The sequence below is a fragment of the Haliotis cracherodii genome, unplaced genomic scaffold, assembly GCF_022045235.1.
Source record: "Haliotis cracherodii isolate W230 unplaced genomic scaffold, xgHalCrac1.p SCAF_9, whole genome shotgun sequence".
In the NCBI taxonomy this organism is placed as follows: domain Eukaryota; kingdom Metazoa; phylum Mollusca; class Gastropoda; order Lepetellida; family Haliotidae; genus Haliotis; species Haliotis cracherodii.
In genome coordinates, this window is record NW_027266343.1 from 7,682,172 (window position 1) to 7,913,963 (window position 231,792).

General features: G+C 39.2%; 6 protein-coding genes across 7 annotated transcripts; 1 reads left to right on the plus strand and 5 right to left on the minus strand.

Annotated features, from left to right (window-relative positions):
* Positions 1 to 2,343: 2,343 nt before the first annotated feature.
* Positions 2,344 to 22,939, minus strand: LOC139451678 (E3 ubiquitin-protein ligase TRIM33-like). Its single transcript, XM_071232999.1, has 2 exons — positions 22,850 to 22,939; positions 2,344 to 3,481 (listed from the first exon to the last, which is right to left on the minus strand). The coding sequence occupies exon 2, from the start codon at positions 3,478 to 3,480 to the stop codon at positions 2,344 to 2,346; it is 1,137 nt and encodes a 378-aa protein (XP_071089100.1). The 5' UTR covers position 3,481; positions 22,850 to 22,939.
* LOC139451679 (uncharacterized) lies at positions 20,927 to 23,293 on the minus strand. The gene is made up of 3 exons (XM_071233000.1): positions 23,278 to 23,293; positions 22,850 to 22,930; positions 20,927 to 22,413 (listed from the first exon to the last, which is right to left on the minus strand). The coding sequence occupies exons 1-3, from the start codon at positions 23,291 to 23,293 to the stop codon at positions 20,927 to 20,929; spliced, it is 1,584 nt and encodes a 527-aa protein (XP_071089101.1).
* A 10,710-nt stretch (positions 23,294 to 34,003) lies between these two features.
* On the minus strand, positions 34,004 to 165,640 carry LOC139452234 (uncharacterized). Its single transcript, XM_071233634.1, has 23 exons — positions 165,555 to 165,640; positions 164,917 to 165,057; positions 152,985 to 153,378; positions 136,936 to 138,909; positions 134,281 to 134,694; positions 123,414 to 123,484; positions 118,562 to 118,804; positions 106,151 to 106,369; positions 105,172 to 105,220; positions 102,143 to 102,271; positions 98,741 to 98,785; positions 95,609 to 95,779; positions 78,264 to 78,416; positions 77,713 to 77,846; positions 72,930 to 72,975; positions 67,985 to 68,039; positions 61,159 to 61,322; positions 59,603 to 59,661; positions 51,076 to 52,195; positions 49,939 to 50,634; positions 39,692 to 40,155; positions 37,874 to 38,082; positions 34,004 to 34,206 (listed from the first exon to the last, which is right to left on the minus strand). Exons 3-23 carry the CDS (start codon positions 153,358 to 153,360, stop codon positions 34,107 to 34,109), a joined length of 6,891 nt encoding a protein of 2,296 aa, XP_071089735.1. The 5' UTR covers positions 153,361 to 153,378; positions 164,917 to 165,057; positions 165,555 to 165,640; the 3' UTR covers positions 34,004 to 34,106.
* Positions 165,641 to 171,538: 5,898 nt separating this feature from the next.
* Positions 171,539 to 180,693, plus strand: LOC139452232 (uncharacterized). Of its 2 annotated transcripts, none has more exons than XM_071233631.1 (3): positions 171,539 to 171,558; positions 175,172 to 175,244; positions 175,838 to 180,693. In XM_071233631.1, exons 2-3 carry the CDS (start codon positions 175,178 to 175,180, stop codon positions 179,038 to 179,040), a joined length of 3,270 nt encoding a protein of 1,089 aa, XP_071089732.1. In that variant the 5' UTR covers positions 171,539 to 171,558; positions 175,172 to 175,177; the 3' UTR covers positions 179,041 to 180,693. The 2 variants fall into 2 exon arrangements, with proteins under 2 accessions (XP_071089732.1, XP_071089731.1); XM_071233630.1 differs by having other exon boundaries at positions 171,544 to 171,642.
* Positions 180,694 to 194,708: 14,015 nt separating this feature from the next.
* Positions 194,709 to 207,163, minus strand: LOC139452233 (uncharacterized). The gene is made up of 12 exons (XM_071233633.1): positions 207,116 to 207,163; positions 205,905 to 206,045; positions 204,384 to 205,190; positions 204,180 to 204,232; positions 203,704 to 203,967; positions 202,533 to 202,757; positions 202,001 to 202,073; positions 201,394 to 201,537; positions 200,700 to 200,768; positions 199,693 to 199,875; positions 198,582 to 198,776; positions 194,709 to 195,520 (listed from the first exon to the last, which is right to left on the minus strand). Exons 2-12 carry the CDS (start codon positions 206,035 to 206,037, stop codon positions 195,321 to 195,323), a joined length of 2,346 nt encoding a protein of 781 aa, XP_071089734.1. The 5' UTR covers positions 206,038 to 206,045; positions 207,116 to 207,163; the 3' UTR covers positions 194,709 to 195,320.
* A 4,790-nt stretch (positions 207,164 to 211,953) lies between these two features.
* On the minus strand, positions 211,954 to 221,987 carry LOC139451680 (uncharacterized). The gene is made up of 11 exons (XM_071233001.1): positions 221,792 to 221,987; positions 219,239 to 220,036; positions 218,448 to 218,500; positions 217,525 to 217,788; positions 217,065 to 217,289; positions 216,886 to 216,958; positions 214,077 to 214,220; positions 213,587 to 213,655; positions 213,218 to 213,397; positions 212,803 to 212,997; positions 211,954 to 212,191 (listed from the first exon to the last, which is right to left on the minus strand). Exons 1-11 carry the CDS (start codon positions 221,985 to 221,987, stop codon positions 211,977 to 211,979), a joined length of 2,412 nt encoding a protein of 803 aa, XP_071089102.1. The 3' UTR covers positions 211,954 to 211,976.
* Between the last annotated feature and the right edge of the window lie 9,805 nt (positions 221,988 to 231,792).

Here is a 231,792-nt window from a genome sequence, read left to right on the forward strand (position 1 = left end):
TCCATCGAACAATGTTTAAAGGAAAGTATCTGGGGATATATCTTGTCAGGGTCGATGTTTCTGCTGGTGGACTCAAATCCCTGAGTTTCATCTTAAGCTCGGTAGCATTTTTCAATGAATAATCAAATCAAGATTTACGGTTCATATTTACTTGAACTGGGTCGAAGTTTCTGCTGGTAGACTTAATTCCCCAAATTTCATAATAATCTCAGTTGCATTAATCTATGATGAGCCAACCGAGACTGGTTATTCCCTTGCATTGACATTTTGTATTTGCAAGTGAGGATTCTTCACTTGTTTGTTCCCAAAATATTCTTTCAAGCCAGTTTGTATCTGCAAATATCTGTTCAATTCATTAATGTGTTTCGTCATTAAGTAAATAAACTCATGATTTTCAATACTAATTCAGCCTTTCCTTTAGTCCAGATAGTTATCGACATGCATTTATGGGGAGAATATATATTTTCTTGGCCTTGAAAGAGGATTCACAGCAACATTTCTCGAAAAAAGCCAAGGTTTAATATTGGAACTAAAATAAATCTTTTCAATTAAGACAAAATATGTAAAAACACAAATTTAACATGTTTGAAATATACTTACCTCAGGCAACGCTGTTTGTCTGTCCAGATGCGTGGGACCTTGATCTTCTGTGAAGATTCCTGATTGAGGAAATGAGCTGTTAAACTGTTGAATTCTTAATAAACCATAAAATGATGACACCACAATTCGGAAATCAGAATGCTTAAAACAACATATCTTATGTGTACAACCTTGCTCAAAAGTGAGAAAGCTTTGAACTTTGCAGTCGGGCATTCCACTGCCCCGGTCAGGCCAATCGGTGATTGAGTTGATTAATTGTAACCAGATGGCTCTCCCTGGACTAGCAGTTGACATACTACATTAAAATGCATTGAAAAAGAATTTACTAACTTTCCATTATCACTTCATCAAGTATCCGTCACAATTTCAAAATATTATCAATTTAATAATACAAACTTCGGATTTAAATTTAGCATGTTGTAACATCCTTAAAAATTAAAAGATGCATTAACAATGTGAATCTTAGACACAATCTCCATAATCTTCATACCTCTTTCTATGTTTCATATGAAATAATAATCTTTTTTTTATTTGCAATAATCTGAAGGTATGACAGTTATACACTGAGGAGGAAACAAACTAATTATAAACCTCTCAGTCGATTTTCAGTTGAAAATATCTCAAGTCAGTGATATTATATCCAAAAATAACACTTATTCAGTCCTCAAAGAATACTTCTATTTGGTTTGGTTTTTTTTAACATAATTTGATTTAAAACTTTTAAAAAATATATAAAGTGTTTCGCTTGGTACATAACTGCCGAAGGGTATGTTAGACATTTATCTTGAAAAATCAATATATATTTGCTTTTAGGCAGGCGGGTGTGTACACATTTTCAACATTTCAAACTTGGTAGGGGTACTGTTGATGCAAATTCATTCAATCTTATCAGCCTCAAGACTGCAGCAAATGGTTTTGAAAATTCACAATTTGGAACCAACAAAATTTCTCAATTCATGTTATTACTATATTAATATATATATATAACGAATAACTCATTTTATGGCTTTGTGGAAGTAACCTGTAATCGCTTATAACAATACCAATAAACAGGAAGAAAGTTTAATGCTTTGTTTTATATTATTGCATGAAATGAAATCGCAAAATACCTCTCAATTTAAGGAAACGTGAACTTTTTGAAGAAAATAACTTTTCCCCAAAAGCCTGGAAAGGGCACTTCCTTAAGAATTTTAAACAAATACCTGTATTATTCAATCGAAATTCTATTCAATAATAAATCATGGAATTCTAAGTCTACAGTCTTGGAGGACTACTCGCATTAATTTGGTGACTCATTGTTTTCATGATTTTCAGTGTTCATGAAGATCATTTCATATCACACAAACCTCATGGTGGAATAAAGATAATTATGAACATATACTTGCTAAGTATTTTATTATATTCATGCAAGCTCGAAAGGAATTGAATTATTTTCATAGTAGCCACAAAATAAGTAGAATTCAACTTTTATTCAACAGTTGGATCAAAAAAAAAAATTCTCTCTCCAACGATATCATGATTTTCACCTATCACAGAGTATGGTATTGTATTGTTCTAATAAAAATAAATGTGTGTTACTTCCCACACTAAAAAAATCGGCTTATTGGTTTGTTTTTTAGAAGATTATATCAATCCATGATTTTATCTCAAAGCATCAACTTTATTTGATTTCCATGGATATATAATATTCATTTATCTTTGAAACCTAACATACATCTCTTTCATTTATTCTGTAAGGCATAATTATATATACATGTAGGTGTACTCGCCTTCCTGTAGTCTGGTTAAGATGCCAACATCTGTCATAAGGGCTTCTATGCGAGATGCATCTTGTGGCATGAATTGGATATCTTGCATAGATTTCTCCAAATCAAGCTGCAAACTGGTACGTATATCTGTCAGTGCTTCCAGACTTCTGTTTATAGCAGGATACATCTGCAACATCTCCACGACGTCAGCCTTCTCCTTAGCCTGTGCAAAGTATGTGTTAGTTGAGTCCATAATCGCTAAAGTCTGGTCATAAGATTCCATGTTCTTTTGCATAATGGATAACAAACTTCCACTTCTTTGCTTTACATCAGTCATCAGTTGATATTTTCTCTTGTCCAAAATGGTCTTGAAGCGATCAAACATGGTGTCAATATCTGATAAAGACTTTGCCTTAACGTCTTCAATATACTTCTCTTGTTGTTTTACTTCTTTCTTCTTGTTTCTTAAATAATCTGCATGAACACAAACTTGAGTGAGTTTTGTTTCCAGTTCTGCCTTCTTTGCTGCCGATGCCTCCCCCAAATGCTGCAAATCATGGCCTTTGTGGTCTAGAACTGTACAGGAAATACAACATAGTTTCTCGTCAGTTGGGCAATAGAACTCAAGGTTATGTTTGGGGTGTTTAGGACAAAAATGACCTTTTGCAAATGAAGTGATTGGTTGGTCAAGGACATCCCCAAGCAACATGATTGAGTGGTCTCTGCTGACCCGGTGACGTCTGTGTACAAAGTCACATTCCTTACACAGATAGCTCTGACAGTCTTGACAACGTGACACAGCCTCATTCCTCTCAAGACATTCACTGCAAAGGACCTTCTTGTTTTGCTTGATCTGCAGGAACTCCACCAGCTTGTCCCTGAGGCCATCAACTTCAAGTGTGTCAGCATTTCCATGGACTTTTTGAACCTTACGACAGAGGGGACATGTGACCGCTCCTCTTCCCTCCTTGTTGAGAAGCTGTTGTAGACACTGTGTACAGAAGGCATGGAGGCAGGAGTGGAGGAGACGAGGACGACGGTCTGTCTGGTTGAAATGTTCCACACATACAGGACACTCCAAGAAGTTGTCTTTCAAGCTTCCTACATCTACCTTTTCTTGAGGTTCAGACATCCTGAAAAAAACAACCCAAAAGCTGAACAAAACTAAAATGAAACCCTTGAATACATGTGTAAGTTTTGCTTTAAATGGTTGTAGAAGTCATTTAGTCATATGATAAATTCAATCAATAAGGGATTTACATATTTCTGTGATTCAATCAAAATATCATCAAGAGACAGAGAATAGCAATAGAGATCTCCTTCATATAAGGTGACTACAGCTAGTTCTCTTATTAACATATGAGTACGAAAGAGCCAGCTACTTCATTGTAACACCAACTACACCACCGCCACCACAATCAAGACTACCACCATCACCATTGAAATATCAACCACTGCGCCTGCCACAGCCAACACCACAGACCCCTGAAGATCCGTGTTAGAATAGGTCTTCAGCAACCCATGCTTGTCGTAAAAGGTGATTATACTTGTCATAAGAGGCGACCAACGGATTTGGGTCGTCAGGCTCGTTGACTTGGTTGATGCATGTCATTGTATCCCAATTACAGTAATGGTAATAATTATGCTTGAAGTGATGCTCGTGTTGATGTTTGTAGTGGTAATTATAGGAGTAATAATTATGATGGCTGTGTGATGTTTGTATTATTTAGCGGTTAAGGTGGTGGTAATATGGGTGATGATCGTTGCGATTACGCAGTGATGTTAGTGATAGCGAAAGTTGCTGTGATGCAGGTCATGTTGGTTGCAGTTGTGTTGGTAGTGATGGCTGTAGTGCAGGCAAACGTCATGATGGTAGTGATGTATAACCAGGGTATTTTGGAACAAAGGGTTTTTAATATTAGCTTAAAACGTAGGCTTTGGGTTAAAATACAGATGGATATGAGAGAAGTGACTGTACAGGGTGAGGGGACTACCAACAGGTTATCGATTTTACTTTTCTGAGAAATAAAAATGGCTATTGGCGGAAATTACCAAGATTGTTGGAATTAGAAATGATTGTTTAGGGGGATTCGTTGACGAATCCAGATCTCACAGGGAAATGGGTTTTCTTCGTAGGATTGTTTGAGTTGTGGGTATGTTCGGTTGACCAATGATTTAGCAAACTAACCGAAGATTTGGTTAAGAAGAGTTTGATAGAAAAACTGATTGGAACGGAAATTGGGGTTCATATGGAGGTGAAAATTAGGACTCATTTCACATGATGTCAAGTATTATTTCGGTGGGAGGAGCTAACATTATCATCAATAGTATTTAGGGAGTTGTCCGGGAGTGGTGCGGGAAATCGGAAACTCACGGCTGAACAGAGAGGTTCTCTCTGTAGAATGGAATTCTGGCTCAGTAAAGTGGTAAAGTTAACCGTTGATCAGAAAAGCTATCAGGCTCTTCAACGCATCATCTAGGTATGTGTTGTATTTAAGTAATACAGGCAACAACAAGAACTTATCTGAGGAACTTGTGTGTATATTGACAATAAATGGACTTGAGCAAACCATCCGACTTGTGATTTTGAGAGAGAACTACATCATCCCTAGAACTAAGGAGTGGTTGATCAGGAACAAGTGACAAAGGATGAAAGTTAAAGTACCCGACACCTAAGGTTACAGATGAATAAAGTGATTTAAGTGAATTAGTGACGATGATGATCGTAGTGGTAATGCTGATAGTGTCCGGGGTTGTGTTGATGAACATGATGGCCTGACAAAAGTAGTGCTATTGATGCTGATAATGGGAAGTGTGATGATGAGGTTAAGAGGTGAAATGGGGTTTAACATAGCATCCAAGATTATATCACTTATATAGCGATGTACATGGACATATGTGTGAGGCTGCATGTACTGTTTTGGACTTACATTTATGCCAGTTTAATAGTCCTAACCCACTGAGATATAACGCCACAATTTAAAACTCAGACTCAATATACAACATGTTCCGTCTTTTAACATCTTTTGGTGTGATGAGTGCTGGGTAGCGCTAATAGCTCTTCCCCCATGTGGAACCAGGGCAGAATATTTCCACAGCCTCCCATTGCTGGTCGTATGAGGCGACTAAAATGGGCAACCTGTTTGCCGTGGGTTGCGTCCCTGTGTCGGCGGAGGACGGGAGTCTGGTAGTTGAGGGCACTGGTTCCTGGAACTGTGTTCCTTTGCCCAACACACTACTTCGACCCTTACTTCGCCTAGACGGGTGGTAAGATGGGCCCGGTCTTATCAATCGGCTGGTCATGCCAGGCCCTGTGCGTAATATTGTATATGCACTCCTGTGTTGTATTATAATGTATATTTTGGACTTGGCCATGCCTACTTTGTATGAATTAACAATTTTTGATGGAATAAATTGCCTAGAGTCTTACGCCAGAAGGTGGTGGCTCATGGGCCAATCTGGTGATGTTGACCTCTGTATTCTGTATGTCTCCAGTTTCTTGTCATGGACTGAACCTGCCTGGCACTACATCTGGTAGATAAATATAGCTATTCAAGTCATATTTGCTGGAGTATAACATCCCTGTATCCCTGGTGTTTGCATGCCGGAAATCCGATGCGCTACAACACTGTCCTTGTTGACACTCCATAGGGGGTGGGGAGCAGGTATGCTGAAACACTTTTCTTTCGCCATGTCTACCAAACAACCTGGTTCAATTCGTAACGATAAAAAAAGACGTCTTGAAGATGATGAGTCTGGGAACATTCCCACCAACTCCGATTCATGGGCCCGATTCATGGTGATCGAGGCTGCTGACAAACTACCTTTAAAACTGAATCCGTTTGCTATTTCTAAAGCTATTAACGGACACTGTGGAGAAGTGAAAAATGTCACTCGTCTCTGTAGTGGTTCTATTCTTGTGGAGTGTCTGAAGAAACAGCAATCTCTAAATCTCTTGTCGATCAGTCAATTTGCAAATGTTGAAGTTGCTGTTTCAGCACATAAAACTTTAAACTCCAGTAGAGGCATTGTTCCAGACAGAGCTCGATGTCTTTCGGACATGTCTGAACAAGAAATTGTTACAGAGTTAAAGGATCAGGCAGTGACAGCTGTTAAACGTTTCACCAAAAAGGTCAATGGTGTTATCACTCCCCTGAATACCTATCTCTTCACATTTGATAGACCAAGTATCCCTCGTTCAATTAAAGCTGGTTATGTTAATATCGGAGTGGAGGTGTATGTCCCCAATCCACTCCGGTGTTATACTTGCCAAAAGTTTGGTCATGGTTCCAAATCTTGTGATCGACCTCATGTTTGCCAGCGTTGTGGTGGTAAACATGACAGCACTGAATGTAGGGAGAACGTCAAATGTGCCAACTGTAATGGCCAGCATGAAGCCTGGTCCAAATCCTGTCCACTCTGGAAGACTGAATCACAGATATTGAAACTCAAACATCAAAACAACATATCATATCTGGATGCCAAAAAACAAGTAGCAAATCAGCTGCCATCAACATTAACGTATTCTGCTGCAGTGTCTCGTTCTGTTGCCACTTCATCCATAGAGTGACAGACTGAGTTGACATGGGTTCACTCCGTTCAACCAGTTGAAACAACGTCGGTCATTCAGCCAAACAAATCAGATTGTCAGCCCACTACATCATCTTCAGAATCACAGACTGATCCACAATCTTTACCTGTTATTGAAAAACCAGGACATGTTCACATGTCAAAGACAGAAAGAAAAAAACTAAACAGACAACATCTTAGGACACCCTCTCCTTCAGAGGTGCCTGTCCATAACTCCTTTGGACCTTTGGACATGGAGGTAACTCCGTCTTCTCAGGCCAGTGCTGGCACTCGTGAAGAGCAACCTCCTCGTGGTGAGTGCTGGGTAGCGCTAATAGCTCTTCCCCCGTGTGGAACCGGGGCAGAATATTTCCACAGCACCCCATTGCTGGTCGTAAGAGGCGACCAAAGTGGGCAGCCCGTTTGCCGTGGGTTGCGTCCCTGTGTCGGCGGAGGACGGGAGTCTGGTAGTTGAGGACACTGCTTCCAGGAACAGTGTTCCTTTGCCCAACACACTACTTCGACCCTTACTTCGCCTAGACGGGTGGTAAGATGGGCCCGGTCTTATCAATCGGCTGGTCACGCCAGGCCCTGTGCGTAATATTGTATATGCACGCCTGTGTTGTATTTAATGTATATTTTGATCTTGGCCATGCATAACTTGTATGAACTAACAATTTTGGATGGAATTAATTGCCTAGAGTCTTACGCCAGAAGGCGGTGGCTCATGGGCCAATCTGGTGATGTTGACCTCTGTATTCTGTATGTCTCCAGTTTCTTGTCATGGACTGAACCTGCCTGGCACTAAATCTGGTAGATAAATATAGCTATTCAAGTCATATTTGCTGGAGTATAGCATCCCTGTATCCCTGGTGTTTGCATCCTGGATGTCCGGTGCGATATAACACTGTCCTTGTTGACACTCGATGGCGGGTGGGGAACAGGGGTGCTGAATCATATTCTTTCATTATGGCTCAACAGCAATCTGGTTCATCTCGCCAAAAAAGAGACGATTAGAAGACATTGATATTTCGTCTGGAAGTATTTCTCAAAATATTGATACCTGGGCTAGATTCCTGGTTATTGAGGCTGCTGATAAGCTGCCTATCACATTAAATCCTTTTGCCATTTCTAAGGCTGTGTCCGGGATTTGTGGTGGGGTCAAGAACGTCACCCGTCTCCGTAGTGGTTCGCTTCTGGTGGAGTGTGCACGGAGACAGCAATCTCTCAATCTGTTGTCTATATCTAAATTTGCCAATATTGAGGTTGCTGTGTCTGTGCACAGAACTTTAAACTCTTGTCGAGGCATTGTTCGTGACAGGGCTCGATGTCTGTCCGACATGTCTGAGGATGAAATTGCTACTGAATTGGAAGATCAGGCTGTAACCGCTGTTAAACGTTTCACGATCAAGAAAGACGGTGTCATCACGAACACCAATACCTATCTCATGACGTTTGCCCAAACTTCCCTTCCACAGTCCATAAAAGCAGGTTATATGAACATCGGAGTGGATGTGTATGTCCCCAATCCGCTCCGATGCTACAAGTGCCAACATTTCGGTCATGGCTCAAAATCCTGTCATAACTCTGTGGTATGTCATCGTTGCGGTGACAACCATGAGAGCATTGACTGTGATCATGATCTGAAGTGTGCAAATTGTTCAGGCCCACATGTTGCTTCATCAAAATCTTGCCCTGCGTGGCAAATGGAATCCAAAATAATGAAAATAAAATGTGAAAAAAACATATCCTACCTGGATGCCAAAAAACTATTCAAAATTCAGACCACTACCCCCTCAACTATTTCTTACTCCGCTGCAGTCTCCCGCTCTGTTACAACATCTACTATTTCGTGTCAGACTGACTTGACATGGGTCACGTCAGATCAACCAGTTGATACTGTTCCAATCATTCAGGATATACCTACCATCAGTCTATCCAGTTCAGGTTCTCAGACTGAGATTCAGTCTCAGAAACCACCACATACGTCAGTCAAACAACCAGTCGTTGTTCATTTGTCGAATAAAGAAAAAAAGAAATTGAAGAAAAAACAACTGCCAATCGTCCCTTCACCTTCAGAGGTTCCTTTACAGAACTCCTTTGGGCCTCTGGACATGGAGGTTACTCTGTCCTCACAGGACAGGCGGGGGAGTAGTTCCTCCTCACATTCACGCGAGCGATCTCCAATTGAGCCACCATGACTCAATTGTCTAATATAATGCAATGGAATTGCAGAGGACTTAGGCATTATTTTAATGAACTGCAGTTATTAACAAGTGATTTAAATACATCAGCAATTTGTTTACAAGAGACGTACCTTAAAAATACAGATAAGTTTGATTTAAAGCAATATAGTTCATATCATTCCTTCTCTCGTCCGGGAGATAAGGCTACTGGAGGTGCTTCTATTCTAGTGCGGCGGGGCGTTGTTCACAGTCCTGTTCCGCTTGACTCGACTCTGCAAGCAGTTGCAGTTAGACTTACACTGCATATTGCCTTCACACTTTGCTCCTTATACATTCCTCCTTCTCCAAATCTTCAGCGTACTGATCTACAAAAAATATACGACCAGCTCCCAAAGCCCTGTGTCATCATGAGTGATCTAAACGGGCATAATCCTCTATGGGGAAGTTCAACCATTAATCAAAAGGGAAAAGTAATCGAGGATTTTGTTTCCGACAACGATCTTTGCATTTTTAATGACGACTCCGACACTTACTTACACCCTGCTACTGGTACCTATTCATCTTTAGATCTGTCTTTGACGGATTCAGTTTTGTTAAATGAATTCTAATGGTCCGTCCATGATGACCTATGTGGGAGTGACCATTTCCCCACGGTGCTTAAGCCCATTAGTCCCACTGATGATCCACCTTCACCTCGATGGAATTTTTTGAAGGCTGATTGGCCTTTATTTCAATCTTTATGCAAAGATAAATTAAAACCTACGTCTTTTCAGAATGTTACTGACCCGATTCAGTTGTTTTCAGATTAACTGAATGAAATTGCTAATGAATCAATACCTAAGTCCTCTGTCAACCCACGTGTTCGTAAACCATGCTAATTGCAAACAAGCTAGGAAATGTCGTAAGAAGGCGGAGAAGTACTTCCGTAAACATCCCACTGTCCATAATTTAAATACTGTTAAAATTTCAAATGCCAAGGCAAGACGTCTATTTAAGCAAAATAAACGTCAATCCTGGCAGACTTATGTCTCAAAAATTAACTATCGTACCCCTATGTCCAAGGTATGGAACATGATCAAAAAGATCAAAGGCAAGGGATCAAATTCTACAGTTAACCATCTGAAGGATGGCGATACTTTGTTAACTGATAAATCTGCTATTGCCAATAACATTGGTGAAACTTTATCTCATCATTCTTCTTCATCTAATTACGATCCTGAATTTCAAAAATATCAGCTCCAACAGGAAAAGAAAAAAGGTAATTTTACATCTGATAATGGTGAAGATTACAATGAGGTATTTTCACTACATGAGCTATATACTGCCTTAGGGCAAGCTCATGATACAGCAGCAGGCGCTGATAATATTCATTATCAGCTGCTGAAACACTTGCCCGAATCATGCCTTGAAACTATGTTAAATATATTCGATGATATTTGGACATCTGGGATGTTTCCAGCTTCATGGCATAATGCCATTGATATCCCCATTCCCAAACCTGGGCGGGATCATTCTGATCCATCAAATTACCGACCTATATCTCTCACTAGCTGCGTTTGTAAAACTATGGAACGCATGGTAAATAATCGATTAGTGTGGTACTTGGAAACAAATAATCTTCTTACTAATATACAATGTGGTTTCCGGAAAAACAGAAGTACTATCGATCATTTAGTGCGTTTAGAATCGTTTATTAAAAATTCCATTGTAAATAGACAACATGCTGTATCGATATTTTTCGATTTAGAAAAAGCTTACGATACAACATGGAAACATGGTATTTTAAAAGATCTTCATGATTTTGGATTAAGAGGCCGTTTGCCTCATTTTATATCACAGTTTTTAACGGACAGGCAATTTCAAGTCCGAGTGGGTACAACCCTGTCTGATCATTATAATCAGGATCAGGGTGTCCCACAAGGCAGTATTTTGTCTGTCACTTTATTCAGTATAAAAATTAACAGTTTGTCAAAAGTTTTAAATGATTCAGTTGATGGATCACTTTTTGTGGATGATTTTAATCTATCTTGTCGGGGTAAAAATATGCACACAATAGAAAGGCAATTACAATTATGTCTTAATAAAATTAACAAGTGGTGTTTAGAAAACGGGTTTAAATTTTCCAAATCAAAAACTAATTGTATACATTTCTGCAGAAAATATAAGCCACATAAGGACCCTGAACTATTTCTGAATGGCACTCCTATCAAAGTTGTTAAGGAGGCCAAGTTCTTGGGACTAATTTTTGATAACCACTTAACTTTCCTTCCACATATTAAATACCTAAAAGCTAAATGCCTGAAGGCACTCGACTTATTGAAAGTAGTTTCTAATTCCAAGTGGGGAGGGGATCAAACAACCCTCTTACACTTATACAGGTCACTAATTCGTTCCAAACTTGATTATGGCTCCATCATCTATGGTGGAGCCTGCAAAAGTAATTTACAAAAACCATCCATCATCAAGGCCTGAGGGTTTGCCTTGGAGCTTTTAGAACGTCTCCCATTCACAATCTCTATATAGAAGCATATGAGCCTTCTTTTAAACAACGCCGTTTAAAATTATCTTTACAATACATCACTAAATTATATTCTAATCAGTCCAATCCAGCTTTTAATTGCGTCTTTAATCCTCTCTACGAAGATCTTTACAATAAGAAATCAACACTTACTCCACCACTCGGAATCAGAATAAAATCTGCAATATCAGCTTCTAATATTCAACTCCAAGATATAGCTCCTACGAAACTTTTCTCATCTCCTCCTTGGCAAATGGTGAAGCCAGAGGTAGACCTTACATTAACAAAACTAAAGAAATCAGACACTAACGAATTAATTTACCAACAAGAATACAGTCAATTAAGAAACAATTATGACACTTATAAATCTATCTTTACAGATGGATCCAAGGATGGTGGCGCTGTTGCTAGTGCCACTGTCATTGGATCCAGAACAATATCTTCACGTTTACCTGATAACAGTTCCATATTCACTGCAGAAGCAAACGCCATTTTTACAGCACTTAAATATATCAGTAATCAAGCTAAACATAAACAATTCATACTGTTTTCGGATTCTCTTTCATGCCTTCAGGCGATTAAAAATATGTCACCTAAACATCCACTTTTAATCGAAATTCTCGAATTATTTAATGATCTTGCTACTGGCCAATATGACATCGTCTTTTGTTGGTTACCCAGCCATGTTGGTATCATTGGTAACACAATGGCCGATGCTGCTGCAAAAGCAGCACTCAAAAAATCTGTGACACCACTTCTGATCCCATACACTGATTTTAAACCCATGATTCGATCTTACATCCGAGATCTTATGCAACAGAAGTGGGACGCCCAAGTAGGTATCAATAAATTACATGAAATTAAACCAAATATCGGTTACACCTACTTGGGCTGTCAGTCCAGATTTGAAGAGGTCATTATGCGACGATGTCGTATTGGCCATTCAAGATATACACATGAGTATCTTTTAAATGGTGAGGATCCTCCGTTTTGCATCCCTTGTGGTGAAAGAATCACAGTCAAGCATGTCCTGCTTGATTGTATTGATTTTTCCATCACAAGGGATAAATATTATAGTGTCAAAACAGTCAAGGACCTTTTTAGTCAAGTTAATTCTCATTTAGTATTGCACTTTTTAAAGGAAATTGATTTAATACATAAATTTTGATGTACATAATATGTTTTTTATATATTGGTGGTGCTAATATATAACTTAGATTGTTAGTGGCTGTACTCTCGAGGGGGGTTGAAGTAGCATAAAATTATTGTCCCCCTAAGAGGGTATGTAAGTCCCACATCATTCAATGTATTGTTATGCATTCCAGAATTTTAAAACGTAGTATTTTTGTCATTTTAATCTAAGGCTTAACTGGTAAACTATCGCCAGTGACTGAAGGAATGATATAAATCCAGCCAGGGTCCATGCAGGAAGCAAAGGCACTGTAAGTCCCCATGGTCCCTGGTATGGTGTTCTCCCTTTAGTTACTGACGATCTCTAGCCCATTTTTATATTGTGTTGTTAATTCTTTCTGCTTTTATATGTTCCTCAACTAGTTTTAATACACTCTGTGATATTCTAGTTATTGTACTGTCCTTTGCTGACAGGTTTTTTTATCAAGTATATATACTTATTTGTTATTAATGTATTCATTCTCGTCACGATATGGCTGAAATATTGCCGATGTGACGTTAAATATTAACTCACTCACTCAGGCCAGTGCTAGGAGTTCTTCACGCTCGCGTGTGAGATTACCTATTGAGCCGCCATGACCCACACGCCTCATTTGATTCAGTGGAATTGCAGAGGACTCAGGAAAAATTTTAATGAGATACAATTGCTAATTCAGGACTTTACACCATCAGCACTGTGTCTCCAAGAGACTTATCTTAAGCACAGCGATGTATTCGATTTACGGAAATACAATTGCTATCATTCCTTTTCACCTCCAGGTGAGAAAGCTACTGGAGGTTCTACTATATTGATCAGGCAAGGCATCATCCATAGTACTGTTCCCCTCAACACAAATCTTCAAGCTGTAGCTGTCCGACTTACCTTGCACATTGCACTTACTTTGTGCTCCTTGTATATTCCTCCTTCGAATACTCTTCAGCAGGCTGATCTTCAGAATCTCTATGATCAGTTACCAAAGCCCTGTATCATCATGGGCGATCTAAATGGGCATAACCCTCTATGGGGAAGTCCAAATACAAACAGTAAGGGAAAAGTGCTCGAAGACTTTATTTCGGACAACAATCTCTGCATATTTAATGATGATTCTAACACTTATTTGCATCCTGCTACAGGAACATATTCAGCACTGGATCTCTCCATCACAGATTCAGATCTTTACAACGAATTTGAATGGTCAGTTCATGATGACCTTTGTGGGAGTGACCATTTCCCTACCATCCTTAAAACTGTTAACCCTACTGATCGTCCACCAACAACACGGTGGAATTTTACTAAGGCTGATTGGTCTTTATATGAATTACTATCCACTGAAAAATTAACACCTGACATTTTTCAACATGTTCAAGATCCGATACAGTTGTTTTCGTACTTGCTGAATGAAATTGCTGATGCAGCAATTCCAAAGTCCTCTGTAATTCCACATATTCGTAAACCATGGTTTAACAACGAATGCAAACAGGCACGAAAATATAGGAAGAAAGCGGAAAAGTATTTCCGCCGCCATCCTACAGTCCATAATCTAGATAAGGTCAAAATTACCAATGCCAAGGCACGACGTGCTTTCAAACAAAATAAGCATCAGTCTTGGAGGAACTATGTCTCCAAAATAAATTCCCGCACGCCCATTTCCAAGGTGTGGAATATGGTGCAAAGAATAAAAGGCAAAGGTTCAAAATCATCTGTTCACCATCTTAAGGAAGGGGACACGTTATTAACGGATAAAACTGATATTGCAAATAAACTTGGAGAAACGTTAGCGAAACATTCTTCAACATCTAATTATGTCCCGGAGTTTCAAAAATTTAAGAAACAACAGGAAAAGATAAAAGTTAATTTCTCTTCTGATAATGGTGAAGACTATAATGAAGTCTTCTCATTACATGAGCTACATACCGCCCTTGGGCAAGCTCATGACACAGCAACAGGAGCTGATAACATTCATTACCAGCTTTTAAAACATTTACCAGAATCTTGTCTTGAGACATATTTGATCAAATATGGACATCAGGGAATTTTCCTACTTCATGGCATAATGCCATTGTAGTCCCAATACCGAAGCCTGGCCGGGATCATACAGATCCCTCTAACTATCGTCCTATATCCTTAACAAGCTGCGTATGTAAAACCATGGAACGAATGGTTAATAATAGATTAATTTGGTATCTGGAAACCAATAATCTCATTACAAATATCCAATGTGGTTTCCGAAAAATAGAAGTACTATCGACCATTTAGTACGATTAGAATCCTTTGTAAAAAATGCTATTGTAAACAAACAACACGTAGTATCAATTTTCTTTGATCTTGAGAAAGCCTACGAAACTACTTGAAAGCATGGCATTCTAAAGGATTTACATGATTTTGGTTTGAGAGGCCGTTTGCCTCATTTTATATCACAATTTTTAACAGACAGACAATTTCAAGTCCGAGTGGGTTCCACCCTGTCTGACCATTATAATCAGGATCAGGGTGTCCCACAAGGCAGTATCTTGTCTGTCACCTTGTTTAGTATTAAAATTAATAGTCTGTCCAAGGTTTTAAGTAATTCAGTGGATGGATCACTGTTCGTGGATGATTTTAATGCATCTTGTTGTGGTAAAAATATGCATACCATAGAGAGGCAGTTACAAATCTGTCTCAATAAAATTCATAAATGGTCCCTCGAAAACGGGTTCAAGTTTTCTATGTCTAAAACTAACTGTATACACTTCTGCAGAAAATATAAGCCGCATAAAGACCCTGAATTATTTTTAAATGGCACCCCTATCAAAGTTGTTAAAGAGGCCAAATTCTTGGGACTCATCTTTGATAGCCATTTAACTTTCTTACCACACATTAAATCTCTTAAAGCTAAATGCCTGAAAGCACTCGATTTGTTGAAAGTTGTTTCTAATTCCAAGTGGGGAGGGGATCGGACTACCCTCCTACACTTATACAGGTCACTGATCCGTTCCAAACTTGATTATGGCTCCATCGTCTATGGTGGAGCCTGTAGAAGTAATTTAAAAAAACTTGATACTATCCATCACCAAGGACTAAGGCTTTGCCTTGGAGCCTTTCGCACTTCTCCTATTCCAAGTCTATCTGTTGAGGCGGATGAACCATCTCTAAAACAACGCCGTTTGAAACTTTCTTTACAATACATCACTAAATTATATTCCAATCAGTCAAATCCAGCCTTTAATTGCGTATTTAATCCTCTGTACGAAGATATTTACAATAAGAAAACATCTCTTGTTCCACCCCTAGGAATAAGAATTAAATCAGTCGTTTCTGCTGCGAACATTAACTTTCAGGATATAGCTCCCACAAAACTTTTTTCATCGCCTCCTTGGCAGATGGTAAAACCAACTGTAGACCTCACATTAACTAAACTTAAGAAATCTGATACAAATCCACTCATTTATAAACAAGAATACAATCAATTAAGAAACACTTATGACACATATAAATCTATTTTTACAGATCGATCCAAGGATGGTGGCGCAGTTGCTAGTGCCACCATCATTGGATCCAGAACAGTATCTTCACGATTACCCGATCATAGTTCCATCTTCACAGCAGAAGCGCACGCAATTTTAACAGCACTAAAATATATCAAGAACAAATCAAAATCTAAAGACTTCATTATTTTTTCAGATTCACTTTCGTGCCTTCAGGCTATTAAAAATATGTCATGTAAGCATCCATTTTTTATTGACATTCTTGAGTTATTTAATGATCTTGCGACTGGCCAATATGACATCGTTTTTTGTTGGTTACCCAGCCATGTTGGAATTGTTGGTAATACAATGGCTGATGCTGCTGCAAAAGCAGCTCTCAACAAATCTGTGACACCACTTCTGCTACCATACAGTGATTATAAACCTGTCATTAGATCTTACATCAAAGATCTGATGCAGAAGAAGTGGGACACCCAAGTGGGTATAAATAAATTACATGCAATAAAAGCAAATATCGGTTACACCTACTTGGGTTGTCAGTCCAGATTTGAAGAGGTCATTTTAAGACGATGTCGTATTGGCCATTCAAGGTACACTCATGAATATATCTTAAAAGGTGAAGATCCTCCATTTTGCATCCCTTGTGATGAAAGAATCACAGTCAAGCATGTCCTGCTTGACTGTGTTGATTTTTCCATCACAAGGGATAAGTATTTCAAAGTTTCATCGCTAAAGGACCTTTTTAATCACGTGAGTAGTCATTTAATTATTGGGTTTTTAAAAGAAATAGAATTATTACATAAATTTTGATGCTATGTTCTGTAGATAATACATATTTTAGTATTGGTAGCGGAAAATTTTTTAACTGAGATTGTTTGTGGCTTTACCCTTGATGGGGGTTGAAGTAGTGTAAAATGATTGTCCCCCTGAGAGGGTATGTCAGACCACGTCATTCAAAGTAATGCTTTTTCACCACAATTTTCATCGTAGAATATATGTTCATTTATTCTGGCTACATTTGTCATTAATCGCCAACAGCGGAAGGGATGATGTAAATCCGGCTTGGGTCCATGCAGGTAGCAAAAGTACTGTAAGTCCCCATGGACCCTAGCATGGTGATCTACCTTCAGCTGCTGGCGATCTATAGCCCTTTTTTATATTGTACCGTAATTTATAGTGCTATCTTTTTTATAGTTGTATGCTAGTTTTAAATAATAAACTGTGATATTCTAGTAATTTTACTGTCCATCGATGACAGGTTTTAATTTAGTTAAAAATGTATGTATTCAAATTGTCACACTCATGACACAGCAACGGGAGCTGACAATATACATTATCAGCTTTTAAAACATTTACCTGAATCATGTCTTGAGACACTTTTAGATATATTTGATCAAATATGGACATCTGGGAATTTTCCTCCTTCATGGCATAATGCCATTGTAGTTCCAATACCAAAGCCTGGCCGGGATCATACTGATCCCTCTGACTATAGACCTATATGCTTAACAAGTTGCGTGTGTAAAACCATGGAACGAATGGTGAATAATAGATTAATTTGGTATCTGGAAACCAATAATCTCATTACAAATATCCAATGTGGTTTCCGAAAAAATAGAAGTACTATCGACCATTTAGTACGCTTAGAATCCTTTGTGAAAAATGCTATTGTAAACAAACAGCATGTAGTGTCAGTCTTTTTTTATCTTGAAAAAGGCCTATGATACTACTTGGAAGCACGGCATTCTAAAGGATTTACATGATTTTGGTTTGAGAGGCCGTTTGCCTCATTTTATATCACAATTTTTAACAGACAGACAATTTCAAGTCCGAGTGGGTTCAGTCCTGTCTGACCATTATACTCAGGATCAGGGTGTCCCACAAGGCAGTATTTTGTCTGTAACATTATTTAGTATCAAGATAAACAGTCTGTCAACCGTTTTGAATGATTCAGTTGATGGCTCGTTATTTGTGGACGATTTTAACATTTCTTGTCGTGGGAAAAACATGAACACTATTGAGAGACAATTGCAGTTGTGTCTCAATAAAATCCAGAAATGGTCGCTTGCTAACGGCTTTAAATTTTCTAAAACAAAAACTTATTTTATCCACTTCTGCAGGAAATATAGACAGCACAAGGACCCAGAACTATTTCTATCTGACACATCCATTAAGGTAGTTGAGGAGACCAAGTTCTTGGGGCTTATTTTTGACCGCCACCTGACATTCTTGCCACATATAAAATATCTCAAGGCAAAGTGCCTGAAAGCATTAGACTTATTGAAAGTCGTCTCTAACTCTAAGTGGGGCGGGGATCAGACAACCCTTCTCCATTTATACAGATCTTTGATCCGCTCAAAATTAGACTACGGTTCCATCATTTATGGTGGAGCCTGTCAAAGTAACTTACAAAAACTGGACTGAATTCATCACCAGGGCTTGAGGCTCTGTCTAGGAGCTTTCAGGACCTCTCCTGTTGACAGTCTCTATGTGGAGGCTGACACCGCCGTTTAAAACTTGCTTTACAATATATCTCAAAATTAAAATCAAATCCGTCCAATCCAGCCTATGATTGCATATTTAATCCTCCCTACGAGGACTTATTCCATACAAAACCGAAGCTTGTTCCTCCATTAGGGATTAGAATAAAACCTCATATAACAGCAGCAAATATTGACCTTGATTTTGTTGCACCATACCGTTTACTCTCTACACCTCCTTGGCAACTAGTCCACCCCGTTGTAGACATCACACTTACTAATTCTAAAAAATCAGACACAAATCAGTTGGTCTTTCAGCAAGAATATATCCAGTTGAGATCAACGTACGATTCTCACCGCTCCATTTTCACTGATGGATCCAAGGATGGTGGCAAAGTTGCCAGTGCTGCCATCGTTGGGTCAAAAACTATTTCTTCCAGGTTACCAAACAATTATTCTATCTTTACTGCTGAGGCCAAGGCTATTCAAACAGCTTTGGAATATATTCAGACACAAAATATCTGCAAAAACTACATCATCCTCTCTGATTCTTTGTCATGTCTACAGGCTTTAAAAAATGTCCACTCAAGTCATCCACTCATTCTTGATATTTTAGAATTACACAATATTCTGGCCACTGGCCAATACGACATCGTTTATTGCTGGTTCCCCAGTCATGTTGGAATCACGGGTAACTCTATGGCTGATGCTGCTGCAAAAGCAGCTCTAAACAAATCTGTGACCCCACTTCTTCTACCATACAGCGACTACAAACCTTTAATTAGATGCTATATCAAAGACCTTATGCAAAAGAAGTGGGACACCCAAGTAGGTACAAATAAATTACATGCAATAAAACCAACTATCGGTTACACCTACTTGGGTTGTCAGTCCAGATTTGAGGAGGTCATTTTACGACGATGTCGTATTGGCCATAGCAGATACACTCACGAATATTTGTTGAAAGGTGAAAATCCTCCATTTTGTATCCCTTGTGATGACAGAATCACGGTCAAGCAGCTTGACTGTGCTGATTTTGCCATCACAAAGGATAAATATTTCAAATCATCATCTCTCAAGGATCTTTTTTATAATATTAATTCTCATTTAGTTATTGGGTTTTTCAAAGAGATAGAATTGTTTCACAAATTTTGATGATATATATTGTATAAAATGAATGACCTTTTAAGAATTAATAGAACGAAATTATATCTGAGTTTGTTACTGGCCGTATCCTCAAAGGGGGTTGACGTAGTGTAAAATTATTGTCCCCCTGAGAGGATATTGTAAGTCCATGTCATTCAAAGAATATTTCTGGATACTAGTGTTTTAAACGTAGTATATTTGTCTTTTTACTTGTGGCTAACTTTGCAAACAATCGCCAGTTGCTGAGGGTATGATGTAAATCCTGCTGGGGTCCATGCAGGTAGCAAAGGTACTGTAAGTCCCCATGGTCCCCAGTATGGTGGTCTGCCTTCAGTTGCTGACGATCTATAGCCCGTTTTTAAATTGTGTCGTTTGTTATAATCTGCTTATTTTATTGTTCTGAAACTAGTTTTACAATTAGAATCTGTGATATTTTGCTAGTTGTTATACTGTCCGTCGACGACAGGTTTTAATATATTATATAAATTCATAACTTGCTCAAGTCACGATATGGCTGAAATAGTGCCGATGTGACTTAAAACTTAACTCACTCACTCACACTCAAATTGTCACATTTTTCGTCACGATATGGCTGAAATATTGCCGATGTGACGTAAAGCATTAACTCACTCACTCACTCTTTTGGTGTGATATGGCCAGGGGATTGAACGACCGACAACACAACGGAGGTGGTTAGTGGTGATGGTGGAACTGACAATGGTTCTTTTGATGATGGTGATGGCAGAAATGGTAGTGGTGATGTTCGTGATGATTGTAGTCAAGTACTTTTCATGATTTCTCTAGAGGCTGTGGTACTGATGGTAGTAGTGAGTGTGTAAGTGGTGTAGGTAGTGATGGTAGTAGTCATTGTGTTAGTGGTGTAGGGAGTAATGGTAGTTATCATTTCATTTGTGGTGTAGGTAGTGATGGTAGTAGTGATTGTGTTTGTGGTGTAGACAGTGATGATAGTAGTGATTGTGTTGGTGGTGTAGGTAGTGATAGTAATAGTGATTGTGTTAGTGGTGTAGGAACTAATGGTAGTTGTCATTGTGTTTCTGGTGTAGGTGGTGATGGTAGTAGTGTGTTCATGGTGTAGATAGTGATGGTAGTAGTCGTTGTGTTTGTGAGTGTGTTAGTGGTGTAGGTAGTGATAGCACTACTGAGTATATTTGTGGTGTAGGTGGTGATTGCAGTAGAGAGAGTGTTTGTGGTGTAGGTAGTGATGGTAGTAGTGAGTGTGTTGGTGGTGTAGATAGTGATAGTAGTAGTCATTGTGTTTGTGGTGTAAGTAGTGATGGTAGTAGTAATTTTGTTAGTGGTGTAGGTAATGTGTGTAGTAGTGATTGTGTTTGTGGTGTAGGTAGTGATGGTAGTAGTGATTGTGTTTGTGGTGTAGATAGTGATGGTAGTAGTGATTGTGTTTCTGGTGTAGGTAGTGAGTGTAGTAGTGATTGTGTTTGTGGTGTAGATAGTGATGGTAGTAGTCATTGAGTTTGTGGTGTAGGTTGTGAAGGTAGCAGTGAGTGTGTTTGTGGTGCAGGAAGCGATGGTAGTAGTGATTCTGTTTGTGGTGTGGGTAGTGATGGTTGTAGTGGTTGTGTTAGTGGTGCAGGTATTGATGGTAGTAGTGAGTGTGTTGGTGATGTAGATAGTGATGGTATTAGTGACTGTGTTAGTGATGCAGGTAGTGATGGTAGTAGTGAGTGTGTTGGTGATGTAGATAGTGATGGTAGTAGTGATTGTGTTAGTGGTGTAGACAGTGATGTTAGTAGTGTTTGTGTTACTGGTGTAGGTAGTGATGGTAGTAGTGATTGTCTTAGTGGTGTAAGTAGTAATGGTAGTAGTGATTGTCTTAGTGGTGTAAGTAGTGATGGTAGTAGTGATTGTGTTAGTGGTGTAGACAGTGATGGTAGTAGTGATTGTGTTAGTGGTGTAGGTAGTGATGGTAGTAGTGATTTTGTTAGTGGTGTAAGTACTAATGGTAGTAGTAATTGTGTTAGCGATGCAGGTAGTGATGGTAGTAGATATTTTGTTAGTGGTGTAGGTAGTGATGGTTGTAGTGATTGTGTTTGTGGTGTAGGTAGTGATGGTAGTAGTGATTGTGTTTGTGTTGTAGATAGTGATGGTAGTAGTGATTGTGTTTGTGTTGTAGGTAGTGATGGTTGTAGTGATTTTGTTAGTGGTGTAGGTAGTGAGTGTAGTAGTGATTGTCTTTGTGGTGTAGATAGTGATGGTAGTAGTGATTGTGTTTGTGGTGTAGGTAGTGATGGTTGTAGTGATTGTGTTAGTGGTGTAGACGGTGATGGTAGTAGTGATTGCGTTTGTGGTGTAGGTAGTGAAGGTAGTAGTGATTATGTTTGTGGTGTAGATAGTGAAGGTAGTAGTGATTGTGTTTGTGGTGTAGGTAGTGATGGTTGTAGTGATTGTGTTAGTGGTGTAGACAGTGATGGTAGTAGTGATTGCGTTGGTGGTGTAGGTAGTGAAGGTAGTAGTGATTGTGTTTGTGGTGGAGGTAGTGAAGGTAGTAGTCACTGTATTTGAGGTGTAGGTAAGGGAAAGTGACAAATATGATCATTATTTAGGGACTGGTCATTTATTTAGAGAGGGGAGCGGGGTGTCAGCAAAATACTATATCTCCAAAGTCCAATGTCACTCCCTACCCACAACCTCGTACAACTTCCTACTTTCGCTTTCGGTTTAGCTCATTGATTCTGATTGTAAACAGAAGTATTACAGAATTACTTTACGTCCAAACAAGAAATGACCTCGATTAGGAGCTATGAATTCGTATACGTGTTTCTATGACTGAGAACACTGTTATCCACACCCGAAAGTTACATCACATTCATCTTACTTCGTGCGGTGTCAGGCGATAACAAACTATGTCACGGTGTTGCGATATGCACTTACTTACATGTTGTATTTTGCATGTCATAATTAGTATCCCAGTTCGTTTCACACACTTACCTAACTGGTATAGACCCTGCGCATGGAGAGAGTCTCTTCTACCGGCGGGGCACCACCAGATGAGCTGGGTCAAAAGACGCCCTGAATGAGGAAATGATACCCCAGGTGACACGTTACAGGGAGATAACTCATGTATTATTATTCAAGCCATTCACACCGACACACACAAGGAAGGTTATACGAGTCAATCACTGAATGCGACACGACGTTAATCCCATTTCACCTCACCTCACTTCATTTAACGACAACTTTTTTTACATTTTCGAGAGACTGTAAGATGCTAATAAAAACTGGCACTTATAATAAATATATGCGTAACTTATTTCCATAAGCGTAACACATTAACTTTAAGTTTTACAAGGGTGTTTATATACTTCTACATTTCTAAATATTCACGTTCTATCCTATATTAAGATTACATATCTTACCGTTGATGTTTTTCATGTTTCAATCGTATAATCACTTGGGATGAGGCCGTTGTATTTAAAGGTTGTAAATGGTGAGATTCATCCAACCTTTGTGAAAACTTAAGTTGCGTTAATTCTTGTATTGCTACAGAACATGCAGCCTGGATACACCTGGTATATTGCTGACTGCAGCGTCGAAGCACACTCACTCACTCATAGTTATCAAGAATGTTAACTCATTTCACGACTTGGTATTAGTCTTTGATGTCGATAAATTTTGACATCATATTATAAGATTACCTTAATGCTTGTACTTTGACAGCCACAAGTACAAAGGGAATATGAAAATACGAGTGCTGATCGATACGTTCCGAGCCTCGCACAGAAAGAGTTTACCTAAAGACATTAACATGATTTAGTTTTCAGTATAAATCCTATTGTAAATAGATACACTTTTGCCGGTCAGGTTTGGGGGATTTGAGCCAAGTTTCGTAGAAGCCTTCTCTTACCTGACAAAAACAATGTCCACAACTGCTATGTCATCGTTCCAGTGGTAGGGTTCCGGCTACAGTTTTCTTCCTATTTAGGAACATGTGGGAGTCTGGAGGGGCGAGATCAGGAGGAAGAAAGTGAGAGCTGAATGAGTTCAACGCCACAATCATACATTGCAGCCACACATTTTCATATTCTCTTATTCCTAAAGTAATTGCTAAAATAAAGCATCATAATACGCTCTGATTATTGTCTGGCCTTTTGGACAATAGTCAACCGTCGGCATTCAAACAAACAGAAGCCACTACCTTTCCAGGTGATGGGACAGTCTTTGCCATTTTGGTGGCGGTGATGTCAAATGTTTCCACACTTTTGATTGTTGTTTGGACTCATGCTGGAAGATGTGAACTCAGGTCTCATACACACTCACAAATCGTTTCAAGAATCTTTCTGGATCATCTTCAAACAGTGCTAGAGTATCACGAAACATGTTGTGCCTCGGGTCAGATGCCAGAGGCTATGGAACTGAACGACCTGATACTGTTTTCATTGCCAATGTTTCTGTTATTATGAAATGTACTATTTCCTTGGACAAGCATACTTAACTAGCAATATTACCTCAGTCGTTCGCCGGTCGGCCGTATTTGAAACAAAAAACGACATACCAATTGAAAAGGAGTACCGGTGCACAATAAAATTAGAGTAAGGGCTGGGTTGAGCGGACAGTGAAATGTTTCGGGGACTGTGAGACATGCAAACTGAAGCTGAAAATCACAAGTTTTCAGTTCACTGTGTTCCTTTACTAATGGGTTGTCTGGCGACATGTGGACGTGGTTCAATGTCGGCGATGGCTATTACATATCTTTCGGGTCTTATGTAGCAAATGTCAAACATTGTTTCTTTTGACTTCAACGTGAACGTTGATGCAGATGCTTGACGTGTCGGGGTGATTAGGCTCTTGCTATGTGTGTTTATTACATTATTACTCTGCTTTGCCATATTTCATCTACTGGTAGAACTTTCACTTGTTATTTTTCAGTCTTAATAATGAGCCTTTGACCAGAAGCGTCATTATTCAGATACAATTTTGCCAGCAAGATTATGAGAGGCAGTGAACTTATGAGTTACATATCACGATATGTTCTCAATCCTGGACGATTTTTAAAAAAACCCAGGGATTTGTTAAATACAACCAATGAATTTAGTGCGAGTTAATATTAAATGTCTTTTCACCATGTCTAATAAGTCCTTTGCCTCCTTCGGGAGTTACACTGATATTTCCCTGGACCAGTGCTTGCCTGCTAAAACTAATTAGTTAAGAATGGCATTAACTTTGTGCGATTGACCATGAACGTTCATGGACTGAGGGACAAACTGAATGAACGTCGGAGCTTATCGGTATTGTATACCTCGAAGGATGTATATTTGTTCAGTTTATTTAGTTCGTGTGACTTCAGGCAACATGCAACAGCCATGCAACAACCAGGGGACTCGAGGAATACAAAAGTTCCTCAAAAGGAGAGGTGACATGAGAGGGTGTGTATTCTCAAATTACTCTGCAGTAAATAACATCTTTTGTAGTTTGGTTACAACAAAGAGATTCTTATAATGACATCATTAGAGGAAAAATGGTATGTTAAGAACTACCTCAATTTGCCATCACATTTGCATCTAGAACGGGACGTTACAATGTCCCGACACGATAAAGGTGACGGGAGAGGTTTCCGAAGTTGTTGATGAACCTGTGGCGATTACAAATATTAGTAATAGTTATACAGCCGATCAGTGAAAGGTGATTATAAAAATGTGTCAAATAGATTCCAATGTAACTTCATAGATTGTGGTAAGCTCTCATTGTCAGTCTACACTGACAGCAATACTTTGTAAATTTACTTAGTAAGTGAATTTCACTGTCAACTCAGACACTAAGATGTTGGTCGACCTAACTAACCAGTTAGCATTTTTTACAAGGTGACCTATCGTCACTAACTAAAACAGGTTACATAGTAATCAGATATACTTTTATTGACCGCTTCCTGTATGAGAGAAATATTACTGGCATACAGGAACAACATAGATGTAATGATGGACACAAAGCATTTTAAGTAGCCTAGTGGTTTACGCGTTCGCTCGTCACGCGGAAGACCCGGGTTCGATTCCCCATATGGGTACAATGTGTGAAATTCTGGTGTCCCCCTCAGTGATAATGCTGGAATATTCCTAAAATCAGAGTAAAACCATACTCAATCATCTCACTCACTTGTTTTGTTCGCCAGGGTATCCCCAGGAGTGTGGATGTAGTCCGTCAGTGTTTACGTTATTTCAAGAATACATTCTCGTGTATGAATGTCAAAATATGTCGTCCATACGCTTATGACCCCCAGTTTCGCGGTCATGAGACCGGCCTCTCGTCAAATGGAAAAAGCCGTATGTGGTCTAAGCGTCACATTATATCACAATATGACATCCTCAGAGTATCTGTTTGTTTGTTTGATGCTTAATGCAGCGCTCAGCAATAATCAAGCTATATCACGGCGGTCTGTAAATAATCCACTCCGGACCAGAGAATCCAGTGATTGATATCATGACAGAGTATCTGTAATACAGGGCTTACCATTCATATTCAGTCGGCTGGAGTCACTAGTTTGACCACTGAGTTAAGTACTATTAGCATTGTCAAGATACTACACATGCAGAGAATTATATTTCTGTAAAATGTACAGTCGGTACAAACTTTATTTCTGGAATAATCAACATAAACACACAAGTACTACTAATTACATTCGTTTCAAAAATTATGTTTATTTCAAAAACCATTGGATGTCGAAATATTTTTATTGGAATTCCGTTGTTGTTTGACGGATCCTTTAAAGGTATTGTCGGGAGGGAGAAAATAGAGTTTGTTGCTTAACGCTGCACTCAGCACTATTCCAGCTGTATGAAAACGGCCTACAAATAATCGAATCTGGACCAGACAATCCAGTGAGGTATTACGAGCAATGATCCACGTCGTCGGGGCACTATGACACATGGATTGATGCAAAATAGAAAAGGATACAGGCAAATGCATTGGGAGATTTGGTATGTATATCATCAGCCCACACCCACTACCGTTGCCGTAAACACATACTCATTATATTAACTTCGGAGCAAAAGAATGTATACACCTACGTTTGAAAGTGGCTAAAAATGAAACAAAAAAAGAAATGGTTATTTGATGGTGATGTATTTGGTACGGGTATCATAGTTGTGTTTGGGACCTGTTGTTTGCAGTCTTTCGGGACGGTTTCTCGAATTATAACGTTTTGATAACGTTTGTAATTTTGGGTCAAACCTAATCTTTAAGTGTATACTTTCTTTTGCCCTGCAGAATAGTCGGAATGGTACAGAGGACTCGGCCTTTAGCAGAGAGTTCATATGATTAGGAACAGGGTTTCATATCTCTTATTCTAAGTAACAAATAACTTCAAGCAGGCTTTTTTATTAATATGTTTATTTGTTATTAAAAAAACACAACAAACGGGTGGCCAACCTTTCGGGTAAAATGTAGGTTTCTATTGACATTCTGTTACTTTCAAATTCACTCAAATTTATCAATATTCCGAAAGCGATGTTCTAAAGTATGGACATGTTTACGAAATATGTATCATCAAATACTTAATGTTACAACACGGTAAGGTTGGCATATTCTTGAATATCATAACAAGATCATAAGAAAAGCTATATTTAAGCAAATCTTAACGAGGAATAGCAACAAGATTGAAATTTTACCTGATCTATTTTCGGCATTCCAAATATAAGCCATAACTTTAAAAGCAAACTAATATAAACCAAATTATTTCCATTGCCGGACAACACATGCATCTTCCAAATAGACTTGAAACACTTAAGTAGAGATATCTTTTGAATGGATAAGGCCACTTGAACCAATATTCATCTTCCAAGAGCGAATTTATCAATGACACCATTAAAACGGACACGCAGAGGACATGTACATGTATGTCCTTTCAAGGAGGCTATGTTTTCTCGGTTTGCTTATCAGCTTGTCACACACTGAGTTAACATGATGTTATTTGAAGTGAACACCTGAAAGCAACAAAACGTTAATAATAACTTGTTTATATCATTATCACAAACAGTCGACCAACCCAACACTCCCAAATATTAAATGGTCGCTCAGAAACAGACACTAATTTGCAAAATTGAGGTATTTCATATCCATAAATAACAAGCAAGTTTGTATCCTTTTCTTAAATTTTATTCAAGCAAAGCAGAGGAAAATGTAACAACCTCACAAAACAAAATTCTTCAGATGGTTTACAAGACAATAGTCCCTTCTTAGGAGTACATCACAGATCCACGTAGAGGCCGCTTTTATGAGTTCAGATTAGTTAAAGATCACATACGTGCTGGTAAGCATATTCGACGAATGTAAGATTGACATTTTCCTAAGTAATAATTTAAGCAAACCGCACACCAGAAAGAAAAATCTGAATACTAAATATGCAGTAAAATCACCTCATCCCTCTGCGATCAATGTATACCAACTTTTTACAGAAATATTGAATCTTTACTGTATTCTTGTTCAAAACAGATACTTAATGAAGTATTTAAGACATATTAGATATGTTATAGCTAAATAAAATATTTCCAGTGGGATAAGGCCATTTGCACATACATATATATATATATCTTCTTGTATCACCAATATATTATTGTATGTATATGAAAATCATCATAATACCATTACAGTTCAATTACATTATAGAGAATATTTCAACCTCAAATAATATCATCTACATGACTAAATCTGAAAACTAATATGGAATATCACAAAGTTATATTACAGGCAAATTGTAGTCAATATTGGATATAGACTATGTTTGTATGAAAAGTTTTCGTATTATCTTTCCTAATAATCATATGAACATTTGTACTGTCATCATTCCACACAACAGTTCTCCAGCTAACTGATCCATATAAATTCATTTGCATTCTCCTATCCTTGGGGATCATATGCCCAGTCTACCTATTTGGTTCTAGAAGGTTCTGCTTTCACAGTTTTGTCATATTTTATCTGGAACACATTTGCTCCTGACTGAACTAAGTGCCAAGCACCAAATCAATTGAAAGTACAACCAAAGGGTTGTGTCACTACCATTGTGTGGCTTGGTACTTGGTGAGACAAATCATGATTCAAAATTCCTGCTGCAATGCATCAGTGAAACTCAAGCATTTCGCTGTGCTTTGCCTAGCCCTTTCTTCTTGCAACTGTGCCTTTACATCCCAATAAAGTACCATCACTCATCCTCTATCTTTTACATGGAATTTGTTTTATATGATTTTTTCTTCAAATCATCAAAATACTGAATAATTTGGGTTCAGCTTGATTTTTCTTATTTTCAAACACTTCTGGAGGTGTGAATTGTTTAAGAGGCCAACAAGAGGAGCCTCTACATCAAGCCACATAATCAACTGGAAATCAAAACAATGGATCTTTTCTCATCCAATTCCAATTAAATCCCGAAGTAGGTCCTACCTGATGAACACAAACAATTTAGAAATTATTATCAAACAATCGTATTGTGAGAGCACTGCTGCTGCTGTTTAAAAGAAAAAACCCCAGTTAAATGACATTGCAAAAGCCGATAAACCATTGACCAATTGAATTAGAAACAAAACAATACTCCACACAATCAAGTCAAGGTATGTAGTCCTTTGCTGGTTACACATTAGTTACAAACAAATATTCTTGTCAGTAACATCGGTACAAAATAGATTTTAGCATCATTGATTTTTCGCCAGTGCGATAGCAGCATATCAACCTTGTGATGAGTTGTTCAGTTTGAGTCAGCAGTTTCAAATTTAGATCACTTCTTAAAAAATCCAAAATTTCACTTAGACAAACATTTATGTGAAGAAGAAAGTTACAAAATACATCACTATTGTGGAAAAGATAAATGGATGCCCATTATAGAGTCAGAGCACTACGGAACAGTTTGGGTTGTGGTTTCAGGAATATATATTTGATCAGATAATATGAGTCTTCATACAAATATGAGGTTGGTTATACTCAATAAACAAAATCAAATAGTATATTATTAATCATAACAACTTTAAATAAATTAAGGATGAATGCTGGAATAAGTTTACTGCCAACCAAACCTGAAATCGGGAATCCTTTTACCACATGCTTTAAGCTATTCTATCCAAAATAAGAAAGCCCAAGCGATGCAAGTTAGAATTATAGATTTAAAGTGAAATCATCAAAAATATGGCATAATATATAAAAAAAAGTGAATTAATTCAAATTTCAATTGTAAAGTTAGTTTACATCATCCAGATTCCAAAAACACCAATATAAGGAAATGTTAAATATTTTGAATATAGACCAGCAGACATCCTAAATGGTATCACACAAATAGTAGCTAATAACTAAATAATGGAAAGATAACAATACAGTGTATCAATAGTGAACTAATCTTCACATTAAAAAGCCGAAATGAGTTTTTTTTGTCCAAAACACAGCATAACTTATGTTAGTGTGGATAACAGGCTTATAAAAAGAAAGTGGTTAATCACATTGGTCCATACACTGAAAGTTGTGAATTCATTATTTCAATACAATATCTTTAAGAAGCTCCAGTTTTAATGAAGACAGAATTGACTTGTGGATTTAAACTTCTTCATTTTTCAGATGCTAGAACCTTTACCATATGCTAGAATATATAAGCATCTGTGAGAAATTTTGCATTGAAATCCATAAGTCAACGCTGACCTCAGTATTCAAATAACAGGAATAATCAAAATACTTTCTAGTACATAAATAAATATAACAAACATTGAAATTGGTACAAAAGGACAGCTCTATAAGAATTCAACTGCCAGAATGATAAATACAACATTCAGCTCAAGCTCTCATCTTACAAAGAGGCATGTTTTTGTTTTACAAAAGAAACTCACAGGCGTCACTTTAAAAAACCCAACAACGTTCACATGATACAATAATTGAATATATTACCAAATATCTTATTGGTACAAATACATCTTATCATAACAAAACAGCTTTTACTATCACTACAATATATTTTGCAGACCACTGTGAAATCCTTGGTTACCATGACGTCAAATGACATGATTAATCTCACAGACACCGAAGCTGGTTACTTACATTTTGTACACTCAAGACACTAGTTACTACTGTCTACTAACTGAAACAGATGGAAGAATGAATTTGGATGTTAAATAGAATCTCATGCTTCTGCTTTTTTTTATATCGAATACATCAATACTTGGCAAGCCCTCGAGTTTTTAACTTTTAACGACTGATCTTGATATATTTGATATCAAAACATTGACAATAAGAACAACATTGCTAAATGGATTGTTGCAAAAATGCTAAAAGATTAAATTTTTATGGTTTTATTCAAATGCAATTCAATTTAGCAACAATAGTATCAGACAAAATACTCTTAAGTTCAGATAAGTTGAGCAATTGAGGTTTTTCTGCAAATGAAATCATACAATCACACACATTAAATGCACTAATTGATTATAATCAATTAATGATCAGTTGAAAACAAAGATAATAAACTTTAAACCAGTTCCATTCACTACAAGGTTATAATTGTTGGCCTATGCATTTTTAACATTAATATTATATTTACCATGAATATTTACAAACAATGCATAAATTCTATCTTACCCCTTATTTACTAAGCTTTATTTACATATGGCCAAACACACTTCAAGTCATTCTGACATTTGGTGAGGACCCGTAAATGACATCTTTCTGTCCACATAACTTGTTTTGTAGTTCAAGTTTTGGGTTCCATTTCTTCCTGTAGGTATCACTTATGGAGGCAACTACCTATGAATAAAATATATTTACATGACAACACAAAAAGTATTAATTCATAACACATGTTACAGCTGATGCACACTGATCACAACACACTACACAGGCTCGACACATGATATATGTACAGTTGTTAATCAAATCCAGAATGTTATGCAATAATATGTTGTTCAGGTTTCAAACTAAAGAACATCTCTGTCAACTATTTACAGGTACCTGTTTTCATGCAATTTGTCTTAATGCTATCTTATTGAACTCTTCAAACTTAGAAGGCTTGTTAAAGGAGTTTTCACTGATCGAAGCAATGATAGGACATGCATGTCCTCCATGTGATGGACAGAAATTAGTTTGCCATCCAGTAGTTTCACAAATTCATCATCTTTAACTTTGCATACCAAAATCAGTAACGACGATTAAAAGGTAAAGATAAAATCCAAACTAAGGAAACAATGAATGTATCATAACTACATACCGGAGTTCTAATGAAATAACCTTACTCATCAATTGACTCTATGTACAACTATGTACAAATAAAAAAGAAGTACAAACACAAACTTGGAAACACGACCTGGAAACTTGGACATGCAACTCAGCATATACATATGTCTGTCAAATGGCCAAGACAACTTCCTTATCTCTGACACTTGATGCACAAACAAGAGATATCACTATGGCGTATGGAAGAACATTGTGTACATACAGCAAATATATTTTCTAAATATATGTAGGAATCTGTTGACTCTTGACAAAATGTACAATTGAAGAAAGTATGATACATGTGTAAGAAAGCTGTTTTCTGTAAATATTTACACTGGCTAAAACATAAAATGATACCATATCTACTTCACATACATATAAATATATCAGCAATATGCCAGCTGTGTATTACGTGGGGTGTAAATAATCTAGTGTAAGACAGGCAAATAGTGACTTACAAAATGTAAATAATCGAGTCTGGACCAGACAGTCCAGTGATTGATATCATGAGCATCCACGCAATTGGGATACGGTGACATCTATCAACCAAGTCAGCGGACTGACAAAATGAGAAGAATCCATCTCTGTCTGGTTAGAGAATTAGCCATGAAACTGAGCCTGACTCATTGCTCCACTTTAAGTGTTCTAAGGATTGATGCTGACCTGGGTCACTACTGGGTAGAGATTAGTGAAAGTGAGCGGTGGTACAGCTCTTGTTAACAAGACTCATATACTATTAGCCTGACATATTTCCTCGACTTTATTTAGGTATTCTGCTAGTTTTCCGTGATCTTATATCAATAAAATATTGCATTGTAATAGAAGTCCAGACATTTCTATGAAACCACTACTAGCAATTGCAGTACAACACCATGTATAAACAGTCAATTCTGTATTGAGAAGTGTTAACTTAGAATAACCTGGAAACGGCCAATTGAGTTGATTTATTTTCTGTGACTGATATATCACAAGAAATAATATTACTGTTACAAACATATTATTTTTCCACAACCATGAACCCTGCTTGTAGCATTATGGCAGCCAAACAATGGTAGGAGACAACAAGAATGGGCTGAATAAAATTCAAGTGTTTCTTAAACAATGGCAATACATAAATGCTGTATAATTACTGACAATGGGTTATCCTACGCTCTAAACTCTACACAGTATTTTTTAGCAGAACTGTTATTTACAAATGTTAGATTTTAAGTTACACATACATGGAATACAGACTGTTTTGTTAAGGCATAGCATAATGTACCCACAATATAACCATGATAGTTACTTAGAAAGTACTTTTTCATTAGAACATCACACACAAAGGTCAACATTAACACAAGTGGTGACTTTCTAAATCTGTTATCTTGAAACTAATGCATGTAAACATGTGACACTGATAAGATAAAATTCCATATCCATCAACACATTGTGAAATAAATCATGTTTTGCAAGGATTGGGCATATATTTTGAATAACACATCTAATCACAAGGTCTCATGACTTTTAAAGTTGACCAATAAAACAGTAAAACACTCATAAGTCCCATTCCTGTAGGTGTGATGTGATGATTGGTGCAAGGTTATCATAACTAAGTAGAAACTATATAACATAATTTAGCTATCATACATAAGCAACATTGGAATACAATTTGTAGTACATGTCTATACACAGAATATATTCTAGGGACGTTACACATAATATCTTGGTAGGGAACACCACTTTTGCACATAATATACGACAACACACTGTGGGATACCTGTCCACCTATTTTGGGAATAATTAGGTACTAAGATAAGGGATTTAAGTTCAGGGACCTGCAACAGACTGTGCAGCTACATGTATAATGTCAACAGTAGTAATTGCTCTGATATAGACATCTCAAATGAAAGAGTGAATAACAAAGACAACTTTTATGCTTCTATTGGCAACAGAGTTGCAACATGATGGTAAGTAAATTGACTTCCAACACTGAACACTTGTTGAAAATGATGAGAAATCTCATTGTAAAGGGTACATAGAACCCTCACACTGGTGTGCTCCAGTCAATGTCCGCCTCAGTCACCCCTTTAGCGGCAAGCTCCTCCTGGACTCTCTTCAGGTAATCTGGGTCTGGGTAGCCAAAACTAGAGAACAAAGAAAATATGCTAACAATGTGACACTTCAATGACAGCATAGCAACTAAAAAGCAGAAATGTGAAGGACCTCTGCTTGATTACCTTAAGATTGACTGATCTGGCTGGATAGAGAAATTCATGGAATGTTTTTTTTGTCTGACATCATTTTTTCAGTGTCATAACAAGTGATCTTTCGACCATCAACCTCGGTCAATTTCATGAATATTCATACACATAACAATTAAACTACATGTCTTGCCCTAATTGTTCATGAATATGACCTTGACATTGTAGATATCCATGACACCTGGCACCTGAGGTCACCCAAAATCTCATCACATCCAAAACCTACAGATCATGTATAACTTTTGCCATAAAGACTGACATTACTGTTGTAATACTTCAATGTTAATACTTATGCAATGATATAACAATTCCTTGGATAAATATATATATATATACTGGTACACTTACACAAAACTCACTGATATTGGTCTAATGTTTCCTCAAATGTTGGCATGCTGATATTGGTCCAACACTATATATGAACTTCACTAATCTTACAATAAATATTTTATTTAATAATTCTTTAGAAAATAACAAAAACAACCCATGAAAGCTTTGTTTGATAAATAACAACACTCTTTACTTGTCTTTTGTTCAACCAAATGACAATACATATTTCCCATTATTTTGTTGTTCTGCGTGTTCACAACGACCCTGAAGGTGCCAAATTTAGTTTTTGTTTGGTAGACACTTGTCAGTGTCTTGAGGAATTATTTCTGATGTTTTTTTCATGAGAAGTGCGTAATACTGTCACATTTATCATTCGTTCACTCAACTAGGCAAACTGCACATGGTCACCCAATGGCAATATGAGGGTGTTTGCCCCACTCCTTTTGCAGCGCCTGGCCAAGTTTAGCCAACATGTTAGATGACCCACGATGTTGCGGCACACGTCTCCCAATCAGACATATTCAATGGGGGAAAGGTCTGGGCACATTGCTGGCCATAGAATTCTGTTGAAGTTGTGCTGCTGGAGGTGAGCATTAACGATTCGTGTAAGGTGAGCATGGAAGTTGTCGTCCTGAAAGACAAAACATCGTCCCACATGCCTTGTGTATCAGTATGTTGTCCCGATGGTAATGTCCCGTGACCCTTCCTTGCACAATATGGAGTAGGGTTCAGACAGCTATAGTTAAAGTGACAAAACCCTTTCCATACTCATAAGAAATATCTACCAAACACAGAGTCGACTGAATGATTCTGACTATATCATGAGCATGTGTTTATGAATCATTATCAAATGGTGATGATACCAGGTGTTTGCGAAAAGGTGAATGTATCCTGCCCCGTTGGTGCCAGCCAACACCATAACTGATCCACAACTAAATTTGTCATGAGGTCTCAGGTTGACATTGGCTTGACGTCCATTTTGATGTCATCAGACACAAACACGCCTATCAAGGAAGTCCAAAGTAGATGGATGATCTGAATGACACGTGAACAGCGACGATTACCCCCAGTTTGGAGTACACCATTGATGTCTGTTGGCAAAATAACAATTTGTAAAAGGCGTCACAACACATGGCATGGAGATGAGCCTTACCCATAACTCATAGCCTGATGACAGTTTTCAGCAATTTGATTTGCTGTTTCAACTCGATTTCGTGGCTTGGTTTCGGATCAACTGATCCTGTACTCTTTGTCATTGACCTGCAATGCCCTGAACAGGGTCAAGCATCAACATTGTGGGTTTGCTGGTACCTGTTCTATAGTCCGCAAATCACAGACTGTGAAACATAGAACACATTGTCCACTGCACGCTGACTCCTGCCAGTTTCAAGCATGCCAATATCCCGTAGATGCTCCACACATTGCAGACAACACATCGCTAGTTCAGACACAAACAATGAATGAAATCAAGTAAATCACAACAGTATTATAAGCAGAATTAATAAGATTGTCAGGTATAACAGTCCAAAGAGACAAATCAACCGTCCTTGAATGTGTCAAAATAGGGAATGACACCCTTAGTGTGGCACTAGTTCGTGAGGCATGTGCAAACTATAAGATGTGTTTTGGTGTAAAGTTTTACAGACATAAAATTTCTTGCATATGATGTTTGACGTTAACATTTACTTTTTGTTCTCATACTTGGAGTTAGTATTTATATTTCATAATCCCTTACACTATTATTTTCTTAAAAGGAATATATCGGGTAAAAGAAGTTAACTTCATCTAATTAAATCCCAAAAAGCAGAAGCTGCAGATGATAGCACCCTCAAAGAAGACGATTTAAGACAAAACTGAATCATTCTGTGCCTTTCACATGAAACCGATATATGATCTGCACATAAATTATCATGTGCACATTTGCACTCTAATTTACAAAATCTGATAGCTTGCAAATATAATGCAAAATGAGAGTTAAAACATAGATGATGAATAATAATTTTATACAGTGTTGACAGAATCCAGTGGAGTACCAGTACATATATTGTTTAAAATAAAATGCTAAATTCATTAAATCAATACTCTGCAAAAAAACCCCCCGCAAAAGTAGCAAAATTGTAAATATCTGACAAGAGTGTTCCCGAAATCCATACAAAATTAAAACCAAAAATGTATTGGTCATTTCTGCATGGACTGGTATTGATTTGTGTGGAAAGAATGAGGTACTGCCGACATTTGGTGAAAAAGAAATCGCAAAAACAACCATGTGAGAGCCTGGTGCCGAAACACACCAACATGACATGCACTTGCAACATCTCTTGCTGGGCTATAAAAACTTGGGTTTTCATTTGTATGCAATCACAATCCTATAGCAAATGAACAGTGAAAACATGCCATGGCTGATGGAAGCCCAAGGAAACAATCTGGTTGACCACATATCACTACTAGAGCACAGGACAGATTCATGTGGCTACGTCACTTACGTGAAAGAACCCCCACGGCTACCTCTACAAGTATGGCAGTGGATTGCGTAGGATATCAGATAGAAAGAAACCACTTCTGTGCTGAAGGTATTCGCTAGACGACCAGTTTGTGGTGTCAATTTGACAGACCTGTTTTTATATAGCAAGTATTTCAGCAACAACCACAGAACCTCTGACAGTTGGCACAAGCACTGCAAGCACAGTGTCTGATTCCTCTGGCCACAATTCGCTTCCATGGGACGACAATGCCAGTCAGCATTGGACTCTTTTTGAGACCATACAAGATATTGAGAACAGAGCTTCACCTTGAAAATCTACTGGTCCGTGTGAACCATATGGAACATGGGTCAATCGATTAACATCTGTTTATTATGATATAAAAAATATACATCTATAATAACTTTTGTGTTTCTTTTTTGTGTGCAGAGTATACATGCACAGTTATGTTCTTTGAATGACTTATGTGAGCAGAGATGATTGAAAACATATCTCATGAATTTTATGATGCTCTTGTAGTTTAATATCACACTAAAATGCTTTGAAGCCAAGAACACCACCAACAATGAATAGCACACAAAACACCCAGTACAAACAATGTTGGACCAATATCATCTTCCAACATTGGACCAACATTAAAAGCGTGACACTGATATAAAATCATTGTATTTGCTGGGTTATCTAATTTTTCTGTTTCATAACTAATTGAGCTGCAGAAATTTACCAACATTTAAACTTACTTTCCAAAATATGATGTCTTGTGATGGATATCATTCCATGTAACTTTATTCTCCACACCAGTTGTGACAGATCTGCCGACAGTAAATGTCAAGCGTCTGTCAAATGCCACCTTCAACAGATGAAGAACTTTTCTCCCCCTCGCTGAATCTGGTAGATAGCAGGTCCAAGAAGCTCCAATATATCGTTTGCCTGGATTGGGGTGTTCTTCCTGTAAAAACACAATTTAGCTATCTAAAGTTTATTAATTAATTTCTATTTTGGGTGTATGGTGCCTCTTGGGTGTCAAAATAATGATTTGAGTCCCAAAAGTATAATTGCAGTTAACACGTAACACTACAACAATGACTGTTACTTCCTCTTAAAAATGTGTATCATATTGTATTGTTTTCTTATGAATGGTGCCACTAATGTGTGAAGTGTGTTTTGGGACAGCTGGACATGAATTTAGAGTGGCCATAACTTTTAAATGTAGAAAAGTTCTAACATCATTTTGTTTGACCCATCTTATATGGGAATAGACTACCGTATTTTGATGTGTATAAGGCACATTTTCCCCAATATATTAACACTGTGTGGAGGGGGTGCACATTGTATATGCATGTAATACGTCTTGGTTTTACTATCTCCAAAAGCAAAGAAAGAATTGATGGCATGCCAACAAATCTTAAGTGAAGCATGCAAATTAGTCGCTAAACATCGCTAGACATAATGATTTACAAATTCAATGGTATTTGAGAACTGTATGACGGACAATGTTTCATTCGCAGAGATTAAGATTACATGTTTTTTCTCGTAAAATAAGCTGGAAATAGCAATCCGCTGTTCACACATTTTCTCCCCTATCTGTGGGTGATTTAGTTTATAAAATACTTATGTCATGGCCAATATCATAATTGAAAAGAAATTTCAATACAGTTACAGGAAGAACGAAGACATTGTATCTCTAACGACTAATGTTCGTTTCAAGGCAAGTTCATGGTGAGTTGATGTGATTTGCTGATCAGTTCATACACAATTTCGCTGAAATTAAAGTAAACAAAATTGAATTGAATGAAATCTTGGATAAAAGTAATATAATGGATTACAATGTAAGTCCAGATACACAATGAACACTAATATAGCCAAATAGTGTAATAACAGGACTAACTATACATCCTTAAGTATGCTTCTTCTTTGCTCACATTAACGTCTTTGCATTGTGAAATTTAATCAAGGCTCCTTGAAAGAGTGTATTATGCAAATATTCCAAATCCAACTGTAGTCCAGTACTGTATTCCAGTATTTTACTCATCAAGGGATACATTATATAGGGAGGCCCTTTCCCAGGGTGATTGTACACAATTGTTAATTGGTTACATACAAGTTTGAACAACCCCCCAAAACAGAACAAAACAGCCTGCCTGCACTATATTTTCAAAAGCCATTGCCTGAGAACAAATTCTTTTCTTTTTTAAGCCGAACAGGAAATACAAGTGAAATTGTAAATCATACCAACTACATGTAGTAAAAACGCAAAATGATTCAGATTTCCATTGTTCAAGTTTGTTATCTCCTGTTTGTTCACCTGAATCAATGTGTTATAGTATTGACTGCCTGTTATAGAAATCTTTACAAAATAGCACTTTGTTTTATATTAACTGAAAGTTTGCTAGTTTTAACTATACACAGACACAAGAATGTTGTTGCCATCAACATCAACATATTGCAAAGAAACCATTTTGGGAATCATCCATGCTAATTTTCTGCTTCAATATTGCATCAAACCTGTAAAACAAAACATGCATTCCCCATTTGTATTGATTACACATATCACTTACTGTTTGAATTCCATTTGGAATGTTGTATCTGATAGAAATCGTTCCATCATATGGATGTCCCATGAGATGATTGTAATTGTTCACACTCACTCTCATTTCACCTTCTGGCATGGTTCCTGACACTGGCCCATAAATGGCACCACAATTTGGACACACAGGCTTGTAATTGTTGAAGTAGTGATCAATACATCCACTACAGAACCTGTGCCCACACTTTAGTATTTTGGGATCTGTGCAGGTGTCCTTGCAGATTGAACACTCTTTTTCCCCTCCAGTAGCTCCAGCAACATCTATGTCCATAGTCTCCTCTTGTGATTCCAGGGTGAGACAAGAATCAAATATTTTCTTCAGACTTGCTATAACCTTTGGATTTTTATCAATCATGTGGATTTCAGGTAATTTCAATTCCTTCATAGTTTCTGTGGTAACGTTACAGAATGTCTTGGCAAAACCTTCAAGGTTAACTGAAATAACAAAAGTCTTTCTCAATCACTCAGAAAAGAAATGTTTCAATACAGTGATTAAATAATTTCAGACCTATTGGAGGTTTCTGGTCTAGTTGTCATTGTCTGTACACTTAAATTTTGATGAATTTTACAACAAAATAAAAAATAATAACAGAGCAACAACGCTCTATAGCTCACAACTGAATAAATAATTCAAGAAGCTTTGGCTTGTTAGAGTAACAAACATCTGCCTCCATTAAACTCCCTGTATAGTCGACAGTAGATCACTGGTCCCTTATGATTCTACCCACTAATATTTGTTGAAAACTGATACATAGCATCATTAGATTTATCATTATATTTGCTGATATTCATATTTGTGACGTAATCAGATGTTCTAATGCCATGTATCAGGCGGTCATTTCTAGTTCTGATGTCACTTCCAGTCATCCTGTCATTTCCATTTCTGAACCAGCTACATGTATATCGTGGAGTAAAATAGTTCCTCAAAAAGAGAGGTGACATAGGCGTATGGATGCACAACTTGCTCTTCAGAAACATCTTAAGCAGCACGTGTGTTCAAATCATATCCTCATTAGATTAGAAAGGTCTGTAAAGAACTACCTCAGTAAGTCAGTCACAATGACAGCGCGTCGTAATACATTTACATCAAGTACAAGATGTCAAAATGGCCGACACGATAAACGTGACGGGAGAGATTTCCGAAGTAGTTAATGAACGTGTGGCGGTTACATGTGCTAGTCATCATTGATCAACTGGCCGATCATTGAAAGGTGAATAAAGATGCGTCAAACAGACACTAAGGTAAATTCATAGATTGCTGGAGACGGTCAAAGTCAGCCTAGGCACGGATCGAGTCGACACTACGATGGTGTAGATGTACATTTCATCGTTTGTTCATTAGGATAGGCCGCAGCGAGTATATTCGTGAACAATCATGCAGTCACGCTCTCTGACATTTCTCGATGTATACTGAAACGCTGAGACCAAGAATAAAGGTTCTAAATGATCAGAAAGAACGCTTATGTGTGTTTTCGTGCTAGGGAATTCCCAGGGGTTTCCCCAGGAATGTGGAGGTAGTCCGTCAGTGTTTACGTCATTTCAAGAACACGGTCATGTGAAAAATGTATGAACGTCAAATTGTGTCGTTCATACACTTATGAACATCAATTTCGCGGTCATGTGACCGCTCTCTCGTCCAATGGATAAAGCCGTATATCGTGTAAACTTCAAATTAAAAAATTATTTCCAGTTATGACGTCATTTCTGGTAAATCTGATATCAATGCTTGTGACTTCGGGCATGATTCAGTTATTACCCTACACTCAGCAGCTAATAATGAGCACACGGCCTACTTACCTTCTGAAGCTGCTGCTGTTGTATCCTCACCCTACTCTCCTTTTTTCCATAAGAGGAAATCTATTTAGATATGAAAGTTTGAATTGCCTATAAGGGACCTTGGGAATAGATCCCTTGTAAGTCTGTTACAGGAATATAGAAGTTTGTGAAAGTGCTGTGAGTACCCAATAGGAAGCTGAATACTACTTGTTCTAATGATACATTTGTCCATAGGGCAAGGATCGTAGCAAATGCTCTTATTTCTGAGCTGAACAGGAACCAAGAATGAGAGTAGAATCTTGGGCTTATTGCCAACTTGCAGCAAAAGTGGACAGGAGCCAGCCTACAACTATGGCTTAAGTGACATCTTTGTCGGAATGAGTCTTGCGACAGATGAACAATCTCTTCCTATGTATTGTGTATGGGTTTGATGCAGCTGGATATTACCTGACACCCCGAATGGGACAGAGGTCCACAATCTGGATGTCCTAAAGTTGGGGCTAAGGCAGAAATGGTGTAATGTTTGTGGCCAAATGGACCAAGAGAAGACTGATTCTTTGAGATGAATCCAGGGAGCCATCTGATGGTTATATTGTGCTCAAGTCATTAGCATGAGTGAGACTTAAATAGTCCGAACATGAATTTCCGAAATCCAGGTGCTGCAGCCACGGCAAGAAGAAAAGCAGCTTTTCATGCTTTTGATGCAAGGTAGCTATGGCAAAAGGTCCATTACATTCTGCTAGGAGGGCAGATAGTACAATGGAGAGTTCCATTTTTGAAAGATACTGGGTGATCGCACATTCTCCAAAAGAAAATATTGCACGAGTCTGTTTAGAATAGGATGATTCACGACAGATAGTCCATCGTGTTGTAAAACAGAATACAGTGCCGAGCTATAGCCCTCTAAGATGCAAACTTGTCTTGATAGTGCACTTTCCATCACAGCTCTATCATGGGTTTGTTGCTGCTTTATCTATCAAACCTTGTCGTTGTCTCCAGCGGTTGAATTTGTCCCATCTGTTGTCATTGAGGGAGGATGACCTTGCAACTGCTGTAGAGGCAGACTCAGAGAAGATGGAGGGCTGCGTCTTTTTTGTGTTAACTTCCAGGCTGTTAAATGAAAACTAGGTAGATTGTTGAAGAATATGTCCAAACTGAGCAGATTATGAAGATATGGTATGTGGATAGGACCCCCATAAACAGTGGAAATAGTCTGTGAAACCATGTCATGCTTGACCATACTGGAGTTATGAAGATGGTCGAACTATCTGTGTTCTCTGGCTTCCTAATTACCTTGATTAGGAGCGACCAAGGTGCAAATTCATATCCAAAGAGACCTCTACAAGCCATCAATACTGTATCCACTTGGATAGCCATCAGGTCTTGTATTGGGCTGTCATAAACCGGTAGTTGGTTGTGCAGACAGGTCACGAAGAGATTGTGGCGTGTCCCATAGTGGGGTTCTCCGGGCAGATGCCTTCAGATGAAATGACCATTAGTCGTCGACATTCTCCCTCCACGAGAAAGGCTGTCCGCTGGGATGTTGAATTTCCCTGAAAGATGTCTTACATCCATCCACCAGTCTGGCAAGACAAACAATCTTGTAGTCTTGTTCATCAAGGAGCTGGATTTGGTTCCTCCTTGTTTCTGGATGTACCAAGTCTTGAGGGTGTAAAGGTTTGCCTTCATCTCTGGGCAGTTGATGTGTAGTTCTTCTTTGGAAGCATTCCACAAGCCCTGGATCTTGAGATTGTACATGTGGGCTCCCCAACCTGTGTCAATGGCATCTGCAAAAAGGTGAAGGTGATAATGACCGCAATGTCGGGAAGTGTAATGCCCTTCATGATGTCATCTCTATGAGTCCACAAACCGAATTCCAGTATCAGATCATGTGGCATCATTGCAAGAGAGACCAAGGTCTGCAATCACAGTGTGTTGATCCAGGTTTGGAGTGGCCATAATCTCAATCTCTCTCTGTATGTCATGTCTTGGAAGAGATCATGTGGGTTGAGTAGGTACAGAAGTGCAGAGATGTCCAACTAGTAGTTGAAATTAGGCCCCGATGTTCACCATGTTCTGTGCTGGTACTATCTCTGACTTGTTTGACATCATGTTTTGATGGATCTGAGATGTGTCTTAATCTGCTGCGAGAAAATCATCCAGGTAACCATGCTGCAAAGTTGGTGATGTGAGCCATGATCCTGGTGAATGGACAAGGTGCGATTGATATTCCAAACAAAATGACTTGGAACTTGTTGCATCTCCCGTTAACGTCACTGAGTAGATACCTTCACGACCCCAGATGAATGGATTCATGGAAATGAGGCATCTTGCAGGTCGAGGCAGATTAACCTATCTTCTGTTTAGAGGGTTGAATGTAACTCATCATTAAAATGTAACGACGCCTTTTAGGGCAAGCGTGTCTTGAGGAAGTAATGTAAGTGTCAATAATTCTTTTATCGAAGATGCACAAGAGACAAATACAAAGGATTCATTATGAACACAGGTGCAGAAGTAGCCAGAATCACAGGTGCAGGGAGGCAGATTGCAGGAAAAATAGGAGGTGAGGGATAAACATTGTGGATGGCAGATGCAGGAGGATCCACAGTCATGGACTTTGGATCGCAGGACTGCACAAGTGCAGAAACTGCAGGGGGCGCAGACTCAGTGAAGCAGCATGCATTGGTACGTTATCATAAACGTTACAGGCTGATGGGGTGTCTTACTACAGCTTCTCAGTAGACAGGCAACATCTAAGAATCCCAATCATGTCTTATAAATCCATAGGGTAGAATGCAAATCAGATATTGGAAGGCCGGGTATTGATCATCTTGGGAGGCTCAGACATAACATAAACCATAGAAACAGCACATTTCAAAGGTACAAAAAAAAAACAAGTGACACGACTAAAACACCCAGATGCAACCAAAGAGTTGGAAACAAATCACTAAAACTGTGAATGTTTTGGAGATATATGAAAGAGGCTAAAGAACATAAACGTTGAGAAGCATGACAATATTGAAGAAGGGAAGTACTGAAGGCCTTAATAGCAGGGTGTTTTGGCCTCCATCAGGCATTGAGATGAAAGAATAATGCAGAATGTAATAACAAGCTAATGTAAATATTTTTTTCAATGCCTTAATCACAATGAGTTACCTTGACCTTCATTGCCATCAAATCACATGCGAAAACATTACTTGTTGCAAAATAAGGTGGTGTTACAATATTACTAGGAGATTTCCATATCATACAGAATATATTTTCATGTGTAAATGATCTTCACATTTGACACATTCATGACATATGATGGGTGTTATTTGCTATATAGTTTTCTTTAGCATATGAGATAGTTGCTAAAAGATATTATTCAAGTTAATCTGAAATTTCCTTAAATTTGTGCCACACTTCATTTGACTCTTAGTGACCTTGACTTTATACAGTTATTCAAGAGTTAATGCAATCAAGACCCTTCCATAATGATTATGTATACCAAGTCACGAAAATCCAATCATAACTACTCAAGTAATTGTGTAAACAAACCTATTTTGGATGCCTGAGAAAAATCTCTCCAGGGATGTATAGGAGACATATCAAATGTGAAGTCTGTAACATATGTCATCAGCACATGGCTCAGAAAAAACAAACTGTGGGGTGGATCCCAATCTCATTAAAATCAGATCTAACTTCTCGCTGCCGCTAAACCAAGATCTGAGGACATCCCATTATGGGTCACTTCAGAACGACCTTTCGCGAACATTGACCAACCACTGAAATGACAAACATCAGCCAATTAGAAACAGCTTTCTCGAGCTTTGAGGTACTCGTTTCAACCTGGCGAGTTCCATTTAAGAATACGTTTGAAAAATATGTTCGCGATTAAAATTTTGAAAACTGAACAAACGAACATTCCGGAATGTCTAATATATGGTTGAAATTTTTTGACAGTACTTCCCATGTACTGTGCAACGTCTCCTCCATTCAAATGTTTGACCCACGGAAGCGAGAGATAAACGATAATTTTGACGGAATCAGTTGTGCGGGCCGTAACTGTCGTTCGGAATACCCAGTGTTAACGTTTTCGAGGTTGCATGATGAGAAAACACATTCCAACCGTCACTTTCATGATCTGGTAAGCGATGTTTTGATTGGTTGGATGAAAGGGCATTCTGACGTCACCTGAAATGGGATTTCCTCAGAGATAGCGAGAACTAAGATCTGATTTTAATGGGATTGGGTGGAGCTCAAACTTTAGCATCCCCATCACCGCAATTTCCTCAAAGCTCTCAAAATCATAACCAATCACAATGTCTTTCCAGTCTGATAACAATATTCCAGTTGTGAGAAACAGGAGATGGGGATACACAGCCTCTGCTCTGACATAGCGAGAAGTCCTCACGATCCTCGGGGTATAACACAGAGGCCTTTATCTTGACCCAAACATGTCAGTGCGTAGAACCTCAAGGTTCTGGGACTGGAGCCTGAACACTCTTGGTCATGCTTTGAGTGAGTGAGTGAGTGAGTGAGTTGGGTTTAACGCCGCTTTTAACAGTATTCCAGTTATATCACGGCGTATCAGCTTAATGTGGGAGGAAAGCCCGAAGTGATGCAAGTCTCAGACGTTTACCACTTTGGTGAAACCCATGGGCACGGGTATTTGTGCTGACAAACCTAGAAACATAAATGGTGTGATGAAAGGGCGTTCTGACGTGACCCGTAATGGGATTTCCTCAGATCTTTGTTTAGAGATAGCGAGAACTAAGATCTGATTTTAATGAGATTGGGTGAAGCTCAAACTTTAGCATCCCCATCACCGCAATTTCCTCAAAGCTCTCAAAATCATAACCAATCACAATGTCTTTCCAGTCTGATAACAATATTCCAGTTGTGAGAAACACATGCTGCACAAATGAACCAATACTCAGATCACCTCTGCATGTAATCCACCTGATATGACTTCTCTCCTTTCTTCACTGCAACAGTTAAAGATTTAATCTCTCTCAGATGAAGGTAAGTATTCTTAATATGGATCAGTGGCCATTCTTAATCCTCAGTTCACCCAGCAGGGAATGTTGCTCACCTGGATATGTGGTAAACAGTTTAAAATGTCAACAAAGACAGACACTTAACAAAAGTTGATATTCAAATGTTTCATCCATTAATACCAGGGACTAAATACTAACACTAAAATCTATTCATTCCAACAATACATATCATCATAGGGACAAACACACATGTCAAAGTTTATCTCATTCGGTGTGGCAATTTCAGGGGAGAAGAAGTTTAGACAGCCAAATATACCTTTGAGAGAACTAAGAACTTGCTCAAAACAACATTAAACTTTAAGATACTGAGGAACAAACGGGAACACCTTGTTAATTGTTGAGCCAGGACCAAAGTGGTGGATCTATGCATAAAGATTCAGAGTGACAAAACATTCTCCACAAGACTGTATGACAAGAGGGATGACTTCAACTTTCCAATAGTCAACTTTCCCTTAATGTTGATCAATATTCCATCAGCTCCAGCCTTTGGTGTTTACATTTCACAACTTTTGAGGTACAATTGAGCATTTTCATGCTACCAAGATTTCAAAGAGCATCATACGACTTTTCCTCAGAAGTTGTTTGATCAAGGTTACAACATTCAAATGCCTCAGAAAACCTTTCAAAAAGTTTAATGGTAGACATGTGGAGGACATTTCCAAATTTGATGCATCAGTGACAAGAATCATGTCTGATGCAATTCCCTATTTTGACTTGTATCATATGGTCCCATGTTTTTTTCAGGTGAATGATTGACTTGACTTAGCATGTGTTTGTGACAGGTGCCACTGTTTGGGCAGGATATGCTCACCTTTTCGCAAACACCTGGTATAATAACTAATTGATAGTGAATCATAAACACATACTCATGATATAGTCTGAATCGTACAATCAACTCTGCTTTAAGCAGACATTTCTATTGGCTATGGAAAGGATTTTATTGCTTATTTTTTTTAGAACAGAATAGCCTGCCAGTGTGCCTTCTTTTTATTATCAATTAATTTGTACATCACTTACGGAGACATCACATAGGTAGTGGGAAGCGGATACTGTATATGACTACCAAAAACATCCCTCCACGATGGCGCTGAGGGTGCAGTTACTGTGCAGTGCCATCATGGAGGCCCACTTCTCTCGTGAGGGTTAGACATCTGAGGCGGAGGTATATCAGCAAAATTGTAGGCATGGAAGATCTTTGATTGCAACCAAAAGACCTCAGAGTTGACCACTGAGGAGATAGGGATACACAGCCTCTGCTCTGACATAGCGAGAAGTCCTCACGATCCTCGGGGTATAAGACAGAGGCCAATGGCGGGATGGTGAATAATCTGTCAGGGTGACCTGGAAGAACAACATTCAAGCCTCTAGACGAAATTTGGACGACTGGTTGGCGAATTTATGAGAACGGATGTGAGCCTTGAGACCTTGAGTTCAGAGACCACAGAAATCTTCATGCTTGTCATGGTAGCAATGACAGAGTTAAGAGCTACTTGATACATAGACAATGTTGAACCCTTGAGCTTCCTGGTAGAAAAATATGCTGAGGATATTCTGCAACTTCTGGGGAAGCAGTAGTAGGAGAGGCGATGGGCCTATCATGGCAGTATCCCTTAAAAGCTTTCCATCTATGGTCGTATAGAGCTTTGTCAAAGTATGAGCCTGAGTGATGGTCATGCAGAATTTCTTGCTGTCCTTCATCTTGACCCAAACATGTCAGTGCGTAGAACCTCAAGGTTCTGGGACTGGAGCCTGAACACTCTTGGTCATGCTTTGAGTGACCGAGTGAGTGAGTGAGTTGGGTTTAATGTTTTGGGTTTAATGGGTTTTAACAGTATTCCAGTTATATCACGGCGTGTCAGCTTAATGTGGGAGGAAAGCCCGAAGTGATGCGAGTCTCAGATGTTTACCACTTCGGTGAAACCCAAGAGCACGGGTATGGTGCTGACAAACCTAGAAACATAATCGGGCTGAACCGGGATTCGAACCCACAATCATAGGTTTCTGGCGTGCCCAAGGGACGCAACTCTGCACAGCAAATCGCGGCACCTTAGACGACTGGGCCACCATTGCCCCCTCATGCTTTGAAACCAACGTACATATCGTGTCCTGTAGCGTCGTCAACTGTCTGGCTGGATACACCCTCTGGAGTGGTGTGGATGTAGTAGGACGGTTCCTGACGAGGGGCAACCGATACCCGTCTCGGAGGAGTCAAGAAACAAAGGTGTCTTCCAAGATACCACAGTGGTGACAAAAAGTTCAAGTCTTCCGCCTCCCGGAGATGGAATTACTGGATTGACTGGAGGCCGAAGGTCCCAGGCATTTCGTAGAATGGGGGAGTCAGTTGTTGGAGACATCCCTCGGCTTGGACAAATCTCTAGAGTCCTTTGCAGAATCTACCTGCCTTTCCCAGAATCAACCCCTGGGGGTATACTCTGGGAGTTCCCAGAATCTACCCCGGGTTATAGCTAAAATCTAGGATTTGCAAACACCACAACAGTTGCAGCATAACTTGTGTGGATCCACTGGTGGAAAAATAAAACTACATTAAGACGGACGTTTAATCTGGTCCTTCCTCATAAGCTATATGTGAACTCCAGTCAAAATTTAGAAAAGAAAATAGCACGTCACAACATGGAGGCGAAGCGAAAGATGTGGCATGGGGTGTCAGGTGATCAGACTGCGTATGGTACGGTCAACAGGATTGTAGTGCATGACCTGATTGTTAGAGTGATGACTATGGTGATGTGAAGTGTGTTCAGGCAAAATTGGCTTTGAAGCTGGAAACTTTGTTTTAGGACATTTCCACTCAAGGACTGTAAGAAGGAGGCTGAAATGCATCGTTTGAAATAAGATAAGTTTAAAAAATTGTGTTTTTACTCAAAAACATATGTCTTGTTAAAGTTGCTACTGTAAGTGTTTTTGCAAATGCAAAAAAAACGATAATAGCAAATTATAGACTGGACAGATAATGGTCTCAAACAGAAATATCAATTAGCTGTAGAGATTTCGGGGGGGTAGGGGGAGGGAACAAATGGTACTTGTTTGAGACCAGGTTGTTTCCATTGAAACACAAGAAATTTAAGAAAAATTAAAACTTGAAAAATATGAAAAGACAAAAATTTACCATTTGGTCATTGCACATGTATAGTTTCATGCAAAACTATTTATTAGTTTGAGAGTTATGGCTGAGAAGCGATGCCTTGTGTGTTTGAGACCAAGTTGTTTCATGGATATGTTACAAAACAAAATTTAGAAAGATTTGAAAATAGCAAAAGGCACCAGTTAACCCACCCTACATTCTGAGACTATATCAAAATTGTTTCCATGAAAATGTAAAGAATATAATTTGAAGGGGGGTGTTATGTGGAAGGAGAGAGGGGAAGATTTATCTTCAGATTACCTTTGCCAGTTGTCAATGGGGTAAGTGCTGCTGAATCACCATTTCCATCTGATGTTTTCAGTACTCTTTTAAGAAGTTCTTGTAGATCAGCCAGTGAGAGGGAATGAACAGGCACAATGGCATGAATAATATGTTTTTTATCATTCATATTTCCTGTATGAGAACTAAAAACACACAACAAATCTTGGTGCCTATCGTCGAATTTGATGTGTCCTGTTGCTTTTGTGATAGCTGCAGAAGCACTGTTACATGGCTTGATCTGTGAGTCTTCCCAGGTGACAAGAGCATGAACACTGGCTTTCACTATATCTCCTGTATACAACTTAACCACTCCTTTTCCTTCAACACTGTATGTGTAGGATGCTGTTGCAGTTGAAACTGTATCAGGTTCTCTGACTGTATGGGTTGTTTGACCTCCATGGCGGGTAGATGAAGCTTGTCTGCCTCTACTTCTACTACGTTGACGAACTCCTTGTTTCATGTACTCATTCATAAATCTTTCCTCCTCATGTGTTGGAGAGATAGTTGAATGCATGGATTCTGAAAATGTTGAGGCTATCATTTTCAGCATACTTTCACTCTTATCAACGAAGTGAACTTCTTTCAGGCATAACTGGCTGCCAGTCCACTGTGAAAATAGTTTAGTTGCTCTCACGTATGCATCACAGCATTTTTCTTTTGGTACACGAAATATACCTACAAGTAAAGAAAAATATATATAATCATGTGACCGACCTCAGCACTGATAGTCAAGGCATCTACTGGGGGGTCAATGTATTCACAGTGATATGCAGTAAAATTAACCTATTTATTTTCACAATACAAACTAGATTATGCTTACATGATATGGTTCTTTGATCTCTTAATAAATCAGTAATTCCTTGAATCATCAGATGCTAAATACATATGTGGACAAGTTTTGGATACAAGAGTAAGAGGGTATGGTCTTATGTTCCTTGAGGCAATATTTCAGCAATATCATGAAGGTTTACACCAGGCACCAGCTCCACACATTGTACCAATGCTTTAACAACTGGGCTACCCCACCCCCATCATACATATATCAGAACATAAATAGACAGGTTCAGGTCACCTACTATTAGTTCCATCATCCTTGTCGACACTAATAATACTGACCTGAACTTATTGCAGGTATCGCCACTGTCGCAACCTTCGCATTATTAGCTTCAATAAGGCATCGCAGGATGGTTCTAAACAGGTCATATAGACACCTTTTCTTTTCGTAATCCTGATAGTCGTACCACGCTGGACCAACTGCATGAAGAACCATGCTACAGGGCATTCTGCCTGCAGTTGTTCTCACCACACCAGATACAGGGATTGGGCCATTTTTATGAACATACTGTCTTCCCTCATCATCTAAAGCATTTCCAGCAGCATCAAGTATAGCTCTGGCAACTCCACTTCCATGACTCAGATGTTTGTTTGCAGCATTGACAATGGCATCAACACTCAGCGTAGTTATATCTGCTGCATAAACAAGGACACTGATACAACCTAATTTGAAGACTTGATCATCTTGTTTATCTATCCTTTGCTCTGGTGTAGATGAAGGTTCAAGCGGATTGTTTATCACTGGCCGTGGCGTACTAGGGTTTTCAGCAAATGTTCGTTTGGCTCTACTTGATGGTTTTACCTGTCCAAATTTTACCTGAACTTTTTTTTTTGCTGCTGATAGTTCATTCCATTCCTCAGAGACTATGACCACACTCTTCTTGTCAGGACTCATCTCAACATAGACCTTGTTCTCAGACATGACCTCTTTCAGTGCCCTTTCCTTGTCAGCAGTAATTGTCCCTTGTATTGCAACTGTTTCATTGTTGAAACCAAGTATCCGTTGTTTTATCTGATTTGCTCCATGGTTGTCATGAAATAAGAGGGATAATTGTTCTGTGCCATCTGTGCTAACTAGTTCTTTTTTCTCTAAAACAGCATCTGCTAGTGGAGACACTCCAAGCAAATGGCTTGCTGCCCGATACTGAGTGCAACTCATCTTTTGCACTGTGCCTGAGTGTTTTGTATCCTTATGGCTTGGAGCTTGGAATGGAACCACATCTTCAGATGGTGTTGATGAAAACTTCTTTTCAAGGAAACTCTCTGCGGCAATAATTTGAGCAAAGTTGCCCTGAACAAATGCATCATTACTCAGTGGCATTCCAGTTGCCCTTTTGAATTCTTTCTCATTGATCTGATCTCTTTCCTCTGGCGTTATTTCAAGAGTAGCTCTCCTTGATAACTGTAAAGGAAAAAAGCAATAAGTTCTCATCATCTATACTTATAAAGTAACCACACTGTAACAAATAAATAGTGCCATGGCACTGCAGCTTACCTGGATAAGAATAATCAACAGTTGAAAATATCAATTAAGACAAGACATTCAGCAAAAGTTGCTGTCAGCAAAGACATTCAAATATTTTCTCAGTAAACAAGACATGATGTCATCATGAGGAGAAACTTAATTGCCAAAGTTTAACTCCATCAGTAGGGCAATTTCTGAGAAGAAACAGTTTACAGAGAATAACAAGTATTTAGACAGAATTAAAAGAGCACGGTCAAAATTCAAATAATGTCAAATATGGAACATATGAGTTGAGTCCGTGTACTAAAGAAAACTCAGTACTAACAAAAACGCAGTACTAACTAACTAAATTTTGATTGACAATGTGGCTGCTGTGAAGGTCATATTGAAAAAATTAGATTTAAACAAAGTGGTGGCCAAGGAAACTTCTGCTTTAGTGTTTACAGTTAAAAACAAATGTTGGGAATGCAAAATCAAATCATAAAAGAAAAACATACTACTGACTGATCATACACCAATAACAAAATAGAGACACAAGTCTCTGTAGCTCACACAACTAATAGTCATGAGCACTTAGCAACTTCTTGTTTGATTTTGTAATATTTTAACAAAAACAAACTCCTATTCACAATGATTGGAACAAGTTAAGATTTCATTTTGAGGAACCTGCATGCCAAGTTTCAGCAGTCAGTTTCTAATAAGATATTAAGAGGTCAGTGTTGGGTTTGCTCAAATTGCAGGGTCATGCATCTTGGAAGATGTCCACCACAAGAAACAAATCCCTCTTTGAAGTTCTCTTTGTCTCTAATCCTTGTCTACCATTTATCAAGTAAAGTGAAGTGAAAGAGAATGATTAAGTTTCGGAGGTCACGTGATCACATTGAGGAGGAAATGTCTTTATGTTTTTTTTGCATTCACTCTAATGATGGTGATTATTTACTATGGTCTAGTCTATACACATGACAAGAAGGCACATGACTGATTCAGTCACTTTTTCAGCTATCACTGAGTCACCTGAACAATTGTGCGTGCCTGTTTTGGGGTATGTTATTTGTAAAATGAAATTTTCATAATGTATAGCAGCAAAAATACATGATTTCTAAAACATTTATTGATTTTTAAAAATTAAAATATGACTACATCCTCCTACAATATATGCTGGGGTGATAAGAAACAAATTTGAGCTAACTACCATCCAGAATTATGAACAAGTGTCAAAAATATTCCATAAAACAGGTCATTTTACTCTCACACATATGTTATTCTTTACGACTGGTAATGTCGATCAACGTAATTTCTTTAAGTAATCAAGTGAAGGATACTTGCTTGGTTTATCAAATATTTGGTTTAAACTATCAATATTTAAGAATTGACAATCACTTTGTGCAAGTTCATTGGACTATGAACCTTCATAGAGAGAGCGCCAAACTGTATGAACGTTGAAGATTGTGATGATGTTTATACAGTGTTTGACTCTCACTCTATGAAGATTTCACATTAGATGAGAAAGATCTGTTAAAAACTACCCCAGTAAGTAAGTCACAAAGACTTTGCATCATAATACATTTACTTCAAGAAAAATATATCAAAATGTCTGACATGATAGATATGATAGGAGAGATGTTTTAAGTTGTAGATGCACCTGTGGCAGATACAAGTGTCAGACATTGTTCAATTGGAAGTTCACTGAAAGGTGATTGTAAATATATGTCAATACGATACTTTAGTAACTTCACAGATTGCTGTTGACTGTCACGGTTAGTGTAGACACGTATTGAGTCCATACGATAGTTGGGATGTAAATTTCTCCCGTTTTCTTCACTCAGATAGGTCATAGGGAGAACATCTGTGATAGTAGCCTGACAGTGTTTACATCATTTCAAGAAGAATGTGTACGTAGCCTGACAAGAAGAATGTGTATGTAGCCTGACAGTGTTTACATCATATCAAGAAGAATGTGTACTTAGCTTGACAAGAAGAATGTGTACGTAGCCTAACAGTGTTTACATCATTTCAAGAAGAATGTGTACGTAGCCTGACAAGAAGAATGTGTATGTAGCCTGACAGTGTTTACATCATATCAAGAAGAATGTGTACTTAGCTTGACAAGAAGAATGTGTACGTAGCCTGACAGTGTTTACATCATTTCAAGAAGAATGTGTACGTAGCCTGAGAAGAAGAATGTGTACGTAGCCTGACAAGAAGAATGTGTACCTAGTCTGACAAGAAGAATGTGTATGTAGCCTGACAGTGTTTACATCATTTCAAGAAGAATGTGTACGTAGCCTGACAGTGTTTACATCATTTCAAGAAGAATGTGTATGTAGCCTGACAGTGTTTACATCATTTCAAGAAGAATGTGTACGTAGCCTGACAAGAAGAATGTGTTCGTAACCTGACAGTGTTTACATCATTTCAAGAAGAATGTGTACATAGCCTGACAAGAAGAATGTGTACGTAGCCTGACAGCGTTTACATCATTTCAAGATGAATGTGTACTTAGCTTGACAGTGTTTACACCATTTCAAGAAGACAGAATTGTGAAAAAACATATGAATGTCAAATTGGTTTGTTCAGCCACTTATGAACATCAGTTTCACAATCATATGACCTTGCTCTCGTCCAAAAGAAAATGTGTTTATTGTGTAATTTTCACATTAAAAAACATGTGTCATCAGAAAAATGGCTCCATCAAATCTGAAATAACAAATCATCTGACTGTTACTTAAATCCAACATGATGAGAGAATTTCTATCTAATCTGTCTGACTGTCCATATACAAGAGTATAGTTACTGAGTTATCAAAACGATACCATGGAATTGGTACTCGGAATTTTGTATTTCTGTCAGGAACACGCCACGATAAACAGAATCAAAATCATACTTGTTGCTATGCAAACAGAAAAAATATAAATTAAAAAAATCCCTCAATAGCAAAAGGCACCATTTGACAACCTGGTCTCCGTTTGTGTAAAGTGCCATGAAAGAATAGATATCAATTTTAGAGAGATGTCCTGGACAAATACGCCACTATGAACATATATTATATAGTCAAAGTCAAACTTGTTGCCATCGAAATGGAAATGTCTATATTTTAAACACCCCTATGTAGCAAAAGGCACAATTTGACAAACTAGTCTTTGTGTGTGTAAAGTGTCATGAAAGAATAACAAAAATCAAATTTTGAAAATTCCTAAATAGCAAAAGGCACCACTTTATCCTTTGGTTAAAACGTACATGTACTGGCTTCAGATGAAATGTCTTTCACAGTTTTGAAGTTGTGAGTCGGAAACAACACCTACCCCTCCATTTTGAATAGTTTTAGACAGGTGCTCCAGAAAGAAAATCCACCCCCTTATGAGACTAAGTCCAATTTGTTTACATGGAAATCGATAAAAATAGAAATGCCCCAAACATGCAAATAGCAAAAGGCACCACTTCAAGATTTGTTTGATATATCTGCCATTTTTTGTTAAAAGATATTGAACGTCTTTTCAGTTGTGCTCTGGAAACGAAATCCACCCCCTCATAAGACTAGTCGAAATTGTTTCCAATGAAATAAAAAAAATAAAAATGCCAAAAATCTGCAAATAGCAGCAGGCACCACTGCAGGGAATGTTTGATATAACTGCCAATTTTCGTTGAAAAAAATTGAACGTTTTTTTTAGTTTATGGACTGATGGCAGGACAGACTATATCAAGATGAAGATGCACAGAGGGTATAAAAATCTAGTTGTTGGATCCAAAATCATCACAGCTCATAAAAGCCACAAGAAAAATTCCAAGGTAAGCAGCATTATCACCGAAAGGATAGAGAGGGGTCTTGGAATGGTACATGGGTCCATATTGCAAGAACACTCAGGTACACCCTAATGTCCATTGTCCACCATTTGTCCACATTGTATCTGATGGTGTCACACTCACCCTTGATGGGACTGGGATGCTGCATCCGCACACGCACAGTGTCAAGATAATTATGAGTTGCAGAAATCGCACCTACATACCCCACTGTTGAAATAGATGACAGTGGTCTTGAATTGTGTGACGTTGGTAACAAGGTGATTGGTCAAGGGTACTGTTCAGTGACGAGAGTAGGTTCAGCTTGTTCCATCCTGATGATCAGATGTGGGTGTATCAACAGAGAGCTGCATGAATGGTTCTAGGATACATCCAAACAGTTCACCTTTTTGGTACCATGTTGTGGGATGGAATTTCTGGAGAAAAAATAGACATGTTTTGTCATCATTCGTAGAAATTTGAACGCCCAGTCAGTTGTGCTCCCCTTTCCCACAAGGGAGATTGATCCAAGAGGACAATAACAGACCCTCACTGCTCGATTCATACAATTTCAACATCAATAACATACAGGTGTGGCTTCAGGTGTCATGCTTACTGTAACAAAATCCGATTGGTGATGCTTGGTTGTCTTTCAACTCTTGTCCTTCATTCAGTGCATGTCTCTTCCCGCGGGGGCAGACAGGTGGTTGCTGATTTGGTTTGGGACAGTGTTGCCATACACAGCCAGTTGCCTCTCTTGGTGACTATATAAGCGTTAGACTTTGGTTAAGACAAACACACACGATTTGGGGCAACAGGCAAATTTATCGGGCTGCCTGTAAGGTCAGTCAGTCTCACTACTTTTCTCACATCGTCAGTGTAGGGCAGAGATATTGTAAACTTTGTGTCATATTCCGAGCCCATGTGTTTGTTTGCCCAGGCTGTAAATGCTTGTGACTCGTTGTATGGCAATACATTTGATAACTATGTACATTGTGTTGATCACTGAGTTGAGGGTGCCAGTATACACCACCACGGGTGACAGAAATTACTCTTATTGGAGGAGTTGAACAAATATCCAATGACTCCATCAGGAGGTTTATTTCATCAATAAGGCATCATGTCCAGGTATTTCTGGATGCTTGAGAAGGGTACACAAGGTATTGATACAATTTCCAATCAGATTTTCATCATGTATTTGATTGCTTTTTGTAAATTCCTCCCAAGTTCCTTGACACTGTCTTCTGGTTTGTTGTTGGACATTTTTCTCGTTTTCTTTTTGTATGCAGTTCAAGACAGTGTATACTTCCCTAGATCAGTAGTTTAAATGCTGGTTGAATTGCCTACCGTTTTATGACAACACTTGGAACAAGAGTATCAGGAGATTACATATACCTCAGGTCTGGTGCAAATCGGAAATGGAGGTTGGCTACTGATACCCTACTTTTGATTCATTGCCATTGGATACCTTCAGTTCCATGATAAAATGAATTATGCTGTTCAGTATTTTTCAAATCCCAAATCATCAAGAGGTACCAGTTTCCCACTAGACTGATCTGTATACCAAGTTTCATCTAGAAATATTCAATGGTTTTGGAGATCTGCTCTGGAAACGAGCACTATTCTCATTTTCAGTGAAGTCCAAATTGTCGTCATGAAAACATAAATATATAAACAATAAAAATCCCAAATCATAAAAAGGCACCAGTTTTCCAAAAGACTGATCTGTATAGCAAGTGCCATCAAGAAATTAAACAAATGTTATCATGGTAATAACTCTAAGAATACTACCTCTATCACACCATTTTCAAATTCCTGTATTTTGGCTCTTTACTGTCAACTATACAATAATAAGTTGTAACCACGATAGCACCCAACAGCCCACAGCGCTCTCGTGTGTGAAGGCGGGAAATATTTTGTTTCTTTCCAAACATCAATCAACTAGAGACAAAAAAAAAATATGATTTGGGAAGTGGGAGGAAGTACTTCTGTAAAAGAGTTATTATTCTTTGAATTATTAACATTGATAACTATTGTTTGATAATTGTAAGGAATCATCTACCTTTATTAAATCATTGCCAGAATATACCAGAGGGAAGGCAGGTTCTTCCTCTATGACACTCCCTGTATAGTTGACAGCAATTCCTATAAACCTCCTGTGATTTCATCATATAAATCTTTTAATTACGGTACTTTGTCTGGGAGAGACCAAGGAGGGAATGTGTAAGTGAAGAGATCTGTCCAATCCATCAACAGGGCGTCAATCTGTAATGCCCTCAGGTCTGGCAACAGACTGACATAAATTAATTCAGGCATGTGGCAAACAAATCAAGGTGCCATTATTATGGTGAACAACCATGGTGTAATCGAGATCCTGAACAGGAGAACCCGAACTCATAACAACTTGTGTCTATTGCGAAGGAGATATTTTGGTGACGACTGATGTATCTGCCCTTGGAGATAGGCCTCTAATAGATCGATACTGAAAAGCCAAACTCCGTATGTGAAATTTTGAGGAAAGTTCAGGGAGAATTTTTTCATCTTCTTGAGATCGATAATTATCCTCATTTTAGTGGTATTTTCTTCTGTTCCAAGAATACCGGAGAATAAAAGAGTTTGCTGACGCCCCAATCTTGGAATACAAAAATGGCTTGTTTGTTCAGCATTGTGTTGATGGCAAGATCAGGTGCCCTTAGTTTTGCAGATGGAATCTGGATGGACACAAGAAGTGGACGGGTATGGAAGTGTTACTTGTAGCTGAAAGAAACATCTAGGATCCAGTGGTCGGACATAATCAGTTCAAGTTGGCAGCGTAAAACACAGGACCCAGGGTTGGTGTTACATAAGAAGGTGGTAGTCTCAGATCGTAATCCATAGATATAGCCAAATCGGTAGGGTTTGTGACCGAAAAACAGGAGCAGGGGAAGAGTTATCTATGTCCCCAGACCTTCCAACAAGGGGGATGGATATCTGCTGGGGCATCATCATGGAATGGTTGCAAAAGGAGATATGGTATGACAGACTCTGACTAAAAAGACAAAAGCACCAATATCCTTTGAATATCTGTTGACAGTGAACAGATCATTAAGGTGACTAGACAGGTAAGAGAAATCTCATGTTGCTCTCAACATAATTAACATCAGAAGAGCAGTTTGGAAAAATATTTTGTCAATCTACAAAAAATGTTTGTAGTTTGTAAATTATTATTGTAAATCATACTGGCAAAACAAATTTTCGAGGTGTAGACATGCATCCTAGCTTATGTACGCTGTAACCATGCTACACATGAGCACCTATAACCACATATGGTACAGAATTGTACCACTTTCATTAGCTAATTGGACAAACAGTATAACCAGTTTATTGAATCTAACTGATCTATATAACATTTGGTCATTTACTTTTACCTAAAGATCCATTGACAAAATTTTATAGCTAGATTTCCTTAATTTGTTCTTGGTAACAGATTTAAATGGATGGATAGACAAGATGAAAGTACACATGTAAGACACGTTCATACTACATTCAGTGAGATTGTAAAAAAGATTATGACATATAAAAACTAACATTTGTGGGAAGTCTCTCTGGTTGATATTTGGCCAATGCATCCTTGGCCAAAGCTGCATCTGGAACAAAGTATAAGAAAATAGTGAGAAGACATTGCATGTTATCTTACCTTACATTAAAATACAAGCTTCTAATTGGTTAAGGAACAATCAATTATTTTCCAAGTAGCCAATCGGACACATCTTAGGAAACTTGCTTATCTCGAACATGTATGATTGAGTTTCTGAAATTAAGTTACTCTGCTTAAACTGTGGACATACATTCCGGCCCTGTATGAGTGATTTGGGTTTAATGCCGCTTTGATCAGTATTGCAGTTATATCACGGCATGTGGGAGGAAAGCCTGAAATGATGCAGGTCTTGGACATTTGCCTCGAGCATGGTATGGTGGTGACAAAACTAAGACACATAACTGGTGTCTACTTGTTGGGGTCCCAGGTTAAAAAAGCTACAAAATGGGGGTTCCAGAGAAATGTTAAAAATAGACAGAGGACTCCAACACAAGTGATGTAAGGTTTCCCATGCTCAGAGGTCCGTGAGTCCTATGACACTCGCTACTTTAATAACAGTAAGTTGTAATTACTTCCAATTTAATAATAACACTTCTGCTTTGGGAAAACTCATGCCCAGTGCATTACAATTTGAAAGAGAAAGTCTTCTGCTTGTAGCTACATCAATAACATAGTTACAAGCACTTCTAGTTTAATGACCTTGACCTACAGTCTCAGCTATGAACAGCAGAGATACAATAAAGTTTCATCAAGATTCCAATTTCAAATATTTTATACACAAACTTTTTTGGATGTCTACTTCTCAGAGTGACCTTGACCTTTAACATCATCCAATCACGTGTCTATGTACATTGCTTGTGGCAAACAAAGTTTGTGTTACAATTTGCAAGTCATTTCAAGAGTGAATAACAAAGCAACATTTACATTTGACACAACCATGACATATGATAGTGGGTATGGAGTTAATTTTTGTAAGTCCTCTTAAATGATTGGACTTAATCCAAAATTTGGTCAAATTAGGACTTGTTTCCAAATTTGATCTCTAGTGACCTTGAGAAGTCAAACAATAGTTACCAAAGAGTTGGAGTCCAAATTCCAATCATAAATACTCAAGTGTAAAGTATCTTGAACACAAGCATTTCGCCTAGTTCACACTGAGTGACCATGACCATTAGCACATGGTTGAGATTTGTGGCTGTGGTGGTGGGAGTTAAATCTGAGCAAACACATCAAGCAGTGCCCCTTTACAGGGACTGCTTAAATAATAACTAAAAAATAATTTCTTGAACAAAGTAAGTTTCTTAGTGAATGTACTCGTATCAAATATGAGGTGTTTAAAAGGTTTGTCCAAAACAGAAACAGTCACATTACTGTTATTTCCTCAAGTCTTAATCCTGTTTCATTGAGCTGCTATGAGCTGTCATATAAGAGCTAACACCTAAGTACTGGTAACATAAGACTTCAATCTGTTGTCCTTATAGAAAGCATGGACATTGATAACATTAACTTAGTATGATTACGGCTAGACAAGAAGGCATATACATACCATTTGGAGAAGAAAAAACTATGACTTCATGGTTAGGATGATAGTAGAGGTTGGGCGTCAGGATTCCTTTATATTTTATATCATCCTCACTCAGTGTCATCAGTACATCACGAGAATTTGTCTGATACGGAATGAATAAATATGCACATGCTTCATTTTTTCGTCTGAAAGAGAATGATAAGATAATATCAGCAAAAGTAAATGGGAAAATTCTGAGTCTCCTACTCAGCTCATCTGCATACTGTCAAAATGTCATATGGGAATCCATCTGCAAGCAATGAAGAATAAAACAGTCTTCAAAACCACTGAATATATCAATATCATATTTCTACGTGCTCATGTATTTGATTCACTGCAAGAACATCAAATTTGAACCTCTTGAACAAATTGATGTTTCATCATTACTGGGTTCAAGCATGTGAAGTTTAAGCGGTGGTTTCCAAGGAGATGGTGTTTATAATGTGAGAAAAATGCATTTTAGGAGAAATTAGGAGCATGGTTAAAGTGCCAAGGTTTACAAAAAGGTCAAAATTTAAACTATTGGGCAAAGCAGAACTTAAGTGTTAGACCCCCACTAGTTAATACACATAAGCTTAATTTCAATACATTTTGAAAGAAATCAGTCAAGTAATGGCAATAAAGTTTGGGCTTTCAGTATTGTCGAACTGCTAAGGGAAAACAAAGGCAGAAATATGAACTATTTCAAGAAACAGAATGAAATGTGTTGAACCCCACTACAAACTATACATATACCAAATTTCATGACATTTTAATTTCTTTTGGTCATAAATGTATATTTCAAAGGGGCCAACCATCAGCATATGGTTTTTACAATGTCTAACTAACTTGCTTAGTAAGTCTTTGCGGAGATTGCTTTTAATCACTAATCACCCTTGCAGTTTCTGTGGTACATGTACATGTCATAAGAGCCTGTACATGAAACCCCTGAAGAACTGGGGTAGATTAGGTCTTCAGCAACCAATGATTGCCGAACAGGTGACTATGCTTGTCATAAGAGCTGACTAACGGGATCGGGTGGTCAGGCTCGATGTGGATCGATGCTCATGATACCAATGACAGGATTGTCTGGTCCACACTGGATTATTTACAGACCGCTTTCATACAGCTGGAATACTGCAGAGTGCAGCGTTAAACATCAAACAAACAACTTTGAAATGAATTCAAACAATGCAATATTTGTTTGCTAAAGTTATCCCTAAATATATAAGGACATACCATGAAATTGATATACATTTGAGTATGAAATATGTCCACACACTCCAGCAATATTTACAATATATTAATATGAATAGTGATGTAATCTCAAATGGAAGATAAGGTTTTGCATGGAATGTACTATGGATCTAAACAAGAACAATTTCTGGTGGCTAAACAACTTCTTTATCAAAATTGAGGTGACATTTCATTGTAGACCGCATAAAGAGTTGTGGCGATGATAAGGGTAGGGTAATATGCCTACAAGAGGAATAACAAAACCGAGAACGGTGAAATGAATCCGACGATCCTCTTCAAACTATTTGTCTGTTTGGTTACACCATCACAAACAAGATCATAGAACAAATCCTCACAACCAAGCAACTCAAGAAAGGTCAGACCAACCAACTGCAGACAAACCCTCCTACAGCCTTGCTGAAAGAGCTCTTCAGGAAACATTATGCTTTGCCCGCAAACCTGTATCAGCTCCACCAACTTCACATGGCAAGACACAATTTATCAGCAAATCTAAGATGCTTTGGTAACAAAGCTAATGGGCTGACAATATGACTCAATTACCTTTCCCCTAGCTGTGATCTCATGTATCCTTGATAACATTGTTTTATCATTCTATCAATCATCAATCCATCAAATAATATAACAAATATAATTTGTGTGACACTCACACTGAGTACTCAGATAAGTCCTTGCTTTACCCCCTTTATGCCAAGTGCCAGGCATTAAGGACCATTAACAACCCACTGGGCTGACACCCTATCCACTACACGGAGAAGGTCTTAATCTAATAAAACTTCAACATGGTAGCTACGAGGGGTCTTCATTAAAGATTTCCCCTAAACCACTTAGGGTTATCATATTTGGTTGAAATTTCACATGTGTAATGATACATGTATCTATGGGTTATGTCTGAATTTGCAGCACCAAACTATTAATCTTACCACTTTTACAGGTGTTATGATCGAGTAGGATGTGACAAAGGAGCCAGTAGAATACCGAGCAGTGATTAGGTTTTTATATTTGAAAAGTCGCACACCAAAAGAAACTTTCGACGAAATGAAAGCAACTTATAGGGAAGATGCCCCATCATATGACGACGTTGTTAAACACTGGCATCGCCAGTTCAAGTGTGATCGGACATCTGTGGAAACAGCTGCCATTCCTGGTCGCCCTCATTCAGCCATTGATGAAGACACTATCCATCAAGTGGAGACCGCCATTTTGGCAGACCGACGTATAACTGTTCGCCAGTTAGCACAAGATGTCAAGATCAGTGTAGGGTCTGTGGAAAAAATCATCCATGACAATTTGAACATGCATAAGGTGTCTGCACGATGGATTCCCAGGTTGCTCACATCTTTCCAAAAGCAGGAACGAGTCAATTGCTCAAAGGATCTTTTGGACATGTGCCCAAAAAAACAGGTAAACTTTTTTGACAGACTTTATCACACAGGATGAAATATGGGTCCATCACTATGATCCTGAGACTAAAGTTCAGTCGATGCAATTGAAGCATGTGGAGTCACCACCCCCAAAGAAGGCATGTGTCCAACCCTCTGCAGGCAAGGTCATGCTCACGGTGTTTTGGACCAGCACGGAGTAGTGATGATGGATTTCTTGGCAAAGGGTACCACAATTACAGGATCTTATTATGCTTCACTGCTGTGGAAATTGCGGGACGCTATCAAGCTTAAGAGGCGTGGCATGCTGACCAAGGGTGTCCGTCTCCTACAAGACAATGCTCCAGTACACAACTCTCATGTTGCCGAGACAGAAGCGCGGTCCTGTGGCTATGAAATCCTTCCACATCCTCCTTACTATCCTGACCTTGCACCATCTGACTTCCACCTCTTTCCAACCATGAAGTCATTTTTGAAGGGAAAACGTTTCACAGATGATGAAACACTGATTTCTGGAAGTCAAGTCATGGTTTGAGACGCAAAATGAGGGCTTTTACAAGCGAGGTCTCCATAGTTGCATAAAACAATGGGAGAAGTGTGTAACTCTTGGTGGTTCCTATGTGGAGAAAGACTAATACCTATGCCAGGTTTCATTCCATTAGGTCCATCGGAAGTGGGTCAGGGGAAATCTCTAATGAACACCCCTCCTATGTTTCATGGTTGAATAATATACTAAACAAATAAAAAGAAGCATTACCAGGCATTTGGGAGGTAAAAAACACGCATTTTGTGCACATTTGATCACTTAATGAGTGATGACTTATTGTAAACCAGACAACTGTAGACACAGTACACAGAAAACATATCACATGTCCACCATAAGCTTCAAAAATTGCCTAATACGTCCTGCCCAGCATCTTCCAGAGTTAAATGACTTTAAAAGTCCAGTTTCCACACTTGCCGAACTGGGCTAGAATTATGGAGTTATATTTTGGATGAACTAAGAAAGCATTTTCCAATCAAAACCCTAAAACAAAATTGACTTCAGGTTCATAAATATAATGACAACGCTCAAATGCACGATTTTCAGAGCATGTGTACTGTCAATTGGGCATCAACAGATATTTTCCAAATTTGTTTATGTTTTTAATTAAGGTGCTCAAGTGATTTGATTGACTGCGCGAGGTTAGACCTATTTCATTTCAATATAGATCTTGATTATCTATCAGATGGTCAAGACTGGGCGCAGACATTTTGTTTGAAGCAAATGCAAGTGATATGAGAGGTGGAATTTGATTGGTCAGTAGTGGCGACATAACTTGTAAAAGCCACAGCCTAATTCAGAGTTGGTGGAAACTGGGCTCATAAAGTCAGTGAACTCCCTTGTCTCAGGAAGATGCCTGTGCAGGTTCAGCACATGTTGCCATTGAAGCAAACAGTCCTCCATTCCTGGCTGGGACATGTTCTGAATGCTTGACACCACTGACGTCACAGTTGGCAATGTTGTTACGTCAAAACAAAACCTCTGAAAACTCAGTCTGCTTCAGGAATGTCACCTGAATTGCTGCTGTCATAGAGGACACCATTGTACACTTTTGCTGCAAATGAAGTAACCACTTGAAGCAGTCCTGGGCATCCAGTGTAACACATTGTTAGGTCAGCCTGTGATGGGTAGTTTATGTGACATACTATGCTTTTGGGACAAATGTCACGAAAGGGTGTCCTTGGACAAATTGAATACCCTGGCATAATAGCCAACTGTGATTCTCCCAACATAGTTCTGTTGTGCTTCAGTTACTGGTAGCACTTTTCATTACTTTGCAATGTGTCCACTAAAGTAACAATCATAATCTTACGCATTAAAAAAGACTGAACCTTCCCCCTAAGAACCACAACATAACTCACACAAGTATTAATAACAAATTTATACTGGAAATGTTTGATAGTACTTGCAAAAACAGAACCTCTTTTCTCAAAACTCCCAATATATTAACATAAACCATGTACTTATAATTCAAAAACATTACTTCCAGGTCTTGACTCTATTCAAGACATTTTATTCAAGAGACTTTTTCCCTTCTACAGAAGGCTGTAAACTGTGTTTCATAGCTTTAGAAGATTTCTAATAAATTCCACCTGTAATGAGGTTATGCTGGATAGCCAATATAAATGAATCTTGAAGGACTCCTGGAGGATTTCCCTGTTGTCATGTGAGGGACCAAGATCTGTTTCGGTGTCAGGTGAACACAACAGAATCAAAACTGTGGATGCATATGCAAACTAAATTAGAAACTCTAGCTTTCATTGGTGGTACACTGTTATGCAGTCTGAACAACTATCAAAGGTGAATACAACACCATGTGCAACACTAAGATCCCACCCAATAACATAATGCAATTGTTAACGTCAACCTGAGCTCAAAAACAGGGCTACAGAAATGTGGTCCCTGTTGACTTTGATCAGGAGACCATTTGTATGTTCAGTGCATTGTCAAAGTCTGTTAATTTTTTACTTATTGATAATAAGGCTGGGTGACTGGTAATGATAAGTAATGATAAGTTCTTTCATTTTGATGAATCTGAAATTCAAACATTACATCTGGAGAACATCTGTGGATGTAATCCAAGTACTCTGAGACCTACTTCAGCTCCTGCACAATACCTGAACTGTAGGTAGCACAGAACTGGCCTGACATACTGACTGGAGGAGGTTGGAGACCTGGATAACATGTGGAAATCTAGCTATAGAGCGTGAGGGTGCCAATACTGAGAAATTGTCAACATCTGTTCAAGATATCATCCAGAAACCAGCATTAGGCCAGTTTCAAATGACCTTTCTCTTCGTCTATACAACGTTCCGGGATGAAGAACATCACCAGTGCATGCAATAAAAACATGCTTGTCTTCAAGTTCAAGTATTATGTGAAGAATAATTTTACATTGTATCTCTTTTAGCGAATTCACAAAACAAACAGCTAAATTAACAAACTCGGCCAATACAAATTTGAAATTTTAGACAAAACATCATTAGGCATGATGATTTACCATTTAAATTGTATTTCCTATTCTCCTATGCAGAGATTAAGATTATCGTGTATATTTTCTAATAAACTAAGCCGGAAACAGCTATCAGCTCTACCCATGTTTTTTCCCAATCTACCGGTGATTTGGCAAAGTTTTACCAAATAATCGCATTTTGCGTTAACCTAAGAAATTGTGTTATCGTTGGCATCGGCCTACCATGTGCGCTTGTTTATAAACACCACATCGGCTTTCCAGTTGCGTCATCATATGACGTCATCAGTTAGTGCTTACATCAATCTACATGTCATTATGGTGATTTACCTCACTTCTCACATCACCGCCAGACTCGCTTGTCAGACAAAACTATTCTCCCGCCCGCCCTCCTTGTGCTGTCTTGTTCTCATTTTCTCATTGCTTGAACATGACTGTCTGGGATAATAGCGGAGAGGTAAGTGTATAATATGCTCTCGCTGCTACGCCTTTTCACCCTTGGCTAGCCATCCAAACATATTGGCCACTTTCTACCCAAGAATATATCTTCTTTTCTATTTTTATTGCATTAGTCCTGCAATGATATAACTTGAATAATAATAGAATTTTGATGCAATAATCCGAAGTATTGTATCTGAAACTATTATTTTATCAGGAATAATATATTCCAATGTTATATTAGATGCAGCTTTACTATGTATTTCAAATAATAATATCAACCATATAAACATAGCACTTTGGTACAGCTGATAAGTTGCTGTTAATCACAGTGAGTTATGCGATCTACGGATCACTTCACATATGATTTTGCCGAAATTAATGTTAACAATATTGAATGGAATTTTGAACAAAATTAATAAAATTGATAACAAACATAAGTCCAGATATACAATGAACATTTTTTATAACCAGACAGTGTAATTACATGACTAATTTGCATACTTCAGTATGGAATTGTTGACATGCATATGTGCTCACGGTTATGTCTTTCTGTTGTGGGGAAAAAACTCCTAAAAACTCTTGTACCTTGTGTATAGGGCGGCCCCCTTGAAATACCCCTTATTCTAGGTATGAAAACTTGCCTAATACACAGTGATATATGGTAATCATGCTGGATTACACAACCACAATTATAAAGATCATAGTTTTTGTATTTGTTTCTTTCAGTGTCATACTTACTCATTTACATCCAGGCTGTTCATATCATCAGAGTCAACATTCACGTATTCGTCCTCTGAAATAGAGATTAAAAGTTGTGAAAAGATTGTTTACAAATGTCATTTACATTTACAAATGACATTTACATTTTCAGTGAAGAAGCATCACAGTATACAAAATAAATCTAGAGACACTGTGATGGCCTCACAAGAGGAACAAGAAGACAATGAAGAAAGAAATCAAACGCTGTTAACCTGTGAATATGTAACCCCCCTGACTATAGGTAAGAAAAACTTGCCTGCTACAAGGTGACATATGGTAGAAGATCTACAAGCACTACCGCCATTTTCAATCAATGTCAAGGTTATTGCCATGGAAACTAAAACAATAATATTTTCAATTTTGCATCGCGTTGCATGAGATTACTAATTCAACCATTAAGTTAAAGCACCATCCTGTAAGTAAGATAGTGAATGAAGGTATGTTTAGGTTCCGTTTCTATCATGTATATATTTTATTATTACATAAAATATCAGATAAATGATAATTTAATGTTGTAACGTCACACGTTAAGTGTGCTGCCAAAAGCATTCATTGTTACATCTAATTGTAAGAAGTATCAGCGTTCTAATATTGCATTTAACTATTCTATTCAAATTTACTGTGTTAAACTACTGTATTTAGGCAATATATTGCGATATCATTGTAATATATGCTAAATATTTGTATTTTCTAAGACTTTTTGTCATGCCACAGCCAAGGAAAGTCCTTTTTGCTCCTTCGACTGAACATCAATTCATATTGATGCTATCTATATCTTTGACAGTGAATAAACCATTCTAAAACCATCTTCACCGCCTCAGTCCACTTCATAACACTGTTGGCCAGGACTCGCAACCTAAATAATCTATCAATAGTGTCATGTTAAAAACGGTGACTTTATCATCAAGAAAAGTATACACTATACAAATGCAATCTGGTGCAAATGATTCTGGGAGATGGGAGAAACTTAATTTTGCAGCATATTAAATGCCAATTATGATGCAAAGTTTCACTGTTTTGCTAGCAAAAAAGGAAACCAATGAAATCCAAGATATAAGTGAATGAGTGAGTCTGGTTTTATGCTGCTTTTAGCAATATTTTAGCAATATCACGGCGGGGGACACCAGAAATGGGCTTTACACATTGTACCCATGTCAGGATTCGAACCCGGATCTTCGGCGTGACGATCGAACGCTGTAACCACAAGGCTACCCGACCGCCCCCCAAGATATAAGGAGCAGAATGTGATGTCATCATCAGAAGAAGCATGCATACCAAATGTTTACAACCAGATCAAATATGCAGGCAAACAATACTATACACTCTCATGATCAATTGTTACAACATGTTGAGACATCTTTAAACCTCTGTTTACTCTATCGGGCATTAACTTCCGGTAAAATGAAAATGTCATCTCAACCCAATCCTTCATTGCCATTGGCTGATATTAATACACTCAAATTCTCTTGTCTCGGTTATGTTTATGGTAGTTTAGCACCAATATCCAAATTAGAACACAAGTTCTTCCAATGGTGCTGGTGCAATATCATACCAGTACTCGTCATTTCTACATACGAACAGTACGGTACTTACTGGTTTGAAAAAATATGTCTGGTACTTTAATAATGACCAGTACTCATATGGTTGAAAACGATTATCTGAACCTGTGCACCATCCTAAAATTTGGCATTTTTATCAAACTGGTGGCCTGGGATAGTGTTTTATAGAGTGAGTGAGTGAGTGAGTATGGTTTTACGCCGCTTTTAGCAATATTCCAGCAATATCACGGCGGGGGACACCAGAAATGGGCTTCACACATTGCACCCATGTCGGGAATCGAACCCGGGTCTTCGGCGCGACGAGCGAACGCTTTAACCACTAGGCTACCCTACCGCCCCGTTTTATAGAGAGTTTCCTGTGTAGGAGAATGAAATTACAGCTGAAAGGAACTTGTTACATCCTTGACTGAAACATGCTTCTGAACTTGCAGAGTGAACAATACTAAAAATTTCACTTTAAAATGTATATTTATATACTTATCCTATCTCACACTATGCATTTCTTACTTCTATTGATCCTTGTGTGGAAACATGCTGAAACAAAGTTTCCAGCTTCTAAAATTAATTTCACTCAAACACTCCTTGCATCACCATAGTCATCACCCAAACAAATATGTTTTGACTACAATCCCCTGCACGGTGACCCAAGGGGATTGATCATCTGACACCCTATGCCACATCATTCTCTTTCTTATAGCCTACAGGGTGGTTTAACTGTGATACGGGGATAGTCGGGCGGGCATATTACATGTGAGATAGAGTATTTATATAATTAAACAAAAAATTATCACACAATAGCATCTGAAAGACATGGACTCCTGAGTGGATATAACTCCATGTAAGCATACTTTATGGTGATCATCCCTTGGGCAGTAGCTGAGTAGGACTCAGCGGCGGAGGGTAGTAATTGTGCCTAAATTATCAGTGATCAAGTCCAGGACACTCTGGAATTTGTCCTGTTTCAAAGGGTGAGCCCCTCTGATGTGCACATCTTCTTATAATTTTGCATGGGCCATGGACATCGCTACCACCGCAGAAGCTGATAAAATGGTAGACATTAACGGCAGAGTACGTCGGATGGTAATGTCAAGATGAGCCTGTTTTCGGTCTGCTAGAAGTATTTAAAGAGTGCTTGGTGTTACAAGTTGCAATGTCCCAGTCTAACTCTGGAGAGGTGATGAAATCACACATCCCATGAGTTCCAGTCTCTGTAATGTTAAAGCGGTGAGGAGACAACATATCTTTTTAATGACGAAATGCTGAAAAGGCCAAATCCAACTTCTCATAGAGGTCAGTCATAAAGGACTTAGATGGCAGCTTAATTGAGGAAGCAGTGTTACTGGATACCACAAAGTCCCTGGGTAGATCATCACTGAAGGTACTATTGCAGGGTCGACTGTAGCAGCGCTGTCAGTGTGTGTCCAGGTGTTGTGGCATTGTGTTGAGGCGAACTGGAGCTTGTGTAGTAGTAGGCGCCACCTGAGTCGAGGTCGATGAAGAGAATCAAAGTCTGGAGTCAAAGTCTGGAGTCAATGTAGTAGACTGATCTCTATGAGCCCATGAAGTCGGTAAGGGTGCGATTGATGGTGTTTCAACAGAGGAGCAGGTGACAGAAAAGGAAGGCGATCTACTGGGCGATCAATGATCTGAATGCATGTTCACTGGAGACTTAGAACGTGTACGAGAGGCAGGTCGACATCAATCCTAGTGTTGATAAGGATCCTGATGTCAATCTTGAGGTAGCGCATAACGATAGTAATCTGGCATCAATGAATAGTCAGGGTAAGGCTGGTATCAATGATTCCCATAGCGAAAAGGTGATGTGAAAGGGTTGTAGCACATGTGTTGATATTGCTGTGAGGGAGAGGACTATCAATCATAATCTTTATCTCTTTAATATCTATAGCCCTTAGAGGAGTGTCGATGGGAACATCGTTGACATTCGGAGTATAAGTCTGAGTCGGATGATCGCGATAAATCTAGAAGACGATGAAGGTCAGTAGAACTGAAGCGACTGTGCTCACTGGCATAGGATTGATCCATAGAGTGATGGCGTTCAGTAGAGTCGGAACAGTCATTATCGGTGAGACATCGATACCATTGTGACTTCTTCCAAGGAAGTTGATCTGCAGATAGCTGATCCTCAGAATGTCAACCCCGCAATGGTAGATCGGTAGAATGTCGATTCCTTGGCATGTCTGTCGCCGGAATGTCAGCCCCTTGATTGTCAATCCTGCGAACATTGACTATCTGATTATTCGTGGAATGTTGATCCTTGGACTGGAGCATCTTTCCCTGTTGGTCTGCTGGATGGCAAGGCTGATTCCTACTTCATCTGCAGGTAGAGAATACTCTCTAATCTTCTTGTCTCCTATAGGTGACATAGGGATCGAGTGGGAAGAGTCAAGATCAGCCGAGGTCGATAGAATCGGCAGACCCTGGAGGGGGGAGTTAGAACATGATAAGATGACATCCTCAGGTTGAACTCTGTCCGAGACTAAATCATTCTCAACTGAAAGGGGTGTGATGGTAGGTGTCGGCAGTGGGTTGATGATAGACTTTACGTTGGAATGGACGGTAGCTACCGTGCTAATATGCTAGGGCTTCTTGTCAGCAGATGGCCCATGTTCAGCATCCAGCATTTGGAGGTTACATTCTTGGCATTTATGCAGGTAATTCGGAAAAGTGAGCACAACAGGAACATTGGTTACAAGGCTTGCAAACACCACAACAATCACAGCAAAGTTCATGTGGGTCACAGCGAGAAGACGTGGCTACACTCCTTGCAAGCCTACGCTTAATCTCGTTTTTTCCCATGATGTGATGGTGAAGTATTAAAGATAGCTCACTTCCAAAATCAAAAAGATAAAATGAAATTTTTATTCTCTGCTATCAAAGCACGTCTCCACACAAAGGCAAAGCATAAGTGAATGAGGTGGCATATAGTGTGTCAGGTGATCAAACCGCCTGGGTCACCGTGCACAGGATTGTAGTTCGTGACCTATTTTTTTAAGGTGGTGGCAATGGTGATGAGGGGAGTGTTCGGGCGAATTGAGTCATAGGGGCTGGAAACTTTGTTTTAGGATGTTGCCACACAAGGTTCGAAAGAAGAAGGAAGAAATGCATATAGAATAAAATTTAAAATTTCACAACATAGATAGCCATTTTTATACTTCACTTAGAACTGCCGAAGTCAGAAGTCAGATATGATTCTCTAAATGCTTTGCTAGCTGATAATGAGAAGATAAACGTCTCCGATTGGATTTGATGAGCTGAAAGTTCATTTGACGTGCCCTCCTATAAAGTATCAAAACAAAGGATCAGTTTTTAATGAAACGGCTATGTGAAATACTTGAACTACTTACCTATGTTGCTTGAAAGGACATCACTCTTTCCTGCAGCATATAGTGTCTGTAACATTGAAGTAAAGACTAAAAGAACAACAGAAATAAGCTTTTGAAAGGCGTTTAAAAGTTGGAAGAATACAAAGACATGGTATTTTTTGTGGATAACAACTTCCTTATTGTTTGAAAGTAAGTTTAACGGCTACTTCTTCCAGCCTTCATCAATGAATAATCACTATTTTTAACAACTTTCTTCATACCAGTAATACTTGTCATGGTTCCGTTACCTTTTGATTCCTACTTACTACCCAATCAGACTAACAATCAAACTTATGTTAAGTAACAGAATGCCATTCTGAAAAAAATCACTTACATAAAATAAATCACCATATCCTTAAAATCATCAAAACACCAAGTTGAATCTGGTAATGTTTACCCACTAAAAATGGAGTATGATCCCCAGCTACAACCTGTTTGGCAGAAACGCCAGTCCAGGATGCCAGGCTCATTGCCAAAGCTCGAATTCGTGGGCAGTGCATGAACTGATAGGAGGAAGAGCATCCTGTGCTCGACGACAGTTTGCCGCAATGGTTGTCTTGAGCCAGCCGGCAACCATGGCTTTTTAATGTCTTTGTCAGAATGGGTCTTGCATGAGACAAAAATGAGTTTCCAAAGATGCTGATGAAGGTCAGATAGCTGTCAGATAGAATTTGAGTGCATGAATGGTAAAAAGGAAGGTCAACAGTAGGTGCCAACATGGAAATGGTATACTGTCTATGACCCAAGGGACCAGTAGCAGTGGACGTTCTTAGCAACAAAGTCTGGTAGGGAGTGTAGGGAAGGCAGCTTTGCAAGACTTTTGGAGCAACATGGCATTGGCGAGAGAGAAGACTGAAATAGTGCAGGTCAATCCTGGGTTGGCAAAGAAGATCTTTGTAGAAGTAGAAGTAGAAGTAGAGAGGATTTTCCATCAGTAGATATAAGAGCCGGGACACCAGGTCCTGCTCGGACAGCCAATTGAGATGAATCACTTTGTTGTGCAAATAGCTTCTCCAATGTGCTGATTGGACAACCATAAGCTGAGGAGTTGTCAGGATTGGTGTCGTGGTCTTGTGCGTCAATGCATCAGACAGGGACATGATGCCTTCAATGTTCTTCTTAGCTGCCTCCTTACACTTGGCTTTAGGGAAGGAGGTATCAAGTTTCAAGAAAGCTCTCTTGGAGAGTGCAAAACTTGCAATGGGACTCCACCGTACATAAGTTGTCTCTGCGCTTCCAGCAGAAATTGTGAGAGTCTGCAATGACCATATGAAACGACCACACTTTTGACATGTAGGGAAGGGGACAGACGACACCATAACTGGCGAAAACTCACTAGTGCCGTATATGTCCACAGATAAGCTGAATTTTGAGGACCACAAAAAATGATTCTGTTGACATGGTCAGCTTATGTATGGGTTACACTTTCATCAAACTCTTTTCTGTTGGTAAAAAAACTACATTGTATCGCTTCAGGTGAATGAACAACATTATATAAAACTTTGTCAATGAAAATGAGAAATTTGCGATAAAACGTCACTAGACATGATGATTAACTAATTCACTTGCATTTCTTGTTATGCTAGGCATTGTTTTATGTGGTAGGATAAAGATTTCCGTGTGTATTGTCAAGTAAACTAAGACGGAAATAGCAATCAGCTGTACACACATGTTCTCCAATCTATCGGATCTTATGTTAAAACATACCCAATAATATAATGGAAAATAATTTTGATGCAAATATCGGAAAAAATAGTATCTTAAAATATTATTTTACTATGAATAATATGTTCTTGTATCGTATTATTTTAGTTGCAGGTTTTACTATGTATCTTCAAAATAATGATAACCATAACCACGGTTGTGCGATAGTATTTTAGTGTACTCTCGGATACTTTTTTGCATGGAACAATTTGACAAATCACCGTTGTGATTTCACGCGATCTCGCTGTTTCCATCGCAGAAACAATATATTGACATTTAGTCGTCAAACTACAACAAATATTACTTTTAACGAGTCGAAGTATGGCAGTTATGACGTATGTATCCATTTTCTGTCCACTAAGGTTCGTTTCAAGGTGTCAATAGTGGTAATATGATCGGTGAGCTGGCAAAGCAGACCATGTGGAACGGGGCAAACAGATGTTGGTAGTACCGGACGGACACCGAAATATTTCTCCGTATCGACAAAAATTTATCCCCAAAATACAACTTTTAATTGCTTTTATCTAAAACAGGAAGTTGTGATTTCATGTGATGGACAATATAGAATATCTTCATAGGAAAGGATTTCAATTCAAAACCTACAAAATCAACAAGTCGTCCGGGCATGAAACAATATCCCTCCCTGAAATTTAAAAGTATTTTAGTGTGTTGATGGAACATTTTCCCTATAAGTCAAGTAAGTAAAATTATGCTTCATGAGTTTACAAACCTGCTACATCTTCACCCACACCAGGATGTGGTCAGTGAAGAGGACAGGGCTCGTTGTGTCAGTTCAACAGTGTTGACAGTGGTAAGTAATAAATCAGATCAAGTTCTCCACCCTTGATGTGTGAAGATCATTGTCTGCCTTGCACAAGATGAAGGTCAAATTTGTTCACCATCTGACAGAGTTGTGCATGATTATTCATGTTAAAGTCTCCTGTCAGAACTGTTTTCCCCATTCATGTTGAAAGTGAAGATATAGCTTCATCTCAAAGACGCACAAAGTTCCTAAGTGGGCCTGGAGGTCAGTATACGACAACAACCAATACAGATGTCTCTGAACCATAACTGCCATCAGTTCCAGAGATGTTGGACAATGAAACCATGTGCAACTCAGATCTCTCTTAACTAGCATTGCTACTCTGTGATCAGATGCCTTGTGAAGGAATGAATGAGAAGGGAGACGATCATATCAGTGTATTTCCTCATCTTAGAGATGGGTTTCTGTGAGGGATAGCACTGACATTGTACTGGTGAATTCTTCAGTCAGGAGGTGATTGTAAGGTGTATATAGAGTCCATGCACATTGAGATGTCCAATCAGAAGTGAATCTTGTGGAATGCTCAGCAGGGAAGACTTCCAAGAGAACAAATCATCCTCTTTCAGTCACTCCATTTTCTTAAGAGCATACTTATTGACTTTTATCTTCTGTTGTCAAATCACCAACCATTGAACTGTATGAGCTGCCTTGTGACTTATAAACAGTAACAGCCCATGCAAGAACACCAGAATACTGTTTTCTTTCCACTACAACAAACATTTTGTATTGGCAATGAAAAATGTGACTGTAACAGCCTGAATAGGAGTTGCTTCCTTCAGGATTTGCTAATCTTCTAGCTTGCAATTCTTCATTAACATGGCCTGAATGAAATGTATCCCCTGGTTCTTGAGATATCGCGCTAACAAGGAATACAAAGTCCAAATCTTGAAATTCTTGTAAGGACATTGAAAATAATTGCAAAGTCACCACAAACGACTGGCATCTGGACATCCTCCAGTTACACCTTGGTGCCAAATATGAATGAAATGAACCAACTGGTTCTTGAGATATAGCGCCAACACTTTTGTTTTGACACACAGATGATCGTAAATACTATATTCTCGGCTTCACGCTATCACACTGCGAAGGACAATTAAACACTTTTTATTACAGAATTAACTTGTGTAATTCAATACAGATTTGTTGATATTCTGTTTATGATGACCGATCATGATGGGACGTAGTTTTAAGTTGGGGATCTGGCTTATCTACCACACATTACATTTTGATACAGATTTCATGGACAAGGTTAATATCTCAGCTTATATATATGAGATTGGCTTATCTACGGTCATATACAGTACCAACACCATCAAATGCTCACATAACAAGCCTCTTAATAATGAATAAAACTTATACTAAGTACTGATTATGATATTTGTTAAAACAGTGTAGCAACAAAGCCGAGTGCTAGAGTAGGGTCAATCATAGGTGATGTCTCTAGCACACACAAGAAAGAAGTAGGCGGACTGCGAGGCCTAAAAAGCAGTCACCCAGTGACAGTAGAACTATATAAATTGTGGACAATAGGTATTACTAAGGTGCTTTGCGTTGCACCTCACAGATGCTGGTAAAAGGACAACTGACCCAGGGTAGGCTTAAAGCCGACAGGGACCATGTTCCAAGGAAAACAGACAGAACACACTCCTTACATGTCAGCTCTCTCAATCATGGCTTCCATATCGTCAAGTATGCAAGGTCGCCCAAATCCCCTTAAACTAACTCACCCGCTGTATTTCTAAATACTTTAATTTACCCAACAAAATACTGAGCCGAGCCGACCACAGAAGTGATTTTTTTTCTGCCTTGGCAAATGGAAGAGCTGTAGGCTATTGGTACTATTGCATGAACAACTAGTTGAGTGTAGTTGACAGTGAAGAGGGCTTCTGTTGAAAAGAAGAATTTCTACATGAAACTCATCATCTTGAAGGTAATTCTATGTTCGACGGCGAGCCTTTTTATGGTTTGGCTAATTGGTAGTGAGATAATTGATGTTATTAATAGGATACAAGTACTACTAATAGCAAAGTTGTCAAACCTATAATTTTAACAAATACAGTGTTACAAACTAATGGTTCAGTACAGACAATATGTTCATTTATACGATGACCAAACTGTGTCCAAAAGAGACTTAACCAAATGATATTAGGCTATCATCTTTTTCTATCATCTATAAATTATTTTACAACATTGTAACATTCTTAACATTTGGAGAAATGTCAGAATTGAAACACGTACTTCAGAAATCTTTTTCATGACTGTTTCATATGCCTGTGTAACGGTCTCGTCTTCTGAAGCAATTATCTTGATGGCCCCAACTGTGGATACTGATGTTCTCGTGATCTTTTCTGGTATCACAGGGCTGTTGAACCCTGAAAAGTGCACATATTATAGCATAAAAAAAGGAACAATAAGAAATACAATGTTGACACAGTTTACATTGTGGAGATAAATAAGGTATAATTCTAAGTCCAATTACATCCAATAAAAACAACAACATGTTTTAAAACCTTAATATGTTGCAATATTATTAAAATAACATTATGTTGTATTTAGCACTTTAAAATGTTTTGGTGCCCATGTTCAGTAGATTAATGAATTTTCAATGCGGACAGAAAACAGGTTACAAAGTAAGCTAAGGAGTAAGCAGAATACTGCAGTTAACTATAATTCATGATGCTAGGTCAATATAGGTCAAGATAAATTTGCCGAAACAAAACTCATACTTCATTAGATACAAAAACTGTTCTGCTTTTGCAACCACAAAAAGATGGGTATACAACACTTACAGTTCAGCCACCATGAACTGGCCTTTGGTAGGTCACTAAACTCCTGAAAAAGTGATTCTGACTGAACTACCACTGTCATAGTACACAGACGGCCATCAAATTTTTTTGTGCCTTGGAGAAACTGGTTGAGTTGTGATGCAAAACCTCCTGAGCCTGTAAACATAAAACACAATAGCTGACCAGATGCATGTAACGTCTTCTGAAAATTTCCCTTCATATCTGTACTTTAAGCATTTTTTCTGATGGCCTTCAAAAGGTATATCAGCATTTGTTTTACCCAGCTGTTATTCAATCATATATGAGTCATTTCAAGACTGAAATCTGTATGCATGTAATCATACTGGATAAAAAATAGTGCTACAGGACTGAAGCTCATGTGGATACGTAGTCAAACTACAACAAATACTACTTTTATGAGTTAACGCTTTGCATATATGATATGTATGTATTCTCCGACAACTAAAGTGTATTTCAAAGCATCAACAGCTGTAATTAATGGTGAGTTGGTGCGATCTGATGATCACTTCACACACAATTTCGTTGATTAATAAAATAGATTACAAACATAAGTCCATATATACAATGAATATTTTTTATCAATCTTTTGTGTAACAACAGGATTAAATTCCGTACAGATTTGTTTATATGCTATTTCTGATGACATGATGATGTGTCTATGTTGGGAAAATAAAGGAATTTATTGGACTCTTTAGCTACCCTGCAGTTTAACTGAATCAGTGGTATCATGAAGGGGTTATCGCGAGGGACGACAAAAGTTATCAAGAGATGACATATCCCCCTGCTATGGTGCAATTCGGAAATGGAGTTTGGCTACTTATGCCGCACATTTGGTTCATTGCCATTGGATATGTTCATTTCAGTGAAGGAAAATATAATGCTGTCCAGTTATTTTCAAAATCCAAAATCTTGAAAAGGAACAAGTTCCCTACTAGACTGATTTGCATAAGTTTCATTATATATATTCAACAGTTTGGAGTGCTGCTCCAGTAAACAAGCACTACCCTCATTTTCAGTAAGTCCAACTTGTCATAATGAAAAAAACCCTAAAAAACAATTTAAATCCCTAAGCATCAAAGGGTACCAGTTCCCCACTAGTCTGATCTATAAAAAAAGGTTAAAAAAGAAGTATATAACAGTTTTGGAGTTATATTTCGGAAACAGAAAAAATAACTTATTTTCATCGATATTATTTTTAAGCTGCAATGTACATTAAGAATGCTGTTACAAGAGCAAAGGAAAGATGGGTGGGAAATTGTTTTGAAAATAGCAGTAGAAAGATGGCGAAGTGAAAGTGTGTGTCATATATATGATGTCACTTGAAAACAATTAACAAGCAGAAGTGTTGTTTTGTTTGGTGTCATGGTGTTTGTTAAACCATATTCTAATTTATTTCGATATGAATGCAAAGATTCGTAATGAAACAGTGAAGATATTCTAATGTTCGGCCCTGGATAAGGAACCATATACACAACAGAGTCTAAGTCCACTTTGTTTTCATGGCACAAAAGACTCATAAAAAGGTCTTTATAACAAATTAAAGGCATCAGTTCACTATCTGAGATGAACCAGAGAAACCATTTTGACTTTTGCACAGGAAACAAACCACATGTGCACCCCTGACCAAGTCTTGAGTAACAAAATGATTGATAAAAAAACAAATTTAAAAAAAAGCCCCACGTAGTAAAAGACACCAATTCACCACCTGATTGAAAATTATTCAAAAGTTTAATGAACAAACAATGAAGAGATCTTGATTTCTGTTGTGAAAACAAACCATATGTCAAACTGCGTAAAAGTCCAACTTTATTACTCAAATCTGAAAAAAAAGCAAGTAAAAAAAACCTAAATATCACTGAGAAGATCAAGGCACCAGTTCCCCAACTGACTGATGTATGTGCAAGATTTCATGAAGGAATTGTGTCTACCATGTTAATTTGGAAATGTGGAATCTAAGAATTCCTCCCCTAAAATTTACATATTTTATCTTATCCTGACTCATATTTAGTGCTTGAACCCCACTGTTTATGACGGGTGGTTCAGATGGTCAACTGTTCATTAACCCCTGGGAACATGATATTCGTCTTAATTTCTTCGGTCTATCAAACAGGGAGCCACCTCCTTCTTGTGTTTGTTTGTTTGATTGTCTGTTGTTTAACACCACACATAGCTATATTCCAGCTATAGGAAGGAGGTCTGTAAATAATCAAGTCTGGACCAGACAATCCAGTGATCAGCACTCTCCTTAATGATAAAGGAGATGCTATCCAGGAGATGTTATCAATACTATCAAGTATTGAACTGCGGCATGGTATCTCAGCGGGCTAGCACCAAGAAATCGGTCTGTGGTGGGTTCTCGGAGAGTCATGACATGCGCACGAGTTGGAAGACAAGCATGCCACTTGACCATCTGTTTATTCAAGACTGTCCAAGTTACATAACAGCAGATTGTGCTTAACTGCAGCTAATCACAAACAGATGTCTGTTGGCCTATCATAATATTACACACAAGCTTACAACTACTGTATTTCAATTACAGATATTGCAGTCCGGACTAGTACAAGCAGCCATACACACACACGTGCATGCATGTTGCTAGATAAGTGCAATAATCTTGAATGTGACGAAACACCCCATATCACCTCACCTTTATTAAGAAAGATATTAAAACAATAGTTATCATTGTTAATAATTCTAAGAATACTGACCTCCATTACAACATTGCCATAAATCCCGCATTTTGCCTGCATCACAACTATACGTGATTAGTTGTTTGGGATACAACTCTTCCATGTGCAAAGGCCGGAGAATACTCATTTCTTTCCAAACATCATTCGCTAGAGACAGATGATTGGTGGGGTGGGAGGGAGTATATCTGTTGTAATAGAGAGATAAAGTGTCTCTTCCAGCGGTGCGAATGAGGGCCCATTGCCGCTAATAGAAAAATAAAGTATGGATAGGTCTGAATGGTCTGTTGCATGTCCTAGAGCTGGTATGGTATATAGGCCGTGGGCTAGGTATGACCCACGAGCCCCCCCCCAACATCCAAACCCCACTTAATTTTTTTAAAGCCCATAAACATACTCAACATGATTTTGAATGTTAACAAGAAAAAAGTTGGGACGAACTTGTTGTTACAGCCTTTCAAAGTATGGTACCCCATATCGCGTTTTCGGACGGTTTTGCCGTATATCACTTGGGGGTATGATTACGTTTTGGGTTGTCATCTCACTAGTGACCTGCTGATCTTCAAGTGCGATATACCACTGGAATCCATATATAAATACCTCTCCAATGAGGTATCAATAGTTGGTATTGAGTGAATGTGGACCAACCCATGGCAAATCGAACGTCATATATCCCGACAAAACCAAATATGTTCTAGGTACGTGTGCCTGATTCCACTATAATCTTTTTACACATGTTCCAGTACATCCCTTGAAGTACTTACTTAACATGTGATGTTACCAGGTGAAAATCTTTTGCACAATTTGGAACAAATTTACTCTTATAATATCAGAGTAGGATACCTAATATTGCATTCTCGGCTTAGCTACATCGGAACAACGCTTGGATGTATGCTAAGGATTTGCCTTGTCATCTTGTGTTTTATTCACCGTCCTTGATGTGTTATATGCCATAGGAAACCATATATAAACACCATAATTTGATGTAGGCTGATTATTGATCTACTTTTGGACAATCATAAAGAATACTTCTTGATAACTCTGATATCACTCACTTTTGTATGCATATAAGAGGTTCACAGTATAATGCTCGAGCCGATTTCAGAACTTTGAATGAAATGGACCTATGTGTAACGTATTCAAGATGGCAACCATAAAGCTGTGCAAAAAAACTGATCATAATGTAAATGTTATTTATTTCAGCAAATATACAAAATCAATTTCTTGGACGCAGACTTGATATTTTGCCAAATTTTGCCATTTCAAGTTGAATTTCAGATTCTCTAGTACAGCTACTAGTTAAGGTGAATTTGCAGGGGGCACCACCGAAGGTAAAAGACGAATTCACTTACTAACATTTAATCCATACATAACTTAGCTACTTAAGCTTCCAATTTACAGACCAAATGTCCAAATGTGAATCGTCCAAATCGTATATGAATGGCTTGAAATGAACAGGGACCGTGCATTCACAGAAATAAATTATATTCCAATTAAGTACTTAAGATTCTCTTACAGAATACCCAAGTTAATATATATGGAAATGTCCCACCTTGTAACAATGTCATCACCATGATTATGTGTCTTTTGAGGTTGAACTGTTGTCACTGAGCCCAACATCTTATACAACGGGGAACAACTTTGACAGCTTTGACATCTCAACCTAAACGGAAACGTATCCCCAGTAATCCAGAGCCAGTGTGCATTATACATGTACCTGGCTGGAAGTATGGCCCACTACAACGTCTGAGCAAAGCCAAAGATCCTGATGAGAAGATGGAAAAGCTGAAGGAGCGATCAAGCGTAGAAGGATGGCAGAACCTCAAGAAACGCCAAATCACATGGAAGTGTCATGTACAAGCCTGCCGGCAGTTCTGGAAGAAACCCATGGCTATCACAGAGAATATTATCAGCGTTTTACAATGAACCTTGACAGTTTGTAACAACCTGAAATTGAATCTTAGGAACTAGCTGGCCGCCCAATTCGGCGTTCATCCTATGAGCCCATCATCTTCGAAACGTGGGCCATACTTCAAGCCAGGTACGTGTATGATGCACACTGGCTCTGGATCACTGGGGATACGTTTCCGTTTAGGTGAGATGTCAAAGCTGTCTTCGAGTTGTTCCCGGTCGTATAAGATGTTGGTCTCAGTGACAACAGTTCAACCTCAAAAGACACATAATCATGGTGATGACATTGTTACAAGGTGGGACATTTCCATATATATTAACTTGGGTATTCTGTAAGAGAATCTTAGTATGTAATTGGAATATAATTTATTTCTGTGAATGCACGGTCCCTGTTCATTTCAAGCCATTCATATACGATTTGGACGATTCGCATTTGGACATTTGGTCTGTAAATTGGAAACTTAAGTAGCTAAGTTATGTATGGATTAAATGTTAGTAAGTGAATTCGTCTTTTACCTTCGGTGGTGCCCCCTGCAAATTCACCTTAACTAGTAGCTGTACTAAAGAATCTGAAATTCAACTTGAAATGGCAAAATTTGGCAAAATATCAAGCCTGCGTCCAAGAAATTGATTTTGTATATTTGCTGAAATAAATAACATTTACATTATGATCAGTTTTTTTGCACAGCTTTATGGTTGCCATCTTGAATATGTTACACATAGGTTCATTTCATTCAAAGTTCTGAAATCGACTCGAGCATTATACTGTGAACCTCTTATATGCATACAAAAGTGAGTGATATCAGAGTTATCAAGAAGTATTCTTTATAATTGTCCAAAAGTAGATCAATAATCAGCCTACATCAAATTATGGTGTTTATATATGGTTTCCTATGGCATATAACACATCAAGGACGGTGAATAAAACACAAGATGACAAGGCAAATCCTTAGCATACATCCAAGCGTTGTTTCGATGTAGCTAAGCCGAGAATGCAATATTAGGTATCCTACTCTGATATTATAAGAGTAAATTTGTTCCAAATTGTGCAAAAGATTTTCACCTGGTAACATCACATGTTAAGTAAGTACTTCAAGGGATGTACTGGAACATGTGTTAGAAGATTATAGTGGAATCAGGCACACGTACCTAGAACATATACAGGATTAAAGGTTTGTGCGAGAAGAATTTGGTTTTGTCGGGATATATGACGTTCGATTTGCCATGGGTTGGTCCACATTCACTCAATACCAATTATTGATACCTCATTGGAGAGGTATTTATATATGGATTCCAGTGGTATATCACGCTTGAAGATCAGCGGGTCACTAGTGAGATGACAACCCAAAACGTAATCATACCCCCAAGTGATATACGGCAAAACCGTCCGAAAACGCGATATGGGGTACCATACTTTGAAAGGCTGTAACAACAAGTTCGTCCCAACGTTTTTCTTGTTAACATTCAAAATCATGTTGAGTATGTTTATGGGCTTTAAAAAAATTAAGTGGGGTTTGGATGTGGGGGGGGGGGGGTGTGCTCATGGGTCATACCTAGCCCACTGCCTAATAGTGTCAATGGTCTAATGGACCAATGGCTGTAGACTGAGTTTTGGCCATAAAATGATGGAGAGCATGCTCTGTGATGGATTTCCAATCCTTCTCATGGGTAAGGCTTAAATAATCTAGAGCGTGTCGTTCAGAAAGTCTCACTGCAGTCGCCATAGTTAAGAGGAAAGCAGCTTTCTTTGTCTTGTGTTGGTGTGTAGCATTTGCAAGGTGATCAAACGGTTCAGTTAGAAGAGCAGAAAGAACCACCGATAAATTCCATTTGGGGACGATTCTAGGTGTGCGTATGTCTTCTAAAAGAAAAACTGCAGGTGTCTATTCAACATGGGTTTGTTGCTGATAGATAATCCAGCATGTTGAAGGGCGGATCTATAGCTCTCCATTGCCCTATGATGGATCTTATTATCTTGTCTGAGATGTAGGAGAAAATCTGCAACCATTGTAATGTTGACTTGGGTATCATCTAAACCTGATTGTCTTCTCCACTGGACAAATTCTCCAATCTGTAGTCGTAAATAAGGGAGGATGAAGGTCTCCAGGTTCCATCAACAGCAAATGAGGCAGATTTAGATAATCCAGAGGTTTGATCCTTTTGCTGGATTATTTCCAGGCAGTTCGATGTAGACTGAGTAGATTGTTGTACTGAATATCCGACCTGGGTTGACGTAGAAGATCACTGTCATGTGGAAACCATGGACAGCAGTGATCCATTTGAAATCCTTCCGATGAAGTGTCCATTTTCTGCCAGGATGTTCAGTCTCCCTGGTATGTGTCTCACTTTAAGTCTTGCAAAGCATTTAGCTGAGAAGTTTCCATCATCAACAAATGGACTTGGATCCACCATGTTTCTGGATGTATGCCACCACTGTGGTGTTGTCAATGGCCACTGGTATTGATGAGGAGATCCTTCCAGGATTGAAGGGCATAGAAAATTACCTGACAATTGATGTTAAGGTCTCTCTCTCTGTCAAAGTTCATGATCCTTGGATCTGGAGTTCATCCATGTGGGCTCCCAATCCTAAGTCTGAGGTGTCTGTGAACAAGTGATGGACTGGTGGAGTGTAGGCGAGAGGAATGTCTGACATTATATGGTCTCGATGAGTCCACCAGAGTAAATCTTGACACAGGTATGTTGGAAGGGATCCAAGAGTGTCAAGAGACAGATCCCGTACATGGATGATCCAGGAATGAAAAAGGCGAAACTGCAGCCTGCACCTGTAGGTCATATCCTGTAGTTGGGTTAATTTGCCGATCAGGGAAATCGATCATCAGATCGAAAGAAGTGGCTGAGATAGAGCCTTGTTGTTCATAAGGAGAAATATCAATCATCCAGAGGGCAGAGACATCCTGTGGTCAATATGAAGTGAGCTCTTATGTAATGATGTCTTGGGTAGGAGTCAATTCTGATTTGGATCGATGATTGAGGAACTCCAGTTGAGTCACATGTCCAGTCAGGAATTCCCTGTCTTGCAGGAGCTGACATATGTCTTGACTGACAGAAAGTTGTCCAGATATCCATGGAGATGGACCAGATGGAGGTGGGTGAAGCTGATGACTGGAGCCCTATCCTGGTGAATAACCTATTGGGCAATCATTGTTTCTGGACAGATTTGTATCAGGAGAAAATTGTTCAGGACCTTGAGATCTGTGATCATTCTCATTTCAGTCGAGTTCTTCCTGGGCACAAAGAACACCGGGGAATAGAAGCCGAAACTCACGTCTGTCTCTAGGAGTTCCCGAATGACCTTCTTGTGTAATAGGGCCTTGATGGCTAGCTTAATTACGTCTAAGTTGGCTCCTTCCAGATGGAATCTATGACCGTAGGGACGGGATACAAGCTGAAGTCGAGTATGGAAGTGCAGCTCCCCACATGCCAGCGAAGACCTCTTTCTTGACCCATTGTGAGAAGCATAGGGAAATGTGGTAATCATAGATCCTTGGGTGATGCCAAGTCGAAAGGGTCTATGATGGTAGTAGGCATGTGGGTAGAGTCAGCCTCCTGAATTGAATCCTTGTCAACTGGATACACGTCATTTGGGGTCAAACTGACAAAAGGTGTCAAGTGGTTGTGGACTAGCAGGTCCACGAGAAGCTTGAGATGATTCCTTCCCTGAAGAGATAAAAATCTTCCTAGAGGGTTCACAGAAAGAAGTGTCCCTATTTGATCTCAAAGATGAGTACCTGACTATGAACATCTAGGCCTTTGGTGCAAGTTGGATCAAAGAAACCTGGCTGCTCTCAGTGATGTCATATCTGACTTCATCTATGATAGTGCCCAGTTGATTGTTGAAAAGCTTAGGAGCAATGATGGGTTTGGTCATGACCATCCTTCTGGCGTGAGATGAAATGACCTTAGATCGAACTTAGATCAGATAATAGTTCTTCCTTTCTCCTGATAGTGACGCTATCAGATAACTTGGAGGAGGCCTTCTTAGATAGGGAGAGGGAAGTGCTGAGATCACAGTGATGATCTTCAGTGCAGGTGAAATCTCTGCATTTCCCTCATGAAGTATGGGGATCCCTGGAAACTATAAAGCGGACACACTTCTGAAACGAGGTGAACATGTATAGTTGACAGAGAAGAAGAGGACTTCTGTTGAAAATCTGAAAGTTTGATTGTGTGATTGCAAACAAAATACGGGATTCATTGCAATGATGTAATAGAAGTAGAGGGTTTCAAAGGACTATACATCTTTATGGTTAACTTTTCAGGGAATATTTTTTTCTTGTATCAACATTCATAAGATCAAGAACATTTTCTTAACCTTCAAGAATATGTTTGGTTGTATCACTTTCTAGATAAGGCCTGGGAATGTTGTGGTAGTAGTAGTGGACAACAAACCTTCTGAGGCTTTGCACATCATCACTTAAATATGAGTAATCCAGATTGTTAAATATGAGGAATCCAGATTGTTTAATAGGAGGAATCCCGATTGTTAAATAGGAGGAATCCAGATTGTTAAATAGGAGGAATCCAGATTGTTAAATAGGAAGAATCCAGATTGTTAAATAGGAGGAATCAAGATTGTTAGATATGAGGAATCCAGATTGTTAAATAGGAGGAATCAAGATTGTTAAATATGAGGAATCCAGATGATTTTAGATAGCTGCATCTCAGACACTCTTTAATATCCGGTTATAAGATGAATCAGAATTATTTAATTGAAACAATACATTTTATTTGCCTGTTCTAGATATAAGAATTGATTTTAATTATTTGGTTTCCAGGTTGTCCAAATTAGAATAAAAGTGATTCCTTAAATGTATTGTCAGATTTTGGAAACATAGAAAAAATAACAATGTTTGGGGATCATATGTCATAGTTTTTTCCTCCGACCCACTTTGACAGTTTATTACTGACTCAACAAACTGTGGGAACATTACTAATTCTCCAAGATGAAATTTATTCCATTTTTAGGGTTAGTATGTTCATAGGTAACATAAATCACCATTTACATGTTTGCTGGCAGATGATATTATCATATTTTGGTAATATCTGAAAAAACTAAACAACATGAACATAATGGATTTTAAGCATGCTGAACGTTTTGTGAGATATTTCAATGATTTAATAATTGAAATCATATTACAACGACATTATTTCAAAACTTCCTTTGAAACTCGTTTCTCATCATGAAACTTGATAATCTACATGTATGATATGGTGGTATATAATCAGTTTTGGATAATTCATAAACAATATAATGTTTACATATATCCAGCTTTCAACAGAGTGTAAATAGACTGTTTAAATATATATTTGTATATTTATTTTTGAAACTTTATGAAAAGAATACTTTGATATTTGTTTGGTCATACATGTAAGTATTATGAAAACATACATTTATCTGCATGAACTTCATTATTTAGACCAGACACACTTACTGGTACATTTGAAAACCTGTTTCACTAGATCTTATCCTGGAAGTTGCCAAATTTAATTTTTGTATTCCACAATACTTGTGTAATTTTGCTAAGAAGATTTGGTGTACAAATAGTTTGGTAGCCAGTTGTTTCATGATCAGTGTCAAAGATAGAAAGTTATATTTATTCTTGCCACTCTATCTATCTACAGACCCAGATAGCAACCTTAATGCTTTTATTAATCTACCGACATGGTTGTTATTGTCATTCTGAAATCAAACAAATAATTAATTATTGTCCTGCTATGACTAAAAAACAAAAATTCTAACAAACTTATATGTTGCTTTCAATTTGATGTCATATAAATGATGCATCACATATTTTAACTTCTTTACAGTGATTGATAAATAGAGGATTCATCACAAGTGTTTTTTAATATGGGAAATATCAACCAAGTCTTAGTTAATCAGTATTAAAAAACACAAGTGATGAATTCTATTTATCATTTTCACATTTTTGCTTCCCAATTGAGGAATAATTGCATTAAACATTAACATCAGCATCTTGTCGAAATCTTATATATAGATCGTGCGTAGTGATACATGTTTTCCATAGCCGTGTAAACCAAAATAAACAACCTCTTAACTCCTATATGGCATATTCCTTCGCTGAGAAAAAGAGTTCCTTGGATTATTTTAAACAAAATACTTGAACAGACTTTTGCAGAATAATTGAAACTTTAATAGTGATAACAACAACGATTCTATGTAATATGATTATTTCTCTGGTGTAACTTCACTTATAATATATAGTTTCAAATCAAACCCCTCTCTCACTTGAAGAATGTCTCGCGGCTGAGAGGTATGAATAGATGCATTAGTCGGTGTCACTATCACTTTCGATGACAATCCGGCGTCTTTTGACTGGGACCAGGCTTGGAGGTTTAACGAGATTAATCGTTGTTTCCACCAGTAATGTTGCTAGCAAACATAGTGTTGACACCACCAGAAACATTTATTATTTGAGACCGCTGACTGTGTTGTCTACTGTCGATTTGGACATTACGCGAGGGGCCGCTCTGCATGACAGGAGTTTCATCAACAAGCTGGGATGTCACAGTGTGGGATGGAGTGTTTCGTGAAATGATGTTGAATATTTGCTTGTGCTGGTCAGGATTAATATGGCAGTAATTGTTCACAGAACGGATGCTTTTGAGGCCAGTTATCTGCATTATTTGATTTGGCGGAACATTATTGCCATTCAACTTTTGCACAAGGTGTTTGCGCGCAGAGTGATTTGTGAGTCGTTTCGATGTTTGGAGACTGGCGGCATCGCACATGTTTTTCATGAGAGAGGAAAGTTTGTTTTTCCCAATACGATAGCGGATAAACCACTGATCGCCAGGTTTAGGCATACCTAAAGTGTGTGTGCCGATGTAAAAGGGATCGTCATCTCGACAGAAGTCGAGTGGACGCGTGGAGGCATACAACTTATACACCTACACAGGGCACCGAGAGGGATCAGCAACATTAGCCCACATTTTGGGCCTAACGTCGCGACAATCACGAGGATTCTCACCAGACCTATTCTTTTCTTGTCTTATAGACAGTTCAAGATATTCGTGATCGTCTCCATCAACATGCAATGTGATGTCCCCCCAACACATGTTGTAGTGATCATTGACACCTCTTAACCCGAAATGGATTGTGTTGTAGAGCCATAGACAGTATATTATGCTCATTGGATTACTGATTCCAATGGATCCGGACTGCCACAGGGACTCGATCTCTTCATCACCAATCGGGTCGGCTCTCCTTGGTAAGTTACCACGCCCTTCTTTCTTTAGTTCAATTTCTCTCCCCTTAAATTCTTCCCGTGATCGTGAAAATTCTAAAGATGACGTGAGTGAATAGCCATACCCTCTTCGTTTTAGTGATCTCTCAATGCTGCTCTGAAAACCTGTGACACTGTTTGGTTCATAATTTTCCCCATTTGTTTTTCGAACACTAATGAAAAACTTGCAGAGAAGTGTGTCTAGTTCGTTTGAGATGATTTCGTGCATTTGGCAAAATTCATTTTGGACTTTTAGAAAGTTATCGAACAGTTTCAAATCGTACAAAGTTTTCTTGGCTGTGTTTTGATTGTCTAGGATCACACCATCGATCATGCCGTCCTCAACAGCCACAAATCTTCCTTGTGCATCTTTCGGCTTTGTGTTGGTCGTCTGCTTCGCCGTACTCGACGATGGCGTTTTCGATGATAAAACTTTGGCCACAGGGAAGTTTTGATAATCTGCCTTCATCACAGTCAAATTCAAATTCCGTACCATCAACCTGTAACCTGTTATATCCATTTGTCAACACGGATATCACTGTAGCACTTCCCCTTTGATCTATTAAAACATTGTCTCCAACATCAAAGGTATGCATGTTGTTTGTAAACACCTACTCACGTGCACCGGCAAAAAAAGTCCCACTTCCAGTTATCTAATTTGCATATCTAATTTGCATACTTATGTCATTGGGGTATGACATACATGTTTTTATGTCATAAGCTTATGTCATGGATAAATGCTTTAGTTAAATGATAAATGATGATCAGTTTATTTTTATTTTGTCTCATTCCACAATTTGTACTGGTACATTTATTTCATCTTGGTTTGATTACCAATTGAAGTTGATTCCTGTAGTGTTCTTTCAATAACCAAGAGACAACCTGCCAACTTCACACTTCGTTTATTCATCAGACGACAAGTGACAATCGGTGGCCAAGCCCGAGCACGGGTCTCCTTATTCGCAGCTTCCATACTCAAAGATATTTCCATTGATTTCTTTAAGTTCAAATCCTTCTCAGCAAGCAATTTACGCTGCATAGCTGCTGAAGCAAGTCCACACACAAACATGTCTCTCATTGCATCATCAAGAAATCCACCAAAATCGCAATGTTCACTCAGTTTGCATAGTTCAGCCATAAATGCACTCACTGATTCACCGGGGCGTTGTTTTCGCTGATAAAACTTGAATCTTTCTGCGATAACTAATGGTTTGGGATTCACATGGCTTTTAACGACATCAACCAATTCTGCATATGACTTGTCAGCGGGTTTTGCTGGTGAGACTAAAGTCCTCATGAGGGAGTAGGTTTCCTTACCTACTACGGTAAGCAATATCGCTTTCCTCTTCCCGGCATCTTCAACATCGTTAGCCACGAAATACTGATTAAGTCTTTCAATATACTCAATCCAGTCTGCATTTTCAGACACTGAAAATTCCTCCATTCGACCATATGTCGAGGAGGCCATTTTTAACAGCACAGCGCACACTACAACAAGCGCTATCAGTCCCATTAACACAGAGCGAATGTTCGTCACCAACTTACAGATTGGTCTTCTTGGTACCACACATGTAGAATCCCATCCTCGTCGCCAAAATTGTAGTGTTCTTTCAATAACCAAGAGACAACCTGCCAACTTCCCACTTCGTTTATTCATCAGATGACAAGTGACAATCGGTAGCCAAGCCCGAGCACGCATTGCATGTGCGTGACGTAACAACGTTTTCCGAACCACTGATTACATTACATGAACGACTTCTGTTTACCATCAGAATTTATCAAACAAAACCCTAATATTTTACACTTCCTTCTCATCTTTTGTTATTATATCTGTACCCATATCTGATCAAGACATTTTCATACTATACTCAACAACAAAAGTTCCTGTGACACCAATATTTTAGTGTATTTTTCAAACAAGTAAAGTTAGGTTTTCAATATTGTAGTACATGTATGGAATCAAGTCACAAAAACGCAACTGCTACAGAAAAGCATGCATTCCATGCAAAAGTGGACTTTTAAGCAAGCCCCATGCATTTCACTACCCAAGAATGGGTATAAAAACATGTGCGTTAATGGGATTCTATATGCATTGTTTAGCATCGTGCTGACAACAACCACTGAGAAAAACAACAAAATTAAGCAACTATTCAACATTTCAACATGCAACGCCTGTCCGAAAATGAGCGTCTGCGAGCCATTGGTATGCTTGAAGCAGGATCGAGTCAACATGATATTGCAAGACAATTTAACGTCCTCAGAAACACAATTTGGTGTTTATGGCAACGTTGGCAACAGACAATGCAGTCAGAGACCATCCTCGGAGTGGCAGGCCACTCGTAACCAATTATTGACAAGACAACTGGATTCAAACAACACACCTATGAAATCGATTCCAGCCAGCAACAGTGACTGCAAAGAAGCATCCCTTGCCTTCGACAAACATCTTCACAAACCATACGTCTCCGCCTCAGATGTGCAGGAATTGTCGCCAGAAGACCCGCCAGATGTCCCATTCTGACAGGAAACCACCGTCAAGCACATCTACAGTGGTGCAGACAGCGTCTACTCTGGACGGCCATGCAGTGGGGACAAGTTCTATTCACTGACGAATCTTGTTTTGACCTCAGCCACAGCGATGGACGGATTCGAGTGTACCGACATTGAGGTGAACGTTACGTCAATCATTGTGTCATGGAAGAAGATTGGTTCGAGGGCGGCAGCGTTATGGTTTAGGGTGGGATTACCGCAAGACAGAGGACCGTTTGATAGTTTTAGAGGGAAATCTCAATGGACAGCGCTACCACGAAGTGATCATCGACCCTGTTCTTCTACGATTTTTGCGTCATCATGGCCCAGGCATTACCTTTCAACATGGCAACGCGCGGCCTCATATTGCTTGACTTTTTCAGTATTCTCTTCAACAAAAAAACTTGAATGTCATGCCCTGGATGGCTCGCTCCCCTGATCTCTCACCAATCGAGCACATGTGGGATGAGATGGATCAGCGCCTTCGACGTCAACCACGTGTTCCACACACTCCAGGAACTTCGAAACATGCTCCAGCAGATATGGACAGATATCCCACAGAACTTTGTGCGACGCCTGGTTCATTTGATGAGACGAAGGTGTGTTGCTTGCATCACAACCAGATGTGGACACACACACAATGGATTTGTAAATTCACATTTTGTCATGTTCATGTTTTTTATGAAATCACGCATTTTCTGAAGTCAGTATGGCAAATTAAACCATTTGAACACTTACAGGAGTCTTTTATCTGTTGCAAACCGAAATTGTTTCAGATTTGGTAAAAAACATAACTTTGCATTAAATCTTATTCAATGTCACAGGAACTTTTGTTGCTCAGTATATTCAGGATAACTGTATTAGTGGCCTCCTTTTGGTATTTCATCATATAGTATATTTATTAATTCTAAGTTTCATTTTAACTTATTTTAAACATTTCACACATTATTACTTTTGTCATGCATGGTGCTGTCACGATGCCAATAATCGGTTGAATAAGTGATGGCTAAAGGAAAAGTTAAGTTTCATCTATCATTGTACACACTGAATAGAGTTATCGCCCCTTCTGAATATTTATTTTGACACATGAGTTATTTTGTGAACTAATTTCATTTACATCGTAACATGTTTGGATGAAAATCAAAGCAGAAAAAGTGTCTTACACGATAGTGTGTGGTGCAGCGAACACCACTATGAAATGTGAAATAAACATGATCAACGATTTCAAGTTCGCCAAGCCACGTGTTGACTGAGCAAATAAGCAAAATACAAGGACATGTTTCTTGCAGTTCATTTACGATACAAAACGTCTATAATTGAATATACTATCACACTGTCCCAATATTATGATAAAACAATCTATTTCGGAAATACATATCTCGAAATGCACCTTTCGATTCACTTTCAGGATCCTGACAGCAAAATGGTGAATTCCAGTGTATTACAGGCATATATTAGTTGGACCTCAGGATTAAATGTGCAATATCTTCTGTATTAGATACAGAGGATACCATTTTTTGTTTGAAATTTCCATCAGGGAAATGCACAACATGCTCAGCTGATGCAATGGAAGGATGTACATGTATTGGCTGCATGGGGAATATTTTACCAAAAAACAAAGCAAATTTCACAGATATTGATCTTTGCTTCAATCATCAATTTCAAAAATAGTAATTTCATCATAAGACATTGGCATCTTAATTGTATTCACAACATCAGGGACCTGCCTAATGATTAAGTTTTTGAGCCATTTACTGAAAAGAAAAAGCTTCAAAATTCGAGGTATAATTCTTGATTATATTGGGTTCTTTCAAATATACCTAAAGAATGGACAGATACTATTAGAAATAATTCTTTGATAGTACATAATCATTATCTAAACATATACTCATAAAAAAAAGAAACGCATATTGGGTATTTTTGGCTATAAAAGTAAAATTAGTGGACCAAGAGGTGCAAAATGAAGAGGTTTAATATGTTATAGTGTCAGTGACAATTTCCCAGATCTAAATGATCACAACAAGGACATGCAAACCATTAGTCGGGAAACACGTACGATTTGGAAAAAAAACCGCACCTAATGCATTAACAAAAGGGCCATGGAGCTGCACGCACTGCACGTGAAGCAGCACTATGAATGAAAGTGCAGGGTTTTTGGTTGCCTGGCATCTGCGTCAATCAAACAGTGACAGTTCAAGAACATGCCAAGATTAACAGAAGTGCAAAGAAACAACGTCACAGGCCGCTTGCAGGCAGGGGAATCCTGATCAGCTGAAGCCAGGGTTTTCAATGTAGCGCCCAGCACCATCACAAGGCTATGGGATCGGTTTCAACAGCATGGGTCAACACGTGATCGGCCAAGGTTGGGACGCCCAAGATCGCTACATCCAACTGCGCCACCTACGTGAAAGGACGACCACTTCCATGGGCAGGAGATGTCAGGCCGCTATCGATGACTCTAAATCAGCTCTATCAGACGACATCCCTGACAACCCAAGCCACTGTGAGCATTCAGTGGGATAAAGTCAAAGAATCGATTAACGGTGACCAAGTCTATGACATTTCCCCCCGGCGCACTATCAACTCATCAAAGACCCCAGTCAGCCATAATCCTGTTGTTAAAATTACTGGCTTCACCCTTTGTTTATGTTACTGACTACTGCATATATACTTGTCAGCCATACTCTATATATCACTTGCCTGATGATGGTGTTAGAACCTACACAGAAACGTCGCTCTTAATTGTAATAAAGAAGTTGTTCATCCATAAATCTTATCCTTATTTAGTACTCCAACTTCAAAATGCCTATCAAAGAAGTTATAAGTAAAGAAGTCATGTCCATGTTGTAACTATTATTAGTCATATTCCAGGTGCAGGGACACAGTGCATATTATTAACACATAAAGTTCATCTTTCAAATGGCAAAATATTTACCAGTGGAAGGAATGATGACTTGTATGCCCGTATTGTGCTGGTTCTTCTTCAGAATCTTCTTCAAAGCATCAAAGATTTTCTCTCTGTTGTAGACATAAACAAGCAAAGGACTCGCACCAAGTGAATGAGAGCTTATTCTGGCAAACTTGTTGTGTGTTAATTCATTTGTCACTGAAAGAAATTAAAACCAAGCATTTGTTATCTTGAGACAAAAGACTCAGAGTGTTTTAGATTGATGTGTTCACCTGCTTCACATTTTCAAATCAACAACTAGAAATGTTTCATTACATGCAAAAACAGAAACGCTATTTCCACCTCTCCCTGAATGCCCCCAAAGTGTTCCTTCAGCTACTGCAATAACAAAGTCATGAGCAATTTCGTTATAATAACATCACTTTCGGTTCAGGAAACTATATGGCAAATGCAGTACAACTTTGAAACAGAAAGTAACATGCCTCGATCTAGCTTATTACCAAATTCCTATTTGATAACATCACTTCCGATTATGGAAAACATAACACAGTCTTAGCTTATCATCATATATACTATGCAAACAAGTAAGGGATATTTTGGCAAGTAAATGCCAAGAACATTTCCGAAGGAATAAAGCTCCCAAACACAACATTGCGACAGTCATGAAATATGTGACCTCGGACAGCAGTGCAAGGGGGATGTATGCCAGGCTTGGTAATGTGAGCAAACACAAATTCTTTCCTTGGAACCAAACACTCAAAGACACTTCATTAAACACACTTGTTTCTTTGATTGTTTGTTGTTTAACGCTGCACTCAGCAATATTCCAATTTGCAATTGGGATATGATGACATGCATCAACCAAGACGAGCCTGACCACCATATCCCGTAAGTTGCCTCTTACAACAACTATAGCCCCATAGTCTACAGCAAGCATGGGTTGCTGAAGACCAATTCTAACCTTGATCTTCACAGATATTAAACACAGTTAATCATCAAGGAAGCAACATCAACAATAATGCAACGTTTGCAACATGCTGAACATTTACATGCCACAGGCATGTTGCAGTCTGGCACACATCAGAATATTGATGCAGAAACACTGCATGTTGTCAATCTGTCATCAGCAGATTGTGGGCCCGATGCCAAATAATTCTGCATAGATGTCATTTGGGTGCATGACATAAACGTGTCATAACACAACTTACTGCATGACATTTGAATCACAGCATCAGTGGTATAATAAACATAAGCACTGGGATAATCAACATTGGGCTAATGTCATGTTTTCTGATGAATCAGGTTTTACTCTCAACTTCCATGATCAAAGGAATCAAGTTTGGAGACGTCCTAAAGAGCATTTATTGAACGTTATCGTCGTACAGCGTGATGGTTCCATAATGGTCTTGGGTGGTGTCACAATAATCCACACCAACCATTAGAACCCATTATATCTGTTCGCCTACTCCCCAGCAGATATGATCAAATCATTTCCATTTGCCAATACCATATAGATCAGAAAACATATCTTGATCCCCTACTTTTTTTTGCATAGTATATAAGGATTCAAATGATTAAAAACCACTACATGCATAAGACTTCTTAAATATCTGCAGAAAAAGCCATTAAGTGAAAATGGCAAACATACAAATAACCTTCACTGTAACCTTGATCTTACACATAGGTCACTTATGACGTTTCTGATCAGGGACCCACCATAAGGATCACATGTACCAAGTTTCACTGACCTAGAGTAAATACCTCTTGAGTTATTGACAGAAGAATTAATACATGTTGAAAGTAGGTGAGGTGAAATGGGGTTTAATGTCGCATCCAAGATTATTGCACTTATATAGCGACGTGCATGCACGTGTGTGTGTGTGTGTGTGTGTGTTTGTGTGTGTGTGTGTGTCTGCTTGTACTAGTCCGGACTAACACCAATTTATAGTGCTAGCTCACTGAGATACCAGTTTAACATGAAAAGCCCACTCAGACACAGTATACTGACTCCGAGCCGACCAGTCCTTGTTTTAGCCCCTTAATGCCGAGCCCCAGACAGGGTAACAACAAGTACTATCTTTTAACGTCTTTTGGTATGACCCGGCCGGGGATCGATCCCCGGACATTCCGCTCTCCAGGCGGACGCTCTACCTCTAGACTACGGAGGCGGAACCATTTTGAAAGTAAGACCTTGAGAGTTAAATGGAACCTCAATATCAGCGACAAGTATTTTAATAACATTCTGAAGGACTAAGTCATCATAAGGGGAAACACACATGCTAAAGTTCAAATCCCTCGAGTCTGACAATTCAAAGTAGGTGAAGTTCACAACCACACACACCCCCCACACCCCACCCCGCCCCCCTCCACACACACACCCCACCACCCATGCCGGACACAACGGATGTGACATGAGTTCACTCACATGCTACTCATTGAGAGAAGGTCAAAATGATATCACACACATTAGCCTGTTATCACTTGTCACACAGTATTTAACTTTATTTAAATGATATAACCACCACATCAAAACAAAAATATAAGCAGAGAAGGGCAAATATGTGAAAATGGCAATAATACTTTATAAATAACCTTAATTGTGACTTTACCTTACATATAGTTTACGAATGGCCTTCACTGTGACCATGACCATATAAATAAGTCACACACATCTTTTACAAATGGCAGCCACACCCCATGTACCAAGTGTCATTGACATATGGTCAGAGCTTCATGAGTTATCATTTAATTTAATTCTTCTGCAAGTAAAGTATGACCCCGACCCTTGACATTGATGCTCACTGTTTTGAAACAAATCCCCATGGCCATAAAAAAGATATACATGATCTGGGCATTGTGTGGTTTCTGACCCAAGTGAGAACTTGTGAGAACAAATTCAAACAAACCCTCAAAGCATCCCCATTTACATGTGGCTGCTAAATTAGGAGATAAACACACTGTGTTCGCAATGTGGATTTAGGTTACCTGTAGATTTAACCATGCTTAATTGGATTTGGTACTGAAAGCTAACTTAACTTAGCATATACCCAAGCTGCAGTTGTTATGCCAAATTCACTCAGCAAACCTTGACCTTCAACACATCTGATCTGTTCTGAATTACTATGAAGCTGGTTTGAGACTTTCAGCCGGAATACATACCTCTTCTTTCTTCAGACATGGTCATTTGAAATTTCTTCAGATAATCTGAAAAGTAATCATGTTCAATATTAATGTTCATCTGATATGAGGAATTCCATGGCAGTTGCCATATATATATATATATATATATATATATATATATATATATATATATATATATATATATATATACATGTCAAATAATTGCAAGATTGAGCCCTCTGCTATATCTACTTGTTGAGACAAGACAAGTTGGTTGAAGACTCACTACCACAAGTATGGTCCATCAGCAAAGGTCAAACAAAATAAAAAATTTAGAATATCCCAAAAGGTGAGGTGAGGTGAAATGAGATTAAACGTCGCGTCCAAGATTATTGCACTAATATAGCGACGTGCATGCACGTGTGTTTGTGACTGCTTGTACTAGTCTGGACTGATGCCAATTTTTAGTGCTAGCCCACTGAGATACCATGCCACAATTTAACATCTTTTGGTATGACGCGACCAGGGATCGAAACCCTGACTTTCCGCTCTCCGGTCCGATGCTCTACCACTAGACCACGGAGGCAGTCAGAATATCCCAAAAGTGAACATGTTTTGATGCTGCTTACTACCTAAGCATATAAGAAATTTCATACTATTTTGAACCAAAATGACTGAGCTATTACCATAAATAGTTGTTTCAAATGGATTCAAACACATGGATGTCATCATTGGGGTAACAAGTAAATTAAGTTTAAGATTCATTGGCCAAGTGGTTTCATGATGTTTACAGTGCAAGGAATAGCATTTTGTGAGAGTTTAGGTGCATGGCCAAAGTGTAAGGTCAAATAAAAGTCAAAATTAATTGTGAATAAATCTCAAATAAAGAAAATGTGTTGAGCACAACTATTTACTACACATATACAAAATTTCATCACATTTTGAACAAAGATTGGTGAGAAATGGCCATAAGAAGTTTCTGTTTTCAGCAAGGTTGACGTACAATGGTTATAACAAGGTCAAATATGTATGTGAAGTTTCATCTTCATTGGTCCAGTGGTTTCTGAGGAAAAGATGTTTACAGACACTGATCTGGACAAGCGTCTTGACTGACATTTATTCGAGCTAAAAACTGACATTTATTCGAGCTAAACACTATGTCCTTGACACTGTAGATCACTTGTATTTAGCAAATAGTTTTCTTCTGAGGAATCCTCTGAAAATTAACTGATTGATTGTTGGTTTGTTGTTTAAAGCCACACACAGCAATATTCCAGCTGTATGACGGCGGTCTGTAAATAATCGAGTCTGGACCAGACAATCCAGTGCTTGACATCATGAGCATTGATCCAAGCAATTGGGATACGATGACATGCATCAAACCAAGTCAGCAAGCCTGACCACCCGATCCCGTTAGTCGCCTTTTACGAAAAGCATAGTCGCCTTTTACGGCAAGCATGGGTTGCAGAAGACCTAATCTACCCAAGGACAGATCTTCATGGGTCTTAACTTATTGAAAACCATGTACTACAGTCAAGTCTCGTTAATCCGACACTCACTAATCCGACAATTGGCTTTATCCGACACTAATGATGGGAACCGATAAAATCAGTGCTATTTAGACCTGTTAATCTGACAGTCTCGCACTCCGACTCCGACACACCAAATTTGCAACGAATTAATCACTCATTAATCAGTCTTGTTAATCCGAAACAGTGATCAGTGTACTCCGTGGTCATCTGCCCACGAGTACACAGCCAGTGTTTTGATGCGAGACGAATCGGCTGGTAGCTGCATATTACAACAGATGCAGAGATAAACTTGCTTAACAAATTTTTTTGTAGTTGTCCGATTTTCGATCACGAACATTGATGCTACTTAATTTCGTTTATCAGACATAATCATATGCAACCAACGATGTCGGATTAACAGGACTTAACTGTATGATGAAATGTATTGCATACATAAATATGTCAAATATAATCAAACAAGAAAAATTTGAGAAGCATCAACACGGCAACAATCTCTTTGAATGTAAATATACAATCACACAAGAAGACAAAGTCATCTATATCCCCCGTCAATCGTCCGATCTTAAAGGCAATGATGTGCAATCATTTCATTATAGTTACAGGGAGACCTGTTTTGTACATATAATTCTAGTATGGATTCCATGTATACATGTCAAGAGTATCAAGAGTATGGCAAGTGAGGGCGTGTCAAGTTAAATGTATCTTAAGTGAATTATATTATTTTACTATTTAGGAGATAAGTGTACTATGTTTGAAAATTAGATTAATGTTAGACCGAATCGATAGTCTCTAAATTTCATTTGAAACCAACGTGTATCAGGTTCACATTCACCACTGGGTGAAAAGAGGCATGTGTAGAACAAGTCACTTGCCTAAGCAATGGTAGTTACCCCATAAAAAAGTAAAAAGCACTTTTTGTCTAATCATCAATTTCATCCATGACATTTCTCTGCATTTCATTGATACCCTGGGTATATATTCTAGAGCCTGTTACTTATTGCTGCTGTCACTAATGAGACCCTAAAACTGTGAGTTTCAATATAATCTAGTGATTATTCATTGATCTTGTTGGTTTTTTTTACTGATTTCACAATGTTTTGTTCCATAAACCGGTTTCTATTTTCACCTTTTAGAAATCCCCTCATAACAGAATTACCTATCTAACATTTTGTGTATTATGACTTAGAATCAAGTATCCATCTTTGAACATTAAGGTTTCTGTTGACCATCATCTTCATTGGAAGCCACTGTTATTTCTCCATAAAATACGACCCTACCTTAAATATCCTGTATGCAAAGTTTAATCAAATGCCAATCATAAATTTCTCAAGATACCTTGTTAGCCTTTTGGGATATCTTCCTTTCTCTTTGTGATAATGGCTTACAATGTGATACAATATGGACTTTTCATGGATTAATAAAACAATTCATGAAATTTTGACTTGATCAAATGCATTCAAAATGACAAAATGTTGATTAAGAGCACATGATCTCATTCATGTACAGTAAGCATGAGGTGGTCAAAATTAGATACTCGAGTGGTTACAAACAACCAACTTTTAACAAGTGACATGGCAATCTCTTAGATTGGCTTAATGGAATTTGCAAAAGGGAAAGAGACTGCATAAATGCGAAAGTTTCATGTTTACATTAGATCAGTCTGTATTTGCTTTCAGCTTGAAATATGAAATGTATGATCTGTCTACAAGTTGATTTATTTCCTTAAATTCTTTAAAATGACCTTGCAATACTTTACGTTTAGGTGTTTATTCCAAGTTTGATCAAATAAACATTTCAACAAGAAAAACAGAAACATTGTTGACTGGTTGTGGACAGTGTGAAATCAAACATTTCATAGGCTCTACTGACCAGTTCAACTGAGCTAAACATGCTGAGATTATTGACTTACCCAATGCTTTGTCTTCTTCAAGACAGAGGTGGACCTCATCTGTTCCCCTATAGTCTCTGAGGTCTCCTTGGATTATTTGTAACAAAAGTCCCTCTTTGAGCATGTATCTTAGCACATTGCATTTGCCACCTGCAACATGTAACCATGTGGTCAAGAGGTAATATTTGTTGTAGCCATCATTTACTGTTTGATACTCTAATAATGATATGACCCCTATCTCAAGAGTCAATATCTGAAAACAACATGAACTTTGAGCTAAACCAATGAACTTTAAGTAATAACTTGGAATCCAGTTGCATAGTAAATGGAAATTTGATCTTGACCTTTCCAATACTCATCATTTGTTTTATTCAATATGTACATAATTATATACTACAGACAAAAAATAAGGAAACAAATTCTTTTAGGTGAATTGTAAATTGTGGGTACAGTCAAGGTGAGGGATGTCAATATCCCATTAGTTGCCCGAATATTTTACAAATTAAAAAGTTCAATTTCTCGACTGTGGGACAAGTACCCTCAAACAGGTGCGCTTGCAATGGAGCTGCCAGGCCTAAAACAATGACACCTAGACAAGATTGTCTTATTATATTATTGCACTACCCAATAAATCAAATCTGCTCCAGTTACAAATAGAGAATTCTGTGCTAGAACAGGAAGTCGACTTTCAACATCTACCATTAAAAATCGGCTCTATGCAGCCTGCTTGAAAGTAGAGTGTCATGGGAAGGGTGTGACTCCAACAGCTTACACTAGGCAGCAAAGATTGGGGAGGGCTAGGCAAAACCAGGGACGGGCTGTGTGCCAATGGCGTCACATCATGTTTTCACACGAATCAAGATTTTACCTTTGATTCACAGATAGCAGAAAACATTGGAGATGTAGTGGCGAGCAGTATGCCAGGGCAACAATTCTTGACCATGATCAGTTAGGGGGTGATAGGGCCATGGTGTGGTGCAGCATCAGACATGATAGGCGAACTGATTTGGTCATTGTAAATGGTCATTTGTCTGGCTAGCGAATTGCTGATGAAATTTTGTGTCTGATCGTTGTTCCATTAGCTAGAGTTCTTGGCAGAAATTTTGAATTGCAAGATAACAATGCCAGACCACATTATGCCCAGGTCATCACTAATATATATTCGAGATGGTTTACAGCCCACTATCCGCTATGGACTTGCCCAAAGGAGTCCCTTGGCATATCCCCAATAGAGCACCCGTTGAATGTTCTCAGGGGAATAGTGTAAGCCAGTGACCCATCAGCCGCCACCATTTCTCAACCATATGCAAGTTAATCACCAGTATGCCATCAACCTGTCGTGCATGTATCGGCCAACAAGTGAACACACCAGATATTTATCTACACATCCAAAATTAGATTCACAATTTTTTTTCGTCATTACACCTTCACTTTCTTTTCATTAGTTCTCTTAGTTTTTGTGGGTAGTATAATATACTACTCAAAAGAAGTTAAGGATCACCTGATTCTTTCATATTACAATAGATAATCGCTCATGCCATGACAGATTAACATTACCAATATGAAAGAATCGGGTGATCCTTAACTTCTTTTGAGTAGTATATATGATTGCATATCCAAGATTTGTTAAGAAACAAATTGATTTCATATGAGTTTGATCACTAGGAGCATCACTGCATAACCTGATAATAGCACTGATTTTTCATGCGTTTACTGTATCTGTCTACTTTATTGTTACATATAGTGCCAAAACACTGTAGCTCACCTAGATTAGTAGCGCAAAGCTTAAATATGATATTCAAAGTATTGGCAAAGTATAGGATCAAAGTTTAAAAACATATTTGCAACAATGAATGTAATATTGTATGACATTGTTATATTACTGTCCTATGTATGTTACATTAAGTTGTAAGTATATGCACTCTGAGGAGATCATTTTTCTTATGCCATACATATTTTTTCAATCATTTTATAAACTATAAACATTCCATTTTGATGCCTTTCCAAACACTTAACACCATGATGGTAATTATCAACAGAAAATATTTGAATCTGTTTCCATGACAAGAACACAGATACTAGAAATGTTTCATCACAAGATGATGCAGAACCAGCTTCACTTAATTTTGATTAAACGATGACAACTCCCTGTGTGCCAAGCTGATCACAATTATTCTCATACATTGCGCTAGTGGGGATGATTCTATACTGTGTCATGACCAAATTTACTCAACGCTCAAAGGTGGACCAGTAGTGAACTTGGCCTTTGACCTCATGAGTAATAACATGGCATCATATTTTGTCCTTATCATTCACATGATGTTTCCACTTTCTTGGCTATATGTGTTCTGAAAACAATTTATATACATATATATATTTTGAAAATATAATAAAAGGTTAATTTTGTTTATGATACTTCAACAATATATATATAGTGTTTCAGCAAAACTGGTGCTATAAATTGTAGGAAAAAGAAAGAATACGCCCATTTTAAAAAAGAATATTCCAAAACCACATTGATTTGAACATGACAGTGACATAAGAAGCAACCTGCACACCAAATTTCAACTTCATCAGTCAAGCAGTATCAGATGAAAACATTTAAGAGTAAAGTGTATAGGTTTTCCACTGCAAAGGTCAGTGTCCGGCTTACTTGGGGTCACAGGAACTGTAAGGGCTGTAGATCTCTTACCCTTCCCTAAATGGCCAAAGCAATGGGTGTTTGGGCTCTGACCAGCCAAGGGGTATCTAACAGGAGTACAGAGGGACAGATGGATGACTGACAGTGCAATTATGTAAGCTCACCTGATTTTCAATCAAGTGAGAAAAATATGAGCCTCCTGGACAGATGTTTGCAGCCACAACACAATCACCACATGCCAAATGGTTATGCAGACTAAATATGGGCCATGTTGCATGCATATGTTCTGAGTAAAAAGAGATTTTATAATTTTATAATACCCATTTGGTCTTTGGATTACACCTTGACATCTCTTCTGTCACAGAGATAATGAAAAACTGTCCTTATGAGACAAATGAGCTAAACCTACCTCTACTAGTTACTTCATAGTCCCTTGCAACTTCTTCTGCATAGAAATGCTGGATGTATGAATAAGAATAGATACACACAGGTTGCAGTATATATAAATATTTCCAGAATATGGTTCTAAGAATTAAGCACGTCAGGATTCATGGTTATGAAAATAAATAATTAAGTGTCCAAATCAACATATTTATTCAAAATAATATACCCCGTAGACTAAGAGCTTATAATGATAAGCAAACTATCCTACATAACTTAAAGTTTGATCAGGAATATCCCCAAAAAATCATCCAACAAATAACAAACACCATGTTAAAAGACGATTCAAGGTTGCGCCTCCAATTCACAGACGGAAGAAAACCTTGTTGGAGAGGCGAGCGGTACATAAGGGCAACAATTCTTGACCATGGAGCTGCATCACACATGACAACAAACTGATTTTGTTGTTGTGAATGGACATTTGACTGGCCAGCGATATGTTAACACAATTTTACATACAGTTGTTCCCTTCCTTAGAATTATTAGAAGAAATTTTTAAGTGCAAGATGATACATCTAATGCCAGACCATATCAGGTCATCACCGACTTTCCTGGACGAGAAGGCATTCGGACACTGGACTTGCCCACTAAGTCCCTTGACATCTCCCAATCTGTCAGATGTTCTCAGGTTGAGAATGTACGTCAGATTACTAGCACCCACCAACGTGGCCCAGCTTGGGGAAGCTTGTCAGGTGGAAAGGTGGGCAATACCTAAGGCTACCATATGCCAATGAGGTGTTGTGCATGTATGGCCTAACATGGTGGACACAAAAGATATTGATCTACAAGCCTACAAATTAATTTTTCAGACATTTATCATCATAACATTTTCACTTTTCACTATCATTTTATCAGTTCCTCTAATTTTGTTGGTGATATAGTTGTATGCTCTATATAAATGTAAATTTGTTTTTCTATCTTCATCACATAAAAAAACAAACTTCTACCTGAATGACATCTCTGTTGCCTTCAAACAGCACAAACAGAACACGAAGCTCTGAGGTTGGTTTGGAGGTGTAGAATGTCTCAACAGCATTAAACATAGCCTTGGAGACTATATTAGCTGGGTATCCCAGATTCCCTGCGCCAACAGCTGGGAAAGCAATTGAACTGTGGCCTGCCTCTGATGCTCTTTGAAGGCACAGGTACACAAAGTTAAGAAGGTGCTGAAATGAAAAATCAAACCATTTACATCAAGTGAGTGAGTGAATGAGTTAGGTTTAATGCCGCTTTTAACAGTATTCCTGTTATATCACGGCGTGTCAGCTTCATGTGGGAAGAGTGAGTGAGTAAGTTGGGGTTAATGATGCTTTAAACAGTATACCAGTTATATCACGGCGTGTCAGCTTAATGTGGGAGGAAAGCCGGAAGTGATGCAGGTATCAGACGTTTACCACTTTGGTGAAACCCATGAGCATGGGTAGGGTGCTGACAAACCTAAAATACATAATCGGGCTGAACCGGGATTCGAACCCACAATCATAGGTTTCTGGCTAGGGTTGCAACCGGGGCGAAAACTGAACTCGTGTACCTGGAAGACAATACCCGAACAGTACTACAGTACCCATAGTTCAATGTTGTCCCACTTGTTTGTAATGCTTTTGCAAATAAAAGGTCATCAAACATCTATTGATCTATTCTAAGGTATTATGTTTTTTTATTAAATGCCTGCATGGCATACCTAAAACCACGAGTGACGCAGAATATCAAGTAATCAGGCGCCAGTCATTGATCACTGTCACCAAAACAGGCGAGAGCGGGAAACAGCAAGATCACATGACTGCCTGACACGTGAGTCGTGACATGAGTAATAAATCGATATGTGTCTGAGTGATCTAGGCTTGTATTGTAATTTGTAGCATTGCACTATTTCAGTATTTCGTAAAATAATTTTGACAATAATGACAAACACAAGTAACATTAGATTTCACATTTGTATTGAACAGATCCGCAAATTATTGAAAACTGTTTAGTTTTATGTTAAAATAGTCCAACAGAACAACCTTTCAACAACCTAATTTGTTTTTTAACCGAACAAAAATAAAAAAAACAGTTAAAGTTCATTGTTTCTTGGCTTTCGTGCTGTCGCTGCCGGCAAGAGAAATGCTCTTGTGTTTAAAACTTAAATGCTTTTTCATGGAACTCGTCGAACTACCTGCGCAGCTGAGAGGGCATTTGGTCTTTTTCTTTGTGTCATCAAGGTCAAAATGCGCCCAAACATTTGAAGGTTTGTCCGCTTTGTCGTCCATTTTGAAGTGACTTACGAGTTACGAAAGGCGATTAGAGTTATCTCCCCTGAACGGGTACTCGAGTCCTGAAAATTGGACTCGAGTCCTAAGCTACCTGACCCGTTATCGGGTACTGGAGTACCCGTCGCAACCCTATTTCTGGCTTGCCTTAAACAACTGGGCCACCAGTGCACCCCATTTACATAAAGAAAATACATGCTGATATCATGATCTATTATTTGTTTCATTTTCAAAATTATCTTAAAAATATAATTTTTCAATTTCCAATGAGAGCTCTCTTTTCTGAAATAACTTAAGAGGCAACTCACAATCACAGCACCGCACAGGCAACAGCAAGGTGGCAGTAGGATTCAACAGGCAATCTATGGTCATCGAGCGTGTGTCAGCACGTTCAATTACATGGCTCAATTCCACAAATAGGTAAGGCTTATTAGCATGTTTAAATATATATTATCTTCATGTACACTTTTTATGTAACCTTTGAGGGTTATGACATGCTTATTTAAATGTACATCAGCTTACTTGTGGAATTATGTGTATGTTAGGTATATGTGTAAATATTGTTTTAATTTTGAGTATGTGGGCAAAATTTTGTATTTGGCGGGAAATTGTCTCCCTTGGCGTGATAACGTGTCATCACTGATTGATAAATTTGTAACAATTTACAATGTGTTATGAGATACCATAGTATCAATATATTCTTTATATAATCTACTTGTGATATGTATGTATAACTGATATAATGTATGGCCGTTTCTATTCTGTTGTAATTGTTTCAGCTCCATTTCGTCATTTCTACGTTTCTACGTTTATTCATCTGAATAAAACCGATCACAACCCCACAGCGAGTCATGTCTTGGCGTCTAACCAGCTGTAACATAGAATCAATAAGGAATGGTTGTACTAGGTGTTTATCAGGTATTGTCTATGGCAGGAATAGACATGTCCATCTTTACTCCACATTCTACTAGGGCAGCATCGATTTCAGCAGCAAGGATGGCTGCAGTTTCAATACAGACTATTATGAAAGCTGCAGGATGGTCAAAGGAGTCTACTTTGGAAAAATATTACAAGAAGCCAATAGACAAAAGTAGGCGATTTGCTACAGCAGGACTGAACTCTGTTATCAATTAAAAAATGGGGGAAGTAACACTTCTTTTGATGACATAAGTGAAATTAATTCCAATAAATTTAAAGTGTTGGAACAAAGCTTTGAAATCTCCGATGATTACGAGCACTCGTAACAGCGAGACAGAATTAGTAGCAACCATTAATGACAACATTATAACCGACACAAACTGAATGCCCAAGTTTGTATTGCATAGAATCTCCAGATACTTTGATGTGAAGCATTTTGTTTGTATCTGTTCATGTTCCCTGGACTGTAACTCCATCCATGTCAGTGACCCAACCCCCCTCCGAATGCATTCGTCAATCAGCCCTTCTAATCTCGTCGGTGGCGGATGTCATGTCTTGGGTTTCTGACATCCCTGGGGTTTCTAATTTCAGGCCATTTGAGTCAGAGGGTTGGTGAAGTCAGCTCAACAGGTGGCTGAACATTGTGGTAGTGTTCCTCTTTGAGCTCTTGGAATGAGTTGTCCGGGCGAAATAATCTGGCAGGGTCACACTCTCCCTCCCAACATCTTGCATGTAAACACTAGGTACATGACTATCACGTGGGCGAGAAGTACCGTTACCCTCTGACGAATCAACAAGTCAAATGTCAATAGACACAGCCTGCTGACGTATCTTGTCAATAGATTCTGACATTGATTCTAAACGACGATCCATTAAAGTCAAGATGGATTAAGCTACCAACTCTGTGATTGACGATTGCATGGACTCAACAATGGACGACATCAGTGACCTAATCAAGTAAATGTGCTTCACACATTGTACCAATGATGAACGCCCCAGATTTCATCGAACACAATGATGAAGCAGCAACACTTCCCATGATGATGGTAGAATGACAAAAAACAAGTCAGAGACTCTGCATTCTGTTCAACTGAGAATACATAAAAAATGAAGGGTCCCCGACTGCCGCACCCCAGGCAGATTGGCAGTGGGGCTCCCAAAATACATTACCAAATCTTACATATGTGTACCGGGACAAGAATTAATGTATAGATTTGTCTTTTGAAATTTAGATATTAACTTAAGTAGTGATTTACTACTTCAGTAGTTTTGATGTTGCAGAAAAATGTGTGTAAGTGAAGACTGAAAATGTTCAGGTGTTGTAACTTGCACATGTAGCAGTATGCTTGTAAATAGAATATTGTTAGATTTTAAAGTATCATCATAGTAACCAAACATGAATTAAATTAATAAGCTAACCTAAATATTTAACATTTATGTTCCTAAATACTTGTGTTAACTTCAGCACTTGCACAAATCTACTAATTCACAGGTAAGCTAGTTCTGTATATAGCTTGGGTAGTTCAGACATTTCTTTCTTGGCTATTGTCAGTGGGTTGGTCACAGGTGCTCTTTGTGATCTAGCTTTGTTGCATGTTCTCTGCAATTATGTGGGGACACTGATCACACTTCTACTGGTCAGTCAACACCTATTTTCTCAACACGTTCTCTACACTGAATCATATAGGGTAAGTTCATTTAATTATTACTTTATTTATCTGGGAGCTTAGGTTATGTATTTTAATCATTGTTGTTGGATATAGTATTTTAGCCAGCATTGTATTATGACATTGTAATGTATTCTTTATTCAACTTAACTGTGTATTTGACTGAGGTAATAGCCAAATGTACATTTATATATAAAATAGATTTAAATTGGTTAGAAGTGATATATGTATATGTATCATGTATATATGTATAGTATTTTGTAGAATTTATAATGCTTGTATTCCATACATGTTAGTGTAACTGTGGCTATGTAATATATTTATATGTAGTATACTTATTTGTGCAGGGCTATTTCACTGCACATCTCTATAAGAGAGTTTCCAGCCTGCGTCCCTGAGACGAGGTATGCTATTTATGTTTTATTAATTATGCATTATTAACTATATATATAGAGAGAGTGTAATTTGTTTTATCTGGAAGGATTTGTTAATATATATATATGCCAAAAGTAAGGAACTATAGATCTAAATGTATAATTAGTATTGTTGTTATATAGTGCCTTTATAAAGATACCCATGATATTTATATCAAGTTATGTATGTTTTAGGGCAGATCCGGACTACCGTGTAGTTCTCTACGCCCATTGAAAATAAATCCCTTGAACCCAACAAGTGCTCTCTTATCTTTGAGAGGACCAGAGTACCGCTGTTACAATGGCATCCCTGGTGGGATCTTGATTTTCAATGGAGCCAGGAGAGTGAGAGGAACATCAGCAGCAGCCCCTGCAGTGATAGTGTATGAAGTTGTGCCCGACACTATTATCAAGTGAACATGTGTAAATATGTGTACATGAACTCTCCCTATTTGTGATCAGAGACACTTGCGTCTGTATACAGGCTATTGACACTGGATATCCTTAATATTTACAGCTGTATTTCATATTTTTGATAATTCTTTTGTGCCATTATTGTTTAACAGACATGTTGGTGTTGTTTGTTTTTTCACCCCTGTTGTTTATGTGAGCATGAGAATGGGTATGTTTTTTTGTGCAACCATATTGAGCTCTGCTGCGGTGATTGTACATAATTAGTATTATGGGCCCTTAGTTTAGTTTGTATTAGTTTGTTTAGTTTAGTTAGTTTTAGATAGTCTACTTTGTTTATACATTTTACTGTAATTAACTGATTCATTACTTGGTTTAATAGTTGACATATTTTGCAAAAACACAGACCTAATGATTGCACTGTTAGGTAGTGTTATTATCTAAGACTTAGCTAATCTTGGCATATACCATAAAAGAGTATATTGTTAAGTTACTGTTCAGTTGTGTTGTCACTGTGTCTCAGCATTTAATTAATATTATACATAGTTAATTAATATTATATATAGTTAATATTATATTAGTATTTAATCAATATTATATAAGGTAGGTTTGCACTACACTTCTTTCAGCACACCTGTCCTATCCTGTTCAATCTTTGTGTGGTCTTGTGAGTCAGTTGTATCAGTACAGTATGGATTAAGTTGTCAGGTAAAGGTTACTAACCCACAACACTTGGTAAACTAAACTAATTTTGTTACCTAACTAAACCTAAACCATTACTATCGTAAACTTGATAGTTGATAAAGCAAAACTAAACTATAAGCTCTTAACCCTTAAGTTGTATACAGGATTACCTTTACGTTAATTATGCATTGTTTCTCCATGTAGGTCTTATAAGCTTTACATTTTTTTGTTCGTGTTCATTTAAGGTAAAGCTATTACCTTCACTTCGGATTCATTCGTAATTGTATCCCTACATTATCATCATGTCCCAATTATCTTCTGATGAGTTGGCTTCTTTTCTTGCGGGATTTGAGAAGCTAGGTGTTACACCAAAAGGTAAGACTGAGGACGAGCTCAGGGATTGGGTAGCAGGTATGGTAGCAATACAGGAGTTGTAGGGCAGGTCCACAGTTTAAATCTGAGGAGTCAGAGCATCATGCAATTCCACCAACCCAAAGTTTGCCCAGTTCGTTTAGTTTTAAACAAGCACCTCGTTTTTCTTGTTTTTCTGGAGATCCAACGGTCAAAGGTGAAACCACATTTGATGTGTGGCACTACAAGGTTGAAAGTTTCGTTTGCAGTAAGACTCATTCTGAGGATGAGATCTTACAGGCGCTCAGGAGAGCCCTTAGGCCTCCGAGTAGCTATCAGGAGAATTGAATATGACCAGGAGCAAAGGAAACTGGAAGTACAGAAGAAACCTGTACCAGCCAAGGTCATGGCTTCACTTCAACCAACCTCTGAAGTATCAGCGTTGATGGGAGTCATTGACAAGCTGTCATCCAAGATTGATAATCTGGAGGCAAGGATGAATCAGTTCACTCCTACCGCATCCCAGGCACAACACAAGGGACAATATCATTATCAACATCATCATGGTAATCCTGATAACCCTGCACAACTACCTCATGATTTTGAACTACAGTCTGGAGTCCAGTGCTATAGTTGTGGACAATATAGTCACGTTATGAGAGGCTGTCGTGTCAACATAGATCATATGAGGCGTGGACCTTTAAATGGCAGAGGACCAATGTCAAGGGGCAGACATTAGGTTCTTTCAGACAGAACTCCACTGAAGTCGTCCATTCCAAGATACCAGCTGGATTGATTGGAACAGCTAACGAGACAAATGTCATCATCAATGGTGTTTCACATAAGGCCCTCCTAGATACAGGATCATCAGTGTCAACTATCCCGGAAAGTTTCCATAAGGAGTGTTTATCATCATTGGAGATTAAGACCTTCGGTGATTTCATTCGTATTGAATGTGCTGATGGTGAAGCATTGCCTTATATGGGATATGTGGAAGTTCCAGTTGAAACTACTGGGTTATCTCCAGGTCTCAAAAGTAATTGTTTATTGTTAGTCATCCCAGAGAGTGAGTACAACAAGAGTGTACCTGTTTTACTGGGGACTAATTACCTTATCCCAGCTCTTGAGAGCTGCAGGGAGGCAACTGGACCTACCTTTCTTCAAGTCAGCTAAATGCACACACCTTGGTATCTTGCCTTTAGGAGTATCATTTTGCAGGACAAGGAACTTAAAAGGAAAGATCAGACCCTTGGACTTATGCGTAGCTGTGAGGTGTCGAAAGTAGTTGTACCTTCCAACAGAACTGTAACAGTCAAGTGTTCACTCTACAAGGAACTGCCTTATAGAGAAACTTGTGTTATGCTTCATCCAGCCAAGAAGACATGTATATCACCGGGGATAGAGATAACTCCTGCATTATTCCGCTACCAGTACAAGCGATCACTACAAGTTCCTGTTCAATTGTCAAACCTGACCAACCAGACCATAGTTGTTTCCCCTAGGACAATCATCTGTGAGATACAACCAGTCCAAATTGAGAAAGTTGCACCCATCAACTTAGAACAGATTGCCACTGAAGTAAAACAGCACCCACTGGACAAGGTGAACATATCTCATAAAGTTACTGAGGAACAGAAGAAGATGGGTGAAGAGTTAATTCAGAAATACAGCGATGTATTTTCAACAAGAGATTTAGATGTTGGCCACTACACTGATGTGAAACATCGGATTGAGTTGACAGACCCTACACCATTCAAGGAAAGACATCGACGCATACCGCCATCTATGTTTCAAGAGGTGAAGGACCATCTCCAACAGTTACTTGCTTGTGGAATCATCAGACGTTCTTATAGCCCATGGGCATCTAATGTAGTCCTTGTACGCAAGGCTGATGGATCTCTGCGTATGTGTATAGATTTTAGATCACTCAATCGTCGCACGGTTAAAGATGCCTACGCTTTACCACGCGCAGAAGAAATCTTTGATAGACTTGCAGGATCCAAGTTTTTCACTGTTATGGACATGAAGTCGGGCTACCATCAGATAGAAATAGAGGAAGGTCACAAAGCAAGAACCGCCTTTACAGTTGGACCTCTTGGGTTTTATGAGTACAATCGCTTGCCTTTTGGACTCGTAAATGCCCCAGCTACATATCAACGCCAGATGGAACATATGTTAGGAAATCTTCATTTGGAAATTTGCATGATATACCTGGATGATCTCATCGTGTTTTCTGATACTTTTGAAAAGCATCTCATTCGATTAGAAAGGATTTTCCAACGTCTGAGGAAAAGTGGAATAAAGTTGGCACCCAAGAAGTGTAACTTCTTACAAGAACAAGCAAAGTTTGTCGGACACATTGTATCAGCAAATGGAGTTCAAACTGACCCTGCAAAGATTGAGAAGGTACTGAATTGGCCAACTCCTGAGAGTCCAGAGGAGGTTCGTCAATTCCTTGGGTTTGCCGGATACTACAGAAAATTTGTTAAGAATTTCTCTAATATCGCTTGGCCTCTCTCACAGTTGCTCCCTCCCACAGTGAAGAAGAATAATCGCTTCAAGAAGAAAACAGACTTGAAAGTTAAATGGACTTGGGGTAAGGATCAGGAATCAGCCTTCAAGCAACTGAAAGATGCTTTGTCAAAGCCACCTATTCTTGGATACTTAAATTATGGTCTTCCTTTTGAGGTTCATACAGATGCAAGCTCACTCGGATTAGGTGCCATTCTCTACCAAGAACAAGAAGGACAAAAGAGAGTCATCTCCTATGCCAGCATAGGTCTGAATAAAGCAGAGAGGAACTACCCAGCACACAAGTTGGAGTTCCTAGCATTAAAATGGGCAGTACCGGAGAAATTTTATGACTATCTCTTCGGAAATCAGTGCACTGTACTGACGGACAACAACCCTCTCACATACGTTTTGACTTCAGCCAAATTGGATGCTACTGGACACAGGTGGATTGCAGCTCTTTCCGCATTCAACTTTGATATTAAGTATCGTCCAGGAAAAGGTAACATAGATGCTGATGCGCTCTCAAGGTTGCCACAAGAAGAAGAGACAGATACTATAGCTACTACATCTGTAAAGGCGATCTGCAATAGTTGTCAGACATCTAACTACATTGAGAGTTTATGTTTTGCAGCTGAAGTTATTGCAGATGACGACGTTGAATACAGGAACAACATAGCTAGCTTCACTCTAAGGGATAGGAGGAAAGCACAAGACAGGGATCCAGTACTCAACAGAGTCATTGACGGACTACATCACCACATGACACCAGAGGATATTCCTACTGGTCTTCTCAGAGAATTCAGTCATCTCCAAATACAACAGGGAGTGTTGTACAGAATTACTACCATGGATAGAGAAGAAAGGAAGCAACTTGTTCTCCCAGCAGAATTCATCAAAAGAACATTAAACAGACTTCATGATGAGATTGGACATCTCGGCCGAGATCGGACTCTAACTCTCGGCAGGGATAGATTTTACTGGCCTGGAATGGCTAAAGATGTGGATCAGTGGATAAAAAACTGTGACAGATGCTTAAGAAGAACACCAGCAGAAGCCAGAGCTCCTCTTCTCTCCATCACTACCAGCCAGCCCCTTGAGTTAGTTTGCGTCGACTTCCTTACACTGGAGATGTCAAAGGGAGGATATCAACCTATTCTTGTTCTGACTGACCATTTTACAAGATATGCTCAGGCCTACCCTACTAGGAACATGACTGCGAAGACCACTGCAGAAGTCCTATTTAACAACTTCTTTGTACACTATGGCTTCCCACAAAGACTACATGCAGATCAAGGCGCCAACTTTGAGAGTAACCTAATCAAGGAACTATGTAAGCTGGCGGGAATAGAAAAAAGCAGGACCACATCTTACCACCCACAAGGAAATGGAATGACAGAAAGATTCAATCGGACACTGATAAGTATGTTAGGTTCTTTGCAACCATCCAAGAAGACCAACTGGAAGTCATATGTTGCACCACTCGTTCATGCTTACAATGCAACAATACATGAATCGACCGGAGAAAGTCCTTTTTTTCTTATGTTTGGCAGACAGCCACGTTTACCTGTTGACATTGCATTTGAAATAGGTTCTCCACAAGGTAGACAATCTAAGACCACCTACATCAAAGATCTGCGCCAACGGCTTGCTGACTCCTACAAGTTTGCAACAGCTGCTGCACATACAGCCAGGGAGAGACAGAAGAGTAGGTATGACATCAAGATCAGAGGAGTCATTCTCAACACTGGAGACAGTCTTAGTGAAGCAGCTTGCATTTGATGGAAAGCACAAACTGGCAGACAAGTGGGAAGAAAGCACATATATTGTGAGGGACCAGCCCAACCCAGAAATCCCAGTGTACTGTGTACAAAAGGAAGATGGAGATGGACGGCTAAGGACGCTTCATCGAAACTTGTTGCTGCCAGTGGGTTCACTAGAGATCAACACTGACATGAATAGGACGGTTCCCGTTCCAAAGCCAAGAACGAAATACTTGGGACCAATAGTGAAGGAACAAGAGTCGACCCAATCACTATCAGACAGCGAGTCTGACGATGATCCCATAGTACTGGTTGAGTGACAACCTGTGGACCTCATTGATGTGTCTTCAGTGGTTAGCATTCCGTCAAATGCTGCCCCACAAGCTGAAGCAGATGGACATGAAACCTATGTAGATGTGGAATTAGAAGATTCCACTGCTGCAATGGTTCAAGAGGGGGAAGAAGGAGGTAATTCCACAGCTGGTGATAGTCCTCAACTGGAAGCTGAGGAAGAAGGAGCGGCAAAGCCGGAACAGGAACCAGATCCAGAGCCAGAACAGGAAACAGAACCAGAACCAGAACCTGATCCAAAAACAGATCCAGAACCAGATCCAGAACCTATTAGGGTGCCTAGGAGAGTTCTACCAACTCTACCACCTAGGCGATCTACAAGACAGCGTCAGCCGCCAGCCTGGATGGGAAGAGGAGAGTTTTGTATGAGTCAAGCATCAACATTGTTGACAGATTGGAAAACAAGAGCATCGTTTCTTAAGACTCTAGCTGAAGGCAGACTTTTGCAGGACCTCCCAGAAGACGCCTACAAGGCTATGCTATTTCTGATAACTGGTTCTGCTGTAACATAGAATATATTTCGGGACGCCATTTTCTGTGGCAGGGGAGAATTTAGCAGTATGCTTGTAAATAGAATATTGTTAGATTTTAAAGTATCATCATAGTAACCAAACATGAATTAAATTAATAAGCTAACCTAAATATTTAACATTTATGTTCCTAAATACTTGTGTTAACTTCAGCACTTGCACAAATCTACTAATTCACAGGTAAGCTAGTTCTGTATATAGCTTGGGTAGTTCAGACATTTCTTTCTTGGCTATTGTCAATGGGTTGGTCACAGGCTTGGCCTGTGATTAGGTGCTCTTTGTGATCTAGCTTTGTTGCATGTTCTCTGCAATTATGTGGGGACACTGATCACACTTCTACTGGTCAGTCAACACCTATTTTCTCAACACGTTCTCTACACTGAATCATATAGGGTAAGTTCATTTAATTATTACTTTATTTATCTGGGAGCTTAGGTTATGTATTTTAATCATTGTTGTTGGATATAGTATTTTAGCCAGCATTGTATTATGACATTGTAATGTATTCTTTATTCAACTTAACTGTGTATTTGACTGAGGTAATAGCCAAATGTACATTTATATATAAAATAGATTTAAATTGGTTAGAAGTGATATATGTATATGTATCATGTATATATGTATAGTATTTTGTAGAATTTATAATGCTTGTATTCCATACATGCTAGTGTAACTGTGGCTATGTAAGTATATGTAGTATACTTATTTGTGCAGGGCTATTTCACTGCACATCTCTATAAGAGAGTTTCCAGCCTGCGTCCCTGAGACGAGGTATGCTGTTTATGTTTTATTAATTATGCATTATTAACTGCATATATATAGAGTGTAATTTGTTTTATCTGGAAGGATTTGTTAATATATATATATGCCAAAAGTAAGGAATTATAGATTTAAATGTATAATTAGTATTGTTGTTATATAGTGCCTTTATAAAGATACCCATGATATTTATATCAAGTTATGTATGTTTTAGGGCAGATCCGGACTACCGTGTAACTGTACGCCCATTGAAAATAAATCCCTTGAACCCAACAAGTACTCTCTTATCTTTGAGAGGACCAGAGTACCGCTGTTACACACACACACACGAAAGAAGTGATGAGTCCCACCTTGTGCAAAGAATTTTGCATGAGAGACAACTGCTTGGAATGGCTGACAGTATAGTGGACATCTGTTGAAAATCTGGAGATGTCAGCAAAATTGCAGGAATAGAGGAAGGGTATTCAAAGGAATCATAAACTCACTAGAAGGTCAGTCACCTGAGCTAAAAATACAGAAGAAATGTCTGATATATCATCAAACATCTGTAATCAGTTGGTTTTGTAAAGGAAAAGTAATAAATGTGAATTAATATAAGCTATCTCAGTATCAAATGGATTAAGGACCAATTACTAAAAAAGACATTCAAGGAGGTGAGTTCATACAATGACAGAGGTTAATTTTATCCTGTGTCCTAGATATTTAAAAAGTAACACTGACACTTCAATATTGATGCTGAGCATATAGATACCTTCTCCATGGCTTCTTCAGTCATTGTTTTTTCATTGGGTGGCAGTGCTCCATGATAAATTGCTTTGCAATCTTTGATATTCCCTGTATCCGTCTCAGCAATATCTCCAAGTTTTATTCCTTTAGGATATTTTTTGTTGCATTCCTTCTGAATTTCCTTCCCTGCATCCTTCAGTAGAGACTTAGACACCGCTCCTTGACTTAAATCCAGACATGGTCCTGAAGTATTGACCAACACGTCAACCTGGAGAGAAAAGACAAACAATAATTTATCACAAGAAATAAATAAGAAATTAACCTTTTCTATGAGGAATTACAACATTAGCTGTTCTAACAGCAAAACTGCATCACACAATATACAAGAATGTTAAAGGGGTACTGATTTAACGCCATTCCCCGGACTGGTTGTTACCTTTGTTATTGTTTTTTCCCTGTGAGTACACGGATGATACGCAACGCAACTGAGCGTGACCAGAGACTGGGCTACCGTCTGCAAGGACAACTAAATAAACTTGGAAGCTGGAGGCAATATTTGTTTTACGCATTTTTGAACACTGGTTGTTTTATTGTGAACAATAAAGATTTCAACAAAGGGCGCATGTTAATTTCTTCAGCCTGAACAAACAGACAAAAAGAACGGCAGAGCTCATCGGATGTCGTCATTTGGAAATACCCCAGATGGTTATAGATTAATAATAAAAAAATATATATCCATGCAGTGAAAGCATTTTCGGATTTTGGATAGCGTCGATAATACGATTACTACTCCCTTGTTGTCATCCACATTTTCTGGGATAACCCTACACTTGTGTATTTGTCGTCATTCACTTGATGCTCAGTTAATGGATTTATTACAGGTACAATTAGTGGTAGCACCACTTAGATTACCTGACAAAGGTTCCCATTTGGCATTTATTGTGTCTGGGCTAATTATTCAATCTAAATCCAGGTTTGAAGTGAGGTGAAAAGTGTGTTATGTAATATGCACGTGGCAGCCCAGCAAGAGGTGAATGATCAGTTGATTTACTTTTTGTGTAAATCAACGAATCGTTCCTAGTCATCAAAGGATTAACAGAAAATATGTTGATTGATTAATCACTGTTACCTTGCACAGTGGATATGTCAAAAGTGAGTGTTTACAAGTCAAGGTTTACTAAAACAAAGGGAATACACTCATATCATGGCGTGAAGTGCCGATGTAGAAACAACATACTTTGTTCAAAGGGTTAACTGATAATACGTTGATTGATTGCTCATTGTTATCTATCACTCAATGGATTTTTTAGGAACTGTGGACGTTATGAAAATAGTTATCACGTGGGCTTTCTCAGACTTGACACCTACGTGAAACACCTGAAACAATCAAAGTGATCAGTTGAGAAACTAACACGGGTTATAATATCCCGAAACGATATACATCTTTTAAAATATTTGATTGTTACAGAGACACGTGGCATCGAATAAGTTTCTTTGTACAGCTGCAGACGTGTGGGATATTGTTCCTTTGTGTGGATATTTACGGATACATTCCTCGAACAAGGCAGCTGCCTAAACTTTAAACACATAAATTTGGTAGGTTGTAATTATGGTATTTGCATTTAGGTTTCCTTCATTTGCTGTAGCATTGAACCGATTTGTTCTTGTTCCTCTTCCTCTACGTCTTGGTTGGGAAAATCTTCACAGTTTTCACAGGTCTTTTCCTTTGTAAGCGTGTATATATTACCATCAATTTGTAAAATGTGATTCTCTCGGGCAATTTATAAAAATGTGTAAATATTTCAGTCATTTTGACTGAAAAATTGGTCCAGATTGACTAAAATTGATTAAGACGATCAAAAGGGCCTAAAAACATCACAACAGATTATTATGTAGGATTAGAAGCCAAACAACATAGAAATGTATTTTCAGTCTCTTGGTGATGACATTAAACATCAAAATGTTTGGAATCCGTTATCATAATAATACAGATGGAAATGTTTTTCAGTCACTTTGTAAAATAACTGAATATTGAGGTGTTTAATAAATTTTAAAATGTTACATATTTTGACTGTAACAAAATATACACACTATAAAAAAAGCAATGCTCAGGTGAAATATTTACTTTGTGTTGTAAGCAAAAATAGTGTAAACGAAAATCGCAAAATTACCAAGCAAGTGACTTATCAAAACTTCGTCACCATTACCGATGCTACCCACAAATATACCTACATTTCCTTATTATCTCGAAAACTGTATTTCATTTTGTGGATCGAATGTGACCATACGCCCCTATTACTACCCATAAAAGTGACTAATGTGCTTACGAATGGCGCAGCAGAGGTCGCGAACTAGTCTAGATTTCTGCTATACATCCGGGTACTCACTGGGAAAAAACAATAACAAAGGCAACAACCAGTCCCGGGGAATTGCTTTAGATCAGTGCCCCTTTAAGTTCTGTGATTGTTTTGTAATACATGTACTTGTTTTCCCAAATGACCTCTATATCGTTTTTATACTGCTACATGAGTGTTAATTCCCTTCAACATGAGAAGGGCTTCATTCATAATACTATGAATGCTTCCAATACCTGAGAGAATAAATATATTGGAAGGTGGGTTCCATTAGATACACTTGTAAATGACATGACGGATGATGCTTCCAAGGACCCTGCTATCTGGGCAGAGACTAAAAAAAATATGCAGGGATTTGTGTAGGGCCCTCATTCTACAGTGGTAATAGGTAGCTTGAAGTTTATAGAAGTCTACTTTATACATGTTGATATGCACAAAACCTTTGTGCGAGGTCCACACATAGTGGTATAGCTTAATCGTGCACATGAGAGAGAGAGAGAGAGAGAGAGAGAGAGAGAGAGAGACAGAGACAGAGAGACAGAGAGAGACAGAGAGAGACAGAGACAGAGACCCTCTATTTTTGTAATAAGAATCTTTACTATAATAAGCTGTCATTTTGTTTGTGTATCAGGGATGTAATGTCAATCTTTTCATTATCTGATTTGGTTGTCTTCTTTGGTGGTCACCATCTTTGAGAAGCCGTTCAAAAGAAAGAACAGCGATCTGAATGGATATCATGTTTTTATCACAAATGGCACAATTCATGATCTACATGGGGTGGTGCTTTGAATGAGACAAGAAAGTCAATGTGCAAGGTCAAAGGCAATCTCATTAAAATCAGATCTTAGTTCTCGTTATCGCTAAACAAAGATCTGAGGGCATCCCATTACAGGTCAGAACGACCTTTCATCTGACGAATCAAAGCGTTGCTTACCAGATCATGAAAGTGACAGTCAGAATGTGTTTTCTAATCATGCCAACTCGAAAACGTTAACACTGTGTATTCTGAACAATGGTTACGTCCCGTACGACTGATTTCGTCAAAATTGTCGCCTATCTTTTGCTTCCATGGGGTAAATATTTGAACGGAGGAGGCGCTGCACAGTACGTGGGAAGCACTGCCATACAATCTCAACCGTATATAAGACATTCCGGAATGTTCTTTTGTTCAGTTTTCAAAATTTTAATGGAGAACTGTGTCAACATATTTTTCAAGCGTTGTCTGGAATGGAAGTCGCCAGGTCGAAACAAGTGCCGTAAAGCTCGAGAAAGCTGCTTTCTAATTGGCTGTTAGCTTCTTGTTAGTCGTTTTAGTGGTCAGTCAAAGTTAGCGAAAGGTCGGTTTGACGTGACCCGTAATGGAATGTCCTCAGATCTTTGTTTAGCTGCAGTGAGAATTATGATCTGATTTTAATGAGATTGGGTCAAAGGGAGAAAACTAGACTTTGAAACAGGCTTGAGCACACTCTCAGCTCGTTAAGAGCTTCCACAGGGCAATACACTTAACATACAATTATTGATGTAACCTGTCAAAAGGCATCTAACATAAATTCATTTAACATACATTAAATTTGTGGTTTCGTGATATCAAATATGGTTAATATAAGTATTCAGCCAGTTACTCCCAAGGAAAGATTTTAGCACTGAAGGATGCAAGGGCTGCTTAACCAGTCTTGTTTAGTCAGATATACGGTAATGCAGGAAGCTTCAAAAGAGTAAGTCTAGTGGCTTCAAACTTGGGAACCTTACCATTTTGGATACTGTATTCGACATAATAAGCGCCCATAGGGACATTTGCTAATACATTGGTTAGTGAACAATCCCAATTAGCAACCCTTTCGATTGATCAATGTACACAAGACTTATTTATTCACGTATGATACGCACTCGTGTGTTATATAAACCCTTAATCATGGGCAATTAAATTATGGAAAAATATATCTGTCGTATATAAACATTTCAGGCTGTCAGCATAAACCATGAAATTTATCTTTCACCAAAATAATGTTCTAATAAGAGCCCCCTATTTCTAATTTTGAGAGCATGCGCTTGCGTGCGTGCATGCGTGTGTGTGTTGATTTTGTTAGTTTGAGTATACTTCCACTCTTGACTATGTTATTTCTGCTGACCTTGAATTTGGCAGGATGGCAATAAAATTCTTATCTAATTTCAATCATATGTCAAGTTGAATTGAATTCATATGAAAAAAGCTCAAGTTATCATCGTCATAAGTGTATTGGATCATGACTTCTTGACCTTTAATCATTGCTCATCGCATGGAACAACATTTCTAGTTTCAAACTTGTGACATTTCTAGTTGAAGCATACATACCCTACAGTCACTACTTTGCAAATGAGCAAAAGAGTGAATACTATCTTTGTCCCATAAACTGGTTCCATCCATTGACAAAGGTTAAGCAAATACTGATCAAATGAAAAATGGTTGATATAACACTCTTTATGAATACAGTGTAGTGAGAATGGTTTCCCAAACTTACCAATGCCATTTGTAAACTAACTTACCCTTGTTTTGGCCAACTTTCCTATTGACAGCATGACCCTTTTCCTCTTTTCATCTTGTGATGTACTGCCTCCTTTAAAAATATGAAAACATTTGAAAATAATGAAATGCCAATCATCCCCTCCCCTTCCCCAACATTGTTCACCTGAATTGTTTTGTAATATGTTTAAACTAAGCTGAAATTTAGATAATGAAAATAAACCTAAGTTTGTGAGAGCTCTTGGGGAAATAGCTATAAAGTACTTCATACGGCCCTTATGTCATCATTCTACAGTTATATTGAAGTGTATAAGACATGAATGGACTGTCTTGCAAGGTTACTGTTAAATCATCTACTCGCGTAATTCTGATTCTGAATTATTAGTTGTTGCTATTTTGCAGGAATTAGACAATATAATGATAATAATTCATAATTAAATGAACCTCTATTAAGTAAAATGAAACTGACAAAAATTTCATCCTTGTTTTCTTATATTAATATGGCTGAAAAACCAATAAAATACTGTAGTCTTGAGTATAGTGCGCACACAAGCATTATGTGCACCCCGTTGTAGGTGATTCAGTATTTTGGACAAAAAATTACATTGTATCCCTCCAGCGAATTCATGCAGGTAAACGATCGGGTGATAACAAACTTGGTCAATACAAATTTGTGATAAAACATCACCAGAAAATATTATTTACCGTTTAAATAGTATTACCTGTTCTGCTAGGCATTGTTTTATATGCAGAGATTAAGATTAGTCATTACTATGATAATTTTCTCATAAACGTAGCCGGAAAAAGCAATCAGCTGTACACACTTTTTGTCTCATCTACAAATGATTCGGTTAAAATATTATCCTAAACCTAAAAGGTCGGGGTATATAGTTATACCAAGGTTCCGTCCCTCTGTCCGTCCGAAAACTTTGCGATTTCTCTTAAACTATTCAGTGGATTCATCTCACACTTAGTACATATAATCTGTGTCATATGGAGGGGTGCAGTCAAAAGAAAAAAAATGTTTTTATGAATTTTCAAATTTTTTTTATGAATTTTTCAAACCCCAACCCTATCCATTTCTAATGAAACACTTTGTCCTCGCGATTTCTCTTAAACTATTCAGTGGATTCATCTCACACTTAGTACATATAATCTGTGTCATATGGAGGGGTGCAGTCAAAAGAAAAAAAATGTTTTTATTAATTTTCAATTTTTTTTATGAATTTTTCAAACCCTAACCCTATCCATTTTCTAATGAAACACTTTGTCCTCGCGATTTCTCTTAAACTATTCAGTGGATTCATCTCAAACTTAGTACATATAATCTGTGTCATATGGAGGGATGCAGTCAAAAGAAAAACAGTGTTTATAATAATTTTCCATTTTTTTATGAATTTTCCAAACCATAACCCTATCTATTTTCTAATGAAACACTTTGTCCGCGCAATTTCTCTTAAACTACAAAACTAAAAATTTGAAACTACTGACACACTAGGAGGGTCGGGGTCATTAGTGAGACACGCTCACTTTTGCTCTTGTTTTATCAGGAATAATATATTCAGATATCGTGTTATTTTCATTGCAGCTTTACTATATATACTACTCAAAAGAAATTAAAGAACAGTATTGCTGATCCTCATGACATTTCTTGAAACACTTCTGGTAGTCATGCAAATGAATTGAAAACATGAACAAAACACAGGAATATTGTCGCCCAAACACAACGCTGCACCTGTCCTTAGCAATAACCAACACAATTTTCATGCTCAGCATATGAAAGTGGTGATGTTCATGGTGCACGTGCATGCTTTCCCTTTAAGAAGGCCATGACGATGATTGTGTTATCACACTTTCCAAAACCATGCCACAGAGACGACATCTGACTGATGTTGATAGAGGACGAGCTAATGCTTGGCTCCGGGATGGCCTTTCTTTACGTGAGGTGGGCACAAGATTGCAGGTGTCCCCCTCTGTCATTCCCACCCTTTGGCATCGTTTTGGCATCGAGTGCAAGAGCGACATCGTTCTGGACGGCCAAGGTGTACCTCACAACGTGATGACCGATACCTGGTTCTCCAAGCACTCAGGCAGCGAACATCAACAGCAAACAACCTCAGGTTACAGTTAAGGGCTGTCAATAACACTGTCGTTAGTGATCAGACTGTGCGAAACTGTTTACGAGCTGCGAACTTGAGAAGTCAACGACATGCAGTGAGACCACCTTTACGTCCAGTTCACAGAACAGCACGTCTGGCTTGGTGTCGACAACATGTGCGTTGGAACAGACAGCAATGGTCTCGTGTACTGTTTACAGACGAATCGCGATTCTGTTTGCAGCTCAATGATGGAAGAATACAGGTGTGGCGTCGTACTGGAGAGAGATTCACTGATGCCACAGTACGTGAACGTGTCGCTTTTGGTGGGGGATCAGTGATGGTATGGGGAGGATTCAGTTGGAATCACAGGACTCCTCTGTACCATATTGTCGGGAATCTGAATGCTGCCAGGTACCGTGATGAGATTCTTGAATCCCTGGTATTGCCCACACTTCGTCAGATTGGTCAAGGTGCTGTCCTTCAGGACGATAATGCAAGACCCCATCGTACTCGGATTATCACTGACTATCACAGACAAAGGCAGATTACCGTTATGCAATGGCCTGCTTATTCGCCAGATCTGGCGCCAATTGAACATCTTTGGGATGCCTTGGGAAGAGCTGTTCAAGCTAACCATCCACCTCCTGTTAATCTCCAGCAACTGTTAGGATTTCTTCATCAGGAATGGCAAGCAATTCCACAGGCAACACTGCAGCAGCTTGTCTGATCTATGCGCAGAAGATGTCAGGACTGTATTGCTTCCAGTGGTGGGTATACCCGATATTGAAGGAACAGGATTATCCTGAACTGTAGTGTGTGACTTTTGATTTATAGGGTACATGCAGTTCATATTGTTTTGCTCTGGTCAGCTGTATGCCAGCGTTTCTTTCGTCAATGAAATGGCATGATTAAATACTTATCTTTCCCAATCAGTGTTGTTCCTGTGTCCACGATTTATATTTTGAGTGATTTTGGGTGTTCTTTAACTTCTTTTGAGTAGTATATATTTGAAATAATAATAACCATAAGTGAGGCACTTTTGTACAGCTGATCCCTATTGCCAGATATTTTTACATATGGAACAATTTGACCAGTCAACATCGAGACTCCCACCTTTCCAATCGAGAATTATTATAGTCAAACTGCATAAAATATGACTTTGAACGGGTCAAAGGATGACATTTATGATATATGTATCCATTCTCTGTCAAATGAAGTTTGTTTCAACATGTTCAAGGCATCATTAGCTGTAATTGGACTGTGTTTGGTGTAAATAACGGTGAGTTGAGGGATCTACCGATCACTTCACAAACGATTTCATAGAAAATAATGTAAACAAAAGTGAATGAAATTTTGAATATAATTAACGAAATAGGTTACAAACACAAGACCAAATATACAATGAACAATATTATGACAGTGTAATTACATATCTAATTTAATTTGTGTCTTCAGTTACGTGCTCACGGTATTGAGTGAGTGAGTGAGTGAGTTTTGTTTAACACCACTTTTAACAGTATTCCAGTTATATCACGGCGTGTCAGCTTAATGTGGGAGGAAAGCCTGAAGTGATGGAGGTTTCAGACGTTTACCACTTCAGTAAAACCCACGAGCGAGGGTATGGTGCTGACAAACCTAGAAACATAATCGGGGCGAACCAGGATTCGAACCCAAAATCATAGGTTTCTGGCGTGCCCAAGGGACGCAACTCTGCACAGGGAATTACGGAGCCTAAGATGACTTGGCCACCCATGCCCCCGCTCACGGTATTGTCTTTGTGTTGGGAAAAAAAAGTTATGATGGTGTGTATTTATAATGTGCACCCTTCTCTAGACAGCTGTGTATTTCTTTTCAAAAAGTGCACAGGTTAGAAACAAATTACAGTATGCAATATAATTTCTGACCTGAAATATGTTTTATCTCTTAGAAATAATAACAACGTACACGTCACTCGTATCATAAAGAGATGGCATAATTGGCAACTGTCTGCTAATTGTGCTAAATAAACTAACAGCAATGGACTGCAGACCAGGGTTTTACTCGCCAGTGTTCCTTGGCCCAAAAATTCAACAGAAGAATGTGAATTATTAATATTATAGATCTCAAGATCCTCGACAAGATGTTTGTTTCTTGTTCAACCACCTAAGATCCACATGGAATCCATACAGAACTTGCACACCTCCCTCGGGGTGATGTCTGGATTTTCAGGATGCATGCCTATCACCATGTGCCCATTCATCCGGGTTTACATATATACAGTGCTATCTATACATACATACAAAGGCAAGGGGAACCAGGTCACATGGTTTGATAATGGCTATTTGTCTTGGCCAACTTAATTGACTACATGATCGCAGTGAGATACATTCCTGGAAAACCCAACATTCTGGTAGACAGATTGTCCAGATGAGAGACAGTGGTAATGACAGAATGGTAACTCCATCTGTACGTTTTTTCCTGGATCATGAAAACTTGGGAAACCCCTCATCTGGATCTCTTTGATTCTTGCCTAAACCACAAACTACCGTTGTATATCAGTCCAGTACCAGATCCGCAAGCAGTGCAATTGGGAGCCTCATCCATGGATGGAACGGGATGAAAGCCTATGCCTTCCCTCCCTCATCTCCTCTAGGCCTCGCCCTAAAGAAGCTGGATCCCCAGGACCTTCTCACTGCTCATGACAGAACCCCACAAATTTCCTTTACATAGAGACATAAACCAGCCTTGATTTGACACCTTCCACCAGACCCTATCAAGTCTTCATCTGTCTTTATCGTGAGCAAAACACAGGCTTTTGCTTCTCCAAGTCTGCCTCCGCAGCTGTGGCACAATATGGAGATCATTGTCCGGAGACATATATGACAACAGGTGGGACAAGTTGGACCAGTGGAGATGAAGTCATGGATTGGGAGGTGTCGCTGTCCCTATTCCATTGATTTTCTTCTATCAAACAAGTTTCGACATGGAGGTAAAGTGAGATAAGGTTGGACTATCTGTTGGGTGTCATCCAGTACACAACAGGCATATGAAAATATTTCACATGGGGATTGCACTCAGTCATCCTTCTTTAAAACTACTGTTATATTGCTGATAATCCCTGTATTCATTCTAATGGATATCATTATGTTATTTTTACGTCACTTCCGGTCTTCTACTACCGCTTTTGACACCATTTTCAGTCTTTTACTACCGGTAGAATGGAGGAAAAACTACAATCTGTTAATTGCCTGTGCTGCACCAATAGGTGCCAGAGAGTAGATCTCCTGAAGATCAGGCTGTATGTTACGCAGGAGAGAGCTAGTGAAGGTGTTCTGCTACCCCAATTGACAGCTTGCAAACACTTGTTCCAAGGAAACCGAGATCCAGGACACAAGACTCGTGGCACAATCCTAGAAGACGTTTGGGCCCCTGATGATAACTTGATGCGATGATGGACTTATCCCATCCCGCCACTGTAGCTTTGCTGATGTCTTTGTCAGAATTTGTTTTACATGAGATAAAGAGCTCTTCTAACCTTATTGATGGGGATCCGTAGCAGCCAGGTAGAACTTGAGAGCTCTTAAAGGAGACAATAGACGATCAGCTGGGATGGTGTAATATCTGTGACTTTGGGGACCAGTGGATTAGTCTTGGTTCTTTGCCTCAAATTCGGGAATAGATCTTAAAGTGATTGAGTTAGGAGCATGAGTAAGACTAGAATAGTCCAGTGCATGGAGCTCAGAGACCCCAGCTGCTTTTGCCATGGCTTGTAAAAAGACTGCTTTCTTTGAATTTTTAAGCAAAGTAGCGGACGTGAGAGCCAAAGGGTTCTGCTAGTAGTTGCATTTCGGAAATATACATGGGATATGAATATCTTCTAGGAGGAATGGGTGCATGAGTCTGTTTAAGATCATAAACAAGAGGCCCATAAGGCCTGTATCGCTCACCTGGATATTTCTGCAATCATTACTAAATATACATTTGCATTGTACATATATATAATACTGCAAATATTTTGTAATTTTGACTCTGTCAGCATTTAAAATGGGTGGGTGGCAAATCTGACGGCATGAACATGTATTTCTCTAGATACAAATGTAACATAAAGATCTGAACTGTTTCCATGATATGATCCAGGATAAATCATATTAAAGGTATTATTCTCTTCATAACAAACACATGTAAACAATGTATCTATTTATCATAGGGTGGGGATAATATCGGTTTGCATGTAATGGTCAATGTTCTAACTCCTTTTAAGACTAAGGAGTGCTGGACAGATGAACAGAAGGGCAAGTCCTGGTAGCATACGGTGGGGATCTTAACTGTGTCCAAGTTATAAACTCTTTTAGCCCTGCCCCTTAGTCCCCGGGGGTGGGGGTAGGGTTTAGCCCCTCCATTTCTCCAATTTGAATCCCCACCATTGGAGAATGCTTCCATGGTTGATATCTATCTCTTAGTTCCAGAGAAGAAGTCGTTAAAAAACAATAAGCCAAATTACTCAGCCCCTTGGGGGGTCAGCCCCAAAATTTCTTCAATTTTGAAGGAGATGTCATTTGAATAAATTGTTGACGTACGGATGACGGACGATGGACAGACGACGGATGCCAAGGAGGAGCATCCACCATCTGACTGTGGGGATCTGCTTGGTCAGTTCATCCTCAATCATGAGAAGCATTAAAACAAAAACGTATTCCAGTGGACAGGGAATACCCTTGTGAAGAAGGAAGCGGGACCCAATGTAAAAATCATGTCATGGATGCGGTGAGTTCCATCTTGGAAGGATGTATGATGAATCCGAGGCATGTCGTGAGCTGAGTCAGAAAAGTTTGATTCTGATACAGTTGAGACTTGTCCTGGTCTGCTGCCAGAAAATCGTCTAAGTATCCATGTAGATTAACACGATGGAGGCTGATCACTGGTGCTGTTATTCTGGTGAATAACTATAGAGATATATGACGTCTTTTTACTGCAAAGTGGAGACCTTTTTGTGATGACTGATGGATCGTCAGGTGCACGTGGAGAAAGGTATCCTGTAGATGTCTTGTAGATGTCTAAGTGTTGAGCATAGTTTCTTGAAATATTTCATATGGAATCTTGGAAGAGGGATCAGGAAGAAGTTGTTCAACTTCTTGACATTGATAATCATCCTCATTTCAGTGGTATTTTTCTTCAGTACCAAGAATACTGGAGAATAAAATCCCTTCCTGGTGTCTGTGTCTTGGAGTACCTGATTGGCTACAGTGATATTGATGCATCAGATTTCTCCGGAGTCAACCACGCTGACGACTGGTGTTCTATCACCATCAGGTCTCTCCCAGAGAAAACAGTCTACTTCTATGGCTCCTCTGGTTTAAAGACATTTAACTTTTCCAGCCTTGAGTTTCCAATTGTCTCCTTTGTCCCATTCGTGCCTTGAAGTTTTACTTATTTGCAACCAATCCTCACTGGCATAGAAGAATTTTTCTATTTGTACTTTTCTGAACCTCATCATCAACTAATGACATACAATTGATATTCAACAATACAACGTTAAAACTGTAATAATGCTGAAATGCTACAACGTTAACGCTACATGTTTTGTGACAACAGAAAATGGAAAAAAAAACTTTCATTGGTAAGAGAGTATCAACATAATGTTATTCTTGCAGCAACAGTGGTTATCATTATGTGTTATTAGGACAGGGCGAGGAGAGCAGATGTCTGATGAATCAAGGGCGAAAATGCAGCCATTATGCTGTAAACTTCATGTTGTACATGTGGGAGGATACAGATTCTTAATTCAGTGTGTTCAGAACTGACATCAGATACTCGACATAAGGACCGATAGGGGGATGTGCCTAAGACTAAATTGTGCCAAATCATGGATTTGCCAAAGACTATATGCTTTTTGGAAGGTGCGAACAGATTTTTCCCTTAATATGACTATGCCATGGAGGGCACTTATTTCACAGAGGGATACTTTGGCTTGAAGTTTTACATTGAATTTTTCTCTAGTTAAGGTGTTATTCAAAGTTTGTAATTTCTTTTCAAGCAATCTTAAAAACATTGTCATTTGTTCAGACAATTGCTTGTCCTGTGTTTTCAACTTTCAAATCCAATGAAAGATCACTGTCATTTCAACGCTGAAGCACAACATTGTTTCAACACTGATATCTGATTAAAAAAATTATCTTTCTACATCACATCAAGCCAAAACCCGTTCACTGGATGTTTGATTCATAATAAACTTATTAGTGTGGGATACTAGTGTGAAGAAACTGAACATAATAGGTATACACATGCTATTGCCAACTTTTAGAGGAGGTTTTCTAGATGTTGGAAACCCCAATCCCTCCGGACATTCTGGCAATGATGTAACAGAGGTTTTGTATTTACAGGAATTATCAAACAATAGTTATCATTGTTAATAATTCTTATTTTTTTTTAAATCTCAAAATGTTAGCTCTTTGGGGAAAAAACCAATAGAGTGATGAATAGATGAGTGAAACAAGTGCAAAAGTGAGCGTGGCTCACTAATACCCCCGACCCGCCTAGTGTGTCAGTAGTTACAAATTAAATAGCTAGGATAGGGTTAGGCAGGGTTCCCCCTAGACTCCAATATCTGAGTCACCTTGTCTCTGCCTATGAATTTTTGGGAGTCAAAATATTTTTTGAGAGTCAAATGTTTTATTGTATGATTAATGAAATTTAAAGTGTTCACTGTTAATGTTACACTTAAAGTAATGTATCTTTTAAATATCATATGTCTTTAGTTTAAGTTAACATGTGCTAATTAATGTTCTCAGCTGATTGTACTTCAGAGAAATAATGATATATGAATGAAAAACAAAGTTTGTTGGTTTTATTTTTTCACAATCTTTAATTACTTCACAGCTCATGAAACAATTTACAGTGACACTAATACAGGATGAATAAATAACATCAGTCTCAACTGTGAGACATAATTTTTAATCATGGATGGATATTAAAATACATTTCATGTCAGATTATTATTTAATACCACTAACTCATTTACATCTTTTATCTAGTTATCTTGTATTATCTATCAACAGTGAAGTTGAACTAAAGAATTGTGAATACTCGTAATATTTTCTGGTTGAATACAGTTTATTAGCAACAACAAACACGCCCAAAGCTTTACATTTCATATATACCATATTTATTCGTGTATAATACACAGTCATGTATAATACACAACCCTAATTATGGGCAATTAAATCCTGAAAAAAATATCTCTCGTGTATAATACGCACAGACTTTTCTTCAGTCTCATTTCAGGCTGTCATGATCCGTCATCGGAAATAGCATAACAAATCCGAATTGAATTACACAAGTTAATCCTGTTGTTACACAATGTGTCTGTATATCTTTGCATCTATTTTATTAATTTTATTTAAAATTTCATTCAATAATGTTTACCTAAATTTCGGAAAAAACATGTGTCCCTCCGATACTTACAACTTCCGTTTGCCCCGTTCCATAGGTTCCGCTTAACCACATACTGTGACCGCGCCAAATGGCATTGTTCACCGCAACAATGATAATATTTTCTTCTGTTTCATTTTTTACGAGTCTACACATAAACATATGTCATGGTTAACTTTTAGTGAGAAAATAAGCCGAAACGTGAAAAACCTTGTCCATTTGCATAGTTTTCCTTTGTTTACATCACATGCTGTCATCGAAGCCACACGGAGTGTGAGAGTTAAGTTCACTTTGATGAATAAATATATTTTGTCGTGTACCTCACAGTCGCACAGTTTTAGTAGCATATCTATATAATTATGCAAAACAATAAGTAAAGCTCCCGGCTGTTCTGATTTTAGCGTTTGTTTTAAAACGAGAGAAAAGTCTGGTCATGTGACAGGCTATGCAAATTAGCCCATGGCAGTGGTGTTATGCGAAGGTATGTTACTTCTAAAAACGATGATTAATTAAAAACTAGACGTAAATTTTAAGACATTTGCACATGTTTATAATTTAAGTTCAGGTGAGTAGTTGTAATATTTTCATTCCAAAGCTGGTAAACAACAACAGATATTTTGAAATCGCGTCAGTCATGACGCAGTAATGTATTTCTGGACGTATTTTTCCTTAATTGAGGTGAGGTGAGGTGAAATTGGGTTTAACGTCACGTCCAAGATTATTGCACTTATATAGCGACGTGCATGCATGTGTATGTGTGTGTGTGGCTGCTTGTACTAGTCCGGGCTGATGCCGATTTATAGTGCTAGCTCACTGAGATACCATGCCGCAGTTTAACATGAATACCCCACTCAGACACAGTATACTGACTCCGAGCCGACCAGTCCTTGTTTTAGCCCCTTAATGCCGAGCGCCAGACAGGGTAACAACAAGTACAATCTTTTAACGTCTTTTTGTATGACGCGGCCCGGGATCGAACCCTGGACCTTCCGCCTTAATTGAGAGTCATATATGCAAGAATTCTGCGTCAGGGGTTAGGGTTTGAAAAATTCATTAAAAAAATGGAAAATTAATAAAAACATTTTTTTTCTTTTGACTGTACCCCTCCATATGACACAGATTCTATGTACTAAGTTTGAGATGAATTCCCCTGAATAGTTTAAGAGAAATCGCGAGGACAAAGTTTCCGGACGGACGGACGGACGGACGGAATCTTGGAATAACTATATACCTCTGACATTTTGTCGGGGGTATAAAAATATTGGTTACCCAATGAAATATATAGTAACCCAATTAAAATAGAAACCTTCGAAAAAAAAATCAGTTGCTCCAAAGTTATCTGGAGCTCTGTATAGGCCAATCAAAATAATCTAAGTATACATACCTGGTCCCATTGCTTTCATAAACATTGATCTCAGGTTAGCAGCCAATTCAAGGTCTTCTATCAAAAGGAACAATTCGACAGATAGTTTCTCTTCCTTGTGGAAAACATCACCGACAGCCCACAACACAGTTTTCACACCTCTCTCTGTTGCATTGTCATATATGTCTTTCAAACTGAGGACAACCCTTTTTCTGCCATATCGCTTGTACACTTCCTTCAGCAAGTCAGATGTTGCTGTTACTATCTTCTGTCTTTCTTTGTTTTCATTGTTTCCCCATCCAGGAGGCATCAGAACAAATGCTATCACAACAGCTGCTTCATCGATCTTTGCATCAGAAAAATACACCAAGTAGTTTCGGGCAAAACTCAGACTTGAAATTTCCTTGAGAATAGCATCCAAATCAACATCAATCCCTGGAGACAAAACAAAATTGTTATTTATCACAAAATTATTACCATGGCACAATCACAGATTAAATTTCACACAAATAAAGTAAACAGTCCTTCACAAAATAATCCTTCTTTAAGCTCTTAATGCTTAGTAACTGTCAAACCTATTCGACAGTGTGTGTTGCTAGCTGTAGTCTGCAGTCAAAACCTATACGACAGTGTGTGTTGCTTGCTGTAGTCTGCAGTCAAAACCTATTCGACAGTGTGTGTTGTTTGCTGTAGTCTGCAGTCAAAACCTATTTGACAGTGTGTGTTGCTTACTGTAGTCTGCAGTCAAAACCTATTCGACAGGCAAATAACATAACATCCCTAAATATAACTTGCAATGACTATTTACCAAGTATCACTTAAATTATATATAATATGCATAAATACTTTGCTTTCTAAATATCAAAATTTTAAGTAGTTTATATACATCAAAAAGAAATTACCGAAAGTTACAAAAATATTGTTCATATTCTCAGCACACAACCACCCATCACAGCCATAATTTTCAGTCATTGATGAAAAGGAAACACTCAAGTACTTTGATTTCTAAAAATTAGCAGCTTTCTATTTAACTAATGATAAACAAAAACATTCTACATCATTAATCATTGATTGGATGAAATGGATATGATAAGGGTATAACAAACAAATGAATCATGAACCTGTAATACTATTACAATCCTTTGGTTATATCTAACTTAATTTTCTTGAATTACTTACATAGATGTACAAATTGCTGTTGGCAAGCGAAGGTGAAACGTGAGGGCGAGGCCCAATTCGCAATTTGTTCAGTGGGAACAAACTATCATGGGTATTAGATATGACCATAAGTTTTATAATAACGCTTAAAACAATAATAACTGTTAGAAAACTTTTCATGGTAATTGTTCAAAAGATATACTTTAATACATAAAGTAATAAAATGAGATATCATTACAGTGTTCTAAATCACCCAAATATTAAACCACAAATACTTTGTTACACAAACCCAAACATTCAATAATAATCCCTATTGAAGCCATGATTAATCTAAATATAATGATTAACCTAAAGACCATGTAAATTATGGCTTAATTTGGGGTATGTAAGTATTAATGTGAACAAACCTTAATTGCCATACGCCAACAAAAAAAAACATTACCCTAAAATAACATTGACTACACCACTTCACTACATCTGTATTTCATAAGTTTAGACAGTGCACTAATTACCTTGGGCTAATCGTCTAAAACAATAATTGTCACTTGACAGCTGGTCAGTGTCAACAGATACATATTTTAATATTACAAATAGTTCAAAACTATATAAAAACATTCACATAAATGTTAATCCCTAATGTGGTTGGTTGACACAACTGAGCCTTCTTGTGATTGATCAACAAACCCAAACCCATGGAACACCAGGTATACATGTAAGTTAGAAAACCATCGGTCCAGAAGTAGTGTCCACAACTTTTTTATCCCCCTCACAGGAACATTCTCAGTCCCTGGTATGCTCGCCATTGTTGAAAATATTTTTTAGCTACTCATAGATATCAAACACTAAGAATGACATGAATATAGTCATACTGATGTTCAGAAGAATTATAATTTGAAGATTGATTGGTTATACTGTGCTGATGATGCATTGATTGACTTTAAGGGTTTATACATGTAATCATTGTGGGGAAAAACTACGTGTATAACAAAACCCTAATATATAAAATAACATGAAATGTTAAAAACTGTACACAGTGATAAATAAATAAACATCTATCATCAATATGTAACTAAAGATAGATTTTCATTTTTGGAATACATGTACCTTTATAAATGTTACCTGAAATTGTTGTACCCCATGCTGAGATAACTAATTTGAATCCTCAACCAGTGTACATGCAGCAGTACATTCTTGTTGTTTTTGTAATAATGTGTATTTTTCTATCAGGAATAAATGTGCAAAATATTGGTTCATTTGTCCCTTGTTTGATGTAGCCTTGTCTGTTTGAAATCACCCACCCTCTTTACACTGGCTTATGCTAAAAATAACAGTCAAAAGTAGATCAAAGCAGGCCAAAAAGCAATAAATCAGTACATAAATAATCAGTACATCAGTGAGGTTCATTTTGCCACTGTAAAGTACTGACAATATAAATGACATCCAATGAGACTAGATACTGCACGAATGGTGTGATTTGCAATTTTGTTTAACAATCAGACAGCAAACGAAAAGGCTTACCTTTCTTTTGAAGAAATGCTTCAAGTGATGCTTTATTTGCATTTCTCTCACCCCAAACAGGGATAGCAATCACATCTGGCTGCCAACTTCTGATGTCTCCTGTTGCAAGTCTTGCATGTTTTTCAGTAGCACCTGAACCAGGAGAATAGCTTTGAATCACATCCTCAATTTCAAAGGTACTATCTATGCTGTCCTTAGTTGTAATGATGCACTTCTTTTTAGCCTGGATATGTTGCATGAATTCTTTGCCATGTGAAGACCTCAACCATTCAAGATGAACATGTTCAACAGGGAAAGCATTTTTGGCTGGTGTAATTTTCTTGATAGCATCTTTTGCCCTTAAAATTGCTTCTCTTGGCCCACTTATGTGAAATTCACAACTTTGATCAAATTTCCTGAGTGTAACAACAGCATCCTCATTAGTTGTCATCAATTTGAAGGCCTCTTGACCATAAGATGTATGGAATTGATATTCATCCTCAGGCACTGTTATGAACTGCTCTTCTATGAGATGTGTTTCTTCATATTCTTTTATGATGCAGTTAATGGAGTCAGGAGTTTCAGGTGAGGAAAATGCTACCCATTCATTACCTTCATGTTGAGAGACTTCAACTAGTCCAGAATGTGCCTCAATGAACTCCTTTAAACCCTTAAACTGTGCCTTCTGACAGGGTTGAAGATGGACAACCACATGTCTGATAGCCCTTGAAATAATGACCTCAGCTACTGCAGGGTCTCCATGCAGTTTATGCCAAATTTGTAGCTGTCTTTTTTCAATGCTACACACAATGTCGGCAGCCAACAATTGTTTAGAAACTTGGCTCTGGACTTCTGTATTTGTCAAGAGAAGATGGAGATTTTTCTCTGGCAGGGTCAAACTTTTTGTGGCTGGGCTGTGACTGGCCAATTCTTCTAGAATGACTGGCTTTTTCGATAGTATATCAGTTACTTTACTGATAAAAGCCTGAACACAATCATTTTTTCCTGTACAAATGATCAATCTTTGATCAGCCATTACTATGTGTTCAGTCATTTTGTCCAGGTTAAAGGTAACATTTGTCCATGTTGGATACATTTTCTTACATTTGTCTAACCAATCTGCATCTATGATCAATGCAATCTTGACGCTACTGTGCTTGCCTGTGCCTTTTTCTAATTGATGAGCAGCGGGAGGGGATGTGCTATCTTCAAGTCCTTTCTCAGCACTCACAACATTGCCACTCATATTACTTTTCGATCCATCTTTCAAAGGTTGGGATGGTGTGTTTGCCTTGTATCCTTGATTAGCTGAAACTCGAGTGTCTGAGCCATGTAGCTCCTGGTTCCCAGTTGAAACTTCTGGTTGTTCTGTGACATCTACTCTTGCCTCTGGGTTTGTTGGATCTGGAACTTTGCTGCCCTTATCCGCATTCCCTTTCACTGCAGCATTTTGTGATGTACCACGGATAAAATCTCTCAGTTCCAAATTTGCCGTACTAAACACCTTTTCTTGATTTTCTTTATCAGTGACAATAACAATAGAACTATCATTGATTTCTGCTATGAATTTGGCATTTAAGCCAACCAAAGGATCTTCAGAAAGTTTTTGCAATGCATCGTTGAATGTTTTCTCATTAATATACAGTCTCTCCCAGAGTATGAAACTAACATATCTATCAAAGATTTCACAGACCTGATTCATCCATACACAAAACTCGTCAAAGGAAAGTGTTTTTCTATTGCTGTGAAAGAAAACGTTAATTTGGTTATGCTCAAGTTCTGTAATATTCCAAATACAGGCCATTAAGCGTTCACCACTAATCTCTTTTCCTACTCTGGTCCAAAGTCTGGTTTGAGATTTCAGATATTTCCACTGATATGCATCAAGTTTAAGGGACTTTTTACCGTTTGTTCTAACTGGTGGCTCACTTTGACTTTTCCTTGAATCATAGACTTCTGCCTCAAAATATACATGCACACAAATGTCTTCTCCTTCTGAAAACAAAACAAAAATTAATTGAAGTAATATACATAGAATTATAGCTATTTTGTACCATTATCAAAACTTATGTTACTTGCAAAAACAAAATTCCCTTCATTTTTGTGCACAGTTGGTTCTACACTACTGTCATGAAGATCTTTCTTCTTACATGAATGTACACATGTGCTCCACAGGTTAAACACAGGTTGAGAACCCTTTGAACACACATGTGCAATGACTATGCAGCACTGGTGTGAAACATGAATTCAACAACAGATGAAATAAATAGTAATAATTATATGTCATCAGTATATCAAAACAATAGTTATCATTGTTAATAATTCTAAATATACTACATCTATTACATCATTAACCATCATCCAGTAATGGTGGTAGTATTCTTAGAATTATTAACATGGATAACTATTGTTTTGATAATTCTTGCGAATTCTCTACCTTTATTACATCATTGCCAGAATATACCAGAGGGACAGGTTGGTTTTGTAGTTGACAGTATTCCTATAAAACTCTTGAGCTTCCATTTCATATTTCCGTTTCAAAATTCCTCAGGAGATAATTACCTTACAATCACCTCCAGGGGACTTGTCATCAAGTAGTTTGAACAACTCAGTCATATATGTGATACCTTCACTTAAGTTATCATTATATTTGCTGATATTCAATAAATGATGTCTTAAGTTCTATTCTAGCTCATCATTTGCTCAGGTGTATGGCTCTTACATCACTTCTGGCCTATCATACATCCGTATATGATGTCACTTCTGGTCTTATTTCTTTTCTGAATGTGACATCATCTTATCCTCAGTAGCTGGTGATCCAAGGAAAAGGGTACTCTCTATTGCTGCTGATGTTGTATCCTGGGCCCCCACCATTTCTTTCCATAGAAGGAGAAAAAACTAAGGTCTGATGATAGATTGGGCCACTACAACAGGGCCCAGGGAATTTATACGCTGAAGATCTGGCTGGTTATCGTGCGAGTAAAAACTAGTGAAGGTACAGTATGATCCCCATTGGAATCCAGGTACCTGTTCAACTGAAACACAAGTCAAGGATGCCAGGCTTGTTGCCAAAGCTCGAATTTTGGCTGCACATGCTGTGTTTGATGACAGCTTGACGCAGTGGCCAGCATGCAACCGTGACCTTCGTAATTTCATTGTTGGAGTGTGTCATCAATGAGGGTCAGTAGCCACCTGATCGAATTTGAGAGCATGTATGGGACAAAGGGGGCAATCAGGATGGTAGGTGCCAACGTGGGAATGGTATAGTGTTGATGACTCACTTGACCGCTAGCAGTGGACTGGGCCTAGATTTTCAAAATTATCTTAGCTAAGATAAATCTTAACAACTTACGTTCAAAGACAAGATATCTTAAGGTTAAGATAAGATAGATTTTTTGAAACTATTGTAAACCTGTCACTGATCGTTCAGAGTTACGATACCTGACAGAGAACTAATTTGTGTTAGAGATTGAAAAAGCGGGGTTTTTCCCAATGATGTCACGGGGATTTCTCAGCTGCTGACAATGACAACAACATAGATAAGTGACAAAGAAATCATGAACACATTGTCAAGTCACATTGTTTAACATGCATGTCTATTTTATATTGATCCGTATATTTCATTTAATAAACGTTTTCTGCGAACATATATTGGAAAGTGAATTTGGACAAAGAACAAACTATGTTACTTTTCAACGACATTTAAAACACCAAAGAGCTTGGGAACCCATTTTTTGTTTGATTTTTTTTATTTGAAAATCTGTGCTTAACTATTGCTGTAAAATTTTCAATAAATTGTTAAATTAAATGAAATAAATCTATATGCTCTTAATCACCTGTTTTTAAAAAATGCAATTGTTCATCAGACAGTTATTAATAACTTTTTTTTCAAATATTTGTCTTTCAATAGGATATAGATAACATAGGTATTGAATTTAAAACGAAACAAATTACAATTATTTTTGCAAGGAAAATATTAAATATTGTATACAATTATTTTGATCACATGTATTTCCTTGCGAAGTCAATAATACTACACTAGTATAGTTTAAAATTCAATTATTAAAACCACTCTTTCCACACAATTTTAGATGTAAAAACTTATGCGAAACCTTTTTGTTTTTTCACATATGTATACTCACACACAAAAGAAACGAAAGTGGTATTAAGCAAGTAGGTAACAAACACGGAACCATAAATTGATACGAGTTTTAGCATGTAGTGAAGCCTGATGGTGTTATCAATATTTTTGATTGCATTACCACTCCTTGGTCAACAATGCCACGCCTATCGTACGTTTGGAAGCTGGAGAGTCTGTCCAAGATGTTGCCTGTCATTTCAACGTTAACATAACCACAATTTACCGCCTCCTGCATCGATACAATGCTACACAGACGACCTTCCTAGGAGCGGTCATCCTAGGGTCACAACACCTGGACAAGATCGGCAGATTACCCGTCAACACAAGCGACATCTGTTCCTAACTGCAAGTGAAAGTGCTTGACAGACCAATGGAACACATAATTGACACATTAGCCGGGACACTGTGATCCGACGTCTCGGTTCCAACAACCTCAGAAGTCGCCGACCAGCACGTCGTCCTGTTCTCCAACCACGGCATCGACAAGCACGACTTCAGTGGGCACAGGGTCATCACAATTGGCGTCATTGTGAGTGGAGGCGTGTCATCTTCTCTGATGAAAGTCGCTTTTGTGTCTCCCATGCAGACGAAAGAGTCAGAATTGTGTCGGGTCGAGGTGATCGTTTCGCTGACAGAAACGTTGTGGAAAGGGATCCATGGGGTGGACCTAGCATCATGATATGGGCAGGGATTGGACTTAATGCAAGACTTGGACCCATGTGCTTTCTGAATGTTGGTCAAGGTCGGGGACACGGCGTCACTGCTCAGCGGTATATCGACCAAGTGATCAGACCCCATTTTTTGCACAACATCAACAACACATTTTCCAGCAGGACAATGCTCGTCCCCATATTGCCAGAGCTACCATGGCCTTTCTGCAACAATACAACATCCGTGTTCTAACGTGGCCAGCCCTCAGCCCTGATCTGAACCCCATCGAACACTTGTGGGATGAGGTTCAAAGGCGTCTGCACAATGTGCGCCCAGTCCCTACAACTGCCAATGAACTACGCACAGCTGCTCTGGATGTGTGTAGGAGGATCCCTAGGGCCTTCACAAATCGTCTGATATACACTCAATGTACAGGAGATGTGTGGCAGTGATCAATGCTAATGGTGGTCATGCCAGGTATTGACTGACATTTTGGGTATTGACCCGAAACTGTGTTAGCCCTGAACATTTGAAAAAAACAATTATGTCATCTGCCTTTAAATCCATTAAACTGTCTTCAGTCAAATTTTTGTCAATCTTGCCCTATTAGTATTTCTTGTCTTTACTGTTGAAAATAAATAACATGTATACTGCATACTAGACTTGCGTTTCTTTTGTGTGTGAGTATAGTTTGATATAATTTTATAAAATGCGAAAATAAAGGCTAAAGTACTGACACAAATGCGATCCAGAAAATATAACAGCGGAACTCTGCGCTTTACGAAAACTGTAACATTGAGCAAGGTGTCCCAGGCGAATACAAAGGGAGACCACTCTCAACTAGAGTTTGAACTAAGATTAGCTCCCCCTGAGTTATCAATAAGGTCACGGTCATTACTGATGCCTGCGGACACCTTCCATTTATCGAAATGCTATGTTGTTTGATACTTCTTCAGCATGGACTTGGATAGAAATATATTGTTAGCTATCGACTCAATAGTTATGTGGATCGCTTTCACGATTAAGAACATTCCTGACGTGGAATCATTGATGCGTTCTTCGTGTTTTCGAAGTGTCAATATTAATCACACAGTTTAACAAAGTGAAATGTCAATGTTTGAACGTAAAGCAGACTAAAAGTTTGGCAAAATATGCAAGGTATGCCACCATCTTGGATGAAGATAAAATAGACAGGTTTGGGGCTATCTTAGATTTACGACAAACTCAAGATATCTCAGGGCTACGATAGTTTCGAAAATAGGCTACGATAGCCTACAATTTCCTTACGATAACTTTACGATAATTTTAGGGTTACAATCATTTCGAAAATCTAGGCCGGTTGAGAGCCGGTAGAGACCATAAGGTAATGGAAACCCAGCTTGGAACAAGAGTAAGACTTTAATAGTCAATCTCCAGCTTCTGAAACAGTTTGTCTTGGAGAAACCATGGAGGGAATGTGTATATGCATATCCAACAAGATTTGTCTAATCCATTGATAGCACGTAGATCTGGAGAGCCATCAGGTCCAGCATCTGGCTGACATAAACCAGAAGCTAATGATTGTGAACTGTCGCAAAGAGATCCAGAATGTGGAGCAGAGTCCTTTCCCTGGCTACGATCCTCTCACTGCAGGGCAAACTGACTACCAGTTTCTTCAACCTGGGGGAGTGTGTCTCACTTCCATCTGGCATTTGAAGGAATTTGCAAAGGCAACCAAATCAGTACATCCAAGAAAAGGACTTGGTTTCTCCCTGTTCCTGGACATAAGCCACCAGCATGGCATTGTTCATGGGATGAATGAGTTGAGAAGACAATCCTGCCAAGCCTTGAGAGCGTAGAAGGTCGCTTTCATCTCGAGGTATGAGTACCAGGGGGTCAAGGCTAGCAATTGAAGGGATTTGATTCAGTTCTTCAGAGGGCATAACTGTAACTGGCCCCTGTGAGTCATAACTTGCAAAGGGGACAGGGAGCCCCAGAGAGACATTCACCACCTGAACGAGTATGTTGGTTATCCAGTTGAGTGAGGAAGATCATGTTGTCATATTTGGGAAACTTCCTGATCATGTGCCAGGAAGAACCCACAATCATAGGTTTCTGGCGTGCCCAAGGGAAACAACTCTGCACAGCAAATCGTGGCACATTAGACAACTGGGCCACTCGTGACCCCCCCCCAACAGTATGAACTTCTTCCGAACCCACAATCATAGGTTTCTGGCGTGACCAAGGGACACAACTCTGCACAGCAAATCGTGACACATTAGAACTTCTTCCGAGCCAGTTTGCAAAAGGTAGAATCTCTGGGAAGAATCATGAGGCCGTTTAGAAGGAAATGATGTTCAGTCATATCCTTACAGACTTTTTCAGTGATTTTCCCAAGCTTGTCATTGAACATTTTTGGAGCTGTAATGGGCTGAGATATGACCATCCGTTTGGCTCGAGTGGAAACCTGATCAGTGCAAGTAGCTGCTGATGTTTTAACCAGAGGAGCTGGGAAGATGTCCAGGCTTGTGTCGTCAATAATTCCTCCTGCATGCAAATGATTACATCCGACCTGATCATTGCATTAGGGTGTCCACCAGGACAACATTATAGGAGGGTGACAATGGAGGCACAGCATGGCAAATCCCAGTTGAGATTTTTGCCCACATCCATCATTGACATGACCAGCAGGGAAGCGGAGTTTGATATTAGGGTTCTTGACTAATTTGAGAAACTTGGCATCCTCCTCATAGAAGGGAGGGGAAGTCAATTATCCTGCCATAGCTTCTGTAAGGTATCTGAAAGCTGATCAGGAAGCTTAGCAGTGTAGCTCGACCATGGAAGAGACCGATGTAAGTATGATGGATACAAAGGGGCCTGCAGGGGGAGAGATGGTTCCGTGCATGGTTGAGTTGTCGGCATGTAATGATACATAGAGTTGATCATATCAAAAAAGGTGAACGCAGCTCCATAATTCACGCGCCAGTGAATCATCTGAATGGCCATAATCATCACCAAAGTCCGCCTCTGAATCCGTGGGTGCATGCTCTTTAGAAACCTCCTGGCGCGAAGGAGGAGGATGAGACCGTACATCCATAAGATCATATGAATCTAAGTAAGAACACGTACAACTTCATGGATAACAATTTCTGGTATATTGCACATTGCGAGGTTTGATGTATATTCTTACACTGTTATCAAGCTGGAGTGAAACGTCGCAAAATGCAATATACCAGAAGTTGTTATCCATAAAGTTTTATGTTCTCTAACTTACTCATTAGGGGCGGTCGGGTAGCCTTGTGGTTAAAGCATTCGCTCATCACGCAGAAGTCCTGGGTTCGATTCCCGACATGGGTACAATGTGTGAAGCCCATTTCTGGTGTCCCCCCTATGTGATATTGATGGAATTTTGCTAAAAGTGGCGTAAAACCATACTCACTCACTTACTTGTCAACTTATAGAATGCCAATCAAACAGTCCAGTAGATCTGTGTCATAGCCATGTAAATTCTCATTCTAACAGTGTCCATGATTCCAATAGGAAGGGTAAGGCATGGTCAATACTACACAGCTGATCATCTGGAGGTTGTGCAACAGAGGCGCTGGCAGACAAAGATGATCGGGCATCAACTGGTAACATTCCCCAAAGCGGCATATTGGCCGGGGGATTCTTCTGAGACTGTAAGACAGGAGCCTTTATTAGTTGATTGACCTCGGATGATTATGCTGAAGGACGAGAGGCAAGGAAACTTCTATGGATGCCTTCTGATGTGCAAAAAGTTTCTCCTACATGCTGATTGGAAAACCAGAAGATGAGCCAGCCTGAGGAATTGTCTAGGTAGTAGGTGTTTAGATAGATGCCGTGATCTCATGAGTCGATACGTCAGGCAAGGACATTATGGCTTCGACTTTCTTCTTAGCAGCCTCCAATTGGCTTTAGTGAAGGAGGCATCTAGCTTTGATAAAGCCACCTTGCAAATGAACTCCTTCACACTTCCAGCAGAAATGATGCGGGTCCTCGGTGACCAAGAAATGTTGACACTTCTGACACGTAGGGGAGGTAACAGACATTCTGGTAAAAACATGTGAGAGGAGGATTAAGGTTAATATAAAACATCATAATTCCCATGAAAATAAACTGAGAATATCATGCGAGTGTCTTCTGATATCAAATATATCAACACACGTAAATAAAACTTTTATCAACTCGTGTTAATATATTTTATATCAATAGACACAAAGGTGAGATTTTATTTATCATCCAACATCATTCTTCTTACTTATTCAGTTTGTAGACAGTAATAAACGGTGTCTTAAGTGTAAAAAGTACTGCTAACAGCTTCAGTAGCAGAGCCATTAGTGATGTCATTTGATTGTGATGTCATGGTAACAGTCATGTTTGGTGGTCATAGCAATATTAATGAAGCCATCATTTATCATACCCCAGCCTTTATTGTAGAATGTTGGTATATGGAAGGGTCCCCATATTACACATGTACGAGGCGCCCATCTCTTGATCACTGTTGCATACAGTAGATCATCTTGCTGATACGCTTGTGGTAGCTGGTGTTCACCTAAGCAAAGGCGGGTACTGTTATGTGTGGACAAGCTTGGCTCCTGCAGCACATCCTCTGATGAATGTCTATCTCCTGACATGCCTCCATACTGACAAAGATTGGGCACCCCATGTTTATTACGCTGATCCATATGTAGGGTAGAGGTTTGGTCTTACAATGTATCCAAGTTCCTAGACAACTGCTTCTGAGTCGGGGAGTACTTGGGAGATGGCTTCTTTGATGTATTGATGAAGACGCATGAGTTCTTTGATAATCCTAACTGATTACGATGACTGACAGTGAAGAAGAGGTCAGTTAAAAACCTAAAGATTTGTAGTGTGATGGTTACCAAATTGCCTGATTATTGGCTATGATGTAACAGCAGTAGGGTAGGGTATGGGTTTCTTGACAGCTGTTTACAGCTTAGATAAAAACATTTTGGCTGTGGTTGAGACAAGGGTCATCAGTAGATGACATATCCCCCATTCTGCTGCAAGTCAGTTTTACGATAAGTAAGCCCAACTTGTCTTCATGAAAAAAAAATCCCAAATTATCAAAAGGCTCCAGTTCACCACGGGACTGATCTGTATAGCAAGTTTCAAAAAAATATTCAACGGCTTAGGAGTTCTGCTCCAGAAACAGGAATACAGACAGAAGACTGTCTGACAGATGGATGGACGGACATGCTCAAAGCTGAATCCCCCTGTTTTTTCAAAACACGGGGATAACAATGAGTTGGTCGGGTAACCTGAAACACTATTCTAGTGAACCCTTGATGTACTGTTGTTATGTTGGTCCAAGATCCCTATCCCACGGTCTAAGAAAGAACATTTTACAGACATTCATTGCAGATGATCAGCACATTACGTAATGATTATTAATTGACACATGTGTTTGTAGTGAATAAAACATTATCAACTTACAGTGAAAAGTATATGTATCCATAAAAGTAAGTCTCTGTATACAAGAGTAGTTATTGAGCAATCAAAACAACATCATGGAATTGGGATTTGAAACTTTGTATTTCTATGTCAAGCTCACACCAATAAGAACAGAGTCAAAGTCAAACTTGTTGCCATGGAAATGGAAGAAAAACCATTAAAAAATCCCTAAAAAGCAAAATGTACCCGTTGACACCCTGGCCTTTGTGTGTGTAAAGTTTCAAGAAAGAGTACCTATTATAGTTTTAGAGATATGGTCTAGACAAAAACATCACTATGAACAGAGTCAAAGTCAAACTTGTTGCCATGGAAATACAAAAATAAATAAATTCTAAACACCCTTAAATAGCAAAAGGAACCATTTGACAACCTGGAATTTATGTGTGCAAAGTGTCATGAAAGAACACTTATTAGTTTTAGAGACAAACACACCACCATCAACTGAGTCAAAGTAAAAAATGTTGCCATGGAAATGGAAAAAATAATTTTGAGACTAAGTCCAAATTGTTTCCATGGAAATCGAGAAAATAAAAATGCAAAAAATCAGCAAGTAGCAAAAGGCACTACTTCAGGATCTGTTTTATACATCTGCCATGTTATGTTGAAAGATATTGAAGTTTTTTTTAGTTGTGCTCCGGAAACGACATCCACCCCCTTATGAGACTAAGTGAATTTTGTTTCCATGGAATTAAAAAAAAAACCAAAACACTAAAAATCCGTAACTTGCAAAAGTCACCACCTCAGGATGTGTTTGATATATCTGCCAATTTTTGTTGAAAAATAATAATGATGTTCAGTATTTTTCAATATCCCAAATAATCAAAAGGCACCAGTTCACTATTATACTGATCTGTATAGCAAGTTTCATCCAGAAATATTCAACGGTTATGGAAATGGGCACTAGTCTCATTTTCAGTAAAGTCCAACTTATCGTAATGAAAACATAAAAAAACAAGCATGAAATACTCACATCCCCCGCCAATATGACATGTCGGGTGTGTGCATTAGCTCCTGTGAACTATGTTCGCTGGGCCTTTTTGTAAAGAAGTATAGTACGTTTTTCAAGATCTGCTCCGGAAACAAGGACTACCGCCATTTTCAGTCTAAATCAAAATCGTTGCCATGGAAATTTTGAAAAATAATTTTAAAAAAAACCAACCAAACTATCAAAAGGCACCAGTTCACCACTAAACCTATCAATGTGCAAAATATGGTGAAGAAAAGTGGTACGGTTTTCAAGATCTGCTCCAGAAACGAGGACGAATGCCATTTTCAGTCTAAATCAAAGTCGTTGCCATGGAAACTCAAAAATATTGTTTTAAAAAATCCCAAACTATCAAAAGGCACCAGTTCACCACTAGACCTATCTATGTGCCAAGTTTGGTGAAGAAATATGGTACGGTTTTCAAGATCTGCTCCGGGAATGAGGACTACCGCTATTTTCAGTCAAAATCAAAGTCGTTGCCATGGAAACTCGAAAAATATTGTTTTTAAAAAACCCAAACTATCAAAAGGCACCAGTACACCACTAGATCTATCTATGTGCCAAGTTTGGTGAAGAAATATGGTACGGTTTTCAAGATCTGCTCCGGAAACGAGGACTACTGCCATTTTCAGTCTAAATCAAAGTTGTTGCCATGGAAACTCGAAAAATAACTTTTTTAAAAATCCCAAACTATCAAAAGGCACCAGTTCACCACTAGATCTATCTATGTGCCAAGTTTGGTGAAGAAATATGGTACGGTTTTCAAGATCTGCTCCGGAAACTAAATGTGACGGACGGCCGGACGGCCGGACGGCCGGCACCCATTCCTATATCCCCCTTCCACTTCATGAGGGGGATAATAAAAAAAAAATCCCAAATAATCGGGGCAGAATTGCATCATTTGATTGATGCATAGTAAGTTTGATCAAGAAATATTCAACGGTTTTGGAGTTCTACTCGTTTGTTTTAAGGTGTTAGTATCGATATCTGACCATGGTTGCAGAAAATACATTATTCACTGGGAAACCAATATTTTTTCACTCATCTATTCATCACTCGATCAGGTTTTTCCCAAAATGAGTAAGCATTTTGTGATTTAAAAAAAGTGAAATAATGTTGTAGATGTATATATAACGGTTCTAGATATAGGCTTGATGCGGAAAGTAAATTAGCTCGTTATTGTGTTGATAAATTAGCTCTTTTGTATGCATGCTGAAAAAACTTCATCAGGTATTTACGCGTGCTGTTTTCAAACAATTGAGTTTTTCATTTAATGCATTAAATTTCTGTACACAAGTTAATTGAAAGTAATTGGGTTTTGAATAGTTTTGGGGGGTATTTTACGCAGCTTATCTGAAGCTCTGAGTTCACACACAATTTCACTGAATGAATGAATTTCACAATAATGAATAAAATTTTGAATAAGATTAATGACATAGATGACAGACTTGAGTCCAGATATACAATGCACTTTTTTTACTTGAATAACAGGATTAAATTGGGTACTTCAGTACAGATTTGTTGACATGATATTTCCGGCGTAATGTGCTCAGGGAAATGTTTTTTCTTTTGATGAAAGAACCTTCAAAACTCATTTTGGCATGTACTGTAACTGGGAATAACATCTCATCAGTCTATTTATCAATTCTATTGGATGATCACACTTTTTAGGGAAATTCCTAATGAATTTTTGGGAGCCAAGTGGTACCCCAACCTGTATCTGAAGTAGCGGTACATCGAGGGGCCTTGTATCAACGGTAAACTGCATTATGTTTTCCTAATTAGAAAATGTGATAATTTGTGCAGCTGCACTGTAGCTCACCTTGGCATATAATCAAATCATACTTGCTGCATATCAAATTCCATAATAACACATGCAGAAATGCCTGAGTAACCGACAAAAGTGACATTATTTAAATAGCCATTCGGGCGGCCATATTTAAAGATCTGAATTATTTGAATATGTTTTAGGGACACCACAGCTAAAATCATTCATGCAACGTTTTTTAGGCCATGTAGTATCAGAGGAGAAGTGAGGTAAAATATAACAGGACAGAGACAACATGATGGACAATGGACAACACACCACACTACACCATCATAAGCTTACAAATACTTCTGGTTAATGGCTTCACTTCTGGTATGGGAAAACGAATGCCCAATAAAGTAGAACATTGAAACAGGAAGTCCAGTTGAGATATCTTAAGAGCAAAGTTATAAGCACTTTCGGTTTAACAAAATCATTTCCAGTTTAGTAAGTCATGTCCAGTGCATTACAAAATTGAAACAGAAAGTCCAATGCTTCCAGATATACAGTAAACTATGGTTATAACAAACTCAAAGGGACCACTGATATTAGTTCTGATATATAACATTAGTTGTTATAAGCATGTATACAGCAAATGTGCGGGACAAAAAAATGTTTGTTATATCCGTTAGTTCGTTATAAGCGTGTTCGTTATAAACATAGTTTACTGTATCAGAAACAAAGATATAAGCACTTCCAGTTTAATTGTCTTGACCATCCATCAGTCTCAGCCATGAACCACATAGAGCTCATGTGAAGAAACAATGATAAAGTTTTGTCCCATTCGAACATTCAAGATGTTGTGTACCACACACACTTTTTGGGATGTCCACTACACACCAAGTGACCTTGACCACTAACATAATTCAATCACATGTGAGAACACTACAGTCCGTTTGACTCCAAATGAGATCGATGAATTGCAAAATAACTCGAAATCCAGAAAAGTGTATGAAACATCAATATGGTACTTGACCATGAATACCCTGTTCCCAACAAAATCTGAATTTTGTTTATTTTAAGACCCATGACGGATGAAGTTCTTTAAGAAACTATCATGTAATTTTGTATAGAAATGTGTACATGACACGTAGGGGGGACAAACCGTGGAAGGCACAGCGTAAGCACGCATGCACTGCATGTTCTGTGGTAGGGGATATGACAGAGCGTTAGAGGGGCTGTCTCATGATAATTTCAGTCGCAATCTGACTCTCTCATGCCATAGATCTCATCGTCGGAACTGCTGGTGCCTGAACCGACTGCCACTATTATAGGTTGGACTGTTGCTGGCCGTAGTCCGTCTCGTAACCAATAATATGGCTCTATCTCGTCAACGACTGTGGCCACACAACGCCTCCATGTTTCTACTGTTACCCGACCAAGGGATTCCTTTACGAGTTGTTCAACGTCTCGTAATTTGAACGTTCGATTGGATTCAGGTCGCAGTGATAAGGTGGCAGTCGTAAGACAGCGTGACCCTGACCCTTGATGTAACTGTCAACTTTATACATGGGGTCAGGTTTCATAGTTTTGATGATTTTATAGAGCTGTGGTTTCGTCGCTCGAGAAGGAATGGTAATGTGCCTCCGTTGCAGCCAAGTAACCATGTCTCCTTTACGGTTATGAGAGGTTGGAGTCTTGCTTTCTGGATCCTGCACACTATGATACGGTGCATTGTCCATGACAATGAGAGACTTGGTAGGCAAAGCAGGGACTAATTTATCTTTCACCCACTCCAGAAATACATTGCCGTTCATTTCTTTGTGGTAGTCCCTGTTGTCTTTGGCCTTGGCTCTAAAGACGAGGTCACAGTCTGGGAGAAAACCATGACTTGCAGAACCAGCATGGAGAACTATGAGTCTTTCACCCTTTCACATTGGTAACTTTCTACCAGACTCCTTACAGTCACCACTGGGTACCCACTGACTGCTGGCTGTGTGTGACGCTTTTACCCATGTCTCATCTAAGAAGACGGGCTCATATCCTGCTTCACGTTTCTGCTTGATGGTACGAAGGTAATGATTTCGGAGACGAACAATGTCAGACCGTTCACACAACACAGCCCTATTTTCTCCAGTTATCTTTTTGTATTTGTAACCAAATGTATGCAACAGCTGCCATAGTTTGTACTTTGTAACACGTAAATCATGGTCAGTTTCAAGGTGTTTCTTCAAAATTCTTAGGGACAGGTACTTATTTTCTGAGTGCAGTTTAAGTTTCTGAGGGGACAAACCAAGTGCTTTTGAAGCTCATTTCAAGAATTTATTAATTGCATAAAAAGGCTTTGCTCCTTCTGCTTCACTTCTACTTGCTTGCGCTGTTCCTTCCACGGTTTGTCCCTCCTACGTGTCATGTACACATTTCTATACAAAATTACATGATAGTTTCTTAAAGAACTTCATCTGTCATGGGTCTTAAAATAAACAAAATTCAGATTTTGTTGGGTAAAGGGTATTCATGGTCAAGTACCATATTGATGTTTCATACACTTTTCTGGATTTCGAGTTATTTTGCAATTCATCGTTCTCATTTGGAGTCAAACGGACTGTACTTGGTGCCAACATATTTCATGAGTGAATGACCTTCAAAGCAACCTTGACATTCAACACAACCATGACATATAATTGGTGTTCATTTATTTAGAGTTCATCTTGACAGATTGCCAAAACGTTTGATTTTTCATGAATTAATCTGAAATTTCCTGAATTAGTTAATTCCTATTCTGAATCATAAAGGCTGAAATCTAAATTCTGGTCTTTCCAGTTTCAGCATTGAGGACCTTGCATGAGAATAAGATCTTTCAACAATATTTTTCCGCAAAAATATTAAGTATTTTGTCTTGTTTCAAACAAAAATAAATGTTTTGATCCCTTGAACACACTTAAATGACAGTGTGGTCAACATTCCTAGCCAAAAGGGTTCAGCTGAGTCTGTCAAGAAATCATGGAAGAGAAGAACATAACAAAATCTAACAAAAAAAACCTACTTGCAACAGCATTATCAATTCATACCTGTGTCTGAATCACCAAGAGGCAGGTGTTTTACATCCTCCATGTCGGGATCCTCATCACTGGGCAATGTAGTTGTCTTTTCAGTTGTAGTCATACAACTTGAATGCACTACAGCATTACCACCTCCAGTTCTGTTAGAGGTCTTATCAGCCTTAGCTCTGTTGGTATCCACAGCAGTATCCTCTCCATCAAAAACATTTACAGTCTGTCCTTGTGATGCTTGTCTTTGAATTCTTCCTGATTCTGAACCTTGAACAGCCGGAAGTGACAAAGATGGTTGTCTTTTCTGATCTATCGTTCCAGTTTCATGTTTTTGGCCACCCAAAGATTCCGTCAGCTTACTCAAGTCATCACTTTCATTACCAGGAGATGCCATTGTGAAGTTATTGACTTCCTTGAAAAAAAGACAAAAGGACATTTAATCAGGATTACCATCTTGTGATATAGGTATCTGATATGTATTGTGATATACTGGGTGTTTCACATTGATTGACACTGACTGTACACGCAGATCCTATTTTCTACATACTAAATTAAATATTACTCAGCAAGGCCAGTCGTCGGATACAGGGGTTAGAACAATGTGAGAGATAAATCACTTTCGTATTTCTGCTGATATGTCAATCAATTTTGAGGGCAAACATCATTTGTCAATGAATATCTGCGTAGATTTTAGGTTAAACATGTTAAATGATGCAAATAATAAAACTTGTTATATTTTGTTTGTCCATTATGTTGGAACAAAAGAAAAAATAAATTGTTTGATAGGCATTACTTAGAAGTTGAAGTTAAACTTGGATGTTAACTAGTAAGTGTTTTTACTCGTAAAAACATATGTCTCCCCCCACTCCCCTAACCCCCATTCATTCGTTTACTTCACATTAAACCCCATCTCTTCATTCCCACCCTCCATTACTAAATAACAGAGACAAAAATAGAACTCCTAGAAATTTCAAACAACTAATGGGCACCACTTCAGCGTCTAATCAACACCACTAATCCCTCAATCATTTACCCACCTGACAGTGTAGTCATCTAAGTAGCACAGTTTTCTTGTTACTGAAGTATTTGTAGAAAATCCACTTATAGTACTAATAGAGTTTGGACACAAATATATTAATATCCCCAACATATCAGAAATGATGTAGCAATGTTATATGGCAAAAAGGAAAGTCTCTGTGATGTAATTGCCCGTGTATCTGACTCTGCAGGTCTTCTACACAATGACATATGTGATGTCATGGAAACTGTAATAGCAAAAGGCACCACTTCAGTGCTGGGTTAATGTGTATACAAAGTTTCGCGAAAAAATATTAAACGGTTTCTGAGTTATGGTCCGGAAACAAAGCTTACCCCCATTCAGAGTCTATGTTCAACTTATCTCCATGGAAACGAGAAAAAATAAAAATGTCAAAAATCTCTAAATAGCAAAAGGCACCACTTCAGTGCTGGGTTAATGTGTATACAAAGTTTCGCGAAAAAATATTAAACGGTTTCTGAGTTATGGTCAGGAAACAAAGCTAACCCCCATTCAGAGCCTATGTTCAACTTATCTCCATGGAAACGAGAAAAAATAAAAATGTCAAAAATCTCTAAATAGCAAAAGGCACCACTTCAGTGCCGGGTTAATGTGTATACAAAGTTTCGCGAAAAAATATTAAACGGTTTCCGAGTTATGGTCCGGAAACCAAGCTTACCCCCATTCAGAGTCTATGTTCAAGTTATCTCCATGGAAACGAGAAAAAATAAAAATGTCAAAAATCTCTAAATAGCAAAAGGCACCACTTCAGTGCTGGGTTAATGTGTATACAAAGTTTCGCGAAAAAATATTAAACGGTTTCTGAGTTATGGTCCGGAAACGGTGGGAACGCCGACACAGACGGGAACCGTGCCAAAAACAATATGTCTTCTTCCATTCTGGGGAGACATAAAAACAGGATAAGTGATTATTGCAATAAGCAATAATCCCTTATCCTGTTTAATTGGCTTCATGTCCCATTGGCTTCCATCTATGTGTTTTCTGTCCATCATTTGTGACAGTGTGATCCTTCTGTTGTCATTACTTACTCATGTTATCCCACTCATGTATGCAATTGTTGTTATTGTTAATCCTCTACTGTTAATCCTCCACCTACTATATATATTCTGTACAATGCCCCTCATTCAGCAACTACCACACTAGCATACATACACGAAAATTGGCCAAATTGGTGTCACATTTACACGGACGGATCCTCAGATCCAACCTCCAAACACACAGGTTTCGGAGTCCATACCACACAACCAACTAAAACCACACAATCCTTCCGACTCCCAAATAACCAATCAATATTCACGGCAGAACTAATGGGCATGGCCTCAGCCCTCCATAATCAAGAATCCAAAAACCAACAAAGAAATCCTAAAACTTACCGACTCTCTAAGTGGACTGCAAGCCCTCCAAAACAAAAATACCAAAAAACGACCTAAATTAATAAATCAAATACTTAAAAGCTCCAACGACCTAACTAAGGCAGGCAAACAAATAACCTTCTTGTGGATACCAGCCCACGTAGGAATATACGGTAATGAAAACGCCGATAAAGCAGCTAAACTATCCCTCAAAATCCATGAAATAAGCTTAAACTTACCCATCTCAAAATCAGAAATTAAAAGTGTAAACAAGCAAAAAATCACCAAAAAATGGCATAACCTATATCTAAACTCAAATAGCCAAATCCAAAAAGTGCTCAGCAAACCACTAACCAAACCAAAAATTCTCCATTCATCAAACAAAAATCGACAGAGTAATTACTAATCTCCAAACAGGACACACCAACCTAAATAACCACCTAAAAAAATTAAAACTAGAAAGTGTTTTTACTCGTAAAAACATATGTCTCCCCCCACTCCCCTAATCCACATTCATTCGTTTACTTCACGTTAAACCCCATCTCTTCATTCCCACCCTCCATTACTAAATAACAGAGACAAAAATAGAAATCTCAAACAATTAATGGGCACAACTTCAGGACTTGGTTAATATGTTACAACTTAATGAAATAATATTGAACAGTTTTTGAGTTATGGTCCGGAAACAAAGCTTACCCCCATTCAGAGTCTATGTTCAACTTATCTCCATGGAAACGAGAAAAAATAAAAATGTCAAAAATCTCTAAATAGCAAAAGGCACCACTTCAGTGCTGGGTTAATGTGTATACAAAGTTTCGCGAAAAAATATTAAACGGTTTCTGAGTTATGGTCCGGAAACAAAGCTTACCCCCATTCAGAGCCTATGTTCAACTTATCTCCATGGAAACGAGAAAAAATAAAAATGTCAAAAATCTCTAAATAGCAAAAGGCACCACTTCAGTGCTGGGTTAATGTGTATACAAAGTTTCGCGAAAAAATATTAAACGGTCTCCGAGTTATGGTCCGGAAACCAAGCTTACCCCCATTCAGAGTCTATGTTCAAGTTATCTCCATGGAAACGAGAAAAAATAAAAATGTCAAAAATTTCTAAATAGCAAAAGGCACCACTTCAGTGCTGGGTTAATGTGTATACAAAGTTTCGCGAAAAAATATTAAATGGTTTCCGAGTTATGATCAGGAAACAAAGCTTACCCCCATTCAGAGTCTATGTTCAACTTATCTCCATGGAAACGAGAAAAAAAAAAAATGTCAAAAATCTCTAAATAGCAAAAGGCACCACTTCAGTGCTGGGTTAATGTGTATACAAAGTTTCGCGAAAAAATATTAAACGGTTTCCGAGTTATGGTCCGGAAACGAAGCTTACCCCCATTCAGAGTCTATGTTCAAGTTATCTCCATGGAAACGAGAAAAAATAAAAATGTCAAAAATCTCTAAATAGCAAAAGGCACCACTTCAGTGCTGGGTTAATGTGTATACCAAGTTTCGCGACAAAATATTAAACGGTTTCTGAGTTATGGTCCGGAAACAAAGCTTACCCCCATTCAGTGTCTATGTTCAACTTATCTCCATGGAAACGAGAAAAAAATAAAAATGTCAAAAATCTCTAAATAGCAAAAGGCACCACTTCAGTGCTGGGTTAATGTGTATACAAAGTTTCGCGAATAAATATTAAACGGTTTCCCGAGTTATGGTCCGGAAACCAAGCTTACCCCCATTCAGAGTCTATGTTCAAGTTATCTCCATGGAAACGAGAAAATATAAAAATGTCAAAAATCTCTAAATAGCAAAAGGCACCACTTCAGTGCTGGGTTAATGTGTATACAAAGTTTCGCGAAAAAATATTAAACGGTTTCTGAGTTATGGTCCGGAAACAGTGGGAACGCCGACGCCGACGCCGACGGGAACCGTGCCAAACACAATATGTCTCCCTCCATTCTGGGGGAGACATAAAAACACACTACAGGTAACTGCCCACACTGCAAACAACTAGAAACCCCAGAACACGCACTCATCCACTGCACACACTACCTAACATATCGAACCGCATTACAAACCACCCTCAATCTAAACAAGGCTCTCACTCTAGAAGCAATACTAAACCCACAAAATAAACTAGAAAACTTCAAGGCCTTAGGCGTATTCTTAATCAAAACGGAACTAATAAAACGCATCTTAAAACACAACAACCTACCAAATCAAAATCAAATAAACAAACAAACATCCACCATACCCAGCTCCCTTAGTTCTCCTCCCCAACCCCATCGGCATCTATTCCAAATCTCAAAATTCCCAAATTCTATATAAGCAACCCCTAAACTCCCCTCTTGGGTTGCACAGACCACTTTCGCCCCTTTCGGAAACACATTAAATGGCCTGGCCGGGCCCGTTTGCGAAATACGCATCAGTCGGAAAGCACACGTTAAATCTCCAAAGTAAGTAAGTAAGTACCCTCATTCAGTCGTTCGTTCATACTTTGTTTACTTCCGGCATGTACGGATGCCATTTTTTGCCTGGTTACTCCTGATCGCTAAATCAATCTACAACAAACCTTACATAACCACAATCTCTGGGATTATGAACGCTGGGACTTTGGACACAGAGGCACCCTCAAGCGAACACCCAACAAAAGCCACACGGCCACCCGGCCATTGGCCAGGGACACCATCACCCCCAAGCGCCACTAGCAAGGACTCTCGATCACATCTTGGCCGCTCTATAAGTGCTGTTAAGTAACGCTTTTTTTTCCCTTCCCCCTCAATTGCATGTTCATTTATCCCCTCAATCTAAATATTTTTGTTGTGTTATCTTTCTTATTGTGTACATTTGAACACAGCATGCATTCTCAACAACATCCGCCCTATTAAATGACACCTACTCCACAAACAAATTTGCCCTCTGCCTACTCAAAGCATACATCACTTACAAATACATAAACAAATGTGGCACATACAAAGTAAACCCTGTCAGGAAAAAACCCACCTAATGCTACATATGCCACTCATTTGACCACCCTACATCAACATGTAGACAACCACCCATGTGCCAGAAATGCGGCTCGTACAGACACGAAGCCGCAGAGTGCACATTGGCCCCATACTGTATTCACTGCAAATCTGAAGGACACACGGCAACACACAACACCTGCCCCATAAAACAATCACACATACTCAACAAACACATAACAAAGGAACTCTTCCCAAACCGGCAACCATAACCACTTACAACCTTACCTGACTACTACTAGCTCAACACCACCTCCGACTCTACATCCAGCTCCCTACCTGACCCACCCCCCACAACCAAACGCAAAGAACTCTTCTCCACCCCCATTCCACCCGTCACAACCCCTACTGTTATGCCCCCCTACCAACCTTCCCTTTCCCCCTCCCTCCTTTTATCCACCCCCCTCCCCACTAAACCCCATCCCGACCCCCCTAGCAGACTCACCCAACATACCATTCCTAAAAGGGCCCTGCTACCCACCCACCCACCCCAAACCTTACCCTGAACCCAATAAGTCAAACCCGGTCCACACAGGCCCATGTGTCACACATACCACCCAGCTCATCCCTACCCCTTTCTTTTGGCAAGACAGACCGGAACCCAAAAACTACCCCGGACCACCACATGGAGGCCTCGGTTATCTTTATTGAAGACCATCTGAAATACTAAATATTCCAACCAAAAAAAATCTAGAATGCCTGGCTATCCAAACCACTATTAACCAAACTGACATCACAATTATAAACGTCTATCACACAAAAACAAAACACTTTACAGGTCAAGATTTGGAAATACTATCAAAATATATAAATCAAAACACCCATTTCTCAGGTGATTTCAACGCTCACCACCCACTGTGGGGCACAAAACACTATACCGATAAATATGGAAAACTAATTAATGACTGGATTGATACCAATGACCTTATTTGTCTAAATAATAACCAACCAACTAGGTTTCCTCTAAACCACCTTCAGTCCCCCACAAAGTAGATTTAATTATTTCCACCACTAACCTTCACCCAAAACTTAGCTGGGAGGTACATACTGACACCTGGGGCAGCGACCACCTGCCCATCAAAATTTCTGTATCAATAATTAAACCTCTTCCAAATTCATCGCCCCCCTCTCCTCGACCTCCATTTAGATCAAACCCCCCAGCAAACAAAATTCAATTTTAAAAAGGCTGACTGGCAAACTTTCAACAAACTTTGCAATGAAATAAACATCCATCACATCCATAACTCAGACAACGACATATTCAATTCAAACCTAACCAACATCATTCACAAAATAGCTACACAATGCATACCCACAACAACAATCTTACCTAACCACACACCTGTCCCTTGGTGGAGCCCAGAAATTGAAAAATCAAGGAAACAAAAAATTAAATAAAGCCAAGCGGGACATATCCAAACTCCATTTGGCTAGACAGCTCAGAAACTCTACTAAACACCTTATAAGAACAGCCAAAAGAAAACATTAGTAAACTTTTACAAGCACTTTGAAAATGGGGAAACAAAACACCAAAATTCTTTGGCAAAAACTTAAGGCAATTAAAGGCAACTCCAAAACTTTTACAGCTCCCACTTTTCCTAATCTTAATACAGACAAAGAAAAGGCTAATCATGGCTGCTCACTTTTCGGCAACCAGCAGCTCCATCAACCACACTCCAAACATGTAAAACAAAATAAAAAAACCACCCTACATATACACAAAGTCCATTCCTCACACACCTGACACTCAACAAAATAATTAACATCCACAAACTCCAAACAGCATCAAGTTGACCAAAAGGGGGGGGGGGGGGAATAATCAGCCAACCATTCTGTCATTGAGACGGGTGGGTGGAACGTTTTTAGCTCAAATATCCACCTCAGTTCGAGTGATCTCCTCTTAACTGTGGTGTCAGTGGACTCAGGGTTTTCCTGTCTGATGAGCGCAAGCCGCGCAAAACTAGTAACAATTACTATTGCTTCCAATAGCTACCTGTCAACTGGTGAAGCCCCCACCAGTCAGTTTATCCAAACAGCAATTAAAAACAAAAACACAGCCCAAACCACAGGCCCAGACAACATCAGCTACATCATACTTAACCACCTCCATATCAAAATTCTAAATTTACTCCTACAACTATTTAACTAGATTTGGACCTCCAGCACTATACCACAAACATCAAAATCAGCCCTGGTGGTACCAGTTCTCAAACCAGGCCCCCCCCCCCCCCGGATTCCTATCGCCCCATCTCTCTAACTTCCCTCATCTGCAAAATCATGGAATCCATCATTAAGTAATAGACTAAAATTTCAAATTAGCTCTCAAAACGTCATTAACGAGGACCAGAGTGGCTTTATGTCAAATCACCAAACTTTAGACCATATTTTACATTTGGAACATGATGTAAAAACAGCACTTACCCAGAAACAATACACTTTGGACATTTTCATCGATTTTAGTAAAGTTTTTGACATGGTTTGGCATAATGGCCTTATCCAAAAACTTAAAGATAAAGCCCTAGATGGTAGAATTCTAAATTTCATGCACTCTTTTCTAACCGACAGAAATATCACAGTAAAATCAAATCATACTTTATCTGACCGATTCCAATAAGAAAATGGCACCCCACAGGGAAGCATCATATCTCCAACCTTATTCAACCTTATTCAATCAAATCATACTCAATTACTGGGCTGGGGCCCAATACAACCCAATCTAAAAACAAATCACAGAATCATACTCAAACCTTAGACCTGCTACACTCAAAAAATTTAAAAACAATCACAACTTAGCTCCCTACGTAACTCAACTACATACACTCATCAAAACCCACAAACTTGAAAACATCAAACATACCCCACCATCACACACATACATAAATGATAAACCCCACCTGAAATAGATCTAACTCTTCACAAAACATTCACAAATCAACCCGATATCACAAACACAGATAAAACAACAATCACCAAAAATTATATACAACAAACCTGGCCAAATCACACACACATCTATACTAATGACTCCCAATCAAACAATAACACAACAGGACTAGGCATCCAAATCACACAACCAATACCAATCACCACTAATTTCCACAATACAAACTTCACACATACTACTACAGCAGAACTCCTAGCCATCCAATGTGCATATCACCATATCAAACTATCAAAAGACAAAAATTTCTTAATTATATCTGATTCTTTAGGCTCCATAACCCAAATCCAGAACAAAAAATCAAAATCGCACCAAGACATTATAAACAACATTATTGACATACATACTAACATCTCAGCAACAAATAAAACAGTAACACTAATATGGGTACCTGCCCACACCGGCATACATGGAAATCAAATAGCAGACACAGCAGCCAAATTAGCAACCACACACCCCTCTCCATCCATAAATTTTACCAGAATCAAAAACGAAACCAAATCACTTAACAGAAAAAGCATTAAAAATCAAATTTCCAAATCAATATTCAAAATTGTAAATCCACATGGATAAAATCCCTCTTTACTAAACCAGTCACTAAATGCTGCAACTCTATTTAAACGAAAAACTATACAATCAAAACAGACACCCACACCCAAACTGTACCCATTGTCATATCCCAGAAAATCTAGACCACATACTCAACCACTGTCAACAATACAAACAACAACAGACAGAATTATACAACTCCCTTCCCCCACAATACAAAAACAACATAACACTACTCTTACAAGCCTCCAAAGACATATATCAAAATACTCTTATCTAGCCAACTTCCTAAAAACAACAAATCTCAGCAACAAACTTAGACCAGTCCCAACAAATGACCAGCCAAAATCTCCAACCATTAAAACTACAACTTTCACATTTAGGATCGGGATCGAAATTCCAAGCGCGGATTGTTTTCTCTGATGTCCGAGCGAAATATTCGTCCATATCCAGCCTACTAAATACAATATTCAGTTAACCAGCCACTCTACCAAGCCAAGCTCCACAGCAGACACCGTCCATTCACCCCTGCCACACCTCCCTCCTCCCGCCATCCCCCCCCCCAATTTTTCCCTTTTCTTTTAATAAACTACTACCTTACATCAGCCTAACTGATCTTATATTATTATATAGTAGTGCTATCCCCTCATTATCCTTTATCTTAGACTAGGCTTCCTTGCAGCACTCATGTACCACTAAGTTCTCTTATCCCATTTAACCCCCTTTACTATATTCTTTTCTACCTTTACCCCCTACTAATTTACAGCTTTTTGGGCCAGCCGAATATTCGTTATTTCCAACCATTCATTTTTATTCTTAACCCGTCTGGCCCCGACTGCGAAATAGGCAACGGCTGAAGCGGTCATAAAATCACTAAAATCTCTCTCTCTCATTCAATCTTGCTTGACAAAGGCATAAGGATCTATACCGAAAAGTCTCTTTTTACAGTATTAAAGAAGTTGTTATCCATACATTACGTGTACTTTACATAGTGCAATATGTATCAGCATATCAGCAATAAAAGCATAGAGCAAGGGGCCATAACTCTGTAAAAATGAATTTAAGAAACCAGTTTTTTTAAACTCATTTGAGATTGTTAAACAGTAACACAGTAACTCATGACAAACCAATAACAATAAGGACAATCAATATATGCATTAATGTAAATGCCGTGATTGATCTGGGTTTTATCCTGACTTACTATATATCAATAATCAATTTTAAGGGTCATTGCAGGCAATATGAGGGCCCTGTAAAGTAATGAAATTTGATATCTAACTCATTATTAAGTCTATTTCAGATGTTGTACTAACATAGTCATGTACCTGATTTTTTAGGGACATGACATGGTCATGACTACAACTGACTGCATGTTTGTAATTGTTTCTATTTCCAAATTGTAAAATGTATTGAAAAAAGTAACTTACCATGCATATGAATGAGTTGGATAACCCAGAAATAGCAATCACATTGAATATGTGCTACCTTTGCTCCTGTGACTACTAGTGAAACAGGAAACTATGCCCCACATGATTACTTTAGTGATTGTTTCATGCAAAGATTGAAATAACTTAATATGCTGTCATTATTGTACCACAAATAAAACTGATGCTTTATTTTTTCTAAATGAATTGTAAAATGCATGAAGAATGGTAGTCTGGTCAGTGTTGTTGCAAACAACAATCTGCCAAACGGTATAAGGCAATTTTCAAATGAAAAGGAAATAAACTATATTGATAAATACAACAGTGGTAATAAAATGGATAACGAATACTAAAACAAGATAAACTGTTCACCATTTAATAAACAATAGTCATTAAATAACTAATTGGCATACCTCAAAACAGATTTATTGATATGCAGTTTTCTTGCTGGTAATGTTTTTGCTTTGAAAAAAAAGTCAGAACTCAATGTGTCTACAAAGCCGTATTTTGAAGATTGATTTTAAATTTGGTCAGGGGGTACTTATTGCTGGCAATGATAACATTGAAATGATACATGATTATATTTGATCCGAAAAGATTACTTTTCTGAAATCAGAAATTTGTTTTAAAAGGCCTTAGAATGGACATTCGATTATGATTTTCTTCACATAAAGAATTTACTTCATCATAAGCTGTATACAGTCATATTATAACCACTATCTTACTTTCCTTGTAAATTGTAACATGAAGCAGAATGTGTGCTGCCATCTGATTGGTTGTAAATATATTTAAATAGGATTTGAAGTCCAGAAATCTTTCAGATGTTTTACCAAGTATGAATATGTTCCTTGATAAGTATTTTATGTTCCCAATACGAAATGTGAACATACTATCTTCATAAACATTGACATATTCTTTCTGATTAATTATTACAGTGTCACTTTTGATAAGCATTACAGATAAAGGGTTGATATGGTTATCAAGAAGGGTATCAAATTGACCAGGTTGAAAGGGTATCAAATTGACCAGGTTGAAAGGGTTTCAAATTTTATCCAGACAGGAAACAGGAAGCAAAAGAGGCAGATGAGTGGATGTACAAATGTCTGATATTTCAAAATAACTGGTATTGTGGCCTTGTTTAAAATTAGATCAGAATTCTTGGATTACCTTTTTGAGATACCTTTGTCATGATAATCCTTGCAAAGGCTTAGATACTTCCAGGCAATGTTGAACATGTGATACTGATAGGTTAAGAAGTATGGACACCCATGATGGCATGCTACACCAAAAGCTTACTTGACGTGAAAGTTCAGGGCCCACTTGCACAAAGCATGTGATCCTTCATTAGGATAAATGTGAAAAATGCTCATAAACAGGCAAACTTAGTGACATAAGTTACAGTTTGATAAGCCTTATAGTATCAACCTAACGTTTTTGACACTGACTTGAATCTTAAGTCAGTTCACCTGAGCCAAAAACAATAGCTTTGTAGGATAGCTATGAAGACATAATACTTTTCTCAACATACCATATATACCTCAATGCATCAAATACTCAGCTAATATTTCACATCATTTTGAGTTTCTTATTGTTTGTGAATTTACCTTTGCTAGCTTCAGAATAAAGCTGTATAACAATATATGTTCTCTGTCGATCCTAGCAGAGTTGCCTCTATTGGCACATTGCCAGCATCCGACATGAACCAGCTAGGTAGCAGCCATATTGTCTACTTTCTCTTTGATAAACTGAAAGTGAAAGTTAAATGTAACATTATAAAAAAATTATCAGTATCACCTTAAACAAACCTGTCATTTAACAAAAATCTTTATCAATTTGTAAATTTTGTTAATGCTGGAAAAATTCAGGACCGCAAAAACAAAATTATTCTTTCATATCACTGTCTGGATATTACTCAAATTCTTCTCATGAACTATGCCTATGGCACATGCAAGCGTAACAAAATTCTTTTGTGTAGATACAATCTTGAAAACATCATGTCAGATGGCATTAAATGCAAAACTTCCATATGCTATTAAATTAGACATTACTGCAGGACATTGTGCATTTTATATAAGTGAGCATTTCTATTTTCGATTTGAAAAAAATATCCTGATCAAATAATTACTGGATGACCCATTCTACAAATGAGAGTGAAGGCCTGATTGAAATTACACGATAGAACGATTCTCGGGGCATAACCTCAACACGAGGCACGTTATAGTATTCGCGTAATTATACTCACCTGAATATATGCGATGACACTAGCTCAGGAAGACGCCCGGAGCTTGTTCCCGAGACGGCCTTCTTCTTCTGAAACGTAGAATTTGCTGAAACGAAAGTGAAAGTTGCCCCTCGTCACATGCACAAATTCGACCAATCAAATATCGAAAATTCGATTTATAAATGGTTGTTGGGTTTTCCCAGATAAGCGACCTTCTTTTCAAGAGCAGTTATTTCCCTTGGTATGAAAGATGTATTTTTCTAGTTCTCTATGCACATGATTCAGTTCAAATGAAACTGATATATCTATAACCCAATAAACAAGAATAAAAATGTGTTCATTTTCGTCCATATAGATGTCATGTGGATGTTGTAAAGATGGTATTTATCTCTACTCGAATTTCTTGTACGTTAGGCTATTTAGGTCGCATTCGTGATACGGCCAAATTACGGAAAGGGACGAAAGGCAACGAATGCTCCAATCAGCCTCCAATGTTTCCGATATTAATTTGCCGAAACATCAACACAGTTATTTCTTACACGACCTGAAGTCACATTCCCATGTTTACCTGCATAAACTGTTACAATGTATTAAAAAAGTATGCGTTGTCGTGAAAGCAACACATGACATGTGACCTCTATTTCTTCACCCAAACCAGAGACCATATAATAGATCTATTATATATGGTCTCTGCCCAAACGATGTGCATGCATGTGGCATACTTCCTTGTTGATATCACGTTGGGCGTATGGTTATTTCACAAACAAATGGTTAAATATTATGTCCGGACTTGTAACCACGGCCAGATGGCTCGATAGTGGGAAAATCGCCTGAATAAGGATTTAATTCATTCTGCTTCCTTTATAAATCGCCATGCAGCCAAAGGTTAATATAATAGATCTGTAAGGCAGTTTTCATGCCCTACCCAAACCAACCCTAGACCTCATATATGCCCCAGGGACTAATTTTAAGGGGAAAATGGTTGGTATCTAAGTCTCAAGTATGATTTGAAAGTTTTGATAGCCCGTCTTTCGTATTCCATTTATTGTAAAATTTATATATTCATAAAACACCCATAGAGCATCTAAATGTTGCTGTCGGTTTTACGTACCGCGTTCTTGATTGTTTCCTTTAGTTCCCAAAACCTTCTTGGTCCTTTAAATCTGACCTCAGTTATGTCCAAGATCTATAGCTCCATAATTCTATTTGCATATGAATCGAATATTTACCTTGTTTGGAAGACATTGTCAGAAAAAGCGAGCCAGGCAGGCGAGCAGACGACACACCAAGGGACGTAACTCCAATTTCTTAGCAGAATACCCCTAAAATCTTCTGGCGGAGACCAGGGGTTTTGGTGTCGAGTGGATATGATCTGATATAAGGTATATGATGTAAAAACTGTCAAATGTTAACCTCTTAATGTGAAAGGGCCATCGGCTTCGGCAACTTGGCGAGTTTGATTAAAGTAACTTCTTTGATAGACATTTAGAAGTTGGAGTACTAAGTAAGGATAAGAATTTATGGATGAACAACTTCTTTATTATATATTTAAGAGCGACGTTTCGGTGTAGGTTCTAACACCGTTATCAAGTTAGAACCTACACCTAAACGTCGCATGTTGATGCATGTCATCGATCCCAATTGCGTGGATCGATGCTCATGATCTTAATCACTGGATTGTCTGGTCCAGACTCGATTATTTACAAACCGCCGTCATATGTTAGATATAGCTGGAATATTGTGGCGTTACACAGTAACAACAAAAAACAAACAAACAAACAAACAATGTCATGTGCAAAATATGAAAAACCAATCAAGATGCGCGAAAGGAATGAGGTCATTTGATAAATATAATCCATAGTACTGAAATAAATTATGGCAATCTGTGATCATTTAAATGGGTGAAATGTATATAATCACATTAACATAAAATAGTATGTTTAAATTTTACCCCACTGTTTTTAAGAGTTAAGAGATTGAAAGCTTAATTAAAGGGAAAAACAACGTGGCCTGATTTTTGCTCAGGTCCTTGTATTCATCGCATTCATATTACATTTACATCAAACCATCTCAATAGATATATACTTGTCAGATATTAATCAAAGTTGAATCTGGTAATGATTAAGGTAATATATGAAGCTATTTCCAAATCTGTTTGAAATCAAAGCTGTATGTATGAAAGAGAAATTTAATGATCACCAAACATTCTTACAATATTGATACTTAATTGAGACAATTTAAGAATTAATCTTTGTTGACAAGCCGTGCTATAAGACAGATGTTACTTGATGTTTTATTACACAGTATACATAACCATTAAAGATTCCTTAAGAGAAATAGACCATCTTTGATATTCGCCTGCACATCTCCTTAACGCGTCAATGCTCTGATTTATGATCGCTGATACATTATAACTTATTACATTAATAGCGGGCGCCTGATCCAAAGTTATTTTACATGTATGTTGTTAAAATACAAAACAATACTGACAGAATTGATTTATGAAAAGTCAAGTAATAAAATTAATAGTTTTAAATAACCAACCTGGACATTACATTTTTGATATTTGACATGTGTACATGTGTATTAGAACGCTGTACAACTAAAACAATATTTTTTTAAGATGTTATTTTTATTGCCTTTTCAAGTAAACAAATCTGAATTGCGATTCTGAAATAAGTTCTGTTGTCATTTCAACAAATAGTTTTTATATTGTTTAAGATGAAGCGTGACAAAACCCTCCCAACACGACAACTTTAGTCAACTTTTCCTTTATGTTGAGCAATATTCCAGCAGCTCCAGCCTTAGGTGTCTACATTTCAGCAACAAACGTTTGAAGTATAATCGAGCATGCTCATTCTACCAAGACTTCAAAGAACGCCCAACGGCTCTTGCTTAAAATTCAAGGTTACAACATTTCCAAACCTGACGCATCAGTGATAAAAAAAATGTCCGGGGCACATCCTTATTTTAACTTGTACCGTATGTTCCAGTGTTTTCTTCAGGCGAACCATTGACTTGCCTTTGCATGTGTTTGTGACAGGTGCCACCGGTAGGGCAGGATACGCTCGCCTTTTAGCGAACACCCGGTATCATCACTGTTTGATAGTGATTCATAAACACGTGCCAATGATTCAGTCGGAATCTTACAATCGTCTCTGTGTTTACCAGAAATTTCTTCTGACCATGGAAAGGGTGTTGTCGCTTTTAGGAATACATCAAATCGGTTTAATTTGTTATAAAACAGGGGCGGTGGGGTAGCCCAGAGTTTAAAGCCTTAGCTCGTCACGCCGAAGGCCCAGGTTCAATTTCCCACTTGGGTACAATGTGTGAAGCCCATTTCTGGTATCCCCCGCCGTGGTGGAATATTGCTAAAAGCGGCGTAAAACCATACTCAGTCCCTTGTATAAAACAGCAGTAAGCGAGTGCTATTGTAACGATTAACAGCTTTGGACAAACTTATCTTTAACCAGTTGTAGTTCTTGTTTAAAGTAGTTCCGATGTTCATATGCCAGTATAAAATATTCCAAGTAGGGCATGACTCCAAAACCAGGTTGCCCCGGAATAATGACCCCCCACCCCAACCCCCAACCCCACCCCCACCCCTATGCCCCCCAACCTCCGACCAATGAAAACCAATAATGTTATTGCCTATTGTGACGAAGCCTGTAACAGTGGGTCGATCGTAGGCCATGTGGGACTCAAGGTTATTTGCCTGCTGTTAGATATGCATAGCTGTTGACCTACAACCGATGATCAGTTACCCTCTTGAGAACGATACTCAGCTCGACGGTACAAGGTCCCTGCCGCACAAAGCCACATGGCTGCCATACCTGGGCCATGTATGTTACCTGTATGATCACACGACACAGGGTTATCTGGTCGACAGATCCATAATTGATAAACGAGAGGTGTATATCTTGATATTGAAGACAAAACTGACAACCATATGGCCTGTTAATCGCGTCAGCAGTTTTTTAAAACTCCAGATTAACATTTTAATTAATTGAGACATGTGCTAAAACTTGGGTTGTCTTATTCTTATTTAGACTCTATTACTTACAGGCTGTCGTGATATAGATGCATATTGCTATACGTGCGTGTGGAATGGAATTCTCTGACTCACACCCTCTATAATAATCTAAACAGACATGCTACACACCTGTGAAAAACCAGGTTAGAACCCATGCTTGCCGTAATAGGAGTGAGTGAGTGTGGTTTTACGCCGCTTTTAGCAATATACCAGCACTATCACAGTGGGGGACACCAGAAATGGGCTTCACACATAGTACCCATGACGGGAATCGAACCCGGGTCTTCGGCGCTTTAACCACTGGGCTACCCGACCGCCCCTTGTCGTAAAAAGGCGACTGTGCTTGTCGTAAGGGGATATCAATCATTAGATTGTCTGTCCCAGACCCGATTATTTAAAGCTGGAAACTGTCTTTTTCAGCAAACAAACAAGAAGAAAAAAAGCATAATCGATGGATGCTTTCATTGTTCTGCTCCAATGAGTTATGGCTTTCTGCAATATTGCTGGAGTATGTCTCCCCGCGTCTGCATTAACTAAGTTTGTTTAGTGATGTATATGTGGTCGCCATAGTGCGTGAACGTATGACGTAAGCGCTATCAATACAAAACGAAAGGAAAACTTGGGTCGTGTGTGTCTTCACGCGACCTACATATCGATAACATTATACACCGCGGCTCAATTAATGATCAACAATGAAAGTAATGTTGGACATTTTCTTGTTGGTTGTTCGTCGCATACTCTTCATGTTCATCGTTTTTCATGCCAATCGGTAAATGTATCCCAAGTTCATTTCACGGTTGTGTCAAACCTAGGATCACTCGAAGAATTTACCTAGATCCCTTCAACTTCGACACACCGGTTTTATATATGCACGCCAAAAACAACGCTTTCCTCTCAATGTTTTTGTTGTTGTTATTGTTTAACGCCGCAATATTCCATCTATATGACGGCGGTCTGTAAATAATCGAGTCTGGACCGATGACATGTTTCAACCAAGTCAGCGAGCCTGACCACCCGATGCCGTTAGTCGCCTCTTACTACAAACATAGTCGCCTTTTACGGCAAGCATGGGTTGCTGAAGACCTATTCTACCCCGGATAGTAACAGGTGTTTCCTGTACATGCTGATCCCAGGAATGCATGAATTCTTCACGTGCTGTTCAAATAAATCAACCTTAGGTTGATGAAGAAACTATCCAAACGTAATCCTCAATGTTGCCTGTCTGTTGTCAGCACGTTTTGGCATGGCAAGTTTGTTCATAAAGCTCTGAAATTGAAAACGGCGTCAGTATCAAGGTGCCTGGGACTCCGATGTTAATGTCAATGAATATGACTGGATCTTAATGACAAAGGTACAGTATTTAGATTGTATGAAATCAATACGACAATTGAAAGATAACATTGAAAATCTGGTGACAAACATGTCACACCAATAAAATACGTCTGATACAGGTTGTGTCAGGTTGTGTCAGTTGTTGCATGGCGTAAACACAACACACGTCCCGTGAATAATCATAACGCCTTGATAACGCTGTCTGACTGCGTCGCCTATGTTGTAGGTAGTACCTTCCTTGAAAATCCATGTCAGTCTTGAGGAAGCCTATGGTAATGCTTCAGCTTGTGTGAGCCCTGTGTATTCGATTAATGAATGAGACAGATTTATACCATTAAAATATTTGTTCAATGCGCAGGTTCAATTTTTTAAAGTGGAAAGGTAATCATGTGTGGAACCATGAATATTTTCAAACACATTGAGGTCGGGTACTTTAAACATGCTCTATTCCTGGTAAATGTATGATCATGCCCAACTTTCACTTTTCATTCACCTTTCATTATAAAGATCAGCACACCAGATAAGTGACGACATGACATGACCCAAGCGAGAGATTCATACAGACCCATACATGTACACCTGCATTTTATGACTATAAATAGCGACAACGCATATCTGCGTAACACCAGAACGGCAGACATTACAGCCGAGCAGGAGAGGGTAAGTTCGATATGGTCTACTTGTACGACATCTGCATGTAACACTAGACCTAGAACGGCAGCCATTACAGCCGAGCAGGGAAGGGTAAGTTCGATATGGTCTACTTGTGCGATATTTTTTCTAACATCTACATATTCCATATTATGGATTTCCTTTTTAACATAAACAAACCTGTTGTTACCTTTTTGTTGTTACCTTTTTGTGTAGGCTTGTCAGAGACAGAAGGTGGATAGTTGTATCCTGGTACATAGGCCATATATCGTATATGTATCGGTATATCGGTTTATGGTATCTGACTGGTGTAAATAGAGTTGTATGTATTGGTTGTTTCTATGTTTTGGAAAATAGCATTGGATACACGTATATGGTAGCCTAGTGGTTAAAGCGTTCGCTCGTCACGCCGAAGATTCCCGACATGGGTACAATGTGTGAAGCCCATTTCTGGTGTCCCCCGCCGTGATATTGCTGGAATATTGCTAAAAGCGGCGTAAAACCATGCTCAGTCAGTCAGTCAGTGGATACATGTATACACTGCCATCAGCGTTCTACATCACGTATTCCTGTTTACTCTACCACCCAACTTCTATGCCCCTGTGGGGGCACGGGTGGCCCAGTCGTCTAAGTCGCCGCGATTCGCTGTGCAGAGTTGCGCCCCTTAGGCAGGCCAGAAACCTATGGTTGTGGGTTCGAATCCCGGTTCGCCCCGATTATGTTTCTAGGTTTGTCAGCACCATAGCCGTGCCCGTGGGTTTCACCGAAGCGGTAAACGTCTGAGACCTGCATCACTTCGGGCTTTCCTCCCACATTAAGCTGACACGCCGCGATATAACTGGAATACTGTTAAAAGCGGCGTTAAACCCAACTCACTCACTCACTCTATGCCCTGTCCACAAACACGAACAGAACACATCGGAAAGATATACCAACTCACCACCATCCTTACCACCCTCAATCCTATTACATACCCACAACCATCCTCATAACCTCAACCCCATCTCCTCATTCAACCCCCATTACATGCTCTCAGACCATGGGTCTTCAGCAACCCATGCTTGCCGTAAAAGGCGACTATGTTTGTCGTAAGAGGGACTAATGGGATCGGGTGGTCAGGTTCGCTGACTTTGTTGATGCATGTCATCGTATCCCAATTGCGTAGATCGATGCTCATGATGTCAATCACTGGATTGTCTGGCCCAGACTCAATTATTTACAGACCTCTGTCACATAGCTGGAATATTGCCGTGTGCGGCGTTAAACAACAAATAAAAAAACAAACAAACATACCCTGAACCCCATCACATTCCTCAATTTTATCGCGTGCCCTCAATCCCATCACCACCAACTACCCCATCACATACTTCAACCGAATTGAATACCTTCAAGACATGCATCCAGATCACAGTCGGATCAGCAAACCTCACGGCGCGTGATGCGTGAGATATTAACTATGCTGCAATCTCACGTCGCACCATCCAATTCATGATCGCGATACAAAACACTGGGAACACCAGTTTTCCTCACAGGTGGCCCAATGTCAATTACATTGTCATGTATCAAGAAGTCCCACACAACACAAACCCTGTTCTACGTTTATAACGAACACGCGTATAACGAACACGCTTATAACGAACTGACGGATATAACGAACATTTTTACACTGATAACGTGTTTGGTTGGTTTGGTTGGACTTCTCATTAAGGCTTCCTATAGCCAAGTTGAAGCAGGATGCATTTCATGAAAACAAGTTGTTTTTTTTTATAGTTCTGAGAACACATGTCTCTCGGGATATTTGAACCGCTTAAAGTTTAAAATATATTCTTCTGTGTGAATCGCTTCATATCACCGCCTTTTTGTGTACGAGACTAGGTCTCAGTGACATTCAAGCAAACAAATAATCAATACAGTGGCACACAAGCCTGCGGTCGCCACTGTATTGGCCACTGCGGTCGCGTTAAATCATTACTGTAAAGGAAATGCGAAAAAATTCAAATCGTTATTATGTAATGTTAAGTGGTAATAAACAGTGGCGTGTCTTCTAAATATAAATTGTCAAAGCAAGAGAATAACCAGCCAAGATTGTAACTCCTCCACAAACACACAGAGCCACAACCACGAGTGAACAGATCAGGGTCGAAACGCCCAGGAGGACTGCTTTCCTCGAGAACTGGCCCTATCGCGGCTGGGGTCAATTATGTTACCTGTCACCGTGTATGCCTTTATGCTGCGCCTGGTGCTGATCTAGATTTTGACATCATCCGTCGTGTCTTCCCTTGTGGTATGGGGACTGTCGGGTAGTCGAGTGCTTAAAGCGTTCGCTCGTCACGCCGAAGACCCGGGTTCGATTCCCGACATGGGTACAATGTGTGAAGCCCATTTCTGGTGTCCCCTGCCATGACATTGCTAAAAGTGGCGTAAAACCAAACTCACTCACTCCCACTCCCTTGTGCTCGTGAGCTGTCGTGTTCAGTACAAAGAGCAGGTGAAAGGTGGACGTCCTAGGCTAGGTGTAGCGGTATCCCTCAGTTTTGTGGTAGAGTGGTAGAGTATAATATGCTATAATTTTTTACCATGTTTGTTCAGTTATAAACAATAATCAATTTACATATTTACCAAAGGTATACATTTCGGAATTAGCAGCAGTCAGTTCATTTTACGTGACAACTTTTTCTTGAAATTGGAATTAAGAGTTTTTACCGATGAAAAAGGCAGAAGCGAATTCGATGAAACGTTTCCTGTGGTTTAGGTTTGTTTGTGTGATATTTAACACCACACTCAGCAATATTCCAGCAGTATAACGGCGGTCTGTAAAATAATCGAGTCTGAACCAGACTTTCCAGTCATTGACATCATAAGAATCGATCCACGCAATTGGGATCGATGACATGCATCAACCAAGTCAGTGAGCATGAACACCCGATCCCGTTAGTCGCCTCCCACGTATAAAATATTGCTGGAGTATACTGCTTTGAGTGAGTGAGTGAGTGAGTGAGTTGGATTTAACGCTGCTTTTAACAGTATTGCCCGAAGTGATGCAGGTCTCAGACGTTTACCACTTCGGTGAAACCCTCGAGCACGGGTATGGTGCTGACAAACCTAGAAACATAATCGGGGCGAACCGGGATTCGAACCCACAATCATAGGTTTCTGGCCTGCCCAAGGGACGCAACTCTGCACAGCGAATCGCGGCGCCTTAGACGACTGGGCCACCCGTGCCCCCATACTGCTTTGAACATTGCTCTATCACACACATATAATGTGTTTGTTTTTAACGCCTGACTTCACAAAATTGGTAGTGTCAGTTGATCATGCATTTATCCGAGACCCAGAGAGGAGATGGCATGTGGAAATTTCACATACAATACCTCTCAGAATTACTCAATGGCGCTCTCTGCTCCACACCAAACATAAATCCGACCACAAAATATGTAACTTGGAATGGACTGCGGGTACTTAACTTATCTGAAATAGCTAACAGCAGAGGAACAACTGTCAAATTTAAATTTTGTGCAAATCACATTCGAACTAGAAAACATTAATCCCAGAAAACGGAGTGAACAATTATGTCCATTTTGTCTTTAATATAAAGTTAGAAACTACCATTTATTCTTTTCAGGGTGCGATGGCATTTCCAAGACGCCTCAGTGAAAGGAGTGACGGACAGGGAACCTGTCCTTTCCTCCCGGAAGGTAAGTGTTGTTGGAGACATGAGATAAAGCTTATTAATAACCACACGCAAAGAGAACCTTAATGATCGATACTAATCAATTATTGTTAATTCATGAGGGAAATATCATGTTTTATCGACCAGAGAAACCGATATTGGCTGAGGCCGGTGATCAATAATTGTCTGAGTACATAACATTTAAGAATATTTCAAATTCAACAATAATTGAATCAGATATCACGGGACTTCACAGAAGATGAAGAACAACAAGCCATGTCACTGATTGGCTGAACATAATTCTCTTCTCTAAATCCATTGGCTTAATCACGCAGGGCAATATCACTTTTGACCGCTGTATGGCAGGGTTAGTCTCAAGGTAATACCCTGTTTAAGGAAGGTCATGTGCCCCTTTCTCAACCAATGAAAATACATTATGATCATAGCCACATAGCAACTTGTTTACGGCAGACAATGTGTACAATAAAGACTACATTGAATACATTTGAGTCCTAATAATCATATGTGCAGAAGCCGATAGGTCATGATATGGCTGCATTTTTAAATCATGATGTATAATGTAGAAGGGTTTACAGGCATATTTTTGTTCTATTATAGATACAAAGAGGTGCACTTTAACAGTGAACTTTGAGTCTCTTGGGATAAAGTTCGGCGATGAAAGCAGTCAGATGGAGTTACCGGTATGGCAATGGCGTCACATTAAAGGTGATACAGGCCTATTATCTGAGCTGGATGGGAAGTTAAAGATGAATAATACAGAACGAATCACCACTAGCAACCCTGATGAAATCAAAACAACCTGCACTGGTAATGTTTACAGATCTCCGTCTCACAGATTATTTGGGATCAGAACTGTACAAAAAATATTCCAGGACACTGCTTCATCTCTGTGTATAATTCAACGCCCTGTACAAGAGAACCGGAAACATAACCTATATCAAAAGCTATGTGAAGCTACAATATTCGTGTCGGGAAGAGCAACCTGTTTTGTGACATCTTGTGGCATAGCTGTGGTCACAAGTAAAACCAATGAGAAGATAGTCACTGAGGTTACTCACAAACTGATTACCGGAGGGTCGAGTTCCTCCTCCTCATCCTCATCCTCCGCTAGCTCTGTGGATGACTCAAGCATGGAAGATACCTTTACAAAACTACAACACAGGAGAAGCGTTCTATTGGAGGGGCACATGGTTCCTTTTTTCAGAGACAACATTCAAGCACGTAATTATCTCATATTGAAATGCAAACTTCAAGGCATCGCCTGTACATTTATCTCAGGAGAAAACAAAATCCTTTTGTTGGCAGGGACAAAAGGGTCTCTTGATGTGTTTGATGAGATATATGTTAAATCTGTTAAACAAACCAGATGGGACCTTAAAGACAGCAACATCTTCAAAGTGTTGACAAAGACTGATGTTGTAACTGAATGTAATGGGTATTGTCACTTAAGGTTTCCTGGTAAAGCAATGTTCGTCCCTGATGAAGTAAACGACTGTGTACACATCATTGCCACGGATGATGCTCTGTCTGAAGCAGAATCACATCTGAAAGAACAATTGTCCAAATATGAAAATGGTGCAATCAAAGTCGATGACAGGTCATTCAAACAGGTTATGCACCACTGGGAGGACATACAACAGATTGCAGCTCGGTTGACATCCGGAAAAATCTACATTTCACAAAGTAGAAACAACCAGGCAATATCCGTCACTGGAACAAGAGAAGCAATACAAGACTTTAATACTAAACTTGATGAGTATTTGTCCTCGCCTGACCTATGTTTCATGAAACTGCGATTTCAAGAAAAGAAGCAAAAACTTCTACAGTCTCGACCGAGAGCGAAAGAGTATATTGAACAAAACGTGGCAAGAAGTGACCATGTTGAATTTGAACTTAATAATCAGACGAATGAATTTGTATTAATCACCACTGGAGAGCATAGGGAGATAGCACGGGAATTCCTATCATTGGTCAAGACAAAGGACATCAGAGTGCGTAGAAATAGTGTCATTGGGAAGAGCCTCTTTGATTTAAAACAGGACCTCTTGAACCGCACTTTACCAAGCCATGAGAAAATGTTAGTAGAAATTGACATTTCGACAGGTACTTTTTCAATAATTGCAACAGACGATGTATTTGAAGAAGCAGTGAAACAGTTCGAGGATGTATATAAAGATAGTACAGGCAGAGTGGGGATCAGCAGAGAGTTAAGTGAAGGAGGCAGAGTGGGGATCAGCAGAGAGTTAAGTGAAGGAGGCAGAGTGGGGATCAACAGAGAGTTAAGTGAAGGAGGCAGAGTGGGGATCAGCAGAGAGTTAAGTGAAGGAGGCAGAGTGGGGATCAACAGAGAGTTAAGTGAAGGAGTCAGAGTGGGGATCAACAGAGAGTTAAGTGAAGGAGGCAGAGTGGGGATCAGCAGAGAGTTAAGTGAAGGAGGCAGAGTGGGGATCAGCAGAGAGTTAAGTGAAGGAGGCAGAGTGGGGATCAGCAGAGAGTTAAGTGAAGGAGGCAGAGTGGGGATCAGCAGAGAGTTAAGTGAAGGAGGCAGAGTGGGGATCAACAGAGAGTTAAGTGAAGGAGGCAGAGTGGGGATCAGCAGAGAGTTAAGTGAAGAAGGCAGAGTGGGGATCAACAGAGAGTTAAGTGAAGGAGGCAGAGTGGGGATCAGCAGAGAGTTAAGTGGAGGACCAAAGTCCCCAATGTCACCTCCAGTCACACCTGCCCCTCAGGGGGTCATGTATGGGAACTGGAAAGACTTGACAGTCAACAAAGATATACGAAACCTGCTGCAATCAAGTCAGGAAGCGAAGACATACATTTCAAACAAGATGACTGCAGGGGGTGTACGGATAAACATTACATTAGATGGCGCAGTGCAATATAAGGACGCCACTGGAACAAATGATCAGAGGGTTGGAAACATCCTCAGGAGCTGCACTGAGACGAAGGTCATTGACTTTGAAATCTTTCCAGTGGGTGGATATATGAAACCATCAGAGGCCTCATTAATAATGAAACAAATGTTACAGAAACTATCAAGCAAAGTCCTCATTGTAGCAGATGACTCACAGAAACTCCTTACTATTGTCAGTACGAAAGATATTGCAGCTGAAGTCATTATTGGGATTAAGCGTTTTCTGCAAGATTACACTTACTCTGAAGAAACTATTTTGTTGATGAAGGAAGAAACAAGAACATTTTGGATGCGGAATGCAGAACTACGTGATATTGAGAAATCACTTTCAAAGGAAAATGTTAAAATTGCATTAAAGGGTTCCGAGTTAGTGATAACCGGGGCCAAGGTTGGTGTCGACACGGGCATGAAGAAAGTTACCGATATGCGAACTTCACAGAATAACTCCAAGGGCACCTCACCTGAAGCAGCACAGAGGGAAGCAGCCCAGTCCTGCTTTCTGTCCCACCAGATGACCAAAGTACTACAGGAGATGCCTCACAACAGAGACTTTGTCAATCATGTGCTGACACATGCAGCATGCCCCGCACAGGTCACAGATGACGGTTCCCGTCTCACACAAACACAACGGAGCAGCACGGGAGTACCTGCAGCTTCAGTTGGGCAATTCAAGAAAACACGAAGGGCGCCCCTTCCCAGCCGAATAACGACCATAACGCCAACACTGGTGAAGAACCTCATGGCAAAGAAGGAGCCAGTCTTAGCTGACAGAGTTTTGATCTATGACGATGAGGCTACGAAGAAGTTGTTGATTGTTGGAGCTGCTGAAGATGTGGAACAATGTTTTAGGATAATACTGACGATATGTAATCAGAATGCAGTTTAAAACCAGTTCAGTTAAGGATATGTACTTCGTCTACTTCTTGGAAATTATCGTATGATGAATCATCAATACAAAGCGCTGCGACTGTCGCGTGATGTAAGTCTGCCAAAGTACAAAGCGCTGCGACTGACGCGTGATGTAAGTCTGCCAGAGTACAAAGCGCTACGACTGTCGCATGATGTAAGTCTGCCAGAGTACAAAGCGATACGAGTGTCACGTGATGTAAGTCTGCCAGAGTACAAAGCGCTACGACTGTCGCATTATGTAAGTCTGCCAGAGTACAAAGCGCTACGACTGTCGCATGATGTAAGTCTGCCAGAGTACAAAGCGCTACGACTGTCGCATGATGTAAGTCTGCCAGAGTACAAAGCGCTACGACTGTCGCACGATGTAAGTCTGCCAGAGTACAAAGCGCTACGGCGGTCGCATGATGTAAGTCTGCCAGAGTACAAAGCGCTGCGACTGTCGCATGATGTAAGTCTGCCAGAGTACAAAGCGCTACGACTGTCGCATGATGTAAGTCTGCCAGAGTACAAAGCGCTACGACTGTCGCACGATGTAAGTCTGCCAGAGTACAAAGCGCTACGGCGGTCGCATGATGTAAGTCTGCCAGAGTACAAAGCGCTACGACTGTCGCATTATGTAAGTCTGCCAAAGTACAAAGCGCTACGACTGTCGCATGATGTAAGTCTGCCAAAGTACAAAGCGCTACGACTGTCGCACGATGTAAGTCTGCCAGAGTACAAAGCGCTGCGACTGTCGCATGATGTAAGTCTGCCGGAGTACAAAGCGCTACGGCTGTCGCACGATGAAGTCTGCCAGAGCACAAAGCGCTACGACTGTCGCATGATGTAAGTCAACATGTTAAGACCCTAAACGCGTCCAAATTGTGGGACACGGAACGACCTAAGGTTTGTGTTTCGGATGTTAATACATCTTTGACAGTGTATATACACAAATACATTAGATAACGATAAGTCTCCATGATTTTAACTGTTAATGCTTGGATATATAAACCAATTGACTTCCGCCCTATTATTCTAGTTGTGTGCATGTATGTCTTGTAGTTCGTAATTTGTAATGTTTGTAAATTAATACACGTTTTCATTGGTTATTAGTTTCGTGAATACTAGTTTCGACCTTGTTAAAATATGACCCGAACCCGTGACACGGGAACTTGTAAAGGCACTTGTATCAAATTATGTTAAAAACAATCTACACATGCAAGGTACCTATGCTATTGAACATTAACAGCCTTTGCAAGGTGCTTACTGCAAGGTGAAAGATGCAAGGTGCAAGGTGCTGTTGTACCTCTACAGTAGTGAGTGAGGGAGTATGGATTTACGCCGCTTTTAGAAATATTCCAGCAATATCACGGCGGGGGACACCAGAAATGGGCTTGTACATTGTACCTATGTCGGGAATCGAACCCGGGTCTTCGGCGTGACGAGCTAACGCTTTAACCACTAGGCTACCCGACCGTTCCTCTACAGTAGTACTGCAATGTAGTATACTATACAACTAGTACAATCAAATCTCTGCAAGGTGCTCGTTCGCTTTTTCTTTTACAGAGAAAGACAATGACAAACACGACATGTGATTGTATATGATTACGGAGACATTGTAAATACCAATTCAGCTTTTGATTGTATGCTAAGAGGCAATAAATACTTTGTCGCATTAATTGCAAGAAGAATATCGCGGGTTTTTTTTACTTTGTTTACTTGCTTAAAGTGGGGTTTTAAACATTATCTGAAATAGTTCACACAGTTATTGGCGACTGGCTTCCAGGCAAAGACCTAACTCGTTACTCATGGTACCCGTGAAGATCCGCGTTAGAATAGGTCTTCAGCAACCCATGCTTGTCGTAAAAGGCGACCATGCTTGTCGTAAAAGGCGACCATGCTTGTCGTAAAAGGCGACCATGCTTGTCGTAAGAGGCGACTGACCGGATCCGGTTGTCATACTCGCTGACATGGTTGATGCATGTCATTGTATGCCAATTACGAAGATCCATGCTCATGATGTCAGTCATTGGATTGTCTAGTCCAGACTCGATTATTTACCTGGAATATTACCGAGTATGACGTTAAACAATAAACAAACAAACAAACAAACAAACAAGCATTACTCTTGGTATATGATCAGGTAGCCATTCAAATTCTTAGTTCCTGGGAATCCAAAGGTCACCGCGAATGGCTGCAATATTTGCTGATGCGGCGTTAAGCAATAATCACTCGTTCCCTTTAACGGGTGGGACCATGTAGGATGTAGAAGTCCCCCTATTAAAGCAACACTCATTCGTATGGACTGGGAGTGAACACTGGTCCACACTCCATCATGAATACACCTGTAATGGGGACAGCGAAGGTAAAGTTTTAATATATTAAGTATTACAGTGTAAGACAAACGTACAACAGCTTGATAACGTTGTACGAATTTAAATCGAAAGGTCGCCATATGCAATATATCAGAAGTTGTTACCCATAAAGTTGTACTTTCTTCATAGTACAGTAAATTACGGTTATAACGAACTCAAAGGGACTACTAATTTTAGTTCGTAATAACCGTAATTCGTTGTAAGCATAACTACAGCATAACTACAGCATATAGTCGGGACTAAAAAAGTTAGTTCGTTATATCCGTTAGTTCGTTATAAGCGTGTTCGTTATAACCGTAGTTTACTTTATTACTTATTTGCCAACTTCTAAAAAGCCAACCAAACAGTTGTTAAAGTGTTGTATCAATTAATTACAGATTCAACAAGAGTAATAAGTGAATGAAATCAGCCAGAATTATAGTATTAATGAAACAAAGTAGTGCTGGAAATTGGTGAGAGGAACTCGATGCGGGACAGAAACTATGGAAACGTGTTGGTTGTTCCCCTATTGTTTGGAAGGGGGCACGGGTGACCCAGTCGTCTAAGGCGCCGCGATTCGCTGTGCAGATCGTTGCGTCCCTCGGGCACGCCAGAAACCTATGATTGTGGGTTCGAATCCCGGTTCGCCCTGATTATGTTTCTAGGTTTGTCAGCACCATACCCGTCGGTTTCACCGTAGTGGTAAACGTCTGCATCACTTCGGGCTTTACTCCCACATTAAGCTGACACGCCGCGATATAACTAGAATACTGTTAAAAGTGGCGTTAAACCCAACTCACTCACTCACTCCTATTGTTTGGGTACCAATCACAGACAAGAACAATGGGTCCCTGGGTCAGATGTTCCCTAGATAGGCTGAATGTTCTGTTTTGAGTTGTTTGCTGTTTTACGTTCAACTCATTATCTGTCGGGACCCGCTGGATTTCGAATCCAAAGTTAATTCCGATTATGATCCTTTGTCATCATGCAAGCGCTCATGGGTTTCCGAGAAGTTACAAACGTTAAAGTAGCGTCACTTTGAACGTAAACGCCCACACGACAAACCGTACATTATGTACTCCTCAAGCAGAGTTAAACGGAACTTGCGTATTGAAATAGTAATGTATAATGTATAAGAGCTATCTATGCTACAGTTCAACCCAGCTAAATATTTTGCTTCACACGGTTGGTATTAGGACACGGATTGCTGTGGGGAAAACCGGTAAACCTTTTGTGGCATATAACCCACAGCGTATAGCAATGGGGACACTGCACGCATACCGCACCTTTATGCACGTATTCAAATACATGCATTGAAATATGATCCGCGTGGCACAGTCATACAATCTGTGCAGGTCTCACGGTGAGGTGAGGTGAGGTGAAATGGGGTTTAACGTCGCGTCCAAGATTATTGCACTTATATAGCGACGTGCATTCACGTGTTTGTGTGTGTGTGGCTGCTTGCACTAGTCCGGACTGATGCCGATTTATAGTGCTAGCACACTGAGATACCATGCCGCAGTTTAACATGAATACCCCACTCAGACACAGTATACTGACTCCGAGCCGACCAGTCCTTGTTTCAGCCCCTTAATGCCGAGCGCCAGACAGGGTAACAACAAGTACCATCTTTTAACGTCTTTTGGTATGACGCCGCCGGGGATCGCACCCCGAACATTCCGCTATCCGGGCGGATGCTCTACCACTAGACCACGGTGGATTTTAGCAATATTACAGCAATATAATGTCGACGAGCGGACGCTTCAATCACTAGGCTACCTCACATTGCATACATTCGTAAGAGTTTTGAAAGTGTGAGTGAAAGTTGGGTTTAGGTCCGCTCTGACTAATATTTCAATTATCACTGCCAGTCACGTGATGCAGGAATAAAGGATTACCACTTTGGTGAAACCCACGAGCACAGATGCTGACAAACCTAGAAACATAAGCAGGACGAATCGGGACTCGAAAAACGAATATAGGTTTCTGGCACGACTAAGGGACGCAACTCTGCACAGCCAATTATGGCGGCTTACACGACCAAGCGTGCCCCAAAGTATTTGTATAGAAGAGTCTTAGGCTTAGATAAAGATTTTCACGTGGATATTTGTTACGGTAAAGTGTAAGAAACAACCCATGGAGAGAAGTGAGTGAGTGAGTATGGTTTTACGCCGCTTTTAGCAATATTTCAGCAATATCACGGCGGGGGACACCAGAAATGGGCTTCACACATTGTACCCATGTCGGGAATCGAACTCCGGTCTTTAACCACTAGGCTACCCGACCGCCCATGGAGAGAAGGGTTTTGATTACTTTTTAATTCTTTTAATTGAGAGTGTTAAAATAGCTAATCTTCTTTCTCTGCATTGTTAGCATATGACTGTTATGTAGAGATTTTTTCATTTTTTTTTTTTAAATTATTTAAATACGTACATGTATCTGCCGAATAGGACAACATTCTTGCTCTCAGAGATACGGACAATTGTATCATTAGAGTTTAGGAAAGGCAACGCAACCAACACGGTACAGGAAGGGGTTCTCAAATTATCTATTTTCACGTGTAAGGGAACTGGCCATCTGATTAACAGGAGCTGAGACGACCTGGGCGAAAAAGGTCCCTTTTTTCAAATTGTCTATGTCCGTGAAGATTATGACAGGAAATGTATCAGTTGGGGCCCTCCTCTAGCCATGCATGCCCTCGACACAAGTTCGAGGTAATTTCCGGTGATTTGTATGCACGAGGGTGGCTGAAAAGTTACAAGACAGACTACGAAGGATGTACAGTACACCCTTATCATTCCAAAGTATCACATCTAGCATTGATGACGTCAGAAATAGGATGACGACAAACTTCCTCAAATTGAATGATGAGAAAACTGAAATTTTTATCATCAGTTCCAAACCAGTTAAGTCAAGTCAAGTCTTTTATTCGTATAAAGGCCACAGGCCATATACATATAAAGTGCGTGTATACATGTTACAATGGTACAGGAATTCATAAGCAACTTATATCATAGTATTCTTGTGATTGCAAAACGTTGTTTCAACTAATACAGACCAATATACGGGATGGGCAAATATTTATTAACCAAGCAGTCAGGCAGGGAATCTGGACGTGATCATTGATTCAATGTTCATTTTGAGAAACAACGTGAATAACATCTGCAAAATTGTATATCGGTATGAGATAACTGCATTGGCTACCAGTGAGACAGGCAATCAAGTTCCTGCCGCTGATATTTGTCTACACATCACTCCATGGCCTGGCTCTAGTGTATGTACAAGAACAAACAAGGTACGATCTACATGCCAACAACAGACGGTGGTGCCACCAGCCCGGACAACAACGTATTGAAACAGAACCTTTTGCAGAGCTGGTGATGCTCTATGGAATGAGTTCCCAGCTGTTGTCAGGAGTGAGTGAGTTGGGTTTAACGCCGCTTTTTACAGTATTCCAGTTATATCACGGCGTGTCAGCTAGATGTGGGAGGAACATCAGAAGTGATGCAGATCTCAGACCTTTACCACTTCGGCCAAACCCACAAGCACGAATGGTGCTGACAAACCTAGAAACATGATCAGGGCGAACCATGATTCCAATACACTATCATAGGTTTCTGGCGTGCCCAAGGGACGCAACTCTGCACAACAAATTCTGAGCCTTAGACGACTAGGCCACTCGTGTCCCCATACCATTAAAAGCCCGTTTTATTCTACTTAGACAGCTGCGTGAGAGTATCAAGGCTAAACGTCGTAGAAAACTCACAAATGTTGTATGTTGTTCCTCCAGGACAATGCACCTATGCACGAGGCTGTGGTCATCGTGGCCGCAATGCATAACTGTGGCTTGGAACATCCTCCGTATTCACCAGATTTCACTGTTAGATTTCCACCTCTTCCCAAAGTTGACGAAAGAACTGTTTTCAAAGCAGTTTGCAAATGATGATGATACCATTACTGCTGGACCCGTGAAGATCCGGGGTAGAATAGGTCTTCAGCAAACCATGCTTGCCGTAAAAGGCGACTAGGCTTGTCGTAAAAGGCGACTAACGGGATCGGGTGGTCAGGCTCGCTGACTTGGTTGATGCATGTCATCGATCCCAATTACGTGGATCGATTCTCATGATATTAATCACTGGATTGTCTGGTCCAGACTCGATTATTTTCAGACCGCCGTCATATAGCTGGAATATTGCTGAGTGCGGCGTTGAACAACAAACCAACCAACCATTACTGCCGTGAATGGCGTTTTGCACTACCAAGAGGAAGCCTTCTTCGCCAGTGAGGTCCAGACACTCCAGCGTCGTTGGCAGAAATGTGTAGACCTCGAATGGGAGAATGTTGAAAAAAATAATTATCAGCCAACCCTATCAACGCAGTCGATCATAGCCTGGCTCAGAACTTTTCAGCCATCCTCCTATCAACAGTGCAGCAGGAGTTACGCCCCCTTGATTACATGACAGGCCTTTGGCTGGGAATTGTCTATCCTCTTCGCTGTAGATATTGAACACCTTTAATGTGCATTTTACGACTCGGACTCACGGATATGGGGCATAAGAATATGTACCTGAGTGGTTTACCTGACTACATTAAACGATATATCATATAACGTATATGCATATTTATAAATCTGATGGCGGTGGGGTCCTCTAGTGAAGTGGTTATAAAGAGTTCTCTTGTCACACAGAAGGTCCGGGTACGATTTACCACATGGGTACAATGTGTGACACCTGCTTCTGGTGTGACCCGCCGTGCTGTTGCTGGAATATTGCCAAGTGCGGTTTAAGGCTATACGTACTCACTCTAATGCCTTATCTTCGTATACCTGTATGGTTATACATACTGTCAGTATCCGGACCGCCTCCGTGATCTAGTGGTAGAGCGTCCGCCCGGAGTGTTCGATCCCCGGCCGCGTAATACCAAAAGACGCAGTAAAAATGTCACAAAAGGTTTTGGAAAAGGGTGGACCTTTTCAGTTTCTTTCTTCAATAACAGGATTTAACAAAATGTTATATTTGGGATCACACTTTCTTAGTAAAGTACAGATTGTCGTTTTTTGGGGGGTTGACTCTCGTCCGGAATTCGAACCCACACTGCCAGAGTTAGGAATATAATCGCCAGCACATAAAATCAGCGATCTAACCCACTCAGCCACCGAGAACTGGTAGTCTAGATCACATAATTTCTGTACCCCTCTGACAAGTGTAAATTGGTATGGCTCCCATGGCCGATTCCGGGACCCCAAAAAGTACGAGAATCTGTACTTTACTGAGAGTGAGTAAGTAAGTGAGTGACGTTATACGCCGCTTTTGGCAATTAGCCAGCAATATCACGGCGGGGGACACCAGAAATGGGCTTCACATATTGTGCCCGTGTCCCGAATCGAACCCAGGTCTTCGGCGTGAAGACCCAACGCTTTAGCAACTACTTTACTAAGAAAAGGATATTCCAAATGTAACATTTGTTACATTTGGCCACTTTCTAAATGACATTGTGTATTCATGGCATGATTTAGCATCACAATACAGTACCATTCACTAATTCAAACTAAACAGTTGCTTGTACAAAATGGGTAAATAACTATTTTGGGCCTATACATAACATCATGTCGGTCCATAAGTAGTTATCAACAATATTTAATTACCTTATTCATTCTTCTCGAATTTACGTATTTCCACTACCACATTGTTTGTGATCGATATTGCTACTACCTCAGCGTTAGATTTGAATGGCACAATTACATTTTAGCCTCCACTCATTCCTCATGACAATTTCATCATCTTTAGTTGCATCTATGTCTTGTAAACAAATAATTAAAGCTTTTATTTAAGCCATATGTTCATAGCTGGAGTGAGTCTGGTTTTACGCCGCGTGTAGCAATATTCCAGCAATATCATGGCGGGACACAAGAAAATGGCTTCAAACGTTTCACCCATGAGGGCAATCGGAACCGGGTCTTCGACTGGACTGGTGGGGTGTTGGGTGGAGGGGTTGAGTCCCGTCAGGGATTCGAACCCACACTGCCAGAGTGAGGCACCTAATCGCCAGCACACAAAGTCGGCGATCTAGTCCAGTAAGACACCTGGGCTTCCTCAAAATGAAAGTCCGACAACTGGTAGTCTAGATGACGTACTTTGAGTTCTTATGATTACGGAGTGGGTTCGAATCCCGGTTCGCCCCGATTATGTTTCTAGGTTTGTCAGCACCATACCCGTGCTCGTGGGTTTCACCGAAGTGGTAAACGTCTCAGACCTGCATCACTTCGGGCTTTCCTCTCACATTAAGCTGTCACGCCGATAGCGTCGTTAAAACCCAACTCACTCACTCTACGGGCCTGGGTCGGTTGTCGATCGTCCTCAACAAGTGTCACACCTACAACGACTGTGCAAGATTTCAGACAACGACAGACACTGCATAACAGATAATCAGTCCACAAACTGTTCGAAAACGTCTCACTGCATTGGGATACGGCGCTGTCGACCCAAACACAGTCAGATCCTGTTGAAGTGTCACCGCCTTACTAGGCCTGGAATATTCACAATAAAGGATGATCCTGGGAAGACTTGAGGACTGGTATTTCTGTAATGGAAAACTATACTTATGATATGTAAAACATGCACTGTAATACCTAATTTGATATCTACTTATGTGGCCAAGAGTCTTTTTGAAATTTCATTTGTTTGACCCAAATGTAATTCCAGGTTTCTATATTGCCAAACAAAAGCTAGTGAAAAAAAATATATAATGTAAATGGTAATTCTATGGATTGCATGGCCTAATATTATTTATTATTCAACCCGACCTACCCCGTCGATGTAATACAGGACTGTGATGTTGATGTAAAACCTAAAACTTGATGATGATGATGATGATGATAATATATGAATGTTAATGCAACAAGTGACGCGTGTGAAGATATATTGAATACGTTTGACACATTAACCTATTTCTACACCTTTTCAACGGTAAAATTAGATATTGGGTATTTAGTATTTCGTTATGAAAAATAGTTCTCTTGATATTCAATACTGGACATTTCCCCACACCCTATTTTCGTTTGTTTATGGTAAAAGTTAATAAGAGGAGGTTTGGTTGGGGACTAGAGATATCTTTTCAGAGGCTGTTATTCTGGCATTACCCACTATTTACTGGAGGATATTGGAAATGAATATACCGTAGACTGTCATGTTGTCTGACTACAGATAGGATTTGTTATCTTAACACTCACTGGGGGTTTCACATTAGAGGTGATTTGTACAATTGCCCAAATGATCCTGCTGAGTATTAGTGCTTAGTGATGTTAAATGGAATATTTTATTATCAGAGGAAATTGGTAGTGAAAACTTAATACCATCTATACAGGATACCTTCAGGATTTTTAGCCCTTTCTTTCTCTGTGTGTAATTCTGATGAAAAGAAGTCACTCAACCAGTTCATGCATTCCATGGTAAAAAAAATCAGACTTGGTTAGAATCCGTGTTTATCTGCGACATCTTCCCACTGGTGACATTGTAGTGACCTTGGGAAGTGGAGATGATTTTTTATATTCATATTATTATAATCTGTCAAACTATACATAAATGTGTGTGTGTTAAATCATAACATTCAAAGGGACTGTTCCCTACTCTCATCAATATTATAATGAATGAACATTAGTGTATTGTGTGGATTATATAAAGCTCTCACTAAGTATATGTTTTACATGCATGAAAGATGGGATTAAGGGAGAAAGGAAATATTTTCCTGAACGTTTCCAATAACTAGTGGAGGAAATTGGAAATGGCTTAACCTGTAGATAGCGTCAAATCCGTGATGGATTTGACAGATCTCACAGGGTAACATTCAACAGGCTCTTTACCTTGTGATCATGTTAACATTTTTTCTGAACAGTTTAGAAAAAGAGAAGATATTTGAAGTGAACTACATTGAAAAATGAGAGAAGAAATTAATTGTCATTTTTTTTTATCATAAAAACTCTCTGGTCAGTAAACAACAGTTGTTATTTTAGTACTTTGAAGAGGAATCCCAAACCTTCTCTTACTCTGTTATGATATAAAATGTCAAAGTGAAATTAAAAAACCATTAACGTGCAACACAGCATTTTCCATGGACTTGTTTATTTGCTATTTTGATATACATGTGTTCAGATTGATTGAAAAATATACAGTATCAACTATAAATTTCTTCCGTGTGTGAATGCGTGTAATACTCGCATATTGGCTCCCCAGTTCTCATAATGCTTCATATGAAAGCTAAATTGTGTGTTATATTAACATTATCTCTAATGTCAGTGACTGATTTCAAACCGCGTGTCTTGGTGTTACACGGCCAGTGTCCAAACTCTAGTGTATCTACATTAATGTTTCGCCCTCGCGATCTAACGTTATAACATTTCAGGTCATAGACATCCTCTGGTACACAGCAGATGCGTTCTGGACATATTACCTTTCGGCTCCATAGTCTGTACTGTCTTAAAATTGACTTTATTAGTCTGCGGATGTTACGTCTCGTACACACAAACAGGACCGTTTAGCCTACATAAGGAATGTAGCAGACAGTGGATCTTCCAGTTGGCTAACTTTCTGTTGGTAATATCCGTTTTCTTTTAGCAAATAAGATGATAGTTAGTAACAAAATATACGATATACAACGCATATTTGCACAACTATCACCAAACCATTCGACACTGACACCGCATCAAACCCCGCGGTAGACTGGACACAGTTATGTGCTCACGGATTAGATAACCCCTACCGACAGGGTGGGGATTGTGGTTCGAAGCGAAACAGACAACCCTGTCTGTTGCCTAATAAATGCTGGGCGGCGCCTTTGATCTTGCCTCTAACCATGCATGATGTAGGAGTAAACGATGATCAGGATGGCCTGGAAATTAAGGCACTTGCAGTGACCAGTTAACAAGTGATCAGTGAGATAGTATATAAATACTGGGAACGCCAAACAACTTCATTGTAAATAGACAAATGCACCTGTGAATGGTCAAGGTTTTACATACCGAGTGAAACAAAGACGAGGTGCCAGCCTACACTGGAAATGCTGTATGCTGCATGTCCAGCCTCCATCAATACCTCTAGTGATCTGTTCTTGATTCCGAGCCTTGCGCATAACCATTGTCATGACCTGGTTGAGTGACTTCCTTCCATCAACGTGAAAGGATTACCCACAGCGAAAGAAAGAATTAAAATCCTAAAAATATCCTATCCAAATGGTATAAGTACTCACAACCAATTTCCTCTAATAGTAAACTGTCACCTTTGGCATCCCCAACAATCCTCACCATGGTCATTGGGCAAATGTAAAAATCACAAACCTTAACGAGATTCTGTCTACATGGTCACACCCGGTCATTGTGAAGATCTAAAATTCTATCAACAGTGAGACAACATGGCTGTTCATATTCATTTCCAATATCCTCTTGGAATTAGTGATAAATGTTAAGTCCCACACTAAACATTCTCTTAATAATTCTTACAAAATACTAAACAGAAAGTGGGGTGTGGGAAAATGGGACATATTCCTACGTGAAATAATAAGACATAAGTAGTGATGACTGTTCTATCATAATTGTAGTATCTAAAGCATGAATTTGGCGAACGAAAAACATTATATTTATAGTCACCCTCAATGACTAACGTGGGCAAAACGAATATGTCCGCAATCAACAAACAATCACTTCACTAATGGCGAGCATTTACCAACCCGCGACAATCGTGTCAACTCGGGGATTCCCCTAGCAATAAACTCACTTCTAAACTCACTACTGTTCTACTGTCGGGTAGCCACAATGGCTAGACTGGACCCTTGTGGAATGGTTCATGCCATAAAAGTCCAACAACGGAACACTAATTAAGACGGGCCGACCTTGTGTTCATGGTCTGGTGAACACAGGTCAATGGCGGCTCGTTAACTCAAGATTCACATCTCACTGTTTTGATTTATCTCACTATTCTTTTAATATATTTTCCAACTTCAACTTAAACCCGGTCCCGTGTTACACGCATGGCACACGCGCTGCACACCCGTTGCACACCAGTGTCATATGCGTGTTACACGCGTTCTCAACGCGTGTTAGGGGAATGAACTTTTAGGCAGTAGTGTATCATATTAGAGTTCATAACTCGTTTCTAAGTGTAAACATGTATCATATTAAAGATCATAACTCGTTTCTAAGTGTAAACATGTATCATATTTGTGATCATAACTCGTTTCTAAGTGTAAACATGCATCATATTAGAGTTCATAACTCGTTTCTAAGTGTAAACATGTATCATATTAGTGATCATAACTCGTTTCTAAGTGTAAACATGTATCATATTAGTGATCATAACTCGTTTCTACGTGTAAACATGTATCATATTAGTGATCATAACTCGTTTCTAAGTGAAAACATGCATCATATTAGTGATCATAACTCGTTTCTACGTGTAAACATGTATCATATTAGTGATCATAACTCGTTTCTAAGTGTAAACATGTATCATATTAGTGATCATAACTCGTTTCTACGTGTAAACATGTATCATATTAGTGATCATGACTCGTTTCTAAGTGTAAATTACATGTAGAAACCACTTATTGATTCTATGCTATTTGCGATCTATTTGTAACAATAGAATATAGCCACAGTTTGCTAACACAAACTATGCCTAACAAAAGCATATAAATTAAGCAATCACAAGCGATGCCAATTATACATGAAAGCGTTTGGCTGTAGTACACAATCTGTCACTTCAACAAGTCAATCATTCGTTATCAACAATAATAATAACATATCACATTAGGCCAACTAATTTGGTATTAATGACACAATTAATAATACACGTAAACTGCACAATAACTCAGTTTGTCGATTTTAATGCAATGGATGCACAGAATGATAATTTGAGGACGTCCTGTTATTACCACCTGAGATGCATTGGACATTGAAGATCCTTGGTCAGTCCTTAGTCCTCTCTAGACTGGATAATGCCAATAGTTTACTGTATGGAATCAAACACTACTCCTTTTTTTGGTCGCAAATACATGAGGTGGTGACCTGTCCCTGTGTGTCAGGTAGGGAGAGTTTACGTTTCAAGGATTTACATTTGCAATGAAGAAATTTAGTTTTCCGGTAGACAACTTCACAAAAAGTATATAATAAATAGAAATTCCATGTGTCGAGTGAAATATCATGTTTCTCTCATCTCGTGACGGGGGAAAAGGAGATATTTTCACTCATGGCTAAGCCACTCGTTAAAATATCTCCTTCCCTCGTCACGAGATGAGAGAAACATGATATTTCACTCGACACATATCCTCTATTTATATAATGTTAGACTAATATTTAGTCTCTGAAATCTTATATTACACAATATACTTCTTGACTCTAAAAATATTTAAAAAATCCCTATGCTGGCTAGACTTGCTTTTGTATGAATTTCTAGATTATTTAAATATATATATATATATATATTCCACGGTCATGGTGCAGGACTAATATAATGCGTGCATGTGTGATTTTATCGATCAAAATAAATTGTCGAAGATAATGTTTGAAACCATAATTATGCTTCATGCTGTTGAAGACAAGAAATTATTTGCCACAAAAGCACATTGTTGCAAGGTGTATTTATGTTTTTAATTAAGGCTCATAGTATTAATGAAATAAATATGTGGTATTGCAGCACTTGTTTTAACTTTTTTGTCTCCATACAAAATCATACAAAATTATTTATCCAAAGATGAAACTTGTACCAGGTCCCTAACTCAGAAAAATCATGCCTTTCCCAAGGGAAAGTTAACAGTGAAGCATCTAGCCAATGACAACAAACACTTCTCCCCTTACACATCTTCCCGAGGCAAGAGAGTTAACTGACTTTAAAAGTCCAGTTTCCACCCTTGCCGATCTAGGCTGGTATTATGGAGTTACAGTTTGGCTGGACTAACGAGTCTATCCATAGTCCAATCAAAATCTCGCAACGAAAACGAAATCCGGTTCGTAAACTGCCGTGCAGATTTCGGTCGACTGAAGGATTTGCAAAACATGTGCATCGCCAACTCGTTGTCAACAGATATTTTCCAAACCTTTGCATGTTTTTAATCAAGGTGCTAGCGTGAGTTGATGCACCTCACGATGTAAGACCCGTTTTATCACAATATAGATCTTGATTATCGATCAGATGACTGGGCTACGATCGAGCCCAGGAATTCCAACCTAGTTCGGCAAGGGTGGAAACTGGACTTTTGCAGTCAGTTAACTTTCCAGCCTCGGCCAGGTGCCCCTTAAAATGCCTCATAGAAATATTGAAAACATTGATGTCTCGATCATGACGACGGGTACCTAAAGTCCTAAATGTTCTCCTTTTCCTCACTTATATTCCTTGCTGTGACATGGGTTTTTTTAAGTCGTAGAATTGCGATGCATATATACCTAATCTGAGGAGCAAAAGCAACTATACATCTCAGTTGATTGTATCATATGTTTGATTTTCAGTTGAAAAGATCTTATCATGATCATAAAAATAAGGAACTGTACTGGCGCTTAGTCAGTTTTAAAAGAGTACTTATAAATGGTTTTATTTTGTAAAATTTAATTTGATTTAATAATTATTATCATAAAGATTTGTTTTCGCATAATACACAAGTGCTGATGGGTACCGTATTCGACGTAATAAGCGCCCCGCTCTAATAAGCCCCCACGGCGATATTTGCTTATATAATGGCAAGTGAACAATCCCAATTAGCATCCCTTCCGATTGATCAATGTACACAAGACTTATTTATTCGTGTATAATACGCACGCGTGTGTTATATACACCCTAAATTATGGGCAATTAAATTCAGGAAAAAAAAAATATCTGTCGTATATAAACAGTTCAGGCCGTCAGTATAAACCACGAAATTTATCTTTCAACTTTGTTTTTTCCACCAAAATAATATTCTAATAAGATACCCCTATTTCTATTTTTGAGAGGGCCTTGGGCGCTTATTACGTCGAATACGGTATATTAGAATTTTCCTTGAAAATCAAAATAATCAGCCACAGATTAGTGCTACAAACCGTTGCAGGTATGACTGATGGTTAACAGTCCTTTCAGTTTTCAATTATATAAATAATGCGACAAAACCATATCCAATAGAAATCTCTGCATAAAGCAGAGTCGATTGAACGATTCCGACTATCTCACGAGCAGGGGATCGGGTGGTCAGGTTCGCTGACTTTGTTGATGCATGTAATCGTATCCCAATTGCATGGGTCCATGCTCATGATATCACTGGATTGTCTGGTCCAGCCTCGATCATTTACAGACCGCCGTCATATAGCTGGAATATTGCTGAGTGTGGCGTATTAAACAACAAATAAACAAACAAACAAAAACTATCAAATAGTAATATAATAGGAATGATAATATGATAGTAAAAAAAATCTTCGGTTTGCTTTCTTTTGCCCCTCAATTTATATTGGTAGCATATTCTTCATAAGTAAAGATTAATGAAGACCTGGCTAGCGTATACATGAACAAACGATAATGTAAAATAATCTGAATACATTTCTGTACTATGGTGATTACATAAGGTGGTTACATAATGTTTAGACCTGTGAAGATTCCGGGGTTGAATAGGTCTTCAGCAACCCATGCTGGCCTAAAAAGTGACTATGCTTGTCGTAAAAGGCGACTAACGGGTTCGGGTGGTCAGGCTCGCTGACTTGGTTGATGTATGTCATCGTATCCCAATTGCGTGGGTTGATGCTCATGATATTAATCACTGGATTGTCTGGTCCAGACTCGATTATTTACAGACCGCCGTCATATACTGGAATATTGCTAAATGCGGCGTTAAACAAGAAACCATCCAACCAAAATAATGTTTACAAGAACTTGGTACGCTTTTCTCCTCCGTGCTATGGCGACATGACTTCGAATTCTCATTCGAAATTGATGTAACTGTGAGAAGGTATCTCTTTGGTAAGCTCCATCTTAAATTCCTCGGCAGCGTTCCGGTTCGTGTCTTCCGAGTCCGAAGTTATGATATATTGACATCCAGCAATCGTCACAACCCTCGTGGACAGACGACTAACCTGGGACTGGTGCGCTTTCTCTGCGTACGTCCCCTTCCATAGGTCATCTGGGATAAACGATACAGGCATTAGTGATTTGGACATATCTGGTTTTGTGCACAGGTGAGGTGAGGTGAAATGGGGTTTAACGTCGCGTCCAAGATTATTGCACTTATATAGCGACGTGCATGTACGTGTGTGTCTTTGTGTGGCTGCTTGTACTAGTCCGGACTAATGCCGATTTATAGTGCTATCTCACTGAGATACCATGCCGCAGTTTAACATGAATACCCCTCTCAGACACAGTATACTGACTCCGAGCCGACCAGTCCTTGTTTTAGCCCCTTAATGCCGAGCGCCAGACAGGGTAACAACAAGTACCATCTTTTAACGTCTTTTGGTATGACGCGGCAGGGGGTCGAACCCCGGACCTTCCACTCTCCGGGCGGACGCTCTACCACTCGACCACGGAGAGGTTCTTTTGTGCACAGAGAAAGGTTGACATTAGCGACATATTTAAAATATTTAGGAATATGTTCAATTTTGGACATTTCAGACAAAACTACAATAACTAAACAATAGAATGTTATGATGCGTTCTCGTTATCAGTAATTCTTAAATATTCAACAGACATTAAGGTTTTACTTTTGTAAATGTTTTAGGAGTGAAAGTAGTGTAGCAAATGATTGAAGAAAATTTCCATATTCAATAGAAATCTCTGCAAAAAGCAGAGTCAATTCTATTATTCCGACCACATGAGCATGTCTTTCGGGAAGTTCGGGACGGGGGAGTCTGCAGGCGGCTAGTGGGACCTATATAGAAGCGACACGAGGGTGGTTCGAGGAAGTTCGGGATGGGGGAGTCTGCAGGCGGCTAGTGGGACCTATATAGAAGCGACACGAGGGTGGTTCGAGGAAGTTCGGGATGGGGGAGTCTGCAGGCGGCTAGTGGGACCTATATAGAAGCGACACGAGGGTGGTTCGAGGAAGTTCGGGATGGGGGAGTCTGCAGGCGGCTAGTGGGACCTATATAGAAGCGACACGAGGGTGGTTCGAGGAAGTTCGGGATGGGGGAGTCTGCAGGCGGCTAGTGGGACCTATATAGAAGTGACACGAGGGTGGTTCGAGGAAGTTCGGGATGGGGGAGTCTGCAGGCGGCTAGTGGGACCTATATAGAAGCGACACGAGGGTGGTTCGAGGAAGTTCGGGAAGGGGGACTCTGCAGGCGGCTAGTGGGACCTATATAGAAGTGACACGAGGGTGGTTCGAGGAAGTTCGGGATGGGGGAGTCTGCAGGCGGCTAGTGGGACCTATATAGAAGCGACACGAGGGTGGTTCGAGGAAGTTCGGGAAGGAGGAGTCTGAAGGCGGCTAGTGGGACCTATATAGAAGTGACACGAGGGTGGTTCGAGGAAGTTCGGGATGGGGGAGTCTGCAGGCGGCTAGTGGGACCTATATAGAAGCGACACGAGGGTGATTCGGTGTGGATTGATGCTCATGATATCAATAACTGGATTGCCTGGTCCAGAATTGATTATTTATAGACTGCCGTCATACATCTGGAATATTGCTTTATATTTAATGCGGCGTTAAACAAACAAACAAATAAAATGCTATCTATTTGCCAAGTACGAATTGAACACCTAATTGTAAATGCCGAAGTCCTGCCCACTTCCAAAACAATTCTATATTAGAATACGGAGAAATGCTGTTTTAAGACATTCAACAGTGCCATAATTCTGTACATACACGAGTGCATTACAAAATATTCGTTCTTGGGCACGGTACTTATGCTACTCCCACCTATCAGACCTAAACTATGTGTTTCAATATTATTTATTGATTATTCTCTTATCCTGTGCCGTCATGTACTGATTTTGCAAATTTATAAATTAGTACTTTCTGTCGGTCAGATTTATCGGTGAGCCATTGTGTTTCAACTTTTTGATATCACCTCGTAATAATTGGTACCACGATAGTTTTGTTTATGAACGTGTGCTTTAATTACTATTTTCAAAAATGATCTATTCAAGGCTTGTTGCTGTAACATACATCAATATTTGCTAGATATGTACAACGTATATTTGCGGACGAAACGTGAGATATACTAAAGTTTAGATGGAAATATCAATAATCAAATGTTAAATCTTGAAACCATAGACATAACATGAGAAGATTCAGAAAGATAGAAATGTTCAAAAGACTGACTGTGTAAAGCAAATTATTATAAAATAATCAGAAAACATAGCTTAAATTGTCGGCTTAAAAATATATGACTTGTAAATCGCTTGAATGCAGTTTCATTTCTGTGTAGTGAGAAACGATTTCCTCATATTTCTTGTAAGGAAGAGAATTTATGGATGTCAACTTCTTTGTTATGAGGAACACAACGTTTCGGAGTGTATACTTACTCCTTCATCCCGGTGAACGATATCATGATGATGGAGTAGATACTTACTCCTTTATCCTGGTGAACGTTATCATGATGACGGAGTATATACTTACTCCTTCATCCTGATGAACGATATCATGATGACGGAGTATATACTTACTCCTTCATCCTGATGAACGATATCATGATGACGGAGTATATACTTACTCCTTCATCCTGATGAACGATATCATGATGACGGAGTATATACTTACTTCTTTATCCTGATGAACGGTATAATGGTGACGGAGTATATACTTACTCCCTCATCCTGGTGACCGATATCATGATGACGGAGTATACACTTACTCCTTCATCCTGGTGAACGATATCATGATGACGGAGTGTATAGTTACTCCTTCATGCTGATGAACGATATCACGATGACGGAGTATATACTTACTCCATCATCCTGTTGAACGATATCATGATGACGGAGAAAGTATATACCCCGACACGTTGTGTTCCTCATAATAAAGAAGTTGATATTCATACATTCTCTGCCTTGTGTGTGTCACTTCTAAATGCCTTTCAAAGACTTAAAAATTTCTCAGGTTCCCTGATCGATTGCTCCACAACGGTGTTATCTCCCTTTAATCGTCCAATGAAGTGGCCATGTCTGGCCCACTCGCAAACTGTCAACCATGCAACATCAATTCTTTGTTTATATAAATCTAACTTTTTGAAAAACATCCATACCTGCAACCGGCGACCTGTCGATGTTAGCACGAACTTGCAGCTCACCCTTGCACAACTCTGCTAGTTTGGTGACAAATGGTGAAAATGTGTGGATGTCAGGGATGATGACTGTGACAACATGCACACAGCCGCTGGCTTTCGTTACTCCAGCATGCACCAACCGAGCAGCAGCATTTGGTTTTTTCGCCATTGTGCCTGTAGAAGCATACATACATATAAAACATCAACACCCGATAATAAACACTCTCAGATATCCGTCGAAACAGATTCAATTTGGCGGAAAAGGAAAAAAAAGCGGTGAAAATTATATGAATGGATCACTGAAAATCAGTGCTGGAACAGGTGTTCAAACAGAGGGTAAGCATGTCGTTCTCTAACGGTAGCACCCTCCACTTATAGAAGGTGCATGAAAAAGTTTCCTGACGCAACGGTGACATGTAACACACCAGACAATCAGACACACAAAACAAGATACTGTAAACTACGGTTATAACGAACTCAAAGGGACTACTAATTTTAGTTCGTTATAACCGTAGTTCGTTATAAGTACATATACAGCATGACTACAGCAAGTAGTCGGGACCAAAAAGTAAGTTCGTTATATCCGTCAGTTCGTTATAAGCGTGTTCGTTATAACCGTTACGGTAGTTTACTGTAGATGTTAGAAAGTGTCAGTGCTACTCAATGCAAATTGACCTTTGTACATTATTGTTATGGAACCAGGGTTCGAGGTGATGAACTGATATTTTCAGTTATATCGAGGGTAAAGACAACCGCAGATTCTTCCTGGGAAAACTTCTAAAAAACCTGTCCATTGTTTCGACAGGGGAATGATCAGATTGTTATTGCATGAAACATAATATCACCAAAACATCCCAAAGCATTTCCATAGCCCCGATATACAGCTCCCGCTGACCAGATGTATCTAAGCTGTATAAGATACCATGCCTTGGCTAGAATGGTAACAAACTGAAAGACATTATTTAGCATTTAAGTTCTAACCTCACTTTCAGGACCCAATATAATGCACACAATACACGTGAGCCCCACGAACTTTGGATACATAACTAAATGCCTTTATGGATGCAGTCATCGTGCCAGCATCTCTCACCTGAAGGAGCGATGGGGATGGTGATGGTGTTGCACTGTAGTTTGTCACCAGCGTTTCTTATCCCTTGTGCAATAGCTTCACTCGCGAGTTCTAACTTGTTCTCAGGACAGTAAGAGTGTATCAGCGTCCCCGTCGCCAGGGTTGTACTGTCCAGAGCACATATGGTCTCGCTTAGTTCAGACACTGTAACAACGGGTATTTTCATAAGAGAAATAAACAGATAACAAAGACAGATATGATACTTTTGTATGACATTTCGCCATTTATTACTGCTATGGCTTGATACCAGTCGTGTTGACTTCAGAGCCCGTTGACAAATATAACTCAGTATATACTGATGAGCCAAAGCTGAGAAAGGCATGTCTCCGTGGATATATTTCGATCCTAAATTAATGAATGAGGTTAGGTAAAATGGGGACTAACGTCGCGTTCAAGATTATTGCATTTATATGGCGACTAGCAATGCACGTGTGTGTGGCTGCTTGTACCAGCCCGGATCTATGCCGATTTTATAGTGCTAGCCCACTGAGATACCATGTCACAGTTTAACATGGATGCCACACTCTGACACAATAAAATAACTCCGAGCCGACCAGTCCTCTTTTAGCCCCTTACTGCCGAGCGCCAGGCAGTTAACAAGTACCATCTTTTAACGTCTTTTGGTATGACGCAATCGGAAATCGAACCCAGGACCTTTCGCAGATTCTCTACCACTAAAACCACGGAGGCGGTGCAATGAATGAATGGATGAATGAATGAATGAATGAATGATCTTTATCGATGATCTATGTTTTCTTCATCGATAATACATATGCTATAAGTGAGTGAGTGAGTATGGTTTTACGCCGCTTTTAGCAATATTCCAGCAATATCACGGCGGGGGACACCAGAAATGGGCTTCACACATTGTATCCATGTCGGAAATCGAACCCGGGTCTTCAGCGTGACGAGCGAGCGCTTTAACCACTTGGCTACCCGACCGCCCCCATAGGATATTAAACACAAACCATAAGCGCCGCCTTGCCATTCTATTCTTTGTGGATATATGCTCATAAGCCCTGGATTCTCTGTCGGATCTGGAATACAAGGTATACATAGGCTATGACTATTTCTCTCGGAACGTTTATCTTGTGGTACTTTGTAGAAAAAAAATATTTGAACATTTTCCACGACTTTCATGTTTTGTTTCACAAATTTGTTTGTTGTTTCACGCCACTGTCAGCAGTGTTCTGCCAAATCACGGCTTCACCAAAATAATCGCGTCGGTACCAGACAAACCAGTGATTGATATTATGAGCAAAGTGATATTGCCTGTCCACCCGATCCATTTATTGTGACAACAAGAGGTTACGAGGGACTTTATTCACAACTTAAACATTACATACCTCATACGATTTAAATCATGTTTTTACTTTACTTTATCTGACCCGTGAAGATCCGGGGTAGAATAGGTCTTCAGCAACCCATGCTTACCGTTAAAGGTAAGTATGCTTGTCGTAAGAGGCGACTTACGGGATCGGGTGGTCAGGCTCGTTGACTTGGTTGATGCATGTCATCGTATTCAAACTGCGTGGATCAATGCTCATGATGTCAATAGCAGGATTGTCTTGTGCAGACTCGATTATTTACAAACGGCCGTCATATAGCCGGAATATTGCTGAGTGTTAAAACAACAAACAAACAAACAAACAAACGACTTACTTTCTATTTCCTTATCATTCCACAGAACAAGGAGAACCTCTGTGACGTCCTTAGCATCATGCACCTCGCCGTTTACAACCTGCAGAAGGGTGTTACCCACGTGGACTCGAACCTCGCACTTCCGCTTGTGGTCCTTTTTCATCTCTATACATAGATGTGAAATAGAAACATTTACCACAGACAATAAATGTACATCCGCGAAATAGAAAGTCACAGAAGATAACGTGTTGAGGAAAGTCATTTGATCACACAAGTGTCATGTAACATTATCCATGTTGGCTAGCAACTCTTTATACCGTAGATGTCAGGGTCATTATATTTACCCTCAAGGCAAAACTGTTCTATCTATCCATTTTTATTTCGCACATTACTTTGGGAAAGTTTTGTATTTACAGTTACGTGAGTGAGTGAGTATGGTTTTACGCCGCTTTTAGCAATATCACGGCGGGGTACACCAGAATAGGCTTCACACATTGTACCCATGTGACCACCAACCAGTAGGCTACCCCACCGCCCCTAACTGTTAAGTATGGTACTATCTAACATTCATCTTATGTATATAACGGTAGTATTTACATCTTCTATCAACACCCTTTCGACTTCGCACCTTCGTGAAACTCCTGTATTCTCGTGAGATGCCTTGTCTTCAGCTTGTATGTATGGCGATGAGCTAGAAACAGCTAAAAAACAACAAAAAACAGTTTTAAACGCTCAGGAACTACATACATTAGACCCTTTTTTCACCCCCCCCCCCCCCCCCCCCCAAAAAAAAAATAAAATAAAAAAAAAAAATTAACATTGGTAGCATAAACTTGTTATGACTTGCTGAAAATGTAGTTTAAAGATCACAAATCATCGAGTGAGCGTGGTTTTAACACAAATTCGAACAATATTTCAGTTATATCACTGCGCGCCCTTTATGTCTTATGTATTTGATGTTTACATCTTTGGTAAAACCCACATGTATGTGCCTGGTGCTGACCAACCAACAAACATAATCAGGATTCGAACCCACGCTCATAGGTTTCTGGCACGCCCGAGACACGTAACCCTGCGCCACGATATTGCGACAATGTGGACAGACATGGTCGCACGTGCGGCCCACACAAGAATAATAACTTCAGAAAACTAAACAATACCTGTTTCACCGAGAGCTTTGTTTCGGGGTAGATTACGATAATGATCTCACTGATAGACCCAGTTCCCTTGTCCTCGTTGAAGAGTCGGATAGCTTTGTACATCAGCTGGACCACGTGTTGGACTGGGTACTTCAGGACTCCAGTTCCAAGGGCAGGGAAGGCAATAGAGGTGTACCGTTTCTCAGATGCCTTGATGAGACAGTTGAATACCAAGGACACCATCCACTGCACAAGGAAACAGATCTGAACTACCCTTTGGGAATATTTCAATTGAATGATGTTGCGAAATTCAGTGTTGCAGATCGATGATATATATTAATGTATATAATTGCTCTGTGTCATGTAGAACCCAGTCTACCAGAGCATTGTAATGTTAGATGTTTTCTTACCATCTGTATTCGTGGGGGATCTAAACATCTAAACAAGTCTGTTGATGTAACACATGAAATTGTCACAACCAAGTTGATGGTAGTCAAGATGCTCTTTCAAGAGCGTGTGTGTGCTTGTACTAGTGCAGATTGAAGCCGATTTTATAGTGCTAGCCCAGTGAGACACCATGCCGCAGTTTAACATGAAAACCCCTCTCAGACACATACTGACTCCGAGCCGACCAGTCCTTGTTTTAGCCCCTTAATGCCGAGCGCCAACAAACAGGGTAACAACAAGTACCATCTTTTAACGTCTTTTGGTATGACGCGGCCGGAGATCGAACCCCGGACCTGCCACTCTCCGGGCGGACACTCTACCCCGGAGGCGGTCAGTATTCAGATGAAAATGGTTCTATTTGCAGTTTCGTTTATTCACAAAACATCAGCAATTATAATTCTACAACAGAATCACTGTTGCATATTTAAGTTTACCAATGCATCACATGAAACATCTGGTTGTTCTCTTTAGAATTATCCACAGAAATGCCAAGACTTATTTTAGTGAGTGAGTGAGTAAGGTTTTACACCGCTCTTAGCAAAAGTCCAGCAAAATCAAGGCAGGGGACACCAGAAATGGGCTTCGCACAGTGTACCTTGTGGGGAAGCGAACTCGGGCCTTCGGCGTGAAGAGCACAAGCTTTAACAACTCGGCTACCCCACGCCCCAACAGTTTTTCAGCTTGTAATAATTACAATACCAAAGAAGGCTATCAAACAGGCATTGTCCTTGTCATTGCTACTCACCTTAAAACATTCTTCTTCTTCCTTCTCATAGTTTGGACTACCTTTCTCTGGGAATGAAGGAAGTGCGCCATGATAAATGGTCTTACAGGTTTTGATATTGCCAGGTCCGGATTCTGCCACCTCTCCATGTTTGATGCCATTTGGATAATCTCGCTTCAGTTGATCATGGATGGCGCTTCCAGCGGCATGGGAAATACACCGGGACACTCCCTGCCCTTTGTCTAGGACCAACTCCCCGTTTGTGGTGTTTACAATGACATCAGCCTGAAAATTGAGAATAAAGAAACGAATGGAAGCCACCCGCATAGTTTGGTATCTTGGAGTTGTCCAACCATAAGATATAATTAATATATCCATATATTGTAATTATATGATTTTTGAAATATATCTTGGAAATATAACATTATATAGAGCAGAAAACATTATTTCATTGTCTGCACCATATGAGTGTTGAAAGAAATAATATGCAATAATACCTGTTGTTTTTCAAGAGCATTCATAACAACCGTCACTTTCCTTGCCTTTTGTTCTGTAAAGAAAATACTTAAGGAATGATTTCAATGAATGAAAAATATAAATCATTTTTTCAAACTAGTAAGTTCTTGAATATTATACTTTTGGTTGGAATAGTTATTAATAGGAAAACATTTTTTGCGGTCTTTTTAGATGGTTTGACATACCTGATATACTTAGACTGAGTGAGTCTAGCGTTCGTGAAGGAATGGATTGCATGTGACCGAAATGTTCCTGGGTAGAAATGATACATTTATACTTCTCACCAACACGTTTCGAGACACCTGCGACAGCTGTGATACTTATGTCAGGACCGATAGTTAGGGTGAAGCTTGTGACACGCTCAACTTCACTTTTAATGCTTTTCACTACGTCATCAATCTCCCTTTGAGGTCCCCTAACCCTTATTTCATTTCTCTGTGTTGTCAACTGTACTCCGGTGAGACGTTCCTTGAGGGCATCAAACTGTGCCCATTTATACTGGTAAATATATTTGAGGCAGTCTTCAGACATTGGAACGCTTTCTTCTTTCATGTTTGCAGTCACTAATGGTTCAGTAGATTCATGCCTCTGCTTTGACCGTTGTACACAGTGATCTAAATGACGTATGGCACCAGCAGGGCCGACTACCGTCACCATCGTGTCATACTTCACAGCCAGTACTTCTACGTCTTCATCCCTTGAACCTTCTACAGGTGACGTCTCCATGCAATCCTCCATATCCTTGATTTCATCTGACGGGATGTCCACCTCACATATACTGTCCTTGATAATCTGAAGAGCATCTTGGTCCGTCTTCTTCCCTGGTTTGGAGATAGTGACTGTAGATTTGGCAAAATCAAACTCGCAGCTGATACCTTTATCCTCCAGATTTCGTTTGATGCTTCGTTTAGGTGCTGTCTTGTCTTTGAGATACTGTATCCGGGCTGGGGACAGCGGTATTTGATAGGTATGTTCTGGGAGAAGATCATTTTCTGGAACACAATATATTTTATATTGCACGATATTCACGTGAATACACGATATATACCTCAAAGTAATGTTAAATATGTGTTAAAGATTAATGACTATTTCGAAATATACTTAACTGAGCAAATTACCTCCATAGTAAAACGGGAGCAAGGGGCTACCCTATGAGTGAGTGAGTGAGTGAGTTGGGTTTAACGCCGCTTTTAACGTTATTCACGGCGTGTCAGCTTAATGTGGGAGGAAAGCCCGAAGTGATGCAGGTCTCAGACGTTTTCCACTTCGGTGAAACCCACGAGCACGGGTATGGTGCTGACAAACCCAGAAACATAATCAGGGCGAACCGGGATTCGAACCCACAATCATAGGTTTCTGGCGTGCCCAAGGGACGCAACTCTGCACAGCGAATCGCGGCGCCTTAGACGACTGGGCCACCCGTGCCCCCGCTACCCTATGAAAACACACCCAGTTAGCACTCCTCGGCCCCGAGAAGATCAGGGTTAGAATGTTCTTCCACAAATGTGCTTGTCATAAGAGGCCACAACCGGATCGAATGGTCAGGCAGACTTGGTTCATGTGTCATCATGTCATAATTGCGTAGATCCATGCTCATGATATCAATCACTGGATTGCCTGGTTCACACTCGATTATTTATCGATCGCCCTTAAATAGCTGGAATATTGCTGAGTTGGCCATTAAACAACAAACACACAAATAGTACCTTTCGCGTCATGGATGAAAAGAAAACTGCCACTGTTGGCTCCTCGCTCCTCAGCCTCCCCAGCCTCAGACAGGAAGGAACGAACTTGCTGTATTGGGTTCAGACTCACATTTAGGTAGCGACCCAAAGACATGATGCTACCTAACGATACAGAATATATACTTTTATATATCATACAATATATAAGTCCACCTTAGACAGAATAAATATGTAGATTTTGTTTTAGGATAAACTTAAATGTAAGTATATGGATAATATTGTAATTTTCATCAAGATCTATCTGTCTTTCTATCCCTCTATCCATGTATCTATCTATCCCGAAAATTGAGCTAAAACATATATTAATACGACTGATATAAAAAGGTGTATAAATTCCGTCGTACTGGACCCCATGTATTTACATTGAGAATATAGTAAACGTGTGTCGCTTACAAAGAATAGTGGTCTGCTATAGGTTGCGGTATAGATGAGTTATCTCCCTTTGATTACTGTTGTGATTTTCTGACTTCCTGCTTGAAAGCAATATTGTTTCTTTACAGATATCAATGGGTGTTCAATTGAAAATATGATAATGATGTATGTGTGTTTTGTTTGTGATGAATATGATACTCAGAATCCATGGCAGCTGCAATTGTGGATTGACAGATGCATTTTGTTATGATCAAATGTGTGGTTTAATTTATCGACAAACCCATAAACTAGTTTTGTACAAACATATCCTTCAAAAATCCCCAAGATAACTGGAAGTACCTGGAAGCATTGCCTCTGCGGAAGTACATACATTCACATGCAATCCTTTGATGAATATGCGATGACATTCATAGAGCGATGTTAACTTTCGGTTTCGTTAATACGAGCGTTTTAGTTGTCAGATTACCTCTTTATAAGATGGCACGTCATGTGAACACAATAATTTCTCAATTACCTGCCGAAACAGTTCCCATTAGGCATAAAAGGTAGAATAGTCATGAAGAAATATAAATGGATCACTGAAAATCAGTGATGGCACCAAGAAAATCATGCGTCCTCAAGATATTATCTGACACTGGGCATGTAAAATCAATATCAGTGTATAGACATGAACTAGATTATGGCTGTATTACTACATTATATGTATTGCCACATATAGTACTGATTGCATTGAGAAATTAAATGTTTCAAAGCTGACCTAGTAAGCAGATAGGTGATATAAGATTTGTTTATTTACTTACTGCGAGAAAGCTATGCTTGTCACTGCGGTAGCCGCCACAACAACAATGGCGGGCGGACTGAATAACCGTGCACCGTAACCTAGTTGTAATGTTGTATCACACTCTTGAATACAGAAGCCGTCGCATATCTTTATTACGAAAGTACGCAAAGGAATATTCGTATTCCGATCAAAAAGTCTATTTCTGTCGCCTAAATGCTCTACTTAATCATATATGTCACGATGTCAACCACTTGTTTTGTTTACATTCTGTCGTCATTTTGTTTGCGTCAATGCCTTTTAATTACATTTACAATAACATATGAGAACTACTGAGTGGTAAAGGAGTAATAGCGGAATTCAGTCATATTCCGACCCGTGAAGAATCTGGGGTAGAACAGGTCTTCAGCAACCCATGCATGCCGTAAAAGGTGACTATGCTTGTCGTAAAAGGCGACTAACGGGATCGGGTGGTCAGGCTCGCTGACTTGGTTGATGCATGTCATCGATCCCAATTACGTTGATCGATGCTCATGATATCAATCACTGGATTGTCTGGTCCAGACTCGATTATTTACAGACCGCAGTCATAAAGCTGGAAAATTGCTGAGTGCGGCGTTAAACAACAAACAAACAAACAAACAGTCATATTCCATCTTACAAGGAGTTCTGATAACGACATATACCACTATGTATGTGCACTGCATGTAATATAGCTGATAATTATTGGACAACACTGTATGCATGAAACCCAACCAAAACAAAACATCTTTGATTAGGTGCACATGCAAGGTACTGCAGGTAGATACATAAAAATACCCATACACATCACTGTGTAAGTGACCCGTGAAGATCCAGGGTAGAATAGGTCTTCAGCAACCCATGCTTGCTGTAAAAGGCGACTAACGGGATCGGGTGGTCAGGCTTGCTGACTTGGTTGATGCATGTCATCGCCTTTTACGACAAGCATAGTCGCCTTTTACGGGCAAGCATGGGTTGCTGAAGACCTATTCTACCCCGGAATCTTCACGGGTCTCTGCTCTGATGAAATATATGGCGTTCTTGCACATGAATCGGCAGTGGTTTGCAGTGATCTGCAGTTGACGATTGATCAGATCGCTTATCCCCCTTTGGTTATTGCCTGATACTTCCTGGTTCGATTATTTCAGCTTAATACGAAAACAAAAACATTTCACTGATGCAGTTTGACGATGGCATGTTTGTTTACCTGGTAATTGTTTTTGTTTGTTTGTTAATTGTTTAACGCCGCACTCAGCATTATCTCAGGAATATGACGGCGGTCTGTACAATAATCGAGTCTGGACCAGACAATCCAGTGATTGACATCATGAGCATCGATCCACGCAATTGAGATTGATGACATGCATTAACCAAGTCAGCGAGCCTGACCACCCGATCCCGTTAGTCGTCTCTTACGATTTACTGGTAATTAATTATTATGAATTTGTCTATTGTAATATCAGTTGCATTGGCTGTCTGATAGTAGTATTTTAGGCGGTCGGTTCGCCGACGACCCGGGTTCGATTCCCCACCTGGGTACAATGTGTGCAGCCCATTTCTGGTGTCCCCCGCCGTGATATTGCTGGAATATTGCTAAAAGCGGCGTAAAATCATACACACTCACTCTGATAGTATTTACTTAATTCAGCAGCGATACATTACAAAAATACAATGTACATGATATAGTGTATTTCTAGAAAGACATTTCAGTCCACAAGAAAGTATAATGCGACCGCTCATAGAGCAGCTTTTATCTTTCGCCTTCGTTATTACGAACCTTTGCGTTGTCCGATAACCTCTTTAAAACAGGAGGTGTCAGTGTGTGGGACACTAGCTAGGTATGATGCTGAGATTTCAGCCATGCTGGCGGCCATCCTGGATTTTCTACCACTAGGGGGCGCTGCAAACTATATTTGAATTATATACAGCTTTGCTGAAATCCATTCCGCATGCATTCCTATGGATATATGTATAAATGGATCAGATAAGTATGATATATTGAGTATATATTGATACCATTAGAGAGTAAGGATAAGAATTTACCGATGAACAACTTCTTTATTACAATTAAGAGCGACGTTTCGATGTAGGTCCCAACACCGTTATCAAGCAAGTCGGTTGATGGATGAGATTGCCACGTCTCCATGAAGACGACGAATAACGGTGTTAGAACCTACACCGAAACGTCGCTTTTAATTGTAATAAAGAAGTTGTTCATCCATAAATTCGTATCTTTACTTAGTACTCTTCTAAATGCCTATCAAAGAAACCATTAGAGAGTTTCGGCCATGTTGGCGGCCATCTTGGATTTTCTACCACCAGGTGGCTCTGCTGAGGTGGATCCATATCCAGAAATGTTCAAAATGGTTCAATGTGTGCCAAGTTTGTTGCTCTTAACCCAAAGTGCACCATTTTAGCCTTAACCGCCCCACTATGGCGCTCAACCTTTTGTTTACAACATATCACGATAACGGTCCCGTCTGACCTATAAGCATCTTACTTAGTGATAAGCTCGTTGTGTTGATATTCATACTGCCATTTTGACATAGTTAATCATTTACAATTTTAAATAGTAGGTTTGTTTGTTTATTTGTTATTAAACACTCGACAATATGCCAGCTCTGTGACAGTGGTCTGGAAATAATCGAATCTGGACCAGACAATACAGACAATATATAAACAAAAGATTTCATCAGGTGTATAAGTATTAAATACAAAAAACAGAGTCCAGAAATTCGTGCTTGTCAAAAATCTTTCGCCGTTCAACGGCTCCTCGAGTGTAATGAAAACTTTAACTTACATTGTAGTGCTAGGCGACGTACAACAGTAGTACTTGTGGCGTCATAGAGCCTATGATGTGAGAGTGACAATAGGGGAGAAGTAAAACGTAGGCCTATATATTGATGACGGTTGTGTGGACAGTAGTGAAACGTAGACACTGGAATGTGGATCAGTCAGTTCCTGATTGAAGGGGGGAGTCAGGGGCATTCATCATACATCTCTCTCTCTCTCCCTCTCTCTGACTCTAACTCTATCGCTCTCCCTCTCTCTCCCCCTCTCTCTCTATCCCTCCATCTCTCTCCCTCTCTCTCTCACTCCCTCCACCCCTCCCTTCATCTCCCCCCCCCCCTCTCTCTCTCTCTGATACTCATCAGCTACATGTACATGTTGTATATACTTTGATCAAGGCCATCGGGTCATGATGTCACTACAACAGTCAGGTCGTATGCACCGTGATATCATTAGTCAGTAGTCCTACATTAACATAACTTCAAGCTTGTATGCATAAAGATTCAGAGTAACAAAACACTCTCCAGATGACTGTATCACAAGAGGGATGACTTCAACTTCCAATAGTCAACTTTCCCTTTATGTTGAACAAATTCCAGAGCTCCAGCTACATTTCACAACTTTGGATGTAGTACAATGGAGCATGCCCTTTCTACGAAGAGGTAATACGACTCTTGCTTAAACTTGTGTGAGTTTACAATATTCAAGGCCTCAGAAAAGCTTTCACAACGTTTTGTGCTAGACAATTTCCAAATCTGACGCATCGGTAAAGAATTATGTCCGACGCAATTCCCTATTTTGACTTGTACCATGTTTTCCAGGTTTTTTTTAGATAAATAATTTCTTTGCATTTACCATTGCGCGAACATCTAGCATCATCACTAGTTTATAGTGGTTCTTAAACAGTGCCATCGACTCGGCTTCTAGCAGTGATTTCTTGTGAGCATGGAACGGGTTTTGGCGCAATATTTATTGCAAAGACAGATAAAATCACTAACAGTGACATGTACTGAAAGATAATCAAAACTATATGACACGTTCATGGTTGGTTGTTTTGTTGTTTAACGCCGCACTCAGCAATATTCCAGCTATATGACGGCGGTCTGTAAATAATCGAGTCTGGACCAGACAATCCACCGATTAACATCATGCTCATCGATCCACGCAATGCACGCTCAGGAAAGACCTTGATTAACTTGGTCAATTATACAACAGTAATTAGTTCAAGCCCTCAATGCATGCACTTTGTATTTGAAAGAACGAGTCATTAATCGGGGTTGTCCTGTTTTCGTGAGCAGAGGCTCATCCCTCAGCTACAAAAACTTCCTCGTAATAGGTTCAAATTTGGCATCAATGTCCAAGTATCCTTTCACAATAGGTTAACAGTTCATTTACGGCAAGCTTCAGCAACCCATGCTTGCCGTAAAAGGTGACTATGCTTGTCGTAAAAGGCGACTAACGGGATCGGGTGGTCAGGCTCGCTGACTTGGTTGATGCATGTCATCGATCCCAACTGCGTGGATCGATGCTCATGATATCAATCACTGGTTTGTCTGGTCCAGACTCGATTATTTACAGACCGCCGTCATATAGCTGCAATATTGCTGAGTACGGCCTAGAACATCAAACCAAATCATTACATTATTTGTCATACTGCTCAACATCACGTTACTCTAATGCACTCATTCCCCCTAGGGTAGTCGTAGTGCACACTCAACAGAGATCATGTGACTAGTTGTGTCAATAAGTTGCTTATGAAATACTATTTGTAACCTTGTAATGTGTATCATTATCATACATAAACGCATAACAAATGTTTCAGCAAGGAATAATGTTTCACAAGCATGCGGATGTTTTATCGTTTCGCGCATGCGCAAAGGTGAAATCTGGAGGTGGTTCTTTTTCCAGAAATGAACAGCACAACAATCTACATTTGGGTATAACTATTGTTGCGTATCCACAATAGCACAAGTAGTCTTAGCTTATATCAGTCCATATGGGCAATTTGTCATGAAGCTGTTAATGATATATGACAAAAAGCATCAACCTCACATTATATATCCGGGGGTTTCTCATCCGAGCTTAATTGTGCTACTTGTATGACTGGAATCAGTTTGCAGCCTTTTGAGCACCTCTCTCTTAAAGTCTTCAGCAGCCATCTTATTCCTTTCCTGTGAGTCTGATGTGACGAGGTACACTGATCCAGGAATGGTCATCAACATGTTAGCCAATTGGTTCCTCTGAGATTGGGACGCTTTGTCAGCATAGCTCTTCGTCCATAACTCAACTGCGAAATAACACACCTTACTGATTATTTTATTTTTCACATCTGACTGCATCAGGTAACTTACGACAGTGATATGTTGTACACTGAATGGCACTTACTAAATGACTGCAAACTTAAGAAACATTAAGTTACTTTAGTCTTGCAAATGATAATATCATGTAATTTGTTCTATTCTGAACAATGGTACCAAATAACACTCGTATTTACATCTACCGTTACCATTTCATGCAACGTATTAGCTAAGGCAAAAGTCATATTCAACAATAAATCTATATCCATATAACACATTATGGTGTTTCTGTCGTACATAACCGGAATTCAGTATCTGTGGTAACCGAGGCATGAATATATATATGCTTTGTTTGGTCTTTAAAAAAAGATGGAACGAAAAGGAACGAAAATTAACACGACAAAGTCAAAGGGGTGTTAAGTCTTATGTGGGAAAACCTGAAACTGGAGGCAGTCGGGTAGCCTAGTGTTTAAAGCGTCACGCTGAAGACCCGGGTTCGATTCCCGATATGTGAAGTCCATTTCTGATGTCCCCCGCCGTGATATTGCCGGAATATTGCTAAAAGTGGCGTAAAACCATACTCACTCACTCACTCACTCACCTGCAACTGGAGACTTGTCAATATCCGCAGGGGCTTGCAACTGGTTGTTGCACAGCTCTATTACCTTCGTTGCAAATGTTGGGAAGAAGTGCACATCGGGGATCATGACAGTGACAACAAAAACACAGTCACTGGCCTTGGTCAGCCCATTAAAGACTATCCCTGCTGCAGCCAGGGGTGTGTTGGCCTTCGGTCCTGATAAACACAAGAACATTTTTCCACAAGTGTCCCCCAAAACTACAAAATGTTAAACTTTGAACACATTTAGCCATGATTCGAAATACAAGGAAAAAACTGATTTGAATTATCTTCATATAAATATTATTAATGCTTCCTACATTAGATGTTGATGAATATATTTGAAAAATTCATAATTATTTCAGAGAAGAAATAACAGTTAATTAACAGTCTTCACCTAAAACATCTATGGGTATGGTGATAGTGTTGCATTTAGTTTTGGCGGCGGTTTTGATGCCCTCTGCTATAGCGTTAACAGCGGAGGTGTTTCTGTTACCGTCCCAGTACGAGTGAAGCAACGTCATTGAGGGCAGGTTTGTACTGTCAGCTGTGCATTTGGCCTCAGGAAGCTCACACACTGTGGACACAAAGCAGTTTGTGATCAATTTGTTGAGAGGACCACACCGAGAGCACCATATCAATTCTTTGATATTACCAGACGTTTTTGCCAGAGGAGTAATATCAAAGTAATATCAAAGCTCGAACAAACAATGTAAACTGAAGTTCAAATTTGTAGAACAGGAAGATTGTGATTGGAAATCCATACCATATGAAGTGCACATCCAGTCAGTCTTATCAGGTGCTGTGGACATGAGTCCTTGGTTCAGTTTTGGATCTGGAAAGAAGACAACATATTTTCACAGATTTGTTGCCATGTTTCTTAAAATCCTAATACCCTATTCCTGATACGTTCTAATTTAAATAACATTTTATACAAAAGGATCCTTTAAACGTTTTCCTGTTCAGGATGGATTTGGTTTGGTTTGTTGTTTTACGCCGCACTCAGCAATATTCCAGCTATATGACGGCAGTCTGTAAAAATAATCGAGTCTGGACCAGACAATCCAGTGATTGATATCATGAGAATAGATCCACGCAATTGGGATCGATGACATGCATCAACCAAGACCACCTGATCCCCTTAGTCGCCTTTTACGACAAGCATAGTCGCCTTTTACGGCAAGCATAGGTTGCTGAAGACCTATTCTACCCTGGAATCTTCACGGGTCTGTTCAGGATGTAAGTAATACATTTACCTCGTATCTGCTCATCGGTCCAGAGGACGAGGACAGCCTCAGTAGCATCCGATGCCTCATGTACACCAGCGTGTACGACCTGTAGCAGAGTATTACCGACGTGGACACGAACTTCCCATCTCGGGGTTTGTTTCTTTCTCTTCTCTGAAGAAGCGTATGGAAATAAGAATGATATTGTTAAAGGACTAAAAGTTTCTGTTACCGCATGTGACCCGTGAAGATCCGGGGTAGAAAAGGTCTTCAGCAACCCATGCTTGCAGTGAAAGGCGACTATGCTTTTCGTAAGCGGTGACTAACATGATCGGGAGGTCTGGCTCGTTGACTTGGTCGATGCATGTCATCGTATCCCAATTGCATGGATCGATGATTATGATGCCAGTCACTGGATTGTCTGGTCCAGACTCGATTATTTACAGACCGCCGTCATATAGCTGGAATATTGCTGAGTGCAGCGTTAAACATGTCAACAAACAAACAAACAAACAAACAATGTTACCGCAGGTCTGCATGTTCATCCTATTATCAACATAATGACTCATAAATGGTAACTAAAATAGTGTACCGGAAAATTAATTTGAAATCATGTCTGTATGGAAAAAAGAATGTACCCTATACTGTATGTTAACAAAAGCGACAAAACCCCAAAAGTTTGAGAAATATCTGTCTTTGGTACGGTTCCGACTATATAAGGAGCATGTGTAATGAATCACGATCAAATAGTGATGATGCCAGGTGTTCGCGAATAGAAGAGCGTATCCTGCCCACCTGTTGCACCCGTCACAAACACATGCAAAGGCAAGTTAGTTCAGATCAGACACGGGAACATTTGGTACAAGTCATCAATAGGATTTGCATCGGACATCATTCTTGTCACTAATGCGTCTCATTGTGAAATGACCTCCACAAATGTTTTAAAAGCGAAAGTGACCTTGATCAAACAGCTTCTGAGCAAGAGTCGTGTGACGCTCTTGGTAGAAATAACATGTTCGATTGTACCTCAGCGCTGGAGGTACAGGATCATTACTCGACATGAAGGGAAAGCTGACAATTGGAAAGTTGAAGTCATCCCTCTTGTCACACAGTCTTGTGGAGAGTGTTTTGTCACTCTGAATCTTTATGCATAGATCTGTATATGAAACAGATAAGGCGGTCTCACTGGTCTCCTTTATTTCTTGTTCAGATGAGTAAATCAGTGGAAGGGAATGGCCTATTTGTTGGTAATTGAACGATATCAGATCATCGATATACCTGAAGCTAAAGCTTAACTTGTTGGCCAAATGTCCTTGTTTTGACATTGCCATTACGAGCAGAAATTCCTATTCATATGCATGGAAAAATAGATCAGCACTTCTTGCCGAAATGTCTTACCCTCAAATTTTACATAGATACATTTTTTATATTTGATTTTCTCAGTAAACTCCAGGTTTCATTTGCTTTCACTTTTTTTACCTGAAACTCTGAAGACAGATGTGAAACTATATCTGTGGTCAATACGTTTTGCAACAAAAGCCTCATGGATCAAAGGAATGAATTTTTTCCTTACGTTTGTCATGTGGGAAAATTGTGGACAAAGATGAAAAATCAAATGTTTTGGCAGAATTGAACCTGGGTCTTTTCAATGATTGTAAAAACGTAAAGCAAATCCTTTTTTTATGTGTTTTTGAGAATCCATTTGGCATTAAGTCGACTTGTCTCAAATACTTTCGGTGCATATAAATGTTGATTGTATTGGGGATTGTAGTGAATCTTTGAGACAGAGATTTGCTGGTACATTTGCTGGACCAAGCAATTTATCTCTTTGTATGTACGAATTTTGTTGTACGGAGCTTTGGAATCCAATGCAAAAGAGGAATGGCCATGTTTTCAGGTTCAGCTGGCTGGGGCAGAATGGGCATATTTCAGATCTGTTTCCTCCTTTTCAGTTTGTGCATTCTACCAATGACAACATCATGAACTGACTTAACCCACTCTCAAAGACATTCACAGGTTCCTCTGTTCTCTTGGTCTATTTATTGGCATATGCTTCCATGGAATCCATAATGGTTTTAAAGTTGTGATCCCAATTGGAAGGTTGGTTGGTTGGTTTGTTGTTTAACGCCGCACTCAGCAATATTCCAGCTATATGACGGTGGTCTGTAAATAATCGAGTCTGGACCAGACAATCCAGTGATTAATCTCATGAGCATGAACCCACGCAATTGGGATCGATGACCTTGCATCAACCAAGTCAGCGAGCTTGACCACCCGATCCCGTAAGTCGTCTTTCAAGACTAGCATAGTTGCCTTTTACGGCAAGCATGGGTTGCTGAAGACCCATTCTACCCCGGAATCTTCACGGGTGCAAATTGGAAGGAGGCTGCTCAAAATATTTTGGTCCATATTGGAATAACCAACGATTTTTTGTTGTCAACAATAGAGAAGTCACCTGTGATAATTTGACCAGTATGCTCTTGGATGTAGTCTAAGATCACGTTAGGTAGGTCTTAGTGATATTTTTAGGCCACGTCACATGATATGTTTGTTTGTTGCTTAACGCCGCACTCAGCAGTATTCCAGCTATATGACTGCGGTCAGTAAATAATCGAATCTGGACCATATAATCTATTGATTGATATCAAGAGCATCTATCTACGCAAGTGGGATACGATGATATGCACCAAGCAAGTCAGCGAGCCTGACCATCCGATCCCGTCAGTCACCTCTTATGACAAGCATGGGTTGATGAAGACGTATTCTACCACGGATCTTCGTGGGTCACATCACATATAACAATGTCTGGATGATACTGTAACCTAGAAGTAATCAATACCTTTGTGGAACTCATCAACTGCTGCAAGTTGTCTTGTCATCAGCTTGTTTGTATGGCCATGTGCGAGGAATAGCTGGGAAGAAAATGGTGTTTCCACGTGAGAATTTTGTGCATTTAGAAATACACTGTCATATGTCATAATTAATTATGCATATTCTAATGAGCACAAGTATACATACCTGCTTCACAGCGAGCTGCGTTTCTGGGAATATCACAAAGATGATCTCTCTGATCGATCCTGATCTTCTGTCGTCTTTAAAAAGTCCAATCGCTTTGTACATCAGCTGGACAACATGTTCGACTGGGTACTTCAGTGCTCCAGTTCCAATGGCTGGTAAAGCAATGGTCTGATATCCATTTTCAGATGCCCTGATGAGACAGTTGAACACCAAGGAAATCATCCACTGAGAATAGAATGTGTGGGAAAAATAAAGAGCACTTCAAGGAATTGCCAGGATTTATAAATCTCAAAATGGAAGAGCAATTTAATGTTCTGTATCGTTTGTCAATACTGTTATGACTTGCGATAGCTTTCCAAGTAACCATTTTCTTAAGAAAGTGTGCTTTAATGTAATTACTACAGCATGAAGCATTGGCTTAGAATATATCTATTGAATTTGACTAAAGGAAATCACCTACCTTGAAACAATCATTCTCTTTCTGTTGATAGTTTGGACTGTTTCTCTTTGGGAAATATGGCAATGCGCCATGGTAGATGGTCTTGCATGTCTTAAGATTCCCAGGGCCAGTTTCGGCGACTTCATCATGTTTTAAGCCATTTGGATACTTCTCTCTCAGTTGTTTCTGAATAGACTGACCAGCAGCCTTCAGGATGCAGGACGATACACCCTCACCTTGATTCAGATCCAAGTTGATATTTGTTGTATTCACTATCACATCTGCCTAAATGTACACAAATATTTGTTATAAAAAAAGGTAGTGATGAGAACTTCAGAGCTCACGTCCGATACTATGAATAATCATAAGTGTACATTGTTGACGTCAAATACGATTAGGGGGCACGGGTGGCCCAGTCGTCAAAGGCGCAGCGATTCGGTGTGCAGAGTCTTGCACGCCAGAGACCTAAGATTGTGGGTTCGAATCCCGGTTCGCCCCGGTTATTTTTCTAGGTTTGTCAGCACCATACCCGTGCTCGTGGGGTTTCACCGAAGTGGAAAACGTCTGAGACCTGCATCACTTCGAGCTTTCATCCCACATTAAGCTGACACGCCGTGAATAACGTTAAAAGCGGCGTTAAACCCAACTCATTCACTCACTCACCCACTCAAATAAGATTAAGGGAACATGGATGGAAAAGTAATCTGAGGCGCCGAAATTCGCAATTCGCGTGCCTGAAACCTATGGTCCTGGGTCCGAATCCCAGATTCACCATGATTATCTTTCTACGTCTCGCTGGTTTAACCATAGTGGTAAGTCTAACACATACATCACTTCTTTTGGGGCTTTTCGCCCAAACCAAGCTAACACGCCGTGATTTACTAGTAATTGAAATACTGTTCAAAGCGGCATGACTTAACATTCACTTAAACATTAGATCCTACCTCTTGCTTCTCAATGGCATTGATGAGCGGTATTATCCGAGTATTCTTCCGACCTGAAACAAACAAGCATTGGAGAAAATAAAAGTACCAATAATCAAGTAATTATGAGATATTGGTATTATTGTTGGTATATAAAAAGATGAATAAATAACATTTGTAAATAAAGACATATATGCGATTATCCGTACATTTGTTGTGACAATTTTATCGCACTATAAGTGATTTGTGTTTTACGCCACTTACAATATTTCAATGTTATATCAGGGCGTTTAGGCATGAACTATCATCAAGATGTCATTGACAATACAACAACCATTGCTATCCACACATTTATCTTTTGTTTTGTCTTTGTGTGAAACCCATTTCCGGTGTCCTTCATCCTGATGTTGCAAGAATATTGGAATTGAACTTTTGTAGAAATGAATGTATTGTGTTTGTTTTGTTTGTTTGTTGTTTAGCACCGCTGTCAGCAATATTCGAGCTATATGACGGTGGTTTGTAAGTAATCGAGTCTGGAACAGTCACTCCAGTGATTGATATAATGAGTATCGATTCACGCAATTGGGATCGATGACATGCATCCACCAAGTCATCGAGCCTGACCACCTGATCCCGTTAGTCGTCTCTCACGACAAGCATAGTCGCCTCTTATGACAAGCATGGGTTGCTGAAGACGTATTCTACCCTGGATCTGCACGGGACTGTATACGCCGTGGTGAACATGAGACCATATATTCTCTGCATAGGTACTTATTAGTACACTGATCGTAAAAAGTACAATGTAGACTTACGCGCTATTTTCAGTGTGAGATCATCAAGTCCCTTAGACACTACCTGATCCATGAAGCCAATTTGTTGCTGGGGTGTTATGTTGCATTTATACTTCTCCCCCACTGTCTGTGACACCTCGCCGACAGTTATGATACTTATCACACAACTCAGGGTAATAGGGTAACTAGAGACGCCTTTGATTTCCTCGTTTACAATCCTCGCTGCTTCTTCCGATGCTTGAGTTGGGCCTTTGATCTCAATTGTTCTTTGCGTTATTTCCAAATGCACCCCTTCTAGATGGCTTGTTAAAGCTTTTAGGTGATGTTCTTTGTGCTGACCTAAGTAACTGGCGCAGTGTTCAGACAGGTTGATCGTTTCACATCTTATTTCTAACGAGCGAGATTTAAGTAGTTCTTCAGATCTTTGCAAATGATCACCAACGACCATTACAGCATTTGCCATTCCAATTAACTTCACCATAGGACCCTCTTTGACGACTAAAATTTCCAGATCATCTCCTGTTGGCAAGGCATTCATTCCATCCTCCATAAAAGGGATCAGATCAGCAGGGAAGTCCATCTCAACGATACTGTCCTTGATTATCTGAAGGGCTACAAGGTCACTCTTTGCTCCACTTGAACCAATGGTAACTGTAGATTCCTCGAAGTTGAACATGCAACTGAAGCCCTCCTTCGCCAAGTGTTCCCGTAAAGTTTGTAAAGCAGCACGCATGTCCTTCAGGTACTGTAGCTGTACAGGCGATAATGGTATGCTGTGTGAATGTGGTGCAGTGCGTCTTGGTGAGGTGTCACTGGTCCCTTTGTCAATAAACATAAGCAGTCAATAGTCAACGGCAAGGTATTAGAGGAACTCACTTTCAAAATTTCACGACTGCGTAATATTGAATGGGGATGATAAATGCATGCACAGCAACGGGAAGGATCCAAAATATTAAAATACTATCACAGCCTACCACATACTACATTGGTGGGGTGTGTATGGGGGTGGGTGGTGGGGGTGGGGGGCTCCGGACCCCCTGGATCCACCTATACACAGTATTAGATATTTGGAGCAGAGATATGATATATCTTGGAACCCTGAATAAGGTATAAGTGAAGCGGAGGTTATTCCATGATTAGAGGTATATTTAGATACCTGTTCACACTGAGAGACAATAGCTTCAATCTGGGTATCTTTCGAACACTACTTTTGATCTAATTACAAAAACACAGAAGTGAATAAACCAGAGATACTGAAGTTTTGTTTTTGTTGCTTTAGCCGACAGTGCAATTCAAATCGCACCAAATATATAACAGGGCCAAGCTTGTTTGAATATGCATCGTAAGAAGAACATTCTGTCACATGTCAAGAGTGTCATGGGGGGCACGGGTGGCCCAGTCGTCTAAGGCGACGCGATTCGCTTTGCGGAGTTGCGTCCCTTGGGCACGCCAGAAACCTATGATTGTGGCCCCGATTATGTTAGTAGGTTTGTCAGCACCATACCCGTGCTCGTGGGTTTCACCGAAGTGGTAAACGTCTGAGACCTGCATCACTTCGGGCTTTCCTCCCACATTAAGCTGACACGCCGTGATATAACTGTAATACTGTTGAAAGCGGTGTGAAACCCAACTCACACACTCACTCACTCAAGATTGTAATGTAAACTAATGCTTATCATCCGAGTGCAATAGACCTGTTTTCTATTTATAAATGAACAATATGAATACAGTAAACTACGTTTATAACGAGCACGCTTACAACGAACTGACGGATATACCGAACTATTTCTTGATCCCGTTCATTTGCTGTATGTATGTTGTACATATGTTTATAACGAACTACGGTTATAACGAATTAAAATAAGTGGTCCCTTTGACTTCGTTATAACCGTAGTTTACTGTACGTCAAATGTACGTTTTATTAGCGAGTGAATGTTGGTTTACGTCGCAGTCAGCAATGTTTGAGGCATACCATGGCGGCCTGTAAATAGTCGAGTCTGGCTCGGACTCAGCAGAGACTGAAGCCATAGCAACGATCTACGCCATCCCATGACGGGCAAGTCCAGTAACGTTACCAGCATGACCACCCGATCGATTTGAGTGGACGTCAGGCATGAGATACAGAGGACAAATTCTACCTCATATTTCAACTTGTGATATATGTATTATGGCACATGACATTTCATATGTAGCAGGGGGCACGGGGGGCCCAGTCGTCTAAGGCGCCGCGATTCGCTTTGCAGAGTTGCGCCCCTTGGGCACACCAGAAACCTATGATTGTGGGTTCGAATCCCGGTTCGCCTCGATTATGTTTCTAGGTTTGTCAGCACCATACCGGTGCTGTTGGTTTCACCGAAGTGGTAAACGTCTTAGACCTGCATCACTTCGGGCTTTCCTCCCACATTAAGCTGACACGCCGTGCTATAACTGGAATAATGTTAAAAGCGGCTTTAAATCCAACTCACTCACTCATATGTAGCAACAATACTGCATGATATACTTGTAAACAATATGGTCATACTTGTGCCTAAGGTATAACAATGCATTATTTATCATAGAAAGAAATATGCATACCTTCTTCAAGGGGTTCGTTCATATCAATAACCACATTTCGCCCTGACAAGAGTTGCACTTGATCCTCTGTCGCCGACTGAGATAAAAAGGTCTTTATCTTTTCTATCGGCCTCTCAGAGAGCTTCAGATACCCCATTGATGACATATCTCCTGTCGCGATATCAATATTCAATATACCACGTACATCTGACGTCATACCACATATCAACAGGTGAGGTGAGGTGAAATTGGGATTAACGTCGCGTCCAAGATTATTGCACTTATACAGCGACGTGCATGTACGTGTGTTTGTGTGTGTGGCTGCTTGTACTAGACCGGGCTGATGCCGATTTATAGTACTAGCCCACTAAGATACCATGCCGCAGTTTATATGAATACCCCACTCAGACACAGTATACTGACCCCGAGCCGACCAGTCCTTGCTTTAACCCCTTAATGCTGAGCGCCAGACAGGGTAACAACAAATACCATATTTTGGTATGACGCGGCCGGGGATCGAACTCCGGACCTTCCGCTCTCCGGGCGGACGCTCTACCACTAGACCACGGAGGCGGTCTACATACTTATTTACACCCCAGCACATACACATAAGTACGTACTTCCTGCACAACGTTCGAGAGTGAAGTCTATTCAAGCAAATCATATTCCCCGTTATAGCGAGGCTTTCATCCCATTATAACACAGTACTGCTGCTAAGGGATGAAAATTATCTTTTTATTTATAACTTGATTCATCTGATATTGATAAATACAAAAATATATTGTACACATGTACACGTCTTGAACAATACTTCAACAACACGAGCTTACCTGCTCGCTGTCACAACGACAGCTTTGAATCGATTGAATGTCAGCTCTGTTGATAGTGAAATGTGAAATATACAGTTGGTTCTGCCTGGGCTGTTGTTTTGATAGCGAAAGTAGGATAGGATGAGAAATCATTTCTATTTATTCACACACGTCACGTTTTTACTGAGTCATTTAGACAGCCTCCGTGGTCTAGTGGTAGAGCGTCCGCCCAGAGGGGGGAAGGCCCGGGGTTCGATCCCCGACAACGTCATACCAAAAGACGTTAAAAGATGGTACTAGTTACCCTGAATGGCGCTCAGTATTAAGGGGCTAAAACAAGGACTGGTCGGCTCGGAGTCAGTATACTGTGTCCGAGTCGGGTATTCATGTTAAACTGCGGCATGGTATATCAGTGGGCTAGCACTATAAATCGGCATCAGTCCGGACTAGTACAAGCAGCCACACAAACACACACACATATAAGTGCAATAATTTTGGACGCGACGTTAAACACCATCTCACCTCACCTGAGTCATTTAGAATTCCCCTACTAGTTACAAACAACGAAATGTGTATCTATAGTAAAGTTATATATTTTGTTACAAAATTAATAACTAGGCATTCCACATATGTTGCATGTACACGTGTGCACTGTCTGGCCTTAAAGCAGCAATACATACAAAGAAATGATAAGCTCAGTCAGCTCCATTTCCGAGCACAGGAAGCTAAACACACCAGCCCCAGTTCCGCACCAAATGGCATCATTTGCTTGAAAATATCTGTAGTCACATTCAGCATTAGTCATCATTAATACACAATGCCATTTAGAAAGTGGTCAAATGTAACTAATGTTAGTCGTGCGGGACTCAACCCCAAAAAGTACTAGAAACTGTACTTTACTAAGAAAGTGTTATCCCAAATATAACATTAGTTACATTAGTCATCATGTTAAAAACGTCAGCACCACCACATACACTAAAACATGGTGAGTTGTAATTACTTGATGGATTTAATTTCAAACACATACAAATCTTACACAAAATCATCCAATCACAGCTGCCATATGGGTCAATCTGCACGAAAGGCTCTCCTAGAAAACTGCTGGTCAAACGACTGATTCTGATTTGGTGTAGTAGAACCTACAGTACTGTATTATTGTAAAACATGTGTGCATGGCGTGTATTCAACATTACTCCCCTTTAACAAACAACTGTATGTACTTGCCACTGTTTCAAGCCTAATGAGATTTAGATCACTTATCCATAACTTGGAGGTAGATCATTTATGTAGATACGACCATTGATTCACGAGATGAAGCAGTTGTTTTGTTTTCAAGAATGAACGTTTGAGCTGCAAGTATATATTTCATATGAGAGGACAGTGTCTTTTGGACAATCCACTCCATGTTTCCATTTCCGCTAGCCTGTTGCATGTTTCGACACAAGAGACAGGCAATTTCAAATTTCAAACCTTGCCATGAAGGTCTGGATAATTTTGGACATGCCCGGTGAACATGTTCAACACAGAGAAGGCATTCAGAAATGCCCTTCATTCTGTGACATCTCCACCATCACCTTTTGGCATCCACACTTTATTCAATCATTCTGATCACATCTCCTTCATCACCTTTTGGCATCCACACTTAATTCAATCATTCTGATCACATCTACAGCATCAGCTTTTGGCATTCACACATCATTCAATCATTCTGATCACATCTCCTTCATCACCTTTTGGCATCCACACATCATTCAATCATTCTGGGCACATCTCCTTCATCACTTTTTGGCATCCACACTCCATTCAATCATTCTGATCACATCTCCTTCATCACCTTTTGGCATCCACACTTTATTCAATCATTCTGATCACATCTACAGCATCACATTTTGGCATTCACACATCATTCAATCATTCTGATCACATCTACAGCATCACCTTTTGGCATTCACACTTCATTCAATCATTCTGATCACATCTACATCATCACCCTTGGGCATCCACACTTCATTCAATCATTCTGATCACATCTCCTTCATCACCTTTTGGCATCCACACTTCATTCAATCATTCTGATCACATCTCCTTCATCACTTTTTGGCATCCACACTTCATTTAATCATTCTGATCACATCTCCATCATCACCCTTTGGCATCCACACTTTATTCAATCATTCTGATCACATCTCCTTCATTGCTTTTTGGCATCCACACTTCATTCAGTCATTCTGATCATATCTCCTTCATCACTTTTTGGCATCCACACTCCATTCAATCATTCTGATCACATCTCCATCATCACCTTTTGGCATCCACACTTCATTCAATCATTCTGATCACATCTCCTTCATCACCTTTTGGCATCCACACTCCATTCAATCATTCTGATCACATCTCCTTCATCACCTTTTGGCATCCACACTTCATTCTATCATTCTGATCACATCTCCTTCATCACCTTTTGGCATCCACACTTCATTCAATCATTCTGATCACATCTACAGCATTAGCTTTTGGCATCCACACTTCATTCAATCATTCTGATCACATCTACAGCATCAGCTTTTGGCATCCACACTTCATTCAATCATTCTGATCACATCTACAGCATCACCCTTGGGCATCCACACTCCAATCAATCATTTGACAGACAGACAGACAAATTTATTCGGTACTTTAGGCCACCGGCCCATAATATAATGGAAATATCTATATATATATTTGCATGCTGAGTAGATTTAATAATGATTCACCGTTCAACACTATGTTTCCGCTCGAATGTTCATGACTTGGAAGAGAAATTTACCATAGCTTTTTATAATTTGTTCGTTTTCAGCTGACATAAGCCTAATGTTCAATAGAGGGAGGGGTAACGAGATGCTTGGGAAAAGAGTTTCTTCTTGCTCTGAAATACTGGTCACAAATCATAAGAACATGATTTCATCTTCAACATGGTTATGAGAAAATGAGAATGCAACAATGTAAATCAATATTTATACATGTTTTGGATTTCAGAGGGAACCATTTATTTATTATTTGGAAATACTGCACGAATTTAGGTGTGACGATTATACTTCAACCCCATCGTTACCGATTCTATCAATTAACTATTATTGCGACACAACACAAGCTTCATTTATCACTGCGCCATCGTATTGGAATAACAATATAGTCGAGCCCGGCCACTGCCGTGAACAATACCGCACGTGCTGGTGTTCACTATCACATAGTATTATTGGCATTGTATTTCCTATATAGGTCAAAGGCCGACTGACAAATTTGATTTTACAGAATGAGAACATTACAGTTCTTCCATGGGCTTCCAAATTACCGGATCTTAACCCAATTGAACATTTATTGAGTGAATTCGATAGACAGGCACGTCAAGTTGTGCGTACAAGTTTTAAGAGTAGTGTCAATACAATGCAACTACAGTGAGTTACCTGATAGAGTTGGTACATATAGTTGGTCGTATCGACATTGACGTATATTTGTCAGCACCATACTCGTGTTCGTGGGTTTCACCGAAGTGGTAAACGTCACCTGCTTCACTTCGGGTTTTCCTCCCCCATTAAGCTGACACGCCGTGATATAACTGGAATACTGTTAAAAGCGGCGTCAACCCCAACTCACTCACTCACTCACTCGCGTTATTTATGAATACAATTACAGAGATACATGTCTATGCACATTTTGACAAACAAATGACTTTTTTTGTAATTTTGTAATATGAGTGGTTATTTATTATGTATATCTTAAAGGAAGACAATAATGCAATAGAATACAATGATTAAAGCAAGTCACATAAGTTACGTGTTTGTTGCGGGAATGTGTAAATGTTAATGAAAACAAATATTGGATCTAAAAACTAGGTGGGTAGAGGGTTGGGTGAAGGGTTGAGTTTAAGTGTGTGTGTATGTGAGGGGGTGCTTTGTCTGACTTTAATTATAGGCTGCTGACACATACATGACTCTGTGCTGTTGGTCATTGGAATATTTGTCAAACAGTTGTTATCTGATTTGTATTGACTACAATGGCATCATTTAGTTATATTTAACTTATTTAACCCAATAGATATACAATCATAAATAAAATCCCTTTTAAAACCTATATCCTATTAAGGGACTGGTAATTCATTACGGGGAGTATGTTACATATATAAAGTGGGGGATCGGCAAAATATGACACAGTCCAAAGACCAACTCACCCGCTCTTCCTCAACCCCTCCTATAAATTTCCAGTCCTTAAGTATTCAATAACAAAGACGTTAAGTTTTTTAGCTCTAGGTCCGTCAAGCAAAAAGACAACCTAAACACGCACTTTACGTACATATGCTGCAGGAATATCAGGCTGTTGGCCAATATATACTACTAAAAAGATGTTAAGGAACACCCAGTTCTTTCAAATTGAAAAAGTTAATCCGTAATGGCATTACAGATTAACTATAGTAATATGAAAGAATCGGGTGTTCCTTAACTTCTTTTGAGTAGTATACATGTGTAGTTGTTGATAACTAAATGCAGATAACATTGTTATTCTCCCTATAAGCACAAGTGTATGTCCACAGCATTATCTCCAGTATGTATCTATTTATAGGTTTTGTGTAGCCTTAGCCAGGTTCAAATGCAGTTTGAACTAGACATTGATACACCATTATTCCAACACAAGAAAGACTCAGTCTGGTAAATCTACTGGTTTTGCAGAAGAGGAGTCTCATTTTGTGCTTTTTCTAAAGCCTATGCTGGATTGAGAAATTTGTATACAGTAAACTACGTTTACAACGAACACGATTATAACGAACTGACAGATATCACGAACTTATTGTTTTGGTCCCGACCATTTGCTGTATATGTGCTGCATATATGCATATAACGAACTGCGGTTATAACGAACTAAAAAAAGCGGTCCCTTTGAGTTCGTTATAACCGTAGTTTTACCTATGCCAGTTCTGAAAAAAACATCTTGATTGACATACACGAAGCCAATACACTGAAGCAAGTGGTGTCTGTGAAATAAGGTAATGCAGTTTTCCTTTACTACATGCATAAAATTAAGCTACTCAAACCTTTTGCTATTGACAATGATGTCGTGAACTGATTTAAGAAGAGTCATGTTTGTAGAACTGCTTAACTACTGCCACGTAACATCATTTTTAGACCATACCCATGTGTGTAGAAATACACAGTGTTTCTGATATTAGCGTATTTTTTGACAGTCATAAAAAAATTAATTGCATCTTCAAGGTGATATCCACAAGTGCAGTCTGGTATGTCTGATACATGTCGTCTAAACTTATCAGCGTTTAAGTCACTGCAGCTGAGCCTAAGGCGACAGTGGACAATTTGGCAATCCAGGAAAATATTTGAAGTCAAAATTATTAGTAATTGCATCAGAACGATTAATTAATGATTTTATTTCTTTTAATGAGCGAGCATTAGTTACTTCATCGGATAGAGGGTTCCGCAGGTTGATAATATCCAGAAGAAATTATTATTAAGCATAGGTCTGTGTTCTACATTTGATTGTTGTATGTTGAATCTATTTCTAAGGTTATATGTGCTGTTATCAGAGAATTGAATATACACTTTTCAAATATTTTGGCTAAGCAACTTGTGAGTGCTACAGGTCTATAATTTGAGCATTCATGTTCATCGCTGACACTGACACCGTATCAGCCCGGCAGTGGACTTGACACAGTTATTTGCGCACCGATTATATAACTCCTACAGACAGGGTGGGGGTGGTTGTTTAAAGCGAAACGGACGACCCCGTCTGTTATCTAATAAATGCCGTGCGGCGCCTTTGATCTTGCCTCAAAACATACACCTTATAGTAGTAAACGACGATCAGGATGGCCTGGAAATAAACACAATTCTGTCTGCCCAGTGTATCCACAATTAACTAGAATGCTTCATATCCACAAATATATATATAGCAAATAGATATTTGCCCACAGCAAATATTCATTTGCTTAATTGCATCAGTGTGGTTTATCAGAACATATACAATGCTTTCTTACGCTTGGTGAGGCAGACTGAAATTGAACATTAGGATAACGTCAGCAGGGATAAAAGAGGTCATACCAAAGAACTTTATTTACTAGTGGAAAAGTCAGACATTCCGATCAACCACTACAAGCCCCGGCCGGATCTCAAGGTTGACCAGATCAACACCCCAAAGGAACATCTCTACGCCAAACAAGGAGTCATGGTGCACAAGAAGGGGGGACAGGACATCGAGTACGACATCACAAACTACACAGACTTGTACCACTTCTTCCAGAGTAGTGGCGTACCGACCGCAAACCACTTCGTCGCCAATACCGCCGCCCTCCTTGCCAAGAGCCTCTACCAGAATCCCGACCCCCAGGATGAGAAGCTGACCAAGAGACTACTAGAAGGATACCGCCGCTAGACTTCTAGCCACACATGCTCGCCAGCCGACGCCGTGCCTTCCCACGCTTATTCATCTATTGTTGCAAACTTGACTGATTTAAACATATCTAATTGATCATGAACTACTCAGTCAGTCAAGCACCTGTATCAGAAATGTAAAACCAGCCATGTTTCATGTAGTCCCAATATCATTGAAAAATGCCGATGAAACGTGACATATAAATTTACTCACAGACAATATATTTTTCGTGAGAGTGAAGCACAATTTTATTAAAGTTTTATTAACAATTTCATAAACTATAATAATATTAATATCAAAATTCATCATCACTTGCCAAGTTTATGAAAATGTCCCCATTTGGGAGATGTCACATATAAACAAGGATTCGAACTAAGTTTGATCGTCTTTGACACTGAGGTTTATCCCCACTTTGTTTATACAAGAAAAGATGTTACGCCAAAAACGCTCACAGTAGTTAGTGAGTAAACTCACGGCCTGTCATGACCTGGTTGAGTGACGTCCTCCAATCAACGTGAAAGGATTACCCACAGAGAAAGAAAAGGATTAATGTCACCCATAAATCTTATCCTAACGTAGTACTCCAACTTCTAAATGCCTCTCAATGAAGGATTAAAATCCTAAAGATATCCTATCTACGTGGTATAGGTACTCACAACCTCTAATAATAAACTGTTACGTTTGGTATCCCCAGCAATACTCACTATGGTCATTGGGCAAATGTAAAAATCACAAACCCTAACGAGATTCTGTCTACATGGTCACACCCGGTGATTGTGAAGATCTCAAATTCTATCAACAGTCAGACAGCATGGCTGTTCATATTCATTTACAAAATCCTCTTATAATTAGTATAAAAGTGTCCCACACAAAACCTTCTTTTATTTATTCTTTCAAAATACAAAACAGAAAGTGGGGTGTGGGGAAATGGGACATATTCCTACGTGAAATAATGAGACATTAGTAGTGGTGGCGGCTATATCATAATTGTACTGTCTAAAGCAATAATTTGGCGAACGAAAACGTTACATTTGCAATCAAATGGAATGACTCGTGAGGGCAAATGAATATGTTCGCAATCCACAAACAATCATTTTAATAATGGCGAACATTTACCAACCCGCGACAATCGTGTCAACACTCGGAGGGTTCCCCTAGCAATAAACTCGCATCTAAATTCACTACTGTTCTACTGTCGGCTAGCCACAATGGCTAGACGGGACCCTAGTGGAATGGTTCATGCCATAAAAGTCTAACAACCGAACACTAATTAAGACGGGCCAACCTTGTATTTACGGTCTGGTGAACACAGCTCAATGGCCGCTCATTAACTCAAATTTCACATCTCACTGTTTTGTTTTATCTCACTATTCATTTGATAATTTTGTCAACTTCAACTGGAACCCGGTCCCGTGTTACACGCGTGGCACACGCGTGTGCAACGGGTTGCACACGCGCTGCACACCCGTTGCACACCCGTGGCCAACGGGTGCTCACCCCGTGTGCAACCCGTTGAGCACCCGTGTCACATGCGTGTTACACGCGTTCTCAACGCGTGTTAGGGGAATGAACTTTTAGGCAGTAGTGTATGATCGAGGATAAATGCCTTTTTTGACATATGGAGGTTATAACGACGAGATAAGAAAACAATTGTCGGTAAGACATGCTATGGAATACAGTAAACTACCGTTATAACGAACTCAACGAGACCACTAATTTTAGTTCGTTATAAGCATATATACAGCGTAACGACAGCAAATAGTCGGGACAAAAAAGTAGGTTTGTTATATCCGTCAGTTCGTTATAAACGTAGTTTACAGTAATTAATATATTTCGATGCTTGACAATGTTATGATGTAAGGATGTTACATAGAATGAATCAGAACTTGTGACTAAAATAAATTCATTTTGTTATAACGCTGTTTGCGTTTCAGAAGGAAATAATACACTTTGCTTGAAAGGCTATCCCAATAAAGAGTATTCAAGGTGACACGTTACATCACGATAAAAGTAGTCAAATGTCCACAGGGTCACATTGTCATACACATTACAGGAACTTGGTATAATCAGGGAAAAGGGGTCATCTCTGAAATATTATATGCGATGTTTACCGTGGTAATTAATATATGTCAGGTTAATACTAAGGTATATGCTTGGGTATGGGTTATGGTTATGAGGGCATGTTTCTGAAAATACCTCTGCTTGGTTGTATTAATTTGTCATTCCTTTTTCTAAACCAAAGATAAAGTATACCATATTGAGATAATGCAGATAACGTCTTTTAGTGAGGCTCATATCACACTGATTGTGCATGCCATATGAAGCTGATACAAAAAAATCAACAGTTTGATTAACATAAGTAGTCCTTCACTTGTCAAGTGATACAAAGATGCATTAAGTCCACGCACCATGTCGTGTTAGTACTTTCATTGTCCATGTGTCTGCTGTCAATGGTACTTGAGTGAATGTATATCGCAGCCACCGCAGCAGTACACACTTGTGTTAATCTCAGGGTATAATGCTTATTATCTCAGAGTGTATATTCATAGCTACATGTATACTACTCAAAAGAGGTTAAAGAACACCAAGGCATGACAGGTCAACTGTAGTCACATGAAAGAGTCAAGTGGTATTTAAATTATTTTGAGCAGTATATGTCCTTCCTATCAACTCGACCTACCTTCACAAGCAAATTGACCCGTGAAGATCAGGAAGAGAATAGGTCTTCAGCAACCCATGTTTGCCGTAAGAGGCGACTATGCTTGTCATAAGAGGCGACTAACGGAATCGGGTGGTCAG

Bases quoted from the DNA above. Each gene is read 5' to 3' on its own strand.
- LOC139451678 (XM_071232999.1), bottom strand. From the start codon at position 3,480: ATGTCTGAACCTCAAGAAAAGGTAGATGTAGGAAGCTTGAAAGACAAC.
- LOC139451679 (XM_071233000.1), bottom strand. The intron at 22,414-22,849 runs GTAAGTGTGTGA...CCTCAAATACAG, and splicing joins GCAGGGTCTATACCAGTTAG to TGACTACTACCTTCACTACC.
- LOC139452234 (XM_071233634.1), bottom strand. From the start codon at position 153,360: ATGGCATCTCCTGGTAATGAAAGTGATGACTTGAGTAAGCTGACGGAA. The intron at 118,805-123,413 runs GTAAGTTAGTTT...TTTTCTCTCCAG, and splicing joins GAAAGTTGGCCAAAACAAGG to GTTGACGTGTTGGTCAATAC. The intron at 106,370-118,561 runs GTATCTATATGC...TTTTCATTTCAG, and splicing joins CTGAAGAAGCCATGGAGAAG to CACCTTCTTAACTTTGTGTA.
- LOC139452232 (XM_071233631.1), top strand. From the start codon at position 175,178: ATGGCATTTCCAAGACGCCTCAGTGAAAGGAGTGACGGACAGGGAACC. The intron at 175,245-175,837 runs GTAAGTGTTGTT...GTTCTATTATAG, and splicing joins CTGTCCTTTCCTCCCGGAAG to ATACAAAGAGGTGCACTTTA.
- LOC139452233 (XM_071233633.1), bottom strand. From the start codon at position 206,037: ATGTCTTTGGGTCGCTACCTAAATGTGAGTCTGAACCCAATACAGCAA. The intron at 202,074-202,532 runs GTATTGTTTAGT...GTTGTTTTTTAG, and splicing joins CAAAGCTCTCGGTGAAACAG to CTGTTTCTAGCTCATCGCCA. The intron at 198,777-199,692 runs GTGAGAGATGCT...ATGCTTCTACAG, and splicing joins CATCCCCATCGCTCCTTCAG to GCACAATGGCGAAAAAACCA.
- LOC139451680 (XM_071233001.1), bottom strand. From the start codon at position 221,987: ATGACGTCAGATGTACGTGGTATATTGAATATTGATATCGCGACAGGA. The intron at 216,959-217,064 runs GTATGTATACTT...TTTTCTTCCCAG, and splicing joins CGCAGCTCGCTGTGAAGCAG to CTATTCCTCGCACATGGCCA. The intron at 212,192-212,802 runs GTGAGTGAGTGA...GTTATTTCGCAG, and splicing joins TGACAAGTCTCCAGTTGCAG to TTGAGTTATGGACGAAGAGC.